General features: G+C 45.0%; 2 protein-coding genes and 1 long non-coding RNA gene across 7 annotated transcripts; 2 read left to right on the top strand and 1 right to left on the bottom strand.

Annotated features, from left to right (window-relative positions):
• Positions 1-32,792: 32,792 nt before the first annotated feature.
• Pura (purine rich element binding protein A) lies at positions 32,793-53,512 on the top strand. 5 transcript variants are annotated; one of them, XM_075968862.1, is made up of 3 exons: positions 33,309-33,794; positions 37,089-37,142; positions 39,258-53,512. In XM_075968862.1, exon 3 carries the CDS (start codon positions 39,396-39,398, stop codon positions 40,359-40,361), a length of 966 nt encoding a protein of 321 aa, XP_075824977.1. In that variant the 5' UTR covers positions 33,309-33,794; positions 37,089-37,142; positions 39,258-39,395; the 3' UTR covers positions 40,362-53,512. The 5 variants fall into 5 exon arrangements, with proteins under 5 accessions (XP_075824978.1, XP_075824977.1, XP_075824979.1 ...); XM_075968863.1 differs by lacking the exons at positions 33,309-33,794; positions 37,089-37,142 and adding an exon at positions 32,793-32,879; XM_075968864.1 differs by lacking the exon at positions 37,089-37,142 and having other exon boundaries at positions 33,309-33,670.
• Positions 53,513-99,688: 46,176 nt separating this feature from the next.
• LOC142847825 (uncharacterized) lies at positions 99,689-155,223 on the top strand. The gene is made up of 3 exons (XR_012910307.1): positions 99,689-99,843; positions 117,372-117,589; positions 154,748-155,223. It is a non-coding gene; the product is annotated as an uncharacterized LOC142847825 (long non-coding RNA).
• A 1,046-nt stretch (positions 155,224-156,269) lies between these two features.
• Positions 156,270-210,894, bottom strand: Pfdn1 (prefoldin subunit 1). The gene is made up of 4 exons (XM_075968926.1): positions 210,770-210,894; positions 206,594-206,760; positions 185,562-185,646; positions 156,270-156,622 (listed from the first exon to the last, which is right to left on the bottom strand). Exons 1-4 carry the CDS (start codon positions 210,800-210,802, stop codon positions 156,539-156,541), a joined length of 369 nt encoding a protein of 122 aa, XP_075825041.1. The 5' UTR covers positions 210,803-210,894; the 3' UTR covers positions 156,270-156,538.
• Positions 210,895-234,415: the final 23,521 nt, after the last annotated feature.

Raw genomic sequence — 234,415 nt, 5'->3', positions numbered from 1 at the left:
CAAAATCTATACTAATGCAAATTATTCATATATATCATATCCCCTTTTAAATGTAAAAGAACGTTTATAAGCCATATTTGGGAACATGGGTGCAGTTTTTTCTCTCCAAAAATGGGGGCATCGTTAATTAGGTCTTTTATGTTATTACCTGTGTGCTAGTTTCATCTCAGTTGAGTGAAGCAATTTTCTGAAGGTGTTCTCAGCAACCCTTCAGGAGGGCGTGGTCCATCATACCACATTTGGATAGAAGCAATCCACAGACTCTCACCCTCTGTGAAAACAAAATAAGAAACTCCTTTCCAAAGCATCATGTCCTTAGATCCAAATTTCAAAGTCAAGGCATTTTCAAAATATCAATGTTGGATTAGTTCAGCAGCATTTATAAACAAATATCTTTTAGCAGCTGTTGGTCCTTCCTCAGCATTCAAACGATTCAAACAGAGCATAATAGCATACAGTATCAAAATTCTCTGTTTATTTTCCATCTTTGTATGGCTTTATTTTAACCTCTATTTTGTTTATTTTTACTTTTTATTTTTTGCCTTTTGAGACAGGTTCTCTGTATCTTTGACCTGGAATAACTCTGTAGACCAGGCTGTCCTTGAACTCTCAGAGATCCGCCTGTCTCTGCCTCCCAGGCATTGGGATTAAAGGCGTGTGCTACCACACCTAGAAGTCACAGAGGTCAATCTCCCTCTGCCTCCCAAGTGTTGGGATTGAAGGTGTGTACTACCACACCCAACTACTCTCTTTCTTCCATTTTTTACTTTTAAGAACTTTTAACTTTTATCTTGCATATATTTTTAACACTGTAAATCATTTAAAATTTTTCTTTGTCTTTGACGCTCTCTTTACTGTATCTCTCTGTTTTTCTGACCACATGAGTCTTTAATTTACCAAGCAATCTCAGTAGGACTAAAGCCGTGGTTTTGCTGGCTAGATGTAGCCCATTCCTTAGCTTTCTGCCATTCCAACCTTGTGGCTGAGCTACTGGCCAGAGCCGCATTCAGTGCCATAAGTCTACAGTGTTTCAAGGTCCTTGCCATCAAACAAGCTACAACAGACAACACTCAAGTCCTCTCTCTGTAGCTGGCCCTCCTGCCTCAAACAGTCAGAGTTTGCCCTGGCAGGACGGCCCAGAAAGCCGGCATTTTTAAACGGCGCAGCTTTTTTCCTGCTATGGCTGAAAACCAAAAAGCGTGCATTCAGCTTTTCATCAACACTGTTTAAGTGTTTCGAGGCAGGACCTCTTAATGAGTTGCAGGGTTTTGCAGCTAAAGCTGAGTCAGGAAGCCTCTCTTAGATGAGAGCGCTTGCTTGCCTCTAGCAAGCAGAGTAGACCCAAGAAATTGTCGCTACCAAGAAAACATGCTTTACTCTTTCCCAAGCTTTCTCAGGCTTTCAGTGGATACAGTTGTCCACACGTCTGGGCGCCATTCCGTTGTGGGGTGGTGCGGGTTGCATTCCGCCACCCAGCTCCTGCCACTGGCTAGCTTTACCCGAAATAACAACACACAAATTGTATTCTTTTAAACACTGCTTGGCCCATTATATCTAGCCTCTTCTTGGCTAACTCTCGCACCTGGACTAGCCCATTTCTAATAATCTGTGTAGCCCACAAGGTGGCTTACCAGGGAGATTCTAGCCTACGTCCATCCTGGGTCGGAGCTTCATTGCATGTGCCCAGGAGAGGGGAGCATGGCATCTGCTCCAGAGAGCAGAGCTGTTGAGTCTCAGGCTTGCCCTTTTCTGAAGAGAAACAGAGGAGTGGATGCATGGTGGGGGAGAGGGGGCAGGAAGGGCAGGAGGGAGGGGAAACTGCCATCAGGATATAATATAGGAGAGAATAAGCAAAAACAAAGACAAAAAGCAGGGTCTTGCCCCATCATAGCCCAGGCTATCCTGGCACCCACTGTGACTGTGTAGTACAGACTGGCTGCAAACCTAGATCCTTCTGCTTCAGCCTCCCATGTACTGGGATTACAAATGTGTGCTATCACACTGAATCATGCTCTGTTCTGTTCTGTTCTAACTTACCTTCTTTTGGCTGTGATATGTGCCATAACCAAAGGCAACCCGGGGAAGAAAGGGTTTACTTCATGTTACAGGTAACAGTCCTTCATGAAGAGAAGTCAGGGCAAGAACTCAAGGCAGGAACTGAATTTAAAACACAGATCGTGGAGGATGCTGCTTACTGGTTTGTTCTCCACAGCTCACCCAGCTTGCTTTCTGTACAACCCAGGCCCACCTGCCCAGGGCGGGCACCACCCACAGTAGGCTAAGCCCTCTTACATCAATCTTTAATCAAGAAAACACACCACAGAGTTGCCTCCAGTGTAGGAGGCATCTTCTCAATTAAGGTTCTCTCTTCCCAAATGACTCCAGTTTGTATCAAATTGACAAAAGCAAAAAACAAACTAGCCAGAACATCTTCATTCTCTACTTCTTTGTTTGGTTGTTTGTTTTGATTTTGATTTTTGAGACAGGGTTTCTCTGTGTAGCCCTGGCTGTCTTGGGACTCACTCCATAGTCCAGGCTGGCCTCAAGCTCAGAGATCCGCTTATCTCTGCCTCCTGAGTGCTGGGATTAAAGCCCTGCACCACCACCCTTCATATCATTTTTTTTTATTTTTTAAACAAAGGTGAAAATAGTGCTTTGGACCCAAAGCCAACTTTCATTTATTCTTTCTACAAAAATTAACTGGATACCTACTACATGCCAGGATTCTGAGAAGCAGTGACCCAGATACTGTACTCTGGTCATCATTTAGGAGAATTTTTTTTTTTTTTTGGTTTTTTGAGACAGGGTTTCTCTGTGGCTTTTGAGCCTGTCCTGGAACTCGCTCTGTAGACCAGGCTGGTCTCGAACTCACAGAGATCCGCCTGCCTCTGCCTCCCGAGTGCTGGGATTAAAGGCGTGCGCCACCATCGCCCGGCTTAGGAGAATGTTTTTAAGAATATCTAATAAAGTTAGATATTGTGGAGATAGCAAAATGGAGTAAGTCTTATCAGAGGGAAACCCCCCTTTTACTTAATAGACCTGTTAAATTGTCACTACAATTATCTAGAACCATCTCTCTTCCCATCACCAGTTTATCTTTGAGTTCATTCATTTACAAATATGTATTAATTATCTACTTAATGCCAACAAAAGAATAAAGGAAATTCTAACCTACTTGGGATTGAGTTGTGACATATGAGTAGGCTAAGAAGTAACATAGCTGTGAAGTTTTAAGTAACATTTTCCAACTTGCTGAAATGTTTAAAAATATGTAAAACTGGGGGTTAACAAGATGGCTCAGTGGGTAAAATCATTTGTTGCAGGGGTAATGCTGGAAGCCATGTGAAAGTAGGAGAGAAGTGACCACACAGGATCACTCTTGGGCTTCCATAAGTATGTTCTGGTGCTTATCATCTCTGACCTCACATCACACACACACACATACACAGTCACACACTCACACATACACGCACACACACACACACGCACTCACACCCAGACACGGACACACACATACATACACACACATACACAGTCACACACTCACACACATACATGTACACACACACACACTCACACACACTCACACCCATATATTCACACACAATTTTTAATTACACAAAATTAATACAATGGGGAAAATATAACGTGAATCGACATCAGAACAGTGGACTTGGTCTGGTGTGGTGGTGAACCCTTGAATTTCAGCACACAAGAGGCAGAGGCAGGTGGATCTCTGAGTTTGAGGCCAGCCTGGTCTACAGAGTGAATTCCAGGACAGTCAGGGCTACACAGAGAGAAACCCTGTTTTGAAAAACAAAACAAAACAAAAAAAGTGGGCTAATGGCAAGAACTGAGTGTTAAGTGCAGACCAGCCATGGGGCCTCTGTGGGAGCCATTCAGCAAGTTACAATAATGTATCTCCATAACAGTTAAAGTGGTTTTTACACATCTTTTCTGTGCGCACACATTATAGAGAATCGAGGCTACCTTACATCATTTTCCTCTATTTACATCAGAATACGACGACTTGGGTACATCGGCTAATGGGAGGGAAATGTCAGGATGTCCAGAAAAGAATCTGTGACAAACTCAAAGAATGGACAGCATTCAGAATGAAGGTGGAATGAAGACAGGTCCCCGGTGCTAGTGTTCAGGCATCTGTGCTGGCCTGCCCTTGAGGTCCCAACAGGATGCGTCCTTAGCCGCTGCATCTAAGAGCACCTTCCGTGCACGTTTGCCACATTCCCTTTTGCCCACCTCCCGCCTCTTCTTTTCTCTCTCTCTTTCTGCTTCTGCTCCTCCCTCCCTCTCCTCCTCCCCCCTCCCCACTCTCCCTTTATCTCTCTCGCTGCTCCTGTCCCTAGAGGCCGGTTTCCCCTCTCCTCTTCCCGCTTTTCCCATTCACTTTCCAGCAATAAAAATCCTCTTCACCTGAGCTCTGTTGCATGGCCTGCCTCTGTCTCTGTCTCTGTCTCTGTCTCTGTCTCTGTCTCTGTCTCTGTCTGTCTCTCTCTGTCTGTCTGTCTCTCTCTCTGTCTCTCTCTGTCTCTCTCTCTCTCTCTCTCTCTCTCTCTCTCTCTCTCTCTCTCTCTCTCTCTCTCTTTCTCACCCGTGCAGGACAGGGACGTGCTTGACGTATTAGGATAGCAGAGAGCCTGGCTGGGCAGAGTTTTAAAGTGGAGTACAAGTGAATGAACCACAAAATCTTATTAGTGGACACTTACTTTTGCTGTTTATATCAATTAGCTTTCCAGTTTTTTCTTGTAAACCACCATCTCCCCTTTCTTCTAACTAACACTTCCTGTAGAGCAGGAGTGAAGGTGCCTCCCTGATCTGGTGAGTCATCACATAATCCCCCGGATGCTGAGAGGGCCCAGGAAAGGACCACAAGATGCGATGAACATTCTGCCCAGAGGCCTTTTCTTCGGAATTGTTCACAGAGGATGCAGGAATCTGGAGATGCTCCTGACACCTTGGAAGGCAGAACTGAGAGCTGAGGGGAGTGAGTCCCAGCCACACAGCCCAACCGCTGGGTGGAGGTGTGAATCCGAAGCAAATCCTCAGTAATGCCAGCTGACAAATTCCCACAGGCATTTAGTGCACCCTGTTAGATGTTTCTGTCACATGCAATGAAATTGTCCTGAGTAAACAGACAAAGAAATAATAAATCCCAGACAATGCGAATGAAAGTTACTTGGTGAGTACCACTGTTTTCATTCTCAAGGAATAAATTACCTTAAAAATAATACATCAAGATTGGATTGGTAACAGGAGTCGCAGTGAGATTAAATCTCAGTCCTGATGGGCCATTAGGCTTAGAGTACTAACACTCCATGATGTCTTTTTTTTTTATTGAAAAAAAAATTTCCGCCTCCTCCCAGCCTCCCATTTCCCTCCCCCTCCTCCCACTTCTCTCCCCCTCCCCCCACTCCTCTCCCCCACCCTCTCCAGTCTGAAGAGCAGTCAGGGTTCCCTGCCCTGTGGAAAGTCCAAAGTCCTCCCCCCTCTATCCTGGTCTAGGAAGGTGAACATCCAAACTGGCTAGGTTCCCACAAAGCCAGAACATGAAGTAGGATCAAAACCCCGTGCCATTGTCCTTGGCTTCTCATCAGCCCTCATTGTCCCGCCATGTTCAGAGAGTCCGGTTTTATCCCATGATTTTTCAGTCACAGTCCAGCTGGCCTTGATGAGCTCCCAATAGATCAGTCCCACTGTCTCCGTGGATGGGTGCACCCCTCGTGGTCCTGACTTCTTTGCTCATCTTCTCCCTCCTTCTGCTCCTCATTAGGACCTTGGGAGCTCAGTCCAGTGCTCCAGTGTGGGTCTCTGTCTCTATCTCCATCCATCGCCAGATGAAGGTTCTATGGTGATATGCAAGATATTCATCAGTATGGCTATAGGATAGGGTCCTTTCAGGTTCCCTATCCTCAGCTGTCCCAGGAACTAACTGGGGACATCGCCCTGGGCACCTGGGAGCCCCTCTAGGTCCAAGTCTCTTGCCAACCCTAAGATGGCTCCCTTAATTAAGATATGTGCTTCCCTGCTCCATGATGTCTTTTTTTAACAAATTGTTTTGGGCTGGGTGTGATGGTGGTTAGGAAAACTTGACACTCTTGCAGAGGACCCAGCAATTCTCAGCACCCACATGGTGGGTTACATCTGTCTGTAAGTCCATTTCCAAAGTAATCGGTGTCCTCCTCTGCTATCCCTGAGCACAAGGCACACATGTAGTATACATTTAAAAATAAATCAAACTTTTAAAAATTATTTTGAGCTGGGCAGTGGTGGCGCACGCCTTTAATCCCAGCACTTGGGAGGCAGAGGCAGGTGGATCTCTGTGAGTTCGAGGCCAGCCTGGTCTACAAGAGCTAGTTCCAGGACAGGCCCCAAAGCTACAGAGAAACCCTGTCTTGAAAAAAAAAATTATTTTGTATGTGTACTGGTAGAGACCAAAGGACAACCTTGGGTGTCAGTCCTTCCCTCCTGTCTTATCTGATTCAGGGTTTCCTTATTTGCCCCTGAATACTTGGCCCTGTAAAATGCCCTGGGGTTATAGCTGTGTGCCACTAGTATACTACCATGCCTGGCTTACCTCAGTTCTGGGGATTTGAACTCAAGTCCCCACACTTGCAAGCAGGCACTTTCTCCACTCAGTCATCTCCCCAGTCCGCCCCAGAGTGTCTCATTGTAGAACTCAGTTCCTCTTACATTCGTGATCTATTTTTTAACTGGAGCAAATTTGACACAGAAATTATTAGACTTTGAGGAAATGGTACTCTTAGAGTATGGATCATCTTTAGAATATGTTCAAAATATATGTAGATATTCTAGGAATACAATGTTGCTAATATTGTTCATTTTGATAGCTAATCAACTGACAGAAAAATATGTCCTATATAATGGTTAATCTTAACTGTCAACTTGATGAGATCTAGAATCATCTGGGCATGCCTATAAGAGATTATCTTATTAGGTTAATTAGGGTGAGAAGACCTGCCCACTGTGGGCAGCACAATTCCCTCTACTGAGTCGGTGGAGAAGGTGAATCAAGCATAAGCATCCAAGTAAGCACTCTCTACTTCCAGGATGTGGATGGAATTTGAACGCGTCCTTGAACTCCTAATCCCCACCACAAAGGCCTGCAACCCAAAACTCTTAACCAGAACAAAACTTCTTCCCCTTAATCGCTTTTGTCAGGGTGTTTTAACATACAACAGGAAGAGCAACTATATAATTAGTGTATGAAAACCCCGTGCATAGGGGGTGGGCCCTAGGGGTTTATGCTTATAGCAGAGGCAGTGCAGAGGGTCAAAGGACAATTCTGAGCACCAGGTGGGACTCACAAATGTCTAAAACTTGGGTTTGGGAGACCTCTTCTTGTCTCTGTGGGAACCAGGCATAAAAGCGGTGCACAGACACACACACAGGCAAAACCTCCTAAATATATAAAATAAAATACACAATAATTTTCAAAAACAAGTTAAAGAGCCAAGTAGTGGCGCGTGCCTTTTATCCCAGCACTTGGGAGGCAGAGGTAGGCAGATCTCTGTGAGTTTGAGGACAGCCTGGTCTACAAGAGCTAGTTCCAGGACAGCTAGGCTGTTACATAGAGAAACCCTGTCTCGAAAAGCCAAATAAATAAATAAGTTAAAGGAACTTGAGCTAACAAGGTCCCCAACCTCAGAAACAGAAGAAAAATAAAGAGTGAAATAAAACAACCCTGGTTCTTTTGCGTGTGGGAGCAGATAGGGTGTGTGGGTTGGTGTCTCGGGTAGCATAGGTTGGCTTCAAATTCTTCATGTGGCTGAGGATAACTTTGAACTCCCCATTCTTCTGCCTCTATTCCCAAGTACCAGAATTACAGGATGGCCAGCATGGTAGAAAAGAGTTACTATGTTACAGTAAATTCCTCTCATCTGTGAGCAAGATAAATGTAGCCTCCTGGAGAGAGAAACAACTACAGGACCCCCCAGATGTTCCTTTATTTCATTCCAAAATAGATTCAAGAATGATAGCTGATAAGAATACCAGAGTAAACAAAAGCTACTAAGAAAACCTAATAGTATGCAAAATGTTAACTGAGTCACTAGCAAACAAATTCCTTTGCTAAAATGATTAAGCCAAATGCAATCGTATCAGGAATGCAAGGATAGCTCAACAATAGGAAATCTATTGCAATGATTAACATGTTATCAAAAGGGAAAAAGGAAATTATCTTCTCTTCTGAATGGTTCATTGAGTCATTCAGCCAATAAATATTAAGAACCTACCATGTGCTAGATACTTTATTAAGTCCTAGGGCTATGACAGTGAGCAAAGTATCAAATCAATAATTAATAAGCATAAATTATATCTAATATATTAATGTTTGGTAGTAGCAAATGCTATGGCAAAAATAAAGCAGGCTATGAGAGAGAATTTAATATAGGTGGTCAGGGTTAAACTTGCTGATGAGATTAAATCTGAGCAAGATCTAAAGGAAATGGGTAGGGGCTGACCAAGAATATCTGCAGAAAGAGGGCTTCAGGGAGGAAAGAACAATTGCAAAGACCGGATGCGGGAGAGCACTTAGTAGTTTCAAGATCACACTGTGGCTAAACAAATTAAAAAAGACACCACATCAGAGAGGCAGAAGGCAGAATGACAGATGGGTAAGGCCAATGGGTCAGAGGAAGGACATTGTCTTTTGTTCTGGCTGAGTCTTACAGTCACTAGAAGGGCTTGATTTTGTTTCCATTTGGTTTGTTTTTGGTTTTTTTAATTAATTAAAAAAAATTTTTTGAGGCAGGGTCTCATGTAGCTGAAGCTAGCTTTGAACTTGTAATCTAACAGAAGATGACTTTGAACTTTTGGTCTTCCTACCTCTAACTCCCCAAGTGTTGTAACTAGAAAGCTTTGAATAAAAGATTGACATTATCTGGATTTCATCATAAATACCTCTGATTGCTCTTAAGAATAGATTCAGGAACTGACAGCATGATTGAGTGGATAAAGCTTTGCTGCCAGGCCTGAGGACCTGAATTTGATCCTGGGACAACAAGGTAGGCGAAAACTGGCTTTCAAAGCACAAACAGAGAGAGAGAGAGAGAGAGAGAGAGAGAGAGAGAGAGAGAGAGAGAGGAACTTAATTATAAAAAGAGATAGAGGATTAAGCATGATACACAGGCGTTTAATAACAGCACTCAGGAGGCAAAGTCAGGCAGATATCTCTGAGTTCAAACCCAGTCTGGTCTACACAGCAAACAAGTTAGAGGACAGCCAAGTCTATGTAGAATGACCTGCCTCAAAAACCAAAGAAGCAAAAGGAATAGACTGTCAGCACTTGAGAGGCAGGAAGGTTCTCAAGAATTATAAGCAGAATTAGGTGTTCAAGTCCAGGCTGGGCTACATAATAAGACCCCATCTCAAAAAAAGGAAGGATTTTATTTTTGATTTCAGAAATAAAGGTAGAAACATATGACAAGATAGGAAAAAGCTTCCTTCTTTCCATTTCCTCTCCCTTCCTCCCTTCTTTGTTTCCCAAGTGCTGGGATGGCAGAGTGTGCATCTCTTCTGACTGAGTTTATTCTAAACCCAGAAATCAGATGTACTGCTGTAGCAGAGTACTTGCCTAGCATGCCCGAGGCCCTGGGAAGTAGTTACATTCTAGGTATGATATGAGCTCCAGCAGGGGCCTTCAAATATCAGTCTATGTTTCCATAAAGGGCCCTGAAGACAGTGATTAACTTCCCTCGGAATAAATAATAGAGCACCAGGCAAAGGTTGCAGTTATTGAATATAGCTCAAATGCCATGAGCTTTACCTGTTTGAGTTTATAAGTCAATGATGTCATTAGCTTTTCAGAATGTTGCATCCACCACTGAAATCATTGTTGAAAGATGAAACCCTACATAATCCATCACCCTGATCCTTCCCCTAATTCAGCCTTAGCCAATCTATTAAGGGTGTAATTAGCCTATTCTGGGTATTACACGCAAATGGGATTGTGCAATCTCTGCTCTGTTGTGAGTGGCTTCTTCCTCTTCGCATGATTTAAAGCTTGACCGAGGGGTGGGGGTGGTGCACACCTTTAATCCCAGCACTCGCAAGGCAGAGTCAGGCAGATCTCCAGAGTAAATTCCAGGACAGACTCCAAAACTACAGAGAAACCATGTGCTGAAAAAACAAAAACAAAAAAATAAATAAAATAAAATAAAAAAATAAAGCTTGACTGTGGGACAATGGTCTTGTACCCTGTAAAACACTTGTTTTGTTTTAATAAAATGCTGATTAGCCAGTAGCCAGTCAGGAAGTAGAGGTGGGACAACGAGAACAAGAGAATTCTGGGAAGAGGAAAGAATCAGTCTGCAGTCATCACCCAGACACAGAGGAAGCAAGATGAGAACACCACATGGCTAACACAGACAAGAATAATGGGTTACTGTAAGATGTAAGAAGTAGTTAATAAGAAAGCCTGAGCTATAGGCCAACCAGTTTATAATTAATGTAGACCTCTGTGGGTTTCTTTGGGACTGAACGGCTAGGGACCAGGCAGGACAGAAACCTCTGTCAACAGACTATGTGATAATGTCTGTGATTCACTTCTTTGAACTTTTTGTTTGTTTTTTTTTCATCATGGTTAGTGAAATTCCTTATTTTTGCTCACATATCTAGTGTTCTTTCTCACCTGCCCTCCCTCCCCCCCCCCCCCTCTCTCTCTCTCTCTCTCTCTCTCTCTCTCTCTCTCTCTCTCTCTCTCTCATATTTAGAGATAGGTCTCATGTACCCCAGGCCAGCTTTAAATCTGATATGGAATTGAGGATGCCCATGAACTCCTGATCCTCTTGCCTCTGCCTCTTAAGTGCACACCACTACCCCTGGGTTAATACCCAGGCCTTTCCTTCTCTCAGTTTCCTACATCCTAGGAAGTCTGGGACATCCTCAGCTCAGTTGTCAGGATAATACTCTACCCTCAGAAACAATTCCCTTTGCAATTAGCCGATGTTCTAATTTAGCTTTTGGTCCCCAGGTCTTTGCAGCCTCTCACATTCTGGTCCTGAAGGTGACCTGTCACTATTTTTCTTTCTTGGTTAACAAACCAAAATTCATGTGATGTGGAAGAGAATGTGAATGCCACGGACAGAAATCACTTCAGGCCATCTTGGAAGCTGCAGAAGTGAGGACTTGCTCGTGTTGTAATTAAAGACTAACTCTCTGCTTTTAGATAACTCCCCCAGAAAACAGCACAATACACAGCTCACCGTGTGTATTATCAGAGAAAAGCCCTCATTTGAGGTTTTGAAAGGAGTCAGTCTTAATCCATTTGATGTCCTTTGATCAGTATAGAAGTGAATATCTAGTTTATAGGAATTGAAAAATGAAGCTTACCACTTCTTTTTAAAACTGAACATTGAAAGAAACTAATGCTTGGAAGCAACATGGCTAAACACAGCATCCTTGTAAAAGTCAAAATTTTTGTTCATCAAGCATAAACATGTTTACCTGAACAACAATTCCTGACAAGTGTTAGCTACCATCCAGTGATGGTTAATCTTTGTTGTCAACTTGATTGGAATGAGAAGAGACCTAGAAGATTATTAGTAAATAAAACATACTTCTGGGTGTTTGGGTGTCTGTAGAGAGGATCACCCAAGGCAATAAATAAATAAATAAATAAAAATTTAAAAATAACAACAAAAAAACTTTCCTGAGTCACCCAATGGGCTAGGACATAGATGGAATAGAAAGGGAATAGGGGAAAGGCCCACTAGGGCATGGCCTCACCTTCCTCTTTATTGTTCTCCCTCCTTCCTCTGTCACCCTCCCTCCTGGCCCCCATACTGTGAGCTGCTCTGCTCCCCCATGATGGACTGAAACCTCAGGAAACCATGAACCAAATAAATCTGCCCCCCAGATTGATTTGTTCAGTTATGATTTTGACTTTTTGAGACAGGGTTTCTCTGTAGCTTGGGAGCCTGTCCTGGAATTCACTCTGTAGACCAGGCTGGCCGCGAACTCACAGAGATCTGCCTGCCTTTGCCCCCCCCCCCCCGCCCCCCGAGTGCTGGGATTAAAGGCATGCGCCACCACCGCCCGGCCCAGCTATGTTTTTACAGTAAGAAAAAATAGACTCAATTGTGAACAGAAAAAAGTAAATATAGACGACTTTTTAATGTTTTGCTGATGGGTATTCACTTGAACTTTTGTCAGTCAACAAATGGTGGTGCCATGGAGACTTTTGCATTCAATGAATATCTATGAATGACTGCCTCTTTGGTATATGACTTGATACTTAACAATATAATAAAGAAGCAAAATAGCCGGGCGGTGGTGGCGCTCGCCTTTAATCCTAGCACTTGGGAGGCAGAGGCAGGTGGATCTCTGTGAGTTCAAGGCCAGCCTGGTCTACAAGAGCTAGTTCCAGGACAGGCTCCAAAGCTACAAAGAAATCCTATCACGAAAAACCATACACACACACACAGAAACACAAAATAAACTCTCATACTTTTAAAATAATCTTTCATTTAAAGATTTTATTTTTATTTGTGTGCTTGTGTCTGTGAGAATACATGCCACGTGTGTACAGTGGTGATGGAGGTCAGAAGAGGGAGCAGGATGCCCTGGAGCTGGACTTACAGGTGGCTGTGAACCACCGAAGGAGAGTGCTGGAGACCAAACTCAGGTTCCTCAGAAGAGCAGCAAGTGCTCTTTCTTAACTGCTCGAACTATCTCCCCAGCCCTCAAAATCTTTTTTACAGACAGGAAACAAGGCTGGACATGATGGCACACGTCTTTAATCACAGCACTTGGGAGATAGAGGCAGGGGGATCTCTGTAAGTTTAAGGCCAGCCTGGTCTACATATTAAGGTCCAGGATAGCCAGGGCTGCCACAAGAATTACTTACTTACTGAATTAATTAATTAATTAAAATAAATGCAGGAAACACAACTAACAAGCCATTGTGTCTTTGTTTCTAAGGACAATGAACAATAAGCACAAATTTCTATAAAATATCTTAACAGTGGATAGCTAGTTGGTAAACCCCTATAGAATAGGCTGAAGAAGCAGAGCAGGAGGATTATGAGTTTGAGACACTTCCCAATGGCTCAGTGGTTAAGAGCAGGCTGTTCTTCCAGAGAACTTGGATTTGATTCCCAGCATGACTCACAGTGGTATGTAACTCCAGTTCTAGAGGATCTGATACCCTCTTCTGGTGTGGGAAGTCCTTCTGTATATGTGTTGCTTTTATTGGTTAATGAATAAAGAATATATTTTGGCCTATGATAGGGCAGAATAGAGCTGGTGGGGGAAACTAAACTGAATGCTGGGAGCAAGTAGGTAGAGTCAGTGAGACATCATGTAGCTGCTGTTGGAGGAAACAGATGCCAGAACCTTGCCAGTAGGCCACGACTACACAGATTAATGGAGCTGGGTTAGTTTAGGATATAAGAGCTAGCTAGAAATACACTTAAGCTATTGACCAAACAATATTGCAATTAATATAGTTTCCGTGTAGTTATGTAGATTCTGGACTGCTGGGATTGAATGAGCAGCCTCTGACTACACTCTTCTGACCTCCATGGGCACTGTCTACATGTGGTACACAGACATACATGCAGGCAAACACCCTTACACATATCATACCTGGCAAATATACTTTTTAAAAAATGTTTTTAAAGTGTGTAACTGGGGGACTGGAGAGATGACTCAGCAGTTAAGGGTGCCTTCTACTTTTGAAGAGGACCAAGGTTTGGTTCCAAGCACCCCCTGTGGCAGCTTCCATTTCCAAGGGATCTGATGCCTTCTTCTGGCCTTGTGGGCTCCTATGCACAAACGGTGCACATCAACTCATGTAGGCTACACACATACACATAAATTTTTTTTCAGGGCTGGAGAGATGGCTCAGAGGTTAAGAGCACTTGCTGCTCTTCCAGAGGTCCTGAGTTCAATTCCCAGCAACCACATGGTGGCTCACAACCATCTGTAATGAGATCTGGTGCCCTCTTCTGTCATGCAGATGTACATACAGGCAGTACATAATAAACAAATCTTTTAAAACTACCTGGCCAGAGCCATGTGTGGTGGTACAGGTCTTTAAAAGCCACAGAGAAACCCTGTCTCGAAAAAAAACCAAAAAAAATTTTTTTTTTCATAAAATATTTTTTAAAAAAAATTTTAAGTATGTGGCAGTGACTGGTGAGATGAGTCAGTGAATCAGGCATTTGCTGCCAAGCCTGATGACCTTAGTTCTACCCCTGGGACCCACATAGTGAGATAGGAGATCTAACTACCAAAAGCTGTCTACTGACCCCCACATACATAACATATAGTAACACACACACACACACACACACACACACACACACACGTGCACGCGCGGTGGCCAATGCCAGTAGCCCTAGCATTTGGAAGATTGAAACAGGAGTTTTGCTCCTAGTTTCAGGTCAACTACTGTTAAATAACAACTCTGTTTCAAAAAGAAAAAAAAAATGGGGCTGGTGTTGCAACTCAGTTGATAGAGCACTTGATGCGTGCAAGAAGTCTTGGGTTCAAATCCCAGCACTATACAAACCAGGCATGGAGTACATACCTGTAATCCCAGCTATTGGGAAAGATTAAGAGCATTTGCTATTCTTCTAAAGGACCCAAGTTCGGTTCCAAGTATTCACATTAGTTGACTCACGACCATCTAAAACTCCAGCTCCAGAAGATCTGATGCCTCTGACCTCCTGAGGCATCCACACTAATGTAAAATACCCGCATATAGGCACACACACCTATAAATAATTAAAAGTAGCAAAAGAATTGTTTTTAAAAGTACATAATATATAGTGATAGAGTTCTGTAATTAACACTTGAAAGGTTAAAACAAGAGGATTTTGAGTAGGCCAGTTTCAGCCAGATCTACACAGTAACTCTATCTCAATGAATAATCTTTAATAGATGAAAACCTACATCTCTTTATAAATATACATGTCTATTATGGGCAAGACCTCAATTTTATCCCTGGAACCACACACACACACACACACTTTTGTACTTGTGTATGTGTCTGTGTGTGACTCTATCAATATCTATATTTCTCATATATCTTTTTCTATATACATGTGCTTTTAGTTATTGATAAAGATTATTATATCCAAAATGGCTTTTTCAACCAAAAAAACCCCCCACATTTTGGGGCAAAATGTAACAGAGCCATCTGGAAGAAATTATTTTTATGGTTAATGTACATGGGTCAACTGATCACACCATGATGACTCTCTGGAATTTTGAAATCTCGTTGAGAGATTAATTTGTGTTTTTATCATGTAAGCATGTCAAAAAGGGTGAGTTGCATCTCTTTGGTACAATTAAGATACAGAGAAATGTACAAATGTATCTTGACTAAAGTTGGTTCAGTGGAACTATTCCAGACCAACAGACTGGAGGAGGCTTTTCTTAAAATAGATTTTGCAGATTGGTGTGTGCTCCAGATCGGATTAATTTGTGATAGTAAAGAATAGTAAAGAATGTAATTTTACGTATTTCTATTTCTGTCGTTTATTGACAAGCACTTTTGGAGTACCTGTAGTTTGTTGTTGTGCAACATCAACTTAGGAGCCATATTCAAACCATCTAGCCAGCACCCGATTCCTCACCTAAAATCTTAGATTCAAACCATCATATAAATCAACGGCTTTTTTGGAAAGGAGCTCCCAGGCATGCTAATGCCAAATGAGGTACAAGCTCTTAATATAGAAAGGAAGAAGACATTTTTAAAGCTTTGGGTAATTCTGAGTTTCCATTGTATAAAAAAATAGTTACATAGCATTTTATTCTCACTAGATTATCAAAAATTAAGAAATATAACAATATCAATTATTAATAGAACATAGAATTCTTATGACCTGTGAGAAAGTGAGAAACATTTGGCATTAGTTATCTCACAAAATTAAAGATGTATATATTCAATAACCCAGCAACCCTATGTACATGGAGAAATGCTTGAATGTATGATCAGAAAGTATGCAAAGACTGTGTATGGCAGCAATATTTGAAATAATGTGTGTTGGGGGGGTGAGAACTGGGAACAACCCTAATATGTATGGATCAAAAGAAGAATAAATTGCGTACTATTCACGAAATAGGATGTTATATAGTAATAAGAACGACTAAACTATTATTATATATAACATGGATAAAACTTTAAAAATAAATATAATTTCAAATGAATATTGGAAGATAACATTTTATAAAACTCAACAAACATGTAAATTAAACAATGTATGTTTTGGAATACACACCTGATCAAATTCAATTTTAAAACACTAAGCTGTAGCCGAGGTGGTGGCGCACGCCTTTAATCCCAGCACTGGGGAGGCAGAGGCAGGCAGATCTCTGTGAGTTCGAGGCCAGCCTGGTCTACAAGAGCTAGTTCCAGGACAGGAACCAAAAGCTACGGAGAAACCCTGTCTTGAAAATCCAAAAAAAAACCCACTAAGCTGACGCCTGGCAAGCTGGCTCAGTGGTTAAGAGCACTGGTTGCTCTTCCATAGGACCCAGGTTCAATTCCCAGCATGGTGTCTCATAACCATTTGTAACTCCAGTTCCAGGGGATCAACCCCCTCTTCTAGCCTCTGAAAGCACGAGGCACATCTGTAGTGCACAGTCACACATATATCAAAATACTCCTATGCATAAAATAAAATGTTTTTAAATTTTAAAAACAAAACCAAAATAAAGCTGAGCCCTGTGTGGGGACGTAAGCCTGGAATACAAGTACTCAGAAGATCAAGACAGGAGGGCTAAGAGTTCAGGGCTAACTTAAGTTACATAGCAAAATCTAATCTTTAAAAAGGAAGAAATGAAGGAAAAAAGAAAAGAAGAAAGAAAGAGTTGGGTGGTGGTGGCGCATACCTTTGATCCCAGCACTCAGAGGCAGAGGTAGGTGGATCTCTATGAATTCAAGGCCAGCCTGATTGAGAGTAAGTTCTAGGATAATCGGGGCTACTCAGTGAAATTTTGTCTGAAAAAAAGAAAAAGAAAAAGAAGAAAGAAAAAAATAGAAAAAACTATCATTGAATAACAAGTACAAAAGTTAGGGTGCTTGTTACCCCTGTGGGCAGGAAGCCAAGACAGCGGGACAAGCACAAGTCAGTCCTACTGACGAGAAGGTGTTCTAGTTCTTAGGGTGGAGGTTCATGATGTCTATTAGAATAGTAAACTTTATACTTAAAACATATGTTACCTATATGTCTGTTCTGTATTCCAGAACAAATTTTAAGAGCTCAGTCTAATCCATCTTTGGATCTCCATCCAGTGAGAAATATGAATGCTAATTCTCGCTGTGCATGTTTTTTTAAAAAAAATACACATGCCAAAAAAATCTGAGGATAGCATGGCCCCTTCCTCAAACAGAAATGAGGGGGGGAAAGTTCTGAAAAATAAAACCATCTCAGAGCTACTTTCAGGTTTTAAGAGAAGTATGAGTCTAGCAGAAGCCAGAATATATGTAAAACGACAGATAGGTGAATTACATTGCATCCCCACCACACCCCCAACATGCCACCATAGTGTGCGAACTCTCTTCCCTCCCAGATGCAGGCTGAGGTCTCATCACTACCAGGTGAAGTTAAATTCATTATTACTAAGTAATTAAATATTTCCTCTGAATGAAGACATCACCATACATTGGCAAATACCCCAAAGGTGTGTCACAAAAATTTGAGGGTAGATTTTTTCCAAAGGAAATGATGTAGGCCTGGGTTTATAGAACTTGGTCCCTAATACAGAGAAAGAAATTTACCCAAAACAAGACTTGGCAAAGCCCTCAGTTTATCATACAGTAAACTGATAGATTTTTACATTTAATCTGAATCTCTCTGCTTCTTTCTGATCATTTAATAACTGACTTGGTAATTGTTTGGTTTAACATCGTGCTAAGGATGTAAAATGTATGGGTTTAACCTCTATATAGGTCTCATAGCCAGGCCATGAAGTGCACTTGTATGCCACAGAACAATGGAGAAACTATGTTTGATACAGAGGAAGTTACACAAAAGATACTGCTTTATAGAATGTGTATTAGGATCTTTGTCTTTGTATTCAAGTATAACATTAATTTTCACAGTGAACAGCTAGGGTAGTTTGCTAAATGTCTCACAATGGATCTCTAAGATAGTGAAAAACAGATACTTACAGGTACTAGAGAGATAGTTCAGTGGTTAACAGCACTGATGGATGGTCTTGCAGAGAACCTGGGTTTAATTCCCAGCACCCGCAGAGAGGCTCAAGACTGTAACTCCAGGTCTAATGGACCCCTTTCCTTCTTCTGGCCTTTGCAGGCACAACATGCAAGTGGTGCACAAATATACATGCACAGGCAAATAACCCATACACATAAAATAAATTTTTAAATTAAAAACAAAATAAAATAAAACAAAACTGGAAACCAGGCATGGTGGTTCATGCCTTTAATTCTGGCCTTTAATAGGAAGGCAGAGGAAAGCTGATATCTGTGAGTTTGAGGCCAGACTGGTCTATATAGTGAGTTCTAGAACAGCCAAAACTATCTAGAAAGACCCTGCATCAAAAGAGAGAAGAGAAGAGAAGAGAAGAGAAGAGAAGAGAAGAGAAGAGAAGAGAAGAGAAATAAGGAAGAAAAAAGAGAAAGAATTGGTACAGGAAAAATATTGTCCTTGTTTAAATTACCCTTACCACGCCGCGCGGTGGTGGTACACGCCTTTAATCCCAGCACTCGGAAGGCAGAGGCAGGTGGATTTCTGTGAGTCTGAGGTCAGCCTGGTCTACAAGAGCTAGTTCCAGGACAGGCTCCAAAGCTACAGAGAAACCTTGTCTTGAAAAACAAAAACTAAAACAAACAAACAAAAAAATTACCTTACCCGAGTTACATAGTTGCATCAGTCTTTGTTCAACTTCATAATGAGATCCAATCAATCCATCTTGCTTTATATAGCCCCAAATACTTCAATTTCTGATTGAGGACAGAAAAACTTTTGCCTGAAGACAAACTAAAGAAGACAAGCTCAATTACAACTCAAGAATGCAAATTTAACGTCTAAAATAAAGTGATCCGAAGCAAGTTACACAATTTATTAAGCGAGATTGTAAAGCAGCCACAGAACTTTAATAGATGCTGTTGCTCAGCAAACAAGACCCGAATTTGTAATGTTTTCTGACATCTGACAAGCCCACAGCAGTAAGGAAGGTGTTTCTTAGCTATCCAAAAATACTCAGAGCAAAGGAAAAGGTGGTGCAAGGCGTTAACATGAAAACTCATCGGAGACTAAGGAGAAGAAATATGTATTAAAAAATCTTCGTCTCAACTGGAAACAAAAAAGTGTGACATTATAGGAAGATCAAATAAGAAGGGGAAAATGAGGCTGTCTAGGATTTCAGAGCAGAAGAGAAAATCATCCTCTTAAAGGGGCTGAAATGTAGTGTGTCCTAAGAGGAGGATAGAGAGAAGTAATGGGAAAGGGGGAGAAAAAGAAAGAGAGGGAGACAGGTGACAAAAAGAGTGAAAGGTATATGTATATATTTTTATATATCCATATAAAATATATATGCATACACACACATATATATGCCACAAGTGTTAGTGTGCACCTTTAATCTCAGAACTTGGAAAGACAGACAGAGGCAAGTGGATCTCTAAGAGTTTGAGGTCAGCCTGATCTACACAGTGAGTTTTGGCCAGCCAGGGCTACATAGTGAAACCCTATCTCCAGAAACAAACAACTCATAGCCCCAACCAAAAAAAAAAAGGGGGGGGTGGAAGCTAAGAAAGAAGTCTGTCCGGGTTCAGTTCCTAGCTCTGATACACAGCCAGTTGAAATCTGCAAGCCAGGGTCTGTGTGCTTCAGTGTTCTTATCTGTAACACAGGGCTGTAAGAATTCTATGACTTACTCTGAGTGCTTACATACACCAGGCATACAAAAGAGTGCTATGGGGCCATTGGGATGAATGATCTTGATTATCAGCTACCAGTGTGTGCGCATAGAGTATAGGTCAAAGTCAAGGGTTCTCAATTGGTCGCTACTCTTTTTTTTTTTTTTGAAACCGGACCTCTGTTCATCAGTTCTCCTAGACTGGTCAGCAAGCCCCAGGGATCCTTTGGTTTCTGCATCCCCGGCTCTGGGATTACAGCTGTGCACGTCTATGCACAACTTTTCAGGGGGCACAGAGGATGTAAACTCAGGTCTACACGCTTGCACGACAAGCGTTTTACTGACCGAGCCATCTCCTCAGGCTCTTGCCAATTTGACAGGACTTAGAATTACTGTGGAGACAAACTCTGAGCGTGTCTCTAAAAGCTGTTCTGGAGAAGTTGAACCAAGGTGAGAAGACACACCCTGAATGTGGGTGACACCATTGACACACACCCTGAATGTGGGTGACACCGGTCCACGGTCTGGGGCCCCAAACTACGCGCCTTTAATCCTAGCACTCAGGAGGGAGAAGCAGGTGAGGTGGATTTCCGTGAGTTCAAAGGCAGGCTGGTCTACACAATGAGTTCTAGGATAGTCAGTGCTACATAGAAAGACCTGTTTCAAAAAAAGAAAGAAAGAAAGAAAGGAAGGAAGGAAGGAAGGAAGGAAGGAAGGAAGAAAGAAAGAAAGAAAGAAAGAAAGAAAGAAAGAAAGAAAGAAAAAAAGGATAAGAAAAGCAAGAGTTTGATAAAGAAGGGAACATGAGTGAGTTTGAAGTTGCCGACGAGGACACAGAAGTAGCCAATAACTGTTAAAGAGATTAGCACAAGCCTCCAACTTGTAAAACTTAAACCTAATTGAAAGGAGAGAGACCGAACAGAGAACCAACCACAAGGGAGGTGTTTTCCCAGGTTTAGCCTCTAAGTGCACAGTGGCCACTACAGCTATGGTAGAATAGAAAAGACAATATCTCAAACTGCCAGCAGAATTGCTAGCATCATCTGTAAAGTTTTTACAGCCTGATAGGCCTCTCCACTGGCACAATAATCCGAATCAGACCAAATCAAACCGAATTAGAAAAAAGCCAGTTTTAATGGGTGCCAGCGCTCTGGGTGGCCTTCCTGTCCCCAGAGAGGAGACAGAGAGGGGGAAGGAGAACCAGGAAGACCACAGAGAAGGGAAAGGAAGACCAAAAGACCATGCAGAGGGGAAAGGAAGACCAGAAGACTACCTGTTTGTTCTCTGGGGGGCAATTTAAATAGCCCGTGGGAGTGGTCTTGACCCTCTCTGGAGAGGAGACACCATTTGGTGGGCTTTCTCAGAGGTGGAGTCTGGACTGCCCCAACTCCAGGGGAGGGGGCTTGGGGTGGAACTTTTTCATCCAAACATTCCAGACTCCTTGGATGCATGGATGCCAGGGGCTGAGGTGGAGCCTTAACCCAAACATTCCATACTCTGGGTATAGAGGTGTCAGCTGGGGTGACGCTTCCAACCAAACATCATCCACCTGTTGCTGGTCTTGGAGGTAAGCAAAATGCAAGTGTTATGGGGTCCTAGAGGTTTGCTCCAAGGCTATTGAGCCAGGTGGGGTGTGGCAGGGTCAGATTCATTACAAGAGACCTTGAGAGGTCATTGAAAAGCAGCCTAAGTTACAATGAAAACTCCAGGATGTTAAAGATGCCAGGACCTGGAGATGTCCGACAAATGGTGCTACCAACAGTTCCAAGAGCAGAATATGAACCTGCAGGATTTAGTGTTTGCCATGCTAGGTTCTGGTCTTGCTTGGTCCTATATTTCCTTGCTCTGCCCCTGTTTCTTCCTTTGGGGATGGGAATTCTTATTCTGTACCATTGTGTGTTGAAAGGATGTAATTTTTAAAAAAGATTTATTTGTTTTTTTTTTTTAATTTTATGTGCATGTCTGTCTATGTGAGGGTGCCAGAGCTCTGGGACAGGAGGTAAAGACAGTTGTGAGCTGCCATGTGGGTGCTGGGAATTAAACCTGGATCATCTGGAAGAACAGCCCCTGCTTTTAACCTCTGAGACAACTCTCCAGCCCCGTAATTTATTTTTTTTTATACTACAGAGGATCACAAAAGATTCCCCGGACTCAGTAGACACTCTGCACTGAGCATTTGAACAGTGATGAAGCTGTTAAGACTTTGGGGAGTCATGAAGATGGACTGAATGTATTTTTTTCCACTATGAAATAAACATGAAAATTTAAGGACCAGGGATGGGTATTATGGCTTTAGGAAAAGTTAGATGGGGCCACCAAGATGATTCAGTGGGTAAAGTGCTTGCCCCTCAAATCTGACAACTCAGTTTTGGTCCCTGGATCCCACAGTGTAATGAGAGAACCAGCTTTTGAAGGTTTCCCTCTGACCTATGTGGAGGTAAAGAATTAGGAATGGTCCTCTGACCTCCACAAACTCAGCCATGTATACACATCATACAGGTACACACAAAAATAAATGAAAGAAAAAATATTTATTTATTTTGCTTGCATATATGGCTGTGTAAGAATGCCCAAATCCCTGGGACTAGCATTACAAACAGTTCCAAAAGCTGCCATGTGGGTGCTGGGAATTGAACCTGGGTCCTTTGAAAGAAAAGCCAGTGCTCTTAATTAGTGAGCCATCTCTCCAGCTCCAAGATAAAAAAATTAGGTTATGTGTTTGTAGTTGTCAAATTGACAAGGAATAGACTTGTTATTAATAATCAAGACTGTCGTCCCAATAGGATTTTGATTTAACAAGGAGATAAACCTCTGGGTGTGTCTGTGAGGGCATTTCTAGAGAGGATTAGCCAAGGTGGGAAGACACCACTCATAGCAGGTGTCACAGATGGACTAAGATGCAACTCTCCTTGTCCCCTGACATGAACAGTACCACCAGCAACCTCGCGACCCTCTGCCATAACTAGAGCTGTTCTTGCCACCATGCCTGCCTCAGCAAACTGAGCTAAAATAGCCCTCCGTTCCTTTGGTCTCATTTGTCGGGACTTTCTTACAGCAATGAGGTGGTTACCAACGCAATTGTTGCTATACTTTTGAATAAAAGTATCTAAAGCCTTGCATGGTGGCACATGCTTAGAATGTTAGCACTGAGAATGCTGAGGCAGGAGGGTCAAGAGTTTAAGGACAAGCTTATCCAGGCAGTGGTGGCACATACCTTTAATCACAGCACTTGGCAGGTCAAGACCGGTGGATCTCTGAGTTTGAGGGGCCAGTCTGGTGAATTCTAGGACAGTCAGGGCTACACAGAGAAACCCTGTCTAGAACCCCCCCCAAAGCCATCCTGAGTTATATAGCAAGACCACATCAAAAATAAAAAAGGGTAATACTGATGATGATATTTAGCCAGTAATTAAGAAGAAATCGGGTACAGGTCTATAATCTTTTATCCAAAATCCTTGAGACAAAATGTATTTTTGAACATTAATTTTCCTCATACTTAAGAATGTAATGTTATCTACATCTTACTGAATATGGTGTTCTGAGCAGCAACCCTTTATCATACATTAATATTTCTATCAATAGGCACACAAAAATGGAAGAAATAGACTTAAAACAGACCATATCAATTCCAATCTGATTTTGTCACCAAATTAAAAAAATTTTTTTTGGATTTTGGGACCAAGGATAAAGGACTTTGAAGCTGTAACTGTAGCAAATTGTAAATCTTATTGTATTAAATAATAGAATCATCCAGACAGAGAAATAGTGGTATTAAGTGAATGATTTCAGCAAGCATAAGAAGTATTCAGAAGCTCCTAAAGACCTTTATCTCTCAAGGGTAAACTAATATACACATTACTATAATAAAGGATCCTATTTGACTATACCTATATGTGATATAAATTGTTCATAATGCCTAGACCATCTCTTACATGCTCCAGTGACTATTTTGATCTGTTCAAATGCTTCCTCTTTAGAGAGGCTTCCTTGATTTAAAACATAAGGTAGGGGGTGCACACACACATTCACACACAGTCATATGGACACTCTTTCCCCTTGTCCACTTTTTGTTCTTAGTAGTTACCATTGTCTACAATATCTGTAGATATTATAATATCTATCTGTTTATTAGCTGCCTTACTTAGATGGAAAGCTCCATGGTATCAGAGACTTTGTTTGGTCTGAGACTCTAGAACGACGTCTTATTAATAGGCAGTTGATAAATACTGTTTGAGAACTGACACAAGATAACAAGCCTGACTGATGGACACCAAGGGTTCCAAGAGCTAGACCTGATGTTATAAGTAACTATATATTATACTTACTTTACAGAATGAAGTTCAGCGTGGCTTTTAAAAATGGGAGCTGACATGGAGAGATGACTCAGTAGTTAAGAGAGCTGCCTGCTTTTCCAGAGGTACTGAATTCAATTCCTAACACTCACATGGTTGGCAAAACTGCCTGTAACTCCAGTTCCAGGGTATCTGTCACCCTCTTCTGCCCTCTGAAGGCACAAGATACATAAGTAGTGCACAGACACACATACAGGCAAAATACTCATACACACAAAATTTAAATCATGAAATATATACATGTATAATATATAATCTAAACATCAGCTGTACTAGTAATAGGACTCCAAAATAGTAATTAAAAAACATCTCATCATCCTATACACATTTAAGTAATACTGATTTGCATCTATGAAGTAAAAATTAATCACTGTATTTGTATTTAATAATTCATTTTGTTTGAGTATTTCAGTAGACAAGAAGAAAAGGTACTGAAAAGATAAAAACAAGCCGTACTTACATTACATTCTTAAATATGAGGAAAATTATTATTATTACTGGCGTTGGATGCCAGTAATCCCAGCGCATCAGAGATAGAAGCAACAAGACCAGGAGACCAGGAGGCCATCTTTGACTACATAGCGAAGTTACATAAGACCCTGTCTCAAAACAAAAGGTTAAAATAGTCTAGTTAGTGCAGACTATAATCCAGCTATGCAAGAAGCCAACGCAGGCGGATCACAAGTTCAAGGCCTGCCTGGGCTACAGAGTGAGTTTAAGGCTGACTCATAAAAGCTTTAAAAAGAAAATTAAGGACTTTCTGAGTAAGACTCTGTGCACTCAGGAAATAAGGCCAACAACTGACAAACAGGAGCTCATAAGATTAAAAGGCTTCTGTATGTGGGTAAAGACACTGACCACCAAACCTGATAGCCTGAGTTTGATTCCCAGGACCCTCATGGTAGAAGGAGAAAATCAAATCCTGTAAGGTGTCCTCTGACTTCCATATGTACTATGTGACCAACTTGTATGCACACACAGAGAAATAAATAAATGTAATTTAAAAAATTTTAAATGTGGTGCTGAAGAGATTGTTCAGTGGTTAAGAACACATACTACTCTTACAGAAGACCTGAGTTTGGTTTCCATCACCCATTTGGGTGGCTCCAACTACCTGTAACTTCAGTTCCAGGGGATCCAACATTCTTCTGGGCTCTGCTGACACCGACATTGAGAAGTGCACATACCTGCACACAGACACATTCACATGCTTGTAATGAAAATTATATATTTATATATTTTCAGACAGCATTTCTCTGTATAAGTCCTGGCTGTCCTGAACTCACTGTGTAGACCAGGCTGGCCTCAAACTCAGAGATCCAACTGCCTCTGCCTACTGAATGCTGGGATTAAAGGTGTGCACTACCACTGCCCAGCAAAAATAATTTTGGGGGGGGGGGGTTTCGAGACAGGGTTTTTCTATAGCTTTGGATCCTGTCCTGGAACTCTTGTAGACCAGGCTGGCCTCGAACTCAAAGAGATCTGCCTGACTCTGCTTCCCGAGTGCTGGTATTAAAAGGAGTGCACCACCACCGCCCAACTTGCAAAAATAAAATTTTAAAGAAAGAAAATGAGATACATATACGGGACACATACAACAAAACTTTATTCATCTCTGAAGGAAAAATTATGAAAATTTCTGGAAAATGAATGGAACTGGAAAATATTATACTGAGCAAAGTAACCTAGGCCCTGAGATGTAACTCTGAGTGTTCTCTTTCAAATGCAAATCCTGGCTTCACATGTTTAGATTTATATGCTTAACATGGAGTGCCTGGAGAGGCCAGCAAGGTAGAAAGGGGTGCTTTGGGGTGGAGGGGAGACCTTCAAGGAGGGAAAACAGAGGAACATGTGATATTAACTAGAAAAGGAGAATACTAGCAGAGCAAATATTTAAGTGGGGATGGGGTGGCTGAATGGGAAGATAAGGGAATGGGAAAAAGGAATGCATGAAAAAGATGCATGTAAACCTATATTAAAAGTTAATTTAAAAATAAAAGCTAATTAAAAATATAATGGAGGATTGGTTCAGTGGATAAAGGGGCCTGCCACCAAACCTGACAACCTGACTTCAATCCCTGGGATCCACATGGTGGAAGGAGAGAACCAACTCCAGTCAGTTGCCCTCTGACCTCCTGTGGGTGCACATACACACATACTAGTAGTAATAATAATAATGATGATGATGATGATAATAAATCCCCCAGCACTCGGGAGGCAGAGGCAGGAAAATCTCTGTGAATTTGAGGCCAGCATGGTCTGAATGGCTTCTAGGCCAACTAGGACTATATAGTGAAGCCTTATAAAAATTTAGTTTAAAATAAACAAATATATATAATAAGAAAAGAGTTTGAAGGGAGGTTCCAAGGCACCTCATATAGTGGCTAACACTGCTCACAGAAGTTGTGGGTTATTAAATAAAAATTCTAGTACCAGGTTTGGAATACCACCTAGTGAGTTGTTGGCCAGTGAGACCCTAGAGACTCTTCAAATAGTATAGATTATTAGTGTTGCCCTTGAGTGCTCACCAGAAGTAGATGATAAAACCCTATACAGAAGGCACCACACATTTTAGCTGCAGGACATAAAGAAATCAAACTAGAAGCTTTCTCCCTATTGATTGACTTTCTTAGCTACCAAAGATGTTATGCAGGCTTCAGGGGTATAAAGGTCACCACTGATTTTACTCAGGTGTGAACCCTGCAAGCTATAACACCAGCCTTCCAGGCAAGATGTACTTTCTGGTTCAGTAGTGGCATGGCTGTTATAGGGGTAACCAACCACTTTCTCGTTAGATTTGAGGCCCACACCCCAGGAGAAATTCATTCCTGGTACTATAAACCTGGTCAAAAGCCTACAAATGGGGAAGTCACCTATTCAAGAGAGGGGAAACTTGCTCTTGTTGGTTTGCTAAATGAACATGGTGTCAAATTATGTTTATACCCATAATTAATGCTCTCAGATTTGGTTAGAGAAACTTGTTTGCAATGGGCAATGATTAAAGTAGAGAATTATAACTGGTCACAGTGCTAAGAATAAGTGACTGTTGACTGCTCAGCCTTAAACGGGCTATCTACATTACCCTTTCCAAAGCTCAGGGAATGTGAAAGATGGGGGGGGGGGGGCCTGTAAGAGCCAGAAGATGGGAAGGACTGTTTTGAAAAACTGTCTTCTGGAGAGGACAAGTGGCCTGTCAATATCCCATCATGGCATGGGGAGGGCTCATAAGGCCCATCACTCCCTGAGAGGAGCTGTAGGCAACTAAAGGTTGTTGGGGGAGGAGAAGTCATATTCCTTAGTGGTGGATCCACTAGTAAAGCGTTCTTGCTCAAGTGACTTCAGTTAAATGGGTAAAAAGACATAAAAGTAGGAGGGACGCTTGTTGGGAAGAAGGGGTTCGGTGAGATGGAGAAAGTGGAAAGGAAAAGACCATGGGGAGAATGCTATCAAAGCACACCTTGTGAAATTCTGAAAGAAAAAAAAAAGAAAGAAAGAAAGGGGAGGATTGGAGAGGTAGTGCCTTGCAAGCTCAGGGAACAACAGTCTGAAACGCAGAACCTTGTGTATCCTGCATAGCCTGCCTGGGATGACGCAGGAATAAAGAAATGACAGATACACGTCCGTAAAAGCTGTGAGCTGAAGCTGCTCTGACAGAGGGAACCAACTCTACAACCTGGGAACTCAGTTCTTTTATTATGCACAGCACAACAGGAGGGATTAGCTAGTCTCAGTGGGAAGTCTCTGTAATAAAGTCTCAGGTTGCAGTTGGGGGGTAGGACGGGGGAGGGGGGTGTGGAGTTGCTAATTTTTGCATACTCTGTCAGCAACATCAGTGTGAGGACCAAGGGATGGCTTTGCCCCTTCCCATGGGTGTCAGGCCCTTAGCATGGCCATGCCTGTCAACAATACATATTCCCCAGGACTTCATTCACTCTCCCACAGAATCCATATAAAAATGCAGAGTGTATGATACATACTCCTAATCCTATGCTGGGGGTGGGCAGAGACAGGAGGATCCTGGGGCTTGCTGACCAAGCCACTGTAGCCTACATAGCTTGGTAGTAGAACACTCGTACAACACAGAACATGTATGTTCAGCCTCCAAAATCTAACAAATAAAAATAAAAACGATTATTACAACACAAAAAGAATTTAGTTTACTTTGTATTTGAATTTGAATTATTGCCTTGTTCCCCCACCCCCAAACCCTGAAACATTTTACTCAACACAGAAATTCTGCTGGGATCCATCTGGTCACAAAGTGTTACTGGATTAGGTTACAAAATGGGTTAGACTCGGAGGTGATCCAGGCAGCATAGTGGCAAAACATTGAGGTTCTAAAAGAAGCAGCAGAGAAATTTTGCAGTCATTGTACAATGCCAGCAACACTGAACACACAGATTCACCCTTTGAAAAGGCCTACCTTTCCTGTCCATATCTCAGCTCATCCGTATGTTGATTTTAATATACAAATTTGTTTTTATCTGTTTTCATATTACTTTAAGACTGTACATGATGGCATATACCTTTGATTGCAGCACTGGTGAGACAGAGGCAAATGGATGGCTCTGAGCTGGAGGCCAGCCTGACCTACATTGTGAGTTCCAGGCCAGCCAGCTCTACATAGCAAGGCCATCTCTCAAACAACAACAACAACAACAAACCCCTCCAAAACACAAAATTAAATTGAGTTTAAAGAGAAAGAAAGGAAAAGCTATAAAGTAGTTACACCCTCTTGGGGCCAGTGAGAAGGCTCAAAGCATAAAGACACCTGCCACCAAGTCTGACAACTTGTCTTAGATCCCTAGGACCCACCCAGTAGAAGGAGAGAACGAGTTCCCACAAGTTGTCCTCTGACATCTAAATATGTGCCATGGGTGTGCATACACATACAATGTAACTTTAGAAAAATTTTAAAGAGGTTTTACCCCCTTGGGAAAAGTATCTAGGATATCTAACACTTTCAAATTGCTGTACTTGTAGCCTAGAAATTGATATACCATTAATTATAGTAAGAATGAGACATTGTATTATTTTAGTGTGTTACTTTTAGCAAGTGGCATATACTTTTAATCACAGTGCTCAGGAACAGAGAGAGGTGAGTCTCTATGAGTTCTTGGTCTATATAGAAAGATCCAGGCTAGCCATGGTTATACAGTGAGACTTTGTCTCAAAAAAAAAAAAAATAACTTTTGCCTTTAATTTTCTACTCCTACAGTCTTTGATGACTAAAACTGTCATAACTAGATTCTGCAAAGATTTTTAAGTGCATATGTCTGAGTGTATGGCACCATGTACACAAAGGCCTCTGAGGAGGTCAGATCCCTTGGAACTGGTATTACAAATGGTTGTGAGCCACCATATGTGAGTGCTAGGACCTGAACCCAGATGCTCTGCAAGAGTAGTAAGTGCTCTAAACCACTAAGCTAGCTCTCCAGCCCTGGAATTTTTCTTTTAACTTGGATAAAAAAATAATAAAAATAGCCAAGCATGGGGGTGCACACTTTAATCCCAGCATTTGGGAGGCAGTGGTAGGTGAATCTCTGAGTTCAAGGACAGCCTGGTCTGCATATCAAATTTTGGACCAGACAGGGTTACATAGTGAGACACTGTCTAAAAAGGGGGGGGGGGGGGTAAAAAAAATAAATGAAAATAGATTGTATGCTTCCAAGAAGAGGGACCCCCATAACAAATTAGCACCATGTTCCACTAAGCAATGATTCCAGGCTGGAAAGAAGTAGGTCAAATATATGAAACCAGAGAACTGACTCAAAAAAATCAGAGGTATATAAAATTTGATACACGAGATCAGACTTAATTACTGGTCCCATTGCTCTGAGACTGCACATTAGTTAGTGTGTTTCCTCTAAATAAACCCATTTTGGTGGTGTTATAGGAAGGAGGATGAAGAAAGATCCCCTGATTCTCCACAGACAGGAACTTGTTTATCTACTAGTGAGAACACAAAAACAAAGAACAAAGAAAAAAAGAAAAGAAAAAAAGAGAAATAAAAAACGAAAAAAAAAAAAACAAAGAACTGGTTCAGTATCATGTTAATATTGAAGAAGTAAACTAAAAGAGTACAACTCAGTAACTCTTATACCAACAAAGAAAAAAACTGAGCAAAAACTGAGTGAAAATTCAAAATTGTTTGCTTGGTCTCTTTCAAGGAACCTGTGAGTTCAGTCTCATGCTTCTAACCCTTGTCTTCAAGTCCCCAAACTAGAATGAAACCAGATAAAAGCCCGAGGAACCACTTCACACCCTAAACACGTGCAAACTTTGCTCAACAGAACATTCTACTGCCAAAATAGTGCTGGCAGAAGTTTGTAACAAAAGCCCCAGGCTGCATGATTTGCTGGCACTGGAGAGCTTTATAATACAGCCGAGCTTGAGAATTACTAACTCACTTGAGACTCCTCCTCCAAGTCTGACTTGAGAAGGATGAAAGCTATCATCAAGAAGGACTTTATCAACACTTTATCCTCTCTCCAGAAATAATTGGATTTCCCACTCTTGGTTGTCATGCCTCTATAGCCCTTGGTGGCTCTGTTTACACAGCAAATCTAATGCAGGCTATTTTGAAAGGCACATAAATTCAATTTTATTGGGTTGGTTTGGTAAAGGATAAGGAGAGAACTACTATACATCAACAAAATTAATTATGACAAACATGTTTAGAGAATTCTTGATCCACAAATTTTCTACACATCACAATTTATTATCTTCAAAAAATGTGGGGGATAGTGGGTTTGGGACCTAGGCTACATGAGACTCTGTTGTAAAAAATAAACAAAAAATGTGGGAGAAGTTAAGATATAGAATTACTTGTAAATTGCTGCCACTTTCCATCTGTTTCAGCCAGTCTTCTTCACTAAGTTTGAGTGATGACGTTTACTTTGTGTGATTGATATAAGAGAGCCAGAAAAGAAGCCAAGAAGAGTTTCTTCACGAGGGTCAGCAACAAAGCACTGTCTGGGGGAATCTTCTTAAGCGTGATAGTGGAGAACTGAAAATAAATTGTACTTAAATTTTAAAATTGCAGTTAGAAGCCAACACTCAAGAGGCAGAGCAAGAGGACCTTTAAGTTCAAAGCCAGCCTTAAAATAGTGAGTTCCAGTTCAGCCAGTTACATAGTGAGACTCTGTATTTAAGAAGAAAAAGTTGCAGTTAGAAAACCAATGTCTACAGGGGTTGTGACTTTATACTTGATAAGTATGAAATATTGTGAAGCATGGTTTGTTTTCTGATTTAAAAAGAAAAGGCACATTCAAAAGCATCACTTGCTTCTTACATTTAAATGTTCCCTAAAGTTCTCGGCTTTCCCTTCAGTGACCCATGCAGCTCATTAGTTTCTGTGGCCTTTTCTAGAAGCACTCTGATTCTTAGCTCCAACTCATATTTTCACCAGCTTCTAATTTCCACAATGGAAACATTTAGAACAAGATACTTGAGGATGTCAGGGCACTGACTATCTATAGTTTTAAAGACATTTGTATAGTAGTGCTGCCACCTAAAGATGAGGTGAATATAAAAGCAATTCAAAGAAAACGACCCATCACTCTTCAGCCCTTCTCATTTTCTGGCCTCTGACCAGAGATTAATGAATATTTTGTTGCATTTTAAAAGTGTAAGTTCAATTGTTTCACGATGTATTACCGAGTATCATGTTCTATAGCACAAATATCAAATTCAAACCTTCTCAGCGGTCCCTCTAATTCTTTTCAGCCCTTCACCACTATCTACAACATATAAAAAGGTCATTGAATGATACTCTGAAGACAACAGTGGAGGGTGGTGGACAGAAAGACTAAAGCTTTCTCCTTCATGGGTGAAACCATCCTTAAAATTCTGGACAACTAACTTTTCCAACTCAAAAAATTCTTATCTCTAAACCAGGATGTATCGTGCATCCTTTCTACTTTCTCACAGGTTTCACCAGATAACATTCTCTTGAAGATTAGTGAACTTTAAAGTTCTATTGCCTAAGAACAGGGCATTTGTCGTGGATGTTCAAAATAACTTTAAAATCTGGTCAGTTATTTAAGTTATTCTCGTACTTTAAGAAAACAACAAAACGTTCATTACTCCGTAGTTAGAGGCGAGAACGTGTTGGAGACAGGCTGAAGAGTAATGGGTCGTTTCCTTTGAAATGCTTTTTTAGTGGCCTCTTTATTTTCCCAAATAATAGATGGCTTCTCTGGGAGATCTATTTAAATAAAGATGGTGAAAGCCGACAGTTATTTATTCTGCAGACCATCATTAGCTGATCTATGTCAATTCTGTGTGCTGCGTGTTGAGGTCTGAGATGTTACATGCACCAAAAATCTCAAAGTTGGTAAGATGTCATAAGCAATCTTAAAGGACATTATACAGTCCTGGGTTTCACCCCTGCATAGCAATTTATGAAAAATAACTCGCCCCTTTCTCTCTCTCTCTCTCTGCACAAAGACGCATAAATAATATTTATCAGGGTTTTGTCCTTAGTCACATTCCCTCAAAGGGGCCCAGCTTCACCTACACTGCGTGGGAGGCTGGGCAGCAACCCCACACTTCCTGTCAATGGTTGCTGGAGCAAGAGCCTCATCTAGCCTCTCCGCTGCCGCTAATTCCTCCCCTCCAGCCCCTCTTGGCCGGTGTCTGAAGGCCAAGGTGAGACCCTCCAGGGAGATGAAAGGCTAGCCGCCTCTGAGACAGCCGGGCGGAGGGAGGGGGCGTGTGACGAGGTGGCGGCCGGCAGCAGCCGCAGTGACGCTGAGGCCCTAACGCGGAGCTGGCGCAGGCCCTTCAGGCTTCCACCCGGGCCTGAGCCCCGCCTGGGCCTCGAGAATGCCGGCGCGGGATGAGCCCCCTAGGGGCGCCCCGGGAGCGGGGTGGGGAGGGAGCGACCACCCGGGCCCGGTCCTCAGACGCGCCTCGGGGCCTGGGCTGCAGTATTGACGCGCCTAGAGCGGCGAGGGCGCGCTCCCGCGTGTGAGGCAGGGACGGGGAGCGCGCTCGGCTCCCGCGGCCGCCACGGAGCCGCGAGCGCGAGCCACGGAGGGGGTGGGCAGCGCGGGGCGCGCGCTGACGTCGCCGGGAGTCACGCAAGGAGCGCCGGGTTACGCGCCGACGTCTGGCTGCCACGACTCGCCGTGGCGGCGGCGGCGGCGGCGGCGAGCGGATCCCGCTGGGGAAGAAGGAGAAGGAGAGAGGGAGAGAGAGAGAGAGAGAGAGAGCCGGAGGGGCTGTGAGTGAGCGGGAGGAGCCGGGTGTCAGGTCGGCCTGCCCGCCGGGGCGAGACCCAGAGCGAGCGAGCGAGGCCCGAGCCCGCCGCGCGGCCGCCGCCTCCGCCTCCTCCCCTCCCCTCGTGGCCCGCCCCCGCCCGCAGCCCGCCCTCCTCGCGGCTCAGCCCGGAGAGCCCGAGCGAGGCGCCGTTCGGCTCGCGCCGCCGTCCAGAACAGGTGTGCGCGCGCGCCTCCCCCTCCCTCCTCCTCGCGCCCGCCTCGCGCGCGCCGGCCTCCCTCCCTCCAGCCCGCGCCCTCCCTCACCTGCGGCAGGACAGCGCCCGCCAGCCCGCCCGCCCTGGTAAGCCCCTCGCGACCTTGCTTGCTGTCACTGCCACAGTCGAGGTGCCGCCCACCCTGTCCCCTGCCACAGTCCTCTCGCAGACCAGAAATCATTAGAGTGCCATTGCAGACCCAGGCGGTGCAGCAACGCCCCCCCCCATCCCGGGTCTGGCGGAGACGAATGAACCCCCTCCCACTTCCGAGAAGGAACATCATAACATTTCCCCCTTTTAAGAACAATTCTCCCCCCGCAGGCACTGGAGACCATCAATGATGCGGGGTTTTTTGTTTTTTCCCCTCTTCCATCTCTGAGCTCCATTTCCACAGACCACAGTGGCCCCGAGGCCTGGGACAGTGCGCTAGACGTGGCTGACACTCCCAGTACTGCATCCCTTGGAGGTGGGAAGAGGAAGGAGGGATCTATAAATTAGATTCCACTACCAATCCTTCTCCTGCTCCGCCCCCCCCCCATTACATACGCCCAAGGTGCGTTGTTGGCTTTTTTGTTTTTTTACATTTTTTTTTAAAGGGCAAAGCAAATCGGTGCTGACATCGCCAGGCCCAAGGATGGGTGGCCCGAGCGCTAGGTCTGCCTGCCTGCTCATTAGCTTTTGTCGGGGTGGGGGGTGGCGGTGGGGGCAAAAGGAAGGGATGTGAAGCTGGAGGGTCTCCTCTGAGACCGACAGCAGGACCAGAGGTGACTTGCGATGTTGTAGGAACCCTGCAAATGTATCTACCGTAAGCCTGAACTTTGGTAGAGAGAGGCCCCTAGAGACCTGCAAGGTGTAACAGAGCTGTCGGCAGTCGTCCCCCTCCCCCGAAAAATGCCACCTTTTCTGTTGTCTCTGAGGGAACTATTTGAGGCTCGGTTTTCTTCTGGGCCCCTTACGTTACTGTCCAGCTAAGGACTTTAAGGCATATTTTAGCAGTGATGTCTATGTTACCGTCCCATGTCCTTGGAAGGGAGATTTACAATAGGCTGGATTTGGTTTGGCATCTTTTGGTAGACTGCCAGAGGGGAAAGGAAAATTTTTATTTACTTTAAGACCCCCTTTTTCCCCCGCCCAAAAGACTTAAGGGAATTGCGGCTTTGAAAATTGGAGTGTTGGCTAAAGTATGGAAAAAGTTGCTGATTTCAGTTCCTTGAGTATAGTTCTAGTAAAATCATTTAAGTATCAGATGAAGAGAGAGCTTTTGACATTTGAATCGGTTTTGTTTGGACCTTTGGGGTCCTTAAATGTTGGGTTCTGTGCATTTTTTTATGGAATTTAGAATGTGTGCTAAATTTAACTCCTGCAGATGTTTAAGATGAAAACCTTTTGGAGATGCAAAGGTTATTTATCACTAAATATTCCTTTTCTGAATTTGAATATTTAGTTCATATTTTTAGTTCTAAATACTCATTCAGTGTCAAAGAAAGCTAATTTTCGAGAGTGGGTAGGCTGTTGAAAGCTTCTTTAAAAGGACTCGGGCAGTACTAGTGCTGTGAGCTGGTTATGGTGCTAGCGTCCGTCCGTCCGTTTACTTGTGTCCCTTCCTCCCTTGGTAGAAGCCCTAAAGAAATGGGATTCTTCTGCTTTGAACATTTGCAGCCTAACATTCTGGTTGTTTTAATGATTTAAGTATTGAAGATAATTGTCTGGTTTAACCCAAGTAGCACTTGAATAAAGTTCAAAGTTCTCTTTTGGGGGAAGGAGGAATTTGGGCTTTGTAAAGTATTAATGTATTGTTTCTGTTGGGAGCACTACAATCAAGAGTTTACTACACAGAGGTAAATAGCTTCTCCTCAAGTTTATTTTATTACTATGTGTTGTTTTTTCCTGTAAAAATAAAAGGTGAATTACATTATTTTAGAATCCCTGTAGTTGAGGCAGAGGAAAATTGAGGATTTTTTTCCTTCTTGGTTTATCTCAATCTGTGTCCTAATGCAAAAAAAAAAAATGTGGGTAAGTTTGTTAAATATGTAGTGACTAAATTTTTTTTTTTAGTCTTGATTCTCTTTAAAGTGTGTATATAGTGTTGATAAAGAGACTCAAAGGACCTACAAATCTTTATCAGGTAAATGTAAGCAATTTTTGAGTGAAAGGGAAATAATGCTTTTTGATGATTTTTCATTAATATAAATATTTTGCTACATGTATTTCGTTTCTTTTTAGTTTTTCCTACACTGGAATGAAATTGTAAGGTTAGTCTTAACAGTTATGTATATTGAAGTAATAGATTCAAAGAGCTAAACACTAGAAAAGGTTTTTCATTTATCAAATTAGTATATTTAGGTAGTTAACAAATGGCTAACAACCTCTTTAAATCTACAATTTTCTTAAAGATCTTCAAAGCCAGGATGCAAATATAATTTTTAAATTTCTACTTAAAGTTCTAAACATTTTAAGACTATCCTGTATGTTAATATTCATTTCTTCCTGGCTGCCTTTTAAGACGAATGTCATACCTGTAGCCTAAGGAAAGCCGCCTTTTACCTTTTAGACAGAGAAAAAGTCCACATTTACAAGCTTATCCTGAAGTTGATGCTCTTGATGAAGTAGTAAAAATATGCTACCTAGCTAACATTGTTGAATTGTTTGTGGGGGAAGCTTCAGTCTTGTTTACTTTTTAGATATAAAGAAGAGCTGCTGGCTTGTACAGGTAGAAATTACATATACAATGACTGTATAAAGCATATAATTACTCAGAAGTCTCAGTCATTTGCTGGTTTTCACTCGAAATTCCCACTCTAAGTGTGCAAATGATATTTAATTTGTATTCTACTTAGAAACCCCATCAGTTGCCTTTCCTCTGAGGAAAATGTCAATTCCTGGTGATAACTCCTCTTCCCAGAAAAGCAGGGCTCTCCAAAATTCAAACTGCTTCAGAACCCCTGGAAATAAATGTTTGGATTAACTGCGAAGTTGATTCGGGAAGGCGACTTGGAACCCCAAGTCTGGGAGAATGTAGGAACTGGCAGTGGGTGGCCTCATCAAAATCTCATTGGCCTTGCTATCTTGAGCTCTCGTTAGGGGTATGGTTTTGTTCTTTGTAAAGTAAACTCTTGAAGAACGGCAGGTACCTCTCTAGAACCGTACTTCACTGGACCTTTCCTTCAGTTACACGTGGAAGCGTGAGACCACGAGACCGCTTTGTTCTATGCAGATCCCGCGTCACTCAGCATTTAGGTTACTGGAGTTGCTGGGGTCTATCCAGGGTCCTGACTGTTTCAAGGAACAAGTAGAGAGCCGGTAGGCACCTCTGTGTCTTCAGGAATTTGTTTTTGTGGTAGGAAATCCTCTAAAAGTTCCTGTTTCCCTTAACCCAACAGACTTGGGGATGGAGGAGAGAGTGCAGAAAACTCAGCACTGAAAAGGCCCTATGTGTAAGTGATTGCTTCTAAATTAAGGAGAAATTCTTTGTGAGGCCCTTAGCAAAGGTTTCTGTTTCAGAGTGAGCTTCCTCTTCAGGGAGTGCTTTCAGATGTCACTGTATGCAGATGCATGTTTCTCAGGCTGGTTCACGGGATTCCCTAATTTGCTCTTTGGTGACCAGGGTTATTTGCCCTCTTTCTTCTTTATTAATGGGAAGTGAATGTGCCTAACACTAACTAAAATGGGGCTCTTGCTGGGGAAGACATATACACCCAGTGGACAGGTTTGCCCCCAATATAAAAGACCATATTAAGGGGCTTTTCGGGCTCAAGACCTGAAAAGCATCTGTCCATAGACTGATCTTACTTTAATTCTTTCCCCGTTAGGCAACCTTAAAGTTACCGGTTTCTGCAGCTAAGTGGGGAAGGCGGCTCCTTATTGTGGAAGAAAAGGAGTTCAGTAGAAGTGGAACCCACAGATGAATAGGCATATTACTAGGGTAGAGGCATCAATCTGTGTCGAAAAAGCCAGAGATAAGGCTGCATGGTCTGTATCCTCTCCAGTAATGTAGAGTTTGGAGTCATTGGCAAGGGTCTTCAGGAAATAGGCCTTCGCTGTGCCACAGGGCTGCACACTGCAGTAAAGTACTAGCACGCACTATCTTTCTGGATGTTGGAAAAGAAGCCCTAGATTATGAGTTATAGTTTAAAAAGAAAATTTTTATTTCTGAGCTCCATCTTTATTCTTGGGCCCCTTTCTATGGGCACAGGAGATTCCTTTTAGTAGCTAAGACTGATTGGTTAATTAATGGTCAGTAATCTGCATAAAATCCAAGATCTTTTAATATTTTACCGGGGGTGGGGGCTCTTTTGGATACTGGGAGTTTCTGGGTGGAAGAGTAAAGGGGTAAGCAAACCTGCTTTAATGAATCCCGTAAGGAACTGCGTTTCCCAGGAAATTCCTGACATTTTTAGTTCATGAATTTCCGAAAGCCTGATTGGGTTTTCTCCTTCATTCTGGGTCCGTCCAAAAGAAGAGTGGGCCGGGGTCTGAATACTCAGCAGGGTCTGGTTCATCTGCAGAGCTGGCCCACAACCCAGGCTGGGCAGAGCCCTGAGCATGGTGCCCCCCTTCCCAAATCTCAGAAGGAGGAGGGGGGAGGCAACCAAGCAATCCTGGTCCCAAAGGGGTCTGGTTGCAGGTTTTGGGGTGAGTGTGGGTTTCTTTTCTATTATTGTTTTGGAGTAAGGGCATAGCCTACGGGAATCGGCACTGCGGGCACCTCGGCCCTGGTGCGGCTACTGTCCTTAGCCCAGCTCCCCCCGCTGGTGAGTGCGCCCGCCCGACTGTGCGGGGCTGCGGTTGGGAGGAGGGGGGAGCGGGATCATCTGAGGCCAGAGCCGCTGCCGTGCGCGGGGAGGGGGAGCGGCGGGAGCGAGGGGAGGGAGAGGGGAGGGACGGGCTAGGTGTCTGCTGCTCCGCGCCACTGCTGCCGGCGCCTGGTCCTCGTCCCCAGCAGCCCCCTCTGCAGCTAAGGGTTTACCACCGCAGCACCTCTTTTTCCTCGCCTGCCTCTTCGGCCACGGCTCTGCGGTAGGAGACAGCCCTGCCGGGTGGCGGGCAACCCTGTCTGGGTTTGGGTCTGGGTCAGGCCCACAGGGGAAAGGGAGGCCGTGACTCGGTATACCCTCTGCATCCTACTCTGCTGTGCTACGCAGGCCCCTCCCCCAATCTTCTCTTTGGGGGTCACTGGAAAGCAGAGTCAGGACTGATGTCTGTGCTTAATACGGCATACCCCCCACCCCCAGTTCCCCGGCTCCCCAAGTCAAGGCTGCCTAGGGTCTGGCCAACAGGGGTAGCTACGGCGGCGGTGGCGGCAGAGGCTGCGGTGGCAGCAGAACTGCGACGCGGCGCTCGCTCCCGCTCCCCCCCTCCGGAGAGGGGTGTAGGGCGAGGGCCGGCGGGTGGGCGCCGCCTGGCGGGCAGACGGGCAGGGTTGCTGGCCTGGGGAAGGGGCGCAGTCACGTGCCGGCGGGCGGGTGGGCGCGTACAGTAGGGCGTCCTGCTACTGTACTGGGGAGTCAGTGCCCTGTTACCGGGTCTCGTCTGTCTCGTCTCTCCCGCAGATCTCGCGAGAGTGGCTGACTGGCTGTGGGGGTTGCGGCGGCAGCAGGCGGAGCCGGGGAGGGAAAGCAGCGGCGGCTGAGGCGACTGAGGCGGCGGGCGGAGCGGCAGGCGGCGGCGCGGCGGCGGAGCGCAGCATCATGGCGGACCGAGACAGCGGCAGCGAGCAGGGTGGTGCGGCGCTGGGCTCGGGCGGCTCCCTAGGGCACCCGGGCTCGGGCTCAGGCTCCGGCGGGGGCGGTGGTGGCGGCGGGGGCGGCGGCGGCAGTGGCGGCGGCGGCGGGGCCCCGGGGGGGCTGCAGCACGAGACGCAGGAGCTGGCCTCCAAGCGGGTGGACATCCAGAACAAGCGTTTCTACCTGGACGTGAAGCAGAACGCTAAGGGCCGTTTCCTCAAGATCGCTGAGGTGGGCGCTGGCGGCAACAAGAGCCGCCTCACCCTCTCCATGTCTGTGGCAGTGGAGTTCCGCGACTACCTGGGCGACTTCATCGAGCACTACGCGCAGCTGGGCCCCAGCCAGCCGCCCGACCTGGCCCAGGCACAGGACGAGCCACGCCGGGCGCTCAAGAGCGAGTTCCTGGTGCGCGAAAACCGCAAGTACTACATGGATCTCAAGGAGAACCAGCGCGGCCGCTTCCTGCGCATCCGCCAGACAGTCAACCGGGGGCCCGGCCTGGGCTCCACGCAGGGCCAGACCATTGCGCTGCCCGCACAGGGGCTCATCGAGTTCCGTGACGCTCTGGCCAAGCTCATCGACGACTATGGAGTGGAGGAGGAGCCGGCCGAGCTGCCCGAGGGCACCTCCTTGACTGTGGACAACAAGCGCTTCTTCTTCGATGTGGGCTCCAACAAGTACGGCGTGTTTATGCGAGTCAGTGAGGTGAAGCCCACCTACCGCAACTCCATCACCGTGCCCTACAAGGTGTGGGCCAAGTTCGGACACACCTTCTGCAAGTACTCGGAGGAGATGAAGAAGATTCAAGAGAAGCAGAGGGAGAAGCGGGCCGCTTGTGAGCAGCTCCACCAGCAGCAGCAACAGCAGCAGGAGGAGACCACCGCTGCCACCCTGCTACTGCAGGGTGAGGAAGAAGGGGAAGAAGATTGATCAAACTGAATGAAACACACACACACACACACACACACGCATACACGTACGTGTACACACACACACACACACACAGCCACACACAGAGAGAAAATATACTGTAAAGAGAGAAAATAAAAAGTTAAAAAAAAAAACTTAAACTCCAAGGGAGCACCACCCACAGAACCTCCACCAACTGACAGTTTCTCTTCTTGACTTGCCACCCATCGCTGGATGTTGTCCACTTTATCCACCATGTAAAACAGTAAGCAGCTGCTAAAAACAAAAAAATATACAAAAAGTAATAACATTATATGAACTGTGTTTCCTACTTGATTAAAAAATATAAAGAACTGAGTGTTTATTTCCCTAATTAACCAAGAACTTTTGTACACGTTTAAGCTATTATTATTAAAAGTGTTTGCAAAATGGTCAAGATTATAATATTGCTGAATTATATAAAAAGTCCTTTTCATGTTGAGCTAACATTTGACTTTAGCACAAAAAAGAGATATTTTAGAACACGTAAAATAATATTTTTAGTTTTTCTCATTTTGTTACCAAATTTCAAACCTTACATGGAGGTTATTATAGTATATTTGACATCCTATATACCTGTGATTAGAGATGTGTATATATATGAGGGCTAGGCATGCTGTGTGTCTGAGCTTTGTCTAAATGTTATGCAGAAGTTTGTAGAGTTCAAGGTACGTAGGTTTAATTCATGCAAGGTAAACAATAAGTGCTCTCTTTTATACAATATGCATTGCATCTGGACCTTAAACATATAAAAATGGTCAGTGAAACTTCTGTGAACATGAAATTATTAAAAAAGGCATTTAAATGAAATTTGCTAAGTTGTGATTTTTATGGTTGGAACCAAAGTTATTCAAATAGTAAAAGAAAAAGAGAAAGAAAAAGGAAATTTCCCATAATATTTTTCTGCATCTGTTTGCTTTGACTGAGTAGGTGTTTTGTTATTGTGTATATGAGATGTACTTGTATTGTTCATAATATATATTTTTTATTATGTGTAGAAAGATTTTAAAAACCTAACTAACGTGCAGCAATTTCCAGTGAGCCTGTACTTGGATATCAGGTAGTGAGTCTATTTGTGGTCACTAGCACTGTCTCCTAAACTTGTAAGAGGTCTGAAGCTATCCTTTGATTTTTTTGCCAGTGCTATTAACTTATGTAGACCTGTTTAAAAGCAAAGCAACACCATTATAGTTATCCTACTGAGCCATGGATTCTGAGTTTCCTTTAAAAGTGAAAGCCAAGTTGGTGTATGTAAAGGATTTCCATGTAGCTGTGGTGCTAGTTATTACTGGCTACATTACATGTAAGTGTTTTGTGTTCCCCAAGTGTACAAGCCTTCTGTCAAAAGTATGTTCTATTATCACTCATATTCAAAGTTTAGGGTATGAAAATGCAAGCTTAGGAGAGCACTTTACCAAGCTGGTGTCCTCCACTGAAATTGTTTGTAACGATAGTCTTTTACAGGTTTTCATTTGAAGATGTTTGTGTGCTTTTAATTGACAACTAACTTCTTGCTGCTGTATAGTAAAATATTAATATATTTTTTATCATTAAACTGCTGCATGACTATCATCTTTGAGTGAAGAGAAAAATGTTATAAAAAGATGCCTTAAATACAGTACATTTTGGTTTGGAATTCTGTAGAAAGTATTTTGGTAAAAAAAGAAAAAAGAAAAAAAGAGGATCTTGGATCTTGTCTTGACAGAGAGAGTTCTGGACATGCAATTGTTTCTTGGCAAATCCAGCCATCTAGATCTACCTGCTGTATGTAGAAGAAACCACCGGTAGGACTGGGAACGGTCAGTACCTTTCCCATTGGAAAGCATCCGCCTAGGAAGGCAGAACAGTTGTCTTTTTTGAAGGATTTTTTTTTCCTGCTGGCTCTTTAGGTTTTGATTTGATATTTTTAAGCTTTCTGGTTGTACGTGTTGAATAACAAGCTATTTTCATTGTACTGTGCATTTTCCACTGTTTGCTTTTCATATTCATACAATGTTAACTATGAGGTGACCGTACAATAGTTAGGGGTTTCTTTACTTACAAAATCACTGGAAATTATTAAATTGCTTTCCCCTCCCCCCAAGGTGCATTTTTTTTATTATTTTCATAGAGTAAAGTTGAGCTTTTACAGTGCATAATGTGACATTTGGAATGCTTATCAACTGCATGTAAACATTAATAACCTGCACTTTTGTCTTAAGGTTTGTTGAGCTGTTTTGTTCACTGTACTTTAACTGTGATATGGAAAAGATTGCATTCTCTGTGCTGTTTCTAATTAGGAAAGAGAATTGCTTTGATTTTGTCTCTTGTTTACTATAGCTTCTTAAAGTTAAGCCTTGTGCTACGAGTTGTTGGAGTACTCCTAGATCAGTGTTTTGTAGTAGCCAGCAGTCAGTAGTGCAAGTCAACAAAAACACAGCAAACTTAGGCAAAGTGTCCTTTCTTTGAGATGCAAGTTCTTTCATTAGGTTTTCTTTAGGGTCAACTGCCTAAAGTGAAACCTTTCTTACCTATAGACTTCAGATTCTGCTTGGAATCCTACTGGATCAAGAAGCACATGTACTGTGCTGTTGTCTTTACACTATAACAGTTAAACACAATCTTACTAGGACTTTGAATCCATTGTCTGATTTATGGTCAGTGGGTTTAAAAAGAAATCCACACGCAGATCTTTTAAGACTTAAAAAGTGGTCATATAGAGAAGACTGAGTGACTGTAAAGATGCTCTTTTTGTTCAAAGCATCTCACTTTCTCCCCATCAACCTCCTCACCTCCCTTCCCCTTCTCCTGTTTCATCCTCCCCTACATTTATTTCTCTCCCAGGTGCTCGGTACTTTACCAAGGTTCTATATTTCAGTGTATTATGTTAGAGTCTCTTCATGTTTTTAGTTTTACTAGTGGGTAGCCCCAGTTTGTGCTGAAAAAAGAAGGGTATATTTGACCATATGTGTTGTTCATAGAAGACAGTATGATCAAATGTGCCAAAAACAAGCAAACAGAACTTAATTCATGACAAGTATGCCTTATTTTTATTGATCTGCTTTGTCTTACAATTAAGGTCCAAGAGCTTGGTTAAACTATGTTATTTGCCTAAGTAAAAAAAGAAAACTTGAAATGCATTGAGCTATTGATGTTCTTTAAAAATGAGAGACACTGTCAAGTAATTTGATCCAGAGATCAGCCACCAGATTTGAAGAATATGTGTGTGCGTATGTGTGTGTGTGCGCGCGTGAGTGTGTGTGTGTGTGTGGTGGTGGTAGTGGTGGTGGTATTTGTGAGTTTCCCCCCCTTAAATCACCAAATCTTATTTTAAAGCTACCTTTTATTTGTGCCTCCTATTTATCATTCAGATGTTAGAAGCAGCAGTCATCCAGCCACAGAGGGAGCTAAAGTTAACTAACCAGAACTGTAGAAATCATCATACATGCCTTTGACAACAAAGGAGGTTCATAAGAAAGCCATGTTGGCTTTTCCTCTGCTAGACACACATTGAAGGTAGATGAACATTTGCCAAATGAGAAAAAAAGACAAAGTAGTCAGGAAAGACAAACTCTTTTCCAGCTTCTCAAAAGCCATGGAAAGTAGAAACCAAAACCAATGGGAAATTTAAAAATCTCTGAAAGTCTCACTTTCTAATCCCATGCAGGGGTTAAAATTTGACTCAAAATGGAAAGTCTGTCAATTTTTGTTTTTAGGCCTTTACATCTAAAGATGGATAACTATTCCAGTTTGATTTTTTTTTTTCAGGTAATGGAGAAAGCTGCTAGTGATTTTAACCCCTGCTGAAAGGAGACAGATAATTTCATTTGGGAGCAAATACTTATTGCCTTGAGAAATAGCACTATAATAGCCTATGTTAATTAGTCGTAGAATAACCTTTATCCCTTTCAAGCTATGCAAATTATTAAATAAGTGTAAATTAGAATTCAATTAAAGAGAGTTGATTATATTGCAATCAGATGGTATTCACAAACTTAACTGAAGCATATACAAATAAAATCTATTAGTTTAAGAGTTTTTTTTAATGCTGACATAAATATAATTTAACTACCTAGTGCTGCACACTATTAACATTGTATGATAGGTCTGGGAAGACTGCCTCCTTTTTTTGAAGAGAGAGATTAAGAATTTTTATAATTGTTTTTCATCAAACTTTAATATTTTTGTCAAGTTTTTAGGTATTTAATTTGTAAAACAGTTTGCTTTGTACTGGCATACAGATATTAGGGTATTGATTTTAAACTTTTTGAAGCCAAGTGATCAAGTACATTTGTAATAAAAATCAATGGATCTCTATCATTTGTACTCACTGTTTTTATTTCTTGTTCTTGTCATTGTAGGAATTTGTACCTTTTTCTGCAGGAAAATGGAGCTAAATTTGGGTAGAAGGGGGTGAGGAAGATAAATCTGTTGAATAGTCTGGGTGGATTTGGTGGCTCAAAGCATGTCATAGCATCAGTTAGTGTGTTGGAAAAGAAGTAATGTCATCTTTTTTCTTCCTGATTTTTTTTTTTAAGTGGAACTTAATGTTTGGTGAGGTTATCTCAGTTTTGTTTCTGTACTTGAAAGTTTTGTGTTTTGGCAGTGTTGAAACTTTTTAAACACATTTTTCTCTCATGACATTTTGTGTTAATTGGCCAGCCATGGTGACCCCACTATGGGCATGGGATTATTTTTATCTTTACGTGACTTACCTTCTCTTCTCCAATATTTCCATTAGGTTTTTTTTCATATTATACACTTATATTTCTAGATGATTTTAGAATAGGACTTCCTGAAATGACTCGGGTAGCTTTCATAACTCCAGTTAATTTTAATATATAAGTATACTTTTAATATTTTCTTCCCCATAAAACAGAAAATCATCCCCCCCCTTTTTTTGTTGTTTCTTGGATATTAGGATGAGATTTTGTTTACTGTGTTAAAGAAAGCTAAGACAAGGGTATCTTGAGCACTTTAGATTCGAAATAGTGGGTGATAACTGAATATAATATTTATGGTTGTTACCTCTAAATGTGAGTATCAGTGATTTAGAGGGAACTCAAGTTTTGTCATGAGAATAGACTAAGGGAAAGATCTTTTTAATTGCTGAAGTGAATTTACCAGTTTTGTAAGTTTGTTTTAAAGTTTGTCAAATTTTAAAACATTGTTTTCTTCATTGTAAGCCAATTTAAGCCATTCATAGTAACATATTCTATAAAACTAAAGTGATGACTACTTAAGATGACTATCCAGCAGCATTAATATTACCATAGCTCTGCAGAGTTAGCAGTGCATTTTTTTAAGAAAAGCTGACTTAAAGATTTATGAAGCTATTTGATCCTAAAACCAAACCTAAATTTAAGGCCTAGGCCATCCTAGCTAAGACTAGCTTCTCTGAACAGAAATTTCATTATTATGGGCTACGTAATGGTGATCTAAACTAGCATTAGTAGAATTTCAAGATTCAAGAGCAACCAGATGAAATATAAGAAATGTGGCTGGTTCTAAGTAGTTTTACAAAATGACTACCTGATTTTGATATTAAAGGGCCTGGGCAGCTTACATCTTCAGAAAAGTTGAATGTGGAAAATAGCCTCCTGGTGATGTTTTCTTGTAAGACTTTTATAGTTATTCTGCATTCATGTTAGGTTTTACGTATCTTTCCTTCCATTACATTTGGTATCTCCTCTCTCCTTTCCTCTTTCCCTCCCTCCCTTCTGTTGTCTAGCTTTTGTGGAAAATTGGCTTGTTGATAGGTGTAGAAATGTGGTGATCTTTTGTATAAAATAAAACTAATTTTTACAGACCAGAAACATTTTATTCTTGGAATCATATAATATTGTTGTGCTTCCATGAATACATACTTTTTATTATTAATTTACGTATTAAATTTTTTAGCATTTCATGGGGGGAAAATTAAACTAATGAGTTTTAATTTTCTTGGTTTAGGTTCCACTTTAGTAATTCAGAAGGCCTATAAGGTTAAAGGTCATACTCTTGTGTTTTGCAGTTGTGGCAGTATTCTTGCTGGTATATATTTTGGTCTAAGATGTCTTAATGCAAAAGGCTTCTAGGAGGATTTAAATAGCAGTTAAAAGTTACAAGACAGGTGAAATCTCACTTTTGACTAGCTCAAACAGTAATAACAATCAGGTAATGATTTACACTCGTTGACATGTCAAACTCTGCTGAAATGGACTGATAGTTGATAGTGCAATTAGTTGTTGGTAGCTCTTGACCTCCTTGCAAAAACATCTGACACTTTGACTCCTTCATTCTCTCTTCATGATCCCACTCGTGACACCTGAGCATCCCTCCTTTAAGAAGAAGTGATGACTCTTTCCTTTGAACTGGTAATCCTGAAAGAGTTCTGTATTTTGAGGTAACTTGGCCTTTTTTCTTTTCTGACTGTTGTTTTCCCCATAGTCTTAACTTGGCAATTTGAAGAGCATCTAAATGAGTTCTTGTTAGGAAATCTGTGAAATGAAGAATGTAAGAAGCATGTGTTTAAGTTACTGAGAACTGAGACTCACTGGTGTATAAATTGGAGAGCAGAAAGGGTAAAGCTGTTTGTGCATGGGGGTGTGAGAGAAAAGAATGATTGGAAGTAGGAGGGATTTTTATTGGCAGTAGGAAGTACTAAGATGAACTCTGGATGACAGTTGTTGACTAAGAAAATGAGGTTCAGCTTCACTAAGGAGGTGTCATGTCCACTGTCAGTGAAGAGAAAACTGTCCGTCTGTTGCTAGTTGTGGTGATGATGATGGATTATACAAAGCTGCTTTGATGTGTATATATGATGGTTTGAGGGTTTATAGTATGTCTGCTCCTCTGAACAAAGTCAAGTAGCACAATTGTGAAACGGCAGGTTTCCTGGTCAACGCAGATTGGTGTTAGGAACTTACTATTTTGGAAAAAAAAGAACAGTTCAACCTTTTGTTTGCCATTTTTAAACTGTCAGTGACATTTATTGTACACTCTTATCTTGGGCTCTTGTCACAGTGTAGTTTATGTTTGCATTTCAAGATTATCTTTCTAATCTACAAGATCCACACCCAGAGGTTCTTATTTTATAGATACTTAGCCTTTGGTCCACATAATTTTTTTAGAAGACAGTAAACCAGATAAATCACTGAATTGCTATTTTAGGTATCTTTTCTATTTCCTTTACGTTTGTGTCCTAACAGCTATCTAACATTATGGATCGTAAACCCTTGGTAATGTGGTTCCAGAATTAGACAACATATCCCCTGAATTCGTGTTTCTGTTTGTTTTCCTACTTTAAAGTTGTTGAATTCCTTAAAGTTAGTGTAGACAGGTGTTAATTCTAACTTAATATATCACCCAGGTTCTTGTTCTTTGTAAGGTGTGTTGACAATGATCAGTTATCTGTTCTATAATCCCAGGAGTGTTTTAAATTATTTAAGGTAATACTTGTTTTAAAGTTACATAGTTCAGATTCAGATTGACTGTAAATTTACTATGGGTTTATTCCCAGTAATTTTGACACATTACTTTAAAGTTTTATTTTAATCAGATCCCTATACATTCTTGCGATAATTTGTTTTTAAAATAGCCAAAAGGAAGTTTTGGTCTATACTTGGTCTTTTCTCAAGTGTCAAGTTCATTAACAATAGCAGGATTATTTTTACATAGTTTATTTTGCAGAGTTGACACTTAGTATAATTTTCACATTTTATTGTGTGTCAGATTTTAAATTATAGCTAACATACTATAGTTTAAGTCTGTGCAGAGCCTTCTTAAATAGCTTCTCCCTTAGGAATTGTTTAAAAGAAGTAAAGAACTAGTGCTTTAAATGACTGAGACAAGTCTGAAAGGTTTCCTTGAGTCTAGGCAATGGAGATAAACTATAGCCCATTTCTATGCTGCATACAGTTTTTAGGGTTTGATAATAATGTAGAAAAGTGCAAAAGCAGAAAAGACTGTAAAGTGGCCTGTAAATTTATAGTTTTCATTATTGCACTATTTATCTTTGCACTTGATTTTTTGGAAGTTAAAGACTAGTCACTTTCACTTTTGTTTCTAGTCTTTCTTAATTTCTTGCAAGAATTATTTCAATATCCCACCCAAAGTTAAACTCATATGCAATTACATATGCTTTATAAGGCCAAGAAAATATTTATTCATGTTAACTATGTAACAGTAAAATTTGTTTTTATAAAATTTTTAATATGGATCTTTATTTGCCAATAAAATTCTTTATAAATGTGAGCTTTATTAAACTGTTGAAGAAAATTAAAAGCTTAGGATAGGAAATATGTCTATGTATATGAAATTGTGTCTTTGAGATCCCACTTCCAGCCGGGTGTGGCCTGGCTTTGGAGTGTTGGTATGTTTCATTTAGCAAATGATATGAGTCTTACTGGGCACATGCTTAAGAAACTGGAAGTAAAGTAGACGGCAGTTCCCTTTTCTGTGTAGCTTTCCATAAAGTTCATATAGTTCCTTCGTGGTTTGTGTCACATAACTGGTATTACGTGAAATGACCGTTTCTTTTGAGAATTTAAGATTGACTCACTTTTTGAGGGATGGGGCCAGCAAAGGATGTGAGACTTTGATTTAACCAGAGGCAGTCTTAGCTTCCTTGATGTGCCTGCATAGAGAACAAGCAGTGTACCTGTGAATGTGTGATGCTGTATTCAGAGCTGCAAAAAAAGAAAGAAAGAAATTGAATTTTCTCAATGGAACAGAGAGATATATTTTTGGCTGGAATTGTTTTTATAAGTTACTTAATGATCTCATTTTCTATTTCTTTCCCTGTAGCTTTTTACACATCTCACACTTAAAACCAGCAAGTAAGAGGCCTCTTTTCAGATCTGGATATTCTGAATGTGTTCTAGATGGGGGTGTTGATCATGACATGTCCTTCCCATGTTCTTCTGGTCATTGTGTTTCACAGTGTTTGCAAATTCTGTTGAAAATTGAGTGATGTTTTTGAAATGAGAATGTTGTCTACAACATGGTGTGGATGCTTGTGGCTAGATTCTATGGAGGAGCCTGTAGCTTTGTTTTTAATTTAAGTAGAAAGTTTTAGCATAGTCCAGGTTTTAGGGTTATGTACAGGAATTGAGCCAGGTTGTCTACATGTGGACCAATTTTGGAATGAAAGTTAATGAATATGAATTTGACTCTAGATAATTCTGTACACAAAACCGCAAGTTAAAGGCTCATATCATTAGAGTTCCCTACGTTTGATGGCCTTAGCTCTTTAAATGTGGGTGACATTTATCATTGTATCTGTGAATTTCCTTAGGAAAAGAAAAGATTCAGTCTTTATACCTTTTCTTGGAGGCTAAATTTACTGCATATGGAAGTGAGAAAATTGTAGCAAGTGGCTTTATTTTTTTAGTGGAGGTTAACCAGCTTAATTTCTTTTCCTACTTTGAAGCACTTGTTTCCCAAATATGAGTAAAGGGAAAAGAGCAGCCCCCCAGGCCATTGTTGTCTGCCTCCATTTCCTAATCCTGTTATACAGTGAATTACGGGTATCCCTCTAAGTCCCTGTAATGCTTTGGGGGGGGTCACAGATACCTTTGAAAATCTGATGAAAGTGATGGACCTTTGCCCCAGAAAAAAGGTGCACATTATACAGATAATTTTACTACAACCTTAGAGTCATCACTTATCTTCTGAAACCCAAGTTATGAATTTTTGCTCTTTGCAGACTGTACGCAAAATTTTAATGCAAAGTAATTGATAAAATTTAGAGCTATTGGCTTAAAACATTTTGGATTGGAATTATTACATGGTGGCCCCTACTAGCGAAATGTAATATTGCAACTAGCTCTGTTAGACTTTATAACATCCAGATAGAAGGGAAAGAGAAGTAAAGTTATGAGAGCTGTGTATGAGGAGTCAGGTTATCTCCAGATATGGGAGCCATTCCTGGTTCAAGGTAGGGCTCCGGATGCCTGACAATGTTAGCAGGGTAGAGTTTGATAAACCACAATGCTCAGGATGCCAAGGGGTTAGCCATTATCTTAACCCCTTCCTCACCAAAAGATTTTAGTTTTGTCTGTTGGGAAAAAAGATGGCACTAGGAAAAAATAAGTTGCCTTACAACTTTGCTGGAACACATCAGTTTGGTGAAGTATGGGACACTAGTATTATTTTTGAGAAGGTGCATAAAACCAAAGTAAATTATTCTCTATGTAGAACATTATTTACTAGTAACATTTGTTTGGGTGTATTAGCTTTGACAATTTTTACCAGTAAATATTGACTTTATTTAAAACTGGGAGTCCAGTTTACATATAGGATAGTTGATATATCCATCTTTTCCCCATGTAAAGAGTAGTCTAAAAGATTTATGCATACTTTTTACTTTTCTCTCTTGATACCATGGGGTGGGAGGTAGGGGTGGGGGAGGACTTTCAACACCTGACAAATGTCTTCAAATTTAAAAATCAAGAAGCAGCACTTTAAGTCTAACTCCACGCCATTTTAGTGCATGTATTAGTTTAATAATGATTTTTGGTGCATGCCTTTGGGCTTATTCAAAAGTGTACAATAGAAAAGTGTATTTCCTTTCTTAGAAAGGAGATGTTTTTCTACTTTGCAACATGTGATTACAAAAATCTTCCTCTGTGGGAAGATTAACTATGTATTGAACTACTGAAAAGTATATATTTTTAGATATACAGAAGGAATCTACACGGGGCAGCATTCAGACCTATATAGAAGTCATAGCATTCTGTATAGGACCAAAAGGAAGTAACATTAAACACTTAAACAGACTTTGTTGGGTAGAAATACCTTTCAATCTTGCATTGACTTCAAAAAAGAAAATGCCGCAGAAGTTTGCTTAAACTTTTGTTTGAATTTTCTCTGTCAGTGTATTTAGCCCAAATGCAGCAGCTTTGGGTTAGCACAATGTAAGAATCAAAACACAAACTAAATAGTTCAGTCTGGTTTGCCAATCCAGCTTGACTGAAATAAGTAACCAATCACTTGCAAACTGAAAAACTGTCCAACTCCTCTGAGGTTTTGACAAAATGACCTTGGCTGATGTGGGAACACTCCTACTTTGAATTCTGACCTGACAGTGAAGATTCATGCTTGACATGATTTCAAACCTGACAGTGTCTGTTTAAGGAGCCATGGTACAGTTTGCTAATTCAACCCCAGATACCTGTTGATTACCTGTAAGATCTAGAGTCCAAAGTAGCCAGCAGCCGTATCCCTGAGTGCTCTGTGCCCATCAGATATTGTGAAGTAAGCAGAGTTGGGACGGGTCACAGCTCTGAGGTTTGACCTTGGGTTGTAGACAGCCCCAGATTCAAGAATTGTATCTGCTTCCTTGGGAGTCATCACTGAAATAATGTCCCACACTGCGTTACTTACTGTAGATGCTCTCCAGGAGGAGGCCCAGAGCACATGTCCTAATTGTGGTACTCAGAGAGGGGGTGCTAACTCTGATGCCCTGGCCAAATTCCAGTTTAGGGATGTGGGTCTTCTTGTCATTCTGATTGGAAATGTACATCACTTCCCATTTTTCCTATTGCTCTCAGTGCAAACTACACAAATCTATTCCTTTGCCCCAATCCCAAGTCTCCAAGATACTGACTGGTATTGTATGGGCCAAGTTCATGCCTTATCTTAATGCACAAGAGTTGAAGTGAGTGAGCTTGACATCATCAGATGCCCTGTACTTAGAGGGTAGACTCTTGTGACGCTTGGGGATGAAACCAGCCTTCTTTTAGCATATGTTAGAAGATATGCACTGGTTGAAAGCTTCCAGCCATAAGGTATGAGCTGAAACCAGTCTTCCCTCTTTTCTTATAGCATGATGAGAACGTCTGTTGGGTTTTCAGCAGTTGGGGAAGGCCGGAGTTCTGCAGCTTTAATCTGGGTAACTAGCTGGTTTGAGCAAGACTTTGGTAAATTAACTGGGTTCTCAGATGCCACAGACTCCGTGAGAAGTCACCATTATTTTCAATGGCCATGATAGAGTCCCCTGTAGCCGTTACTTTAAGATACATGCAGAGTTGCTTTATTTTGAGCTTTTTGTGTACACACAATCCCAAACTGGAAAAACTTTAAAGAGAATCCTGCTGTGAAAGGTATATATTACTCTAGATTTTTCTTACTGTAAATATTGTAAGATTGTAATACTGTCGATATTTTATTAACCAACAAATGTTAATCTATGTGAAATCAGACTTATTTTCAATGTGCTTCTTATTTACTGTGTGTGGTCCCTGTTGCTGACAGTATTAAGTTATATTCTGATGTAAGATTAACTTTATTAAAGAATGTAAACATTAATGTTTCCTTATGGGAAAACAAATAAAGTATAAAGAAGACAATTCTTTTCATTGAAATATACTGTGTATTTACACTTGCTAGACCCAGCACCACTTATAAACTTAGTCCACTGTCCAGTTTCAGTTAACACAGCTGACATGGTTGTGCTCCGCCTGAAAGTCTAAGCCTTGCTGTTGTTGGAATATAAAGAGTTTGTATTTGTCTGCTGTGAATCATCTTGAAATTTCTAATCAAGTTTGTAAAATTTTTATAGTAAAAATTTTAATGACAATTTAAAAAATTACCTTCTCTAAAGGATGGTCAAAACAATGTCCTTTCAGAAATAGAGTTGTTCTTTACTATCTTTCCAAAATGACTTTGGTTAAATGGACCAGGTGTATATTAGTTAAAACCTAGGGCTAAGTTCTTGATATTCTTTGAGTTTACACGTTAATCCTTATTGGAGTTGTGCCAATATACAATAGAATATCATTAATTTGCACTGTTTGGGGACCCCATTTAAGAATGCTGAATTTTGCCAACTAAAAAGTAAGCAAATGCAATTTTAAAAGTAAATTTGAGCATTCTGTGTTAAATATGTGCAGTTATTATCATATGAAGAAGCGCAGTGTGTTGGGCTGTAATATAACCATATTTGCTGTCATGTTCTCCCAAATCAGCCGGCTTGAGTCTGTTCACTACCAAAGCTGAAGCTAGCGAGGTCTGCTGTACTGCTTAGTGAAGTATTGTGATTCTTTTAGGCCTTGGTTCTTACAAAATATATACTGTAACAGTATACTTTGTACAGATTTAAATTTTATTTGAAAAAAATGAAATAAAGTAGGCAAAAATAAAGATGTTTATTTTTCATGTGACTACATAAACAGATCATCAGTCTTTTGTTTCAGTCTTTGGGGGGGGGGCGGTTGGTGGCCTGTTTGTTTTGTTTCGGTTTGGTTTTTGGTCAATGGAGACACCTCCAGAGCCTGGTAGTCGGTGGGCATTTGCCTACAACTCATCATTAATGAGGAGGTTAAATGTGCTTTCTCACATGGGAAAACCACATTTTTAATTTTATTTTAAAACAAATTTATTTCCTTATAAGATTTTTTTGTGAATAAACTTCCTCTGTGGATTCTTGGATCAACTTTTAATAACTTGTCTGGCCGTGTGATAGTTAACTAAGCTGCTCTGAAAAGGAGGAAGAACTTGCAATGAATCCTGCTCCTTTCCTGTGAAGACCTTGTTCTGTTCCTCTCAGCTTTATGTTGGAAGTTGGTTTGGAGAAGTATACGGGTTACAGGAGTCTATGACGTAAGGTGAAGAGTTGTGTCTTGAAGTAAGATCCTTTTCACTGCTTTTCTAATAGAATAGGAAAGCAGAGAGAAAAGAAGCCACAAAAACATAGCACAGGAGTAAATCTTCAGTACACTTTTATTGGATCATTCTAGAACAATAGCCCAACCTTCCTAACATTGTGGCCCTTTAATACAGTTTGTCTTATGGTGACCCCCAACCTTAGCATTATTTCATTGCTACTTCATAATTATAGTTTTGCTACTGTTAGGCATCATATGTAAATATCTGATCTGTGAGTCCAAGGGGGTCATGACCTGTGGGTTGAGATCCCCTGTTCTAGAAGATCAGATTATCTAACCAAGGAGAACCACCTCTTGGACTTCTGAGTAAAATTTTAAAAACAAGCAAACAAAGGCCTTATGAATATGTCTCCTTGGCTTTAAGAAGTAGAGTTTTATTTATTTGTTTTGTGTATTTTTGCTTTTTATCATTATTTTAATATTTTCACATACCTTCAAGCAAGATCAGAGGACAAGTTACAACAGGTACTTCTCCGAGTTGTTCCTGGTAGAAAAATCACACCGTGTAAAGCCCTCTTGGTGATGGGCTATGTTTTAAATAAAAACTTACGCATGACCACAGAATATTCCAGTTTACAGCTCCAGACTTCTCTGGGTTAATCCCAAGGAAATTTGCTATTTTTCTCTTTTTATAACAAAATGTAGAGACTAAGAGTTAGAGTAAGTTCCATAAGTGACAACTACAACTCTGATTTAAAAAAAAATGCTGGGCAGTGGTGGCACAGGCCTTTGATCCCTTGGGATAAGGCCTTACTAAATTGTCCAGACTAACCTTGAACTCACCCTGTATCACAGATGGACCTTCAACTTGTGGTCCTTCTGCCTGGGTCTCCTGAGTAGTTAGGATTATAGTCCTGTGTCACCAGACCTGGCTAAACTAGTTTCCTCTAGTTCTATGATGCCTGTGGCTCTAGGGAACACACAGAAAACAGGTGCTTTCTGAAGAATAGATGCTCCTCTGTCTTCAAGAGTGGGGATCAGGTAAAATCCCTGGATCCTTCTCTAAGAGGAGCAGGAGCTTCTAGTGAAGACTGTAGGCAGAACCTGCTCCTGGGACGTACTGGAGTGGACAGACAAGCCAGGAAGAGCAAGAGCCTGAGGTGAGGGCCTACGGCGGCCCTGCAGGTCATCTCCCAGACTCAGGATAGGTATGAACTACAAGTCTGGGCCTAGATGGCTTTGGAGACTTCTTAAGAAAAGAACCCAGAATCACGTCATAAAATTGGCAGTCTTTCCCCACTACCTCCTTCCAGTGGCTGTGAATTTTTATTTAAGCATGTGGCATATAACTGACTTTGGCTCTTTTACATGGTGTAATTTTCTTTTTTAGCAATCTCTTTGTTCTTAGTTCCAGTAAAAGTTGCTTTCTAGGCAGATAGGACTTCCCCCCCCACCACACACATAGACATCTTTGGGTACCAGGATTTGACAGGACTTTTTGATCTATGGTATGGGTTTTAGAGGAGTTTCTGCTCATTTGGGATCAAAGGAAAGAAATCCCTCTGTAGCATCTGACTGCCAGTTCTGCTGGGGTCCACACACCTCCACTACTATCACTTCAGTACGTCCTCACACTTTGAAAACTTCAGGAGCTGTATTTTTCCCCTGAAAATGGGATTCCACTTTAATATTGCAAATCTCCAGGTGTTCCCAGTAGCATTAGTACAGTTTTCCTACCAATGATAATTCTAATTACTTTGATTTGTTCATATCTGACTGTCAGTGAGAAATGTCCCAAAAGAGACTGAATGCTCAGTGTGTACAAGCAGGATATCTCTGTTACAACCAGCAGGGTTGGCCTGTTAAAGCTATTCCCTTAGGCAGCCTGAGCCCGGGAGCAGCTCCAGCCTAGCTGTCCTTTTGTCTCTGGCAATAGCTCTGGTAGTGGGTGTATAGTCACTGTCCTGAATTTTTCTGAGCCCCACTATCTTTTATGTTTTAAGTACTGAATGTGTAAAATTAGATGCTGAAGTGTTTTTCCTAGGTTATTTTATTTCATTCTTACTTCAGCCCCTGTAAGGTGCAAGCACTCTTACTACCCACCTTTTACAGGTGAAGATGCTCACTGTGGCATGGGATGATTAACCTGCCCCAGGGCTCCACCACCAGAATTCCACGCCCAGGTATGTGGATGTCAGCACACATCTGTGTTCTCCATGCTCTGCTATAGTGCCAAAGCCGTGATGGTTTTGTTTACACACCTCACTAATAAGTAGATCTCTCTGACTTTGACATTGCCTCGCCGCACAGGTGGTAAAGCCAGTGTGCTCTTTACAAAAGAGATTCCTCTGCATAGTTCAGAGTCACATTTCCTGTTCTAGACTCAGCTTGATTCATGAATGAATTATCCCTCCCTTTCATAGGGGAAAGATTTAACTTGGAGCAGGTCTAGAGGAAACTGGCAGATGGCCCTTCCAGGCTTCTCTACTGCTTTTCTTCAAGTGAGCACAGCCTGAAGCACTATTCCTCCTCCTCCCCTCACCACAGCGACCTCAGCCATGGGTTCCGTGAATTCGGCTCTTGAGTTGTCTTGTTGGATTTTGTTCCTTCTCCATTTTCCCACATTCTAACCACCCCACCCTCTGACAGACACCTGTTCTTCCTTAGAGCAAACCTCCAGTCCCAACCCTGATAGATTCACATAGAAGCCCAACAGTAGTTAGTATCAATAGGTCTCCAGAGAGGCTCTGGTCTGCCCAGATTCCCAGAACCCCTTCTTCACTAGCAGTTGGCCCAGTATTTGGATCAACCAAAGCCAATCTCATCAGCTTCCATTCAAGAGTTTTGCTTGGCTTTTTACATTTCAGAGGGCATTTCCCTGTACCCTCTAAAATGCTGTTTCCCAGATGTTTCCTGACCTCCACGGGGAGGGAGATTCAACATCTTTCTCTCCAGAGGCTTGTCCCAAAAATAAAATCTCAAATTCCTTGGGACTTAGGGTGGTTTAGAGGGCTGTGGTATCTTTGAATTTTGTCTAAAAAGGAAGATCATAATTTAAACTTAGCACCCCTATGATTATTGTAGTCTTTAAATCAGTGATTCTTAAATCGCGGGCCTAGATCAAGAGCATTAGTGTCCCCTCAGAAACTGTTGTTGGCAATACAAAGTCTTTTTTGATTTTTTCTTTTGTTTTGTTTTGTTTGTTTTTTGTTTTTTTGTCCCACTCCCCCATAGCCTGGAACTAGCTCTGTAGACCAGGCTGGCCTTGAGCTCACAGAGATCTGCCTGCCTCTTGTCTCCTGAGTGTGGGCCAACTCCCAACCCCTGCCCCCAGCGGCAGTACAAATTTTTGAGCCCCACAGACCTACCAAATAAGAACCTCTGGTACTAGAGTCCTTCAGGTGATGTGACACACACTAAGGTGTAAGCTTTCTTTTGAAGTCTTAGGTTTAAGAATATGATAAAAACTGGGGCTTTCTCAGTGACTTCATAGAACCTACTCCAAAGTCCAAGTTAAACTCTGGAACTTCCCAACCCCACCCCAACTACCACCTGCCATCAAAACTATCATGATAGGGGACGACAACCTACTCTCTGTGCATCCATACTGTCAGATGTCACCAAAGGTATGCATCCCCTGCAGACGCACAGGAGTCAGGTTTGTTGATCTCTGTATGTGCAGTAATCATAATCCATTGATAATACTGATAATATACTACAACAACCAGAAAAATAGGGGTTGAAGAGATAGCTCAGCAGATAAGAGCATGGACTCCTCTTCTAGAGGACCCAGGTTTGATTCCTACATGGTGGTTCATAACCATCTGCAACTCCACTCTCAAGGGATACAACACCCTCATGATGCACAGACAAACATACAAGCAAAACATCCATATACATAAACGTTAATTTACGGAAAAAATTTAATTCTAAGCTGGGTATAGTGGAACATTCCTGTAATTCTAGCATTGCAAGCTGCATGAAGCAAGACTGCTCACAAGTTTGCGGCCAGCCTGGCCTACACAGAGAGATCCTGTCTGAAAAAAATGAAAGAAAGGAATAAAAACCATGGACCATCAGTCCAGGCATCTGGGGACAGATAAAGCAACTGCCTGCTTGTAGAGCTGGGAGCTGAGTGTCACAGTAGAGTAGAACTGTCAGACTCCGCAGCAGGCTAAGGCCAGGGGAAGGTGATGGCAGCTAGAACTTTATCAGTCTCTCAAGAGAGAGACTCCCAAGACCAGGGCCCCTACTTGAATTCTTCCTAAAAGCACCTGAGCTGTCAGTGACTGGCAGCCATGCCCAGCGTCTGACTGTCTGTCTTTCTTTCTTAGATTTATTTATTTTTATTTTATCTTTATGAGTGTTTTGCCTACATTCTACGTGTGCCTGATATTTGTGGGGGTCAGAAGATGTCACCAGATTCTCCCAGACCTGGAGTTACAGCTGGTAGTGATCCACCATGTAGGTGCTGGGAACTGAACCTGGGACCTTTGGAGGAGCAGCAGGTACTCTCTAAGTCCTTGACTCATGACTCAGAGCAGCCTCATTGGGGTGTAGGCAGAGTTTTTCATGGGGACTGCTGGCTCCGCAGTAATCTACACGGAGACTTTTTATTGTAAGTGCTTGACTGATAGCTTAGGCTTGTTACTAACCAGCTCTTTCAACGTAACCCATATTTCTCATCTATGCTCCACCATGTGGTGGTACCTTTTTTCAGTATGTTCATCTCATGCTTTCTCTGCATCTATCTGACTCCGCCCTTCTTCATCTCTGCTCTCTTTTTTGTCTGCAAGTCCTACTGTTGGCCAGTCCACCCTTTATTAGACCAGTGAGAGCAGCAAATATTCAGCACCCAAAAAAAGGATTATCCCACAGCTTTGGGGAAATCTTTCCTCTGTAACTGGAGCCTACTAAGGAGGCTGACTGAAAGATATGTCCAGCTGTAGGGATTGATTACCCCGTAAATCTCTCCCTGTGACTGGTTCTAAGAAGTGGCCAGGCTTGCTTGCTTGCTTATCTATCTATCTATCTATCTATCTATCTATCTATCTATCTATCTATCTATCTATCTATCTATCTATCTACCTATCTATCTATTATTTCATTAGGCCAGGTTTCATTGTGCAGCCTTGGCTGGCCTGGGACTCACAGAGATCCATCTTCTTCTGTTTCCCAAGAGCTAAGACTAAAGGTGTGTGCCATCAGGCCCAGCAAAAAGAGGCTTATTTTTGAACTTGCTAACTTCACACTACTGAAACAGCAACTTAAATTCACTCAGAAGTCCATTTCTCTTCCCATCTTATTTCTCTCTGTTGCAATAAATAGCATTACCGTATACAAATTGTTTAAATCAGAAACAAAACTTGTTTTCTACTCTACTCTCCCTCTTCATTGGCCACATCTCCTGGACCACACTACTGTCCCTGTAGCTCAGTGGTTCTCACACTTCACACTGTCTCAGAGTCTCCTGAGGGACTTGTTAGAACACATCTGCTCCAATAGCTGGAGGTGGAGGTCAGTGGGGAAATGCCTAGCACATGTGATGCCTGGGCTTTGATTCCTAGCACCGCACACATACATACACACACCACACACATACCACACACACACACACACACACACACACCTATACCACATGCAAACACCACACACATGCACCTATACTACACACATACACACTCCAAACACACCTACACCAGACACACACAGACTCTACACACCCCACACCTACACATACACCACACACACATACTTATTCCACACACCAGACATACCCACTTTATCCCTCCACATACACACACCCCACACCTATACAGTATGCGTATATACACACACCTACACCACACACACTTCACACACACCTCTACTACACACAAACTCCACACACACTACACCTCACATACCACACACACATCTACATACACACCTATACCAGACATGCACACTCTACATCACACACACACAAACACACACGCACACCACTTACACACCATACTCCACAGAAATGCCCCCCACAGGTCCTAATAGGCCTATCTTGAGTTTCTCATTCAACAGGTCTGAAGTGAACCCTGAGGATTTTCATTTCTAGCAAGTTCTCAGGTAATGCTCCTGCTAATGATGTAGGAAAACATGTTGAGAAACACCGCTCATCTGTTTTCCTACCTAAGTCATCCCTACTTGTCCCCTACTGCATCCTGCATCATCCCTTCTGGGCTCCTGGAACCAATCATGCCTCCTGAGGTCCATTCTTACACACTACAGCCAAAGGGAGCTGTTTGGTTTTGAGACAGAGTCTCACTATGTAGCCTTGACTGTCCTGGAACTCACTATGTAGACCAGACTCCCTGCCTCTGTTCCCTGCTTCACTCACTCAGGATAAAGTCTAACTCTACAGCAGTTACACGGCCACAGTGACCTGACTCTAAGTCTGGCTTTCTCTCTTTCTTCTCAGCCCCTTGTCAGTTTCTCTCAGTTTCTTACCCATGTGGAGTGCAGGGCCGCCCAAGGGTCTTTACGCTTCCTGGAAGGCACTTCATACGGCTGCCCTCTTCACAGGCAGGCTTCTGCTCCTGTGTTGGCTCCTCAGAGGCATCCCTTGACAACCCAAAATGAAAAAATTCCCTTCAATCTCCCCCTCAGCACTCTGCCTAGTGCTTCCCACTGTTCAAATTTCCTTCCTTGCTTATACATTTTTGGTTTTTTTTGGTTTTTCCAGACACGGTTTCTCTGTGTTGCTTTGGAGCCTGTTCTGGAACTAGCTCTTGTAAACCAGGCTGGCCTCAAACTCACAGAGATCCACCTGCTTCTGCCTCTTAAATGCTGGGATTAAAGGCGTGCGCCACCACCGCTCAGCCTGCTTGTACGTTTTTATCTCTTGGTAGTATAATGCTGAGAATACGATTCCCAAGCCATCTCTAGTACCCAGTCAAGGCTGGCTCACATTTCCTGGGCCTTTCTCTTGGGAGTTGGATGCCCGCTTTCCTTGAGATGAGCCAACTGAGCAAAGGGAAGAGACTCGCTCTTTGAGGACAGTTCGCCCCGTTTCCACATGCTAGCGTTTTTTCCCTCACTAAGGATCTAAAACGGAAATGAAAACAGCCAAACTGTGGACAACTTTCTAGGACTAAAGTAGAAAAGAATTGTCCTCATTTAACAGGTTGTGGTGGCACACGCCTGTAATTCCAGCTCCTAGGTAGAGGCAGGAGGATCAGAAATTTGAGATCATCTCCGGCTACATAGAAAGTCCAAGGCTAGCCTGGGCTCTATTAGACTCTGTCTCAAAAAGAGGGTTGGTGGGTAGGAATTTCTTCCTGGTTTTAAACATAAAGTAAAAATGAAGCTGCTAGGCTCAACTGAGTTTAAAATAGACGCCTTGATAATTTTAAGACTATGGAATTGGACTCAAAAAACAAAGTCATACATAGTGATAGGACACAAAGCTTGAAACTTGCCAGCTGACTCCCCCAAGTAAAAGGGTAATCTTTTGAGAACTAAGTTTCTCTGTGGAGGACAGGGACAGGGAGCATGACCTGGGAGACCAGATCCTGGTAGATTCCCTGATCTTTGGGGAAGGAACAGTGGGAATGGAGTCTAACATGCTAGATATGAAATCAGACTCAGGTGCAAAGCCAGGCTTCCCCCTCATTAGCTCTGCGGCCCCACAGCTCTACCAGCAGCCCCCGCTCACAGTGTCCTGACCTGTGAATGGGTACACAGGTGCCTACTCAACAGCCCCTGGTCACAGTGTACTGACCTGTGAATGAGTACACAGGTGCCTACCCAACAGCCCCTGCTCACAGTGTCCTGACCTGTGAATGGGTACAGCGGTGCCTACCTCCTTTGATTATTGGCAGACCCAAGTGAAATAGCTTACATCAAGGCTCATAGCACAGTGCTTGACAGAGTGATGTTAATAAAGTTTGCTGTTATTTTTGTCCTTTTTATTTTTTGTTGTTAGTTTTAAAAAATTGATGGAAACAAGGGTCAGGAGAGATGACTCACAGGTAGGTGTGATCACTGCTTTTCTAAAGGACCTGTGCAGAGTTCCCAGCACCCACATCATTCGGTGTAGATCCAGATCCAGCGTATCTGATGCCTCTTCTGGTCTCTGTGGACACCACATACATGGCACACACAAACAGTCATAGATAAAAAAAATAAATCATTCCCCAAAGGGGGTGGGTGACAGTGAAGGGGAGCCCTTGATAGGGTTCAGTAGCAGCCATATTCCAGGTAGGACACAGAAGAATAGCAAGTGTGTCCGAATGAAGAACTAGATTTCGTTTGGCTGGAGGGAAACCCATCCTGACTCCTTCCCTTTGCAGCTTTGGGCCTCTTCTACTGTTCTGCCCCTGCCCCTGACTTCACAGATAGGGCTATATGCTAGACCACATTTGCTGGGGCTTTCCCCTTTGTGTCGGTGTTCCAGGCCTGGGCTGTCAGAGACCTCCTGACTGGAGTAGAGGAAAGAGCATAAGCAAACTATGGCCTTAGTCTAGGGGCTCTGCTTTCTTCTGGATGCTGGTGGTAGCTCTGCCATCTGTCAAGGGTGTGGGATGTCTAGAGGTCAACGTTGAATATTAATTTACCTGCTGGCCATCTAAGATAGCAGCTAATCAGCCCCAGAAATGGATCTGGAGTGAAGGGAACTGGATTTACTATAGCCAAGAACATTCTATTCCTAAAATAATCTAGAAATTCTACCCAAGATTAGACCTTCGTGGACAATGTACATTCTTCTCATGAAATGATTCTTAGTTTTCATTAAGAAAACAAAAACAAACTCTCAAGCCACAGCTCAAGTCATTTCAGAATTACTTGTCTTTTTTTTTATTTATTTATTATGTATACAACATTCTGCCTCGATGTATGCCCGCACGCCAGAGCAGGGCGCCAGATCTCAGTACAGATGGTTGTGAGCCACCATGTGGTTGCTGGGAATTGAACTCAGGACCTCTGGAAGAGCAGCCAGTACTCTTAACCTCTGAGCCATCTCTCCAGCCCCCCAGAATTACTTGTCTTGTATTGACCATACGGCAACTAAAAGGCTGTGTCTTTCAGCATGCCTGATGGTCAGGATTCTTAGCCAAAAAAGTCAGAAAACATGGTAGCTAAGGCAGCAAGGGAGGAGAGCCACCCTCCTTGGGAGGCCTCTTTTGTCTATATGAGGAGTTTGGGGATTCTTAAACCCACTACCCCATTTCCCCCAAAGTGTGGGTACAGTAGTAGCAAACACTGCTGTGCCTATTGTTGCCCAAGAGGGGAAAGGAGCTCGGAGGTAAGAGGAGGAATCAGATGGCTTTGTTATGTAGATATGTTGGTTGCAGTACTGGTCTGGGTGTGACAGTCTCTTCCTGCTGTCCCCCTGTGGCTCATGGTTGGCCCACAGCCAATGTTTGTGCAGTTAGGAAGGAGCTGTTTCCTTCTGGGGGCAGTGACTCTAAGTCCTGAGTCTGCTTTCTAAGTTTTCTAGGGGCTAGGGCTTCTCTTTACCTTACCTCTGTCTGGCACATCCTTTCACGAGGAGTCAGATGCATTTATTTACTCCTTATATTTCTCTTGAAATCCTTCAATATAGCAGGGCAGTGTTGGCAGACGTCTTTGATCCCAGTACCTGGGAGGCAGAGGCAGGCAGATCTCTGAATTCCAGGACAGTCAGAGCTAACAGAAAAAGTAACCCTGTCTCAATAATAATATTATAATTATTATTATTATTATTATCATCATCATCATCATCATCCTGCAACCTCTGAAAGCTAAGCTGGGGTCTGAGGGATCCTCTGGTGAGTATGATCCACCATAGAGGCTGTGCTCCAGTTCTGGCCAATCTTGACTAGCATCTCCATTTCTCTCAGCACACTCCATTCCTTGTTGTAACTCTGGTCATGCTCTGCATCTGATCATGAAACTTCATCTACTCCCCTTCTCTCCAGTACACATATTCAACCCAGTTTATCCATTGGCATTGAATACTGTGAGATCCCGAAGAGTTGAAGGTGTCTGTCCTCCTAGCTGAATCAAGCAAGTACCTGCTGAACTTAGAATCTGCTCACAAATGAGAAATGGGAGCTGAGATAGCATAGCACGGTGGTTCCTGACTCCAGGAACAGACATGATCTCCACAAAGTGCAGTCATTGGCTGGCAGAAGCTCCATCAGACATTTTTTTTTTTCCTTTGAGAGAACATCCTTGTCAGAATGTTCTCTAGACAGGATGTCAAGTGAACTCTATAAGACACAGGCTTATAGACCTATATACTGTATATAGACTCAGCTCTCAGACTATACAAAGTACCCAGCTCAGCCAAGAGTCTTAGAATACCCAAGAGGGTGCTACAAGGTGCCATGGCAGGGGCCGTGATCTTAGAACTAAGCAAAGCTGAGAGGTCTTTTAGAGACAAAGACCACACAGGATGGCTTTTCCTTTGTGTTCCTTCCCAAAGCCTCTTCCTCTCCAAAGGAAGTGAAGACTGGAGAGATCGTGCTGTGTCCATACACTCTGAAAGAGGAGCCCACAGACTGGAGCCTGTGATGGCTACAGGGACAGCCCTTCCTCCAGGGGTAAAATTGCTCCTGCTCTTCCCACCAAGCTCTCCTTTTCCTCTGTACCCTGTTCCACTTAGCCCATAGATGTTGGACAGCTATCAACAGCACTAACTTGAGTTAGCTCTCCATGGTAGGACGCTTGGGGGGTTGATGGACGCTCAGAAACAGACTCTTCCTACAGTAAGTTGAATTCCGTCAGAAGGAGAAGACAGAGTTTCAAGGCCATCTCTTCTCCCATGCTGCTCCCTCTCACAATGATCCACTCCTCAGTGCCGGACAAATCATTTCTGTTTTTGTTTTAATACATATTTGCAAAAGGCTTTTCATTTTGATATACATAAAGGCATTAGTTCTTTCCTTTTTGGCTTTGTGTTCTGTGGTTCTTAAAGGCTTACCTGTCAACTTTCAGGTATTTTCTTGTGCTTCTTTCAGAGTTGGGTTTTCTGTTAGATCTTTAATTCATCTGGAATTTACTTTTATAACTCTCTCGGAGGTTTGCTTTCTGACCAGTATTGTCCCATGGGCCATCCTCTCCCAGGACCTTCAAATACTGTTTTCATACTGGATCACCCATGGATACATGTAGCTAATTTTTGATTCTTTGTTGCTTTGAACTGTTCTTCTGTTACCTGGTCCAGTACCATAACGTTTTAATTATTGTAGCTTTGGGGTATGATTGGATGAAACCGTATTTCTCTCTCTTTTTTTCCTCCCACATATACTTACTAATCAGCTTTATGTGGTTTTTAATTCCAGGCATATTTTATTTTTGTTTTTATTTGTTTAGGTTGTTTTCTTGTTTATTTTTTAGAAAATAAATTTGACTTGCTGCAGTGTATAGCTAATCACTAGCGTGTCAGTTAACAGAAGAGCCCCTGACTTCAGGCTGACTTTCTAAATAGCTGATCAAGTTTGATTGAACAAACCATCTTAGGATTCTGGTTGGAATCTTACTGGTTGTGTGTATTGCCAGGGGAGAATTGGTACATTTACAATGGTAAGTCTTCTCATCTAGAAACAGAATGTCCCAACTGTGTCTCAGAGGCTTCCAGGGAGACCTTGTCTCTTGGACCACCTCTAAGATCTTCTAATTTCCCCGGGCTGGTGTCCTGAGCCACCAAAGCCTTGTAGTGCTTTGTCCAAGACTCCAGTGGATGCATCCCTTAGTTCCTCTCAGAGCTGGCTCAACATTTGCTTTTGCTCAGAAATTCTGAGGTTTTTTTCTTTCTAAACCCAAAGACCTCCAGAGAGATTGGCCCATTTTTTCTCCCCTCCATTTGCATGTCATTCTCAGTATCTCCCTTTCCATCACCTTTTTGTGAGCCTGTTGTCTCCAGTCGAAACTTCCCAAAGACCCTAGCCAACTTGCAACACAGCTCTTCCTTCCCGCCTCCTGTCTTCACATCATCCGTCATTCTGAACTCTGTTGAGGTAAGAACCGTGCCCACAGGGTGTTTAAGGTGAATAAACACTGTCTGTGCCTCTGCAGTGCCCACCCTAAAGACACCATGTACCAGCCTGTAGCTCTCATTGCTAGCCTGAGCCCCACAGAGTTTTTAAGAATTCCTAGCCATTTGATTCCTAATTCTGTCCCCACAACAAGCTGCTCCATCTGGCTAACTGCCAAAGGCCTTGGGGTGAAGGCAGAAGGCTCCAGACCCTCTCCTTAAATCCCTCTCTAGGACAGCAGCCGCTGTCTCATTGTCAGCATGAATCCTGAAAGGGCCAACACACAATTCTAATTGTGTGGGCTCTTGTACCAGGTGTGACCACCAAGTAATAGAAAACAAAAGGCCACCATGAGTCAGAGTACTCCAGAAGATACGAATGGACCGTAATCGTAGGTAGAGTGGCAATGCAAAGCCACAGAGTTCCAGCACACAGACACCTTTTGCCCAGCCGTGTTCCCCTCTGCTTTGCATCTTCATGACTCTCCCTGTATCAAGCTCCTTGGGGAGTCAGCACTGGTTTCCACTCTACCATACGTTTGGTCATGAGGCATCTTCATCTGCTGCTTATACAGGGAATACAAGTTAAAAGTGAGCACTGTAGAATCCACAACAGTAATTAGAAAATTGCTGTAGCTTGGGACTGTCACCAAAATGTTACCTTAGACATTTATGTTTTGAAAGCCAGAGAATGAAGCTAGGCATAGTGACATTAGTAATCATAACACTTCTGAGGCCGAGGCAGGATCACAAACTTGAGACCAGTGTGAGCAACACAGCAAGACCCTTTCTAAAGAAATAAATAACTAAACACATATTTTAAAGGGCAGAAGGAACCAGTCCCTACCAGAATTAACCAATTCAGAGAGAGGAAGTCTGCCACAAGAGCCGAAAAAGTCCTGGTAACACAAGCAATACTTCAGAATCTGATTCCTTGAGATTCCCTCTTCCAAAGGTAACACTCTACAAAGATCTTTTCCCCAGCTAGTCCCCACCCAGCCCCCAAGTTGCTCAAGGCCCAGTCAGCCACCCAGTTTTACATGTCTAAATCTGAAATCAAAGTCCCCGGCAGGGGAAGGGATTGTCACAAGTAATTGCAACATCCCACAAGAATTTGTTTGGGAGTTAAAAGGCGCCAAACCTGGGTCTTCTCCAGAGCTTGCAAGTCTGAGCTTTCTGAGAACCACATTTGATGCTTCCAGGGTGTTAAATGTAAATACTTGGTCTTAGGGCTGCCTGGCAGCTTTAGGGGATTCTGTAGGGCCCCCGGGTGGCCTTACATATGGTGACAGGTGCATATTTCGCTGAAAGAGGATAGAGTAAGTTAGCCACAGGCCCTCAGAGGTGGCCTTTATCCTGGACCATCCTCTGCACACCACCCCTGGGAGGAAGAATTGGGAGAATCAGGACCCAGGTAGCCTCAGGGGGGGACTTGAATGGGAAGAAAAAGGCCTGGCCTTGTGCTTCACCTTCATATCATGTCAGCGGGTCTCAGGCCTCCCCTGGATCATTCGGAGATATTGATACATGATGCCTTAGGGATGAGGATGAGAGGATGGAAAGCCAGTGGTGTGTTGTAGCTTAGAGAACCTTCCATTGTCACAAGCATGTGGTACCTAAGAGGCATCTGAACCCTGACTACTTTCTCCTAGTTCTTCCGGCTGTCCCAGAGGAGTGGCATGATTTCTCGCTGACACCACTCTGGCCCTACTTCAAAAAAAAAAGTGAAGGTCAGGGCAGTCAAAGCAGGATTTTCTGTTTGGAAGCCAGGGGTATGACTGACCCTCAACCCAGTTTCTTTTCAGCATAGCCTAATACCTCTGTCCCCTCTGCTGATTGACACGGTAGGTTTGTTTAATTAGTCAGAGGTTAGTCAAAGTGCAGCTTGTCCTCAGAGTCAATTCATATTTACGGAGTTACTGCAGTGGATGATGCCAGAACTGCTGTGTGTTATCTGTATCAGCTTAGGGAACAGACTTCAACCCCTTGAACCTGCTGGTTTGAGTGGGGAACAAGAGCCAGCCAAGGAGGAGAGCTGGGTGGATCTCTGAGCCATAGTCCTCACCTCCCTACCGACAGAGATCATGCTAAGCCTCAGTGCCTGACACAAGGGAGACTTAGGAACTGATGGCTGTGTTCATAAATTTTCCAAAAGGGGTGGCAGAAGAAGGTGACTGGAAGATCATGTCTCTCTGGGGCCCGTTCCAGGGGACAGAGGAGTAATGGAAACAGAAGCTAGGGGGGACATGCGCCCTTAGCTGTACTTGCTAAGCATCATACATGAATAAATGAGACAGTGTCTCCCTGTTTTTCACATGGCCCTTTCTAGGAAAAGGAGCAGGAGGTAGTGACTGATGCTGGAGGAAGTGGAGTCTCCTTTAGCCCTGACTTGATTGCAAAGGGAAAGAAACCTAGTGTGGGGGAAAAAAAGAAAATAACAACAACAAAAGCCCACTAGACTATGTGGTTCCATTAGGCCAGGGCCCTCCTCCTCTTCCTTTGCCCTCTTCCTGAGTATGTTAGAATCGCACCCCACTCTTAACCCTGAAGCCTTCTTGCTTGCCTCTTTTCCTAGATGGTACTTCATTGGGTTCCCAGCCAGAGCTAGCCCTCTCCTGTGGAGTGCATTCACAAAGCCATTATTGTGACAAGTTCTGGTGTCAGTGCTTGCTTCTGTCCTCCATGAATCTAGGACTGCAATACCTGACAAATATCTCACAGCTTGCCGTCGTGACTTTGAGTGTTGGGTGGCATGAGAGTTCCATGCTCCACACTGCTTTATGGGTGTTAGTTTAGAAATGCTAGCTCTTGGCTTTCCTGGAGCCTCCACACTCCTCCATGGAAGTGACAGCATAGCCAGATAAGTCTGGGCTTTTCAGCTGAACTGCCAGGCTTGACCTGTCCGGGCCTGCCAGAGGGTCAGGTTACAGGGGTTACCATGAAGCAGCCCCAGGCGTCTTTCTGGAAGCCAAGATCAAGTAAGTAGACATGCCACTGAAATAAGACTCGGCGGTCTTGTCTGTCTCCAGCTGCCAAAAAGATGACTCTTAGAAGTCAGACAGTGCACAGAGAAACCCTGTCTCGAAAAACAACAACCACCACAACAAAAACCAAACAAAAAAGTCAAAGACAGGAGCGTGGTTGCAGTAGCCCAAGACCTTCCCCCCCCAGATTTGGACAGGAAGACAATGAAGCCTGCAAGCCTCCCTCCAGGTTTGCTTGTTTTCTCTCTACAAAGTCAGGGTTGGGATAGGAACTGCCCAGCCACCTGAATGACTTTGATGGGGCAAAACTGACAGCCAGATTGTCAGTTGTGCTCACATCTGATAGATCTAAGGTTCAGAAATCCCTGCGCCCCCTGCTGGTCGCTCAGTCTGGCTTTCGGCTTCCCTGGAGGCTTCCTTCCCCGGAGGCTTCCTGGCCGTCCTTTCTTGCTCCCCTGTACTGGACTGACTGCTTCAGTGGTTTGTAGCATTTTTGCCTTTGAACCTAATGGGGAGCTGCTTCCCTGTCCCGCACGCAGGGTTTCTTCCTTTCTGACAGATACCCTTGGGTCCACCAGACTCTAAAAGAAGCCCAGGACTGGTACTTCCTAATAAACGCTGGTCAGGACTGTAAGTGGCAGTCTTCCCATCTCTGCTTTCTCGGTATGCTTGCCTGCCTCCCCTAGAGAGGCTTTCTCCTGAATCTCCCAATGCTGAACCATACCTTTATTGGTCTCTGGGTTTGGCCACCCTCCTTTTCCCAATCAGCCCTCCACTTCACTCCAGACAGGCCAGGAGGATTCTCAGTTTCTCTTTATACATCCTGTCCAGTTGGGACATTCCTGTAGGCCCAGCTTCACCATTTTCCCCCAGGCGCCAATTGTGTTTCCCTACTGTGTCTGTTGTCTACCAACTGTGTTGGCCTTCTGAGACTGGAAGCATCCCGGGGTTGAAAGCCTTATCTCCCATAAAGCCTGGACAAAGCCATTCTCCCCAGGGGCTCTCAAAGGAATGTTGTGCCTCTCCTGAGGAAACGTCCTGACACTCACTTCCTCAGAGCTCTCCTGGGTGTGGCTGGCCCGTGGTTGAGGTCTGGCCAAGGCCGTCTTTGTCCCAGGTCACTCCTAGAGATTGGGTGAGGGTGGAAAAACGCTGGAAGATGAGGTTCCTAGGTGTCCTCCATCACATTAGTGGAGAAGCTTACATGGAATTTGGAGCATTTAGAAAGACCAAAAACAAAAAAAAGCCTCAAGCCTCATAATGGCCCTATCCCATCATCTGCCCCTTTTCCTCCCCAAGGCCGCTTGCCTCCCCATTTCCAGAGTGACCTCGGGCGGAGCCCAGTGCTGCTGTGGACAGCTCATTCCGCCGCCCTGCAGAGGCGGCCGCGCCCTGCGAGTCCCCGCGCCGCCAGGGGGCGAGTGCGGTGCCCGGCAGCTCCCGGGCTCCCGGGTGGCCCTCACTGCGCTTGGGAGAGGTCGGACTGGGTAAGACGCTGCCTTCGGCGACCTCCAAGCCCAGCTCTTGGGAGCGTCTCATTGCTTGGGGTTCCCAGGTCCCGGGATGGGATGCAGTCACACCGCCCGGTGATCCGGGCACAACGCGAGCGGCTGACGTGCAGGCTCTTGGCGCTGCCTCCCGCTCCTCCGGCCCCCTTGGCCGCCCGGGCCCAGCCTCGCGGTGGCCCACACCTCGAAGCCGGCAGCTGAGTAGGCCGCATCCGGGGCGCAGCGAGCCTAGGACATTGGAATGTCGGTGGGAGGGGGGCGAAGAAAACGCACTTTTCCTCCCCGCTTTCTCCTCCAGCCCCTCGGAAGAGGCCGCGCGGGCCAGTGTCTTGCAGGGTGTGAGGGGCGGACCCCGAGCAAGCGGCTAGTAGCTGTGCAGCTCTGGGGCGCTGCCGCGCGCACCTGTTAGCGCGAGCCTCCGCTCTCAGCCCCCCACCTTCCAGACCCCCGGAGTGCGCGCAGCCTCCTGCGACAACACAGGCTATCAGAGCGGCAGTAGCCTCCCAACCCAGCAACGTTCAGCTTTAGGTTATAGAGGAAAACAAGACGGGGATGGGGTGGGGGTGAGTATGCAGCTACATTTCTGGGTTGCTTCCTGAGTCCCCCTCGAGTCTGCAGCGGCTCACAACAGCTCCAGGGCCGCATTAGACAGCCTGGTAAGAGGTTCTTTTCATGGAGAAATACTCTGTTCCTGGAATCACAAATCAACCCTTGTGAAAACTGCCAGAGTCGGAGCTGGGAGAGCCCCCTGTGTTTCCACACTATCCTTCATCCTTCCTAGGCGTTTCTTTCTTTCTATTGTTGAAGAAATCCTTCAAGTTGATGTTTCATTTTAAAGGGAGTCCTTGAAGCAACACCTCTGCTTGCCTACTGTCTTACATTTTTGGGTTCGGTTGGTTTAGTTAGAGTCTCACGTAAGCACTGATTTCACGTCCAAGCGTTCAGAATGGGTTTCTGTCCTGGCAATGCCAAGACAAAGCCAGATCAACCTATCTTCTGATTCATGGCTGGTAGATAGACTCTCAATCCTTTAAGGAGGGAGGGGATCCTGAATAAGGGTACTTCACTGCACACCAGGATGCTCACAAGAGCCTTGCCTCCCAAGCAGCTTTGAGCCAGTACTAAAGTATAGCCCTGCCCTGCTAACAGCATCCCTCTGTATGGTTACCAGTCTGTGGCAGATGGGAACATCTGTAGAGAATTACAAACAATGAGAAAGAATTCCACGGTGCTTGGAGCACATGCCAAGAGGGTGGGGAGAGAAGTCAGTCAGAGTGTAAGGGACCATCCCCATCCCTGACAGAAGGAGGCTGTGGCGCCCTGGTGGTCACTCAGGTTTCCTGGCCAGCTTAGGATGGCTTACCTCTGTAGAGCCAGCCATGATAAGGTACATAGAAACAGAGCACCCGAGGAAGCTCTCTACTTCAGCCATTACCACCTGCCAGTGTAGGACTCTGGCTGTCGGGCATCAATAAATTTAATGGAGGCCTTAGTCTCAGTAGTTTGCCCTGAAGCAATACCTGGTTGCAGGAAGAACCACAAACTGAGATTACCCGAGCACCACCCAAGAACAGACCATCCAAAGGAAATGCCTAACGTTCCAGCTGTTGTAGATAGGATCACCTGCCAGCACACTCACCAGGACACCCCTAGGCAAATGTCAGCCAATCAGGGGTTCTGAACCTTAGAAACCCCTCACCCCCACCTTTACTACCTACTATAAAAAACTACTAAAACTACTAAAAAAAACTCTGAGTTCAGGGTTCTCCAATTATTCCAATATGTTGGACATCCGGAGAGACTGAGTTTGTAAACATGTATAAAATAAAGGCTCTTTGCTTTTACATTTGGGGCCCGGTCTCCTTGTTGGTTTTGGGGGGACTTTGCGGATCTGGGCATAATACCTCATCTTGTCCTCCATCAAGAGGAGTTAAGATTTGGAACTTTTAATTAAAAAAACACTTCTAAGACTGGAGCAATGAGATTTTGAATACTGATACTTGCACACGGCTCTCCTCCATTAGCCTCCATCCTTCTGGCTCCAGAGCTGGCTCGTTTTCAAGGTCTAGCTAAGATAGGTCCCAACCCCCACCCCTCAGAATAGCGGCAGGGCCTGGGCAGCAGGGCTCCAGGTCTGGGACCCTTCCAACAACATGGCCATCCTAGGAGCTGCCTAGGTTATGTTTCTCTCCCACTCCATGTGTCTTGGTGGCACGGACTGCCTTGTTTCCAGGTAAGGACCACACTGCCTGGGCAGCCAGAAGGCCGCTCTGTTAAGCACTAGAACAAAGTTGTAAGAGGCAGCCTTCCATAGCCTAGCCATCCACAGACTGGCTTGGAGAAAGCTGAGAATTCCTCTGCTCCCCTGAGCAGGCATGCAGGAGTCCTCAGAAGGGCAAGCTCCTCACCATGGTGCAAACACTACCCATGGCCAGAGGGTGGGAAGGTATTCTGTATAGTACTGGGAACTTGATGTAGGCCTTAAGAAGCAGCAGTGTGGCCAGAATCAGCAAGCATCCCAAGTCTTTGTGTATAGTCTCTTACTCTCCCAGCCGACAGCTCCGGGGTGGCCTGCCTGGAAATGTTGATGTCCCTCTGCAGACACACAAGTACCCACGCCAACACAACGGCTGTGCTGGAGCAGCCTGCCCATGATGAGACAGTCTTTAAACTTGTCCTGCTTCCTTTTCTCATTACAGCTCAGTCGTCTCCCTCACCAGCGTCTGGAGGTGGCATGCAGAGAGGAACCACAGCTCCTGCCTTGGACCCCAGTGGCCCTGTTGCTCCCCCTTTTAAAGCACATTGACCTTCTCTGTAAGGCATTGTGGATGCTAAACAGATTCACTGCTAGTCTGAACAGCACTGAGGAATCCTGGATCAATGCTGGGAACATAGATTAAAAATAGTCATTACCTTTAGTTGTTCACTTAATGGGTATACGCAGAGATAAATGCATGAGTCTTATTAATTAATCCTTTTAAATTAATTAGTTGTTTGATCTTATTTATTTAACCCTCACAGGTCTCTACGAGACATCTACTGCTGTTGTATTTCATAGCTTAGGAAATAAGACTCAGTCTGGTGTGGTGGCGCACTCCTTTAACCCCAGTCCTTAGGAAGCAGAGGCAGGTGGATCCCTGAGTTCAAGGCCAGTCTGATCTACAAAGCAAGTTCCAGGACAGCCAGGGCTACTCAGAGAAACCCTGTCTTAATTTTTTTTTTTAAGAACTAAAATCAAAAAGAAGGAAATAAGGCTCAAAGAAATGAAGATCACACGACCTGCCCTTGTCCACTTCAGGAGCTCCTGGTTTCCCACCCCTCCGTCATCCTACCTCCAGGTCCCTGAGCATGGGAGAGAGTACATGAGCGTCCCTGCTTTTCCTTCTGCTCCGCATAGATGGTCTCTCTGGCTCTGAATGTGGTAACTTGAAGGTAGGCTGTGGGTCCTCCAGGTGTGGGTTCATCAACTCCCAGAGTCCATGTTTTTGGGGGCTGACTTCCCCAGCCACCTGGGCTACCTGCCTCCATTCCCACCTTGGGCCTAATTAGTAACCCCCTAACACCCCTGACACCTAGTAGGTAGGCAGAGTAAGATAGCAGAGGACCCATAAAGCCAGACGCATCCTCTAAATCCAATGGGGGGTGGGGGGTATGGGTGGGACATGGAGATGGAGAGTTCAGAGCCTCTACAACTGAAATACCTCAGAGCTACCCTCCCCTCTCCAGAGGCCCCCATTTCCTATGTGAACATGGGAAGGGAAGGGGTCATGTGGGAGGGATCACTCTTGGCCTTATAGTCACCCCACATCTTGTGACAAAGGGATGAGGAGAATGGAGGGAAAAGAGGCCTTGCATATCTTCATATCTTACAGAAGGGGCAATGTTAGGCATGGGAAATGAGTCTCCCCAACACCCCCCCCCAACATCCACAGTTCAGCTGCGTGCTCTTAATGTTACCAGGTTTGGCCACCACCCACACTATGTGGACCCCTTTGGGCAGCTAACACTTGGAAAGTCTTACATATTAGGACCAAAGATGAGACCCACCCCATCTTTGGCCGGTAGCAGTTGTGAGATGAAACAGATACTTGACAAGAATGCTGGAAATAGTATAACAATGGCCACTTGAAATAAAAGAAAGCCCCAGGTACTTAGGACAGATGCTGCGAATAGCTGGCCACTTGAAGGAGGGAGGGAGGGGAGAGAGAGATCCTGGGGTGCCTTGAGGGAGTCCAGGGGAAGAAGTAAGCATCAAGACAAGAGGGCCCTGCGTGGTAGGTGCCGGTGTCCCTGTACAAGAGCCTCGGGACTGCTGAGATTGGGTCGCTGGCCTAGACAGAGACAGAAGCGAGCTCCCAGGTAAGAAACCAAGGCCCAGGGACAGGACCTGTGGGTTTACAAGCCGAAGGAGGCAGGGACAGCCAGAACCTCCCACGGACTCCGGGATCTCGCTGCGAACCAGCCCGGGAACATTCCAGCCTAATCGCAGTTCAGATCGGCAGCCCCGGAGGCCGGAGGCCGAGCCTCAGGACCTGGCGCCCGCCCGCTGCTAGCGAGTTCGCCTGGGGCTCCGCCTGACCCAGTGGGGACTTCGGAAACCCTATAAAAGTTGGAGGCCCAGGGGTTTCTCCCCTCTCCAGGTTCAGGGGAACCGGGTAGAACTGGAGGGTGGGTGGGCAGGGAGCCAAAGACCCCAAACCGGGGAGGAACACAAAGATCCTGTCCGGAACCAAATGGAACTTCGCAGTCATCACGCCTCTGGGAGGCCCTGCTTCGGCTACTATTTCTGAAAGGACTAAAAGATCCCAGTGTCGCAGCCCAGGCCTCTGCAGCACCTGCTCCAGGTCCAGTCCCGCTGCTCTCCTCAGGAGGGGAGGAGGACTCTGTCTGAAGCAACAGCCCCCACCCCGGAAGGCGGGGTCAGAGGGCCAGCTGGACAGATTTAACCGCTGAGATGGCCCCTTTCTTCCTGGTATTGGGGAAAGATCCACCATGGTCATCCTCATCCTGCCCCAGAGCCTTCTTTACCCCGGTACAGGGAAGCGAGACTCTGGCATTGGTGGAGACAAAGTTACAGTCCCCTTACCACTGAGGCCAGCCAGGACACCTTGCTTTCTGGAGGTCTGTAGCAGGAGTTAGGAAAGTGATTCTGAAGATTTCTAAGCTTCCGGTGTGATGCCCAAAATGCTCTGTCAGCTACTACGAACCTACTACGGGACACTCCTTCACCACGGGCTCCCCAGACCGCTCCCCAGACACCCATCTCAGAGCCTTCTCCAACAGCAGCCAGTTCAGTGACGTCATCCCAGGATATCAGTTACTAATTCTTGCCACTACCGACATTGGTCTCCAATTTTTCATTCATTACTTTTTTTTTTTAATCCCTCACAACCCTCATGAGAGTTTGGTCCTGTTTTACAGATGAGGTAACCCCAAGGCTCAGGAAGTGAAGTGTTCCCCCAAGGTTGTATACCTTATAGGAGACAGAAGCAAGATTGAAACTTGGCCTACCTGACTCCAAAACCTACGTGGTCGCTCAAGCCCTTCCCCCAGCAGACCAGCATTACCCCCTCCCCCCACCACCAAACCAAGGCTTCCCGGGCATTGAGCATTGTTCTGGCCCTGCAAGATACCTGTCCTTCACCAGCCCAGGACTGGCTGTCCAGAACTAGAGAGAAAACTGGGTTCAGGAGGAGTCTACTGTTCCCACACCCTCATTCTCTTCCCCAGGGCTCTTTAATCTAGTGTCTCAAAAACGAGAGCCTCTTAGGTTTTCATGGGGGGTGGGCAGGCATCCAGCCAGCATGTCCTGGCACATGAGAAGAAGCTGAGCTCAACTTGGCCCATGGACTGGGCACAGCCTGGCCAGCGGCACGGGACACGGGGGGGGCGTGTCAGAGTAGCCATAGTCGCTTTTGTTAGTTGGGATGACTGCATTCAGAAGTGGGGAGGAAGGGCCCCAGACCAAAACTCCTGGAGTTGCAATGGGGGGGATTTGCAGCTCAAGGTGGCAAAGAGGGTGCTCAAGTATCTAGGATCCCGCCAGCACAGCTCCCAGCCCCGGGGGCTCGCTGTCCTTCCTAGAACCCTTGAGAAAAAGAGACTGGAACGTTCCACCCTTCTCTCTAGATCTGTACCCATCAGTAGCATCCACAAAAATAGAACTCAGTTTCTTTCTAGTCAACCCCTGATGTACCCTCACCTCTCAAAAGAAGTCCAGGTTTTAGAGCCAGAGGAATTTGGGTTCAAATCTCAACGCCTCTGCTTTTAGTTGTGGGACTCTAAGCTTTCTGGGATTCTGAACTGGCAGAAAATTGTGGCAAAAGTTCAGACTATGGGGCTGGAAGAGTGGCACAGGGAGCGGGAGTGCATACTGCGCTTGCTCCCCGCATCCACACCAAACAACGCACAACTCCAGTTCCGAAGCCTCTGATCTGCAAGAGCGCACGCATGCATGTGCATACAGGCACACATACGTGTTTTTCAAAGTGCTCATTAAAAATGTACAATGCTGCTCCTCGGACGCCACCACACACCAAGATAGCTCATGTATCGTCTCACTAAACTCTAATGCTAGTCTGTGGGCTGGGGAGACACCTCAGCCTGTCTAATGCTTGGAACACAAGCACGAGGAACTGGATTCACTTCCAGCACACACAATTCCTGGTGTGGCAGTACCCGCCCCGTAATCCGAAGCAGAGACCAGGGGATCCCTGGGGCTTGCTGGCCAGCAAGTTTAGCCAATTGGTCAACTCCAGGTTCTCTGAGAGAGCCTGTTTTAAGAAATAAAATAGAGCTGGGCAGTGGTGGTGCACACCTTTAATCTCAGCATGCAGGAGGCAGAGGCAGGTGAATATCTGAGTTCATGGCCAGCCTGGTCTACAGAGTGAGTTCAAGATAGCCAGAGAAACCCTGTTTCAAAAAGATGAAAAAAAGAAAAGAAGAAGAAAAAAAAAGGAAAATGGAGAGTAATTGAAGAAGGCACAGCATCAACCTTTGACCCCCTTGCACACTCACATTTTCACATGCATCTGCACCCACAAACTCTGAGATCAGGGCTACTAACTGCCCCACATTAGAGACAAGGAAACAAGGCTTGGGTTAAGTTGCAAGCTGCAGAGCTGGGATACTTACCCCCTCCCCTGACTCTGATTCACTGTGCTGTCGGCTACCCCTCTGTGCTTCTGGCTGCTGTGGATGGATACCCACAATTGGGTGGTTCCCTACCCCCTCAGTAACAACCAGAAGTGCCAAGCTCAGCCTCCTACCCTGCCTTTTGAACCTGTGACAAGCTTTTCCTGGCCGCCTCCCCAAAAGTCCCTACTCCTTCCCCAGGGCCCAGCTGGGGCCTGACATCCTGTGGGTGTGTGCAGGACTCACAGCAAGGGCAATGCCTTCTTAGCAGCCTGCATCCTCTGGTGTGTTTGCTTTTGCCTCCTCCCATATGGCCACTCACCAGGCCCAAGAAAACCGAGTTCCACTGGGTCATCGAGTGGTCCCCAGGAAGGACTTTTCTTGGATAGCCCTTCTTCCTCAGCAGCTCTCATCTCGCTCCCCAGGGAATATCCTGAGACCAGATTCTGCTCCCTAATGCAGTTAAAACTACCACTCCTTTTCGGCCTGGCTCATTACCCTACCCGCATGCTGTCCGATTTTTGTGAGCAGGCTCGCAGTGGCTCTGCTCACCACGGTCTCCATGGCACTGCGCAGCACAGGAGACCCAAATGGTAAATGAGGGAAGGAAATGGAGGCTGGCTTGTCTAGGCCCCATGTCCTAAGGAAGCGGAGAAGCTGCAGGAAATCCCCCCCCCCCACCCCCCGCCCTAGCAGTGATTACAGCAGAAATAGCTCTGTCCTCAAGCAGAGGGCAAGACCTGTCACCATCCGGGCTTCCTGGACCAATTCACAGCAGAGACCAGAACCGCGCCTGCTCGCCCCAGACCCACCCCTCACCTCCGCGGTCCTTAGTCCGTTACTTGAACATCACGGTTGCAGCCTGAATTGCCAGTTCCTTCTCCAAAAGCAGCCCCAGAGACAATGACTAGTGTCGTTTAGTCCTTGTGCCCCACGTCCTGTGCTTTCAGCACCTCACAATGGTCCTTAGAAATAGCTTTTCCGTTTCCATTTCACACCTAAGGAGGCTGAGTCAAGAAAGGTTCTATCTGCAAAATTCTCTAGGACACATTCCTTGAGGGGAAGTGAAACTGAGCCGCCACGTGGTCACTGCTAGCATAGCTTAATCCCAAGTCTTTGCGCCTCAGGGACCCGCAGTCCAAGGTGACGACGGTCTGGACCAGGCGCTGTCTGGTAGGCTACTCCCGACGTACTCGAGCGTGCTGAGTTCTCTGAATCCGGAACGCAGCCTTTACCCTCGCTGCCTCCCCCCTCCCCCCCCGTAGGGCATCTTTCGCTGATTAAGTTGACAAATATTTACAGAATACCTACAGCACATTAGACGCTTTAGCAAAAAGAGCTCCCAGAGCCGGTTCTTGCAGAACCCATACCAGTGGGAATTAGGCAAACGCGTGTCCCATTACAAACCACAATGTGAAGGAAGACCCTGAGTGGGAACATCAGAGACAGAACTTAGACAGGAGTGAGTGGCCATAGATAATATTTATGCATTCATGCAACAGGCGAATAAGCCGGTTGATTAGTCAGGACCAGAAAAGCACTCGGGGCCTCCTGCCCGGGCTGCAGAGAACCGGAGCTTTCCCGCGGTCTCTTCTCTTGGGGTAGGAGGTGGGGGGGATGCTGCAGCCCACGGCCATTTTGCTATTTGCTGAAGTAAAGAGCTCATGAGATTAGAGATCCCTGTGACTTCGGAAGTAAAGGACGACAGAAAAGGCAAACGTGACTTTTGTGTGTGTGCGTGCGTGTGTGTGTTGGGGGGGGGGGGGGGGCGGGGAGAGCGTTGCTCTGGGATAAAACAGGAAGGACAGCGCCCTCCACGCCCCGCTGCGTTTGAGCTGCTGGCTCCTTGCAGCCCTCCCCTGCCCAGAATGTGGTGCTTTGTCGCCACCTGGTGGTTTGAGCGGACACTGCATAGGGCGGCTGGACCCCGCCGCCTGGGGTGGGATGCAGGGCGCCGCTCTCTTTGCGCAGAGGCTAATGAACCCTCAGGAGGTTTGGGTGACTTCCCGGCACGGGGCAGAGGTGGGGAGAAGGAGCGAGGGTGGTGCAAGGGGAACCGCTGCTTGAAAGTCAACTGACTGGGGACCGACAATGGCTTCATTGTGTCCGGGGCCTTGACCTTGATTTCCTGCCACTCTCATCCCTGGAGTATGGCATCACCAGGGTCTGATTGGCCAGGAATCCTCTTGGCGACAGTGGGCGGGCTGCAGGGTTGGCCACTCGTCCTTGGGCTCCCCAAAGGCCGCGATGAGGAGCTGGCCCTACTCCCCAGGAAACCCAAGGAGCGGGGCAGCCTGTGGCCGGTGGCTCTTGGGGGTCAGCTGTCGGTCCTTCGCCAGCAGGAGGCAGACTCTGCGGATCCTGAAAGGCCGTGAGGCCTAAAACGTGGGATCCTCAGTCTGTGCGACCAGGTTCCATCGGGCTTAGCTCTAGGGTCCTTGTGCACAGGCGTTAGTGCCGCCCAGTTTTTTTGTTTTTGTTTTTTGTTTTTATTGCTCACACATAGTCACACATTTTCAATGTAAAAGGCAGGCATTCCACAAGGTAATAAAAGCTAAAGCTGCCGATTTTGGTTAGCACTCCTTAGGTAACTATTATTCCTGTACTGTATACCCTTCCTGATCCCATCCAATCTATTTATATTCCAGTTTGTATATATAGAAATGTGTGTATCATCGAGGCAGGGCCTGGGAGCCCAACTCCCTACCTCCTGAAGCTAGGGCAGGAGGGTAGAAAGTTCTAGACCAACTAGAGCATTTTAAGGAAACCCTATCTCAATTTTTCTTTTCTTCTTCTCTCCCTCCCTCCCTTCCTTCCTTCTTTTCCTCCCTCCCTCCCTCCCTCCCTCCCTCGCTCTTTCCTTCCCTCCCTCCCTTCTTTCCTTCCTTCCTTTCTTCCTAACCTAAAAAAGAGGGCCGGGGATATAGCTGAGGGAAAAAGCCCAGGATGTGTTGAGCTCCTAGATTAATGTCTAACACCGCAGAAAGAGGGAAGAAAGAAAGGAGGAAAGAAAGGAAGGAAAACGTGATGTTGGACTAGAGGAGTTGCCTAGCAGTGGAGAGCTTGCTTAGCATGTGCAAGGCCCTGGGTTCAGTCCTCGGGATATCATACACACACACACAGAGTCTGATTTTTGACTTCCAGCTCGGTCTGGGATAGTTAGCACGGTACTTGGCACACGGCGTCTTGATTTTGTTCTTGTCGCTGTTATTGTCGTTGGACCCCAGACCCCAGCAGCTCCTTCCTCCTCCACGCACAGCCTGCTCCTCCCGTCCTCCATCTCCCTCCTAACGAACCAGACTGATAAAAATCTGTGTCCCTAATGCCTGTGTTTTTCGAAAAGCTAGAAAGAGCAGCTGGTGTTTTTACAGTGTGTCCTCCCCTCCCATATTTGACCTAGATGGGACCACTCACTCTGTAGAGAAAACATTCCTATTCCATGTCAGAAGAAGAAATGTTGACAGTGACTCTACACACAAAGACAAAGCTGTCCCTGGAGAATGCTGAAGGGGAGGCCAAGGGCTCTGCGGAACAGGTAATGCGAGGCTGCTGTCTCAGCAGAGCTCCTTGAGGTGCAGCCGCAGGCCTGCGCTTCTCCGCCATGGTACTCAGGTCTACAGCGCTCCAGCAGGCTACCTACTACCCGTAAGGTAGCTACCACACTCAAGGGGATCACCAGTGCCAGAAGAGACCTGCCTCAGAGACAGTCCCTGAAAAACAGTGAGTTTTGTGGTATTGTAAAGCAATGTAATGTGCTTTTCCCATACTTCAAGTATGCAAAGGGAATTACCAACAGCTTTCTTCTCTTTAATATAGGCCAGTCTTGCTGGGTGTGATGCACATACCTATAATCCAACACTTGGGAGGTGAGGCAGGAGAACTAAGAGTTCAACACCAATTGGGCTAAATAGTAAGGACCCTATCTCAAAAATAACACACACACTCTCTCTCTTCCTCCCTCCCTCTCTCACACACTCTTGCACACACATGCTCTTACACACTCAGATTCTCTCACACACTATTTTACAAATCTCTTGCACACACTCTTACACAGTCAATGCTCTCTTACACACACAAGCCTTATACTTTTACACACTCTCTTACACACTGTTTTACATGATCTCTTGCACAAACTCTCTCTCTTACACACATTCACACCACTTGTCTCTGCAGCACATAGAAAAAAATTTGGCTTTGACCTAAAGAAAGAGAAACTTGACCTGGGGTCCCTGCTAGAACATCTAGCTGTCACCTGTTGATGCTGTTGCGGTTCCCCTGTGCCCTTCACCCAGAGACCACAGGACCCGGAAGAATGCTACTCCAGAGGATGCAGCAGGACATGCATGAAACTCCACAGGAATGAAACAGGGCCAAACCACGGGTTCAGCAAGTACCCTCTGCGCACCTGCTATGAGTGGAGGGGGCCTCCACAGCGCTTCGCAGCCAGGGGTCCCTAGAACACAGCAGTCCAGATTGAGAAAAAACACTTGCAGCAAATACCGACTGGTATTCTTTCTGAGTTTACTAGGTGCCCAGTGCTGTAGAAGACTTTAAACAAGAAGGCACGTCTGGCCTTCAAGCAACTTGTCTTTCAATAAGTTCCCTATACACGGTAAGTAATTGTGTCCTTTTCTCTGCCTTTTTTAAAGGTCCAATTTACACACAGTCTGCTTTTTAGTTTGCCGTCCTATGAGTGTTAACAGATGCAGCCATGTAACCACCATCACGACTCTTATTGCCGCTACAGTTTCCCTCTGTGCCCTGGCACTAATCTCTCCTTCAGCCCTAACCACTGATCACCACTGCTCCCGTTCTCTTCTTGGAGCTTCTCCTTCCAGCTGAACAATCTCACAGTGAGTATCCCTTTTAAAAACAGTGTGTATGTGTGTGAGAGAAATAGAGAGAGGGGGAGGAGAGAGAGAGAGAAAGAGGGGGAGGAGAGAAAGAGTGTGTGGCGTGGCGGACCTGTAGAGATCTGTAGAGGACAGCTCTTTTGGGAACCAGTTTGCCCCTTCCACAGAGGGTTCCGGGCCCCAAACTCATCAGGCTTGTGTGGCAGGTGCTTTTGTCGTCTGGGCCTCGCTGGCCCCAGTGCAAAGCTTTCTGTGAGCTTGGCCCTCGTGCCTGCTAGGCAAGGGTCACACATTGTCACTGAGCTGTATCTCCCCACCCTCAGCAAGCTTTTGTCCCCAGCGTTCTGCCTTGCCACAGTGCTATGGGGATTCATCTTCATTAATGTGCATATCCAATGATATACAATTGGCCTTCATTTTTTCCCTTCAACTTTTTTTTTATTATGAACATTTCCTAATATAGAGTTAAGAGACTAATACAATGAACCTGTCGGTCTACTGCCTAGATTCAGTAACTGATGACATTTTGTCATATTTTTAAATGACATCTTTCTATATAGACATACATTTACTGAACCATTTGAAAATAATTTATAAGGGCTAGAGAGATGGCTCTGTGATTGCTTTAGGCAGTAGTGGTGCGTACCTTTAATTCCAGCACTCGGGAGGCAGAGGTAGGTGAGTTCAAAGCCAGCCTGGTCTACAGAGCTAGTTCCCAGGACAGCCTGTCTCGAAAACCAACCAAAACAACAACAAAAAAGAGCGTTGACTGCTTTCGCAGAGGGCCTGGGTTCAGTTCCTAGCACTCACATCAGAAAATTGACAGCTGCCTGTAACTCCAGTTCCAGAGAATTGACACCCTCCTCTGGCTTCCTAGGGCATCTGCAGGCACATGCACACACACATACACATAAATAAAAAGACAATATAAATCTTTAAAATGTCTTTTATTGTTTTTTTTTCTCAACTGGTGGGATTTTCTTTTTTTCCCTCTTTCTTTTTGTTTTTCCAGATAGGATTTCTCTGTGTAGCCCAGGAACTGTCCTGGAACTCACTTTATAGTCCAGGCTGGCCTGCTACTCAGAGATCCACCTGCCTCTGCCTCCTAAATGCTGGGATTAAAGTCATGCACCACAACTACCTGGCTGTTTCATTTCTAAACTTTTGGAACTTTAAGCTTTCTGATTTGGGTGCTGGGAACTGAACTAGGGTCCTCTGAAGGAGCTTCAAGCACTCTTAACTACCGAGCCATCTCCCTGAACTTTTACATTTGTGTTTAGGTTTTGCGTGAACATGAACAACTTCACATCCCTTGAGGAAATAAGTAGGCATAAGATTGGTGTGTTACAATCTTGTTCGTTTTGTTGTTGATACAGGGTCTTGCTATGTAGCTCAGACTGGCCTGAAACTCATACATAGCCCAAGCTAACCCCAAACTGCACATTCTCCTGCCTCATTGTACCGTGTACTGAGGTTACAATCGTCCATCACACATCTGACTTAGTAATAATTACTGGACTTGCTCCTTGTTGCTACCACTTCCGCTTTAAGGATGAGCTTAGCTTTCTAACAAGGATCTCCGGTGTATAAGATGAGATGTGGCACAAAAAAAGAAATTAGTGTTTGTGAAGTAAATGTGTCTAGGAAACTTCTTGTGACCCTCCTGTCATCTGGCACCTCCCGTTTTTCCCTACTGTCCCTGTGGTAGAGCTCCTTGGCCTGGCGGCCCCATTTAGAGTTTGCATCCTTTCTCACACCCACTCTGGATTCCTGCCGTGCAGCCTGGAAGACTGGGCCATGACACTGGAAGCCATGGAAACACCACACTCCCTCTGATGCTCACTGGACACTCGGAGGTACACTCTGTGCTGCTCTGAACTGTGCTGCCCCTGGACCAAGACCCACTCGTCCCACGGCCATGATCATTTCACTCTCCATGACCCTAACTTCTGTATCTTAAAGGCGCCGAGCAAGCCTTTCCTTGATTTGTTTGCCTGCAAGGAAGTGGCTGAGATAGAGAAGGGCCCAGGCTAGACTAGAACAAACATGGAACCACAGAGAGATCAATAACTGTTAAAAATGCAAAATCTGAATAATTATAGGTGAAATGGTACTTCAAAAAATAACATTTTTAATTGATTCTCTGAAAATGTATTCATGTATACGATGTATCTTGATTATATCTACCCCTTATTTTTCACCTCCTCTCCTTAGGTCTTCCCAGGTATTGAGTTTTCTTTGGTTTTATGAGTTGATCTTACTGTGTAATCCTGGCTTCCTGGTCTGGAACTATAAATCAATTGGCCTTGGACTCAGAGATTCTCCTGCCCTTACCTCCCAAGCGCTGGGATTAAAGATCTGAGCCACCAGGCCCCATCAGGTACTGACTTTTTAACAGATAGTGGTAGAATCATTGGCTATCTGGCCCAACGAGATAGTTCCGTGGATCAAGAACTTACTAAACAAACCTGAAGGCCTAAGTTTGATCCCTAACTCACGTAAAGATGGCAGGTGAGAAATGATGCCATGGGGTTGTCCTCTGACTTCCACAGGAGAACCTTGGCACACTACTACACACACAGACACACTACCACACACACTACTACACACACACATACGCATGCACACACACACCACATACCACATACCACATACTCATCATATACATGGAAGACATCATACACACACATAGCGCACACACAGTAATAAATACTGAATATCCATATGGAAAGCATTGCAATTCAATCCTGACTTGGACCCAGCCACTGATTGTTTTCTGAAGGAGTAGTGTGGGCCCGGGCTTAGTAGCCACTGTGTAGCGTGTGTGAGCCCTGTGTTTGAGCCTCAGCCGAGAGGGAAAGACGAGAAATGAACACAGAGGTCATACACCAGAAACAACTTTGCACTATCTCTCTGCATATATGTGCGTGTGAGGACGAGTGCACGTACAAGTGCGAACATGTAAAGGCCCAAAGCAGACTGCCTAATTCCTTTACGACAGGATTCCTCATTTTAAAAAATTTCCTGTTTATTAAACTTATTGATTTTTGAGACATTGTCTTGCTATGTAGCTTAGGCTGGCCTTAAAGTAAACAGAGATCCTCTGAGGTAGTTTGGATCTCCGGTTGGTTGTTGTTGGGCTTTGTTCTTGTTTTTTCTTTTCTTTTCTTTTCTTTCTTTTTTTTTTTTTTTTTTTGGCTAGTCAGGCAGCCAGGGATCTTCTAGCCTCTGCTCTGCCCCTTGCAATGCTGGAATCACAGGTATGTGAGGGACCAGACAGTTTTTATGTGGGTACTGGGATCAGAATTAGTCCTCATCTTTATGCACTGAGCAATCTTTTTTTTAATGTTTATTTATTTATTATGCATACAGTATTCTGTGTATATGCCTGCACGCCCGAAGAGGGCACCAGACCTCATTACAGATGGTTGTGAGCCACCATGTGGGTGCTGGGAATTGAACTCAGAACCTTTGGAAGAGCAGACAATGCTCTTAACCTCTGAGCCATCTCTCCAGCCCCTGCACTGAGCAATCTTAACTGCTGAGTCATTTCTTCAGCCCTAAATATTTTTTTCACAAAAGATTTTTATTTAGTAAGAAATCTTATAACTCAGCGTACTAAGACAGTCAAATTAAAATATGAAGGAAATAGTTTAACAAATGCCTCAAAACTACATCTACACATGGAAAGTTTCTCAATATCATTGGCCATTAGAGACTTGTACATTAAACTCCCAATGAGATAATGATTTAATACCAAGTGTCAATTAGACAATTAGGTAAGTTTTTTGGTTTTGTTTTGTTTTTTTGGCAGGGTTTCATTATACAGCCCTAGCTGACCTGGAACTCTCAGAGATTCCCCTGCCTCTGCCTCCTAAATACTGGGGTTTAAACGCATGCACCACCACACTTGGCTAGAATAGCTAAACTTTGAAAGAGTGGAAATGCCAGTCTTTCAAAATGCATGTGTCTGGAATCCCAGCCATCAGGAGGCAGAGGCAGGGGAATCTCTATGAATTCAAAGCCAACCTGGTCTACATAATGAGTTCTAGGCCAGCCAGGGCTACACAGTGAGATCCTGTCTCAAAGAAAACAAACAATAACAATACTTTAAGAAAAAAAGAACTGGAAATAACGTGTGTTTGGTAAGAATATGGAGCAATTAAACTCTAGCTTAGTGTGTGGAGAGATAGCCCAGTGGTTATGAGCACTTGCTCCTCCTCCAGAAGACCAAATTCAGTTCCCAGCACACTACTCTTAAGGTAGCTTGGAGCTTCAGCTCCAGGGAATCCAATGCCTGCAGCCTGTGAGGGCACCTGCACTCAAGCACACATACCCACACAGATACACCATATGTGTATGCATACCAAGTTAAAAGTAAATGCTAAGGTTTTAAAGAAGGCTAGCAGGTTGCTAACAAGAGTGTGAACTAGAACAATTACTTTGGAAAAGAGTCAGAATCCCTTATGAAACTGACCATACTCTGACCGTAAGCCCAGCAAGCTCCATAGCCAGTATGCACTAAAAGACAGAAAGAAAATAGCTGTTCATACAAAGACAGGGATTGTCAGAGCAGCTTTGCTCAGAACATCCAAGACTGGAAATGGCCCAGGTATCCATCAGCGGGTGAATAAATTACAGTAGATTCCCACAATGGCTTATCATTCGGTAATAAAAAGGACAATAGGCCGGGGAATGCACAACATGAGCGCACTGATTAGTTTTTGTCAAATTGATACAAGCTGGAGTTGCCTGTGAAGAGGGAACCTCTGCAGAGAAACTGCCCCTATCAGATTGGCTTGTGGGCATGTCTCTAGATTGCTTTTTCCCTCAATTTATGATTGATGTGGGAGGGTTCAGCCCACTGTGGGTGGTGTCACCCCTAGGCAGGTGCGCCTGGGTTGTGTAAAAAGCAGACTGAGCAAGCCGTGTGTGGTCCAAGCCCTTGCCTAAGTTTCTGTCTCCAGGCTCCTCTTGAGTTCCTCCTCTGACTTCCCTTAATGCTGGACTGTGCCATGGGAATGTAAGCGACGTCAACCCTTCCTCCCCTCAGGTATTGGTCAGGGTTTTATTACAGAAACAGAAAGCAAGCAATGCAATGATTGAACCTCAAAAGCACACGTGCTCAGAGACACCAGATGGAAGAGTGTGTTCCAATCAAAGTTCTAAAACAAAACAAACCAGGAAAAGGTGACAGAGGTCTCCTGTAGGAGACCCAATCTTAGCAAACCAAACAACAAAACAATGATAATAATACTGAATTAATGAATAGCAGTATCATGTGATAAATCCTAGCAGGAAGGAAATGTGGTGTTGTCAGAGAGAATGATGAAGAAAGGACTATTTTGGTTGGCTGGTCAGGGAAAACTTCTCAAAGGGGTGACATCTGAGCAGTGGGTGGAAAGAGGGAACCACCCATGCAAAAACAAGGTAGAGGGCATTCCAGGCAAAGGGCATTGAAGAACAAAGGCCTGGGACCAGGAAGGAGTTTGATGAGTCTAGGCCCAGTCTGAGGCCATGGCAACTGACCAGGTCAAGATGGGCGGAGAGGGAACAGAAGCCAGATCCTGCAGGAACTTCCCAGCCCTGATAAAGACTTAAGAATTTGAGACTGTAAATCTCTCAGAGTCTAGTGAGCAGAAACACTTGGGCACATAGAAGAGTCATGATGGCAGCAGAGAGGCCAGTGCTACTTGGTACATCTGGGAAGCCTTCACAGAGTGGCATTTCTCAAGAACAGGAGGGTGGCCGAGAGGATGGGTTAGTCTGGTGGGGTGTACTGTCTAAGGTGCCTACAGGCGTGAAGCCGCGCCTGGGACAGTCGTAAGTTGTAAGTATTATTGAAGGGCTTCCTGTGGGAGATGGGAGGCTCCAAACTTCTCTCAGCCTCGATCCTGCAGGGCATGAAACCCCCTGAAGAACTCCACATCTGGGAATATCAGAGTGATGCTATCCTTCAAGCAGGATCTCCAGCCTAGGCAGGCAGACAGCAGGAACCAGGGCGTAGAATGAGCTAATGAGGGGAGGAGTGGGGCCGGGTCCTGGAGAAGGGTCAAACTCGGCCACTCACCAGTACGCCCACCTAGGCTGAGGAAGAGCTGCGGAGTTTGAGGAGCCAGAGGACATAAGTTCCAGCTTCGGTGGACATCTGCTCCTGAGGACAGCTGCCCATCACATGGCAAGACCCAGAGGCTCCAAACACTGGATTTAGAAACTTTGGGTCTAGTATGAAACTCAAGAATCTGTATACATAAAAAAACATGCAGGAACATTTGACAGGCTGTGGGAATATTCTTCACTCACTTGATAAGATGGATATGGGGGGGATCTGTCAAAATTTATTTAACTGCCTACCTTAAAAGGGGTGCAACTTATCGAACATAAGATCTACCTCAGGAAGAAGAAAGTGAGCCAGCAGGTGTGGTGGTTCACACTCTCTCTGATACAGGGGACTCCACACCTTGTGGCTGCCCAGGGAGCCTCTCCAGGCTCCTGGAACGGGAGGCAGAATGGGCACACTCTCATCTGGGTTGAGGCTGAAATGGTCCAGAGAGCCAGGTAAAGCCAGCAGCTCCCATAAGGCTCTGGGTGTGATGCGAACAAAGACAAAGCTGGTGAAGAATTGTGATTGATTGGTCCTGGCTATCTGCACCACAGCGGTTCCTGATCAACCTTCAAGGATTTGATTCCCAGTGCTGCGGAAACTGTATTACATTCTTGTAATAATAGCACTTGTGTGTGTGTGGGGGGGGCGAAGCAGAAGAATTAGCTGTTCAGGGTCATTCTTAGCTACTTAGAGAATTTAGATCAGCCTGGATACATGAGAGCCTGTCTCAAAAACAAATCAAGACACAGCAATTAAGGGGAATAACGTTTTAACTTGTAAGGGTGTGGATGGGCTGGTCAGCAGGTTCCTGGGGTGGGGGCGGGGACTACAGTGAACTGAAGAACAAGCACCTGGGAACTGAGCCGCCTGGACCACACTTTGTCCCTACTGAGCCTCCACACAGTGCTTGAGCCTGAACCTTCTAGGTTGATGATACTTTTGTGAGGAAACTGAGGTTCAGAAAGATTCAGCTAATGGTTCTAACTCCCAAAGAAAGGATGTAGGAGCCTACAGCCCCCCCCCCCCCGACACTCTGAGCCCTATGTAGCACCATGCCACCTCCGCCAAAAATAAGAGAAGCCACCTGGTAATCATGAGTGATTTTCACAAGGGTGGGTGTGGGTATAAGCTGTGTCCCTGCTCCCCAGAAGGTATCCACGTCCTCCTTGTGTGTGGCTTGAGCGGCTTCCTATAAGAAGGATCTCAGACCCAGAGGAAGAGGAATTTGGAGCCTCACAGTGCAGAGGTAGAGGTTCCAGCCGGCAGCACTTGCCTGGGTCTTCTAAGAATCTCACAGCAGCACCACATGTCCTCGCCTTATCCAAGCAACAGAAGGAGGTGGTGGGGGCAGCAGCAGCAGCAGCTACAGCAAATCTGTCCCCCTTGCTCCACAGGGTTGTTTTGCTCTCATGAAACACACATGGCAGATGGTTGTGAAGTTACTATCTTGAGAGCTGATAGAAATGAGATTTTTTTTTTCTTGTGCCAGATCTCATTTCCTTCTGAAACAATTCTTGTAGTAAACAGAGGTTTTTGATCTTGTTAAGATCCAAGGATGGGGATTCCTTTACATATTTTAACTATGAATATTTTCTTGAAGAGTTATAATCTGTTGATGGAGGATGCTTTTGGTTGTTGTTTTGTCTGTCTGTCTGTCTGCCTGTTTGTTTGAGACAGGGTTTGTAGCTCAGGCTGACCTGGAACTATGTAGCCTAGACTGGCCTTAAATGCTTGGTAGGTAATTCTTCTGTCTCAGCTTCTATAAAGCTGTGATTACAGATGCAGATCACCCTACTTGGCTTGATACACACACACACACACAAGCACACACACATATGTATGTATGTATGTTCATTATGTGCATGCAGAAGCCTCAGAGAATAGAAGAGGGCGTCAGATTCCCTGGAACTGGAGTTACAGCAGCTGCGAGTTACTGTGTGGACGCTGGCAGCTGAGCACGTTTCTTCAAGAGCAGCCAGTATTCTTAAACCTTGAGCCACCTCTCCAGCCTAGGGTGTTGTTTTTTGTTTTGTTTTGTTGAAATGGGGTCTCCTCATGAAGTCAGAGTTGGCCTTCATATATAGTCAAGACTGGCCTTAAACTCTCTATATAGCCAAGGTTGGCCTTGAACTACTGATCCTTCTGCATTAGCCTCCCACTGTGCTGGGATTACGGGTATTCACCATCATGCCCAGCTGGTGCTATTTTGCTGGTGGCCAGGAAAGGAAGAGACACTGCCACTACCAGAGACCAATTTCGGCTACAAACCACAGTGGATACGCCCTCCATATGTTTCCCTGTGGCTACCATCTCTCGACAAATGGGCCAGCGAGAATGAAAACCTTGCTGAGTGTAGGAGGTCCCAGGCAGAGGCGACATGGAAGGACCAAGAAGTGGGTAGACTGTGACTTGCATGAGAATTATTTTGAACCAAGCCTTGCACGCTGACAGCGTAATGATTATTATTAGAGCCTCGGATATAACATGAAGCCCGCCCTAAAGTTAAATTTTCCCTTTCAGAGAAGTGTTGCCTGCCAGCCCTGTGTAAGATGAAGATACTATGCCAACCTCCTCCATGACACGGAGAAGGCTCCAGCTATTTCCTTCCTGTGCCTTCTCCAAAGCCCTTTGCTTCTTGGGTAAATAAGGACTCAACTTTCTTACCTTAGTCTTAAAAAAAAAATCAACCTAAGAGATGTGAGCATTCCAGAGTTGCAGGCTTCTTCTCATAGCCAGCTTTGGGGTTGCAGTCTGGACCCAGTGGGCCCAGTACGACCTCAAACAGAGGAACAGATCTGTGTCCAGATTACACCCAGCAGATTTTGTTTGACTATTACAGTATTTTGAAACTTGATTTTGCTTTGTTTTTGTTTGTTTGTTGTTTGTTTTTCCATTGAAATGTTGCTTGCTGGGTTTTGTTGAAAATAAGAAAATGGGAGCTGGTGTAAAGAAAGTGCTAGCGGCACAAGCATGGAGACATGAGTTTGCATCCCTGTGTAAAGATGGACGGAGTAGCACACATCCATAGTTCCAGCACTCCTACAGTGAGACAGGAGGCAGCAACAGAGGCTCATGGGCCAGCTAACCTGGTGTGCATGGGAGAACGTCCGCAGCCCCATCTCAAACAAGGCGGAAGATGAAGACCGACCATGGAGGACTGTCTCTGACCTCCACATGGCAAGCACACGAGAGAGAGAGAGAGAGAGAGAGAGAGAGAGAGAGAGAGAGAGAGAGAGAGAACAGAAATCTGAGTGGGACATGGTAACCCCTGAGAGAGAGAGACAGGCATAGGAAGATCAACAGTTTGAGGCCACCCTGCTCTACATCCTGAGTTCCAAGCCAGCTAGGGCTAACCTGTAAGAATCTGTCTCAAAAAGACCATAACAAATCAGAGAGCCTGGCCACATTGAGCTGTGTTCCCCATGACAAACTGCTACTACTTGAATAGAGTAATTGCTTCCTTTCCATAAAGCTTTTCCCCTGCTTCACTACGGACACTACCACTCCCAATCATTTCCCACCCACAGGCTAGAAGTAAGTTCATGCTAAAGGTAGATATGGGCCTGTGGATTTCAGCCTCAGTCCTGCCACTTAATCTCCATGTTCCCCTGAACAGAAATTTGCCTCTCTGTCTTTTGAGACGAGGGTCACATGTTTCCCAGGCTGGTTTCAGATTCGGTAGGTGTCAGATGATGGTCTTGAACTCCTGATCTCTCCACTTCCCCAGTGCTGACTGGCTAAAATATTTCCTTGTTGCTACATCTCCAGAGCCTGATATAACCCCTGACCCGTGGTAGTTATCAGCAAATGTATTAGATATGTAATTCTAATGCCTCCCTAACTCTTGTGTCACATACTAAATTCTCCTTGTCCTATTTTATAAAAAAAAATGCAGAAGAGCTGGTGGGTTCATTATTTCCAAATCATGTGTACTGGTTTTCCTTTTGTTCTTCTTTAAAAGGTTGAAAGGCAGGAAGATGTTTCAGGGTTGTCGGGGCTTTCTTTGTCATCGTCAGCAGAGACCCAGCCCAGGAGAGAAATGGCCTCTGCTCTAGGGCTGGCTTTCTGAGGTCACTTTCAGGATGCCAAGCTATGGCAGGAATCAGTTAGAAATGCACGCATTTTCGTGCTGCCTTTGAAAGCTCTACAAACACACTTAGGGCATTAAGTGCTCCTTGAAGCACCTTCCTTAGAAGCCGGGCTTTCAGAGAAGTCTGTTGCCGTAAAGCCAAAGGCCAGTGCTCTCGGTGGCTGGACTCTGAGTACCGGAGTTGTCTGCTCATTAGATGTTCCTTTGCTGGAACACCAAAGAAGATGAGTGATTCTCAAGGGAGTTCAAGCCTCCTAGAATATTCTATGACATCAGCCTTTTGAAACTTTCAGTAGACTTACGCTCTTGGTGTTGGTGGCCAGTAGGGGTCAGCTCCTACTTCTGCTTACTAAACTTCCACGTTCCTTGGGAAGCCATCCTTCCCTCCTGTGGAACTTAAGGAGAATGAGCTTACTTCTCACTCCAGAGGTGAGCACAGGGCCAGCCAAGTTTCACACCCCTGCCTACAACCCTACACTCAGAAGAAAGCCAGTTCCATATGTTATCCAAACCCAAGATTTCATCTTGGGGCTTTCCCCAGCGCTGTTGACAGCCTTGGGTGTGCTGAGCCTTTTTCAGTGGGGAGCAGGCACTGGGGCACTGAAGGACTGACTTCCCAGTAGTCCTGAATGAAGACGCGTGGAGGAAACAGAACCAGAAAGATGCCTATCGTCGGCTTTCCCCTGGATCCAGGTACACCTAGTGTTCATATGAACTCAAGTGCTTTGACTAGCGCTTGCAGCAAAGACCATCCCTACTCACAAATCTCAATTCAAAAACGTACATAGGAAAAAGGCACAAAGCTGAGACCCATTGCTCAGATGGAAACCACGGCGAGAGGCTGACAAATGACTGAGCTTTTTCCCTTCACACGCACTGTAAATTCCATGAGAGCACTGGACTAGGAAACAGTAGTTTTGTTTGTGTTTGGTTTTGAGGCAGGTCACAGGCTATGTAGCCCAGGCTGGCCTCAACTCTATAGCTGAGGCTGACCTTAAATTTCTGGTCCTTCTGTCCCCATCTCCCAATGCTGTGTTTACAGATGTGTGTCGTGAGATTAGAAGTGAGCCCCAATCCAGTCTTGTTTCTTTTTCTTTCTTAATTTTTTTCCTGGTTTTCTCTGTGCAATGGCTTTGGCAGTCCTGGAACTCTCTCTGTAGACCAGGCTGGCCTCGAACCCACAGAGATCCACCTGCTTCTGCCTCCCAAGTGCTGGGACTAAAGGTTTGCACCACCACCACCTGGTTCCCCCTCATTTCTTCAATCCCACTTCATGGAAGGAGGCGCTAGCCATTCTTCCCTGGGTTTTGTGCATGTCTGGTCGTGGTCACATCTGTCTTGTGTCTACCGTGGGGGCGGGAATGGCACTGAGATGAGCCAAGTCTTAGTAGATTTCTCCAGAACTTAAAAATTTGCTGTGCTTGATTGCAGAGAATTTTCTAGCATATGCCATTGGCCCTGTAAGCTACAAAAAGATGTCCTGTTAGTGTGCCTACTGACATTCACTAATAGGATTACCCAGGATGCCGTGTGCCAGGCTCCATCTCCCACACAGGGACATGTGGGGGTGGGGAGAGCAGGCTTTCTTTCTTGGGAGTGGCAGCTCTGGCTCCTGGCAGGCCCTTAACCCTTAGAAGCTGCACCTTTGCTCTATGGACCCAACCTGGATTCTGCTCCCAAACATTTTTTTTTTTCACAAAACAATGTATTCCATTCCAATTCCTCAATTCAAGGAACTTGAGTGGTTCCTTTTCATTTCTAGACTCAAGATACTTTCTTCTGCTTAGTTCTTAGTTTGAGGCACTTAACTGTATGTTGGGCTCCAGGCTTTGGTTCCACAGTTTCTTAATCCTCAGGGATGCTGTAAAGCAATTAGCAATCTTATCTCCATTGTTGAAGGATCTATTTGCACAGCAGTTAAGTCACTTGGTCTAGGTCATGTGACCAGTAAGTCACAGAGTCCCACTGCAATCCTGCCGGTCTGGATCCACACCCTGTGTGCCTACCAGAAGAATCCATTATCTCAAAAACTCCTACACTCCTTCTGTCTCTCTTTTCCAGAACTTCCTGGTTTTCAGTCAGCTTAGGTTGGTTTTATGGGTGTCTACCGTTCTTCTTTATCGTCTTTGCTTATATGTTGACTCATCCATCCATTCCTTCCTTCACTCAGTAAAGCACATAAGGCTGATCTTACACATTACCTGATAACTCCCGGTTACCTTTGCTCATTCCTTCATCCGTTCACTCACAGAGCCCTGGTTCAGATGCTTTGTGAGCCAGAATGCCCACTTTCTGCCTAGGTTTCAGGGCTTTGACCTAGACCCTCCCTTTCTTAGAGTGTACCATAGCCAGTGTAACTGGCATGCTGTTTATACTACGGACAACAAGGGCGCAAAGGATGCGGCAGTTTACAGTTCAGTTCCACTGTGGCTTGGTAAACTCCCATGCTGCCTGGTCTTTCAGCAGGAGTTGGGTGTCTGGAAGACCCAGCCAGGGTGATTAGAAATTAACTCTCTCCTCTCTATATAGATAGAGGTCGATATATTCTCTGATGGTCTTGAACTTGCTTTGTAACTGACGGACAACCTTGGATGCCTGTGTTTCTGCTTCTACCTCCCAAGTCCTTGACTACAGGTATAAAACCACAATTCCCAATGTGGCACCGAGTAATCTAACCTAGGGCTTCATGCATGCCAGGCAAGCATTCTACCAATGTAACCAGACCCTAGTCTAAGAAACATTATTTTTTTTTTCAAAAATGCTGACCTTGAATTCTCTATAGCTTCAAATGAACTTTGAATTCTTCTGTCTTTATATTCTAACTGGTATGATTACAGGCATGTACCACCATGCCTGATTTACACCACGCTAGGTAACAAAAACTGCTTGCGGGCTGGCTCAGCGGTTAAGAGCACTGGCTGCTCTTCCAGAGGTCCTGAGTTCAATTCCCAGCAACCACATGGTGGCTCACAACCATCTGTACTGAGATCTGGCACCCTCCTCTGGCATGTGGGCATACATGGAGGCAGAATGTTGTATATATAATAAATAAATAAATAAATCTTTAAAAAAAAAAACTGCTTGCCTTACATGCGTGAGGCCCATAGTTTCCGTAGTAGACTTTTAAAACTATGAAGGCTCTGGGAGTGTAGTTCTGTGAGAGATCACCTGACTAGCCGTGTGAGGAACCAGATTTGATCCCTGGCACCACAAAAATAGAAAGTTAAGAATGTGGGCTCTTCCTTTGCCCTGCAGGGCCCCTAGAGTGTATGATAATCTTGTGAGGTAGCCTCGTCGTTTTACTGATGGAAGTAAGACTTGCCCGAAGCATAGATTCCCCTCATTGTACCATGTTGTCGCCACATCATTGGACAATTCTTACCGATGAACACATGTTGAAACTCATTGCAACTTCTTTGGTTCATGGACTTCCCAGAAAATACGCCTTACCACACGTTGTTTCCACGAACAGAAACTCATTGTCATTGTGAAATGATCTGATGAAAATCCAGCAGCTTCTACCCAGGCCCGATGTAGTCCTGGGACTTGTCAGATCCTAGAGTAGAGGCATGTGGTTGTGCCCGCTGGCCACGTCACTCGTTCTTGGAACCTGTCAGCAGCAACCATGAGCTTTTACTCACAGGACGCCACTTTGTCCATCAGCAGTGGAGGCAGGGGAAGGGATGTTTGTTTTTCTCCTTTGATAATGATTCCTTCACTGTCACCCCTACTAACTCAGGAAAGGGGGAGTAGCTGGGATTTATTGAAAAGATGCATTGGCTTCCTTTCTTCCCCAGGGCAGCCCCCATATGTCCTGGTCTTCAGCAGATGCCATAGGCTCTTCTCTCTTTCAAAGCAATTACCTTTCCACCTCATCCCCACCTTGCTCACCCAAAGTCGAGACAAGGAGACTCGTTAGCAAGGGCCTAGAAATTGTCCAGACACAAGGAAAAAGCCTGTATTAGTCAGGGTTCTCAAGATGAATAGAACTAACAGAAGAAATATATCCCATGGGAGGTTCGAAAATCTAGTAGTAGTTCAGTTCATAAAGCTGAACGTCTCAGCTTGACTCCAGTATATGCCAGAATCCCAAAGCAGGCTCAGGAAATGAACTTGCCAGTGAAAACAATCAGGCAGAGTGAGCTTCCTCCTTCGCTGTCTTTTATATACCCAGATTAAAGATGTACTGTCCCACTCAAATGATTTAATTAAGAAAAAATCCCTCACAGGTGTATCCAGCTGCTCGGGGTCTAGTTAGTTCCAGATGTAGTCAAGTTGACAACCAAGAATAGCTGTCACACATCCTTAATCCCAGCCCTCGGGAAACAGAGGCAAGCAGATCTCTGAGTCGAGGCCATCCTGTCTATAGAGTGAGTTCCAAGACAGCCATACCCCTAGTCCAAGAAACATTAATCTTTTTTTTAAAAAAATGAGAAACCCTGTCTCAATAAATATCAAAACCAAAGCCCCCTCTTCTTTTTTCTTTTTTTTTTTGACAGAGTCTTGGTGTGTAGTCTTGAACTTGAGGTTTTCCTTCCTTTCCAGAGGGCTGTGATTACAGGCGTGCACCACCAGTGCAGATGAGCCTGTCTTGATGAATACTGTCAGGATGTGCCACAGCTGTGTAAAGGGCGGCTCAAACATGCCGTGTTCCAGAGATAGTTGTGGGTGTACACGTGGATGGCCTCTAGTCCTCGGAGGCTCATGAACAAGGCTGCTCTTGTCAGCCTGCCTTCAACCTGAAGCCATAACTGGGCAGGTGCTCTGTGGTGTCATCTTCCTGGCCCATTCCTTCCTTCCAGGCCTCACTCTTTCAGTCTCTCGGACTTCCTTCTTTTGATGCTGTTATATGCCTCTGCTCTGTCTTCCCTTTCAGAAATCTGTTTCCGAAACCACTGTCCACTCCTCCCTTCTCCCCACCCCCACCTCAGGATCCAGCAAACCTCATCCTGGCCCCACCCTCTCCCCTTATCCCAACTCCGATTTGTTTTCTAGATGGAGGTCTTCTTAGTTCTGCCAGACATCTCAGGCCTTCCTGCCTCTCTGCAGCCTACTCTCTTTCTCTCCATTGTTCTCTGCCTGGGTTCAAGTTTCCTTTTTTCATTAAAACAAACTAAAGCCAGGCAGTGGTGGCGCACGCCTTTAATCCCAGCACTAGGGAGGCAGAGGCAGGCAGATCTCTGTGAGTTCGAGACCAGCCTGGTCTACAAGAGTTAGTTCCAGGACAGGTTCCAAAACCACAGAGAAACCCTGTCTCAAAAAACCAAAAAACAAAAACAAACAAACAAACAAACTAGGGTCTCATTCTGTGGCGCAGGCTGACCTTGAGCCTTCTGTGACCCTATTACTGCACACTCTCACCCTAGGACCTTCCAGACTCTCGTGTTTCCAATCCCTCTTCTCCTTTAGCTCTTCCTTAGAGTTGCAATGCTTCTCCGCATTCCACTGCTGTCTTTCATTCGTGCGCTATACTAGTTAGTGGGGTTCTTGCTTAGCATCAGCATGGGTTTGATCCTCAGCATCAAATAAAACCAGGCACAGTTGTACTTACCCGCAATCCTAGCACTCGGGACAGAGGCAGAAGGATCAGAAATTCTCCAGCCTCAGCTACACAGAGAGTTCAAAGCCAGTCTGGGAAACATGAGATCCTGTTTCAAAATAAATACATAATAAAATACACGTGAAAAAAATGGTACTACAATAAACAAGTAGTTAGATGTGAGACAGCCATTACACACACACACACACACACACACACACACACACACACACACGTATGCATGTTTTCTTTTTTGAGAAAGGGTTTTATTGTGTGACCCAGTCTGGCCTCAAACTCAGATCTTTCAGGTTCAGCCTGAATGTTGGCATTAAAAGCTATGAGCTATGGTCAGGTTATTTATGTATTCTTGATCTTCCGATGCTGTATCTCAAGCAGCCTGGCCCCAAAGGGTACTCAGGTGGTTAGTTGTAAATTAACTTCTTGGTCAAAGATCCTATTGTGTGAAAGCCTGGGAGGACATACAGAAAGCCTTGGTAGAGGTTCAGGGAGTGGGAGACTAAAACTGAAATGGAAGTCAGCAAGAAGTGAAAGGCTCTTAAAACGAGGCCCCCCGGGGGGTGCTTCATTTTCATTTCATTTGTTTACATTTTCATAGTCTGTTTGGAAAGACTGGACAGTGACCCAGGTGTAAAGATACCAGTGTAGCAGGCTGGGCGGTGGTGGTGCACGCCTTTAATCCCAGCAGTCTGGAGGCAGAGGCAGGCAGATCTCTGTGAGTTCGAGACCAGCCTGGTCTACAAGAGCTAGTTCCAGGACAGGCTCCAAAACCACAGAGAAACCCTGTCTCGAAAAACAAAACAAAACAAACAAACAAACAAAAAAAGATACCAGTGTAGCAATCAAGATGAGGAATTTGGGTCGCTTTCCCTTTCCTTTGCCAGTTTTGGGAGGCAATCTGGCCTTGCTCGTGCTGAAATATACTCCAGGCCCGAAAAATCAGTTTCCAAAATGAAAATTGAAATTTTTTTTCTTTTTCTCATCTTTTTTTCAAGTAGTACTAGGAAACTTGTTATAGGGTGTTCTCCGGGAGCATTGCAGCGGTTTCTTTTCCTGTGGGGATAGGTGACCCTGAGGACCCGGAGGTCCTGGCCTGGATACATAAATATTCCTAGTTTTGCAGTTAGTCTCGTTACAGTCTCAAGCACTGGTCACACACTACTGCAGCAAGGTTTATGGCAAGTTTAGTCATCCGCTTCAGCCCGACAACTTCAAAGTAGGCTCCTGAACCTAGCTAGCTAGCAGCGGAGAAGAGGCCAGGCGGCAGCAGCTCACAACACGACGTACTCTGCACCGAGCAGACCCCAGAGCCCTTGCCGTTTCTCTCAGGCTTCAGCCTTAGCGGCGTGAGGCAGGCTGCCCGCAAGGAGTTGGAGAGGAACTCTTTAGACAGCCTGGGACCAAGGTGCCAAGCGCCAGGCTGTGAACCCCACCGCGTTGCGGGGGGGCGGGGCTCGCGCTATGACACCGCCCTCTCTTGGCCCCGCCCCTTCGCGCGTTGCCAGGGAGATCAGGTGACTCGGGGCTTCCAGCGCTTGAGGCGCGGGTGACGTCAGGCGCGCCGCTGCGGCTCAGTGGCTCGCGGCAGGTGCGGTGCTGTTGGCTTAGTCGGGTCCTGTCTTCTTCAACAAGACCGGGTCAGCACCCGGCCGCGGCGTGGAGCAGAGAGGTGAGGGTGGTGGGTTTGGAGCGAGGCGGCCAGCCCAAGGCGGGGAGGCGCGGGCGGCTGCGCGGGCAGAGCTGGCGGGACCCGCGGCGTGGCGGGTTGGGGCGAGCGACTCCTGAGGAGTAGGGGACTCCACGGTGCCACCGCCCGACGTCTGTGGCGAACTGAGAGTCTCCCGTGGTCTGTGGGGTCCGAGGGAGTCCGCGGGCTGGGAGCGGAGCGGGCTCGCCCCACCCTGTCTCCGGGGACGCCTGCGGGAAGCTGCTGGATTTCTTCGCCTTGGGCTGCGATTTCTGCGGCTCGGCGGGCGACGCGTGCTCGGGTCGAGCTTGCTTGGGAGTGGGGGGACCGGTCGCGGGGGAGTGAGCTGCGAAGGACTAGGGAGACGCGGAGCGGAAGGTGTGGGCGCAGGGAACCCCGGCCGCTTGCTGTGGGCGCCGGATCGGGATCCGGGTGTACACCTGTTGAGATGAAACCGGAGAGGGTCCTGACTGAGGGCAGGGAGAGAGGGGACCTCTGGGGAAGGAGACCCGAGTCTTGAACTGGGGCTATCTGGGATGGAGAATTTGGAGCATTAAGTTGGGACCTGTTGGGGAAAAAAGCTTGAGCGAGCTGAGGCACCGTTTGCTGTGGGGGGGGCATGAAAACTGGGTTAGGGAAGGGAGATCACTATGATGGGGAGGCACTGAAGTGGTTGGTGTGATTCCGGATAGTTGACAACACCTGAACTCTGGTGAGGGTTCAGGCAGCCTAAGTGCCGGGAACACTTCGGCACATTTACATTTTATTCTACAAGGGTCGTACCCAACCGTGTCTTATTTTCTTGTATCCCATTTGACTGGGTAGAGTGACTCGTGAGAGAGATAGGCTTTCTTCGTTTTGCATAGAGTCTGGAATGTTCCCAGCACAGCGCCCTTCAGAGACCTCGGCACGTCTTGCAAAAAAATACCCCTATCCCTAGGGTGAAATCCAAACCGAACTGATTGGCAGGCGTTTCAATGTGGGAAGTCACTAAAGGGAATTAGCACCAAACCAAGCTTATGGAATGTTGAGGAAGGTGTAAATTGTGAAACAGCTCACAACTTTTTCCTACTCAACTTCCCTCGGTTTCTGGTCTTCTCAGAGGGAGATTGCTTAACTTTGTATGTGAATGGTGCCTGTGTGTCTGGCTTTGGTTCTGATTTTGAGGAGATAGTCTCATGTAGTCCAGGTTGGCTTCTGCTTTCTTATCCTGTTTCTACCTCCCAAGTACTGGGTTTACAGGCACACACCATAAACACCCAGCTTTGTTTAAATGTTAATTGGACTATTTTTTCTTGATTTCCCAAGAAACCAGAAAAATGTATTTTGAGTTTATGATTTGGTGATGTATATATATTTTTGTGTTTCTGAAATATATCGATGCTGCTAAAACATCAAATCTTTTGTTTTCTGTAGATCAAACTTTCCCACCGATTTGTATTGTATTTGTTTCACTCCAGAAAACAAAATTGGACCTCCAGGGATCTTGTATCGTAAAAAGCAGTTTAGGGAATTGGTAAGAACTTAGGAGGTGGCCTCAGCTGATTTACATGTAAATGCAAAAACTAGTCCAGCACTCTGGAGAGCCTAACTAGAGTGGTTGAGATGAGGAAAATGAACTTCGAGCCAGCTGTGAAATCAGGCTCCATAAAAGAATCCCTAAGATAGGTGATGTTAAAACAGACACAACCACAAAACAGCAACGTGCCTAACGGCCTCAGAGGGTTTTTGTTTGGGTTTGCTTTTTAATGGTTTTCCAAATCTGTGTAGCCTTGGCTGTCCTGGAACTCGTTCTGTAAGTCAAACTGGCCTAGAATTCACAGAGATTCACCTGCCTCTGCCTGCCAAGTTCTGGGATTAAAGACAAACACCACACTGCCCAGCTAGGCCGCAGGGGTTCTCAAGAGTCTCTGCAGGAATCTCTTAAGAAAGGTTAGAAATTGCTGGGCAGTGGTGATGCACACCTTGGGAGGCAGAGGCAGGCAGATCTCTCTGAGTTCCCGGGCAGCCTGGTCTACAAAGCGAGTTCAGCATAGCCAGGGCCATACAGAGAAACTGTCTCAACAAACAAAAAAGAATGACTAGAAATTAGATGCCTTAGCACATCAGGTTTTTTTTTTTCTGTTAAAAGTTTTTCCAGTTTCTGATCATATTTCAGATGTCCAGCTAATTCCACCTCCTCTGGAAAGAAACAGGCTTTCCCATCCCCCTTTCCCAGACAAGGTCGCAGGGAGTTGTCAGGACAGATACATAGACTGAGAATTTCTTTGGAAATTTTCCATTTTCTTTCACCCTTGCCACTCCCACGTGTTTTTCTCCTTGGTAGAGAACTTAAGAGTTCATTGTCAGGGAAAAAAAATGTTAGTGTGTTTTCCTAAAGACAAGCTGTGATAAACACCAGGGCTGGCCTTCCAGCATTCGAGACCCATGGTTTTCCTTACATGGACCGGGGCCAAGGACTCGTGATGTAACTCACTGTTGGAGTCTTGCCAAGCATCACCACGACCCACACGGGGTCCATCTCACCCGCAAAGTGGGAAGAGTTGGCTGCTGTTGCAATGCCAGTATTTAAGAGGCAGAGAAGGGACATTGCGAGCTCCAGGCCGTCAAGGGTTACATACTGAGTTTGAGCCAAATAATCAAAAGAATTGGGCTGAGGTGAGAGGCTTAGCCTGGTATATTTTGAGGCTTTCATCTCTGTCACTTCTGTCACTCCCTACTTGTCGTGGTCGGTGCCCTCTTCACGGAGATACAAGAATTAATGAGAAGCTATATGAAATTCAGATTGCTCCAAAGCAAGACTTTTTTTTATTTTTATTTATTTATTTTTTTTTTCAGTTTTTCGAGACAGGGTTTCTCTATGGTTTTGGAGCCTGTCCTGGAACTAGCTCTTGTAGACCAGGCTGGTCTCGAACTCACAGAGATCCGCCTGCCTCTGCCTCCCGAGTGCTGGGATTAAAGGCGTGCGCCACCACCGCCCGGCTCAAGACTTTTTTTTAAAAATATTCCTGAATGAATGGTGTATTTGAGATGTAGGAATTTTTTTAAAAAGAGGTAAAAGTTACAAATTTTTGCTAACATCCCATTTACACTTAGAGGCCTTTTTACTGTCTACCCCACCCTACACCTTCTGCCCTTCCCACGTCCCTCCCCCTTACCCCATGCCTGGAATCAGTCAATGATCAAGGCCTGGAAGCCTGAGATTAAGCAGGGGACTGGAGAGATGGCTCAGTGGCTAAGAGCGCTGTTGCTCTTCCTTAGGACCTGGATTCAATTCCCAACACCCACATAGCAGCTCACAACTGTCTCATGCCCTCTTCTGGACTCTGGGCACCAGGCAGGCACATGATGCACAGACATACATGCAGGCAAAGCACCCATACACATAAAATAAAAATAAAATGTTTAAAAATGAAGAGGTAAAAGTTGCAAACACTTTTGCTAGCATCCCATTTATACTTAGAGGCCTTTTTCCTGTCCACCCCACCCCGCCCTATAGTTCTATGGACTTAGTTACTAATGATCAAGACCTGGAGGCCTGAGATTAAACACCTGTTTGTATTTCATGTGCCAAAAATAAGCACACTTTTCATTATCTTATACTCTTTCTCTATTACCAGGTGTTGATTCTTTCAAGCACTTGCAGTAAGCCAGTAGCAGCAAGCTGCGAGCCTGGGCAACTTCTTACCCAGAATCTTTTGATGGTAAGATTGTTACTGGAATTTGTCTCAGCCTGTAAGGAGTTAGTCCTTAAAGCTCTTCCAAGGAAGAAATTGGGAATTCTGCTCACTATATTGATAAAGATCAGAATAGTTATCTTTGAAATTTCCCTATCTTGTTCAGCCACAAGTCTGACCAGAGAGAAATCCAGGTGTTTTCTATTGTTCCAGGAACTCTGTGGAGCTATGACATCAGCCCTCAGACCTCTCACTTTGTTGCCTGAGTAAATCTTTTTTACCTGAGGGAATTTAGACAGAAGAGGCTTCCTGTTTCCTCAAGCTAAGCCAAGTGCTGTGTCCCAGACCTCAGAGCTCCCCACATTTGTCCAAGTCAGCTAATTGGCTTGGCTCTAAAATGGGAGTCAGCAATGAAAAGCAGCAGGATAGAAGCCAGGGCACTAAGAGCCGGCTCTCCAGCCTCACCCGCGAAAGGTTCATGCCACCTTGAGAACTGTAGCCACAGGAAGTTTTAGGGAAGTGTGGAAACGTGCTACCCTGATCTACCAGGGTTCTACTTTTCAGCGGTACAAAGTCTTACCCATATAACCATTCTCGTTTTTTTTCCAGTATAGTGTTCAATAAATTAACTACAGATTTTCAATGCCCTCTCTCTTTTCAATGCCACCTTTCCTCTTCTCTTTTCTCTCTCTCCACCTTTTTTAAGGCAGGGTCTCCTCTAGCACGGACTGGCCTCAAATTGCTGTATGGCAGAGGCGAAGTTTGAACACCTGATCCTGCTGCTTCTGCTTCCCAGGAGCTGGGATTAGAGGCATGTGTCACCATACCTGACACCCAGTACTTCATTATGTACTTGCTTTCTGGATGATTTTGTACAGCTGTTGGCTAGTGTTAAGCGTTGCAAGCACATTGAAGGTAGGCTGAGCTAAGCTATGGTGTTTACTATATTAACCACATTTTTTAAATTTATGATAGTTTCAGTTTATGATGGGTTTGTCTGGATGTAACCCCACCATAAATAGAGGGACAAATGTGTGTAACTGGTAGGGTCCTCACATCTAAAGCAAGGGAGACAAATGGTTTGAGTCTGATCTCTGAGCAGCGGGTAGCTGGCAGATTGACAGCTTTCTGTACTCTTAACTAGATGGTTTAAGGGAGCGTTGGCAGTCGTGGTGGGAGGAAGGTTTGCTTTACCTGATGCCCTCATTAGGGAGTAAATGCTTGCTTTATTCAGAGATGCCTATCGCTAGTTCCCTGATGACTTATGCTTAAGAATTGTTAGCTAGTCCCAAGAGCATTGCCAGAAAATATATCACATTGAAAACTACCTAGACATGCCCACTGGCAAGAGGGAGGGCAGGATGGTGAACAGTTGAGCTGCAGAAATATCCAGGGAGAGGGAGACCTGGGAATGGCCTAGACTTCTTCCCTGTTTATTTCATCATCAGGACTGTAGGTAGGAGCAGTTGGAGAGGCGTGTGAGCAGCAGACATAGGAACGTGCCTGTCTCGAGTCTCCTTTAAGCCTCATTCTTGCTGCTTTCCTGACGTCCCCAGTAGCCTGTGGACTTACTCAGCCTTTCCAGCAAAGGCCACTGTTAAGCTAGTGGTAGATCTCAGTTGCTGCAGCCCTCTGCCTCTGCTGACTCTTGAATTAGGATTCTTGGTGCTCTTCAATGTCTGACGGTGGCTATAAAACTGGTAGGGCGCCAGGCTGTGGTGGCACACACCTTTAATTCCAGCACTCGGGAGGCAGAGGCAGGCGGATCTCTGTGAGTTCGAGGCCAACCTGGTCTACAAGAGCTAGTTCCAGGACAGGTTCCAAAACTACAGAGAAACCCTGTCTCAAAAAACCAAAAGAAAAACAAACAAACAAACAAACAACAACAACAAAAAAACCCGGTGGGGCTAAAGTTTTCAGGTGAAGAAGAGAAACCTCAAGTCTTTCTCATGTTCCATATGTGTGATTTTTGTCCTATCTCCATGCCTTCCTTGCTGTTTTTTAAAACACTTCTCATTTTTAAATTTCATGTATGTATGGGTGTTTTGCCTGCATGTATACTTTTGTGCCACATGCATGCATGATGCCGTGAAGTTCAGAGGAAGGCATTGAATCCCCTGGAACAGGAGCTGCCTTGTGGGTGCTGGGAGTCGAGCCTGGGCCCTTTGGAAGAGCAGCCAGTGCTCTTAGCCACCTCTCCAGTCCAACTCTTACACTCTCTTTATGGGGGCAGCGGGTTTGATACAGGGTTTCTCTGTGTAACCCTAGCTGTCCTAACTGCTCTTTGTAGACCAGGCTGGCCTCCAACTCATAGAGATCCACCTGCTTCTACCTCTTGAGTGTTGAGATTAAAGGCTTGTGCCACCACTGCCCTGCTTCCAACTCTTATACCCTTTAATTGGCTTAATTAGTGCAGCTGTCGGTAACTAGCTCTCATTTCATCTTCTTAAAACTTCAAATTTTTATCCCAGAGCTCACCTGGTGGGGGAAAAAAGGAGAAAAACTGACGCCCACAAGTTACCCTCTGACTTCCAGATGTGTACCACATTGTACATGTGTGCTGGAGCGCACACACACACACACACACAATAAATGTAATGATTTTTTTTTAACTTGAAATCTTATTTACAAGGGAAACTATCATTGCCTTTAAGTTGAAAAGTACTGTACCTGCTGCCACAAATAGAAGGTGAATATTATAAGCTAAAATAGAGTTGTTTGTATATGTTCTCTAAATCATAGTGCATACATGAGTCACCCATGGTGAGTTTCCCAGGTGGCAGTAGGTGGATGGAAGAGCTGGTTTATGTAGGCGGGCTTTCAGAGAAGTCTCCCTAAACCTTGTCCTAAAACTTGTATGACAGTCTGATACTAAGAAAGCCACAAAATGAAGAACCTAGTTGCTGAGAATAGGTAACTGCGTATGGTAACACACACCTACAGACCTACCATTCAGGAAGCTGAGCTAAAAAGGTTTGCAAGCTCCAGGCAAGACTGTCTCCCAGAAAAGACAAGTATAGTATAGAAACCTCTGTCTTTTTTTTTTTTTTTTTTACCGCTGCCATTTTGATGCAGTTTGCCGTAAGGAGGCCTAAGAGGTGGTGACGGTGTGCTCTGTGTTAACTCAGGCCGGAAGCTCAGGCCTGGCTTTGGCTGATGCTGTAGTGCGGTGTTGTCCTTTCTGTGCAGGTGTGCCCCGCGAAACTCAGGTTTTCCCCGGTGGCGAGGGCAGTCCTGTTAGTTTCTAGGCTCTTTGACTCCTTTGACTCAGCTGCTTTGAGTCCTTCATCTTTTTGCATGTGGAGTGCTCTTTGTAGGTGTCAGCAGTGACGGAACGTTGTCATGTAGCATTTGTTTCTTCTAGTCTTTGTTACCCATGCCGCTCATACCCTAGACCAGAAGAGGTTGGGCCGTGCTGTTGGGGTGGTGTGATCTCTGGGAGCCTCACGTGGTCGGTATCCATGGCACTGCAGGTGTGAACTGAAATTTACTATTGTCTGTCATGGGTTACCTGCCGTGTTGACAGAGCTGTGGCTCTCTGAGGGCTAGAAAAGGAGCTTTCATGGTGGAGCAGAGAGGGCCTTTTGGATATTCATCAGGAGCTCAGTTAAATTGCCAGCACATTAAGCTGTAGGAGCCTTTTACTAAGCCATCAAGATGTCAACTTTTCCACAAAGCCCACTCTCATGCTCTGGGAGGCTGTGGAACCTGCCTTTCAGGGGCTGTGCTGGTGGGGGACCTGACCTGGGAAGTAGCTTTCTCAGGCTCCTTGGGAGGGATGGCCCTGCCCCTTTCTAGTGTGTCCTCTCAACTTGGCAGGGGGCAGGGTTCTTCCTCTCTCCTGCTTTCTATGCACTAACCCCGTTCATTTCCCTAACTCCTCTCTGTGTTAGTAGCTTTCTTCCCCCTCCCTTCCCTTCTGTTCACTGCTGCCCCCTCTTTTGATCCTTTCTCTTGCTGGGCCTCATTTTCTCTCTGTTTCCACTTTGAGGGTTGCCTTGTTTGAAGTCCCAGAGTTCCGGTGCTGTCCTGTGACTGGCTGTTTTTTGCAGGAGCAGCCAGCCATAGGCTTTTGGCTAACTGCCTAACTGCATTGTTGGGCTGCTGACCAGAGCTGAACCGCTTGGCTGAGTGAGGCTCCAAGTAGGGCCTAGTATGAAGCGGGTGTGGATTTGCCTGCTGTTCTTAGACTGTCAAGCCAGGGGCTGTGCTGCGCCCCCAGAGACTCCTTCTGGAAACGCAAAGCAAAAGGGAGTCCCGCATTCAGACAACCTGTGGTTCTTGCCGAGGACCAAACACAATGAAGGCTGAAACAGGCTGGTGGCCTGGAAACCTGCTAGGTGCTTACAGTTATGGGTGCTGCCTTGGAGCCAAGTGTTCCCGCATGGTCAGTGGAACAAATTCTATTTTCCTTGTACTTGGAAGTATCTAGAAGCAGCCTTTCCTTCTCAATAAATTAAGACATAAGTTAATTTTTTTTCCCTAAAATCCATGTGACTTTTAGTCAGGGATAATCAGTAGGCATTGTGAACCTTTATTGCTAAATATGCCATATGGGCTAGGTGTATTTAATCCCGAGTGCTGGGATTAAAGGTGTGTGCCTGGCAGAACCTAATTTTTTATTTATTTACTTTTGATTGATTGATTAAGAGAAGATCTTATTGCTTATTGCTGGCTGGTCAGAATCTACTATGTAGACCAGGCTAGCTGGCCTCAAACTCAGAGATCTGCTCACCTCTGCCTTCCAAATGCTGGGATTTTAATGCCTGACTTAAAACTTTATTTTTAAATCCAAATAGCTAAGTGAATGTGCTATATTGCAAATTTCTGCTTTGCTTTGTTGCTGTTATTTAATCACGTCGGTCATGTAATTCTGTCTCATTGTTTTGAAGGCTCTCAGCGGTATTCTATAGTTTGGGAGTACTTGGGTTTATTTTACCTTCTTATAATGATGGACTTTTAGAATACTCTGTACCCTGTGTACGTGTTATGTTGCTGTTATGAATATATAAAAATGTGTATATATAAAATTTTAAATTTTTAGCATACTGCTGTAGTATGTTATCTGTAAGATGAACCCCCTAAAAGTAGGTCTGCCAGTTCAATAGATAAAATGTTCATTTATTTATTTGGGATATAATTTTAAATATGACCCGGGCACAGTGAGAAACAGTTGTAATCCAGTACTTGGGAGGCTGAGACAGGAGGAACTCAATTACGACCAGCCTGCGCAACATAGGGAGATGTCAGGAAGGAAGGAATGTTAGGAGAGCAGGCGTCCTTCAGTAAACACTGCTTCTGAGTGGAGTTGCATCTGAGTTCACTTTCCTCAACTAGCTGTCCATCCACTGTTGCGGCCTGACTTTCCCACTGAGGGCTCTTCTGCTTGTACCTCATCTTCAGGGACTTTGTAGAGCCCTGAGGTGTGGCTCCGGGACCTTCTAACTTGAGTTTGTCTAATCTGAGTAGCTGGACCACTTAATGAGACCTTTGCAATTAGAAATCTCGCAGATTTTCCTTCCTGGAAATAATAGACTAATAGAGAAGTTGCTAAAGCCTAAGCTAGTGTTAGAACTCTTCTCTGCTGTCCAGCTCGGGCCCTGATGCTCAATAGAGGTGAATAAAGTTCTAAGATTCTTTCTTTTTTTTTTTGTTTTTTTTTTTGTTTTTTTTTGTTTTTTTTTTTTGTTTTTCGAGACAGGGTTTCTCATCTTCTTAGCCAAAGATGTCCTGGAACTCACTCTATAGATCAGGTTGGCCTCGAACTCACAGAGATCTGCCTGCCTCTGCCTCCTGAGTGCTGGGATTAAAGGCGTGCACCACCACGCCTGGCCCTAAGATTCTTTCTGAAAGCAGTAAAGGGTAATTATAAAAAGGGAGGCATATAAAAGAGCATCCTAATTCTGTCCTTAGCACAGTGGTGTCCTTAGCACAGCGGTGCTCACCTTCAGCCTCATTCTGTACAACAGGCTCTCGCCATAGTGATCCCCGTCCAGCTCTGAAATGTACTTCGTTTTTTCTTTGGTATTTCCCAGATTGTTGCCTCTGACTAATGTGTGAAGTTGGAGTCGTTCTCAGTAGGATCATCACTTCTGCTTAGAAACTGACTTGTCTACTCTTGCACGCTGTGCTCTTCGTGTCCCCTCTTAGAGGTTGGTCTGTGATTGCTGCTGCTGCTGCTGCTGCTGCTGCTGCTGCTGCTGCTGCTGCTGCTGCTGCTGCTGCTGCTGGTGGTGCTGCTGCTGGTGCTGCTGCTGGTGCTGTCTGTCTGTCTCTGTAGTCAGAACAGGAACTGAGTCTTGTCCACACTGTCTCAGTAGTGCGGGAACCTTGAGTGGAGTTACAGTTGATGTTCCGGAAGTTTTCATGGGCTGAATAAATGGCAGATGTGAGTTAGCATACCCAAGTTACAGTGACGTGGAGTATTTTAGTGAAAGCTGTAAGTCAGGGAGATAGATGGCTGCGCAAAACCAGTCATTCTAGAGCTTTTTTTTTTTTTTCAAAGCTCAACAATCCTACACATAAAATTATGGTGTAGATTCAAAAAAAAGTTGAAGGGCCTAGAATATAAAACAATCTGTTTACAAATATCCTGTTAAAAGGGCAGCTGAAAGACATGGAGGCCTTTAGGTTAAGATCATGTCTTCGTGTCTTTTCAACTTTAAAGACAATTATACAAGTTGCCGGAGGGATTCTTAGACTAGAAGTATCCTGACTTCAGGCTTCAATAAGATCAAAGGTGGGAAAGTGTGAATGTCACACACAAAAAATCTTATTTATCCCTGTGTTTTTACCCAGCCAAATCTTCCTAGTTACCACAAAAAGTCACAGCTACAAAAGCCAAAGCAGAGAGACAGCAGTGGACACAGGATAATAGCTAATAAGGGGAAGATTGGAAATAGGAAGGAAAATTGACTCATCAGAAGAGGCCAAGTCTTAAGAGACAAAATGGTCATTAAAAAGAGCAAGCAGCATAAATATCTCAGAAAGCATGAAGAAAACTTGATTTCCTCAGCTTACTAACAGTGGCTGCCACATGAAGTATAATTTTTAAAAATCACCTGTGATTTCAGCATCTAAGTCAACAATGGTAGATTTTTTTCCTTATAGCTATGTATTTATCTGTTTGCTTTACAATGTAGAATATGAAAACTTGACTGTTCAACTCGGTGGATTTGTATGTTTTTATGAGAACATGACTCAGCTCAAGATCAAATCATTTCTGCCATTCTGGAGTTCTGTCTGTCTTGAGTGTCCTGAAGTCTTGGGGGCTCTTGCTCCTCAGATGAATGAACATCAGTGGTGGTGCTTGAACAACATCTGGCTGACAGTGCTCACTTGTCTCTGAGAGTCACCGGGTTGCCATAGTGATGGTTCTTTGATTTATTATTTCTGGGTGGCCGTTGTTTGCCCTGTATAAACGTACCATAGTTTAAACTGCTGTGCCACAGATTGTTTCCAGTGTGGAGCAATTATAATTCACAGCTATTCTGGGGTATGTGCCTTGTGATGGCCATCGAGCTTCTTCCCTTCAGCATATAGGAACATGCTGAACACATGGGCCACCAGCTGCACTGCATACACCAAAAAGTGGTCCCTTTAAACTGCTTAGTGGTGATACAGCAGGAGTTGTAGTTTGTTAAAAGATTCTGTAGTTTGCACAGCAAGTAAATCACCAATGACATAGCTCCACGGAATCCTCAGAATGAATACTGTAGTTAAAGCAGGACTCTGTAGCCATTCCGATTCCTCAGAAGCATCCCTATAGTTAAGGGAGGCATAACTGGTTATCAGGGAAGAGAATTGCTGAGTCAGAAGAGAAACTGAACATATGACATGCTTTTTCCTAAAAGTGTGATGCTCTAGCTTTTATTTATAGTTCTGTGACGTGTTGAGTTATTTTTGTATATAAAGCTAGGAATCACCCCTCCCCCCACAGCCATTAATCTAGATTATTTTATTGGGAACACAGTCTTTTCCTTTCTGAATTGCAGAGGTGCCTTTCTGTTAAATTAAGTCACTGTACTGTAATTTGTGTTAGGACTTGACATTCTATTAATTTTTTTAAAAGTTTAATTTAGGGGATAGCAAGATGGCACAGCAGTTACAGGCACCTACCACCAAGCCTGATGACCCAAATTCATTCCCTGGGACCCACATGGTAAAAGGAGAGAACCGACTCCCACAAGTCATCCTCTCGTCTTCACATAAGTGTCATGGTACACTCATGCTCACAACACACACACACACACACACAAACAAACATAATAAAATTGGATAATTACAATAAAAATTGAATTGAATTTGGTGTATGAGAGAGAGAGGGGGAGAGAGAGAGGAGAGAGGGAGACATGTGGCATTCCTCAGGTTTGCATGGCACCTTGTTTACAATTGTACTCTCTCCAGCCCAGGATTATTCTGTTGTATTACATTGATATTTTTGTTAATTTTTATTTTAGCAAAATGTGGAATTGTGCAGACTACATAGCTTTCAAATTTTTTCTTCATATGTGTGTGCGTGCATGTACATAGGTAGGCCAGAGGTTGATGTCTTTTTGTAGTCTTCTTTGTTTATTTCATGTTATTTTTTTGAGACAGGGTTTCTCTGTGTAAGCCCTTGCTGTCTTAGAACTCACTTTGTAGACCAAACTGGCCTCAAATTTACAGAGACCCACCTGCCTCTGCCTCCTGAGTGCTGGGATTAAAGGTGTGCGCCACCACTGCCCAGTTTTACTTTTTAACTTTGACAGTTTTGTGTATACACACACACACACACACACACACACACACATTGAGTAGAGTTTTTTTTCCACATCCTGTTAGCCTGTCTCAAAGTCTCCTCTTGTCCATTTTCATCTTATTTTTTAGACAGAGTTTCTCTCAACCTGGAACTTGTCATTTTGGCTAGACTAGAAGGCCAGGAAACTCCAGGGATCCCTTTGCTCTTCCCCAGCACTGGGATTATACATCAATGGCTGCTGTGCTCCGCTTTTTATGTGGCTTCTCGTATTGAACTCAGGTCTTTATGTATTCCTGGTAAACTCTTTGCCAGCTGAGACATCTCTCCAACTCCTAAACTCTGCCGCACAGAATTCAGTTGTATTTCAAGAGCATAGAGCTAAGGGTGTAGATTAATGGTTGAGTGCTTGCCTAGCATGTGTGAGGCTCTGGGTTGAATCTTCAGCACTGGACCCCTACGTATACACACAGAAATGAAAACAGAGCCCACTAATAGATAAACTAATGAGATGGGTGTACCGGAGTATCTTTTTTCTTCTATAGGTGTGTGGATTATGATTTCTTTTCCCTGCTTTATGTAGTACCCACGTGGAGGTCAGAGGACAATTTGTGAAAGACAGTGCTTTTTTCCCAAGGATTGAACTTGGGTCATCAGGCCCGGAAGAAAGCTCTTTCACCTGCCAAGCCATTCTGCCGACCTCTTTTTGGTCTTTTTGTTTTGCTTTTGGTTTTCAAGACAGGGTTTCTCTGTGCAGCTTTGGAGCCTGTCCTGGTACTCACTCTGTAGACCAGGCTGGCCTCGAACTCACAGAGGCTTGCCTGCTTCCGCCTCCCACATGCTGGGACTAAAGGCAGCAGCACCACCACCTGGCCCTTTCTGGTTTTTATGTTGAAGGCCTCATCCTCCAGTGTCTGATAATCTTTGTCCATTCATTAATATATAAAGCAGTAAATAGAAGTTCTCTGTGCATGGCCTTACCATAGTTGACTGGAGAAGTCATTTCTTTGTTGTCCTCTTCTGTATTGGTGTTGGGTTTGTTTTGTTTTTGAAACAAGGTTTTTCTGTGTAGCCCTGTCCTGGAACTCACTCTGTAGACCAGATTGGCCATGAACTTAGAGATCTGCCTGTCTCTGCCTCCTGAGTGCTGGGATTAAAGGCGTGTGTCACCACTGCCTGGCTGGTATCTAATTTTTTTATCACTGTTCAGTTTTTCTGAAGGAAATGTATTCACCATACTGCCCATAGGAGCAGTGCCTGCAGCTACCAGGTAGACTGTAACAATGGCATTTTTCAAAACTATCATATTTTTATTTCTTGGCCTTGATGAGCCCTTATAGTGTCTCTGTGAACCACTTTCCCAAACAGCTATTGCCCATCTCATTATACTGCAGAATGACGGTGATCTTGAGGCTGTGTTGTGTGCATCCTGAATGAGATGGGGAGACCAGTGGGCAGTCTAGTCTATTCCCGGATCCTGCTGTGGCACCCTTTCAGCTCTTCCCTTTGAAGCTCCAGTTTGTCTTTAATGCTTCATACTGTGTACATTCGTCTTTAGTAATGCTCTACTTTTAGCAAGGCTCATGTTTTACCAAATTTATGAGGGAAACCAGTTAGGTAACAAAGTCCAGTGTCTCAGATTCAAAATTAGTACTTTGCTAATGAATGCAGCATGGTTTGTAATTCTTGTGTCTGTGTTAGGGGATCTTGGTCAGGTCAGCTTGTTTCTTTAGTGGCTGGACAATAATAGGTTTGCCCTAAGTGAAGTCCTGCTTTTCAAATCCTAGCTCTAGACCCCCTGATTCAGTTTAGATTCTCTCTCTCTGGCTTTTGCTGTTCTTTCATTGTGAGTGGGTTTTTATTGTTTGTTCATGTTTGCTTAGAAGAAACTGAACATAGAACTATCTCTGTTCCTATAAGATGGCTGCCTGGGGAACGCAGGCTCATGCGGGAGGGAGTCATGGTTGTCGGAGCCGTATGGCTTTCTGTGCGTGTCTCCAAGAACAGATGATTTTGTTTCCTCTTTAGACTTGTTGTTGCTTGAACAAAGGGAGAAAAGCATACACTGAAAGGAGCCGTGATTGAGGGGCAAGGGCACATTCATTTGGAATAGTGTTTTGGTGGTCTCAGGGACAGAAGCGCACAGGACAGCGAGGAGTGAAAACAGACAATGGGTTGAGAGTAGTCAGGAAGTGTGGCGGCAGCAGGCTCCGAGTGTGGCAGTTCTGCACACTTCGTTGTTTCTTCTACACTGCCCATTGTTCTCAGAATCATGTCTTTGGGGAAGGATAGCCTTTGGCTTTGCCTGGGATGAAAATGGTAATTACAGCTTAGGCTTGCTGGATGGATCAGCTTAAAACAGAGTTTTAACGGAGTTAGGTCATATATAATGAATTTCAGGCAGAGTAGTTGCATTGACTATGTTCTACTTTGATGACTTAAATAATGGGAACCAGGCAGTGGTGGCACACATCTTTAATCCCAGCACTCTGGAGGCAGAGGTAAGCAGATCTCTGTGAGTTTAAGGCCAGCCTGGTCTACAGAGTGAGTTCCAGGACAGCCAAGGTTACATGGAGAAACCCTATCTCGAAAAACCAAAATAACTAGCTAGCTAGCTAGCTAACCAATTAGTTAACTAGCTAACTAACTAAATAATAAAGGCATGGGCATATGAGAGTTAATGAGATTGATTTCTAGGTTAATTGGCCTTCCTGATAGGAGAGAAGAAACAAACTGCACAAGCGCTCAGTGTTCCCTATGTCTACGTTCGGGCAGTGCTTGTCAGATTAGTCACTGTGGGCAAAGGCTTCCTAGCGTAGGATGGGATGTCGTGTTGGCATATAACAGAGGTCAGAGAATGGGAAAAATCATCGACGGTTTTCACTGTTTGTTCTTGAGGTGTGTGTGTGTGTGTGTGTGTGTGTGTGTGTGTGTGTGCATGTGTGCATTCGTGTGTGCACACACAAACACACTTGCCATGATGCGTGTGTGGAGGACATTCTCTGTTGTTTGTGGCTGTGTACAACAGGATTACAGACATTTACGTGCTTCTGAGCCTGACTTTATGTGGGTTCTGGAGATTGCAACTCTGGTCTCACACTTGAGTAAAGCAGTAAGTCCTTCACTCGCCGAGCCATCCCCACAGCCCCACTAGTTGTTTTTTGAGTCCCTATCAGACCCTGGAAAAGTAAGACTTTAAAGTGGGAGGCATAATGCAGATGATTCCCTTATAACACTGATTCCAAACAAACACTGATTTATAATTTCCTTCAAGGGCCTCTCACTCTCCCCGTCCTTCCTCCGCTAGGTTTATGCCTTTACTCTAGCAGTCATTTTGTCTTCCAACCCTTTGCCAAGAGAAGAATTTGAGCCACACTGATATCTACTCCCCACTATAGCCCACTTCCTAGTGTGTTTTTAGTTACACGTTGTCGCTTGTTACTTAATGAGCTAATCACTGGTTCCCAGGACTAGAAACCCTATACAGACAGCATAGGGAGGCTGGACTTTAGTCTTTAATTTATGATCTGTTGTACAGTCGTCTGGAATTCCACCTTCTTTCTGATCTGCTTGTGTGAAATGCCCACTGTGTCTTAAGGCTGACACAATTGCTGATTGGCTGGCAGTAATTTTGCCAGTCATAGTTTTCATAGACTTTGTGTGTCTGTATTAGTGGCCAGGGGAGCTTGGGTAAGCATGCTAGAGCTGACTGAACCACTGCAGACTGGTTACTCCAGTCCCAGTGACCAGGAAATGACTTTTATCATCCGCTCAGTTCCGGGTTCCTTGAATCATTTGTGATGAAAACGGGAGATGCCGACCATGATTGGCTTGGCCGTGGAGGCTCCCTCCTGGAGCTGGGACAAGATGAGCTTTTCTTGAAGCACATGAGCTATAGGAAGAACTGATGGCATCTAACTGGGAATCTGGTAACTATTTGGAAGGAAGAATATGGAAGTTAAATAGATAACCAGAAAAATATGTTACTTTAATCCAGAACCCCTAGGGAACCTTCATAGCTCTGGCCTTCAGGAAATCACTTAATATTGATTCCATATTCTGGAGAAGAATTAATAATGAGATGACTAAGTTGTGATTATTTGACTCTTTCCTACTATTTAATTGGGGTTAGAAGATACTCAAATAGGTGAAAAGTTAAATATTAGTCTAGGAGATGCTTAACAGTCAGGCAGTCCGGTATCACAGATCTCATGCCATTTTGTGACTCATGTGGAGTATGGCCTGTTCCCCTGTTATGATTTGTTTGCTTTTAATCTGGAAGTCTCTGTGCCAGGCACTGTGGAGATTGTAGCGATGATGGAAGCAATATGTTGGCCCTCAGAGCTTCAAGTCCAGTCAAGAGAATATTTAACAGGCTCAGGGGCTAGGAAGTGTAGCCTCCCTCATAGAAACAAACCACTGTGGGCAGGAACTTGTGAACACAAGTGAGGATTCCTGGTGAGTCTTTCAGAGAATCCCGAGAGTGTGGAAGCCTGGGGGAAATTTTTTCTTGGTGTACTCCATGGGCAGCTCACTGCTTAGAGCAGTGGGTCTGGAAAGAACCATATTATCCCAGAACCCAAAGCAGGGATGTGTCTGGTCACTGCTGGCAGTGCCAGCTCTTAGTACTTAGTACTACTGTAGCCTAACCTTGTTTATTGGAGGGTTTTCTAGTGGAGCAGCATCTACTATTCTGGTTGATGGTGCTGTTAGATTTTCTACTCTCTTAAAGCTGTCCACCACATTCGTGGACATTTCAGGGAATTTAAAAACAAAAGATCTGGTTATCATCCAACACATTTATTTAAGAGACCACAGGTACTAGGCAGGTACATGGTGGTGACCCCAAACTGACTTGATTGATCCATTGTCAGAGCCGACTGTAGAACAGAAAGGAAGACAAAGGGGAGGCACGCAGTTATGTAAGAGAATAGCCTTGTGGTTCTGGTGAGAATGAACCCAGATGGACACGGCCAGAGGTGTTCCAGTCTTTGAGACACCTTTAAGGCATTTATTTGGTAAATGATCTCATCAGCTGGAAAATGTTTCCTAATGATTTTCATATGCAAATAATTTTTATTTCCTTTGTCTCTTAGGTGCATTGCTAGGTTCCTGATGAATCCAGAGAACCCTCCACCATATCCGGGCCCTGGCCCAACGGCCCCATACCCACCTTATCCACAACAGCCGATAGGGCCTATGGGAGCCCCACCTCCTCAGGGGTACCCCTACCCACCTCCTCAGGGATACCCCTATCAAGGATATCCGCAGTACGGCTGGCAGGGTGGACCTCAGGAGCCTCCTAAGACCACAGGTGGGTGTCTGTGACTGTGGGAATGTGCGTGTCTTCAGTGCCACACCACCAGAGAGTGCTGGCAAAGAAGAAATTCTGACCTTTGTGGTTTCTGATTGGTGTTCGGTGCTGACTCTCAGAGTGAGAAACTCGAGGCCCAAGTCAGTTCTACCTTTCTCCTTTGTGCCCCTTGGACCCTCTGTGTGGATGACTTCTGGGCTACTTGCTCTCTAGGGCCTACCTCCCATTCAGTGATTCTCAGCCTTCCTAATGTTGAGACCCTTTAATACAGTTCCTTATGCCGTAAAATCATCTCATTTCTACTTCATCACGGTGATTTTTTTTTTTGATTTTTTTTTATTGATAAAAGGAGGATAAAGAAAAGAAAAAAAAAACAAATTTTCACCTCCTCCCACCAGCCTCCCATTTCCCTCATCACGGTGATTTTGCTACTGATGAGTCATAACGTAAATATCTGATATGCAGGGTGTGAGACCCCAAAGGGGTCGAGACCCACAGGTTGAGAACCACTGTCCTACAGCACTGATGGGGAAAATACCAACTGGTATCTCTCTCTCTTGCAGTTGTGTTTTGTTTTGTTTTGTTTTGTTTTGTTTTGTTATTGGGGTATTTTATCTGTTAGCTTGTTGGCCCTCAAGTCATCCTGCTTGCTGGAGATGGTTTTCCTAAGTCTGTTTAGTCTACGACTAGAGAGTGCAGTTGTTCTGAGTCCTTCGTGTATGCGAGAACAGTGCGACTCAAGGCAATTCACTTATTGACAGTGAACTGTTAGTGGCCTGTGAGGACAGAAAATGAGAGCAAATGCTTTAAAAAAAAAGAATAATTTGATATTCCCTACAGTCAAGCATGTAATCACACTTCACAAAAGCTGTCGGTCAGTGCAGGGTTAGAAATAAAACATGGTGAGAAGCATTGTGCTGCATACATGTCTCGTGGCTATTTATAAGCCTCTGGTCTGTGGAATAGCTGCTTTCATAGCTGTTTCAGCTTTTAAAAATAATTAATTTTACCAACTGCTTGGTTTATGCCAAATGGTTTCCCAAAAGCTTTATGTCCATCAGCATTTAATCCTTGCAGTAATTCCAGGAGCAAAACTCTAGGGCCTTGTGTATGTTAGACAAGTGCTCTGCCCCAGAGAGACCTCCTGCCTGGCACGCTTTAGGGTTAATCCAGATATACACTCTCCAATGTGTCCGGTCAGGGGTTTGCACTTTACTGGGCTATGGAAAGGAATTAGCCTAGGGTCCGGCTTGTCTGGTAGCCTCTGCCCAGTGCTTGTCCAGCACCTCATCCTTCACCCAGGGCACTCGTGGTCATCTGTGCCATTTCCAGGCCTACCCTCTAGTGTGCATTTGATGATTTTAGAATTTAGAATATTCAGTTTGTCTAGAGCAAGCATGTCCTAGGTTTGGTGAACTTCATGCAGAAAATGCCGATTTGATTCTCTTTTGTTCATTTAATTAGTATTGATGTCAGCCATTTTGAGAAAAGAAAGCTTCTTTATTCCTAAGATTAAAGGACTCTTAGTTTAGTGTTAGCAATCATAATTCACAAATGCAGCTGGAAGCTATTTAACATCCTTCCCTGCAACTGTGAATCATTAACTACCTGCATTCGTTGTGTGCCCAAACAAAGCAGGTACTGCCAGCTGGTCAGCTTTTCTCAGGTGGGGCCCCGTCTGTGACTCGCACTCTGGGGGAGGCGTTCATTACAGAGGGAACCTTTGGGGAACTGGTTCACTCCTCATTCTTGGCCGTGTGTCTGAGATATCCAGTCAGATCATATGCTGTCCTATTAAAGTATCCGAGCTTCACATGGAAATTTAAGCCTTTCGTCTCCAGTTAGAAGATTTTAGGTTTATCTCCTGCAGCTCTTCCTACTGAAATTCAAGTGTGTACTCAGTTCCTTCTGTTAATAGCTGCACAGGTGGAAAAGGTTCCTCCTTCAAAGGAAGGAGGCCATTCTTAATCGACTTCTGGTAATTATTAAGGGCTTAATATGCATGTGATTCGTGGGTGGCCAAGTAGCTAACCTAAGAACTTTCTTTGGTCATCTGTTTATGATACATAGTTCATTTTTCAGGCTTGTACTAAAGGGTCTGCAGGATGGCTCCATGGGCAAAGGAGCTTGCTGCCAACCTGACAGCTTGTTTGACACCCAGAACCCACGCCTGCATGCTGTCCGTTTATCTTCATATACTTGAGCTGTGGGGTGTGCACACACACAAATAAATAATAAAGAGATTTTTAGTAAGAAATTGTGACCCAAACTAAAAACAAACAAACAAAACAAAACCTTTTATCTGTCTCAGAAGCCTAACCTTTGGAAATCACATAAATGGAAGTACCTGTGGGAATAAGGCTTCCCAAAGGGCGTGCCTGCAACTTGTGTTTAGGATCTCTCACGACTTTTCCTAACTATAACAAGTATTTCTTGTGCATTGTGCTCACTGTCAGCCTCGTGTTGTGTTGACACAAACCTGTAACATCAGCCCCACGCTGCAGAGGTAGAGTCTGAGGCTTAGCGAGGTAATATTTTAACTTAATGACGGTACACCCCAAAGTTCACTGACTTAAAACAGTGGTTGTATTATTATTCTGTGTGTTGGCAGGCAGGGAGATTCTTTTATTTCACGTTATCTCTTGTGGGGTCACTTGTGTGATTTAACCCAGCTGTCAGTGTGGCTGGGTCCAGGATGTCCAAGATGGTCTCACTTTGACGAATAGAGTGTTGGTTTGCCTGCACGAACCACTCTGTAGCATCTCTCGTCATTGGGTCGACTAGCTCCCAGTCCTGGAAGGAGATAAATTTTGTTGTTCGTATTCTCTCCCATGAATTAAATAGATTCATATCCAAGACTACCAGGCATCTCAGCCAATAACAACATTAGTTTAAACAGTCCACCATTGAGGGTTTGGAACTCTCAGCAGTTAAGAGCACTGGCTGCTCTTCTAGAGGACCCAGGTGCCATTCCCAACAGTTACATGTCAGCTCATAACCATCTGTATGTAACTCCAGTTCCAGGGAATCCAACATCCCCTTCTGTCCTTTGCAGACACCAGGCATGCACATGGTACATAGACATACATACAGCAAAAATAAAAATAAAAAAAATCTATCATTGAAGTAGTTTCTATGTGGACTAGACCTGTTACTTCTGTTTCACACTCACCCCTCATTCCCAATTTGCCCCATCCTGCCCTACACATCTGCAGATCAAAATAAAACATCTGCATGAAACCTGTCATCACCTCTGCCACATCTCCAGGAGAACTTCCTCCTCCCGTATGTACACGAATGGACTCACTTATTGTTCATCTTATGTCCAGCTTAGCTCCTCAGCGCCCATATTCAAGTAGCCTCACTGTTTTCCTCCAGTCTGTAAGTGAACCTGTGACAGAACCTCAGCCCTTATCACTAATGAGCAACAGAGACCCCCCTCCCCCGAGGAAAGACAGCTTCCAAGATAAAAAGGGGTGTGGGAGCAGAGGCTTCAGGGAGCAGAAGCCCTCCTACAACACAGAGGGAAGGAACCCTGAAATATGTTCAGGATTCCTGGGAAGATGAATAAGAGCAGGGGTGCGGGATGAAGGGAAGCTCGAGACACCACACTTAGCCTCGAATGGGAACAACCCCGCACAGAATCACATATGAGACTGCTGTGGCAGCCAGATCCTGCTGGCCAGAATTTAAGGCTTTCTGCTACCAGTGAAAGTTTTGGTCAGCTGAGCAATTAAATTAAAGATTATAATTGTAATTTCAATAGAACTTTGTAGGAAAGGTTAGTTCAGCTCTTTTCTGCGCGATACAGACCATAATAACAGTGTGCTTGCTCTCTGGCAACCCCTACCTGTGTTTTGAGACAGGGCCTCATGTAGTCCAGGCTAGCCTCAAACTCACTGTGTCGCTGAGGATGACCTTGAATTTATTAATTCCCTGGTTTCCCAAATGCTGGATTAGAGACCTGCACAGCCATGCCAGGCACCACTGCACCCTTTCTGTCCTGTAGTAAGTTTCATAAACATTCCCGCTAACTTTGCATCAAAATAAAGTCGTGCTTTGGTTTGATTTACCCTGCACCGCGAAGAAGAGGTGCATCTGCTCCTCTTCGGTGTCCCTTCAAGAGGCTGAGAGGGAGAGAAGCATGGGGGCAGACTGGCTATGAGGCTGCTAAGAAGATTCTGTTGTTAAGTCTGGACCCAGAGGCCTTTGTTCTTGTGTTTCCCTCCAGCCTTGGGCTCTCCACTCTCACTCGCTGTGCGTGACTTCTTCAGTTTCCTTAAAGATTTCATTCAGTTCAGCCATATTCTGTCTGTCAAGCTTTTTAGTTTGGGCGGAATTTGTACTTCTGATTCATTTTAACAAGAACTCCATAAGTAGTCACCGACCAAACATCTTAGCTGAGTGGTTTGAAACACTTGGGTGCAGGGTGTCTCTCCCTCTGCTTTCCCCTTCCCTTCCTTCCCTTCGTGGGAAGCTTCAGGGTGGTTAGGTCCCAAATCTTCCTTTAAAAATAAACAAAATACTCATTTAACTTGATCCTAAAATAATTTCAGATGTATGTAAACATTGCAAAAGTGGTACAGATCACCCAGATTTCCCCAAACCACATTTAATCCCAGTGCAATAGTCTGTAATGTTCATTTTGTCCCTCAAACGATATTTCTCTCTTCCATACTCTTTGAGGCAGGCTTTTTGCTATGTATATGTAGCTCAGGTGGTCTTCAACCTGCAATCTTCCTGCCTCTCCTTTTTGAGTGTTAGGATTACAGGCATACACCCTTATACCTGCCTTCATTCACTCTTTTAGTCAAAGCAGTCACAGCTCTCTAGTGTATATTCCATTCCAAGGGAGAGGAAGTAAACCCTCCTTGATTGGGGAGGGATGGTGGCGTCATTTTGCAGGATGGGAGGTCTTTGGAAACACAGTTCTGGCAGTGGCAGGTGAACCCCGCACAGATGTAAATTCTTATGAACATGCAATAGTAGAAACAGTTGGGTGAAAAACTGAACATAACAGTTTCTCTAATCTTGTATCAGAAAACAGGTACCAGGCCTGGTGGTGGATGTCTGCCATTCTGACTGCCTGAGCAGCTGGGACAGGAGGCTCACATTTGAGGCCTGCCAAGGCTACTGAAAAATAGGCACTCTGTTTTTAAGGAGAGTTCTGTAACTGTTAGATCATGAAAAGGGTTTTTAATCTTCACTAGATTAAATGACTCCTGCTCAGGTACGTCAGTGCTGAGAGAGGAAGAGTCCTGCTCATGTGACCCCAGGGTAATCACAGCAGCAGGGCTGCTCAGGTTCTGAGTCACAGCAAACATCACTAATCCATATTGATCTTTCTGTTGTGCGTGGATTCGACTTCTGAGTCCTCACCCAAGCATGCTAGGCAGTCATTATTAAGTTTGAGTTTCACATGGACCCATTTATCATTTCTTACTAAGCCAACTCCCTCTTTTTAGAGAAACTGATGCCTCAGAACCACTAGGGATTTGCCAAGGTTAGTGAGTCCTTTTGTTTGGGAAGGATTGGTTGTGTTAAGACAAGGTCCTGCTTTGTAGCCAAGGCTGGCTTCCTCAGACTTGAGGCATTGGTTCTCCACCTGCTTGGTGGGATTGCAAGGCGTGAATCATAACTCCTGGCTAAGAGTTTTGACTAAGACAGTGGGCTTTGATTTCAAGCCAAGCGCATTTCCTCCTTGTGCTCTGGATATCCAACACAGATCTGCCAGAAATTCTGAAGCACCCACCAATGGAAATTATTTTTTTTACCCTTTTCTCTCTCTAATCTGTCTCTCAAAACACAAACATAAAACAAAAATATCTCGTAATTAATAGACCAGTAGTTTCCTCCTTTTCTTCTTCCTCCTCCCTCTCCTTATTTTCTTCCTCCTCCCTCTCTTGATTGATTGATTAATTGATTGATAGAGTCTCACCATGTAACTAACCCTGGCTATTCTGGAACTCATTGTGTAGACCAGGCTGGCCCTGAACTCAGAGATCCTTCCTGCCTCTGCATCACAAACCCTGAAATTAAAGGCGTGCACCACCATGGGAGCTATTAGTTTCCTGACACAGAAATAAATCAGCATCTGATAAACTAGACTCGTATTCCCTTACTAATACTAAAATCCAGGCGAGTTTCTTAAACTCCCTGGTCTTTGACTGTGCCCTGCCTCCACTTGGAAGTCTTAAAAAGGCAGTTTTTCCTCTTTTGTCTCTTCTAGAAAAGGGCTAAGTACATGTTGTACACAGATGTGTATGTGCATGTCAGTTCTACATGCACATACATGCACTCACTAAATATGTGTTGGGTGAATGGAAATGTTTCCAAAGGTGGTTGTGAATTTGCGGGTGTCTGGCCCTCCCCATTCTTTCTGCCACCCTTCCCTTGCTGTAACCACAAGACCTGGTTTTATATGTAGTCTTCTAGGACAGGACTATGGTATCTGACAGAGTACTTATTTAAAAAGGATTCTATTTACAGCACTATCCTTTGGGATGCCATGTGGAACTACAAAACCCAATTGGCCCTGGAATTAGGTTTCTAAGTTGGGAACCTCACATTGACCCCATTTCGGTCCTTTGTAATCTGAGGGAAGGAAAGGGAGTGTATTTTCTGGGATTGCCTTTCCAGGCTAATAAAAAGTGAGTCAGAGCTGTGGGGAGTGATGGAGATGCGTGTTTCTCTTCGTGTGCTCCATTCTTGAGGTCTCGCCTGCTTTCGTCAGTTAGTGTGAGGAGAGAAGGGACATCGCTGGCTGATCATCCTGGGTGTGGGGCTGCAGCCTGCATGGCGAGAGCTTTCATGCCTTCTGTTAACGGAAACTGCTCGTTCCGGAGAAGCCTCTCCAGCCTGGACAGTCTTTTTTTTTTGCCAGGTGTCAGATGACAGAATGTCTCAGCAAGGACACTGAGTCGTGACACCAAAAGCCACATTGATTTAGTACTCCAAGTAGCATTTATCTAGTTTGTGGACGCCAGCTTCCTATCCTGTAAAAATGGGATTATAGGCCCATGGTAAAAATAAATAAAGGAATGCGCCCTCCACAGCATATGACACATCCGTGGGCAGTGTAACTTTTGTTTGTAGGTGAACAGAAGTGGGGAAGAGCAGGGAGTGCTCAAAACAGGAGGGAAGACTAGTTGCTGGTTCCCCATCACCCTACAGGATCCACTGGCCCGGGGAAAAGGGAGTAGTCCCAAGTCACCTCACCTGTAATCATAGCTCTAGCTGGCCTTCCTCCCTGGTACCCCTGATGTGTATTCCCTACCAAGACCCCTAAGTAGCTTCCATTTTATTTAGGTGAAAGCCAGGGTCCTTGCAGGGTACCCAGCTTTTTGAGCTGGCTGCTGCCACTTCTCAGCCTGCTGCTTGCTCTCCCCTTCTGGGGCCACCCTGGGCACTTGCCAGGCCTCACTACAGACCCTTTGCACAGGTTGTTCCCATCCCCCAGGCTTCTTCTGCCAGATAACCTTGCTCTCTCTCGGTTCTTGCTGACCTTTTATGGCTAGAAAGGCCTTCCAATTGCTTCTTTCTCCCTTAGTCCTTTGTGTACAGTACTCAGCTAGCCCTAGTGTCCCTGTCTGTCCACCTGTTTCCCTTTCTGACACTGTTTACTGGTTCATGGCTGCCCCTTCCCCCATGTAATATAAGCTCCTTGAAGGCTAGGCCTTGTGTGTGTTTTCATTGTTGTTGTTTGAGAAAGGGTCTTACTATGTAAACTAGGCTGGCCTAAAAGCCTGTGCCACCACACCCAGCAGGGGCTCCTTCATGCTAGGGTCACTGCTGGACCTTCGGGTGTCTTGTGCACTCCTCTCTCAGGCCTCCCTTTTCCTCTGGTCTTATTTGGTCTCAGCCTACTGGGCTACATCATGCATCAGGCTTGGTGCTGAATGCTGCATACATATCCTTATCATTTCATCGGCATGACAGTTAAACCTGTAGAAGGTGGAGCCTCGCGAAGAAGCTGGTTTGTGAAGATGCGAGCTGGCAGGGGCAAAGCAGGCATCTGATAGCAGTATCTGGCTTGTAGCCTGCTCTCTGTAGACACTGCCTTGACTGCTCCACCCCCTCCAGGATAGGCCGCCAGTTCCTTTGGACTCTGCTTACTCCATTGTTGCCTTCCTACTCCAGATCTGGCTGTGGGCTGCGCTTGGTGTGCCTTGTGCCTCCAGCACTGCTTCCTCCTTGGCCTCTTAGCTCATCCTGGTCCCTTTCTCAATAGCAAGAGTTGGCTGCTGGGCAAATTACCCTTTGTAGTGGATCCTTAGTTTATCATGTTCAGGATCCTTAAAATTCTTCCCTCGATCACATCTCTGCTACTCTGGGAAGACACCCTCTCTCTTTCTCTTTAAAAGAGTTATTTTTATTATTTAGTTATTTGTATGGGGAGTGGTCTGTGCACATGAGTGTGAGTACCTACAGAGGCCAGAGGTTGTCAGATCCCTCTGATGGCTCAAATTCAGGTCCTCAGGAAGAGCATTATGTGCTCTTAACCACTGAGCCATCTCTCTGGCCCTTGCCTTCCTATCTCTTAACTCCTATCCAGGGACATCAGTTCAAGTGTGCCAGTGCTCAAATGGTATAGTAGTAGAATCCTTTGGGAAAGTTCTCCTGGGTCTTATATAGGCCTAGACAGCATCTCTTAAGATCGTATCTGGGCATGTCATAGGGTCTGGACACATCCTTTTGCTAGAAAGGAGACATGAAGCTCCTGGTGACCACCAGGACAGTCTGCTCTGGCCTCTCAACTGGAAGAAGACAGATTGCTTATGGGCTCTTCCCAGGTTTGTAGCACTTGGTAGAGGCTCCGACCCTAGCTCATCCTTACGGCCATCTTGGAAACTTCCTCTCCACCTGAGAAACTTGCTGGTCCTGGATGTGGAAGGAAGCCCTCTTCCTCCTCCTTGCAGTGTTCCGTTGCTCTCCTAAGGTGGGGGCTCCACCCAATGCCTGGACTTGTGTGTGACAGGTGGGAGGAGGTGACTATAAAACAGCATTTAAGTCTTCCCTCAAATTCTTTTCTAATCTTAGAGTAATAGCCAGCATTCAAAAAGACCGAGACCTGTCCTGGTCTATCCTGCTTCAGGATGTTTTTGTTCCTTGGTCTCACCAGGCACCCATTCCTACTGAGCTTTTACAAATACCGTTTCCTCTGTGTTGCTTGAGATATCCTTTACCCCTCTCTGACTGGCTGGATAGAGGTAGTCCCTGTGACTTCTCTGTGGTCATATCCTGACTGGGAATGAAGAAAAGACAGAAGTATATACAGCAATGCTGTGGTCAGATGGACTGAGTACACTCTGATATAATGGCTCCAACTACCACACAACCTGGAACCTCGGCGTGGTTATTGTATACAGCACATTGAGAGGAATTGGCTAGTCTTTGTAAACATCTGGAGGAAAAAGCAATAGCTGGTAGTTTTTGCACACACTGGTCAATTTTCCTAAGCATTCACACTTGGACCAGAGAAAGGCTTTTGCCATACTGAGCCTGGGAATGGGGAAGGCTTTGCATTTTCCCATGGGGTCTGTGGCATTGGTCTTTATATGACTGTAGTTACCTCCAAGTTGGAATTAGGTTTCTGTCCTTCACTCTGCTGTCTTCATTCAGAGTTTTATAACCTTGCCTTTAGTTATAGAATCCTTTTCACTGATCTAAAAGCACCATGGTAGATCATGTCCAGTTTAACTGACCATCAGATTCCCTGGTAACTATTTGAAAGTGATCTTAAAATGAGCAATTAGCTGGGCATGGTGGTGCATGCCTTTAATCTCAGCATAGGGAGGCAGAGGCAGAAGCAGCCTGCTCTGCATGACAAGCTCTGGGGCAAACAGGGCTACATAGAAAAATCCTGTCTCAAAAAATCTAAAAATATGCAGAGAGAGGACGAGTAATGTAATGTAGGACAGCGCAGAGGGAAACTGGAGGAGCCTTTTCAAGTTGTTAAACCCAGCTTGATTTTGCAGAAAACACTGAACACTTCCTTCCTTCCCTTACTCATTTTTGGTCTGAGAGCATTGTTAAGACGCCAGCAGTCATGAATGTCTGAGGAATCTGAGCTCAGAGGTGTAGCTGGGGGCATTCATATCCCATGAGTTCCAGCTCCCACTATCTTCAGTCTCATAACATACTAATAATAGCCCCAGGACTTTAAAAAATTCCACTTATGCTCCAGATACCCCACCATCGCCATTCATTTTCATGTTTTTTCCTGGGCAGTTCTCGCTTCCATGCACATGTCCTTTGTATGTGTCTGACAGCGGGCTGTTATCTCGTGGGCACCATTGTATATTGGTTACAGCAGCTTTCCTGTAGGGCAGGTTTCTCAGCATTACTGACCCCTCTACCAGAAATGCTTTATGGGTGTTTTCCTGCGGCATTGCCGCGTGTTCAGCGGCTTCCCTGTGCTCCAGCTGCCAGCTGCCGCAGAGGCTCTTGGTTATGTCTCCAGAGCTTACCAAACCTTCTTCAAGGCTCCACATTACGTTCCTCTGAGAACACTGCTGTAGAGTCAGAATCACTAAAAATTGTGGTGGATCTTTGCCTTTGAGCCCAGAGAAGGGAAAGGTCTTCCTAACCCATTTTGTCAGCTCCTGAAAGGTACAGAACATGGCCTGCTGACCTGATGGTGGAATTTGGAACTATGTAGAACTTCTGGGCTGGACAGGCTTCATTTCTCAGTTTCTATGAAACCTGGGTTTAGAGACCTAGATGCTATCAATTCCTATATTAAAGTTATTAGAACAAAAAGTTTCAGGCCAGTGTTTTTGTTTCATTTTTTATATTAAATATTAAGTAGTTCTTTTATTAAATAATAAATACTAGCTAAATAATAGAGCAAATATTTGCTGATTAGTTACATATGTTGGCCGCTTTTATATGCAAACTCATTTAGTCCTAAGAGCAACTCTGTGAGGTAAGCCTTCTTGTTATCATTGCCGTATGGATAAGTAGACGTGTAAGGGCCAGCATGTCTCTGGGCAGCAAAGGTCTGGTGGAGCTGAGATCCAGTCCCAGTGGTCTGAGACGGGAGCCTGGGCTCCTCTGCAGTGGCTGCTTCACTGAACAACTGTTGCAGTTCCTGGTTCTGAGAGTCTCACAGATTAATTTCTGATTTCTTCACAGTCCTTCGGGGCACATGGCAATATCCATGGGAGACAGAAACTTACAGAAGCTATAAGGTCGTGCTGTGGTCTCTCGGGACTCTGGTCAAAAGCCTCACTTGCTTCCATGTATCATGTGGCCTCCTATGCACAAACAAAAACTATGGAGGAGATGGCTCAGTGAGTGAATGTGCTACCACCAAGCCTGACGACCTGAGTCTGAGCCCCAGGACCGTATGGTAGAGAGAACCAACTTCTTCAAGGTCCCCCACTACTCACACAAATAAATAAAATTTAAAAGATTAAAAAATGCATAACCTTGGCACCACCACTCTTTCAGCAGGTACCGGTTACATGCATCTTGTCACTCAGGGTCAGTGACAAGTGCTAGTGTCTAATCGGACCTTATTTGAGTGCTTTGTGGACATCATCTTCCTTAAGCTATAGCAGTCCCAGAGGAGAGAGAAAGTGAAATTACTTTCCTGGTCTGTTGACATAGTAGCTAGCTGAGCCTGATTCAGAACCTGCATCTGTCCATTTTCAAGCTGTGTTAACATTTAGGCCCTTTTGCCGGGCGGTGGTGGCACATGCCTTTAATCCTATCACTCGGGAGGTGGAGGCAGGAGGATCTCTGTGAGTTCGAGGCCAGCCTAGTCTAGAAGAGCTAGTTCCAGGACAGGAACCAAAAAAGCTACGGAGAAACCCTGTCTCAAAAATCAAAAAAAAAAAAAAACATTTAGGCCCTTTTGCATTAAAGGAATAGTCTTTAAACACAGCATTAGCAATAGCAACAATGTTGTTAGTTGTAAAGGACTTGTTGGTGAGTTCTCTCTGGTGGCACTCAGTGGACAACTTCACAAAGACAGTGAGAATGGCCGTCAGGAGTCTCCTAAGGACTTAGCACCAACTCGGTCCAGCACTCTAAGGGTGGTCTCCTTGGTAAGCGTGCTGAGTCTCTTAGACCTGTGGGTTATATGAAGGCAGTCAAGTCTGGTGCACAGGACTTTAATCCCAGCACTTGGGAGGTAGATGGAGGTGAACCTCTGAGTTCAAGATCAGCCTGATCTACAGAGAGTTCCAGGACAGCCAGGGATACACAGAGAAACCCTGTCTCCAAACAGAAAAAAAAAGATAGTCTAGCTATGAGGACCTTAGGAGACCACAGACTCCTAAAGATGGGCTCTCTTTCCCCTTTGGGGGAGCAGAGACACGCTGTACTTCAGTCCTGTACTTTATACACAATGCCCCGTGTTTCTTGTTTTGCGCAGCACTCGGAGGTAATGGAGTATGAAAACACAACTGCCCTTGCGGACTCCTTTTCCTTGGCTAGCGGATGGGTACGTCCATGCCTGCCGGCTGAAAGCAGGCTTGGGCTGCCGAGACCAGTTTGCTCACTGCATTCCCAGCCTCCCTTTACCTACATACAACCTGGGTTTTCTGCTCAAATATTACTCTGCCTTGTCTTGAGAACACAGGGCTCAACATATCCTTCACTTTTCACCGAGATTTTTATTTTTATTTTTTAGTTAGGCCAGTAGAAACAGTGCAGACGCTGGCTTGGTGGGCAAGAAAAACAAGTCACAAACAAGGAAGTTTAAGCTGTGGGCTAGATGGCATGGATAAGTCTCAGGAGACTGGCTGAGCACACACTGTTGGAATTTCTCTTTGCAAGCTTCACTCTATTGAGCAAGACCAGTGCTTCAGGTCATTAGTTCTGGGGACCCAGGGTGACAGGAAGCTCCCCTAGATACTTCCTTCTGAGTAGCAATAAGGCATTAGCTGAACTGCAAGGACCTCTGCTCGCGGGCTTGCACTGAGCAGTGTGGCTCTTGTCACACCAGCTGCCCATGTGGCACAATGCCCAAAGCCACCTAGCACCGTCCGCCCAGTGGTCAGTGTGGTTAGCCATATTGGAAATCTGAGGAAGACCTCTTTACAACTGAAGTCTCCCTTGGGTTTTCATGGAAGTCACTTTGAGGAGAAGTGGCTCCCCAGGAAATGATGCCTTGTTCAAAGTCTGCCCTCCACCAGTCTCATGGCTCCCCGGAGTTGAGATGCTCTACAGTTTGGGCTCTGCCACAGGGTGATTCTCATTGGGCTGCTGGCGGAGGAAACAGCAAGGATTGCTGTCGGCACTGCTGAGTGAGGACTTAGCCCGGCAGACAGCAGCAGTGTAAGAACCGGATCCAGAACTTTCTCAGTGTAGCCTTGGCTGCCCTTGAGCTTGCTCTGTAGACCAGAATGGCCTCGAAATTACAGAAATCCATTGCCTCTGCTTTCCGAGTGCTGGGATTAAAAATGTGTGCCACTATGGTCTGGCAGGCCTCGGTTCTTGTATTAAGAAACCTGGACATTTAAAAAAAATACTTTTGCGGAGGCTGGAGAGATGACTCAGTGGTTAAGAGCAAGTACTGCTCATTCAGAGGGCTGAGTTCTGCTCCCAGCACCCATATACGGTGGCTACTACAACTCCAGCTCTAGGGCCATCAGAGGCTTCTAGTCTCCATGGGCCTGTGCACTCACACCCATGTACACAGATACACACATATGCACATAATTAAAAATGGTAAAAATCAGTCTTTTAAAATGACTATATAAGTTACTGAGTTGGGGAAGAGCCTGGGATGTGTCAGTGGTAGAGCCTTTGACTAGCATGTACTCTGTTTCTGCCATCTGAGTCTCAGGAATTGAACTCTGTCAGGCTCGGCAACAGGTGTTATTAACCAAGCCCTCTCTCTAGTTCATGATGCAGGCCTTTTTGAAATTTGTCTAATACATGGTCTTCATCCAGGGGATATATCTGAAACTAATCCTGTACTCCACAGAAGCGTTCTGGGTGTTTGATGTTCTTGTTCCTGTCTCCATTTTACGTTGTCAAGGCTGACATTGACTGCATCTTAGCCCCTGAGAATGTGAGCCTTCAGGAGTGGGTATCAGTTTATACCGAGGTCTCCATTTCAGATGTTAGCCTTACTCTACTGACTCTGTGCTATGCTTTTGTCCACCCCAGTCTAATAAGTGCCTCACCTATGATGTTGGTATTGGGATGTCATCCCCAGTTGTTTCTGTACCTTATTATCTGAGACAGGATCTATTACTGAGCCTGGAGTTCACCATTTCTGCTAGACTGACTGGCCAGCAAGCCCCCAGGATCTGTATGCTCATCACCATCCCCAAGTACTGGGGTTGTAGGCATATACCATCTGACTAGCTTTTTAAGTGAGTTTTGGGGCTCTGAATTCATATCCTCCTGTTTGCACAGCAAGTACCCTACTGACTCAGTCATTCCCCAAGACCAGTTGTTTTTTGTTTTTTAATCACAAAGCAGTGTAACACACTATGAAAAGATTGCTTTTCCTTTTAACTCTTGACTAATTTAGAAAGAATAATACAGTAACAGTCATGATTTTTCTTCCATTGTGTGCTGGGCACTGTACTAACTGCTTGTGAAGGAATAACTCATATAGTCACCCTAAGAGGTTGCTGCTATAAGTGCAGCCATTTCTCAGGAGAGGAAACTGAGCCACAGAGGGGATAAGGGACTTGAATTTGACTTCAATGGACTATGCCAAGTATATTAAGCATAACCTAAATCCAGTGAACTTGTGTCTATAAGAGCTGGACCTTGGGCATACAGAACTGATGAGGCCTGCCTTCCATCTGAGTTAAGTGGAAAAGCTGGCAGGGACCTGGGGTTCACAGAAACACATCCAGTGAATGGACTCTGACAATATTCGAGTCAAGCCTTTATCATCTTGTTTTGCCTTGGCTCTCTGGAAGAGTGGGTGTACTCTCCAGGGAATATTTTCCTATCAACTCTTAGGGTAAGGCTTACCTGTTTGCACCAGGTTTTGAGAGGTCAATAGTACTCTCTTCTTTTTCCTTCCCTGCTGTGGGGGGTTGGCTTATGCATTTAGATTGGGATACTGATTGGAAAAGATCCCCCTCCTAGGGTGGGTCTGACTCACTCTTGGCATTTCAGACATTAGGAGCTTTTGAAGCATGGGGGAAGGCAGACTGCACGTGTTCTCATAATTTCCTATTCTTGGGATACAGCTCAGGTTCCTGCTTGGGATCCTTGGCATCAGACCTTTCCCCCTTTGACTAAGATTTCTCTTCCCAGAGACCATAGGAGCAGCCTAGAGAAATTTTTTTTTAATATTTATATTTATTTTATGCGAGTGAGTGTTTTGCCTGCATGTATGTATGTGCAACATGTACATGCCTGGTATCCAAAGAAGCCAGAAGAAGGCAAAAGATCCCCTGGAACCAAAGTTGCAGGTCACTGTGAGCTGTCATGTGGGTGCTGGGAATTGAACTCAGGTCCTCTACACAGTGATGTTAAGCACTGAGCCATCTCTCCAGCTCCCTAGAAAAGATTTTTATGCCTTTCATTTGTACTTTTCTTGAAGGTAGAATCTCCTTATGTCTTTATTTTATTTTTAATAGTCTTTCTAAACTTTGGAGGTAGAACCCAGGATCTCCTATATGCTTACCACACAACCACATCACCGACTCTCAAGCACGTGCCCAATTTAGAGGATTTTACAGAGGGAGCGTAAGGTTGAATTAGGAAAGCCAGGCTTGACGGCACACACCAACAATCCCATCACTTGGGTATTTGTGAAGCAGAGGCAGGTGGATCTTTGTGAGTTAAGAGGCCAGCCTGGTCTACATAGTGAGTTCCAGGACAGCCAGAGCTATATATAGTGAGACTCTGTTTCAAAAAATAAACAAATAACAACTCCATAAGATTGTATTTGTGAGTTCTAAATGAGCAGAATGATTTTTTGAGTGTATCATGTACCACGTGTATCATAGGTCATTTGTGAAGGACTACAATTCATTTCCCTTACTCTAGAGTCCCCCAAAATTCCTCTCCAAGCCCCTCTGTGAGTCTTCGAGTAACCACGAATTTCCTAGAGCTGTGGGCAAGATATTCTGGGCTATAGAACTAAAAGAAAGGTTCCAAAAAGACCCTCATGGGAAGGTGCGTTCTGTGGCTCAAGGCCTGCTCTCCCTGGCCAACAACTCAGCACCACCACTGCTCTGAGCTCCATTTGCTTGCGTGATCCTCTCCCAAGATCTCTCTGCAGTCTAAAGTGATGGTCCTGGTGCTGGGGATGGCTGTCAGCCCCTTTACAGAAACGTTAGGTATGCAGGTATCCAGGTCTTGTCTGAGCATGCTAGCACTTGCCTGTAGTTTAGCACTCTAGAGGCTAAGGCAGGGGGATTGTGAGGTTGAGCCTTGCCTAGATTATATAAAGAGACCCTGTCTCAGAAAAAACGTTTTATGGTTAACTGTCTTCCTTGAGTACTTGTGGCTGATCAATTTTGGTGTTTTCTTCCTAATAATATTTATAGTTCTTCAGAGAGCAACCAGCTAAATTTATACCTGCAGCTTGCTTCCAAGTGAAGCTGGAATAGCAGCTATTCCAGCGACAATGACAGACACACAGCAGATTGCTTATTCATTCACTTGGTGTCTTCTGTGTGCTAGGCCTCCTCAATTCCCTACGGCAGGGTATGGGCAAAGAATGGTAATGGCATTAAAGACCTGAGCAGTTTTATCCAGGTAGAACTAGGAGTTGAAGGCTCACCTCTTGAAGGTCAAAAGGGATCCCTAAGTATGATCATTGCCCCCTTTAGTCCTGAGAGAAGAGTGATGAGGGTAGGAGTATTGGAAGGGTTCGTAATGTCAGCTAACTTCAGCCTTCTGGTACTGTGGGCTCAAGTACCAAGGATGACTGTGTGTAGTTGTGAATTTTATTTATTGGGAGGCAGCACTCCTGGCCTTTCTGGGTTGTCATCCAGCTGCCTGGCATTCATTCCTTTCTACCTGTCTCCTTGTCCCTTGTTGGTTCTTCAAAAACAAGTTAGTTCGTTGTATTGAAGTATTTACATAAAGCTCTACCAGCTTTATGTAATGCCCACGCTGCTCCCAAGTCTCAGCCCCGGGGCCTCTGCCGTTCTTTCTTTGGGTGTCTGTCTGGGGAATAGCAATAGCAGCTGATCACTGAACACTGATGTGTACTGGACACTGGCCTATGTGGATTAACTCAGCAAGGGAACTCTGCCTCTTACAGATGAGAAACTAAAGCTAGGAGAAAAACTGTTGCTTCCTTAAAGTGGCCTTGAGGCGGGCTGTGGGGTGCCCCGCTCCAGGCTTCTTTCCTTTCTCTGCAGTGTTCTTGGCAGGGCCGGTTGCCAGTGAGATAGATACTGGTCTGCTGTGCACAGGCAGACACAGCTGCACAGTGCCCAGGAGTATGCTCCAGGGTGAGTGTGTGGCATGGTGGGCTTCCCGAGCTCCCCCAGAGTGCTTTTGTTGTCTTCAGTTTCCCTGTACCAAATGGACGGGACTATAAATAACCCCACTGCTTTGGGCAGCTGAGCCGTCCTTATGAGTGTGTGAGAGAGCCAAGCCTTCCTGGCAGAGCAGAGACTCCATGTATCCTACCTACTTCACCTCCAAGGCCAAAGACTGGTAGCCTGTTTCAGTGGAACTGTGATGGTGGTGGCTGTTTTGATTGCCTCGGTGACTAGCTGGCCAGATGATTGTGTTGATCATGGGAGAAGGTGTTTCTCTTAAATACTGGCTCTGTCTCCTGGGCTAGAAGAGTTCCAGTCAAAAAGCCCAACACTGCCTCTCTCCCTTTCTCCACTGGGGAAACCTCTGGCCTCTCCTTTGACAAACAGTGTGTCTGTGTGAGCAAGGGAGTGGTTTTCAGGACCCTTTGTCATTGACTTTCAGGTGGATGTTGGCTTGTCGCGGCTTAGGAAAACAACAGCATTTGTGACTAACAGAGCTCCCCACACTGATCTTCCCAGACGTGCAAGGGTAATCTTCGTTTCTCTAACTCCCGGCCTTGTGCCCTACAGTTCTGGGTCTGTCCATTCCGTCATAGCCATTGACAATGTCGTCCTGTCCCGTTCTTGACCTCAGCGCTCTCACTGCACCCAGGAGAAAGTAGCTATTTTTACTGTCATATAATTATGTCTGCTGGCCAAGGAAGAAAACAGCCTGGAGTGTTTTTGCATAAATACATCTGTGGGAGCTGTTAATTAGTAACCTGGAAATCTGTTCCTGGTAGAAGCCAGTTGTGGTCTATATACCTAAGATAAAACCTGCTTTGTGTTCACTAGAAATGATACGGTTGTGTTTGCTTTTCTGGAGAATGTGGCAGATACTGTTTGAATGAGACTCCTGGGGCTGGCACAGTGCATGAGTCAGGCTGACATTGCTGATAATAGTCGCCTGTGCCTTTCTGTGCCTGGGCACCAGCAGTGAGAGCCAGCAGCTTCCTCCTTGGCGATCTCTGCCCAAAGTGCCTGCTCCCCTCAAAGGAACCTCTCCACTTCCCCTTTTCCTGTAACCCAGGACCTGAAAACCAAGAAAGCGACCGTTTCTCTGATTTCTGTTTAGCTCTCAAAAAAAATCATTGTAGCGTCTTATTTTCTTTTTTTAATATTTATTTATTTATTATGTATACAATATTCTGTCTGTGTGTATTCCTGCAGGCCAGAAGAGGCCACCAGACCCCTTTACAGATGGTTGTGAGCCACCATGTGGTTGCTGGGAATTGAACTCAGGACCTTTGGAAGAGCAGGCAATGCTCTTAACCTCTGAGCCATCTCTCCAGCCCTGTAGCATCTTATTTTCAAGGCCACCTGGAGGCTGGGCAAACTCTACTACTGAGCCTCTTAACTCAGTCCTCTTAACACAGGCTCCAGAGCTACACAGAGAAACCCTGTCTTGAAAAATCTAATAATAATAATTTTTTAAATTTTGAGACAGGGTCTTACAAAGCTGCCCAGGCTAGTCTAAAATCCAGGTTCAAGCCTTGAGTTCTGTATTCCTCCTCCCCAGCCACCAGGCCTGACTTGCTCGCTTTAGGTTTCTGTTCTACTTCTCTTGAACACCCCCCTCCTCCTCTTTGGTTCTCTGGTTCCAAACATCTTTGCTGCTGCTATATACAGTATAACAGGTCATGTGTTAGCCGCCCTCACCACCATGTCATCCTGCGAGGGTGGGACCACCAGACCATGTGGGCCGTACTGATCAGAAGAAGATGGGGCCAACCAAAGTGATCCAGGATTGACAGCCATCCCCCTCAGCTCATTGTGAAAGGACCCTTTCCTGACTCGAGACTTCAGTTGTGTTTCCTGTTGATTCTGCCTGTTCCTCCTAGCATGTGCCTGTGTGCAGCATCTGTTTCTTCTCCCAAAGGGTTCTGTGAACTCCCCGAGTTAGCCAGTGTGTTCTTTTTCTAGACTCCCCTCCAGGGTTGGCTGTGTCAGGAAGAGAGAAGTGGGCATAGAGGGGGAGACTGAGCCAAGTGTCAACAGTCACAGCTGGGCTCCCCTGGAGCATTGGGAGGTGCTGGGACAGGAGCAGTCTGGAAGAGTCGACAAGCAGAACAGGCAAGCGTCGAAGAAGGCAGAGCAGACTTGGTTTTCTGGTAACCACCTGTCTCTGACTGACTGGAGCCCAGGCTAACCACAGGGAGTACAGGCCAGAGGAGAATCAAGGTTGCTGCTGAAACACAATGACCCTGGACCACCAGTTTTGCCACTGTGAACTAAGCTGTGGTGTCTTCACCTCCTGATGTTGAAGAGCCCTGGAAGCCTCATGAGTCAAGCTCCTTGAAAGGATGTGTGTAGTTACATATTTGTAACATCAAATCTGTTCTTACCCTTGTCTGTGGACATGGTCAACATTAACTGCATTTACATGGTTGGTCAGACATTGTCTCCAAAACTTTTCTTCCCAAACTGAAACTTGGTATTTCTTGAATAACAGATCCACATGTTCTCCTTTGTTCTGCCCTTGACAACCTGCTTTTGCCTATGGATTTGACTGCTGTATGTATCTCAGATAAATGGAATTATATAATCATATAGTATTGCCCTTCTGTGACTGGTTGATTTCATGTAGTGAGTCTTTAGAGTTTATCTATATTACAAGATGTGTCCAAATCTTCTTTCTTTTTGAGGATGGATAATATTCCATTGAAGATATATTCCACATTGAGTTTATTCATTCATGGTCGATATTGAGTTGTGTTCACCTTTCAGCCATTTTAGGTAATTTCAAATAGTGCAAATAATGATCATGGGTATACATATTTGTTCAGGTCCTTGCACTCAGTTATTTGGATGAGGGTATTAAAGCAAGATATCTTTAAAGATTAGTTGCTGAGGGCTTGACTTTCAGACCAAAAGTCAGCTTTACTCACCTTCTAAATTTAGACTACACATACCCATGAGTGGTCACCTCAGCATCACGCTATGTTTTGATATTTGATCGGCTTTCACAACAGGCTATGGCTGTAGTTTTACCTATCACCTTCCATGGAGAGCTCTCGAGTTGGTGATGTCCTTGCAACTGTGGGAGTACCCTTGACATCCAGTGGGTGGTCTTGGGCTACACAGAACCCTGCTTATCTTTTGATTTTTTTATTCCTAGAAATGGCTCCATCTGGGGACTTGAAGCCATGAGGTGCTGAAGCCTAAGGATTCTTGTCTTCTGCTCATGGCAGCTTTGTGTAGGCATGCCAGTGTCCCCCAGGTGGATAACCTGCTTTTGTTTTGGCTGGTTCTTAGAGAACATAGCGAATCGTGGAATTATATGGAGATGTCCCCTAGGGAAATCTGGTCCACTCGTGAAGTTCCTTGGCATCGGGAATTGTCACTGGACTGGTTGTACCAACTAATGACACACCTGCATGGGAGTGGGCTGCAGCTCTCCTGGGCCTGCGTCCCTTTATGTTGGCCTGGCGTTACTACTAGAAATGGAGATGGCTGGTTGTATGAAGTTATGTTCTTAATGCTCGTTGGTGTTCTAGACCCATAGATGAGCCAACCAGATTTCTTTTGCATAGCCACAGACACAAGGTAAGGACCTAGGTTGTGGGCCATGCAGCCCATGTGAATATGCAGGGATCCTGCCAGCCCCTGTCACTGCTACCCTTCCCTGGATCTCAGGCCCAGTGTGGGCAGCGTGTGAGCAGGGAACTCAGAATCCAGTTGGGATGTATGAAGACAGCTCGGATAGTCCTGTTCTGCTGTTCTGATGACCCGAGTAGGAAGGAAGATCACCAGCTCTAGTCTGTATTCCTCCAGCTCACGTGTTCCTGCCCATGCACTGTGCGGCTGGGATTGGCCTGGAGTAGTCCCTCTCTGCCTTGGTGCTCAGTTGATAAGGCTGGTTCTGCACGATTGCAAGTGAATGTGCTTGCAGGAGTCTCAGGCCCCTAAGAGCCTTGGGAGGCTGGAGATGGCAAGGAAGGCTCCTCCCATGAGCTGTAGGTCCTGGGTGGTGAAGAGCAGAGGCCTTTTTTTCTGACTCTTGGCACGGGGCTACTGGGACAGATGGAGAATAACCCTCGGGTATTCTGTTGACAAGACAGTCTCATCTCGGGCACTCATTACAAAACACCAGTCTCAGTTCTGGTGGATCCAAGAGGAGGATCCAAGTTAGGAACAGAGCTGAACCAGGGCCTGACCTGGGGAAGGAAGGGGTGTCAGGCAGGGACGGACCTGCCAGAGCCTGGGTTATGCCCTGCTATTGTCTTGAATGCTAAAGGTCTCATGGGGGGGCAGAGGGTAAGGAGGGTATTTTCACAAGGTGACCCAACCTTGAACTGAGTCTTTCAGACTCAGCTAACGAATCAGGCAGCTGTCTGGGAGCTGACTCAGAGCAGGGTACTATCTGCCCTGAGCCCTACAGGCCATTCCTTTGCCACGGAAAGAAGAAAGAAGAGTTATTCAAAGGGTATGTGGCCCCATCAGTTCCTGGAGGTGGACGGGCATGTTTGCTCACAGGTGCTACTGCCCAGTCTGAGTCTTTGAAAGGCTGAGGCTTAGCAGGTGGTCTGGGCAGGTGCAGGTGAAACCCATGGGAGGAGCAGGGTTCCTGCTGGGGTGCCCAGGATCTCCAGGCCTTCAGCGGGTGAGGTACATTTTTTACTGAGGATAGACCTGTCAGTCCGGTTGTAGCTATGTCTGTGTTCTTGAGCTATAGCCCCTGGACTGCCCTCCCCATGGTTTCCTCTGTTTCAGGCTCCATATGTAAGATCCCCTCCACTGACTGCCCTTGGAAGTACTCTACCTGGGCCTTACCTGGGCTTCTAAGAGTTGGACCTCCCAAAGATGGGACCTGGACTTTGGACTCCACTATATTGAGGCCAAAGGAAAAATGATGGGAACTGCGTGGAGCTGTGTGTGAGCTGATGCCAGGGAAGACAATAGGCAAGACCTTGATTTCAACTATGGCTAACTAGTATGTGTGCCACCACTGCCTGGCCTGAATGGCTGACCAGCGTGACTGTTTTGCATTCTGATCCTTCAGGCGAGCTTTATTTATTAAAATACAAATGAAATATCACTACAGCCAACAATCCAGGCAATTTCTCAACCGAGGCCTCTTCCCAGGTGACTCCAGCTTGTATCAGGTTGACAAAAACAATCAACACATCATCCCTTTAGGATACCCAAGGAAGCCAAAGCCCCCCTTTCCATATGTCCCCTTATCATCCGTCTTCTGTGACCTCTAACACTTGGCGGTCTCTCCACCAAACAAGCAAGCATCTAGTAATGTAGCATCAGATGCCAGCCTGGGTGTTCCCTTATCTGCTTCTCAAGTTGTCTACCCATAATAGCGTCAGATCCCAGAGGTTGAAGGCTCAGTCTCCTTCTAGATGCCAGTTTTGGTCTCTTTGCTTGGCCTGTGGTTCCAATCAACTTACCATTAACAGGAGTCCCCACAACCCTCTCCTAGTTCATTTGTTTGCTGGAGTGGCTCAGGGAACACTTTGGTTTGCTGGTTTATTATAAAAGCCAGTACAGGAGACAGGGGTGAAGAGGTGTAGAACGTGGAAGACTTCTGTGCCCTCTCCAGTCTGACACATCTAAGAACTGCCATGAGGTTAAGGTTGCCCAGAAGCCCCAAACTCTGCCCTTTGGAATATTTTATGGAGATATTGCCAGGCAGCCACGCAGCTGGGATTGGACTGGAGGGACAGGTGACACAGAGCAGGGGAACCTGGCAGGGCTGTCAGTGCCGCATTCTTCCCTCCAGGGTATTGGGCAGGACCCTCGGGGAGTGAGGAGGGTCTTCTTACCTACTTCGAGATAGGCCAGAGTTCATTTTTGTTTTATTTTGCTTTTTGAAACAGGGTCTCACTATGTAGCTCTGACTGTCCTGGAACTTACTGTGTAGATCAGGCTGGCCTTGAACTCACAAGTATTGGGATTAAAGTTGTACGCCACCACATCCAGCCCTAAGGGAGTTCATTCTTTATAGCCAGTCCCAAGACAGAAAGGCAGAGGAGGCTCTGTGTTTCTGTGGATCTCCTTTTCGGAAGAGAAGCCCAGTTTCTGTCTATGGAGGGAGTTAGGAGCCAGAGACTGTGAGACAAGAACTAAATAACAGAATCTCACCTCCTTCTGTACACAGAAAGCCTCCTTCTCTGGTTTTTTTATTTTTTTATCTGACTTCCATCACCAGAGTCCGGCAGAACCTACCATCCCTTCCATCCTGCACACTACTTCCTGCTGTGCCTCAGGTTCCTGCGGTAAGGAGAAGGGCTGGAGAGATAGGGACAGGAGTCTTGAAAATGTAGTTAGGGGGCTGCCTTTTTGCGTAGTGCCTCCTGGGGCATAGGGTAGATTGTTTTAGGCACTTGGTGTTCTCTGCTCCTAGAGCTGGTCTGGGCCATGGGGGAACATGCTAGGCACCTGTGAGCCATGCCAGCCTGTCTGGCAGACTCTGCCTTAATTTCTCTGATATAAACCCCAAGCACACTGGCTGCCTCCCTTCACCTGGCTTCCAAAGACCAGAGTTCCGCAGAGTTCCACAGCTACCAAATACAGACCTTGGTGCTGCAGACAGAATTTTATCACATGAAATTCGTACTTCTCTTTGGGTCATTCACAGCCTGGTACTTGATTTTACGCTGCACACGTGCCTGGAGTTAGGTTCCTTGACTCTTACTGGGCCCGCTTTCCGTGATCACTGCAAGGCGTCCCTAAGGGGCTGTGCTCTTGTTATGCTGGTAAGCAGCCTGCTTTGGGGACAGATAGGTCAAATCCAGGTCTCTCGAGTGCAAGGAAGAGCACTTGGCTCCGAGGTATCGGAGGCCCTACGCACAGTTCGGGCAGTAAAGGACCAAGTGCTGTGGCAGGAGCCTAGCTAGGTTCCTGAGCAAACAAGTGGTGTGGTTGGTGGGCAAAGTGTGGGACAGTAAGAAGGTGCTGCAGATTACCTGGGAGACTGGTATGGAAATGCTGGCAGCTGGCTTTGGACAAAATCATGTAACTATTTGAAGTGGTTTCCTTCTCCATGAAGTGAATCACAGTATGCTGGCCACCTGCAGATGTGCAGGGCTTCATGGGCTTGGGCCCAGTGATGGTTATGATGAATTATGAAGGCCATGTCTGGGAGATGCAGGCAGGGGTGCTGACTGGGAAGCTTCAGTCCTGTATCCTGCTCAGCTGTTGGAGGGCCACCTAGAAGGAGTGTTAAAGGAGATATTTGCAGCAGCTGAGCACATCCTTGATGTGGTGGATGGGAAGTGAGTAGGCCCTGGAGTTTCTCCTGATAGGGCGCCCTAAGGAACCAGGCCGCAGCAGTGGAGAGCACTAGAGCTGAGACGCAGGGACTCAGGATGGGGGAAGAGCATAAGCAACACACTGAGGTGAGCAGCGAGGGGATCCAGGATCCAGAATCCTCCTGGGCGTTCAGCAGACACCATTTCCTGTGTTATCCTCCTCCTCCATGAACCATCTCAGCCGAGCTGTCAGTTCCTAGAAAAACGCAGTTCTGAGAGGTGATGGTAAAGCCAGCAGCGCTGTGGTGAGACGGAGGAGGGGTCATATGTTTGGGGCATGGCCTTTCGGGGTTGTATTTGTACTCACAGGGGCCCAGCTCTAAGAATATCACAAATGCCTGAGCCCTGTGTTCATCCGGGGCCCGTAGGCAGCAAGGGCGAGAGGATTCTGACTAGAGTAGCCGCTTTTGGATGCCTGGGGCCTGGCATCAGAGGCTGCAGTGTCGCTGGGCGGGGACATAGGTCAGGTAGGGTCAGGCCAGATGGGACTTTTAGCTGACAGGGACTTGAGAAGCAGTCCAGGTCAGTCAGCACCAGGACTAGCGCTTACAGAGAGGAGAGAGGTCCGAGGCAGCCAGAATCACAGTTACCTTCCTGCTGGAGCTGGGCCCTCTCCACTTCCCTCCCTTTTTCACTTTGATGTGTGTGGCTTTAGGTTTAAGAAGAGGTGAAAAACGGGAAGTAAAAGCAGCTACTCTTCCCCATACCCTGGCATTTAAGTTTCTTACATTGTGTCAGAAGCATGGATAACCCTTTCCATATAAATAATATGAAAACGTTACTATATCCCTCCTTACACTACCGGCCACTAGAGACCTACTGAGCTCTCTCTAGAGGCTGCTGTTCTACTCTGTGCTTTGTCTTCCTGATACTAATGGTTCTTTCTCAGCCAAAGTAGTTGTAGCCCATTCCTACAAATTCCCCTTCCCATTGTGTACATCCCCGCCCCCAGGTAGGGAGTAGCTGGTAGTAACACTGATTGTGAGGATTAAATGACTGGGTAAAGCTTTCCCAAAGCCACGGACCTGGGCTGAGGGCAGAGGCTGTAACTGGGTTGTTGCAGACCACGTCAGTGGTCCGTCAGCTCCTGATGAGCGCAGACATGGAGTGGCCCCTGTGCTGTCTCGTGGAGCTGACGGTTCTGTGTGAACCTTGCAGTGTGGTAAGTGCTGCCAGACGGCCACTGCGCCAAAGCTCTCTTAACTGGTCTCTCTCTCCCCGCCCGCCCCTCCCAGTGTACATTTTGGAACGGGAAAGGAAGACGGACACGGTTGGCGGCTGTCAGGCAGCCCTGGCTGCATGCTGGGCTGCGCTCTGCTGCTGCTGCCTCCTGGACAGCTTGGACTGAGCAGCCAGAATCCAGTTCTCCCGCAGCCGCCGCTCCTGCTACTGGAATAAACAACCAGTGTTACACAGGCTCAATTTTTTTTTTATTTCTTTGGAAAAAAATGCTAATCTGCAGACTAAAATTCTAGCACCTGTAAATGGGTGTGAACTGGTATTTCTCTTTTGCCCTCCAGATTACCACTGACCTTGAACAAATACCAAATATATTTAAATTTTGTGTGTACACACGTACCCATGTGTTCATGTGCCATGATACACACATGAAGATGAGATGGCTTAGGAGTTGGTTCTCCCACTCTCCATGTGGACTCCAGGAGCTGAACTTGGCAGTGTGTGTCTTTACCCACTAAGCCATCTCTTTGGCCTCCAGTATATATTCTTAGACTATTTTTTCCTATTAATTTGTCTTTTCCTACTGATTTTTTAGAGAAGCCTGGTTTGCTTTGTTTGCAGGGGGAAACATTTGAGATGTGGTCTTACTACGTAGCTCTGGCGGTCCTGGAATTTACTCTGTAGACCAGGCTGGCCTCAAATTCATGGATGATACCTACCTGTCTCTGCCTCCTCCACGTGCTGGGATTAAATGTGTGTGCTACTATGCCCAACTGAGAAGTCTCTTTTTGATACATGTTTGGTTTATAAGCTTACAGGCTTACAATTGTCTTCCATTGGGTTATCTTATGTTGTTTCTCTCTCTCTCCCTCTCCCCCCCCGTGTGTTTGTGTGTATGTGTGTGTGCATGTGTATCTCTGTGGAGGCTGGAGGAGCCATTCTGTTTCTTTGAGGTAGGTACTCTGTCTGAACCTGAGCTGGTGTTTGGGTTTGGTTTTGTTTCTGAGTTGGAAGCCTAGGGATCCTGTGCCTGTGCCCTGAGCAGTGCTGGGATCTGAATTCTGGTCCTCGTGCAGTGAGCACTCTTGTCCATCTGGTTTGCTGTTCCTTCAGTTCTCACTGTGCAGTCAAGCTTCACTGTTTTCCTGCCTGGGCCTCTCCATGTAGAATTCCTTCCTTTCAGACAAGGCAAGTCATAGAATCTCTCCACGGCCAGCTCCAGACCAGGGGCAGAGTGGTGGTGGAGGGCAGAGGTTAGCGTCCCCGACTTGCCTTGAAGAAGATAAATCCCAGTGTCTGTGCTACCCTGGGAAGAAGTTATAAGCTACGGGCAAAACATATGTCTATAAATATCACAGCCATCCCTCCCCCATTAATTTGAAATGGGATTTGCCTTCTACCAAGTTCCCATATATAAATGGTGTGGTCTCTGCTCTCCTGGCTCTTTTCAATTCTTTAACTGGAAGAAAACAGGAACCTGACCAAGACCTTGAACTGTATCCATTTGGCATAGATCTGCTGTAGGTCTTCGTTTACTTGTTTTGAAGCCCTGACTGTACTAGGACTTGCTATGTAGATCAGGTTGGCTTTGAAGTCACAGAGATCCACCTGTCTCTGTTCCTGAGTGCTGGGATTAGAAGTGTGTACCACCATGCCCAGCTTAAAAAAAAAAGTTTTTTTTTTTTTAATTCATCTTATGAGTAACTTTTGTCTGCACTTACACAAACAGGCAACTGTGTATGCCTGTTTACAAAGAGGTCAGAAGAGAGCTTCAGGTCCCCTGGAACTGAAGCTGTGAATGGTTGTGAGCCACCATGAACAGGGGCTCTTAAAAACACTGCACCATCATCCAGCCTTGTTTTCTTTCCTGTGTATGTTTGTTGGGGAAAGTTTCCTGTAGCCCCAGCTACCCTTGGACTGGTGATGGAACCAAGGGTAACCATGAACTCTGCTATCCCTGCCTCTACCCCCAAAGGCTGGGATTATAGGTCATCTCTATCATTTATCCTAACAGTGTATTATTTAATAACAGCTTTTAATTTTGATAAAATCCAGTTTACCAATTTTTATTTTATAGATAATGCTAAGCTAACTTCAGGTAATGAGGATTTTTTTATTATTGTTTTCTCCTAAAATTTTCCTATTATATATTTAGATTCATGATCCATTTAAGGTTAATTTTTTTGTTTCGTTTTTTTCTTTTTGAGACAGGGTTTCTGTGTGTAGCCCTAGCTGACCTGGGACTGATTCTGTAGACTTCACTGGCCTCCAACTCCCAGAGATCCACCTGCCTCTATCTTTTGTTTGTGTGTGTGTGTGTTGTGTGGTTTTTTTTTTTTTTTTTTTTTGGTTTTTCAAGACAGGGTTTCTCTGTGGCTTTGGAGCCTGTCCTGGAACTAGCTCTGTGGACCAGGCTGGTCTCGAACTTAAGAGTGCTGGGATTAAAAGCGTGCACCACCACCATCTAGCTAAGGTTAATTTTTAAAATAAAATGTAGGGGGCTGGAGAGATGGCTCAGTGGTTAAGGGCGTTGCCTGCTCTTCCAGAGGTCCTGAGTTCAATTCCCGGCAACCACATGGTGGCTCACAGCCATCTGTGGTGAGGTCTGGTGCCCTCTTCTGGCCTGCAGACATGCACACAGATAGAATATTGTATACATAATAAATAAATATTAAAAAAAATAAATAAATCTTTAAAAAAATAAATAAAATAAAATGTAATGTTTTAGTTCTGGGGGTGGGGTCAGGTGTGGTATGCATGGAAGCAGAGGCAGGTGAATCTCTGGGTTCTAACTAGCCTAGACTATAGAGCAAGTTCCATCCAGCCAACGCCACTCTCGGAAAACCCTCTATCAATCAATCAGTCACTAAGATAGTTTAGGATTGTTTGGTTTCTGCATTCCAGTTTTCAGCATTCTTTTATGAAAAAGCCCCCCTTCCTCAAGCCTGCTCTGCATATCTGTGAGCCAGTAGGCAAGGTGGTGCCAGTCTTTCTGTTCTTTGTTGTTCCTTTGATCTGTGGAGCCACAGTAGAGAACAGTTAAGTCTTGACTACTGTAACTTTGGAGGGAGACACAGTAGAGAACAGTTAAGTCTTGACTACTGTAACTTTAGAGGGAGACACAGTAGAGAACAGTTAAGTCTTGACTACTGTAACTTTGGAGGGAGACAGTACAGTACAGTAAACAGTCTTGACTACTATAACTTTGGAGGGAATTGTACTTTAATCATCAGTTTTCTTGCTTGTCTTACATTTGTCTATGAAGTGTCTTGTGATTTTTGTTGGAACAGCATTAAATCTAGATCATCGTGGAGCCTGATCTTATTTTTACTTGTTTACTTGAGACAGGGTCCTTTTTTTTCCCATGATATTTATTGAGCTCTACATTTTTCTCTGCTCCCCTCCCTGCCTCTCCCCTCCCCTCTTCAATCCTCCCACAAGGTCCCCATGCTCCCAAATTACTCTGGAGATCTTGTCTTTTTCTATTTTCTACTTCCCATGTAGATTAGATCTATGTAAGTCTCTCTTAGTGTCCATATTGTTGTCTAAGTTCTCTGGGATTGTGGTTTGTAGGCTGGATTTCTTTGCTTTATGGTTAAAAACCACCTATGAGTTGAGTACATGTGATAATTGTCTTTCTGGGTCTGGGTTACCTCACTCAAAATAATGTTTTCTAGTTCCATCCATTTTCCTGCAGAATTCAAGCTGTTGAGACAGGGTCTCACTCTGTGGCAGTGGCTGAGACCCCAGCTGGGCTAGTACTTAAGTGGATCTTTCATTTGTTATATGACACGGGCAGCTTGTTCATTCACTTGCTGTGCATGGTGGCTGGAATCAGAGCCCCTCCCCCCCTTTGATGACGCAGGCTTCTGTTGAAACCTGGAAGCACCTGAGGTGCAGGGTCCATGCAGACTTTGAAGTCTTCACTGTGGTCAGGACAGAATTGTGGTGCAGTAGGCATGAGCAGGGTGGATTCTAATGTTCTCTGCCTTCGGCTAACGGACACATTCACAATTATCTCTAAAACCTGTTTCAGAGCCAGGTGTGGTAGCACAAGCCTTTAATCCCAGCACTTGGGGAACAGAGGCAGTCAGACTTCTGTGAGTTCAAGGTCAGTTTGGTTTACACAGTGGCAGTTCAGTAGGGCTACATAGACCCTGTTTCAAAAAAAAAAAAAACCAACACAATTCCTGCATTAGGACCTCTGTATGAGACCCTGACCCTCTGCCGTGTGCAGTGGTCCCTGTGGTGGGTTTCCAGCACTGGACAAGCTGTCTTCTTCCCAGTGCACTCTGGAGCCTTCCTTCCTTGTTGCCCCCTCCATCTGCTCCTCACACTGACATCGTCCCGGTTCCCACTCCCATTTCCTCCAGTCTGAGCTGAGTGTCAGCTGTGGTCCAGAAGGCACTGAGGAGTTGCTGTTCTACCCCCAGTCCCTCCCGTGAAGTCTTCTGGCTGACCTCAGGATCAAAGGAAGCCGGGTCTCTGTCTCACTAAATGTCTCTTCCCTTTGGGGCACATCAGAGTGCTCGGCCAAGGCTGGAGCAGGAAGTGGCCATTTGGGATTCTCTTTGTGGCGTGTTTCCTTCTTTCATCAGCATGGGAAATTCTCTCAGGCTTACAAAAGCAAAATGGATTCTTTGTTTTACTTAAGTCAGAGTATAAGCTTTCATTCTATACACACATCTGGTTAGGGTCCCGGGCAGCTGGTGCACAGGGCGTGGCACCGTGAGGGCTTTGCTGTGGTGTTTGCTGCAGAATTTGCAAGGCCAAGATTTGCATGTACTGTGCTGCTCCGAGGGCCTCCACTCTCCAGTATGTCAGGCCGAACAGTGTAGTGTCTACCAGATCAATACAGCCACTCTGGACTGGCAAGGTTGCTCAGTGGGTAAGACCTACACACACGGGGGGGGGCATACATCCTACTCCCAGAATTTAAAAATGTAATAAAAAAATAATTGAAACAAAGAAAGACACTCTGTGAAAGGTGCTTGAGAAGACTGAGACACTCAGGGAGGCTGTGTACTGCCTTCTCTTCAGCAGCATCTTTATCCTGGGCAGTAGTTCCCACAACTTTGTCCTCTCATTCACAGTAGAGCAGGCAGAGGCTTTTCAGAGAAGAGTAAGTCTGGGACTTCAACTCAGTCCTGTCAAGTCCCCCACGTCCCAACAAAGGCCCTAACCTTCTCTGTTTAAATGGAATAGCACCTGCTTATCGCGGAGGGATGTCATCTTTACTGGAGAACAGGAAGAACTTCAGATACTCCAGCCTCTTGCACACTTAAGGCTTGCTGAGATTTTACATTCTCATTCAGACTACTCAAGTTTGATTAACCTTTGAAAAATAGCTAAGCCAGGTAGTGGTGGTGTACACCTTTAATCCTAGCACTTGGAAGGCAGAGGCAGGTGGATCTCTGTGAATTGGAGGCCAATCTGGACTACAAAAGCTAGTTCCAGGACAGGCTCCAAAGCTACACAGAGAAACCTTGTCCCAAAAAACCAAAATCATAGCTAGCTCAGTCGGTAAGTGCTTGCCCTGCATGCGTGAAGGCCATGGTTCCATTCCCAGCACCCACAAAGCTGGGTGTGGTGGCATACAGCTGTAATCCAAACCCAGCACTGAGGAGGAGGTGGAAGCAGGAGACTCTCTAGAGTGCACTGCCCTGCCCATCTGGTCTGTCTGGTGAGCTTCAGGTGCAGCAGGACCCTGATTAAGAACTAAGGTGAAACAAACAAGCTGAGGGATATGCGCTCTAGATTGTCCTGTCTCCTCCACCAGTGCTCGGATAACAGACACATACCACCATCACACTTGGCTTCTTTACAGGGATGCAGGCGATGGACTCGGGTCCCCATATACAAGCACTTTGCCAACTGAGTCAGCTGCCTGCCCCTTAAGTGTTGACATCGACTGCCTGGGTTCCTGTGTTCTTCAGAACTCCAGTATTGGCGTGTTAGTGATATCTGTATTCACCACAGCCAGAAAAATGTTGTCCCGTGTCTATGAAGTTCTCCTCCCTCCCAGTCCCTGCAGGATCCACTAGCTAAAGCTGTATGTACCTGCCTGCTACCCTGGCACACAAGGATGACTGCAGGTCATGTATGTTCCCTTCCCAACACACACACTTGCTTCATCTTGTGCCTAGACTGCTGTTACTCCTTAATAACATGGAACCACACTCACAAACACACCTTCATATAGGTTGATAGGAGCCCCTCTCCTCACAGACCCAGGATAAGAAAACCTGTATTTTCATGATTTGTCCCATAGGGTGTCACCTCATTGTAGCTCCTTGTGATGTCCTCCCTTCTTGGCCCCATGCCAGGTCCCAGCAAACACTCCACCTCCTCATTTTGTGATAATCGGCTCCCTATGTTACTTTCTGATCTGTGAGGTCAGCACTGTGACTTGTTCTGTATCATTAGTGACTCAGCAGCAGAGTCAGGACTGGGATTGGAACCTATGCACATAACCACTATTCCAGAGCATCAAGCCACGAGGAGTCGGGCAGCTGAGGAAAAGCTAAGCAAGTTCTCTTGAAGGGCCAGCAGGGCACCCACTCACCAGGCACTTAGGAAATTTACTGTCATGGGTGACTGCTAGAGCAGGTCTTGGGGAGTGGGCCCCCACTCAAGCATTCTGGTTTTGGGTGTATTTTTTTGTTTTGTTTTGTTTTTTCGAGACAGGGTTTCTCAGTGGCTGACTCAAGCATCCTGGAGCAGGGCACTAGCTAGATCTTGACCACCATGCTGGCCTCAAAGGGAGAACAGGTGCACAGGAAGGAGAGAGCTTTCTCCTGTCACAAGAGCAATAGTCCATGGTCCGTAGTGGTCTTATGAGGAGAGCCATCCTGATGTGCGGAGCCCAAGTTTAGGAGGGAGTCGGGTGGAATGGACAGGCGAGGATCCACCTTTAACTCACTGTGGAGTCCCTGCCGGACTTCATTTTATTTTATTTGGCTAATTCATTATTTCTGTTGTTCTCTCTCTCTCTTTTTTTGTTTTCGAGATAGGATTTCTCTGTGGTTTTGGAGCCTGTCCTGGAACTAGCTCTTGTAGACCAGGCTGGTCTCGAACTCCCAGAGATCCGCCTGTCTCTTGCCTCTGCCAAGTGCTGGGATTAAAGGCGTGCGCCACCACCGCCCGGCTCCTGTCGGACTTCTTGTGTGACACTCCAAATCCATATGACTGGCCAAAGTGATCTTAGTTCCACACCTGCATCTCTGGTTCGGAGGCTCCCGCTGCCTGAGACTCTGCAGCCAGCCCTGTCCTCATACTTGGCTAGAGGGTGGTGGTGCAGTCCTACATATTAAGCCAGTACTGTTTGCACAGTGCTCAGTTGTGGCTTAGGGGTTTGGCTAGGGCTCTGTCGTGTAGCCTCTTGAGTGCTGAGCGTATAGGCACGTGCTGCCACCCAGCCTTCAGTGTTCTTGTCCATCCAGAAGTGAGGCCATTGTGTTCTGCTCAGTGTTGAGGTGGACTGCTAACTACCAGGCTGAGCTTGTTACTGAGCCTTGGGCAAAGGTGGGATTGTTTGGGGGCTCGTCTGAATGACCCAGGGGTTCACTAGGTTTGTTTCCTCAGCCTCTCAGAAACCATAGTGGCAGCTGCACTCACTGAAGCTAGGCAGAGGACCCATGCCCAGATCAGCACTCTTACCTTCCCAGACCAGTCCACGAACACTGGCTCACATGGTCAGAGGACTCCCTGCTCTACCTCAGGTATTTTACACTGAGGGTAGAAATTTATGTTTCATAGGCGAGAGCATGAGACCAGAACTGAAGCTTCTGAGGGCATCTCAGGAGGAGCGATGTATGGGGGGGGGGGGGTAAGATGGAAGGAGATGAGGGAGGGGAGACTGTGGTTGGTATAGAAGTGAAAAAGGAAATATAGGGCCCAGAAAGGCACAAGGGGCTGGGAACAGTCCTGCTCAGCGGCAAAGGTAGCTGTGGTCACAGAACCTGGCTGAGGCTGTGCCAAGTCCCGACAGCACCATATCCTATGGGAGAGGCAGAGAGGAGTGTGGGAGGGTCTCCTAACCTCTCCTGTCCAGGGTAAACATTACAGACGTAAGCTGCCCAGCTGAGCCTGGGGTGGGGTGGGGCAAAGCTGAGTCTGTCCCTCCACAGTCCTGGTCACCCTGCCCCCACCTGCTCACGTACTTGCGGCCAAGCAGGTGCCTGTGAACATTGTTCGCAACATTGCTGTCAGCAATAGGACACCTTTGTGCTGGAAAGCAAAAGATGTCACTGGAATGGATAGCCTCCAAAAGGTGAGGCAGAGCCTTGAAGCTGTGTGCCTTCCCGTTCCCTGCATGAGGTGAAGGCCATCCTGTGACGGCTTGAGGTTCTATTTATAAAGAAAATGCATAGGCTGTCTCCTTTACTTGCCTCGTGGTCTGCGCAGTAGAAAGGCGTTCGGGCATCTCCTGTAAACCCCAGAAGGCTGGGCTGCTTAGGGGCCTCCTGTTGATCTAGATGCCTGATGTGGGATGGTGGCAGCTGAGACTCCACTGGTGGGGCTTCTCAGCAGATACCGTGGCTATGTGGTCCTTAAAACTAAGGACCCCCCAGCCTGTCCCTGGTCTGAGACATGACATGTCAAGGTACAGTCTCACTTCTTATTGCAGGTCCATGTTCTTGTATTAAAGGCCTGCAGCATCAACCCTGCATGAGGGCAGACTGTCTGAGTCTGCTCAGATGCGCCCACAGGCGTGCATGGGGACTTGTGGACTCTAGCAGCAACCAGAGCCTCTGATTAATCATTTAGAAGGGCAGAGCAGAGCAAGTGAGGTTTCGGATGTCAGGCTGCCATCGCCTGAGAAGGCCTCTGTTCTCGTTCTTGTGACTCATTCCTGCCCTCGTAAGGGACACCTGTGAGGTTGTAGACTATCCAGGGACCAAGGGACTTCTAGTATGAGGTGTGGGGTGGCCCTGGAGAAAGACCCAGGGATTGGTGAGTAGACACTGACCTTCCTTGTAGCACAAAGACAAGACGTGGGTGACCGCCCTTCCCATAACAGTCGAGCCCTCCCACACTTGCTCGGCACCAGGCCACTGGGGCCGCTCTGACCATTCTGGTCTACCTCAGCACAAACTCTTGCATTTGCACCCAGATTGCAAAGTTCTAGGTATCTGTCCCTCTGCAGCCCCCATACAAGGCTGGGGCTGAGAATACTGGCTGGTTCAAGGGAGAGGGATGGCTTCAACAAAAGAGGCAAAGCAGTAAAGGAGCCTAGACCCGATGTCACCCCAGTCTGATCATCAGACCCTTCCTGCTCTACTAATGGCCGAACAGGATGATCTCTGTCCTTAGTGAATGAACAAGGCTAGTACTCTGGTTGATGTGAATGTACACAGAACCTAGAACCAGCCTTTGTCTCAAGTCTGGCCACCAGGGGGCAGCACTTGACCTCTAAGGATGCTCTCAAGCCGAGCAAGCTCTGCAGCGCCAGCACCTTTCCGGGCCAGGTGCAGCCTGCCCACTGCTTTGTACCCCCAGCTCCCCTTTTCCTTCTTTAGAAAAGAAAGGCTGAGAGGGGTGTGGAAGAAAGAACCGCACAGGGCTAACACCACTTACAAAGGCTCTCAGCAGCAGCACACACACACTGCTTTGGCTATAGAAGGCAGCTACCAGGACAGTCCATCTGGGCTGGAGCCATCTCTGTATGACTGACTGGTACTCCCAGCTCAGCTTCAGTAAGTGCCCACCAAGCAGAGAATACATGACTGATTCGATACTGGGAAGATGTGAGGATTCTCAGGCAGATTCCCTCACAGAGGTGACAGGGACAGTGGCAACATGGAAGACAGAGCCGCGCGGCCCCTGGGTGGACAGAAATCCTGAGGCAGAGACCAGGCCTTGCTATTCAGTACAGGAGCCACCCTCTGGAAATGCAATGAGCCCCATGAGCAGGTGGGCGTCTAGAAGGTAACTGTTGGAAGATTTACCATTTCTAGGCCCACAGTCGTGCTACAAGGATCTGGAAGGACTTCCTTTAGACTTACTCCTGGGCCACTGCTGCTTTCGTTAACTTGAAAGCAAGAAAGAGGTGGGTAGGAGACCTGTAGACCCCACCCTGTCCCCATCTCGGTCCTCCTAGCCTCAAGTGTGAGGGAAGAGCAGTCAGAAGGTCTTTGGAAGGTTCTGCCCTCTGGAAAAGGGTGCCTTGGGCATCTTTTGACATCCGTCAGCAGTCTGAGAGGAATGGTCTGGAAATCTTTAGGTTACCAGGTTTCTAGGAATTAGTGAGAAATGAGAGCTGGCAGGAATGACCTTGGCTGATCTGGAGAAGGAAGCAGGATTTGGTATTGTGTTGACTTAGCTGAGCAAGCTCAAGGTCCACTGGTCCTCACAGGAGGGAAGGCCCTGTGCCTGGTGCCCCATGTCTGCCCCTCAGAGAGGTAGAGGTTGGATGGCATTGTGTGGTAGGCTTTTGACTTAAGTTTTGGCATTGTGAGCAACTACCCAATGGATGTAGCTGGAGACTATGGGGCCAAGTGGTCTAGCATTAAACCTGTGCCAGATCCTAACAAGCCAGGGCACTCTCCTATATCAGCTCCAGTGGCCAAGATATAAAAATAGAAAACACAGGACTAGAGCTGAAGGCCAGCTGCAGGAGAGCTGGCCTGATTCATAAAATCCGTACTCCTCTGCAAGTCTGAAGTCCTTACTGCTTATGGATTTGATGAGTCCTAAGGTTAAAGTAGCTTGCAGCTGCTCCCCAGTGTTTAGAATGGGCCGTGGGGAGAGAGACCGAGCTGTGCCTACTGTAGGCTTAGATCCAACTCCATTCTGAAAGCCTCCAGCCATCTCCCCCACTTGATCTGGCTGCCCTCCCTGCTTGCTTTACAATGTAGTTTGCTGCTGAGCAGCTCTCAAATTTTTGTTTGTTTGCTTGCTTACTTGTTTGTTTTAAACTCCCAATTACTTCTTTAAGGCACAGATTTGAATTCTATTGGGCTTAGCTGAATCTGAAGGAGTGCCCCTCCCCACAACCTTTGTAGAGCAGGGGACAGCACTTCCTGTCTTCTTAGCTGCCTGAGGTCCACCAGCTTCACTGCCTTGGCTTAGGGTCATTCTGTAGTGTCCTAGTGTTCATCCTAGGAGGAAGAATGCTGTCCCCTTGAGTGACAGGGGAGAGGAAGTAGCGGGCAGGAGAAGCAGGCTGCAGAGCCCCTCCCTGACACCCTACTCTGGTCCTGGAGGTTTACACCAGACCATTCTCACTCTCCTCTCTGTTCTCTCTCCAGTGTACGTGGTGGAAGACCAAAGAAGAGATGACCTGGGCCCATCCACCTGCCTCACAGCCTGCTGGACAGCTCTCTGTTGCTGCTGCCTCTGGGACATGCTCACCTGATGAGCCCAGCTCTCCTGCTGGCCCGTCTGTGGCACCTCTGACAGGTGTGCCTGCTCCCATCTCTTCTGATTGCTGTAATACGTGGCTAGCTCTGCGCAGACACCGCTACCTTGAATCCTATGGAGTTTTAGATTAGTAAAGGTTACTGCTATTTAATTCAGTGACTTGATCTTTTTAATGTTCAAAAGTCATTTCTTACTGATCCTTAACAAATGTGCTAAATAATGTTACTTTTTGGCCAAAGGCTTAGTTATGAAATATATATTTATAATGTTTAAATTATACACTCCAAGGTAATGGCAATGTGTGACACACCACTAGATCTCTGCTCACACCCTGTATGTTTCAATAAATCTGTCCAAAACCTGGTCTCTGCTGTATTCCATCCACCAGAGCTTGTAAGAAATGAGCATGTCAGCTGTGACCACTGCCCGAACCATAAAGAAGAATTTTTCTTCTATTCTAGCTACCTCCTCACAGATGGCTTAGGCAGGCGTATTCACCAACACAGTTCATACTCGCTTTTGCCCGGGGCCCTGGGAAAGGGACTTTTGGGTGACTGACTGCCCAGGGTTGCTCTCCAGTCCACAATCACAGGGCCTTCCTGTTCCCTCCCCTCCTAAACTAGTTGCCAACCTGTTCACCTCACATTTGGCCACAGGGTGTCGCTAAGCTGTCAAAAAACAAGTCAAGAGTTTCCTTGGCTGCTGGCAGCCCAGAGCAGCAGTGGAGGGCGGGGTGGGAGATGTGCTTCCAGTGAAAGTTACCTTTGGCTAAACAGTGAGTATGAGCTAGCCTGGGCTAGATGAGATCATATCTCCGAGAAACAACCCACAATTTTATATCATTATACATAACATCAATACCCCCAATTTATTGAGGCACAAAGCCCACCACCAAACAGTTTAACACCCTGCCTGGACTCAGCAACTGATCTTGAATCCCTGCAGTGGCCAAGTGTAGAGCAATAGGAAGGGATGAATTCTAATGTTTACTGTTTTGTTCTAAATACTTAAGTCTACACCTAGTTTTCAGTAATAGTTGTGTTTAACTGATGTACAATATAATTCCTGAAAGCTGAACAAAATGAATGAGCTGTCCCGAGAATGTGTGAGCCATCTCCCCCAAACCACTGCCCCCTTTGGGGGTGCTAGAAAGCAGGACCACTGGCCCAGTATGGCCAGACAAGAGAGAGCCTTGGAGATGCTACTTGCTATTGAACTTGGTTTGGGAATTTGGGGAGGAAACAAGGAAGAAATCTTGAGGCCAGCTGTGGCTCTCTTCACCTGTCAACTCCCTTCTTCCTCCTGTGTCCTACATAGAGGCCCGTGAGCTACCCGTAAGGACCAGAAGAGGAAAGGGATAAGACCTGAGGAAGACACTTACTCTCTCCCTCAGCTGGAGAAACGCAGATGTCACAGAGCAAGACGCAGCTTTTTATTGGTCTAACCCACATGCCTACTGACAGGCTCGGGCAGCCGTCTCCATCTGCCCTCCAGACTTCCCTCTGTTGAGAGCTCCTGGCTTGCCCCCTGGAGAACAGTGTCCTGGGCAGGGGTGCCAACATTCAGGTGGGGCCTGAAGGGGGCTCAAGGTGTTGGAGAGACCGTGGGGCCGAACCCCGCAGAGCCCCTGCCTTGGCAGGCTAGCAGGGGTCAGGAGGGGAGGACACTGCCAGCAGCTCCTACTGTGCCCTCCGTGCCATCAGCATCTCTCGGATGTTGTCCTCGGCTTCCTTAACACTCCGCTCCAGGTAGGACTTTTTCTGCTGTAATATGAGAAAGAAGGGTTAGGACCAAAGTGAGCCGGTGTAGGTATTACAGCCACAGGTTATGATGTCCTCCCTGGACAGTGATGCCAGCAGCATGCTGCCAAATAAAAGGCAGGGAAACTCAGCTGCCACAGCACTCCCCCGAGGCAGCAGACCTAGCCTGGTACAGGAAGCACAGATGCCCTGCAGAGGGCAGGCCATAGCACCCTTCCCCCAGAATGAAGTACATGAGGTTACACTAGATGAAGGCCAGAAAATTCCAGGACAAAGCTCCTGCCCCACATTGGGCTGTCTCCTCTGAGGGTTTTCCATGGCCTGAGCCAGGCACCCCCAGCCTCTGTTGTATAGGGCAGACAGCATGGACGCACTGTGCGGCGAGCCCAAGGCAGCAGTGAACTGCACAGCTCAGGCAGGCAGATGAGTCAGGGAGCAATCTGCTTTTCTAATGAATCTGATGCCGCCACGATCCAGAACAATGACACACCATTTAGTAAAGCAGGCTTATGGAAGCTCGCCTTTTGTCCCATCTGGGTCCTAAATTAAAAATCTCAACTTCAACAAAGAAACATAACTACTTTCAGAAGACAGACCAGGACCACAAAGATTAGTCAAAGGAAATGACGTGTGTACACTATTTGCCCTGTGCTCATGTCCGGGGAACAGAGTTGTGGCTGTGTTTCCACTTAGTAGACATGACAGTGCCCATTGAGGATACTCAGAACCACCCCTCTTAGGTACATATGACTGAGGGAGCCCCACTGGGGTTTGGTGCCACCACTGCCTTCACCCAAAGTGCCTACATGACCCAGGGAAAATCTAAGGCAGACAGCAGGCGGGCCACACATCACCGTGCTTCCAGGGACATCACGACCTGCTCAACAGGCCCTCGCTTGCTTGGAAACTGAAGGTACAGACAAGGAAAGAGCATATCTACAAGGTGGTCATTTGCACCAAACCTCTGATGTACAGTCTGCAGGTCTCTGCCTTAAACTTCTCCCACATGGCCAGTTAGTTATTGAACAATGCATTCCAAGGCTCTGCAGAAGTGACACAAATCTGTACCAGTTCCTGTGTGAGCCTGCCTCCAGCCTGACCTTCCAGTCAAACCCCAGTCCCCTGACTCATCTCCCATCTGCCAACTTGCACCCACTTCCTTACAACACCAGGAGCACCATAAAAGCCATCAGGACTATGACAATTCAGCGGCCCCAAATGTGTACTGTTGCTAAGGAATTTTGCTTAAGTACACTGCTTAACCCTGATACAACCTATCTCTGACAGAGTGGGGACTGAACTTCCCTTGATAAACAAGCCTTAGAGTTCACTTTTGAGTGTAAGAGGCACTCACTGATAACTGCTGGCTCATGACTCAAGAATGTGCCCACGCAGAGCTGGTCACAGTGCCACACACCACCTGGACACCTGGGCCGAGCCTCACAGAAGTACAGACCAGGCCGTGGAGAAAGCAGAGCTCTCCCTGCCACAGCTAGCACTTAGGGACCTGGGTCTGTTGCCTTTGCTCCGACAAACTGAAGTCACAGATGGCAAAACCATAAACAGAACATCCTTGCCCTTCCCAGGCGTCTGAACAAATGCGGGTCATAATCCTCAGCACTGAAATGTTTTTATCCCATAGCATTTTTTCCTTCAACCATCTTTTTAAAAGATAATGCAAATAAGCTTTTCTCTCTTTAAATCTTGGCTGGCTGGTTTTGGTTTTTGTTGTTTCTTCTTTTTAACTTCCTTTTTGAGACAGGGTTTCTCTGTGTAGCGCTGGCTGTCCTGGAACTCCTCTGTGGAACAGGCTGGCCTTGAACTCACAGAGATCCACCTGCCTCTGCCTCCCAAGTGCTGGGATCAAAGGCGTATACCACAACCACCCTAGTTTTTATTTTTAGAAGCAGGATCTCCCTGTGTAACCTGGGCTACCAGTGTATTGTAGTAGTCTTCCTGCCTCTGTCTTGCAAGTGCTGATATTATAGGTGCACACCATCAAACCCAGCTCTTCAATCTTCAGTTTAAATAGATTTAATGGGCAATTCTAAAAACAGCCAACCACTAACTCAATAGTTTCTGTCTCAGCCTCAAGTACAACTAAGCCCAATGACACCCAACCTAGACCATGGCACCTGCTGAAAGGTGAGCTCTCACAAAAGGTACCCTGCAGCCCTGTCTCCCATGAACATACTCTTGAACAACCACCCTGAAGTCTCCAGATTCAATCCCGTTATGGATTCTAAATCCAGCTAATGTCCTTGAAAGAAGGTAATGTGCAGACAGGTCCCACACAGAGGCAGAACGCCATGTGTGCTCTAAGTAGAGACTTGAATGATTTGCCTACAAGCTGGAAAAGCAAAGCAAGCACTTTTTGAGGCCTTCCAGAGGAAGGGCAGACCCACTGTACCTTAATTCTGGACTCAGCCACCAAGAAATGGGAAAACAAATTGTTGCTTTGTTGTCCTAAATCTATGAATTTGTGGTGACTTCTTATGTAGCTAAGAAATCTACACAGCACCTGAGAAGATGTGTGTCCCAGACACAGTCCAAACCGAAGTCTCCTCTGAACCGAGAGGACCTCCTGATGTGTCACACCTCCGGCCACATCAACTGGGAAATGCCTCTAAACATTTAAATGCTGGGATCATACTTCTCTCAAAAACAACTGTGAGAAACTCAGCCAAAAATACAAATGAAACCATAGGAGAGGATAAAGAAAACGAAGGAAGCAAGACTTAGCTAACCACTTCCCGACTAGTTTATTCCTGAGAGGTCAGGAAGTCAGCTCCAGTCCTGACTCTGGCTCTGGCACTGCAAACGCAGGCACTGTCCACCACACCTGTGAGCCCTGCCTCAGAAGTATCTGGAACTTCCTGAAGTGTCTCTGAAGTATCTTTCTTCTGCTCCTGACCTCTACCCAGTGGCTGGGGTCTTCCTTCCACAAAGCCTTCTCTTCCATAGCTTCCCACCTTAGAGGAAAAGGCAAAGCTACTTTGTCTGTGGGCTGATAAATCCAAACAGCATGGCCCGGGCGGCTTTTAAATACCAGTGTTCTGCAGGCTGGGGTGAAGACCAAGGCTGATGAAGGATCTGGTTGGCACTGTCTGGTCACAGACAATAGTTCCTCCTAGCAGTGCACAAGTGAGCTCCCTGGTCTCTTATAAGGACACTAATCCCATTCAAAGGGCTCCACCCCCATGACCTAATGACCTCCCAAACCCAGCTCCAGGCCTCTATCAAGTGTCAGCTTATCTGAGGAAGACACGGCCAGTGGGCAAACTTGGTCCTGTCTGTGCCTGGGTCCTAGAGTCTAGAATGGCTGGTGCACAGCAGCTCCTGCTGCCAACGTCTCGGGGCCCTGGCACACTCTCTGCTCCTTCTCCCCTCCAAGTTTAACAAACAGGGAACACGTACCAGAAGGGGCAAAGGCAGAAAGTGATCATCCTTCACAAATCCTTTCCTGTTTGGGTTTCAGTCCCTAACCTTTTGCCCCTGGATATATATAGATTTAAAACTAAATCTTCACTGATGCCAACAGGGACATCAGAGCCTTGACCTCTCAAGTCAAGTCAACTGCTATAGCTTAGGAAACAAATCTTTCCAAGTCCCCAGGTTCTAGACTCTGGAGTCTGGAAGATACTACACTATCTGGTGCCTGCCTTGGGGCTTCTGTGAACTTGGACAATGGGAGCCCCCGGAACCCACCCCTTCCAGCAGCAGTCCTGGGAAAGGCATGTGCTGTCCCTCACAACAGCTGCCTCCTGCCTCTCCAGTTCCCCTCAGAGCCCTTTCCCTAGGGAATCCTCTAGTTCCACCAAACCACAGAGCTGTGGGTGCAGCGACATTCTTATGGGACCTTCTTTTGATAAGAATTTCTGAGACTTCCTGTGGGTTCAGCATGGCCAGGGACGTGATATTGCTGGAGTTCTCGCTCACAGATCCAAGGTTCTTTTTCTGGGAGATAGTCTGAGGCTGGCTTTTCAGTCTCATCAGAGGGACAAGGTTCAAGTACTCAGAACTTTCCCAACATGACACAATCTCTCAGATAGACTCCTGAGGTAATTCACCCCGTGACTCTCCAGGTTTCTTTCTCTCAGGAACTCTCTTCTAAATCTGTACTTTCCCCTTCCTGTTTGTCATGCCTTAGGGTTTAAAAAGGAAGATTTTTGTTTTGTCTTTTTTTAAAAAAAAAAAAAGAGAAGGTAGCCTTTTTTTGTGTTTTTTTTTTTAACCCAGGCTGCCTTTGAGCTCATGATGGGAATACAGTTGTGTACTGCCACACCAGCTACTATAAGCTCCCCTCTTCGCTCCTCGGCTCTTTCCATGTGTCCCTTGAATATGCCTCTCAAATTGCCCCTTCTCCTCAGCACCACAGTAGGCCTCCGCCTAGCCCTGTGCTTCCTATCCAGGCTGCAGAGACAACAGGCAGGGCTGTCTTGTCTGCCTGAGATATTTTGTGAGATCTATGTCTTCAGAGGCCTTCTGTTGAGTCTGACCTATTCTGGCCATCTACTTTCTCCTCACAGTGAACCCCAGCTTCTAGCTTCTCTAGACCCTCGCCAGCTTCAGAAAACTGAAGGCAAAGGCTATCTCCTCCTCCTCTGTCCCTTGACATCCCAGATTAAAAGTCCAAAGAACAGTATGACAGCTCATGCCTACCATACATAACCCAGCACCCAATTGTGACTTTAAAAAAGAAAAGAAGAGAAAAAGAAATAACAAAAACGGAGTTGGAGAGGGGGCTCTGTTGGTGGTGTGTGGATTCTCAGCACACACTTACAAAGCGAGTGTGGTGGCCCATGCCTGCGATCCTTGTGGGAGAGAAAGACACAGGACTGCCTCTGGGTCCCACTGGCCAGATTTGCTGAGGTCCTGCTGCAAAGGAGGAGGTGGAGAGCAGCTAGTAAAGACGCCATGTAGACCTCTGGCCTCCAGTCTCTCACACTGAAGGACACGCACAAACAGGCACACAAAGCACAGCCCAGACTTCTGACCACTTTCGGTCAGACATGTAGCTGGTCCAAGGGGCAGTGCCCACCATAATGAAGCTAGAAAAAGGCCAAGATATACTAAAGGTAAGGGGGTCTATCTTGGCAGACAGGAAGCCAATGTGGAAAGCAAGGGGGAGAGGAAGAAAAAGGAAGGAAGACGACAGGCAGGACAGGAAGTTAGGAGGCAGTGGGAGCATCTCTGGGACAGCAAGGATGTCTGATGACCTGGTGAAGAGAGTGTAACAAAGACAGGAAAAGTCAGGATGTGATAAAAGAGTCAGGTACCGACCACCCGTGAACTCCCACTGAAGATGCTGGTCCCACTGTGACTGTAGAACCACAGCTCTGAGGGACAAGCTCAAAGAGAACAAGCACCTTAGCAGGGTACGGTGCCTGCATTCTTACAGAAACTACAGTAGAAACAGCCTTTAGAGGCCATTCTGCTCAAGGACAGGAAGGAGCCCATAACTTGTTCGGTAGACACAGACTGTAGTTTTCCTGCAGAGAAGCTAATGCTGCTCCCATCTGGGGTCATACCCCAAGCCACCTGGATCCTCTGCTCCCTGTCCAACTCAACCCATCACGACAAAGCGCGTGCTACACTGCTCCAGTGGTGTGGGAGAATTGTCTGTGTTCTGTCAATCATGTTTTAAATAAATGCTGATTGGCCAGGCAGGAAGTATAGTCAGGAAAACCAGACAGGAAGTAGAGATGATGCAATGAGAACAGGAGAATTCTGGGAAGGAGGAATTGATTCCTCCCAGTCCTGTGCAGACCACTGAGGAAGCAGGATGTGACCTACCAGCTGAAAAAGCTACCGAGTCATATGGCAAAAAATAGATCAAAATAATGAGTTAATATAAGCTACAAGAGCTAATAAGTAGCCTGAGCTAATGGGCCAATCAGCTTTATAACTTATAGAGATTTCTGTGTGATTTTCTTTTTTTAAAAAAAAATATTTATTTATTTATTTATTATGTGTACAGCATTCCTTCCATGTGTGCCCACAAGCCAGAAGGGGGCGCCAGGTCTCATTATAGATGGCTGTGAGCCACCATGTGGTTGCTGGGAATTGAACCCAGGACCTCTGGAAGAGCAGTCAGTGCTCTTAACCACTGAGCTATCTCTCCAGCCCCCCCCACACCGTGTGATTTTATTTGGGGCTTGCCAGCTGTGGGGTACCGGGAGGGACAGAAACCCCAACAAGCAGCCCCCCTTCGTGTTATACCCCAGCATATCAGAGCATAAACTCGGGATTGCGGGGGGTGGGGGCTTTCTTCTTCCAAACCAGTGGCTAGACCCTAGGTCCCCCTGAGGTCATGTGACCTCTACTGCTATGAATACCATTGGTGAATAAAGGAACTGTCTTGGCTTGTTGATACGGCAGAACTTAGGTAGGCAGGGAAAACTTAAACTGAATGCTGGGAGAAAGGAGGCAGAGTCAGAGAGAAACCATGGAGCCACAGCCGGAGACAGGCGCTGAAACTTTGCTGATAGGCCACGACCTCGTGGTGATGCACAGATTAATGGAGATGGGTTAAACTAAGATGTAAGAGTTAGTCAATAAGAAGCTAGAGCTAATGAGCCAATCAGTGACTTAAATAACACAGTTTCTGTGCGATTATTCTGGGGCTGAGCAGTCGGGAACCAACAAGCGACCTCATCACAACACTGCTGCCTTGCCTAAGAGTTCCATTTAAGCTCCAAGAAAGCTGGGGGGCAAGGGTGAAGGAAAGCTTACAAGGAGTGCAGGGCCAGGAAGCCAGCTTGTCCAAAGCAATGGCAATGAGCAGGCTTCACCCAGTCATCAGCAGCAGGCAACACTGGCTTAAAAGTGAGGATGAAAGCCCAGAAATCCTGTCCACTGGCCGGCACTGATACAGGCTGGGACACAGGTTCAGCAAAGGTTAGGGGGAGAAGGGACCTGGAGAGCAGTGGTTTCTTGTGTGGTTCCACCCCAGAAGCAGAGCATCAGCAGGGAACTTGTCAGAAATGCGCATTCTTGGGCCCCAACCAAGACTCACTAAATCAGAAACCCTGGGTTGAGTCTGATAATCTGTGTTTTTACAGCCATCCGGTGATTCCAAAACCTGCTGAATCCTGAGAGCCAGTGTTCCAAATCAGGAGCCAGGAAAATTTTCCAATGAAAGGCCAGATAATAAACAGTTTATGTTGTATGGGGCTGTCTGTTACTGTAACACGAAAGCGGCCACCAACAGTGTGTGAGTCAGTGGGGTGGTCTCACCAGTCGGCACAGCAGGCCTTGGAAAACAGACTGAGGCCCAGATCTGCTCGGCAGCTGTAATTTGCCAGCCTCTCTCCTCAAAAAGACGGAGCTTTCCAGGGTGGAATGAGCAGAGCAGGTGGAGTAACAGTGACTTTAATCAATGAACACTAACAAACACGACCATTTCCATGAACTCATTCATTCAGCTCGCTTCATGGAACAGCTTTCCCGACTTTTTCCTTCAACTGGAAATGTCCTGGTGTCAGACATTCACGGCACCCCCTCCCAGCTGCCTGGATGAGGCCCCATTCACTGGGGGGCTCTCTGCCTTCTGCTTACGGAGGTTGCATCATCAAGTGACTTCAACTGGAAAGCAGATGACAACCCACTGACACCCCCTCCCCATATTCCACACAGCTCGGGGTACCCACTAGATTCCACACCTTCAGTGATTGTGCCCCTCCAGGCTGGACTCTCACCACCACCTCGAGACCTCCCGGACACCAGTGCCTGCGTCTGCTCCAGCACGTCTTCAGTCACTCTTACGGTCCAGGGTGCCACCCTGTCCCTTCCCTACCTACCTAGCTTATATGCCACAGACCAGAAAGGAATTTTAAATTTTCAAAAACACAAAAACAAGCTGGGTGTGATGGCGCACGCTTTTAATCCCTGCACCCAGGAGACAGGGGCAGGCAGATCTCTGTGAGTTTGAGGCCAGCCTGGTCTACAAGAGAGTTCCAGGAGAGCCAGGACTATTACACAGAGAAACCTTGTCTCAAATACAAACAAACAAAAAAATGGGACTGGAGAGATGGCTCAGCAGTTAAGAACACCGGGGGCTCTCCAGAATCCCGAGCTCAATTCCCAGCAACCACATGGTGGCTCACAACCATCTACAAGAGAACTGATGCCCTCTTCTGGCCTAAAGGTGCACAAGCATATGGAGCACTCATACATAAAATAAACAAACAAATCTTTAAAAAACAACTTTATTGCCCCCCCCTTCTCCTTTGCCCTCTCCCTCTGTTGCAGCTGCCTAGAAGATGCTAGCCTATGTTAAAGCAATCACCTATGCATGCCTGCAATGGCTAGGTACTGCTGGAAGAAACGTTTCAATGTGCAGAACAGTTCCACAGACCAGACCCTCAACGGATACTCATTGGCCAGAAACCCTACTAAAGTCCTCAGCGTGTCCACCTGTCTACGCTCCAAAACTGGTTCATACTCATTGTCTCTGTCTTCTTGAATCTCTTCTCCAGTCTCCCTCAGCTCACCAGAAGAAAGAAAATCTAACGATTAATGCTTTCTGCTGCTGAATCTAATGAACCCATGTGTGAGATGCACCCTCCCCACTGTTAAGACGAACAGCGTCCCTTCCTTTCTGTAGGAATCAAAATCAGTCTCCTACTTAAGCAACAGTGAACTCCTGGTATTGATGATGACTCTCCAAAACACAATAAATAAAAGTGAATTTTTTTTAATTTTTTTTTTTTTTTTTGGTTTTTCGAGACAGGGTTTCTCTGTGGTTTTGGAGCCTGTCCTGGAACTATCTCTTGTAGACCAGGCTGATAAAAGTGAATTTTAAAGATGTTTTAAAGAGGGGTGGGGTGGAGACATGCTTGACCTGGTGTGGATTTTGAAATTGCAATGCCCACCTCCAGTGACACACTTCCTGCAACAAGGCCACGCCTCCTAATCCTTCTCACATAGTACCACTCCCTGACGACTAAGCATTCAAATATATGAGCCTATGTGTGCCATTTCTTATTTAAAACCACACAGATAGTAATAGGGTTCTGAGGAAAAGCAGTCCGCAGGAGGAAGCATCAGAGATAAGCAAGGCTATTGCAGAGGTGCTTCTGAACATAGACTAGGGCAGATGTGTTCAGAGAACTGGGTATCAACAAAACTGGAGCACAGAGATGGGCAAATGAGAATCAGTCTTAGACAGAGTCTTGTGTGGGGTATTTTGTTTACACTCTGACACTCCAGAGACTACCAATAAAGTTTACCTTGAATCCGAGGGCAGTGTTAGCTACTAGTTGACCGGAATTAGCCTTAGAGGTTTTGGAGGACCCAGGACATAAAGAAAGACACAGAAAGTAGTAGGAGGGGCTTAGAATGATTCACAGGCCTTTTTTGGACCAAGGGGGGGGGGAGGCCACTGGTTGGTCACTTCTCTGGTCAATCAGGTTTTTACCCTGATATCCAACTCCCATGAGTTTTACTTAATAACAGAACAATAAAAGTAATTGCTTCAGGGTCTTCTTATTTGTTTGTTTTTTAAGACAAGGTCTATCTATATAGCTCTGGCTATACCAGAACTCACTATGTAGCCCGTTACCCTGGAACTCAGATCTACCTGTCTCTGTCTCCAGGGTGCTGGGATCAAAGGCATAGATCACCATGCCCAACCAATTATACAGGGACTTAAGCCACCAAAGTTCCAGTATTTATCTTAAATGCAAAATAAAGCCACAAGGTTTTAAACTCTAAGAAAAGTCAAATCTTTTCACAGAATCTCCTTCTGACTAAAGCTCAGAATGAACACACAGCTTCCCTCAGAAGGGCCTATGAGTCATAAACAGGTAACAGGTGTGCTCAAGACAGTGTTTCTTTGTCCGCAGCGAAGCTGCTGTCATGGCTAAGCATCCTGGACCAGTTAGTTGCCTGCGATGTGCAGATAGAATGTCTGAGTTCTATGGTTGAGAGATGCTGTGAAGTACAGGATTACAGACCACACATTTTAAGTGCGGGAATTTACCAGGGCGCTGCAGCAGTCTTTAAAAGACAGTGTCTTACCCGTACCCTCCCCCAAGTCAGGCAGGGGTGGTGCTCACCTTAATCCCAGCAACTCAGGAGGCAGAGACAGGAGGATCTCTGTCTGAGTTCAAGTCCAGCCTGATCTATAAAGGAATTCTAGAATAGTTGGGGCTACACAGAGAAACCCTGTTTCAAAAACAAACAAAAAAGGGACAGTATCCTAGTGGTGACAGTGAACAGTAAATATAAAGAAGAGAGAGATTTTGGGAGGGGAGAGGCGGGGAGCAGAGAAAAATTTAGAGCACAATAAAAATCAATAAAATAAAATTAAAAAAAAAGAAAACAGAAAAATAGATTTTAAGGAACATCGTGAGGAAGAGTAACAATAGAATTTCACCCAAACCTTCGCTGTAACCTGCATGAGGTATCAGATGCTGGGGGAGAGGGCGGGACAGGAATGTTCTCCAGACCCCCCACCTTGCTTGGGCTTGCATGCTGGCTGGCTGGCATCACCTTTTGAAGGCGTAAGTCACAAACAATGCCACACCAATTTGGGATTATGATTAATAGGGTGATATTTATTTAAAGGGGAAAAAACTTACAGATCACTGTCCCAGGCAACGGCCCTCTAAGCAATGCTACCAGGAGTCTAGTCGCCGGCAGAGCAGGAAGTGAAGAGAGGAGAGGGAAGTGGCCGCTTTTTTAAAGGGAGAGAGACCACGCCCCAAGGGGCTGGTATCTCAGCGGCGATAGGCTGGAGGAGTGGGAGGACCTCCCGCAACAACCTTTTACTGAGCTTAGGAATCCAGGACCAGGATTGCAAGGGAAGATTACTAATTTTATTTTCAACATACTGTGTATAAGGCACCTATAACACGCCCAAGGTGGATGTGAGGTGAAAACCAGACTGGACCTCAAGTCGGCAGAGACATCAGTTTGGGGCTGGGGAGTGGTTAATGGACTGCTTGCTGTGCGAGCCTGAGAACCCAAGTCCAATCCAAGCACCCGTGGGCCGGACCATGGACAGCGGCACACTCCCCAAAGCTGGAGGCAGAGCTGGTGGACCCCTGGGGCTTACTTACAAGCCAGCCAACCTATCTACCTGGAGAGCTCCCTGTCCAAAATACAAGGAATGCCACCCAAAGTTGACTTCTGTCCTCCACATGCACATAAGCGCCTGCACACACGTGAACAAAACATAAACCTTTAGCGCCAGCACTCAGGAGGCAGAGGTGAGAGAGCTTTGTGAGTCTGAAACCAGCCTGAGCTACACAGTGACTTCCAGCTAGCAAGATACAAGAGACCCTGTCTCAAAAAACAGAAAGCTGGGAATATAACTTGGGAGACTGAGGATGTAATGTAGTTCAGAACATAGTACCTACCTAATACACGTGGAGCCCGAGATTCAGTTCCCAGGACCACCAAAAGAGAAAAACTAAAATCTCTCTCACACACATATCTATAGATGTATGGGCAGTAGGATGGCTCAGTAGGTAAGGGCGCCTGCCACCATGACCACCTGGGTTTGATTCCCAAGACTCACATGACGGAAGAGAACCCATTCCTGCAAACTAAGATATGAGTGACACTGGAAGTCACGAGAAAGGATGACACTATAGAGTATAAAGAAATTCAACAGCTTCTGACTGGAGGTAGATGAGGAACTAACAGGCTAAAGAGGAGAAAAGACAAGAGGAAAGTAGCCTAGGAAGACACGAGATCTGACAGGAGCAGCAACAATGTCACCGGCGGTGCCTGGTAGGGACGAACGGACACACACACACACACACACACTCTGGGAGGCGGGGACAGGAAGAAAGCAGGGTCACACATAGGAGGGACAAGAGGGAAGGAGGAATGGATGGTGGGAAGATGGGCTGTGTGGGAAAGGAGGGTGCTATATAGATTCTAGGATATCTTCTACTTTGAGGCCTGACCCCTACGTTTCATGAAAGAAATGAGGCAATATTGTAGTTGTCAAATGTTTCCCTGAGAGACCCTGAGCCTTGTCAGACTCAGGATCACTGCAGAAGCATGCTTATAACCAGACGGAGAAGTGCCGAGAAGGCCAGAAGTGCTTGCTCAGGAAATACAGCAGCCAAGATGTCCTCAGAGACCATCCAAGGCCAAGGCTGAGAATCCCATTAAGTACTTGGAGATCAGCAAAAGGCAGCACAGAGAACTACCAGTATCCTCACAGAAACCCCGCGGGATTGCCTGTCTCAGCTGACAAACTTTACAAACCTACACACCACAGGTCTCTTTCCAGGAGAAAAATACAAGGGTTTGGTATATAATCAAGAATATGGAGACACACTTTTAAAAAAAAAATCAAGGATTTTCTTAATATATATTATATTTGCTTTTCTAAGATTAAGAAACGGTTCATAGGGTTGGACAGATGGTTCAGCAATTAAGAGTAGTTTCTGTCTTTCCAGGACTCAATTCAGTTCCTAGCACCCACACTGTCTGGTGACTACTGTGACTTCAGCCCCCGAGGCTCAGACGCTTTTTCTTGCCTCCCTGGGCACCTACACATACATGGCACACATACACACAGACACATATGCACAGCAATTGCTTTAAGGTTTCTAAAAAGAAAGAAACAAGGATCTCAGTAAAAGGAACTGAAGGACTTTCACTCCACTAACACAAAAGCAGTGGCTGCCCGCCCGCCCGCCCGCCCGCCGCCCGTGTGCACCCTGACCGTCTCAGCAGGAGCCAGAAATCAAGTGTTCACGGCAGAGTTTGGCCTGAAGGCCCAGTAAAGCAGAGTGCACAGGGTGTGCCCAGCTGGGAGAGGAAGCAGGGCCAACACCTCACATTCTTAGAGGCGGGGGTGTGACTGACTCAGCTCAGTTGGGGACAGGACTCCCGCAGGTGTGTGAACTTGTGGCCAGGCTCTCTGCTCCAACTAAATCAAGAACTGCTGTTTTCCTACAACTCAATAGCAAAAAGAGCAATTAAAAAAAACAAAAACAAAAACAAGCAAAGGGAGCGGGGAGCCGCTCTGTGGGTAGTGCACTAACTTGTTACCAAACCAGATGAACTAAATTCAATCCCAGCTCACGCGGTGGAAATTGTCCCCTGGCCTCCACACAACACATACACACCTTCATACATAATAAACAAAATTTAATAAGTTAAATCGAAGAATGTGAAAACAGAATTTTCTTTTTAAAATGACATATTAATGGTCAATCAGCACATGAAAAAATAATTCGACATCATTATTTATTACAAAATTGCAAATACCACAAACATCTAGTATCACAATGACAGGCCATTTCACTATCTTCAAAATAACAAGTGTTGGTAAGGATACAGAAAAACTGGAACCTTCTGTGTTGATGGCAAGAACATAAGGGGTGCAGATACCATGGGCAACAGTTGGGGAGAAGTTAAGACAGTAAGTCATATGACCTGCCAGCTTTCACAGGAAGGTGATGCCAAGAGAAAGAAACCCAAGGTGCTTGCTGGGACTGTCCTTAGCCAAGGCAGGAACAGTGCGCATGCCCATGAGTGTTTAAGACATTGTGGAATATTCATTCTATGGATCACTATGCAGACAAAATGAGGGGGGGAGTATTGGTAAATGCTATATCACAGATAATCCCTGAAAATAATTACGCTAACCCCCAAAAGTTATGTTATACAAACAACAAAAATAATCAATCTAGGACCATGGTGATGACTTGGCAGGTAAAGGTGGCTGGTGCCAAGCCCCACCACAGCCTGTATTTGATTCCTGGAACCCACACCACAGGAGAGAACAGACCCCCAAAGCTGTCCTCTGACTCCATACAGATGCTACGGCACAAGTGTTCCTACACATAAGTCACACGTAATAAATAAAAGTGTAATGAAATTTCTAAAGAAAGTCAGGCAATCTAGAAACAGAAAACAGATGAATGGCTGCCAATGGAGACTCAATGGTGGGAAACTGTAACCAGTATGCAAGCCGGATTCCTTTGGGAAGACTTCTGGAATCACGGTAGTGACGGTTATATGACAGTTTTAGTTCAGATGCATTTTATCTCAATTAAAAAAGGTATTCTCAAACCGATGCACCATCCAGGTGAGGCACTGTGCTGCAGCCTCTGTCTGGAACAGGTGCAATAGAGAAGGAGCACCTAGCGGATGCCACCCCAGTTGTACCCCAAGCAATCTGCAGACACCCAGAAATTTAAGGGAACCACGCACACAGTGGCCAGGGAAGACAAACCGACACGTTGATTTCTGAAAATTAACTTTACTACTGCAAGCAGAAACTCTAAGCATTTAGACTAATGAATTAATAGGGAACTCAGAGAGGCAATGAGCAAACAAAGGCAAGGAAACTTCCATGTGATCACATTACTACTCCCAATTGAGTTAACATATTTATACAACTGAAAAAATAGAGATATGGCCACCGGAAGCCCATAAAAGGACCTGGAAACGGTGAAAACAAGCTCAAAGCCACGGCAGGCACAGATGCATGAGTCACAGGCACCGCCTGGCTGATCTGTGTGGGTCAACAGAGGGCAGAACTGAGACTACAAATCGACTCCGATATCAAAGGGCTATTTATAAAGCTTTCCAAAAACCTTGGCTTTTGCTTCATCAAATAGAAAGGGAAGGAGGCTCACTTATACCTGTCCGTATCACCCCAGGAGACACTGCTGTCTCTAAACTAAACTTCTAGGCTAGACAAGCAACCAAGACCTTGTTCCCAGCCAAGTGCTCTGACAGAAAGACCAGGTCCACATCACCCACTTCTCCGTCCAGGGTGATTGATACAGAGTTCAGACCATGATGAAATCATTCATGGACCAAACGTCACAGTTGTCATTTGTCCCCAGCTCCACACCCACCATGCTACCATGGAACTGGTGTAAACAGACTGCAGTTTCATATGCTATTAGCTCTGATCTAAATAGCTGACATAATACCAATTAAATTTATAATGACTTGGGAGTAATAAAAGCGTCCTTGGCACAGTTCTCTATGCAAGCATGATTCAAGGGGTGGTTTCATTTTGCCCTTTCTTCAACCCCTAGGTGCCAGGCTCTGGAGAAACCACTCATAATCTCTACTCAGAGCTGAAGTTTTAAGAGAATTATAATTTTATAAAAAGATCAAAAATCCTAGAACATTCAAGCATTCCATAAGAATCCCACTTCTTGGGCTAGTAAGAGGACTCAGAATAAAGAAAGGTGCTTGCTACAAATCTCTGGAACCCAGAGCAGGAGAGAAAGGAGAGAACCAAGATACACACACACACACACAGAGAGAGAGAGAGAGAGAGAGAGAGAGAGAGAGAGAGAGAGAGAGAGAGAGAGAGAGAAAGAAATGTTTGGAATAATTTCATTTCTTTAGAGCCAAAGTGAATGATGGCATGCGTTGGGGTCTGGTGGCAGGATTCTGGCTTCCTATCTGATGTCCTCTCTTTCTCTGAATTGGTCCTAGCCCTGCCAAGCACATGTGATCTTTATTTCCCAACTATGGGCAAAGGACACCAATTCACGAGATGGTTTTCTCCATTCTCCATGGCTGTAAAGAAATCAGAGCACCAGATACCACACTTATATCCTCCAGTCCAGCAGCGAGCCCTAGAGTTTATGCTTCTTGGAGGAGTCTCAGGGCCCCATGGCACACTTAAGTGAGGTAAACTATAGTTTCAACAGTAGATTCTTCAAACAAAATACAGAAAGTTACTTTTTCTTGTGGAATTTACTACAACAGTTTAATGTCAACAAGCTACATCTACTTATGTAGACAAGGCTTTAAAACTGCTACTGAGGGAAAAAAAGTCGTTCAGAGATCTGAACGGCATTTCATCCACCATGTATCTACAGCATGAACACAGCCAACAAAAGTGTTTCCTGGCCACTCAAACAAACAAATGAACTAGGAGGGGCTGTGGGGTCTCCTTCCTGACAGTAGCTGCTTCTGGCTAACAACAACGAGGCTATACCGCTGGGGAGAGAGCTTTTCAGACTCCAGTCTCATCAGTGTTGTGTGGTGGTGACGGCAGTGGTGGTGGTGATGGCGGTGGTGGCAATGGCGGTGGGCTGGTGTGTGTGGAGGGGTTGTTGGGGTTTCTTTTTAGGTCATTTTGTTCTCTCCCTATGTAATCCTGACTGGCCTGGAATTCACTATGTAGACCAGGCTGGTCTCGAACTCAACAGATCTGCCTCCCCCTCCGGAGCACTGAAAGGTGTGTGCTTCTGCATCTAGCTTTGGTTTCTGTAAAAACCAAAATTACAGCTAGATGCTGGGGAATGGCTTGCCTAGCATGTGCAAGGTCCAGGGTTCAATCTCCGGTACTGCCACGAGGGAACAATCAAGCTTTCATTTGTTAGCTCTGGGTGACGAATACACGTCTGCTGGTTGAGACAGGGTCTCACATGACCCATGCTTCTCTCAACATCACAATTTCTGACCTTCCTCCTGAGTGCTGAGATTGCAAGCCTGTGTCCCACACCTGGTCTACATGGCACTGCTGACCAAACTGAGAACTGAGTTACATCCCAGTCCCAAACGCTGTTTAAATTTGCATATCTCTATGCCCTGATTTTCCAATTAAAAACAAAACTTTTATAAACATTTGATGGCAAACGCATGATCAGTACACAGGTACAGTGGCACACGCCTTTGATCCCACACTTGGGAGGTAGAGGCAGTGGATCTCTGTGAGTTTGAGACTGGTCTACATAGTGAGTTCCAGCACACTTAGGGCTATCTAGTTGAGACCCTGGCTCAAAAAAAATCAAAAAGGAAAAAAAACACAAACAAAAAACAGGTGTTGGGCTCATATCATAAGTAAATAATAAATTACTCATGTGCAAGGCTTAGTACTTTTAAAATTAGTTTTGAAACTTCAAGACTGACTAGGAAACACTGGTGTACAGAGGTTAGCAACATCTGTTCCTATGAACACGTGGACTATCTACAGTGGATCACCTCTGGGAGCCCAGGGCACACGGAACAGTGTATGCAAACCACAGCGAATGAGTCACTGGCACCAGGAACAGCTACTTACTCAGAAGTAGAACTCAGACCAAGCAAGTGAAAGTAATGCCAGCCATTTCCTTTCAGCTCCCTTCTCCTAGACCTTTCCACTCTGACACGGCCCTGCCCACATCATCTGTGATTCAGATCCCTCCATCTCAGCCCCCCAGCTGTGGGGAGGTGACAGCCAGACCACAGTCCATTAGTGACACTTTCCCCAGAGTGCTTAGATTGTGTGTGCAGAGTTCCAATTGTCTACATGTCTATAACCCCAGCAGGTAGAGACTGAAGGATCAGGAGTTCAAGTCTTCCTCAGCTACACAGTGAGTCTGTAGGCCAGGCTGGGCTACCCAAGACCCTGCTTCAAAACACAAAACCAAAAACTTCCACCACATCTTAAAGGTTGGAGAATGTCTCCATCTTGTGAACCTGTCCCAGACCCTCTCCAACAGGAGAAGGATGTAAAGTGCAGGAGGGAGAGATGACTCCAGGACACAGGACAAAATCCCAGCCTCGCCTGACTCCTCTCTTCCGCGCTCAGACACAGTCATCTTCTCTGCCTTCATATTAATCCACTGCCACCGCCACAGTCCAAGACGGCAGAACCTACCACCTGGATGGCACAGAAGCCTTCATCAAACTATCCGCTGAGGCCAGCAGGAGACGTAAGAGATGAGTAAAAGCCGGGCGTGCTGGTGCACACCTTTAGTCCTAGTAATCGGGAGACAGAGGCAAGCAGATCTCAGAGGCCAGCCTGGTCTACATAGTGAGTTCCAGGACAGTCAGGGCTACATAGTGAGACTCTGTCTCAAAAATAGATAGATAGATAGATAGATAGATAGATAGATAGATAGATAGATAGATAGATAGATGGAGGGGGGGTGGTAAAGCAAACACTCCCAAAGCCTGCAGTATCCAAGCTTCATGTGAACACCAGGCTTCCCTCAGACACACTCAAGCCTTCTGTCCAAAAAATCTGCAAAGAAAACAATCCATTTTTTGGCTCTGGTATTAAAATGGTCAGATTCAGACACTATCCCACTCCAAATCAAAACAGGAATTATGCAAAGAAAGGATTTCAGATGAGACTTTAGCAACCTAGACTATGAAAACCCAAGCAAGTCCTCAGTCAGTTAAGTCAAGAAAAACTCAGAACACCAGAAGCCTAACAAAGCCTTCCTGGTTTTCACCCAATTCACCTCTCTCTGTGACACACGGGGGACAGGAAGACATGCGGGGACCCTTCAACAGCTTCACAGACACAGACTGCTGAGTCTCTTGTACAGCGTTATTTTGATTAGGAGAAATGGAGAGCAGAGATCCAGACAAACCCAGGCACAGTTTTCCATGTGGCTGTCTCTGACTCTCCGGCTGGCTTTCGGGACCCTATTCTTCATACTGGGTCGCCTTGCCCAGACTTAGTACATGGGGAGGTGCTTAGTCTACTGCTGTGTTTTGTCCACATTCACGGGAGGCCTGCCCTTTTCTGAAGAGAAAAGGAGGAGGAGTGGATGGGGGCCCCTTGCCGCCTCCCCCCCCCCCCACTGGGACGATAAGAGGGAGGGGAAACTGTGGCCAGGGTTTAAGAATAATTAGTTAATTTTTAAAACCTGCTGAAAAAGAAAAAAAAAATCAAATACAGGAAGGACCAGCAAGATGGCTCAGTGAGTCGAGGTGCCTGCGGCAAAGCCTGGCTTTTGGTCCCCAGGACCTACATGGTAGGAGGACAGAACTGACTCCTCGGCCAAGCTGTCTTCAGACTGCAAGCAGGAGCCTGTGCATGATCACACACAAATACATACAAAATAAATAATGTTTCAAGTTTTAAATTAAATGCAGGAAGGTGTATTGGAGGCACATGTGTGGTTAACTTCTTTAATCAACCTGACTCAAACACCTGGTTAGGGCTAAGTGCATCTCCTTCTCAGACACTAGCTCTCCCATTCGAACCACCAACCCTCATTTGCCTGCCTTCTCTCAACACACACGCTCTCGCAGTGCATCCCCACTATCAAAAGCCAGAGGCACAAGACCACAAATGCATGTTAATCTCCAGCACAGACGGAGTCACAGCAAGCTTTGTGAGCCCCTGGCTCGGGCTCTCCACTGTAAATGGATGTGAGTATACAGCCCTATGGGGTTTGAGAAAAAGGAGCACTCAACGGTCTTGTCAGTATTTTAAACAAACATCCTATGGGAATGGCACCAGGTTGCTTTCACCTTCCTTCCCAGGAACTCAACTGAGCACCATCCTCTGCAGCTCATCAGCAAAGGCCTTAGAACTCCCTCCCCTTATTTGTTATTTTAGCAATTTAGTGGAGACGCCTGGCAACTAAACAGGCCTAGAATAGCTAAAGGGAGGGGGATTATCAAAAACTACCAGCAAAAAACAACAACCAAGTCACCACTTCCTCCACCATAAGAGAGAACCATTTCCCACATCTCTGCAGCATCACACAATCTGAACCTTTGGAGTCACAGATAAAAATAGTATTGCAGTATAGAAACCAGTGGAAACTGATACGGTTTCCTGAACTGGAATTCTGTTCCACGCTCACATCTATTTTCTTAAAAACAAAAGCAGAAGTTGGGTGTGGTGGCATATCTCTGTAATCCCAGCACTTGGGAAGCTGAGACAGAAGGACCAGGCCTTCAAGGACAGTCTTGGTTACTTAGCAAGTTCATAAGGGCCAGGGCTACAGAGACCCCCATCTCAAAAACCAAACAAAGCTGAAGTAAATAAAACTAAATTGTTTTACAAAAAAAACTTAGGACTAGCCAGCAGTGGTTAAAGGCACTTGCTGCTTACGCCTGACTTTAACCCCAAATCCTACATGGTGGAAAAGATCTGACTTCCCCTCATCTACTGACCTCTGCCCGTGTACTTCAGTGTGCATGGGTTCATGTGAGAGTGTGCGCACACACACACATACACACACACACACACACACACAAACACACACACCAGGCTGTGAGCCACCTGACAAAGGGGCTAGGAACCCAACTACAGCCACTGCAAGAACGATGAGCACCCCCTTTGCTGAGTCGTCTCTCCAGCCCCATTACAAACTACTTTTAAACCATCATAGGAACACCTCTGACTCAAGTTACCACCAAACTATGGAGGGAGATACCATCCTGCCACAGATGTGCTCACTAAAACAGACAGAGCCTTCTCCTCACTGAGGAATGAACACTCTGGCTTTTCCTGGACAGCACCTTTCTGTCTGTCTGTCTCAGGTTCTCATGGAGCCCTGGATGACCTGGAACTACATAACAAAGGAAGACCGTCAACTTCTGATTCCCTGCCTCTACCTCCCAGAGTGCACCTGCTTGGTCAGTATCTGTAGCTTGAAGCTGGCGATCCCCTGTACTGTAAGAACAGCAACTGACCGAGTGAGAATGAGGGTAAGTGGAAGTCCACATGGTTACACCACCAAGGAGCTGCTCACTATCATGAAGGAAAATTTAAAAAGGAACTCATCAAAAGAAACAAGCCTCTAGGTAGCCCAAAAAAGACCTGAGGCCCAGGAAGCCAGGAGTCTGTATCTATGACTGGACATATAAAGTGTGTAGCAGCCAAGGCTGAGGTCAATAATCCTCTGAAGCATTCAACAGAATGACTGCTGTGGCACCAACAGTATGAGAGGAGCAACAAGGCCACCCAGATTCAGATCCGTGAGAAGAGAACAACTGAGCCAAGATGCAGGAAACCACCTCTGGGTTCACTGCGATGCACACGTAGTTACTGAAGGGAAAACCTAGCCGCAAAATGAAGGCTTACCACCAGGGAGTAGAGCCAATCAAAGGGATGAGCATATATAAAGTATCTGTAATGTGTGTTTTACAGACAGATAAATAATAGAGTCGATTAGTTAAAAAGAACAGTCCGTTGAACTGTTTACATCTAAATTCTCCTCAGACCAAAAATATTTCTACTGAGGATATGAAATATACCAAAGTTTCTATTTGGGCAAATTTTACCAACTATAACACAACACATGCACACTAAGGCACTGGGAATAATGATGCAGGGAACACATGATCAGAACAAGAACACATGTGGGCTGAGGGACCGATGCCTACACTACTTCTGAAGGCCAGGTGAGCATGAAGTACATTCCGCCTATAACACCAGGACACGGGGATCACACAGAGTTCACCATCAACTAGGCTCTTTTACACTTACGTCTTAAACAACCAAAAACTATTTTAAAATGAACATTTTTGTAAATGCTGAGAATGCAAATGAACTCCATAAAGAAATAACCAGCCATGTATGAAATCTCAATGTACGAAGCACTAAAAACCATCACATGGCCGGGCGATGGTGGCGCACGCCTTTAATCCCAGTACTCGGGAGGCAGAGGCAGGCGGATCTCTGTGCATTCGAGACCAGCCTGGTCTACAGAGCTAGTTCCAGGACAGACTCCAAAGCCACAAAGAAACCCTGTCTCAAAAAAACCAAAAAAAAAAAAAAAAAAAAAAAAAAAAAAGCATCACATGGCCCAGAATTCCAAGCGAAAGCAAAGGAACTTGGCTGGAAACTTGGTCTTTGCATTTTTTAAAAATAAAAAAATAGCCAGGTAGTGGTGGCACACGCTTTTAATCCCAGTACTTGGTGGCAGAGGCAGGTAGATCTCTGTGAGCTCAAGCCCAGCCTGGTCTACAAGAGCTAGTTCCAGGATAGGTACCAAAGCTACACAGAGAAATCCTGTCTCAAAAAAAAAAAATTAAAAAATACAAATAAAGTTATAAGTGCCTTGCTGTCTAGCTAGTACTGAAAGTTAGAAGTTTGTGGAGTCAATTTCTGACATATATTCCTTTCTAGGACTCAAGTTCTGCTGGGGTGAAGATAAAGGTAGTCTCCAAAAAGAAGTCCCCTTCTCAGCATGAGTATGCTATAAACTGCCAGGCACTTTGAGGTCTGTAAGGATAAGAATGGACTGTGTCCTAGAACTTCTATACAATGTGATACTAGACAGCAAGGAGGATAACAAGTCACCTCGGATAACAAACACTTCACACACAACAAAGTCCAAAAGGAGGTTAAGTTACATTATTTTTAGGATACATTTGCAGGTAATAATATTAATACTTTTATTCTATGGGTGCTTTGCCTTGATGTATATCTGTGTACCACGTGCCCGATGCTCACAGAAGCCAGAAGGGGGCACAAGATCCCTTAGAAACAAGATACATATAGGTGTGAGCTGCCATTGTGGGTGCTGGGAATTGAACCTGGGTCCTCTGGAAGAGTAGCCAGTGCTCTGAATGGCTGAACTATCTCTCTGGGTCCATAAAGAGTAAAATAGAGCTGAAAAGATGGCTCAGCTGCTAAAAGCACTGACAACTCTTGCAGAGGAAACAAATTTGATTCTGAGCCCCCCCAGCTGCCTGTAATTCCAGCTCCAGGGGATCTGACACTAGCTTCCTTGGGCAATTGCCCTCTCATGTACGCACCCACACTGACATACACACAAACCCACACTCATACCCACACAGACACACACACATATAAATAAAATAAAACTTAAAAACAAATTTTTTTAGATTTTTAAAAATAACTATCTTTGTGTAGGAACATTTTGCATGTGTACCACATGCATGCCTGGTGCCTTTGGAATTTGAAAAAGGATGTTAGATCCCCTAAAACTGGACTTATGAATGGCTGTGAGCTGCCATGTGGGTCTGGGAACTGAACCTGGATCCTCTTCAAGAGCAGCAAGTGCTGGATCATCTCTTCAGCCTCAAAACAAATCTTTTTTGAAAAATTAAATGGTTACCTCAAAAGTTAGGGTAGTGAAAATAACTAACTAATTAATTTTTTAAAAAGTCAGACATTGTGACACATGCCTTTAATCCAAACACTGAGAGGCAGAGGCAGGTAGATCTCTGAGTTCAAGACCATCTGGACTACAGAGGAGTTGGACAGCCAGGGCTATGTAGAGAAACCTTGTCTTGAGAATAAAAGGGGGAAAATAGGGTGAGATGGTTGTCAGGCATGGTGGCACTTTCCTTTAAACCCTGCACTCGGGAGGCAGGGACAGGAGGGTCTCTGAGTTTGAAAGCAGTCTGATGTACATAATGAGTGGCAGCCAGCCAGGGCTATAGTGAGACCCTGTCTCAAAAAGAGCAGCTGCCTGTGGGGAGGGGCAAGGGGGGTGCAGTGTGACCAGGGAGTGAAAAACAAACATTCTGGGCACCTCTGGTGTCTTGCCCATATCTGATTTCTCAGCCTTATAATTATTATCAGCATTTGCTTTATAATTCTTAAACTATATTTAATACATATTTCTTTGAATTCCATATGTCATTACAAAATAATTAATTAGACTAAAATTATAATGGGTTCTAAGCTGAGTTATTCAAGCAGCTGAAATGGGCATATTCCATGCCTAAGATTTTTGAGTTATTTTTATTTTTTTTTATTTATTTTATTTTATTGTTTTTGGTTTTTCGAGTCAGGGTTTCTCTGTGGTTTTGGAGCCTGTCCTGGAACTAGCTCTTGTAGACCAGGCTGGTCTCGAACTCACAGAGATCCGCCTGCCTCTGCCTCCCAAGTGCTGGGATTAAAGGCGTGCGCCACCACCGCCCGGCTTGAGTTATTTTTAAAGAATTATTTTATTATAATGGGGGTGTGCATGCTAGTGCAGCTTGTGGCAGAGGCCAGAGGTGTCAAGCCCACAAGCTGCAGTTACAGGCAGTGTGGGCAGCCTGACGAGAGCAGTGGGAACTGAATGCAGGGCCTGCTGAAGAACAGTGTGTGCTCTTAAGCACTGGCCATCTCTCCAGCCCTTGTGCTAAATGTTTTTAAAGCATCCTGGGGACCTCCAAAGACAGGTCCCATCACAGAACCACTGCCAGCTCAAAAATGAAATATTTACAGCAAAACTGGACATCCACCACAAGTGCCACCTGTGCTCTGGAAAAAATTACCCTCAGTGGGGAGAGTAAAATTTCCTTAAATTGTAGGAATTCCCCCAAAATATGTTCTCATCAGGGATCAGAGCTAAGCCAGTTGTAGCATCACAGATGCCTCCTATCTGGTTCCTGCATCAGTTCTCTTCCACTTTCAGAATTTAATAAAATGTTTTGGATTTTACGTATAGCCTGGGCTGGGGAAATATTTCAACAACCCTAATATTGCAATGCTTTGCCTCAGAAATGGCACAAAGCCAAGGACCAGAGGCCTGCATTTCCTCACTCTTACTCTGTCACTGCTGAGCTAACCAGGGTGGTGGCAAGGGTGGTAACCCTGTTGGACACAGAAGGAAAAGGCAGTGGCAGAAGAGCATAGAAATGTGCCTAAAAGCAGAAAGAGACCACGATGGGGGTCAGCCTCAACAGTGCACCAACCAGAGACCCCGAAAGAGCTCCACTGAAACACAGAACAGCACAGGAGACAAATTAACAACAATTGGACTGACGACTCTAACAGCGGATGCTAGAAATAGGTGGGAAGCTACTTTTAGAAGAGCTGAGACAGCTCTAAATCAAAAGCGTATGTCCTGAAGTGTGCATGCAGTAACCATGGGCACTTACACCTGCACAGCCTCTAATATGCCCACTAGACTGGCGGATGAAAGACACATTCCTAAATACCCTTAGAGAAGGAGATCCCAGCAATCTTTCATCACTAACTGAATATGCAGAAGAAAAATAAGAAGAGAGAATTATTAAAATTAATGTGAGTCTGTTCTAGTACCCAAGTGGGTTTCAGGTGCAGGAACAGACGATTAATGTGTGCAATTAAAAAAAAACACCTAAAGGCTGTGGTGGCACACGCCTTTAATCCCAGCCCTGTGAAACCAGAGGCAGGAGATCTCTGAGGCCAGTCTGGTCTACAGAGTGAGTTCCAGGACAGCCAGGGCTACACAGAGAGACCCTGTTTCAAAAACCCAAAACCCAAATCCAAAATCAAAACAAAAGCTCATAAGGATTTTTTCAGGAAAATTTGCTTCAGGAAAGAAAAAGATCTTGCACGTGTAGGCTGATGGTAAAAACAGAGGTCATTGGCCAGGTGGTGGTAGTGCACACCTTTAGTCCCAGCACTCAAGAGGCAGAGCTCTGAGAATTCAAGGCCAACGTGGTCTACAAGGTGAGTTCCAGGGCAGCAGGAATGTTGCACAGAGAAACCTTGTCTTGAAAAACCAAAACCAGAGGTCACAGGCAGAGATGGAAAGTGAAGGCGGCTCACACCACTGTTTTGTGGCCACTGCATTTCTGTTCTTTATTGGCATTTCTTTACAATTAGAGAGAGAGAGAGAGAGAGAGAGAGAGAGAGAGAGCGAGAGAGAGAGAGAGAGAGAGAGAGCGAGCACTCTCATACACACGGGCACCATGGAGATCAAGAGAACGACTTCAGAATTGGTCTCTTCTGTCTCTCTGTGTGTTCCAGGGATTGCCATCGGGTTTGGCAGCAATCACCTTTACCATCTCACTGAAACAGCATCGATTAACACTCATAGGTTTGTTATAAGCCAGTGTTGGGCACATATACCATTAGCATGTCTTCAACAGTGTACGCTAACTTCTGTCTGCGTCATATTGTAGTAATCTCTGGGATACCTCAAACTCCCTCATTCCTCCTGCTCCCCCACCCCCGCCTCCCCCCAGCCTACTCCCAGCTACTCCTCCAAAAGGGTAAGGCCTCTCTCATAGGGAGTCTGCCATATGCATTTTCTAAATAAAATGATATAGGATGCTAGTTAGGGTAAAGTATAATGCAAACACAACTCTCGTTAAGTACTGGGAAAACAAAAAAAAATCATTTTAGCCTTAATAATATAGTTTTATAATATATGCTTAAAAATACATGCTTTATTGTTACCAAAATCTGGGATATCTTCAAGGCTTGTCTGTATGCTAAGGCAGACATAAGGTGGGAGGAATGGAAAATAAAAAATCAAATAGAAATTTACATTATTAAATCAGAAAGCCATCAATAATTATCAAATGACATAGAATAATGTTTTATTTTTAAATGTATGTATGTATGTATGTATTATGTATAAAAATACCTATACTGAACAAAGTTTAAAACAATACATACCAAATTGTGCACTAACATTTGGAGGGATACAGGAAAAAAAGGAGATTATATTTCCATGCTTAATTTTTTTCTATTGCTCGAGTTTTTTTGCTTTTTAGGGTGTAGATGTATAATTTTTATAATATAAATAACATATAAAATTAAAGATCTGAAAGAAGAAAATTAACTTCCTAGAGTAGACGTTATTTAGCCCTGGTAGTTTTCTGTAGCTTTAATTAGCTTTTCAGATAGGCACCAAAGGCCCTAACTTGGTTCTACTAAACAAAATATCCAGCAGTATTTGGGAGATCTGAAAGAAAAGCTTCTACAAAAATTCCCTTGTGCTCGTTAGAACTGAGCAAGATGCTAAAATCATCTGTGGCAATTTTACCTTGGTAACCTATGTGTGTGTGTGTGTGTGTGTGTGTGTGTGAGAGAGAGAGAGAGAGAGAGAGAGAGAGAGAGAGAGAGAGAGAGAGAGAGAGAAGAATGCAGATGTCCACAGAGGCAAGAGGAGGGCAGTGGAACTCCATAGGTGGTTGTGAGCCAGCTGCCCTGGGTGCTGGGACTGAATAGAGGTGTCCTGTGGGAGCTGCTCATGCTCAAACTCATGAACACTTACTTCTCTAGGCCCCTGGAGCATATTTAAGTATAAAAGCTAAAAAAAATAAGAGCAGAGAGTATAACACTTGCCACCCAAATCTGACCACCTGAGTTTTAGCCCTAAAACCCACAGAACCAACTCCCAAAAGCTGACCCTGATCGCCGCTCAAGTGTCATAGTACACACACAAAAACATTAAATTTTGCACAAATAGTTAATGTATATTTATAACTTATTCAACACGGATTATAAGAAAAAAAAGCCCTGGGGGCAGCGCGACAGCTCTTCTGGTAAAGGCACTTGCCAACAAGCCTGATGACCTGAGTTCAATCTGTAGGTCCCACAGGGCAAAAGGAGACAACCAACTCTTTGAGTTGTCCTCTGACTTCCACACACAAGCCATAGCACACGCATGTTCCACCACCACAGGAAAGAAAAACATCATTTGCATACAGTAACCCTGCTTAACAATCCAATATACAGCTTTACATTCAAAAGCCAGGAGTGTTGGCATATACCCACAACCTCACAACTTAGGAATCGGAGACAGGAAGATCAGGAGTTCAAGGTTATCTTTGGCTACACAGCAAGTTAAAGGCCAGTATGAACTAAATGAAACTTAGTCTTGAAAGCCATAACACAACAAAATTTAGACACATAGAACGACTTTAGTTCTGGTTTGTTTCCATAAAGCATTTAAGCACATGGGGCTGAGGAGATGGCTCAGTAAAGTGTTTGCTGTACAAACATGAGGACCTGAGTTCAAATCCCCAGCACCTGTACCATCACAGCTGGGAAGTCAGAGACTTGAGGGCTCCTGGAGTGCTGGCCAGCCAATCTAGCCACATCAGTGAGCTCCAGGTACAGTGAGAGACTGTCTCAAAAACTAGGGTGACAGATAAAAATACCAAGGTTGACCTCAGGCCCCCACATGCACACGAACACATAACACACACACACACACACACACACACACAAAGGAAAAAACTTGCATTCTGCTATTTATTCATCAGAACAATTTTCAAATGTATTCACTTAGCTGCAGAAAACAATTTTTTGTTTAATCTATATGAAATAGTTTCATTTGGGTTTTTCAGATATTTTTGTTTTTTCTTGAGTGAAACTAACAGGCAGAATATTTGCTCTAAAGCAGCTCTGAGGCACAAAGGCAATAGAACAGGCTATAACAACAAACTGGTTACTGTAGGCTGACAGATTTTTTTCTTTATGGTTTTTGTTTTATTTTTACATTGCATCTTTCCAAGCCACTAATACATCAAGTTAGTTTAAATTATCAGTCAAACTAAAGTAAATCTAAGAAGCTCTTCCACACTCCCAGGCTATGCCAAATCAGTGCCCTGAGAAACCGCCACTGACTAGAGGGGGTGTCTCCCCAATTCAGCAGAGGGTTGAGTCATATTCTAAACCACTGCCTCGACAGTACTGACAGAAATTAGGTCACCTGACCTATGAAGTCATAGTATATCCACCCCGGTCACAGGAAATCTCGGTACCTAAGAAACAGCCAATCTAACTGTTGTGATGTACAGGACTGGCCCTTCACCAAAGCCCCAGGAAAAAAATCCCATCAAAGGTCTCAACCATAAGGAAACTGTAATAAGCTTGAGCTTCCCACCACTTTCTAATCTATTATCTTTTACCCACATTTTAAAGATGCTTGTTTTCCTCATAGGAGCACACACCATCACTCAGACTGTTTATTAATTATGGCTCCCTACTTTGTTATTGTCTAAATCTAAGATACAAGAGTTGCATGTAAAAGAGACAGTATAGAAAGACCCTCTGGCAGCTGCGACTATTGTCCATTATTCTCTCCACCTGCCACAGCCTATTTAAACAACGCACTACTCTTTTGTCTATGGTTTGTTTTTGTTTTGTTTTAAAGAAACTGTGTAGCAAAAGGCAATGGAGAATACACATTCAGACCAACACCTTATCTTTAAAAACTGCCTACAGGGGGCTGGAGAGATGGCTCAGCTCACTGATTGTTCTTCCAAAGGTCCTGAGTTCAATTCCCAGCACCCACATGGCGGTTCACAACTGTCTGTAAATCCAGTTCCAGGGCATCTGACCTTCATACCAATGAACATAAAACAATAATAATAAAATAAATTTACAAAAAAAAACACCTGCTTACAGTTTTAAAAAAAGTTTCGTTTTTTATCTTCAAATACTGCTATGAATATACTGTTTTAACAATTACAGTAAATTAGAGGAAATGAAACCATGACTTGTTTAACACAACACAAAGGAGTTATCCCGTCTTTTCCCCACGAGCTGACTGCTGTTGTCATGTGGACATACCTCCAGTTCTTTAATTTTTTCTTCTGCTACTTTCTGTTTTTCTAACAGCTGGTTGTGAATTACTTCCTTGGATTGTAGAATAAACCTAGAAAACAAAAGAGTTGAAAATGATGGCACATGGCTACTATATTCCAGATCAACAGTTACACACCCACAAATACTCAACACTAGATTCAGGACCAAAAAAAAAAAGAAAAAACAAAAACACCCTGTTACATTAAATACTCTGGAAACCATAATGGTTATAAGCTGTCTTAGCCAAGGAAAAAGAAAGGGTTAAAAGTGCATTCTGTGTTCCTATTTAAAAGACAATCTGACATTGAAAATATTTACGGATAGGAAAAAATGGCAAAAGCATTAAAAAAAAATCTATCAAAAAGTCAACATATAAGCTACCAAAATTCCTGGTAACTTTGAGCTGTAGACTTTTGTGTAGACTTTAAAGCAGTATTTGTAAACTGCAGTGTCCTTCCATCTTTTCGAGTTTTCTGCAGCAGCCGTAACTCATGACCTTTCAAATCACAATCAAGTACTGTGCTAGGATCAATGCCTTAGTGTGTCTATGAGCTCCGCACACAAAGGCACTGTATAAGCCCTAGTATCTTTTATTATTATTCCCAGAGTATGTAATACCTCTGAAAAGCTCAAAATGCACAAATAGAAAGCTTTAACTTTTTCCATTTCACAGTCAGGCACATTATTTACCAGTGCTGAGGGTAAATACGGGGAAGCTTTATATATTAAGAGTCTGTTCTGCGGCGTTACGCTCATAATTCTTGCTTCAGGAAAAAGAAGAACAAACCATTTCACTGCTTCAAGAAGAGGGCTGAATGAAGGATTTCTCTTCTACTGGAACCACAGAAAAACTCCAGTTACTCAAACCACTCTCGGGGTTGTCTAACTAGGCTAAAACAGATTTCAAGGAACAGCTGCAAATACTTAAGAGCACGGTTCCCCCTTTGCACTTAAGGATTCAGCAGCAAAGAACTAAACATTATCTTTTTAACAAAAAAAAAAAAAAGTCAAACAAATCAAGGTAATAACCATTTGTAATCTTCTCTGCCAACTTTGAAGCAACATCACTGTGCCTAGGCGGGACCTCACTGAGAAGCTGTTATCATGGAGAGTGGACAAGTGGAAGGAGTCCACCAGGGCAACTAGAGCCCTGACCCAGGGGAAAATGTCTTCTCCGTCATGAATAGACCTGACCGTACATAGTAATACAATCCCATGCCCATATATCTTTTTTATAGATTTATTTTACTTTTATGTGTATGAACATTTTGCCTGTGTGTATTTGTGTACACTACATGTGTGCCTGGCATCCATGGAGGTCAGAAGAGGACATCGCTGCCTTAGAACTGGAGTTAAAAACGGTAGTGAGTTACCACCTGGTGCTGGGAAATGAACCAGGGTCCTCTGTAGGAGCAACAAGTGCTCTTAATGTCTGAGCCACCTCTCCAGCCCCTAGTTCAGCTATCTTAACTATGATTGTTTATTATCTCCTGGAAATATTGCTCACACTCATTAAAAAAAATCATTAATTGTAGGTCTTTCCCTATAGAACCCATCATTTCTAAACATTCTCACTGGATCCAAGAGACAAGTGCTATTTCAGATAAGACTGTGTCGCACTGGAAGGGTTGGTTTTCAGAACCAGGTGATGCTCTTCAGGAAGAGCTGCTCTGAGCTGCACTGGTCTTAGTGACAGGACATGAAAAGCATCACACAAGGCCAAGCCCAGGAGCTGTCAATTACACCATTCATGTACCATTTGGCTAATCGAAGTCCTTTAGGCAGGGAAGTAATTTTCAAATTAAATACACATTTTCTAACAGCACTGGTTGCCTACCATTGAGTAGTATTCTCAAATGATAGGTCTGGGAATTTTTCAAGGCTAAGATTAGAGGTCATTACTTTATGTGGCCTTTAAAAAGAAAGTTATCTGAACAGATACTAAATCCCTTGAGCAGAAAATAAAGTCACTAGAAAGCAAGAAGAGTAAACAACAGAAACACATTGTCCATGGCCACACACACTTAAGGTCACCACTATCTTAGCCAGGCCAACTTCACAGGCCAGTCTACGACCGCGAGCTCAAAACATCTCAGCCATCCAGATATTAAACAAGATGAGAATTTTATAAGCCCAAATGTTTACCAAAAAGGGTTACATACAAAATTCAAATACAAAATATATGGAAAGTTGTTTGAGTCTCAATTCAAAAAGAGGCACAGATACTCTATACAGCTACTAGAAAGACCTCCAAAAAGCTAATATTTCTGAAAAGTCCTTAGGAGATAATTTATCTATGACCTAAGGGGCAGTGAATAATTTAGAGATGATGTATCTTATTTTCACAAGTATTAAACATACAGCTTCTAAAAGAATTTCACAAAGATCCTGCCTAATTGTGCCCATAAACAAATAGATAATAAAGTCTCTGGAGTTGAGGCTGGATGGTGGTGAACACCTTAAACCCAGCACTCAGGAGGCAGAGTCAGGTGAATTTCTGTGAGATTAAGGCCAGCCTGGCCTACAGAGTGAATTCCAGGATAGCCAGGGCTACACAGAGAAATCCTGTCTCAAAAAAACAAGATTCTGGAATCGAAAATGTACCGAAAAGAAAAAAGGAAAGAATTCTGTGACAAATGAGGGGAGGCCGGGCGATGATTGTGCACGCCTTTAATCCCAACACTTGGGAGGCAGAGGCAGGCGGATCTCTGTGAGTTCGAGACCAGCCTGGTCTACAAGAGCTAGTTCCAGGACAGGCTCCAAAGCCACAGAGAAACCCTGTCTCGAAAAACAAAACAAAAAAAACAAAAACAAAAACAAATGAGGGGAGCTGGTGTGCAGGTGACAGCTGGGGTCACATGACCTGTAATAGAGCCACTGCTCTGCAAAAGACCTGAAGTCAACATCCTGTGTGACCTGTTGCATTAACTTCTCATCTGTGTGCAGTCACCTGGATAACATACTTCCCTGACTCCTCCCCTCTGAGGACACCACAGGCTGTGATCCAGATCATGCCACGGGACTGACAGGTGAGGTTCCTTTTCGTTTGTTTGTTTGAGGCAGGGTTTCTCTGTGTATCTCTAGCTGTTCTGTAACTTGTTCTGTAGACCAGGCTGGCCTTGAACTCAAAAACATCCACTGCCTCTCCTCAATATTGTAAAATAAGTCAGGTGCCAGGCGCATGCCTTTAATCTCAGAACTTGGGAGGCAGAGGTGGGCAGATCTCTGTAAGCTTGAGGCTAGTCTGGTCTACACAGTAAATTCCAGGACAGCCAGAACTATATAGTGAGACTCTCTCTCAAAACAAGCAAACAAATAAAAAAAAATAGACCCAGGAGCTGGAGCAATGGCTCAGTGGCTAAGAGCACTGGCTGCTCTTCCAGAGGACCCGGGTTTGATTCCTAGCATCCACATGATGAGTCACAACCATCTACAACTCCAGTTGCAGGATCTGATGCCCTCTTCCAAACTGAGAGCACCAGACATGCGTGTGTGCACATACATAAATGCAGGCAAAACACTCATACATATAAAATAAGATCACTCACTCACACACACACACACACACACACACACACACACACACACGGCCTGGAGAGATGGCTCAGTCATGAAGACAGCATACCATTCTTGCGAAAGACCTGAGTTTGACTCTCAGCATCCATGTGAGACAGTTCACTACCACCTGTTAAGTCCAGCTCTGATGTGGGAGTGTCATATCAATCTGTTGATTTCATTGTAAGCAATAAAGAAACTGCTAGGCCCATTGGATAGGCCCACCCTTAGGTGGGTGGAGTAAACAGAATAGAACGCTGGGAGGAAGAGGAAGTGAGGTCAGACTCCGCAGCTCTCCTCTCCAGAGCAGACGCAGAGAGAGACGCCATGCTACCTGCTCCAGGGAAGACGCACGCTATGAAGCTCCGACCCAGGATGGACTTAGGCTAGAATCTTCCCGGTAAGCGCACCTAGGGGCGCTACACAGATGATTAGAAATGGGCTAAATTAATATGTGACAATTAGCCAGTAAGGGCTAGAGCTAAGGGCCAAGCAGTGTTTAAAAGAATACAGTGTCTGTGTAATTATTTCGGGGCATAAGCTAGCCGGGCAGGGCAGGTGGCTGGGGTGTTTGGGGACGCAGCCCCGCCGCCGCTCATATTACTACAAATGGCGCCCAACGTGGGGCTAACTGAGTCCACAGAAAGCCTGAGAAAGCTTGGAAAAGAATAGAGTAAAGCGTGTTTCTTGTGGCAATTTCTCGGGTCTACTCTGCTTGCTAGAGGCAAGCAAGCGCCTCATCTAAGAGAGGCTTCCTGACTCAGCTTTAGCTGCAAAAGCCTGCAGCTCATTAAGAGGTCCTGCCACGAAACACTTAAACGGTGTTGACGAAAAGCTGAACGCATGCTTTTCGGTTTTCAGCCGTAGCAGGAAAAAAGCTGCGCTGTTTAAAAATGCCAGCTTTCTGGGCCATCCTGCCAGGGCAAACTCTGACTGTTTGAGGCAGGAGGGCCGGCTACTGAGAGAGGACTTGAGTGTTGTCTGTTGTAGCTCGCTGGCTGGCAGGGACCTTGAAATGCCAGTTGTGGCTATAAACATGGCTACAGACAGTACCTCAGCCATGAGGCTGGAAAGCTAAGGATCCAGCCGTTAAAGCCACGGCTTTAGTCCTACTGATATTGCTTGGTAAATTAAAGGTCTTGTGGTCAGAAAAAGAGAGATATACAGTAAAGAGAGATTCAAAGACAGAGAAAATTTCTGAATGGTTTACTGTGTGTTAAAAATATATGCAGACTAAAAGTTAAAATTCTTAAAGTAAACCTCAAGTAAACTTCAAGGTGTGGTAGCACACGCCTTTAATCCCAGTGCCTAGAAGGCAGAGACGGGCGGATCTCTGTGAGTTCAAGGTGTAGTTGCAAACACCTTTAATCCCAATGCCTGGGAGGCAGAGACAGGCGGATCTCTGAGAGTTCAAAGACAGCCTGGTCAAAGATGTATGCTCAAAAAGCAAAAAGTTAACCCAGAAATGTCACAGCTTAGATTCTTAAGCGCCTAGTGATTTAAAGGCGCAAATCAAAAGTGCTCCTGGATAGTAAAAAATTGCAGATTCACAATAGGACAGTTTCAGACCGCTAAACGAGTCACACTGTTGGATGAATGTACGTAGGCTTGGGAGAGAGAAGGAAAAGAATATAGAGAATAAAGTTAATGCTTAAAAAAAAAAGGTAAAGTCTTTAAAGAGACAGAGTACAGATAGTTATAGATATAAATAAAAATAAGCCGCGTAAAGATGGAAAATTCACAGAGAGTCTGGATTATGTACATTGTGTTTTCTTTAAAATTTTTGACTGTGAAGGAGCTAAGTACAGAGAGACATTTCATTATATGGGCTGCCAAGTGGAACCAGAATGGATATAAGGGTATTACGATTTCAGAATTTGGGTCTAAGGATATGATGCTTTGGAGAGAGTCTTCTTTTGTTTTCACAGAGGATGAGACTCAATGGATTTCTTCTATTCCGATTTGGTATGATGGACCACGTCCTCCTGAAGGGTTGCTGTGAACATCTTCAGAAAATTGCTTTGCTCAACTGCCAACTGAGATGAAACTAGCACACAGGTTACACCATGAAAGACCTAATTAACGACGCCCCCATTCAGCAGGAAGCAGTTTGGAGAGAAAAAACTGCGCCCATGTTCCCAAATATAGTTTATAAATGTTCTTTTACATTTAAAGGGGGATATGATATAGACATGAATAATTTGCATTAGTATAGATTTTGCTTTATTGATAGAGATTTAAGGTCAATTTTGTTATATGTATAAATGTTTCTGATGTAACTTTTACTTGATAACTGTTTTGTTATATGTAATTTTGCTATGTTAAAGTTAAAGCCTTCCTTTTTTTTGTTTAAACAGAAAAAGGGGAAGTGATGTGGGAGTGTCATATCAATCTGTTGATTTCATTGTAAGCAATAAAGAAACTGCTAGGCCCATTGGATAGGCCCACCCTTAGGTGGGTGGAGTAAACAGAATAGAACGCTGGGAGGAAGAGGAAGTGAGGTCAGACTCCGCAGCTCTCCTCTCCAGAGCAGACGCAGAGAGAGACGCCATGCTACCTGCTCCAGGGAAGACGCACGCTATGAAGCTCCGACCCAGGATGGACTTAGGCTAGAATCTTCCCGGTAAGCGCACCTAGGGGCGCTACACAGATGATTAGAAATGGGCTAAATTAATATGTGACAATTAGCCAGTAAGGGCTAGAGCTAAGGGCCAAGCAGTGTTTAAAAGAATACAGTGTCTGTGTAATTATTTCGGGGCATAAGCTAGCCGGGCAGGGCAGGTGGCTGGGGTGTTTGGGGACGCAGCCCCGCCGCCGCTCATATTACTACACAGCTCCAAGAGCAGCACTTCTGGCCTCTGACACATGTGTAAACCTCCCTGCCTCAAAGCACACAAACACAAAATTTAAAGTAATAAAAATTAATCTAAGCTGGGCTATGGTGGTGCATGCCTTTAATCCCAGCATTTGGGAGGCAGAGCCAGGCAGGTCTCTAAAGTTCAAGCGAGTGTGCCTCTGTGGGGAGCGAGTGTGCCTCTGTGTGAGCGAGTGTGCCTCTGTGTGAGCATAGCTGTGTCAAGGATGCCAATGCCTTAGATTCATCAGAGGGCAAGGTTTCCACTGGTCCAAATACAAATGCTGAGAGAAGGCCGGCCAATCTTTAGGTAAAAACAGTATATGCAAAAACTGCCAATTTCAACTTCCTCCTCCTGGATGGCTGCGTGGTCAACCCCCACCACTCCCCCACAGAGACCAAGATCAGAGCCCCCTCCTCTTCCTTCACAGTGTACAGAATAAACACTGAATACCCAGCTGTGGATGCAGGCCTGCCCAGGCCCAGCCTGACGTTACTTGTGCCTGTCTTTCTTAACCTCCCTTTGCTCCCACTCAGGTTTCCAGCACCCAGTCATGGGCCATGCGTTAACCATAGCTAGCTTTCTCAAAGTAGTCGACAACTTCAGATCCCCGAATATGCCGAGTCAAAACTTGACATAGTTAGACAGGCGGCACAGCCCACGCTAACGCCAAGAAAGGCGGATGAGATGCACTCCAGAGGGTGGCAAGAAAGCTCGGGGGGGGGGGAGCAACTGCTGTGGGAGCCCGAGGGCCTGAGCTGGGAGAGAAACCATCTACAAAGTAGTCTCTTCACTTGCATACTCATGCCGTACATCTCACACACTCTCTCTCTCTCAAAAGAATAAAGAATAAAAAAGACTACCATAGGGGCTGGAAAGATGGCTCAGCAGTTAAGTGTGCCTGCTGTTCTTCTACTGAACAGAGTTACATTCCCAGCACCCACAATGGCTAACAACCACCTACAATAAGGTCCAGGAGATACAACTCCCTCTTCTGGCCTAAGCAGGCCCCAAACACACATGGCATACACATACATAAAACCTTTAAAGAGATCATGAACTTGCACTTTCTAAAACAAACAGACCACCACCCTAAAACACCACGCTAGGACACTCAGAGTCCCAGCCAGTTTCAAAAATGAAAACTCACAAAAAAAAACAGAACAAAGTATAAACTACTGCAAACCAAAGATAATGACAGTCTTGAGGGCAGCCAGAAAAATGACACATTATATTCAAAGATAAGAATTATAACAAACTATGCAAGGAGAAGACAATGGTATGACATTTTCAGAGTACAAAAACAGTATTAACCAGCATTATTATATACAAGGTGAAAATATATTTCAGAAATAAAAGAGAAATTCAAACAAAAGCTGAGAATATTTATCCTGGCAAATATGTGTCATAAGGAATGCTACAAACGAACTACACTTGTCCATAACCAACTAATTCTCAACGGCACCAAAAATATACACCGAAGAAAAGACAGCCTACCCAATAAATGGTGCTGGGAAAATTGGAAATACAAACGCAATAGATCAAACTTGATTCCTATCTCTTACTCTATACAAAACTGCATCAAAGATCTAGAGGCATCACAGACGCAAAAATCTTAAACTACTGGAGGTAAACAGAGGAAATTATTCAAGGCATTATTACAATTTGGGTGTCCTGGTGATAGTGACTCTTCCCTGTAATCCCATCACTTGAACATTCTGATACAGGAATGACTGCTATAAATTTGAAGCCAGGATTTACTAGGATACCTAGTAAATTCCAACCTGAGTGGTGATAAGTGGGACATCTGTCTCACATAAATAAAAGATAAAGAGACAGAATGACTTTCTAGACAGGACCCACCAAAGACATGGGAAACAAGAGATTGTTTCATGACACTAATAAGCATCTGCACAACAAAGAAAATAACTAACAGAGATGAACCAATCTGCAGAGGGAGAAAAATATTTTCAACTGTCAAGTCAAAGAATCAATGCCCAGACTACACAGAGAACTGAGAAAACATGCCAGGGAGCACTGGAGCTAGGGGTACAGCTCCTTACATGTAAGAGACACTGGGTCCAATCACCATCATCACATAAACCAGGTTTGGGGCCTATAATTCCAACACTCAGGTAGTGGAGGGAAGGGGGATCTGAAGTTCAAGGTCATCCTCTACTACAAAGAGAGTTAGGGCTCGCAAGATGGTGAGCAGGAGGAAAATACCGTTGCTGAGACTGACAACCTGAGTTCAATCCTGGTATGCCCTTAGTGGAATGAGAAAAGCAACTCCTGTAAGTTATCCTTTGCTCTCCATATACTTGCATGTCCCTAACCCTGATGGCACGCGCACCCGCGCACACACATATATACACACGCACACACACACACACCCCACAGGGACAAATAAACTACAGCACTCTAGATGCGTTTCACAGCCTCACAGCCCTTTCCCCTACAGACAGGCTCTTCCGTTCTTTCCACTGTCTCTTCCACAAAGGCAGAACTAAGTTCTACAGAGGATGATATAAATGTCTTATTATGGGATAAATAAGGAGAAATAACATACAATGAAATCTTTCACAGCTCTTAGGTGATTTTGAAAGCTCCCCAAACAAATTATATCTAAAGAAACAGATGTGCCAATTTCCCTAACCCAATCATTGCATATTGCATGTTTGTATTGAAGTGTCACTAACAGGTTGGGTGTGGCACACACCTTTAATTCCAGCTGGCAGAGCTTTGTGCATTCAAGGTCAGTCTGGTCTACCTACGGACTGCACAGTAGTCCAGACCAGCCAAGGACTACATAGTAAAATCTGTCTAATGAAAAGGCTTATACTATAGTTATCTGACTTACATTTTTTTTTAAATATTTATTTATTTATTATGTATACAATGTTCTGTCTGTGTGTATGCCTGCAGGCCAGAAGAGGGCACCAGACCTCATTACAGATGGTTGTAAGCCACCATGTGGTTGCCGGGAATTGAACTCAGGACCTTTGGAAGAGCAGGCAATGCTCTTAACCACTGAGCCATCTCTCCAGCCCTCTGACTTACATTTTTGACTGCTCAGTTGAAAAGAATGCTACAGAGGCTGGAGAGATGGCTCAGTGGTTAAAAGCACATGCAGAACAATTGAACTGGGTTCAATTCCCAGTACTGGCACGGTGGCTCGCAACCATCTATAACTCCAGTTACAGAGATGCATCACCCTCCTCTGACCTCCATGGGCACCAGACATGCACACAGTGCTCAAACATACATGTGAGCAGAACATCCATACACATAAAATAAAGTGATGAATAAATATTTTTAAAAAGTGCTTAAGGAAAATAAGGCTAAAGCAGTCAGTGGTGGTACAGATCTTTAATCCCAGCATTCAGGAGGCAGAAGCTGATGGATCTCTGTGGGTTCGAGGCCAGCCTGGTCTACAGAGTTACAGGAGAACCAAGGTTACAAAGAGAAACCCTGTCTCCAAAAAAAACCAAAAACCTCCAAAAAGAAAGAAAGAAAGAAAGAAAGAAAGAAAGAAAGAAAGAAAGAAAGAAAGAAAGAAAGAAAACGAAACACAGCTATATAATGGTAAGATGGAGCCCACACAGTAGGCAAGCGTTATAATCCACGGTAGTTTAGACTGGGGTGGTGTTAAGAACAGCTCAGATTATGGGCTAAATTCAGAAAACCAATAGTATTTGCTACTGGGCTGACTATAAGATCAAATAAAAAGGTAACTCTCCAAAGATTTGGAAGCACTTGAAAGGATGGAAAAGTCATTTGCTAAAATGGGAAAGACTAAGCAACACGGCTTACTCATAATGAGCAAGAACTTTATGTTGGCCAAGCTAACTCTGAGATACATATTAGAGCACCAAGAGAGAGGTGCACCAGACAGGTGGATAAGCAAGCTCAGCATTCAGGGAGGCAGACTAAGTTAAAGATAAAACTGTGGGCCTTTTCGATATATAAGAAGACATTTGGAGGCTGGTGATGTAGCTGAGTCATGAGGGACCTGCCTGGTATGCAAAAAGTCCTGGGTTCAAACTCCCAAACCACAAACCAGTTATGGCAGTGCACGCCTATGAACCCAGCACTTAGGACGGAGAGGCAAGAGGAGACATGCACGGTTGGTAAAGCGCATGCTCTGCAAGCACAAGGACCCGAGTTCACATCCACAGCACTCATGTAAAAGGCCAGGCTGTGGTGCACACCTTGTAACCCTAGGGCTGGGCAGACAGGGACAGGAGGCTCCCGGAGCTAACTGACCAACTAATCTTGCTGAACTGATCAATTTTAGGTTCAGTAAATCTTGTCATGGAAAAAAAAGGGGGGGTTAGAGAGATGGTTCTCACGTGGCTAAGAGCATTTGCTGCTCTTTCAGAGAACCCACATCTTCACACAGAGGCACACATGAACATGTACACTCAGCTATACAGTAAATTCAAGGTCAGCCTGGGCTACATACGACACTCTGTCTCCAAAGAGAGGAGAGGTAATTCCAGCAAGACAATTAAATATAAAAGAGGAAAAAAAATCTACACAGTAAGCCTAAAGTCAACTTAATGTTTACAGATGTGAAAGAAAAGCAGATGGTAGGACCGAGAAGGAATGCACAGCTGGACTCCGTCCCATCCTGCGGGGACAGGGGAGACTCAGCACTCACTGCGTGAGCACTCACCTCGCGCTCCTGAGGACCCCGGTCCACCTACAAACATTCTGTGTTCTAGAGAAGCAGTTCAAGTTTGTACTAATTTAAAAACATTGTCTATTTTTAAGTCAAAACCATTGCCCCTGAAATGGAAGCTGTAGTACGTTAATCTATTTTAAAACAGGTGTTTATTTTAGGTTACTCTCTGGCATTCTAAGTGTTCTGGTAAACAATCACTCTGATGTTGACCACTCTTATTCTGGTCTTGTCAAGCCTCAGATGCTGAAGTAAGTAGTGAAAAAGCTGACTTCTTTTGTTTAAGACGTGATCTTTATTTCACTGGGAGGTTAAAATACTGGAAAAGGTATAATCAAGGATAATAAGAAAGTTAATCTTCTATGAGTACTGAAAGACATATACAGAAAGAAAATTGATAAAAGAGCAGAAAGTCATAAAAAGCTTTTTTAATAATTTATTTAACTTTATTTCATGTGTATTGGTGTGAAGGTATAAGACTCTGTGGAACTGAAGTACAGACAGGTGTGAGCTGCCATGTGGGTGCTGGGAATTGAACCTGGGTCATCTGAAAGAGCAGCCAGTGCTCTTAACGGGTAAGTCATCACTTCAGTCCCCTATAAAAAGTTATTTTTGACACACGTCAAAAGTCAGTCAGAAACACACATACAGGATGCCTACTGGAAGCTGGTTTGGCAATCCTAGTTCTTGGGAATCTGTATCAGGAAAGTCAACATTAGTTTGAGACTAGCCTGATCTACATGGTGAATTCCTCCAAGCCAGACTAGGCTAAAGTGTGAGAACATGTCTCAAAACGAAGCAAAACAAAACAAAAAATAGGATGCACACTGCCGTCCAAATCTTTTACTCTCGGCCAACATAAAAAGATGGGCGGACGGCAGTCATGAGATCTTACCTATTTAGAAATAGATTTTTAATACTAGGCTCTAGATGCCTGAAAGTTTTGATATCAGAATAATTTAAGTCCTCTTTGAAGCCAAAAGGATAATGTCTTCCAAACACCTGATCCATTTCAAGGTAATGGATATGTCTCAAAACAAGGATGGCTCAGCAGTAAGGGAGTCTGCCACCAAGTCTGGCCACAGGACTTCAAGGCCCAGAACCTAGGTGATGGAAGGAGAGAAGTGACTCCCTCATGTTGTTCTGACTGCCACATGTGTTCCCATATACAAGAGATTAATTAATTAAAATCATTAATTTTAAAAAGAGACAGGGGCTGGAAAGATGGATCAGTGGTTAAGAATGCTTGCTGTACCTTCGATGGACCCAAGTTCAGTTCCCAGTACCCACATGAGGCAGCTCACAACCACCTGCAACTACAGGAACACAACATGTTCTGACACACGTGTGCGCGCACACACACACACACATGCACACATACACGCAATTTTTTTAAACAAGAGAGGTAATAAGAATTCCTGACCAGGATGGATCTAGAAAACATATTGAATGAGGTAACTCAGACTCCCAAAAGACAACAAATATCTTATGTACTCACTCATGAGTGGCTTTTAGACATAAAGGAAAAAAAAGCAACCTACAATTCACAACCCCAAAGAACCTAGACAACAAAGAGGACCCTAAGAGAGAGAGACATACGTGGATCTAATCTACACGGGAAGTAGAAAAAGGAAAGAACTCCAGAGTAATTTGGGAGCATGGGGACCATGGGAGAGGGTAGGAGGGGAGGGAAGTGGAAAAAAATATATGGCACAATAAAAATAACTAAAACAACAACAACAACAAAAGAATTCCTGACCAAGACAATGAGATATTCTCTCTCAGGCATCAGACTCAATCCTTCTGTCTCGGTTCCGTGCGCCCAGCAATGGGTTAAAGGGGTGTGCCATCACTCTTAGATCTCAGCAATTTTTTGATACAAGTATTAAGAAAAAAAGAATATTAACAAATCGTTAGTCTCACACCCTGGGTCAGTTCTTTCCTTTCGGGAGTTTGATTGAACCGGCTATAGTCCTTGACACAGCACTGCAGCCCTCTCATTCAGATGAGACTGCAAGCTGCTCCTAAATCTGTCACGATGACACAAGCAGCAGTTAAAATCAGAAAATTCTTTAGTACACTTAAAATGGACTGTTTTCTTCTCAAGTCAGTCGGCTAGAGCACAGTTCCCCAGTGACAAAGCAACACGGGTGGCTGCGAGTGTTTGTGAGTGGTGGTGCAGATGCCTGTTTGCCATCAGCTTAGACACACCGTGGCACTGTGCCGTTGAGTGACTGCAAAGGCAGACTGTTTAATCCTTTCTGTGGAAAAACAACAACAAAACAAACAAACCAACCACATATCAGGTCTTTTTCAAAAAGCTATTTCTAATTATTTTATGTGTAGGCATGTTTTGCCTATATGTATGGCTGTGTACCATATGTGGCCTGGAGCTCATGGAGGACACAAGAGGATACCAGATCCCCTGAAGTTACAGATGGTTGCGAGCCACCACATAAGTGCTGGGAATTGAACCCTGGTCCTCTGGAAGAACAGCAGCCAGTGCTCCCAAGCACTAGGTCAGGGGTCTGTATGTGTCAGGAACTGTAGATGCTAAACAACAGAATGAATGCAATAGATTCTTAAAAAATAAAAAACAAAAAAACTTAAAGCCTAAAAATAAGTAATGCCATAACAAGGATACATTAAATAAATACTCATTTTAGCATGTCTCAGATAAGAAACTTCTTTTTCTGACAATTGACTCTAACGACACAACATTTTCTAAGTTAATGTTCTGTTTCCAGTGAGAATGTTCACATTCTGGAGAACTCGGGAGGAAGACAGGAAGGAATTATTAAAGAATCTTCTGCAGAAGAAACATGACTATGTGAGTCTTACGCAAATGTCTGCTAAGAGCTGCAGCCTAAAAACAATTATGTCACTGCACACAGCAGGAGAACAAGTCATAATAGCATCAAGTTTTAAATCATTGGCAACTTAAAAAAATTAAGATTACTCAAAGGTCGCCTCTCTCCAGAGATGTGCCCATCTGGGGTTCTATACATATTCGACATCAACAAAACTGAAGTCATTTTTCCCAAACACACAGCAGGAAAGTTGTTTTTCTTCCCTCAGAACTCTGAGCGAGGAAAGCAATGACTTTAAATGGCTCTGTATAAAAGCCTGAGAAGGGCGAGTCCGTGTTCTGTTAGGAAAAGCGGCTGAGCAGTAAGAACCTCTCTTAAAAATAAAAATGTTTTACACAAAAAGATAAAAAGCAAAAACATTACCTCTGAAAATCATCTTTGCATTGCTTCTAAATCCTAAAATACAGGTTAATCCCTCGGGAGAGAATATAAAAGGAAGTCACACAACTGTATTTACAATAGGGCTCTCCTGCCAAAAGTAATCTACACATTTCCCCATCTGTACTCAGCATCAAGTACCTAAACTTGAGCCTGGAAAGCCGACTCTTCCGGAGGCCCTGAGTTCAATTCCCAGCAATCACACGGAGGCTCACAACTGGCTATAACTGGATCCATGGGATCTGATGCACTCTTCTCTTGTGGAGGTGTATGTGCAGACAAAATACATAAATAAACAAATCTTAAAACGTAATAATAAACAAATATCTTAGCCTGATTCTGGTGAGAGCAATAGCATAGCCTGTGTTTATTATATCACAACAGCAGAATGAACAATGCCAACAATGTTTGCTGTGCGATACTTTTTAATTTTTATTTCCTTATCTCCTGGAAGTAAAATATTACTTTCTTAAATTTTAAAATTACCTCATTTAAACTGGAAGATAAACTCAATATAGATACATGAAATTATAAAAGGGCTACAAACCTGAGATGGCACAACTATTACCTATTAATATTTAACCTAAGTAGACTATCCTACCTTTACCAGATGTCACAAGTGAAATTACAAGTCAACTGTCACACGAAAGAGTAAGACAACAACAGCAGGAACAACATTACAATTTTGGACAAAGGGCAAATAGACCAAGCGGCGGTGAAGAGTTTAGATTTCTTTACCCTGATTAGCTGAAAATCTGCTTGGACGCATTTTACGAAGTATCTCTTGGCTATCAAGAGTGCACCTACTATTTCACTTCCTACCTAATGCGTTTAGACTTCTAGATCTTTCAACCAACAAAGATCAACCGTAAAATTACTTCAACAAGTAGAAATAGCCACACTCCCCACCAGCAACCTCTGCATTGCTAGACGCTTATCCAGCTGGTGGATTTATACCATTGTTCATTCTTAGTTCCTAATGTAAAAAATACCCACAGAACGGTAGCATACCTCTAAATTGGTCTAAATATGGCACCAAGTTATTTTTAGTCAGTTTCAAGCTTTAAAAAGGGACTTATCATTCTTTTCAAAGGCTAATCTACTCAAGTTGCTCCCATGTTAAAAAAAAAAGATAAATAAAAGGCCAATTTATCTGTTTTGAAAGTTAGAAATGTTATTTATGCACTGGTCAACAGTGTGTCACGCTAGTCCTCACATCAAACCACGGTCAGAACTGCACCTATTGTTTATAAATATACAGTCTTTTCAAACACTAGCATGGCTAAGTGTTATTTGTGCATACTTAAATATAATTCTTATCAAAACATTAAGATTGTTTTTAAAAACTCACCTGAGCCTATATAAGTAAAAAAGAAACTCACATTAGAAATTGTTTCTTATTTGTGAAAAAGATACAAGAAATATTCAGATCCCTTTTATTTGAAATCTGGATTCCTCCTTGCACACTAGGAAGATGCAGAGACAAACCCTTGCAAATCTCCAGACAGACCGTCCCACAGTTGTGACTTTCATCACACTTCTCAAAGCAGCGCGGTGAGGTCAGCTCACAAACAGCTTAAGCAGCAGAACCAGGAATCGGTGGTAGTAGTATCAGGCTACATAACAGCCTCTCCAAAGAATATGAAGTAAGAGAATGAAAATGTGCTGGCAATGTCCCAAAAGACAGACAGCTACAGCTTCGAGCCATGAGGCTCAGAGCTTACAGTGAAGAGAATTCCTCTTCCCTGACCCTGCAGCTTGACTTTCCTGACTTTAACCCCAAAATAGCCACATAGAAGTTATTGAACACTGTCAACCATCTCTCTAAATATAAGCCGAAGGGCATGTGGGATTGCAAAGATCTGTTTAAATACACACATACCCTAAAAAGGAAACTCTGTCTTCCATCGATGTGAAGATGAAGAAAGTCAGACACAATTTACTGTATAGAACAGCCTTTGTTACCCAGGAATTGTGCCTACAGCATAATTCTCAAGGTTTAGGGATTTCTGTGTTGTCAGTTTTGACACACTGAAACTGCCTGGCAATGAAAATTAGTCAACTTTCTCAAAAGAAGTAATCCTAGCAGTAATCAAGGCAGATCAAGCAATGCTAAGAAACAATTCCTTTGCCTTTAGTCATAGTTACTTTGTCAGTTCTGAGTCGGTCTCACTGTGTAACCAGGCGAGCCTAGAACTCCCTCTGTCTCCCAAACTGGACGAGAAACTCAATCCTCCTGCTCAGCCTCCCAAGTACTGGGATTTAAGGCATTTACCACCACACATGGCTTTACATATTACTTTTATAATCTCATCTTGACCAAATCATACATTAAAATAGGATTATAAACCCTAATTCTTGAACCTCTCACACTTTTTAAGCATAACTTTTCTCTAAAGAATCAAGAAGCTAGGCATAGCAGCACAGGCCTGTAACCCTAGCACTTAGAAGGTAGAGGCAAGAGGATCAGGAGTTCAAGACCACTCTCACTATACAGAGTTTAAGGCCAACCTGGGCTATCTGAGATTCCACATCAAAATAAACAAAAATGACTCAAAAAATCCTAGGCTGAAAAACAGCCAATTTAATTCAAATCAATATATATTTATTTAACATGTATTTTGCACCAAACATTATTCAGAGAATGGAGAAGTCAAAAGTAATCTATGTACAGGGTTTTAAGAGAGTTGATCTCACTGGGGAAATCATATGACACACTCAATGTGTTCTACTAAGAGTCAAAACAAAAACCTTGGTGTTGCTGATGAAAGAGTGGGTAAATCCAGACATCGCAGGATCTGAGCTGTATTCAAGCTCCTTTCACAAAGGGAAGAAGAATATGAAAGCCAAAAACAGAATGAGCAAAGCTTTTCCAAAAAAAAAAAAGGACAAAAACATGACATATATGGAAGAAAAAACCAAAATACCCATATAACAAGGGTAAAAACGCCTGGTACACGTGCCAGTGTTCTCCTACCCTCAGCCATGACAGACATCAGCAATCAATCATCAATCAGAGCATACTTTTTTTTTTAATTAAATCAGAGCATATTTAAAAACCACAAAGTCTCAAAATCCATCTAAACAGATAACACAAAAAAGCAGGGCCATGAGACGAAATGCCTAGGACTTGAGGCTAGATGGGCCAATTAAAAACAGGATATATAGTCGGGCAGTGGTGGCGCACGCCTTTAATCCCAGCACTTGGGAGGCAGAGGCAGGCAGATCTCTGTGAGTTCGAGACCAGCCTGGTCTACAAGAGCTAGTTCCAGGACAGGCTCCAAAACAACAGAGAAACCCTGTCTTGAAAAACAAAAACAAACAAACAAAAAAAAAAAACAGGATATATGGCCATGAATGTGAGGCTAACAAGTTTACTCTTTCTCCCACAGTAACAGAGGGTAAATAAAGGTTCTGCAAGGAAAGATCGATTCTGGCACTGTGAGGAACGGATGTCAGCAGACAGGATGAGCGGTACTGTACGATTAGTTCTCCCATAATCGCACTCTTGGGAGCAAAGGGTAGGTGATAGGAGCTCAACATGATCAAGGCTACAATAATAAATTCAGGCTAGCCTGGGCTACAAGAGACCCTATCTCAACAACAACAAAAAACTTGAGAATGTAGATCAGTGATATAGCACCTGTCTAGCAGGTATGCGGCTCACAGTTCAATACACTGCACTATAAAAAAGATCAAACAAACAGAAAAATAGTAGTTGTGGGTCAAAAGAAAAGTAGAAAAACCTATGGCTGGCTCTAAAAAAAGCAGAGTTTTAGATTCTAAAATCATTTAAAAATAAAAATGGGGGTAAACCCATGTAATTAGAATTCTCAAGCAGCATTCAAAAGGAAGGTAAAGGCTAGGATTAAAGAAATAAAAAACAATGTTAGGCTCAAGATTACTCAAGACCATAAATTCAGAAGTAGGTATTCCAGGGTTGGCATCAGGAAAGAGAACATCCTCATGACCAGACTGGCACTCAGCAAGTCTCTCCTGCTCTGAGGCACCAATACGCTGGCCAACAGCAGATGTGGTTACCTCACACGCCCTACGTGCCTCGCGGCACAGGGCAGACTCACACTGCATCATGTGCAGAACGCCAAGACGCTCATCTTAAAACCAAGGCTCATCCAAAGCTCTAAAACCACACATTTCTCTTAAGAAACGGAGCTCGTACAGGCCAGATCTATAGTCAGTGTGCTACAGAGGTCATCTGGGACAATGGGTGAATCAGAATAAATAAACGCATGGCACTAATGAGTCCATAGGAGTTTTATGTTAATGTTAGCTATCTACTCGGTATCTAATGTGTCCATAGGGGATTTATATTAAAGTTAGCTGTCTACTTGATATCTAATGTGTCCACAGGAGTTTTATATTGTTAGCTGTCTACACGATATCTAATGTGTCCATAGGGGTTTTATATTAAAGTTAGCTGTCTACATGATAAAAAAAAAAAAGAAACGGAGCTCGTATGAAATAATACCACTCTATCATTAACTACTTAAACATAAGCCTTACACTCTCTGCATGAAATACAACCTATCAGTAGAATTTTGGACAGAATGAAAAAACAGTAATTCCTACCTCATATGCAGAATGTTTACTAAATGACATTTTTCTAATTAGATACAAAACTTCAGGGCTGAGGATGCAGCTTAGTGGCTAAGGACTTGTCTGACATGAATAAAGCCCTAGTTTTGATTCTTTTTTTTTCCATTTTATTGATTTTTATTGTGCTCTACTTTTTCTCTGCTCCCCTCCCCTTCAACCCTCTCCCAAGGTCCCAATTTACTCAGAAGATCTTGTCTTTTTCTACTTCCCACCTAGTTTTGATTCTTTAAGTCAAACATAAAACAATTAAAACTTTTTTAATTGCAAACATTAATTTCAGGGCAGCACATCCCAATCATCCTATGGAAGATACAAGATCAGAAACTAGCAGGAAGCTAGCCTCAGCTACATGAAGCCCTGTCTCAAGAAAGAACAAAATGCTGGGCATGGGGTACGGGTATAATCCCAGCACTCAGGATGCGGGGGCAGATGGTTCCCTGTGAGTTCCAGGCCAGTCAGAACTCCACAGCTCCATAGAGAGACCATTTAAGAAATAATAATAATAAAATCTTTGGTTGTTATAAACGAAGGCTAAAGTAATAATGTGAAATCCAAGGATACTAACAGGCTAGCATTACTGTTAAGACCTAAGGATATTCAAATTGAGGGATAAAATTACCTCCGGTGAATGCCAGCAATGTATTTCACACTACACAGACACACAATCAAGGGTTCTATTTTGTTCTCATTCTTTTCTGTACCATTAACAACCTCACAGACTGGAGCCAATACTGAGCACCTGCAATCTCAGCACGCAGTGGATGGAGGCCGGAGGACCAGTTCAGTCACCCTCCACCTATAATCTCAGCACGTGGTGGGTGAAGACAGGAAGACCGGGAGTTCAGTCACCCTCCACCTATAATCTCAGCACGTGGTGGGTGAAGACAGGAAGACCGGGAGTTCAGTCACCCTCCACCTGTAACCTCAGCACATGGTGGATGGAGACAGGAAGACCAGTTCAGTCACCCTCCACTACAAAATTAGAGTGAGACTTTCTCAAAAATAAAGACAAACAAACAAACAAAAAACACAAAAGGGACTCGCACTCTCTTACAATAAGACAAAATGAAAAATGTGAACATAAAAGAAAATGCATGTGGTTCATTTGAAAAAGCAAATCCAAAATTTATCATCACTTCTCTTTAGCAGAAAGAATGAATTTGTCACGGAAAGGGTCACCTTGTCATGATGTCATTCTAAAGTCATTACAGAATTTTACACATGTTATGCTTGCTTCCAGTCAATCACAAAGAAGTCATCCTGAGACCGAGGTCAGATTCCATTCTAAAGATCTCCAAACTTAAAGGAACGGTCTGTAAGAACATAACATCAATGCAGACACAGAAACCCCTACTCCCCAGTTTAAAAAAATCAGCTCTTCCCCTTTAGCTAACTGTAATGGAATGTGGCCCATACACAAGGGCTTTCCCATTCTTCATTTTCTCAGAAATATAAAGCAGACTTAATCTTTCTTATAAGGAGAATATGTTTGTGATAGAAAAAAATTGTAACATAGTGGTTAATTATATTAATAAGCCTTTTCCCCCCTCATTAGCCCACTCAAATTCTCAGGAGTGCTTTTCCTTTCTCAGCAAACTCAATTTCCTCTCATTAAATTTTCTTTAAATAAATAGTTGATAATTATTACAAAGGGGGCACCTGCACTCACTTGCACAGACCAACACACAGACACACCATACATACATAATTAATAGTACTTTTTTAAAAGGAGAGGGGGTGCAGTGATGGTTCAGCAGTTAAGAGTCCTAGCTGCTCTTGCAGATGGCCCAAGTTCAGTTCCCAGCATCTACATCAGGAGACTCACAAACACCTACAACTCTAGTTCCTAGGGAACCCAAAAACTCCATGGGCATGGGAGACAGACAAGAGAGCTACACACAGTGTGAGATCCAGGACGGCCAGGAATATACAGAGAAACCGTGTCCTTAAAAAGAAAATAAAAAAAGGAAGCTTTCATAAGTTTTAACCCAAGTTTTAAAATAAACAATTCCACCATTTAATTCACACGAAAGCAGCACAACAGCGTGTTTTACTCACATCCTTCCAACGCCTTCATACATGTTGGTCTCATCTACCAGCGTCATAATCTCCGTGTCTGTGAGGTGCGCATGCTTTTTCGTTCTGTTTAGCTGTTCAATCTGTAGGTCTGCAAGCTTCACCTTCTGCTGAGTATCAATAACTTTGGCTTGAAGCTCTGTGAAGGCCTAAGGAAAACAAGACCCTGATTTAGAAAGGAAACATTTAAGTCAAAGCCAGATTTATTAAAACAGAACACACTAACCAAAGTTGTCAAACTTACCAAATAAGCACAAATGAGAGTCAACAGAATTCTAATACTATGCTAAATTCTAAAGGTACCCTATTCAGACAACGTGATCAAATGAAAAATTCTAAAGGTACCCTATTCAGACAACGTGATCAAATGAAAAATTCTAAAGGTACCCTATTCAGACAACGTGATCAAATGAACAAGCAAAAGTCCATTAAATAACAACCATATTTCAAATAACTAAAGAGTAATAAAAGGAATAAATAAAATACTCAAGGGATAAAGCTCAGAGATCCAAAGCAAGAACTGTAAAAGGAACAATTCACTACATCTGTATTATATACCTAGAATTCAAAGCACTTCACATCATTTCAAAATCCTGGCTGGAGACTCAGAGCTGGTGTCTCACGCCTGTAACACTAATAGCTGGGAGGTGGAAGCAGAGGATCGGGAGTAGTGAGGACTCAGATACAAGATATCCAAGGCCATCTGGGCTATAAGACACCTTGTCCCAAAAAAGAATTTTTTTAAGGGTCAGTGAGATTGGCTCAGCAGATAAAGGCACTTGACACCAAGCCTGAGGACCTAAATTTGATCCCTGGGTGCTACACGGTAAGAGAGAACTGACTCCCTCAAGCTGTCCCCTGACCTCCACGTGTGTACCCTAGCACACCATATCAGCACTCAGGCTTGAGAGCGCGCGCGCGCGCACACACACACAAATGCAATTTTAAAAAAAAAAAGATAGAGAGATCCATAGATGGGTGGATAGATACATGGACAGACAGAAACAGACAGTCAGGTAGGTAGACAGAGGTCCATGAAATGGCTCAGCAGGCAAAGGTTCTTACTACCAAGCCCAATAACCTGAGTTCCATCTCTGGAACCTGAATCCACATGATAAAAGAAAACCAGCTCCCTAAAATTATATTCTGACCTCCTCACACTCTGACCACACACTAGCATCATGACGTGTGTACCCACACTCACATACATTTGAGATTTACATGCCATGGATAGAGGTGCACACTTTGAATCCAAGCACTAAGGGTAGGAAGAGGCAGGAGGATTTCTTGTGATTTCAAGACCAGGCTGGTCTACACAGTGAGTTCTAGCTAGTCAGGGCTACATGGTGAGTTCCTGTCTCAAAAAGGAAAAAGAAAAAAATAGTGCACGCCTTTAATCCCAGCACTCGGGAGGCAGAGGCAGGCGGATCTCTGGGAGTTCGAGGCCAGCCTGGTCTACAAGAGCTAGTCCCGGGACAGGCAACAAAGCTACAGAGAAACCCTGTCTCGAAAAACCAATAAATAAATAAATATAAAAAGAGCTGCAATTTACAGCATGAGAGAATGCTGTGTAAGATTAAGTTTACAAGTTTCAAGTCGAGAATGGCAAAGAGCAAGACCCACATACTTAGCATCCCCAGAACAATAACAAATGCCTTCTTTTATTAGCAACAACAGCTATTTCAGCTGTCCCATTGCTTAAACAGAGGTTAACCAGATGCAGCTACTTAATATGTTACTGGGAGCTCGGGAAACATTCAGTCAGTTGACTTAAGGTTCACTCCCCATGACCCACAAAGAAAGTTGAGCTTGGGAGTGGAGGGAGGGCTCAAGGGCTAAGAGCATTCAATGTTCCTGTAGAGGACCTGGGTTTGGTTCCTAGTACCCACATAGCAGCTCACAACCACCTGTAACTACAGTTTTAGGGGGATCCAAGGCTCAAGGGGGCTGTACACATATGGTAAACAGACATTCATGCAAGCAAGATGCCCACATACATAAAAATACAGCTTGTTGAATGCTAGGCATGGAGGCAGAGAAAAAAAAAAAGAGGATCCTTGAAGCTCATTAGCTAGACAATCTAGTCAAAGAGGCAATCCCTAGGTCCCAGTGAGTGACCTTATCTCAGAATAAAAGATGAACAGTCCCTGCCTTGAATGCAGGAAGCCCTGGGTGCAATTCCTGGCACTGGGGAGACTGGGTAAGTGCTGCATGCCAACTACATAGCCAAGTTCCAGGTCAGCCCAGACTACATGAGACCCTGTCTTTAAGGGAAAACAAAACAAAACAAAAGCAGAATCTGGGTCAATGAGAAGGCTCATCTTGCCTAAAGGCCTGATGACCAGGGTTCAATCCCCAGGAACCACCTGAACCACCTCTCATAAATTATTCTCTGACCTCCCCTAAGCAACTTGAAGATGTCTCTCTTTTTCTCTCTCTCTCTCACACACACATAAATAAAAATATATAATATTTTAATATATGCTGCTCACCTACAAAACATACTGTTATAATAATACCAAATTCTAAACTCTACTTTTGAAATGAATTTATTATTGTGTGTTTGAGTACGGGCCAGTGTGCTGTGGTCTGCCTCTGAAACATTGTGTGTTTGAGTGAGTACGGGCCAGTGCGCTGCAGTGTGCCTCTGAGACATTGTTTGTTTGAGTGAGGACGGGCCAGCGTGCTGCGGTCTGCCTCTGAAACATTGTGTGTTTGAGTGAGTACGGGCCAGCGTGCTGCGGTCTGCCTCTAAGACATTGTGTGCCTGAGTACGGGCCAGTGTGCTGCGGTGTGCCTCTGAGACATTGTGTGTTTGAGTGAGTACGGGCCAGCGTGCTGCGGTCTGTCTCTGAGACATTGTGTGCCTGAGTGCGGGCCAGTGTGCTGCAGTGTGCCTCTGAGACACTGTGTGTTTGAGTGAGTACGGGCCAGTGTGCTGCCTCTGAGACATTGCAGAACAACCCTGAGCTCCTCTCTCTTTCACCATGGGTTCCAGGGACAGAACGTAAACAGGCAAAAGCCTTCACCCACTGACCCATCTTGCTGCCTGGGGTTCAATCTTTTAGGCCTTTTCCTGCCAGTGACCTTAGCACACATCTGTTACCCTAATATTCAGGAGGTAGCAGCACAAAAGAAATTAGGGGTACAGGGTCTGACCAAACCAAACAAACAAATCACATACCAAAAAAAAAAAACAAAAAACCAAACACTAGAAGGTTACCTTTCTAGAAAAGTAGATTTAAACTTAATGAATTCTAGGGAGCTTTCTAATTATTGCCAAATCTCCACAAAGGAAGCACATTAGGAGTTCTTAGTAGTGTTAGGGTCTTAAGACTTTTAAGTGGCAAAAATGTTTCCAATTAACCAGCATTTGACTAGAGACTGTAACACCAGAACTCAAGAGGCTGAGGCAGGAAGACAGCCTGGAGTTCAAGGCCAACCTGGACACACAGTAAGTACCAGGCCAATCTAGGACAGACTGAGATACTGTCTCTAAAAAAAGAAACAAAATAACAACAAATTATCATTTGTAAGTAAAGGATAGAACAAAAAAAAAAAATCCAATTCCTCTGACCGCTCATTTGGAAAACTTTACTGTACTCGGGGAGGGGGAGTTCTTTAAAAAGGAGAACGGCCCTGGAGGATTAAGGCCTTGACGAGAACATTGATATAAGAGTGTCTGGTTTTCTGAGGTGTAGAAACAAGGGCCTTCCAAGGGACGGTAAAGAATAAATGTCCTAAAAGCAAAGGCTGAACTAGTAGTTTTTCAAATCAAGTAAGGAAACCGAATTACAGAAGGTGCCCAGGCTCCAGCAAGCACTTTGAAGGGCATGTGTGGGAGACGCTGTCTTTAGCTCTTACTTTTAAATTAGATCCCTGACGGCTCCGAATGGCTGAGAGATGACTCTGGCGTTCAGGACATGAGGACACACAGCAGCCCACTCACCCAGCCGCCCTAAGCAGCTCCTGCCAGCCAGAGCCCCCGGGAACCCCGGCCCGCCGAGGCGGAGCGACCCCGTCTCAGGACTCCGGAAGCCAGCCCCCGCCCCTACAGTCTCTGTGCTTCGGCGAGACTCCGGGCCCCTCTCTCTTCTTGTCCCCCACTCGCCTCATCATTCAAACAGACGGCTCTGTCTGCTCAAAAGCCCCCGTTACCTTCTTCAACTCCAGATCCACGGGGGCCGCCATATTGGAGCACTCTGTGCGCCTGCGTTAGCTGCAAGCCGGAAAGGGATGGGGGAAGGGCGCTTTCAGGTTTAATTGCGAGGCTTCCTTCTGCGCCTGCGTATAAATCAAACCCTACCCCAGATTTCTCACAATGTATATCTACTCCACTCCGTCACTCGGTCATGAGACAAGTGGCTCTAAACATTGGGAACTCCGATAAAATTTGATAAACGTGTAACCGCTCAGGTGTGGCTCTTAGTTACCTTACACACACAATTAGGCAAATATCTTCGTTTGAGCTGTAGGATTGGAACAGGTGTGTTCATACCCATCAAGCACAGACCTTCAAGTAATCCCTGTGCTGTCAGGGATGTATAGGCCCCAGCTTCCAATCACTGAAACTTAATTCTGCTAAAGACTCCTCAAAGATCTTCTAACCACAGCACTTTTCAAAACAAGCCGTATTTGATAGTTGAATTCAGATTCCTGGCTGGAGATGCAGTTCAATTGGCAGAGTACTTGCCCGGCGCACGTTAAACAATGAGATTGCGCCACAGCCCCGCATAAAATAGGCGTGATGGTGAATGCCTGTGATCCAAACGCTAGATGGGTGGAGGCAGGAGGATCAGAAGTTCAAGATCAGATCAGCAAGATGCACAGGGAATAAAAGTGCTTGCCCCCAAGCCTGCCTACATGAGTTCAATCCCAAGAACCCAAGTGGTGCAGAGACCTGACTCCCACAAGTTCTCCTCTGACTTCCATGTTTGCGCCCCTGCACGGGCTTATGCACACACATATACAATAAATAAATGCAATTTTAAAAAATTTTTATTGTTGATTTTATTGAGCTATACATTTTTCTCTGATTCCCTCCCTTCCTCTCCCCTCCCCTTCTACCCTCTCACATGGTCCCCATGCTCCCAATTTACTCAGGAGAGCTTGTCTTTTTCTACTTCCCACGTAGGTTAGATCCATGTATGTCTCTCTTAAGGCCCTCTCTGCTATTAGGTTCTCTGGGATTGTGAATTGTAGGCTGGTTTTCTTTGCTTTATGTCTAAAAACCACTTATGAGTGAGTGCATATGATATTTGTCTTTGTGGGTCTGAGTTACCTCACTCAATATGATGTTTTCTAGATCCATCCATTTGCCTGCAAAATTCAAGATGTCGTTATTTTTTTCTGCTGTGTAGTACTCCATTGTGTAGATGTACCACATTTTCCATATCCATTCTTCGGTCGAGGGGCATTTAGGTTGTTTCCAACAAATGCAAATTTTAAATAACAACTAGGAACTGGAGAGATGGGTCAGAGCATGTACTCCTCTTCCAGAGGACCAGAGCTTGACGCTTGACTCTCAGCACCGTGTCAGAAGACTGACAATGAGCTTATCTCCAGTTCCAGGGGAATCCAACACTAGACTCTGCAGGCACCTGTGCTCATATAGTGTCTCTCTCTCTCTCTCTCTCTTTCACACACACACACACACACAAATAACAAATACATAATTTAAAATAATAAGAAGAAATCTTTTTAAAATTAAAAGAGTTCAAGTTATCCTCAGAAGCATAGAGAGTTGGGGATCAGCTTGGACTGCATGAGACTTGTCTCAAAAAAAAAAAATGAAAAAAAATAGCAGATGAGGGTCAAGCATGCTAGCCTGTGCCTGTGATCCCGGGAAGCTGAGGCCGAAGGATCACCATGAATTTAAGGGCAGTCTGCTCATGATTCCAGGCCAGTGTAAGCTGGAACACCATGCCAGGAAAGAGAAAGGGGCAGGATACCAACTGGGATCTTATACAGAAATATATTTTGGCTTTGTCTGTCATTCTCTGGTCTCTGCTTGGCACACCATATACTTCTTTAATGTAAGGACTTATATAATTCTAGCGAATACACAGCCAGTGTCTAACGAGAAGTGTGTTGAAGCACCCACACCTCCCAACCTCTGCTTTACACTTGGGAACTTTCCGATCTCTCTGAGCTGGAACACGGTTTCCTATAACTCACCTCACCAGTTTAAGGATTGTCTCTTCAACTGTGTCTCATTTATCATTTCACTCATCCATTGCGTTTTTACTTCAATAACCACAAACTTTAATGTTTAATTTAGTTTTTATTTTGTTCTTTTGAGACAGAATTTTACTCTGTAGCCCATGCTAGCTTAAGCTAATCCTCCTGCTTCAGCCTCCCAAATACCAGCATCATAGCTATGCACCTCCAAGTCCTGTTAAACTGCAGTTTCTAAAATTCTACTTAGGCCAGCCTGGGCTACAAAGATAAATTCTGCCTCAAAAATCAGGGGGGAAAAATTCCACTTGGTCATTTTCAAATCCATTTGCTCTTTTCCATAATTTCGAAATTACTTGATACTGAGTGCAATTAGAGCATATTCAATGTAAGTGCTGTAGACTTTCTTCACAACGCCCGAACCCGAGATTTCCTGGATGCGACTTCTTTTATTGAGAACATCTGCTGGCCCTCTCTTGGAATGTTTTGATCCTAGCACTGGGGAGATAGATCCGCTTAGATCTTTGTTCAGACCAGCCAGGGCGATATGGTTTAAATACAAGAATAAAAGAAACATCTTTGTGAATGGCTTCCTCTTTTAGGGGGTGGGGAATTTGTTTTGTTTTTTGAGGCAGAGTTTCTCTGTGTAGGCCCGGCTGTCCTGGGATTTACTTTGTAGACCAGGCTGGCCTCAAACTCAGAGATCTGCCTGCCTCTACCTCCCGAGTGCTAGGATTAAAGGCATGTGCTACCACAGCCCAGCTGAAATTTATGAGCTCCAGACTATATTTATCAGGTGTGTCTGTGAGTGTGTGTGTGTGTGTGTGTGTGTGTGTGTAGGGATGAGACTAGAGCGATGGCTCAGCTGTCAAGAGAACATAGCAGCACACAATTGTCTGTAACTCCACATCAGCAGACACATATAGGTAAACACACATATATGAAGGTGAAATACAAAGACACATGAAAAATTAAAAATATTAAAAAGGCAGTGGTGCACACCTTTAATTCCAGCACTCAGAAGGTAGAGGCAGGTGGATCTCTGTGACTTCAAGGCCAGCCTGGTTTACACAGCGAGTTCCAGGACAGCCAAGACTACACAGAAAAACCCTGTCTCAAAAAACAAATTATTATTAATAATAAGAAGAAGAAAGAAAGAAAGAAAGAAAGAAAGAAAGAAAGAAAGAAAGAAAGAAAGAATTGCCAAAAGAGCGTTCTAGACAGAGGAAAAGAAAAGAGCAGAGAATTTGGGACCCAGGTGATAGCTCATTTGGTAAAGTGAATTTGCCTTGCATAAGAACCTGAGTTTGGTGCCCAGAATCAATGAAAATAATAAATCAGAGCATTTCGCACTGGGAAGGTAGAGACAGACTAAGCACTTGTGGGCCAGCCAGGCTATCTGGAGAGTTCCAGGAAGAAACCTTCTCTCTCTTTTTTTTTTAAGGCCTTAAACAATTTTGAGTTGATCTTTTTTTTCCTCTGAAACTTCTGAAAGACATTCATCCTCATTTTAATGTCACTACAAACATATTCCAACAATACTTTTTAAATGATAATATGTGGTAACAATATAGTATATTGCATATTAAATGTAATTATCTATTAAATTATAATATACAGTTGATAATCAACAAATTTAGTTCAGGAATTATTGTATTGAGTTGACTCTCCTTAACATGTAGAAACCTTCTCTTAAAGGAATAAAAAGTTGGGGGATTGGAGAGACAGCTCATCAATTAAGGGGACCTGAGTTCAAATTCTAGCACCCAGATCAGGAGAGTTATAATAATTGCTTGTGACTCCATCTCTGGAGATCTAATGACTGTGGTGTTCACAGACACTCGCATACATGTGGCATATAGGCAGGCAGACAGATACAAACATACATGGTTAAAAGTGTGTGTGTGTGTGTGTGTGTGTGTGTGTGTGTGTGTGTAGTGGTACCTACAGAACCATACCCTGAATTGTCCTCTGTCTTCTGCGTGCACTCGATCACTCACATACACGCATAATCTCACAAACACGGTATAAAGAGGGACAAGGTTGGCATGTTAAGAAAATAAAAAGAAAGAATCAATGTAGCAGGATGGTAGAAGATATCAGTGGAGAGACGGATGAGGTTGGATCGTGAAAGACCTTGTATGGTTAGATTAGAATGTCATTTTGAGTGTGATTGGAAGCCACTAAATGTTTTCATATTGCTAATTTCTAAATTCTTATGTGTGCAGAGGGCAGCGTGTGCAGGTGAGCATGTGGGTGTATGTGCACCTGTGTGTGTAGGGCAGCATGTGCAGGTGTGCATGTGGGTGTATGTGCACCTGTGTGCAGAGGGCAGCGTGTGCAGGTGTGCATGTGGGTGATGTGCACCTGTGTGCAGAGGGCAGCGTGTGCAGAGGGCAGCGTGTGCAGGTGTGCATGTGGGTGTATGTGCACCTGTGTGCAGAGGGCAGTGTGTGCAGGTGTGCATGGGGGTGTATGTGCACCTGTGTGCAGAGGGCAGTGTGTGCATGGGGGTGTATGTGCACCTGTGTGCAGAGGGCAGCGTGTGCAGTGTGTGCATGGGGGTGTATGTGCACCTGTGTGCAGAGGGCAGCGTGTGCAGGTGTGCATGGGGGTGTATGTGCACCTGTGTGCAGAGGGCAGTGTGTGCATGGGGGTGTATGTGCACCTGTGTGCAGAGGGCAGTGTGTGCATGGGGGTGTATGTGCACCTGTGTGCAGAGGGCAGCGTGTGCAGTGTGTGCATGGGGGTGTATGTGCACCTGTGTGCAGAGGGCAGCGTGTGCAGTGTGTGCATGGGGGTGTATGTGCACCTGTGTGCAGAGGGCAGTGTGTGCATGGGGGTGTATGTGCACCTGTGTGCAGAGGGCAGTGTGTGCATGGGGGTGTATGTGCACCTGTGTGCAGAGGGCAGTGTGTGCAGTGTGTGCATGGGGGTGTATGTGCACCTGTGTGCAGAGGGCAGCGTGTGCAGAGGGCAGCGTGTGCAGTGTGTGCATGGGGGTGTATGTGCACCTGTGTGCAGAGGGCAGCGTGTGCAGGTGTGCATGGGGGTGTATGTGCACCTGTGTGCAGAGGGCAGTGTGTGCATGGGGGTGTATGTGCACCTGTGTGCAGAGGGCAGTGTGTGCAGTGTGTGCATGGGGGTGTATGTGCACCTTTGTGCAGAGGGCAGCGTGTGCAGTGTGTGCATGGGGGTGTATGTGCACCTTTGTGCAGAGGGCAGCGTGTGCAGTGTGTGCATGGGGGTGTATGTGCACCTGTGTGCAGAGGGCAGCGTGTGCAGTGTGTGCATGGGGGTGTATGTGCACCTGTGTGCAGAGGGCAGCGTGTGCAGAGGGCAGCGTGTGCAGTGTGTGCATGGGGGTGTATGTGCACCTGTGTGCAGAGGGCAGCGTGTGCAGTGTGTGCATGGGGGTGTATGTGCACCTGTGTGCAGAGGGCAGCGTGTGCAGAGGGCAGCGTGTGCAGTGTGTGCATGGGGGTGTATGTGCACCTGTGTGCAGAGGGCAGCGTGTGCAGAGGGCAGGTGTGCATGTGGGTGTATGTGCACCTGTGTGCAGAGGGCAGCGTGTGCAGGTGTGCATGTGGGTGTATGTGCAGAGGGCAGCGTGTGCCCATCCGAGTGCTGGGCTTAAAGGGGTGTGCCACCACTGTCCGGCTATTTCTAGATTTGTTAAAAATTAGAATATGAGACGCTAATAGATAAAACTAAAAAACTATATTTTGATGTGTGCTTTATATCAAATGACATATATTAATGGACTCCTTTTTTGGCAGTGGGATGGGGGTGTGGTAGTTTGAATGTAATTGGCCCCCATAATTCCATAATCCCACAATCTCATAGGGAGTGGTACTTTAAGGGGTATGACCTTGTTGGAGGAGGTGTGTCTCTGTAAGGGCAGGTTTTGAGGTTTCATATACTCGGGATACTGACCAGTGTGTAAGTTGACTTCCTGCTGCCTTTTGGTCAAGATGTAGCCAGCACTGTGTCTGCCTACACACTGCCATGGTCCCTGTCATGATGAACTGAACCTCTGGGCTGTAAGCAGACTATCACAATTAAATGTTTCCTTTATAAGAGCTACCATGAGAAGCTTCTATTAGCTTCTCAGCAGATTTCTGTGAGTTCGAGGCCAGCCTGGTCTACAGAGTGAGTTCCAGGACAGCTAGGGCTGTTATACAAAGAAACCCTGTCTTGATAAAACAAAACAAAACAAAATAAAAACAAACAAAAACAAAAAAAGCAAATCTAGAAATAAAACAATTCACATAAAATAAAATTGCTGAATATATAAAAATTGTTTTATGCCGGGCAGTGGTAGTATACACCTTTAACCCCAGCTCTCAGGAGGCAGAGGCAGGAGGATCTCTGTGAGTTCAAGGCCAGCCTGGTCTACAGAGTAAGTTCCAGGACAGCCAGGGCTGTTACACAGAGAAAACCTGTCTCAAAAAACAAACAAAAATTATTTTACAGTCTATGTTAGATATTACTTATATTTTAAAACCAATTTCAACTTCAATGACTTTTTAGATTACTCTGATTTTACAGATATTAAGCACAAAATGGAATTTAAATGCATTAAATTTTAGAAGAAGTAGGAAGTAGTGACTCCTGCCTGTAATTCCAGAATTTGGAAGAGCAGGCAAGAAGACCAGAGGTTCAAGGTCAGTCTAGGCTGTATCCCTAGCAAGTTCCAGATCAGTACAGGTTACAAAAGACCCTGTCTCAATCTGCCCCTCCTCCCAAACTGTATTTTGTTTTTAAATTACAGGGCCTGGGGCTGGAGAGATGGCTCAGAGGTTAAGAGAATCGCCTACTCTTCCAAAGGTCCTGAGTTCAATTCCCAGCAACCACATGGTGGCTCACAACCATTTGTAATGAGGTCTGGTGCCCTCTTCTGGCCTTCAGGCATACACACAGAAAGAATATTGTATACATAATAAATAAATATTTAAAAAATAAATAAATAAATAAATTACAGGGCCTGGAAAGATAGTTAAGTGGCTAAGAGCACTGACTGCCCTGGGTCCCTTCCAGAGGACCTAGGTTTAATTCCCAGCACCCAAATGGCAGCTCATAACCTTCTGTAACTGCAGTTCTGGGGGTCAGACGCTCTCTTCTGGTCTCTGTGGGTACTGCAAACATATGGTGCACAGACATAGCTCTGGCTATCCTGACACAGAGATCTGCCTGCCTCTGCCTCTGGAGAGCTGGGATTAAAGGCATTTGCCACAGTGGCTCTTTCTTTTTTTAATTGATGTGTGTGTGTGCCAGTGTGAGTTTATGTGTACCGTGTGTATTCTGGGGCCCACAGAGAAGTGGGGGAGGGACCCAGTGCCTTATTTTAGTTCTTTCTTGTCTGTACAGTTAAAAAAAAACAAAACAGCAAGCTGATGATCCAGCTAAGTAGGTAAAGGTGACAACCTAAGTTTGATCCCTAGATCTACTCAGTAGAAGAAAACAAACCTCTGCAAGATGTTCTTTGATCTTCACGTTAATCTCTTTGCCTGCACACACACACCACACACATACACACACATACCACACATACACCACACACACCACACACATACACACACATACCACACATACACCACACACACCACACACATACACACACCACACACATACACACACCACACACATACACACACATACCACACATACACCACACACACCACACACATACACACACCACACACATACACACACCACACACATACACACACATACCACACATACACCACACACACCACACACATACACACACCACACACACACACATACCACACATACACCACACACACCACACACATACACACACCACACACATACACACACCACACACATACACACACATACCACACATACACTACACACACCACACACATACACACACCACACACATACACACACCACACACACACACACACCACACATACACCACACACACCACACACATACACACACATACCACACATACACCACACACACACATACATACACACATACACACCACACACACACAGTTTCTTTAAATGTAATTTTTAATGTTTTTTTAATATAAAATTTTAAAATTCATTAAATAAATAAGGAAGAACCACAATAAAATGAGCAGACAGAGAGCTGGAGAGATGGCTCCGTGGTTAAGAGCACCGGCCTGCTGTTCTAAAGAACCTAGTTTCACTTCTCAGCATCCACATGGCAACTCTCCTGTTCCAGGGGATCCGACACCCTCACACAGACATACATGCAGGAAAAACACCAATGCAGAAAAAATAAAAATAAAAAATTGTTGTTTAAAAATGAGCAGATGAAGGTGGACAGATGGATCTGAAGTTAAGAGCACATATGTTCTTCCTGAGTGTGGTAGCTTGAAGAAGAATGGCCTCCATAGGCTCATATATGTAAGTGCTTAGTCACCGTGGAATGAAACTCTCTTTGATTGGTTAGAATTAGAAGGCGTGACCTTGTTGAAGGAAGTGTGTCACTAGGGACTAAGCTTCTGATATGGTAAACAAGACCCCAATTGAATGCTTCCTTTTATAGGAGATGCGTGGTCATAGTGTTTCTTCACAGCATTAGAACAATTACAAGCTGGGCAATGGAGGCACACACCTTCAACCCCAGCACTTAGGAGGCAGAAGTAGGTGGATCTCTGAGAGTTCGAAGTCAGCCTGGTCTACGTAGAGCGAGTTCCAGGACAACCAAGGCTACACAGAGAAACCCTGTCTCAAAAAAGAAGAAAAAGAAATGAATAGATATGGTCTAGGTATGGTGGTGTAACCTCCAACCCCAGCATTTCAGAGGCTGAGCAAAGGGGTTCCCTCTGAGTTCAAAGCCAGCCTTGTCTACATATCAAGTTCTGGGTCAGCCAGGACTGTCATAATGAGACCATGCCTCAAGATAAATAAATAAGCAAACAACTAGCTATATCCACAAAGTGAATTTTGATTGGAAACTTGGTGGGTTTCGAACCACTACAGAAACATGTTTCTAGGCCCGCTTAGCAGGAACTATCTAGATTAGGTTAGATGAGGTGCGAAGAGCCATTTTAAACATGGGCGGCACAATTTCATGGGTGTTGATTCTGAACTGAATGAAAAGGAGAAAGGGCGCCAAGCACAGCGCTCTTCTCTCTCCTCTTCCTGCCTGAGAACACCACGTGACCAGCTGCCCCTTGTAGTGCCTTTGATTCTTCTAAGACTATCCTTTCTCCTTTATCTGTCACAAATATCTTATTTTCCTGCAATATTCCCGGGTAAGTCTAGGCATCTATGTAGTTTGGTGGCTGAGTGTCTGCCTACCATGAGCCAGACATTTAATCCCTGCAAGAACAAGAAGATAGCTGGGAACCCTTTCTCTATACACCCTTGTTTTCTATTTCCTGGAATCACCTCTTCTTGATATAGAAGAATCTTCATATCATTTTTGCCATTCCCAATATCCCCCCCCCTCTCTGCCTCATGTCTGTGGGCCAAATGTGAGCTCTCAGCTATTTCTCCAGCACCATGGTCCCCACCATGAGTGTCATGGGCTTGCCCTCTGAAACCGTAAGTCCCTAATTAAATGATTCTTTTGTAAGTTATAAATTAAGATACATACACTCTGACCACTCAGCTAAACTACTCTCACACTGAACGAGCCATGGGCAGATAGTTGGACAATGTAGAAATCAAGTTACACGGTAAACTAGGAAATGACTTCATAAACAGAAAACTTAGAGCAGAACTGATCACTTCCACTACATATCCGTCCTCAATTTCTCTGTCACAGCAACAGAATTTGTGATGCTTAGCTAGGCGCATAATTGCCTGTGGTAATAATAATGATGTTTTCCAGCCATGTTTGGGTGGATGAGATGGGACAGAGGCAAGCCTTCTGCATGTCTTCAAAAGGAAGAGGTGTCGCAAAGGTGCTGGGCCTGGCAGCATGGAATATATAATATCGTAGTGACCTGAGGACTGAGGCGACAACATGAAGGCTGTGGCTCTGTGATGGTAGGGAAACTGAGGCACGGAACATTTTAGTGAATTTCCAAGGCTCCTGGGTTTTCTTCTTCTAAAGCCACAAAGGACATGTCGGTGAGTCAGGGGGCCTGAACTACAGACGTGGAAGTTATAAGACTCTGAAGGACTTACTGAAGAATGGAAAGATCTGGAAAGGTAAGGAAAATGTTGGATTAAATGATCCCTTATTGCAACTGAGGTCTTGATGACTCAATGCTCAGCTACGGTTTTCAGTGACTCAAGAGAAATATTTGACTGCTGAAGTCAGGGGCACAAAGAAACACCTGAGAGCCAGCAAGACGGCTCAGGACTCAGTGTGTTTGCCACTGAGCCTTTCGTCCTGAATCTGGTTCTTGGAACCCACACAGTAGGAAAGAACCTATAATTCCTACAAGCGGGCCCCTGACATCCACACTTACACCAACACATAAATACACTCAAATAAGTAAGTGAATGTAAAAGCTAAAACAAACAAAACTAAACAAGAGCAACAAAGCAAATAAGAAAGAGAAAAATCCACAAGCATTTCCAAGCTGGGGTCTGGGACAGTAGCTCAGTGGGCAAAGACCCTTGCCACCAAGGCAGGTAGGAAACCTGAGTTTGAACCCATGGAACCGCATGATAGAATGTAAAAAGTGACTCCTACAAATCTCCACATGTGTTCCATGACACCTACACACTACACACAATACACACGTGTACACACAGTGAGACCATGGCTCAGGCAATCACGGTTTGGTATGTCTGGATGAGGGGAACATGTTCATCTCTAAGGAGAAGGGACAAATCGGTACTGAGGACCAGAGCTGGGGGGGCCTTCCGAGCCAAGCTAAAAAGCTAGAATTCTCTCATGTGTTGCTGACAGCACAGAGGCTGTGCGCAGGTCGGTCACTGGTCATATTACCCTTTTAAAGGTGACCATAGGTGTTTTGTGTAATGTGATTCCCAGAAGACGAGAAACCAGATCTCAGAAGCTGGGGCACTGCCCAGACACCAAGAGGCCAGAACTACGGTAGGTGAAGAAGAGGCCATCACTAGGGGCCGTCAGATTTTCCAAACATCCTGTGCTCTCTTGGGCTAGTTCTCTTTCGGGTTTGCCTTGTCACAACCACTTCTACGTGCATTAAATTATTGGGAAATTATTATGAGCAGAGTGGTTCAGCGTGTATCAGTGCTTAACAGGGAAATCCTGACACCCGGAAATCCACGTCCAAAAGCCATGTGCGACCCAGCAAGACAGGAGACAGAGATCAGAGACTGACCTGAGATCTCTTGGACAAGCTAGTCTGGAGTCTGCGGTACGGTGGAAACAAAGATCCTGCCTCAGTGAGTGGAGGGAGAGAACCCGCCCCAAAAGCTGTCCTCTGAGCTCCATGCTCGTACTGTGGCACCATGCATGCCACGTGTACACACACACACACACACACACACACACAGGCACGCACGCACACGCACGCACACACACACAGGCACGCACGCACGCACACGCACGCAGGCACGCACACACACGCACACACACAAAATACTTCTACTATTACTAATAAGAACAGCAAGGACAAAACTTAAGCCAGCCCAGTAGCACACGTCTGTAACCCCAGATTCTGGGGAAGTAGAGACAGGAGGATTGCAAATTGAGGCCAGCCTGGGAAACTTATTGAGACCCTGACTCAAAATAAAATTTAAAGCAGGCTGAAAGTATAGCATAGTAATAGAGTTCTTGTCTGGTATACACAAGGCCCGTAGTGGTTAGCACTAATTGCCAGTTTGACATGCCCCAGAATCGCATGTGAAGAGAATCTCAATGAGGGATTGTTTAGTTTGGATTGGCTTGGGTACATCTGTGGGGGATTGTCTTGATTTTGTTAATTCATTAATTGATATAGGAAAGTCCAATCCTCTCTGGGCAGCCATTCCCTAGGTAGGGTGGGTTTTTTTCCGTTTTTTTTTTTTTTTTTAAACAGGGTTTCTCAGTGTAGTCCTGGCTGTCCTGGAACTCACTCTGTAGATCAGGCTGGCCTCAAATTCAGAGATCTGCCTGCCTCTGCCTCCCAAGTGCTGGGACTAAAGGCTTGTGTCACACTACCCAGTGGCAGGGTGTTCTTAACTGCATAAGAATGGAGAGATGACTGGAGGATTAAGATTGTCTGCTGCTCTTGCAGCAGATTCAGGCTCAATTCCCAGGACCCACATGATGGAGTCTGTAACTCCAGTTCCAAGGGATCCAACACTTTCTTCTCACTTCTGTAGGCACCAAGTACACACAAGGTGTACAAACATACGTGCAGGCAAACACTGATACACATAAAATAAAATTTAAAAAACATTTTTTAAAAGGTGGAGAAACTACCGGGTGGTGGTGGCAGACACCTTTAATCCCAGCACTCAGGAAGCAGGGGCAGACAGATCTCTATGAGTTTAAGGCCAGCCTGGTCTACAAAGCAAGTTTCTGGACAGCCGAGGCTGTTACACAGAGAAACCCTGTCTCAAAAAATCAAACATAAATAAAGTGCAGAAACTGGGCTGGAGAGATGGCCTATTGGTTAAGAGAACTGGCTGCTTTTCCAGAGGACCTGGGTTCAATTCCAGCACCCACATGGCAGCTCAGATCTGTCTATACCTCCAGTTCCAGCAGATCTGACACCCTCACACAGACATGCATGCAGGCAAAACACCAATGCACACAAAACAAAATAAATTACATTTATTTTTTAAAAAGTAGCACATGCTTTTAATCCCAACACTTGGGAAGCAGAAGCAGTAGGAGCTCTGTGAGTTCAAAAATCAACCTGCGCTACGGAGTGAGTTCTTCCAGCAGGGCTACACAGAAAAACCCTGTCTTAAAAAAGCAAACAAAAAAGAGGAGAAACTGAGATGACAAAAAAAAAAAATAGCAAGCAAACTCATGGGCATCCATTTGTCTCTGCTCTTAGATGCGATGGGATAAGCTGGGTAAACTTTCTGTCTTTCCCACAGTGATCAGCTAGGACCTGGAACGGTTGCAGGAATAAACCCTTTCTCCTCTAAGTTACCTTTAGTGAGGATATTTTTATTACAGCCCAATGTTCAATGAGCATTATTTAGGAATTAGGAATAAAACGCTTTCTCAGCTAATGCACACACATGACTTTGCTATTTGTTGAAGTGGGTTTCCACGGAGCTCAGGATGGCCCATACTCAAGGCTACCCTCCAACCTGCCCATACTTCCCAAGTGCTGGTCTTACGCAAGCTGTGCTGGCTTGTTTCATGTCGATTTGACACAAGCTAGAGTCCTTTGGGAAGCGGGAACCTCAGTTGAGAAAAGCCCCCATCAGATTGGCTCGTGGGCAAGCCTGTGGGGCATGTTCTAGATTGATGACTGGTGTGGGAGGGTCCAGCCCACTGTGGGTGGTATGCTATCCCTGGGTAGGTGTGGTGGGGGTAGTATGAACAAGCAGGCTGAGCAAGCTGTGAGCAAGGCTGTAAGCAGTGTTTCTCCTTGGCCTCTGCATCAGTTCCAGCCTAAGTTCCTCCCCTTACTTTCTTAGATGCCCCACTGTAGCCAGTAAGATGAAATAAACCCTTCCCTCCTCACATAGTTTTTGGTCATGGTGTTTTATTGCACCTATAGGAACCTAACCATGACAGTCAGCATGCACACTAAGCTTCTTTCCTATTATTCCTTCCTTCCTTCCTTCCTTCCTTCCTTCCTTCCTTCCTTCCTTCCTTTCTTCTTTGCTTTTCTTTTTTTTCCAAGACAGGGTTTCTCTGTGTAGCTCTGGCTGTTCTGGAACTTGCTCTGTAGACCAGGCTGGCCTTGAACTCACAGAGGTCCGCCTGTCTCTGCCTCCCAAGTGCTGAGATTAAAGCCGTGTGCCATGACCACGGCTCTTTCCCGATATTTCTACATAAGAATTCCCATCACAACTCTTTATGGAGGGGCAGTGTGGTATAGGGGTTAAGAGAATTCCAATGCTGGGGAATGGCTCTTGGGGGAATTGCTGTGAAACCATGAACCCCCTAGAACTCACATAAAAGGGGTGCAGTGGCACTGGGCTGTAATCTCAGCACTCCTATGGCACAAGAGGCAGAGGCCAGAGACTCTCTGGAAGCTTTCAGGCCAGACATCTTGGCATACATGTTGGCGTACAAATTATTGCTCTGCACCTCAGTTTTTCCGTATGAAAAAGTGGGAACAGCAGTGTAGTAGCTACCATGCTCCTTGTAGGGACTAAACAAACTTATATATGCTAAATATTTATAATGGTGTCTGCAACACTAAGCTTGCTGTGAATAACTTGAAATTATAGCTGTTATGAACATTTATCCCCTGGTTTCTTTCTTATTTTTGTTTTTGTTTTGTTGACACTTCACTTCCAAGCTCTCAGTTACCTCACCCGAGAATAGTAAGAAAACGTGGTGCTGTGGCCGGGGAGTAGCCACTATCATACAGAATTGAACTACAAGGAACTGAGGCTTGTAAGACCTCCCAAGAGGGCCACCTACCAATCTCCTCAAGAAAGGGGCAAGTAGCTGGGGGTAGCTAACTGGTAAAGTATATGCTTAGCAAACATGAGGCCCCGGATTTGATCTCTGGTACCATAACCGCCCAGCCCGAAAGAATGGGCAGTCTGTACTTATGAAACTGAATTCAGTGTGCCCAAGAAGGGGATTGCAAGGGCTGAGAACATTTGCAAGCTTATATGGTAGCTCTCTGACAGTCTAAGACATAGAGATGATGAGGAAGGACCCTTCCCACGTGACACATTGCTAAAGCAGTATGAGTTAGCCCTTCCAGCAGACAAAGTAAATTTGGGACTGGCAAGGTCTCAGCCCGGAAAGGGGTTGTCACTGTGCCTACCAAATAAAACAGTCATAGGAAACTTTGCAAGGAGGGGAAGTGAGTCGTCACCAACAGGAACTGACGGTGGCTTTTCCCTGGCATCTTGCCACGTCAATCTGCTTGTGAAAATTCCAAAGAAAGTTAGTATTTCAATCAGCCTGGTGATTAAGCCTGTGTAAGCAAGAGAGGTAGGAAAGAGAGTACAGCAAAAACTGGATTTTAGCCCATTGGTCGCCAGAGAAGTGAGGGTACGAGACCCACGAGAGGCGAGAGCCAGTAATGGGGGTTCTGCCTACAAATAGGCAAGTACTCCATCACTGAGATACCCCAACCCCAGTTGTAAGTGTTTAAATAAAAGCATTTAAAATTGGAAAAAGGGGGGAAAAAGGAGGGGGATCGATACTTACTAATCAAGGAATTTAGATTTAAAAAAAAAAAGCCCCTGTGCCGGGTGGTGGTGGCACACGCCTTTAATCCCAGCACTCGGGAGGCAGAGGCAGGCGGATCTCTGTGAGTTCGAGACCAGCCTGGTCTACAGAGCTAGTTCCAGGACAGGCTCCAAAGCCACAGAGAAACCCTGTCTCGAAAAACCAAAAAAAAAAAAAAAAAGCCCCAAACCCGTCAATTCTGTTATTAATTCTCTTGGTGGGGAGTTGAGACAGGGTTGTTTCTTTGTGTATCCCTGGCTATCCTAGAACTAGTTCTGTAGACCAGGCTAGCCTAGAACTCACAGAGGTCCACCTGCCTCTGCCTCCTGAGTACTGGGATTAAAGGCGTGCGCCTCCACCACCGGGCTTGTTATTAATTCTTATACGTGACCATTAACAAGTGTAGGTAAACACTGGAACACTTCAGCCACGGAGGGCACATGTACCGGGAGGCAGAGTAAGACAGATCTCTGTGAGTTCCAGGCCAGCCTGGTCTACAGAGACACTCTGTGAATTCCAGGACAGTTAAGGCTACAGAGAGACACTGTCTTTGAAAAAAAAAACCCAAAGAGGAAAAACAATAGATATAGATATAAATGATATAGGTATATAGACAGAGGCAGTCGCTGATGAGGGGAGGTGGAAGTTTCCACTTCCTTTTGTCCCAGAAACGAAGGCAAAGGCGTCCATGTGGGTTTGAGAAAATGGCAAACTTGAGTGGCTGAGGATAAATACCTGCAGTGACCTCATAAGTCTTACAGAAAGCCATGTAGACCCAGGAGGAAAATTCTCCAAGGACCATGTCAGACCTTGCCACATTGTGTTCTATTGTGTTCTGCTCCCTGAAGTATATGGCTCTACGTGCAATTTCTGGAAAGGAATCCTAGACTCAAAGAACTGGTAGGGTTGAGTGGCTCATGCCTGTAATTCTACTCCTCAGAAGACCAAGGCAGGAGGATTGCCAATCAAGACAAAGCCAGCCTGGGCTGATTACACAGAGAATTGTAAACCAGCTTGGATTACAGAGTGAGGCAACACTTTCTCAAGAGAAAGAGAATTGATGTCTGAGTTAGGACTCGAGTCCCAGAGCCTTGGGTTTGTTTCCAGAGTTCTTTGTACTCCACCCTCTCTTGGGGGAGGTTTGATGAGGCTGCTGTCTCAACCGAGAAATTAGTTTAGTTGGAAGTCTGTCTGTGTCTAGAGGGCTCCTACTTGCAGTCACCTACCACAGATGGCACTTAGATGAGGGGACCTTGAACAGTACCCTGAGCCCAGAGCACCAGGGGAAGGCAACACAAAGAATCAAATGTCTCTCCGCAGTCAAATTCAAAGAAAACATAATAATAACATAATTCAGACTCTTTGTGTATATTGTATCTTTATGTGACTTATTTTTCTTTGCTCCTTTAATCTATGACTGTCTGTACTCTTTTATATTACTTTTATTGTCTCTTTAAAGCTTTACTTCTCTTTATAACTGTCTATACTCTTTTTCCTCTCTCTCCCAAGCCTACGTACATTTTTAACTGCACTGTGTCTCATATAGAGGTCTTTTATGTCTGAATCTGTTCTATTGTGTATCTGAAATCCTTCTCTGACAAGGAACATTTAAAATGGGAAGCAGTGTGGTTGCGGCAGCCATGGATGCTGGCTCCACCTCTCTTGGCCTTTCAATATGGTGAAGGTATGTTTACTGCCAGCTCTGGTACTTCTGTGTTCATCACCTCAACTCTGGGAAGCACCATGCAGCGCATAAACCCTTTTTGTTTGAGTAAAAGCTAAATCTTCCATACAGCGCACTGCGCAACCTAGAAATATCTCTGTGTATGGCAGCGGGAATCCGCCACGCTCTCTTGCCTGTGCATGCCCAGCAGACCTGATCAGGCCAGATGTCCAGGCAGAGAGTGCTGAGCTGCTACTGTGCTCTCAGTACTTTCCTCCTAACCCTGAGTGGGCGTACAGTACCCGAAGTGGATGGCAGACCATGCATGTTAGCCCCAATTGTTTGGGTGCCATTTGTAGGCAGAGGCTGCTCGTTCACTTCCTGGCCACCCAGACCAGAAATAATTACACAGGAACTATATTAATTACAACACTTCTTGGTCAATAGCTTAGGCTTCTTATGAACTAACTCTTATATCTTAAACTAACCCATTTCTATTAATCTATGTATTGCCATGAGACTTGTGATTTACCAGTAAGGTTCGGTAGCTACATGGTGTCTCCTTGACTTCGCTTACTTTCCCTCTATATCTCTGTTCAGATTTCCCACCTTGCTGTATTCCGCCCTGCCATAGGCCCAAAGTAGATTGTTTATCAACCAACGGTAATAAAACATATTCGCAGGATACAGAGGGGAATCCCACATCACTCCAGGGCTCAGCTCCCTAGAGAGACCAGGTGACTGATTCATTGGGAACTCTGAGTATTGTGGGCACACCAGCCTAGTTAGGTTATCTTCAGCAGTTTATGCTAAGTGTGTGCCTACAGATGCTATTCTGGATCTGGGTGGGCCTTGACTTAGTCAGTGTCTTATTGCTGTCAAGAGACACCATGATCATGGCCAGAATACTCCTGTTCTCATTGACCCACCTCTACTTCCTGTCTGGTTGTCCTGCCTATACTTCCTGCCTGACTACTGGCCAATCAGCATTTATTTAAAATATAATTGACAAAATACAAAACATTGTCCCACACCACTGAGAGTTCTACATTTGAATCTGCAGCCAGCAGGAAGAGAGGGATAGACACTGTACCTGGCTTGAGCATTTGAAACCCCAAAGCCCATCCCTAGTGACACACCTACTTCAACAAGGCCATACCTCCTAATGCCACTCCCTAAACATTCAAATATATGAACTTATGGGCCAATCTTATCCAAACCACCACAGGCCTAGTCTCCTTACCATCTGAAAAAGGTCCTAATAATCCCCAGGTTATTACTTCAGGGGCTGCAGAAATGGCTCGGCAGGCAGGTAAGAGCACTGGCAAGCAGAGGACTGACTGTATTCAATTCTCAGTGATCACATGGCAGCTTACAACCCTCTCTAACTCCAGTTCCAGGAATCTTCTGATTTCCTCAAGCAGCAGGCACATGTGTGGTGCACGAACATCATACATATATATACATGTACTACATATACATAAAATAATAATCAAATAGTTGTTTTTGTTTTTTGAGATAAGGTCTCACTATGTAGCTCTGACTGTGCTGGAATTTACTCTGTAGACCAGGCTGGTCTCTAACTCACTGAGATCTACTTGCCTCTGCCTCCTGAGTTTTGGGATTAAAGGCATTCACCAATACACCAGCTATCAAGATAATTTGTTTAAAATTACTACTTCAAAATGATGCTCCCAAGGACATGATTTGTTATTAATATTACCAACAGAGTTTAGTCTTATTACTCTTATCAATGAGTGTGTATTCAAGTGTATGATGAGGGGGCACAGTCCGTGTGGCACAGAGTGCCACAGTGTGTGTGCGGAGATTAAGTTTGTAGAATTGGTTCTCTCCTTCCATTTTCAGGGGCGTGGAATACAGGTCAGGTTTGAATGCCAAGAGGCTTATCTATAGCACCATCTTGCTGACCCAGGAGCACTATTTTTTTATTTTATTTTATTTTTTAATTTTTAAGGTTAAGTTTTGGGTCAGTTTCAGAGACTGCAGTCCACTCATGCAGGAAAACTTTGTAGAATCCCTAGGAGCAAGGGCACACAACATGGATTCCTCCCGTTGTGGCAGACCAGGAAGCAGGGTCTAAAGGTCAAGAGGAGTCTGAGAAGTGTTGAGCCCCTCCTGGATCTGCAGGGGGTGTGTAGGGTCCAGAGAATCTGCCTTGTTTGTTTGTTTGTTTGTTTGTTTGTTTGAGGCAAGGCCTTACTATAGTCCTGGCTGCCTGGCCTGGAACTCACTATGTAAACCAGGCTGGCCTCTAACTCACAGAGATCCTACTGCCTCTGCCTCCTGAGGACTGGGATTAAAGATGTGTGCCGCCACCACAGCTGGTGAGATTCTACAGTTTCACGAGTTCACCAGGCTTGGGAGCTGCAGTAGTTGAGGACAATAGTGAGTAGCGGAGGTGCTTTCTCAGCAAGGAGAATTCAAAATTACCTCAGAGCCTGGCCCTCGAAAGCTATTCTGGTGTAAATACTTCCGGGGTTTATGACAAGCAGAGGAGGATTAGAATTCTTGAAAAGACAGCTAACCCAAAAAACCATAGAGAAAACAGAAGTATTCAAAAGGCGGTCACGGCCCTGTGACGTGGCATTGTGACCACACCCAGGCAGATCAGCTTTCTGCTGACGTGCTTAGCTCACCCTTGAGACTTCTGACTGGCACTCTGGGGTCTGCAAATCCTCAGCCTATGGGCAGCAGAGCATTAACACAAAGCCATTACTTCTCGGCAATCTCAACTAACAAAACCTACTCATGGCACTAAATTTGCTTAATTACGCATGCAGCAAGAATGTGTTCATGAGATGCTAGGCACTGCCCGAGCAGTGGAGGAGACAGCATCTCTTTTTTAAAACAATTATTTATCTTTGCTTTATGTGCATTAGTGCTTTGCCTGCATGTTTGTCTGTAGGAGGGTGTCAGATCTTGGAGTTACAGTCATGAGCTGCCATGTGGGTGCTGGGAATTGACCCTGGGTCCTCTGGAAGAGCAGTCAGTGCTCTTAACTGCTGAGTTATCTCTCCAGCCCTGAGACAGCGTCTCTTGAGTCCCCTGTCATCCTTACCATCCATCATAGGCTCAGGTTCATTCCTAGAAAACTGGTCGTAGACATCTTGGCCTTCACATTGGTGATCCCCTCATCTCATTTCCCTTGCTTTCCTAGGACTTGTCAAGCAGCTTCTTGACTCTAGGTTTTCTGTATACTGAATCCTTTTCTAGAGTATTCTTTGCGTTTGGCCTGGTCCCTTACAACTTAACCTGTGGATCTCAACTCAGTACCCGTTTCATGAAGGACCTTTAGCTGACTCTCAGTCCTCCAGCTGCCTTCTCAAAAGCACATTCTGATTTTCCTTCATGACATTTTGGGGGGTTGGGAGACAGGACTTCATGTAGCCTAAGCTGGTCTTGAACTCATTATGTGGCCAAGACTGGCCTTGAGCTACTGCTCCTCCTGCTTCCATTTCCAAGTCCTGGGATCACAGACATGAACCAACTTGTGTGGTTTTATGCAGAATTAAAGATGGAATCCAAGGCCCATGCATACTCACCTCCAACCAAGTATAACTGAGTTACCACCCCAGTTCTATCATTGTTGTTTTTTGAGGAGGTTAGCTTTTTTTATACTTAAATATTTTGTTTTATGTGTATGAGTGTTTGCCTACATGTGTGCCTGTATACCATGTGCTTGCCCGGTGCCCACAGAAGGCAGAAGAGTGTCAAGTCCCTGGGAACTGGAGTTACAGATGGTTGTGCGCTGTCATTCAGGTGCTGGGAATTGAACTCAGGTCCCACGTAAGAACAACAAATTCTCTTAACTTATGAGTCATCGCTCAAACTCCCACTATTAGTGTATTTGCATGATTATTTTGGTTTTTATTTTTTATGTGTGTGGGTGTTTTAATTGCTTGTCTATGTACCACATGTGTGTCTATTGCGCTTAGAGACCAGAAGAATCTCGGGTTCTCTGGGACTGAAGTTACTTGTGGTTGTGAGCTGCCATACAGGTACTGGGAAACAAACCTGGGTCCTCAGGAAGAGCAGCTAGTGCTCTCAAGTACTGAACCATCTCTCCAACCCAACTTTTCTTTGTTTTGGTTGGTTTTTTTCGAGACAGGGATTCTAAGGCTGTCCTGGAACTCACTATGTAGACGAGACTGACTTTGAACTCACCGAGATCCACCAGCCCCTGCCTCACAGCAGCAGAACAGTAACTAAGACAAGGAATGAGGCTGAAGTCATACTTCAGTAGGGCTGAGTGCCTCTCCAAGGGGTTTGGAGGGAAATGCTAGTCCTTACTAGGGCCATAACCACGGTGAACTGCAAAGGGCGGGCTGCTAATCGCAGAGCTGGAGAAGAGAAATACAAAGAAGCCAATGGTCAGTTGGCTAGGGAGTTAGGAGGTGTTCATTGGCATTCCCGGATGCTTAGCGCAGACTTATAGAAGAGAAAACATAGTCCCTGCCTCCAAGGCTCATTCATAATCTGTTGGCGGAAGACAGGTGGATACCAGAACTGTAGTTTCACTGGGCAGTGAGAAGCTGTTCCCACAGGATGAAGTATTTACAGGGCCATGAGTAAAGCTAGCATGTGGGGTGCTCAGTGGGGCCCAAAAGATGCACAAGAACTAGCGGACTAGTTGTTTACCCAACCCAACACCTGTACATTACTAGTTATGTGCTACATACTGGGGAGAAGGCAATGACCAGACAGACACAGCATTCCCCTGTCTCACAGAGAAGACGGCCACTTACCAATCACATAGATGCCTCTGCTTTCATGCACATTAGCAACAAGAAGACCCTGGGTACAAAAGTGATCACAGCATTTGCTTCTGGAAAGGAGAACCCAAAGGCCAGGCTGGGGGCTACATTGCCCGGTATATTGGTTTTACTGTTTGCATTTTTATATGTGGGTATTGTGTGAATTCCTCTGTGTGTATGTATGTGTGTGTGCATGTGTGTGTGTGAACATGTGGGGGGTGCATGCGCATGCATGTGTGTGCTTGCATGTGTGTGTGTGCATGTGTGCGTATGCGTGTGCTTGCATGTGTATGTGCATGTTTGTGCGTGTGTGTGCATGTGTGTGCCTGTGTGTGTGCGTGTGTGTGCGTGTATGTGCATGTGTGTGCGTGTATGTGTGTATGTGTGCGTATGTGCGTGTATGTGCTTATGTGTGTGTGTGCGCGCGCGTGTGTGCGTGTATGTGCGTGTGTGTGCATGTGTGTGTGCGTGTGTGCGTGTATGTGCTTGTGTGTGTATGTGTGTGCGTGTGTGTGCCTGTATGTGCATGTGTGTGTGATAGTGAAGATAAACCGGAACTTTGTACACACTCAGCAAAGCACTTTACCACTGAACTGTATCCCCAATATTCTTTTTACTTTTAAGGTTTTATTTTTACTTAAAATTTTAAGTATTTATTTATCTGTTCATTTATTCATGTGTGTGAGTGTTGTGCCTGCATGTGTGTATTTGCATCTTGTGCCAGCAGAGGTCAGAAGAGGAGTAAGAGTCCTTGGAACTGGAGTTAGGGATGTTTTCAAGCCACCAATGGGTGCCAGGAGTCACACCCAGGTCCTCTGAGAGAACAAATGCTCTCATTGAGCCATCAATCCAGCTCTACTTCCAGTTTTGAGACTGGGTCTCAGTAAGTTACCTATGTTGGCCTTGAACTTTGGGACTTCTTGCTTTAGCTCCTGAGTAGCTGGGATTCTAGGCCTCCACAACCAGGTATAGAGAATTCCCCTTTTTAAAGCCTGTAACGAGGGAAGGAGAGCTAGTTTACTGTGAGGAGACACCATAACCAAGGTAATCTTTAAAAGAAAGCGTTTGAGTGGGTCTTGCTTACAGTTTCAGAGGTTTAGTCCATTATCATCATGGCAGGGAGCATGGTGGCAGACAGACATGGTGTAGTGGTGACTGAGAACTCACCCTGATCTGGAGGCAGAGAGACAGAAAGAGTAGGCATGCCGTGGGCTTCCCCAGGGACACACCTCCTCCAACAAGGTCACACCTCCCGATCCTTCTCAGTCTATTAACTGGAGACCAAGTATCCAAATCCTTGAGCCTTGCAGACCATCTTCGTCAGTGTTCTATTGCTGTAAGGAGACACGGTGACTATGGCAACACTTAGGAAACATTTCATTGGGGATGGCTTACAGTTTCAGAGATTTAATGCAATATCATCATGGCAGGGAACATGGTGGCACCCAGGCAGACATGGCGCTAGAGAGTAGCTGAGAATTCTGCATCCAAATCTGTGGGCAGTGGGAAGAGAGAGAGAGAGAGAGAGAGAGAGAGAGAGAGAGAGAGAGAGAGAGACTGGGCCTGGTTCGGGCCCTTGAAACCTCAAAACCCATTTCCGGTGACAGGTACACTTTCTCCAACAAGGCCACACCTACTCCAGTAAGGCCACGCCACCCAACCTCTCTCAAGTAGCGCCACTTCCAAGCAGTCAAGTGTTGAGCCTATGGGGGCCATTCCTATTCCACCACACTTCTCGTTTCTTTTAGCATTTGATATCCTCGTTTATAATGCCGATCTTTCTAGGCTGTTGCCGCAATCAAATGAAGCCTTAGAAAAATTGAGTCAGATGTTTTCCTACCAAGTCTGTTGTTGTTGTTTTGTTTTCGTTTTTATCTGTGGGTTCAAGGCCAGCCTGGTGTAAACAGTGAGTTCCAGAACAACCAAAGC

Source organism: Microtus pennsylvanicus, chromosome 4, assembly GCF_037038515.1.
Source record: "Microtus pennsylvanicus isolate mMicPen1 chromosome 4, mMicPen1.hap1, whole genome shotgun sequence".
Lineage (NCBI taxonomy): Eukaryota > Metazoa > Chordata > Mammalia > Rodentia > Cricetidae > Microtus > Microtus pennsylvanicus.
This window is presented reverse-complemented; position numbering and strand designations above follow the sequence as displayed.

Excerpts from the sequence above, each read along its gene's own strand:
- Pura (XM_075968863.1), top strand. The coding sequence starts at position 39,396 with ATGGCGGACCGAGACAGCGGCAGCGAGCAGGGTGGTGCGGCGCTGGGC.
- Pfdn1 (XM_075968926.1), bottom strand. The coding sequence starts at position 210,802 with ATGGCGGCCCCCGTGGATCTGGAGTTGAAGAAG. Across the intron at positions 206,761-210,769 it reads TGGATCTGGAGTTGAAGAAG|GCCTTCACAGAGCTTCAAGC; the intron begins GTAACGGGGGCT and ends TGTTTTCCTTAG. Across the intron at positions 185,647-206,593 it reads TATGAAGGCGTTGGAAGGAT|GTTTATTCTACAATCCAAGG; the intron begins GTGAGTAAAACA and ends TTTGTTTTCTAG.